Genomic DNA, 235898 nt, shown 5'->3' with positions numbered 1-235898 from the left:
TTCTGGTCTTTGATGAATTATTTAGATTGTCATTCAAAAATTTACATTCATATTTCACATAAATACCAGCACAGGTGTACATATCTTTGAACGTATTCATTTTATCATTGTTTGAAATATTGAAAAATTGTAAACAATAAAAATTCCACCAATAGGTGAATGGCTAAATAATTTACGATCATTCCTAGTTGGAATAAATGGGAGGTTGATTTATACTGCCTTGGATATAATTACAGCATATTGTTAGTGAAATTAACAGTTGCTGCTCATTACATATTGTGTGATTTTATCTGTGTAAGGAATTGGGAATTTATATGTATATTTCTAAGTGCATAGAAAATAATCTGGAAGAATACCAAATGATCAGTGATAGCTATTTCTGGAGTGCCACTGAACAAAAAGACGGAAGACTTTTCCTTTTACTTTATGCCCATCTTGATCATTAAAATTAAAAAAAAACATGATTTTTAATGGTAAAAAACAGTAGCAATCACAATCAGGTCTTCTAATCCATCATCATAGAAGGGGTAACATTGATGACTGTGAACATACTCACTTTTGCCACTAGGAAAGATGATGAGAGATTTTACCTCTGGATTCTATGGGTCAAAATTGCGATGTCAGTTGTAGATGAAAAAGTAGAATAAAATGTAACATACTTGCTTTTCTAGTGCTGATCCATAATCTATTTTCTCACAGGGCATACAAGCTTCTTGAACAGTAGTGTGAGAAGAAATAATTTCTAGCTCTTGCTTGCTACTGCTCTTTCTACAGTCAATTCAAATTAGTATTGGATCCATAATTCTTGAAGATATTGCCTTATATAAGCTAATGGAACTCTTTAGTATTCAAAACCCACTTTCTTCATTTTGTCTGAAGACCTGTTATGGACTTCTTTGTGACTTTATAACAGTTTGAAGGATACACATTTTATATAGTAACTGAGCAGAGACATTAAGGGATAAATTATTGCCCTGGGGACCCAGGTCTAGAGAAGTCTAATTAGTTCTTAGAAGAAATAATGTTGGGGAATAATATTTGACAGGTAACTAGAGAAGATGTTCCAAACAGACTCATGAGGAAGTTGCCACAAGGGTATCAGTTACAGCATAAAAGCCTTGTGGGAACTGAAACAATAATGATGATAACAATAGTTTAAAAAATGCAACAATATCAGTTTCTTGAGCAGCTTACTTGGGCTGGGCAGGGTTGCAGCAACTTCCATTCCTTTTATCATTTTATGCTTATAAGATTCGAGGCAGTAGTTATTATTAGGCTCTCAGCTCACTTACTATTAGGTGTGTGACTTCTAACAAGTTGCCTAGTCCCTCTGTGCCTCAGCTGCCTCATCTCTCAAATAGTGGTAAGAGTAGTACCTGTATCACGTTTGTCACATGAACTAAATGTGTTAATATATGTGGAATGCTTAGAAAAGTGCTTGGAATATAGTAACTACAAGACAAGTTACTCTTATTGCTATTACTATTTTACCCATTTTGTAGATGAGGGAATTAAGCATCTAGAAGTTACATAACTTTTGCAAAGTCACAGAGCAGGTACCCTGGATTATTGGCATTTGAGAGCAGGTATGTCTAATTCTACAGTATGCTCCAAGCCTCTTCAGAAGCATGAGGGATGTAGAAGTGGTGTTTTCTTCCTATTGTCAGTGGCATTACTCTATCACCATAGGGAAAGCTCAGGATTTTTTTCAGATCAACCTCTTTCCTCCCTGTTTTGGACTATTGTTCTTGATTCCTGTTTTCTGACAGAAGTCAGGATATTCTATATCCCTCTCCCTGTTCTCCATGGGGTTGAACTTCCTTCTTCATGGCCCCTCACCATTTCCTTTTGGATTCTGCATTTCTAGGCTTCTTCTACCCACACACTGGCAATCCATCAATCATTTACATGGCAATGTTAGTAGCAGACTGATCTCGAGGGATCATGGAGTCTGTGAAGGAGAGGCCCATGGTGTGGTGTTAAAAGGGTTTTGGCTAAGAGACCAAAGGTGCTGAAGTTTTTTTCTTGAATTTGGGGAGAAGAAGGTTCTGTTTTCAGGAGTAGTCTGGGGTAAATCTGGTAGTTAATGAAGTTTGTCTTGTATTCTATGGTGAACAATTTTTTTTTTTTAAAATTACTTTTTAGCCATAGGCAGAGAGATCTAAGGATGAATGTTGCAAATACAGGGTTTGAGACTGATAATATATAATTGCCCAAGAGTCTTACATCCCTCAGACTCTTGGTAGAAAAGAAAAATAAGCCCATATTGGGGGGGCTGAAGGACAAAGATGTATCAACCAAGACAGGTGATATATTGGAAATATATGATGCAGAGAAGAAAAGGATGAGAAGGTGAAGAAAATAAAGGTGGTATAAATTTATGAAAGAAGAGATAAATGCAGTCCATCCAGAGGCCTAGAGAGTGGTTATTGTTATTATTATTTTTATTTATTAACATATAATGTATTATTTGCCCCAGGGATACAGGTCTGTGAATCGTCAGGCTTACACACTTCACAGCACTCACCATAGCACATACCTTCCCCAATTTCCATAACCCAGCCACCCTATCCCTACCCTCCACACCCCAGCAACTCTCAGTTTGTTTTGTGAGATTAAGAGTCTCTTATGGTTTGTCTCCTTCCCAATCCCATCTTGTTTCATTTTTTCCTTCCCTACCACTCAAGACCCCCACCCTGCCTCTCAAACTCCTCATATCAGAGAGATCATATGATAATTGTCTTTCTCTGACTGACTTATTTTGAGAACGATTATTTTGTATTCAATATGTGGGATCAATTCCTCCCAGCCCACACTGCCCTAAGAGACTCTTTCTTGGACTTATTCTAGAAAGAGCAGCTCTTTGACCATCAATAATTGGAACTTTGTTGGCATGAGGATTGAGCTGCCACAATTATAATCTCTTTCCTGGGTATTTATACATGACCTGTGGTGTCTGAGTTTGCTAACTGAGGGTAGTTGGGCTGGAAGAAGCATTGGATTTCATGGGGCAGGCATGAAAGGCCAGGTGAGAATGGATGAATGATCAGAAAACTAGTCAATGTTACAAGAGGGTGAGACAGAGCAATAATGAAATAGAGACAGAAATAGAAATGATAGAGATGGGGCGTGAGAGAAAGGGAGAGAAAGCAACTGATGGCAGCCCAAACTTGTTATATTTGGCTGTACTTGTTGAATTTGGCCTCTGAGATGCCCCTGCAACCATTTCTTATACTTCTTTGAGAGAGTTTCTTCTATTTACTTCCAAATGAACTTGACTACCAAAAAGTTTGAGAAGTTCTGAGTGTGGCAACCCAGGGTAGAAAGAACACCTACTGTATGTGTGCTGGGATTTATAAGGAAGTTATTTGGTTGGCTTGAAGTGGCAGGGGGTAAACCTTAGTTTTCTCTAAGCACAGGGACTCTGTGTGATAGAGCTCACTTAGATTGGCACCAAGTAAATGGAAACTGAGATTCAAGCATAAACCTTGACAGTGTTGGACTTCAGAGGTGATGTTATCATTAATAATTTGCCTATTTGCTTAATTAAGATGATTCTTACACTGAAATAAAACAAATGATTTTTAAAATTTAAATTTAATTAGCCAACATTTGATACTTTGATCATTAGCTTCAGATGTAGAGTTCAATAATTCATTGGTTGCAATTAGAGGGTTGGGAGCAAGATGACAGAGGAGTAGGAGACCTAAATTTCGTCTGGTCCCAGGAATTCAGTTATATAGTTATCAAACCATTCTGAACACCTATAAACTCAACAGGAGATCAAAGAAAAGAATAGCAGCAATTCTATGAACAGAAAAGTGGCCACTTTTTGGAAGGTAGGATGTGCGGAGAAATGAATCCGTGGTGATATTTGGGAAGACAGACTGTGGGGGGAGGGATTTCCATCAGCTGGCTCCCGGCAAGTGATTGAGTGGCAGAGCACAAAATCAGAACTTTTAGAAGTCTTATCTACTGAGGGACATTTCTCCAGTAGCTAAGCAGTAGTTAGAATCCTTGCTCAGACAGTATGGTCTCAGGTCCTTGGGGTCACAGAAAGACCAGGGGTGCCTGAGTGTGGCAGAGCTCCTGAGTATCAGAGTGGGGAAAGACAGAGCTGAGGAGGGGGCAACAATAGACCTAACAAGCACCAGATCTGGGGAGACTGCTTTTCCTCCTCTGGGAGGAATGCATGGGATTGCACCGCAGGAATCTGCTGGGTTTGGAAACCCCAAACAGGGTCAAGTGCCAGAGATAGAAATGCTTGGTCACAGACTGGATGAGCACTGAGTGTGGCCAGAGACCAGGGAGAAAGGAGTGATTGGCTGCTTTTCTCTGAAGGCTCACCAAGGAGTGGGGCTCTGAGCTCTTGGCTCCTCTGGTGCCAGAGATTGGCACCAATTTCCAGCTGTATGGAAAGCTTTCAGGGAACAAAAGCTACCCAGAGAAAACCCAACCAGATTACTTAGCCTGGCCCCTAGCCAGGGCGGTGCGATTCTGTCTGGGGCAAAGACATTTGAGAATCACTGCAACAGGCTCCTCCCTCAGAAGATCAGCAAGAACATCCAGCCAAGACCAAATTTACCTATCAATGAGAAATGCAAAAGTCCAGGACTAGGGGAATAGAGCATATAAAACTGATGGCTTTCCCCCCATGATTCTTTAGTCTTTCAAAGTTAATTTTTTAAATTTTCTGTATTTTTTTCTTTTTCTATTTTTTTGAAATTTTCTTCTTTCCTTTTCAACCAACATCTTATCAATTCCTTTAAAAAAATCTTTCTTAGGGGCACCTGGGTGGTTCAGTGGGTTAAAGCCTCTGCCTTTGGCTCGAGTCATGGTCTCAGGGTCCTGGGATCAAGCCCCGCATTAGGCTCTTTGCTCAGCAGGGAGCCCTCTTCCTCCTCTCTCTCTGCCTGCCTCTCTGCCTACTTGTGATCTCTGTCTGTCAAATAAATAAATAAAATCTTAAAAAAATCTTTTAAAATTTTCATCTTTGCAGTCATATTCTACCCCTTCATTGCATTTAACCTTATTTCTTGTATATCTATAAGTTTTTCTTTAAAAAATTGGGATACAGTTTCTTCTAACAGACCAAAATATACCCTAAATCTAGTGTATGGCTTTGTTTTAGTCTCCTGTCTGATCACATTCTTTGCTGTTTTTTTTTTTTTTTTAAATTCTTCTTCCTTTTTTCAACCAACTTCTTATCTTATCAATTCCTTTTTAAAAATCTTTTAAAATTTTCATCTTTACAGTCATATTTTATCCCTTCATTGTATTTACCCTTATTTTTGTATATATGTAAGTTTTTCTTTCTTTAAAATTTTGGGAGGCAGTTTCTTCTAACAGACCAAAATACATCCAAAATCTAGTGTGTGGCTCTGTTTTATTCACCAGCCTGATCATAGTCTTTTTTTTTTTTTCTTTCCACCTCCCCCCCACCCCAGTATTGGGTCTTTACTGATTTATTTAGTTTTTTTTTTTTTTTTTGTAAGGTCATTGTTACCCTTTTATCATTTTGTTCTCTCATTCATATGTTCCTCTCTGGACAAAATAACAAAATGGAAAACCTCACCTCAAAAAACAAAACAAAACAAAACAAAACAAAAAACCAAAACAAAACAAGAGGCAGTACTGAAGTACTGACTGCCAGGGACCTAATCAATGTGGACATTAGTAAGATGTTGGAACTAGAATTCAGAATGATGATTATAAAGATACTAGCTGGGCTTGAAAAAAGCATTAAAGATACTAGAGAATCCCTTTTTGGAGAAATAAAAGAACTAAAATCTAACCAAGTTGAAATAAAAAAGGATATTAATGAGGTGCCATCAAAAATTGAGGCTCTAATTGCTAGGATAAATGAGGCAGAAAAAGAATTAGTGCTATAGAAGACCAAATAAAGGAGAATAAGGAAACTGAGAAAAAGAGAGATAAACAGCTACTGGACTATGAGGGGGGAATTTGAGAGATAAGTGATACCATAAGATGAAACAATATTAGAATAATTGATATCCCAGAAGAAGAAGAAAGAGAGAGAGGGGTGGAAGGTATAGAGGAACAAATTATAGCAGATTACCTCCCTAATTTGGGGAAGGAAATAGGCAACAAAATTCAAGAGGCACAGAGAACCCCCCTCAAAATCAATAAAAATAGGCCAACACCCTGTCTTCTAATAGTAAAACTTACAAGTCTTAGTGAAAAAGAGAAAATTCTGAAAGCAGCTGAGGACAAGAGGTCTGTAACCTACAATAGTAGAAGCATTAGATTGGCAGCAGACCTATCCATAGAGACCTGGCAGGTCAGAAAGGACTGGCATGATAGATTCAGAGCACTAAATGAGAAAAACATGCAGCCAAGAATATTATATCCAGCTAGGCTGTCACTGAAAATAGAAGGAGAGATAACACTTTTCCAGGAAAGAAAATTATCATATGGTTTCACTCATATGTGGAACATAAGGACTAGCACAGAGGACCACAGGGGAAGGGAGAGAAAACTGAATGGGAATAAGTCAGAGAGGGAAACAACCAATGAGAGACTCTGGACTCCAGGAAACAAACAGAGTTTCAGAACGGAGGGTGTGGGTGGATTGGGTAGCCGGGTGATGGGTATTAAGGAGGGCACCTGTGGTGATGAGCACTGTGTGTTATATGCAACTGATGAATTCCCCCCCCCCCCCGTTTGTTTTTGTTTTCGGTTGATGTTTTTGCTTTATTAACATATAATGTAATATTTGTTTCAGGGGGTACAGGTCTGTGATTCATCTGTCTTACACAATTCTCAGTGCTCACCATAGCACATACCCTTCCCAATGTCCATTACCCAGCTTCCCCATGCCTCCCACCACCCTCCTCTCCAGCAATCCTTAGTTTGTTTCCTGAGATTAAGAGTCTCTTATGGTTTGTCTCCCTCTCTGGTTTTGTCTTGTTTCATTTTTCCTCCTTTCCCCTATGATTCCCTGTCTTGTTTTGCAAATTTCTCATATCAGTGAGATCATACAATAATTGTCTTTCTTTGCTTGACTTATTTCACTTAGCACAATTCCCACCAGTTCCATTCATGTTGATGCAAATGGTGGGTATTCATGGGTATTCATCCTTTCTGATGGCTGAGTAATATTTCATTGTGTATATATATACACACCACATCTTCTTTATCCACTCATCTGTCAGTGGACATCAAGGCTCTTTCCATAGTTTAGCTATTGTGGACATTGCTGCTATAAACATTGGGGTGCACATGCCCCTTCAGATCACAACATTTGTATCTTTGGGGTAAATACCCAGTAGTGCAATTGCTGGGTTGTAGAGTAGCTCTATTTTCAACTTTTTGAGGAACCTCCATACTGTTTTCCAGAGTGGCTGCAGTAGCTTGCATACCACCAACAGTGTAGGAGGGTTCCCCTTTCACCACATCCTCACCAACATCTGTTGTTTCCTGACTTGTTAATTTTAGCCATTTTGACAGATGTGAGGTGGCATCTCATTGTGGTCTTTATTTGTATTTCCCTGATGTGAAGTGATGTTGAGCACTTTTTCATATGTCTGTTGGCCATTTGGGTGTCTTCTTTGCATAAGTGTCTGTTCACGACTTTTGCCCATTTCTTGACTGTATTATTTGTTCTTTGGGTGTTGAGTTTGTTGAGGTTCTTTTTAGATTTTGGATACTAACCCTTTATCTGATATGTCATCTGCAAGTATCTCCTCCCATTCTGTCTTTAGTCTTTTAGTTTTGTTGACTCTTTCTTTGCTGTGCAGAAGTTTTTTTATCTTGATGAAGTCCTGGTGGTTTCTTTTTCTTTTTGTTTCCTTTGCCTTTGGAAACAAGAAGTCTAGCAGCTGAGGTTGAACAGGTTGCTGCCTGTGTCCTCCTCAAGGATTTTGACGGATTCCTGTCTCACATTGAGATCTTTCATCCATTTTGAGTCTATTTTTGTGTGTGGTATAAGGAAATGGTCCAGTTTCACTCTTCTGCATGTGGCTGTCCTATTTTCCCAACACCATTTGTTGAAGAGACTGTCCTTTTTCCACTGGACATTCTTTCCTTCTTTGTTGAAGAGTAGTTGATTATAGAGTTGGGGGTCCATTTCTGGGCTCTCTATTCTCTTCCATTGATCTATGTGTCTGTTTTTGTGCCAGTTCCATACTGTCTTGATGATGACATCTTTGTAATAGAGCTTGAAGTCTGGAATTGTGATGTAACCTGCTTTGATATTCTTTTTCAACATTCCTCTGGCTATTTGGGATATTTTGTGGTTCCATACAAATTTTAGGATTATTTTTTCCATTTCTTTGAAAAAGTTGTGGATATTTTGATGGGGTTTGCATTAAATGTGTAACTTGCTCCAGGTAGCATAGACATTTTCACAATACTTGTTCTTCCAATCCATGAGCATGGAACATTTTTCCATTTTTTTGTGTCTTCCTCAATTTCTTTCATGAGTATTCTATAGTTTTCTAAGTACATACTCTTTGCTTCTTTGGTTAGATTTATTCCTAGGTATCTTATTGTTTTTGGTTCAATTGTAAATAGGATCAACTCCTTAATTTCTCTTTCTTCTGTCTTGTTGCTGTTATATAGAAATGCAACTAGTTTCTGTGTGTTGATTATATATCCTGACATTTTACTGAATACATATATGAGTTCTAACAGTTTTGGGGTGGAGTCTTTTGGGTTTTCCACATAAAGTATCATATCGTCTGCAAAGAGTGAGAGTTTGATGACTTCTTTGCTGACTCAGATGCCTTTTATTTCTTTTTGTTGTCTGATTGTAGAACCTAGGACATCTAGTACTATGTAGAGGCTAGGACGTCTAGTGCTTTGTCAAATAGCAGTGGTGATAGTGGACATCCCTCCCATGTTCCTGACCTTAGGGGAAAAACTGAGAAAATGATATTTGCTGTGGGTTTTTCATAGATAGCTTTTATGATGTTGGAGTATGTACCCTCTATCCCTATGCTGTGAAGAGTTTTGATCAGAAAAGGATGCTGTACTTTGTCAGATGCCTTTTCTGCATTTATTAGAGTACCATATGGTTCCTGTTCTTTCTTTTATTAATGTATTGTATCACATTGATTAACTAGCAGATGTTGAATCAACCCAGGAATAAATCCCACTTGGTCATGGTGAATAATTATTTTAATGTACTGTTAAATCCTACTGGCTAGTATTTTGTTGAGAATTTTTGCATCCGTGTTCATCAGGGATATTGGTCTGTAATTCTCCTTTTTGATGGGGTCTTTCCTTATCTGGTTTTGGAATCAAGGTAATGCTTTCAGCATAGAATGTGTTTGGCAGTTTTTCTTCCATTTCTGTTTTTTGGAACAGTTTCAGAAGGATAAGTATTAACTCTTCTTTAAATGTTTGGTGGATGGGGCGCCTGGGTGGCTCAGTGGGTTAAAGCCTCTGCCTTCATCTCAGGTCATGATCCCAGGGTCCTGGGATCAAGCCCCATATCAGGCTCTCTGCACAGCGGGAAGCCTACTTCCTCCTCTCTCTCTCTGCTTGCCTCTTCGCCTTCTTGTGATCTCTGTCAAGTAGATAAATAAAAGCTTTAAAAAATGTAAAAAAATAGATGTTTGGTAGAATTCCCCTGGGAAGCCATCTGGCCTTGGAGTTTTGTTTTTTGGGAGATTTGTGAATACTGATTCAATTTCTTTGCTGGTTATTAGTCTATTCAAATTTTCTATTTCTTACTGTTTCAGTTTTGGTAGTGTATGTGTTTCCAGGAATTTGTCCATTTCTTTCTGATTTCTCAGATTGTAATTTTTCAAAATTTTCTCTTATAGTTGTTTTTATGTCTGTGGTGCTGGTTGTGATCTCCCTCTCTCCTTTGTGATTTTATTTGTTTGGACCCTTTTTCTTTTCTTTTTGATAAGTCTGGCTGGGGGAGTTTATCAATTTTATTAATTTTTTCAAAGAACCAGCTCCTAGTTTCATTGATATGTTCTAATTTTTTTTGTTTGTATATAATTTATTCTACTCTGATCTTTATTATTTCCCTTCTTCTGTTGGCTTTAAGCTGTATTTGTTGTTTCTTTTCTAGCTCCTTTTGGTGAGGTCCAGTTGTATATTTGAGACTTTTCTTGCTTCTTTCTTTTTTTTTTTTTTTAAAGATTTTATTTTTTTATTTGACAGAGAGAGAGAGAGATCACAAATAAGCAGAGAGGCAGGCAGAGAGAGGGGGAAACAGGCTCCCTGCTGAGCAGAGCCCGATGCAGGGCTCGATCCCAGGATCCTGAGATCATGACCTGAGCCGAAGGCAGAGGCTTTAACCCACTGAGCCACCCAGGTGCCCCTTTTCTTGCTTCTTGAAGTAGACCTGTATTGTTATATACTTCCATCTTAGGACCTCTTTTTCCTGTATCCCAAAGGCTTTGGGCTATTGTGTTTTCATTTGCATTTGTCTCCATGCATTTTAAAGTTTCTTCTTTAATTTCCTGGTTGACACGTTCATTCTTTTGCAGGATGTTCTTTAAGCTCATGTATTTGTGGTCTTTCTAAGTTTTTTCTTTTGGTTGTCTTCAAGTTTCATAGTGTTGTGGTCTGAAAATATGATCTCTGTATGATCTCTGTCTTTTTGTAGTTGTTGAGGTATGATTTGTGACCTACTGTGTGATCGCTTCTGGAGAATATCCCTCATGCACTCAAAAAAGAATGTGTGTTCTGCTGTTTGAGGGTGGAATGTTCTGAATGTATCTGCTAAGTCCATCTGGCCCAGTGTGTCCTTCAAAGCCATTGCTTCCTTATTGATTTTCTGCTTAATTGATGTGTGTCCATTATTGTATGGGGGGTGCTAAAGTCTCCTACTATTATTGTATTATTATCAATGAGTTTCTTTGTTATTAGTTGGTTTATATTTGGATGCTCCCAAGTTGGGGCATAAATATTTAAAATTGTTAGATCTCCTTTGTGGAAAGACCACTTTATTATGTTATACTGTCCTTCTTAATCTCTTGTCACAGTCTTTGTTTTTTCAGTTTTATCTAGTTTTTTTCAAAGTAAGTATTGCTACTTTTGGTTTTCTTTTGGCATCATGTTAACATAATAGATGTTTTACATCCCCTCACTTTTAAACTGCAGGTGTCTTTAGGTCTAAAAAGAATCTCTTGTAGGCAGCATATAGATGAGTCTTGTTTTTTTAATCCATTCTGACACACTATGTTTTTTGATTGGAGCACTTAGTCCATTTACATTCACAGTGATTATTCATAGATATGAATTTATTGCCTTTCTATTACCTGTAGTGTCAGTGTTTCTGGAGATTTTCTCTGTTCCTTTTTAGTATTCGTTGCTTTTTGTCTTTCTCTCCCACTCAAAGATTCCCCCTTAATATATCTTTTAGGGCTGGTTTAATGCTCACAAACTCCTTTAGTTTTTGTCTGGGAAGCAATTTATGTCTCCTTTTATTCTGAATGATAGCCTTGCTGGATAAAGTATTCTTGGCTGCGTATGTTTCCCATTCAGCAGATTGAATATATCATGCCACTGCCTTCTGGCCTGCCAAGTGTCTGTGGAGAGATCTGCTGATAACCTTACCTGTCTTCTCTTGTAGGTTAGGGTTTTTTCCCTTGCTGCTTTCAGAATTCTTTCCTTTTCTTTCTTTCTTTCTTTCTTTCTTTCTTTCTTTCTTTCTTTCTTTCTTTTGGTGAATCATCAGGCTTTCTTTTAAAATTTATTTTTATTTTTTAATTTCTTTTCAGTGTTCCAGCATTCATTGTTTATGCATCACTCCCAGTGCTCCATGAAATATGTGCCCTCCATAATACCCACCACCAGGCTCACCCAACCCCCCACTCCCCTCCCCTCCAAAACCCTCAGTTCATTTCCACAGTCTCTCATGGTTCATCTCCCCCTCCGATTTCCCCCAACTCCCTTCTCTCCTTCACCCACTGTCCTCCATGTTATTCCTTATGCTGCACAAGCAAGTGAAACCAGATGATATTTGACTCTCTCTGCTTGACTTATTTCACTTAGCATAATCTCTTCCAGTCCCATCCATGTTGATACAGAAGTTGGGTATTCATCCTTTCTGATGGAGGCATAATACTCCATAGTATATATGGACCATATCTTCTTTATCCATTCATCTGTTGAAAGGCATCTTGGTTCTTTCCACAGTTTGGTGACTGTAGCCATTGCTGCCATGAACAGTGGGCTACAGATGGTCCTTCTTTTCATTACATGATTTTATCTTCTATATTACATATTCATTCCTTTGCTTCTTCTATCCTTATTTTCATTACATCCAGTTGGTTTTGCATCTGGTCACAGAAATTTTTATTTCAGCCTGACTAGATTTTAGTTCTTTTAGGTCTGTGCTAAGGGACTCCTTGGTGTCTATTACACTTTTCTTTTTTTCTTATAGATTTTATTTATTTATTTCAGAGAGAGAGATAGAGAAAGAGAACATGAGAGCAGGATGAAGGGTAGAGGAAGAAGCAGACCCCCTGCTGAGCAGGGAACCTGATGTGGGGCTGGATCCCAGGACCCTGGGATCATGACCAGAGCTAAAGGCAGATAGTTAACTGACTGAGCCACCCAGGTGCCCTACCCTGCTTTTCTTAAGCCCAGCTAGTATCCTTATGATTGTTGTTTTAAAATTCTGATTAAGGCATATTACTTACATCTGTTTCTATTAGATCCTTTACTGTGATGTTTTCTTGTTCTTTCTTTTGGGGTGAATTTCTGCATCTTGATATTTTGTCTAGGTCTGTGTTCTCTGTGTTATGAAAGCCTATTCTGTTTCCTGTTCCTGAGAGTTATGGCTATGTTAAGAAAAGGTCATATAGTATCCAGGTCCTGGCATTTTGGGAAGTGTCCCAGGTGTATGCTATGTGCACTCTGCTATTGGGTTTTGGCTGCTCCTTTCTAAAAGTCAGTTGTTCTGCAGAATTTCTCCTTGCCTGTGGTGGGGTGTGTTTGGACCTTGGCCAGAGTGTGGTGAACATTAGCTATGTGTGTTTTGGTCTGCTTCTTAAAAGAGGCTAGATCCTGTCTCCCTTAGAGCTTAAGGTTGGCAGCAGTCTATGATCAGTTAATGTGGTGTGTGCAGGGGTGGTTTGTGTTAGTCTTCTGGGGGAGGGGCCCACTGCTCTTCTGATTATTAGGCACGCTTGCCCTAGTTCAGAAACACCTGCATCGTACAGAGGGTGGGGTCTGGTATAAGTGGCTCAAGCCTCCACTGTGGGGCACTGTGCTGCTTGCTGAAATCCACATGTCCTGATGGGCAGTGGGGAAATATGACATCAGCTGGCTCTCTTATCTCAGGAGAGGGCAGTTTGCACCCGCCCCTGTTCAGGAAGTCATAGAAAAGTGAACTATCTCTCCTTGTTTGTCCCAGGCATTCCTCAGATCTCTGCCTTGACCCTTTCTTTGTCCAAGCCATCTGCCCACCCAGCAGTGCAGTGCTCCTGTGTTTTATCTCAGGTGTACCTGCTGGGTTTCAAAACTCCAAATTTTTAGGGACCCATCACAGCTCAGACTTGTGCTGATTCTCTGGGGGAGTGTGACCCTGTGGCTGGTACCATTTTGTCCCAGAAGGGCAATTGCACAACGGTGTAGGGGTTGGAGTTTGTGGTAAAGCTCAGCGAAAAGCAAGCATCCAGGTTAGTGTTGTCAGCAGGTATCTCTGCTTGTAAGCTAATGAATGGCACAGTTGTTCCTGGAGAGGCAGTACCACCTCTCCCAGATGCACTTCAAGAAGGGGAACTATTTCTCACAGTGTTACCCAGGGGATCCTCAGTCAAAACTTCCTGCTGCTGGGCCTCTGCCCTCCTTCTCTACAGAAGCACCTCTGTGCCTGCCCCAAGCTCCACCTATGATGGTGCAGATTTCTAAAATTTTAGTCTTTGAGCTCCATGGCTTGTAGAAGCTTGCAATAATCAGTCCATCTTTTTTTACCCATCAGTGTATCAGTGCTTTTAGGGACATGTTTTTCTTGTGCAATGCTTTGTGCCCTGTTCACACACTCTCTCTTTCTCTCCTCTCTCCTGATTAGGGCTTCCTCCCTCCGGCAGCACTGCCAGTTCTTTTCTCCCCCATAAAGCATCTCTCCATCTCCTACCTTCCATGATGTGGCCTTTTTTTCTCCCTCTAGTTGTACAGTTTGTTCTCTCAGTCCTTAGATGATTTTCCTGGGTGTTCAGAATGATTTGGTGTTTATCTAGCTGTGTTTGAAGGATGAGGCAAATATAGGGTCTTCCTACTCCTCCTCCATCTTAACTCCTCTCCTGAAATCTACTCCTCTTGAATCATTTTCTCAGCTCAGCCATATTCTTGCCACCCACTTAGACCCTTTCTCTTTCTCTGCTCCTTTTCCTAACCATTAAAATAAGCTTCCTCAGGTTTTAAAAATATTTCATAGTAGGCCTTCAAATAGTTGGATCATTTGTATATCCCTGATGATGAGTGATGTTGGGCATCTTTTCATGTGTCTATAGCCATTTGTATGTCTTCTTTGGAAAAAATGTCTGTTCATATCTTCTGGCCATTTCTTAACTGGCTTATTTATGTTTGGTGTTGAGTTTGTTAGGTTCTTTATATATTTTGTATACTAAACCTTTATCAGATATATTATTTGTAAATATCTTCTCCCATCCCGTACAAATTAAAGCCTCAATGAGATAGCACCTCACACCTGTAAGAATGCCTAAAATTAACAACACACAAAACAGCAGATGTTGGTGAGAATGTGGAGAAAGGGGAACCCTGTTACCCTGTTACACTGTTGCTGGGGATGCAAACTATGCAGCCACTCTGGAAAACAGTATAGTGTTTCCTCAAAAAGTTAAAAATAGATCTATCCTATGACCCTGCAATTGCACTACTGGGTATTACTAAAAGGATACAAATATAGTGTTTTGAAGGGGCACAAGCACGCTGATGTTTATACCAACATTATCAATAATGGTCCAATAATTGAAAGAGCCCAAATGATATCCATTGGAATCCTGCCATTTGCAACACTGTGGAAGGAGCTAGAGTGTATTATGCTAAGTGAAATAAGTCAGTTAGAGAAGGACAAATACCATATTATTTCACTCACATGTGCAATTTAAGAAACAAAATAGGTGAACATAAGGGAAGGGACAAAAAGAGAGAGGGAGGCAAGCCATAAGAGACTTTTTTTTTTTTTTTAAGTGAGAGAGGGAGTTCACGTAAATGGTAGTGGAAGGGTAGAGGGAGAAGTAGAGAGAGAATCCCAAGAAGGCTCCACACCCAGTGTGAAGCCTGAAAGGGCTCCATCCTACAACCCTGAGATCATGACACAAGCTGTAATCAATAGTTGGGTGCTTAACTGACTGAGGCATGCAGGCATGCTGAGAGACCTTTAGCTATAGAGAAAAACTGAGGGTTGATGAAGGGAGATGAATGGGGGATGGACTAAATGGGTGATGGGTATTAAGGAGTATGCTTGAGATGAGCACGTGGTGTTATACGTAAGTAATAAATCACTGAAGTCTACACCTGAAACCAGGTGACTAACCAAATGACTAATTATAATTTAACTAAAAACTTGAAATAAAAAAATAAATTAGTTGGATCAGAAGTTAGATTTACAGAAGATGAATTAAAATCCTGATCTAGAGTGGAGTCAAGAGATGTAATTAAGGATCTTCTTAACTTCAGGAAGATAGAAATTTGCTGCAGAATTCATAATTTGTTAGCTACACATTATCCCAGATTACTTGACTTACACTAACTAATTCTATTAGCTGTCAGCCCCTTGGATGGGGAAAAATAGCTACAAGCTGCAGCATGGGAAAGATCAGAAAAAGATTTAAAAAAATCCTCGTTCTGGGAGGAGTAACATCACCAAGGTGTTGGAATAAGAGATCCCCCAATATTATTCCTTCCCATCAGTGATAATTTGGCAATTATCCATGGCCTAAAGTGCCTATATGGGAGCTTTGGGATCCAGGTAGGAGATTGTGAGGCATTGGCAGAGTCCAAGACAAAGGAGAACTGTTTTGAGAAGGCAATCCCACATTCAGGTGGCTGACTTGCCCACTTGTGGTCCTACCTATAGACTTAGAAACAGTATACCCCATGGATTTAGCTACAGCCCCGTTTGGCCTTGGCCTTGTTATCAGCACCATATCTGAAAGGGACCTAGGGAGGGGTCATGCCCAACTGTGCTTGGGAAATAGATATACAGAGTTTGGTGCTGGGTATGGACTCTGAAATGGCCTATTAACTGGCTCCAAACTGTCTTGATCTCAGTCCAGGAGCTCCTGGAGGTAAGCCTGCCAAACTCAGTCCTGCTGTAGATTTCAAAACTGTGACTGGGTTCCAGTGCCTCCCAGTCTGGGAGTAGTCCTGATGGTACAGGAACCTGGCAGGAAGCATTTCTTTCTGTGCCCCAGAGATTCTGAAAGGGCCCTATGCTCAGCACCACCTACTCCCAGTTGTGGTTTATTAGTCCTTTGGCACAGGGGCCTGGCAGGAGGTACTGTGATTTGTACATCTGGAGATCCTAAAATGTCTCTATACTCAGATCCAGGCCCTCTAACTATTGTCAGGGAGCAGTCAAGCCCACCCAGTGACCTGGAAGGAGACCAGACCATCTGTGCCTCCAGATCTTTGTCTACAGATAGCATTCTTGGCAGCCTTAGGACTCAGTTCCACTGTCTGTCAGCCATAGTCTGGTGTCAATCCTGACCACTCAGGCACCTACTCAGTGACCTGACAAACTCTCCCAGGGACCTGGCAGGACCCACATCTCTTTGCATAACTGGAAACAAACCTTCTGTCTAAGGACCAAACTGTGGATCCTGAAGCAGACCTTCATCCCAGTGCCACCTGACTGAACGAAGTCCTGGAGGCAGTCCCATCTACAAAAGTGGATCCTGAAGCAGACATTTGTCCCAGTGTCACCCTACTGAACAAGGTCTATAAGGCAGTCCCATCTACCTAGGGGTCAGAAAGGATCCCCATACACTTGAGCTTCTGGTAACCAGCCCATCAACTGCAGAATTACTGCAGAGCCAGCAACAAGTTCCTACATGCCTCCAACCCAGCACAACTGTGATTGTAGAAGTAATCCCATCAGCTTTGAAAATTGGGACAGGAAGGTATTTACCTAATGAAACCAGTCTGTAAAACCTGAAAGAGATGCTTGCTCCTTTAAATGCACAGCCATCATTTCAAGCCTACATGGATCACAAAGAATCAGACAGATATTTCACCAAAGGAAACTAATAAAGCTCCAGCAGCAACCCCAAAGAAATGGAACTCTACAAATTGACTGACAAAGATTTAAAAATAGTCATTTTAAAGACACCCAACAAAATGGAAGAGAACACATATAGACAACTAAATAAAATCAGGAAAACAATGCATGAAGAAAATGAAGAAAATGAAAAGTTTAATAAAAATACACAGACACAGATGCTGGGAGTCAAGATGGCAGAGAAGTAGCAAGCTGAGACGATATTGGGTAGCAGGAGATCAGCTAGATAGCTTATCTAACCATTGTGAACACCTACAAATCCAACGGGAAATCGAAGAGAAGAAGAGCAACAATTCTAGAAACAGAAAATCAATCACTTTCTGAAAGGTAGGACCTGCGGAGAAGTGAATCCAAAGCGAAGGGAAGACAGACCTCGGGGGGAGGGGCCGGCTCCCGGCAAGCGGCGGAGCAACGGAGCACAAAATCGGGACTTTTAAAAGTCTGCTCCACTGGGAGACATCACTCCAGAGGCTAAACCGGGGGGAAACCCAGACGGGGTCAGCGTAACCCCAGGTCCCGCGGGGTCACAGAAGGACCGGGGGTGTCTGAGTGCCACAGACCTCACAGGTATTAGAGCGGGGAAGCTGGCTACAGCGACAAAGCCAAGGACTGAGCTCTCAGCCCGGGGTTACCTTGTGCCTATCACAGGCTGGGTGGGCTCGGAGCGTGGCCAGAGGCCACAGAGATGGAAGCGACCGGGCGCTTTTCTCCAGGTTCCAGCAATTGACTGCTTTCCTCAAGGCGTGACCCCAAGCCAGGGAGGCGGGGCGGTTGGGCGCTTTTCTCTGGGGGTGCACTGAGGAGCGGAACCCCAAGCTCTCGGCTCCTCTGGGCCCAGAGATTGGGAGGCCACCATCTTCATTCCCGTCCTCCAGAACTCTACGGAAAGCACTCATGGAACAAAAGCTCCCAAAAGCATACCCGAGCGGACTACTTAGCCCGGCCCCTGGCAAGGGTGGTACAATTCCGCCTGCGGCAAAGACACTTGAGAATCACTACAACAGGCCCCTCCCTCAGAAGATCAACAAGAAACCCAGCCAAAACCAACTTCAGTCTCCAAGAACAGCGGAATTCCACAGCAGGAGAAAGCAAATCTTATCTGGACAAAATGACAAGGCGGAAAAACTCACCTCAAGAAAAAGAACAAGAGGCCGTACCGAAGGCTGGAGACCTAATCAATACGGACATTGGTAACATGACAGATCTAGAGTTCAGAATGACAATTCTCAAGGTTCTAGCCGGGCTCGAAAAAGGCATCGAAGATATTAGAGAAACCTTCTCCGGAGAGATAAAAGCCCTTTCTGGAGAAATAAAAGAACTAAAATCTAACCAAGTTGAAATAAAAAAAGCTATTAATGAGGTGCAATCAAAAATGGAAGCTCTCACTGCTAGGATAAATGAGGCAGAAGAAAATTAGTGACATAGAAGACCAAATGACAGAGAATAAAGAAGCTGAGCAAACGAGAGACAAACAAATACTGGACCACGAGGAGAGAATTCGAGAGATAAGCGACACCATAAGATGACACAACATTAGAATAATTGGGATTCCAGAAGAAGAAGAGAGAGAGAGGGGAGCAGAAGGTATATTGGAGAGAATTATTGGAGAGAATTTCCCTAATATGGCAAAGGGAACAAACATCAAAATCCAGGAGATGCTAAGAACGCCCCTCAAAATCAATAAAAATAGGTTCACACCTTGTCACCTGATAGTAAAATTTACAAGTCTTAGCGACAAAGAGAAAATCCTGAAAGCAGCCCGGGAAAAGAAGTCTGTAACATACAAGGGTAAAAACATTAGATTTGCAGCAGACCTATCCACAGAGACCTGGCAGGCCAGAAAGAACTGGCATGATATATTCAGAGCACTAAACGAGAAAAACATGCAGCCAAGAATCCTATATCTGGCTAGGCTATCATTGAAAATAGAAGGAGAGATAAAGAGCTTCCAGGACAAACAAAAGCTGAAAGAATTTGCAAACACCAAACCAGCTCTACAGGAAATATTGAAAGGGGTCTTCTAAGCAAAGAGAGACCCTAAAAGTAGTAGATCAGAAAGAAACAGAGACAATATACAGTAACAGTCACCTTACAGGCAATACAATGGCACTAAATTCATATCTCTCAATAGTTACCCTGAATGTTAATGGGCTAAATGCCCCAATCAAAAGACACAGGGTATCAGAATGGATAAAAAAACAAAACCCATCAATATGCTGCCTACAAGAAACTCATTTTAGACCCGAAGACACCTCCAGATTTCAAGGGAGGGGGTGGAAAACAATGTACCATGCGAACGGACATCAGAAGAAAGCTGGGGTGGCAATCCTTATATCAGATCAATTAGATTTTAAGGCAAAGACTATAATAAGAGATGAGGAAGGACACTATATCATACTCAAAGGGTCTGTCCCACAAGAAGACCTAACAATCTTAAATATCTATGCCCCTAACATGGGAGCAGCCAACTGTATAAACCCATTAATAACAAAATAAAAGAAATACATCGACAGTAATACAATAATATCAGGGGACTTTAACACTCCCCTCACTGAAATGGACAGATCATCTAAGCAAAAGATCAACAAGGAAATCAAGGCCTTAAATGACACACTGGACCAGATGGACATCACAGATATCTTCAGAACATTCCATCCCAAAGCAACAGAATATACATTCTTCTCTAGTGCACATGGAACATTCTCCAGAATAGACCACATCCTGGGTCATAAATCAGGTCTCAATCGGTACCAAAAGATTGAGATCATTCCCGGCATATTTTCAGACCACAATGCTCTGAAGCTAGAACTCAATCACAAGAGGAAATTTGGAAAGAACACAAATACATGGAGACTAAACAGTATCCTTCTAAAAAATGAAGGGGTCAACCAGGAAATTAAAGAAGAATTGAAAAAATTCATGGAAACAAATGATAATGAAAACACAACGGTTCAAAATCTGTGCGACACAACAAAGGCAGTCCCGAGAGGAAAATATATAGCAGTGCAAGCCTTTCTCAAGAAACAAGAAAGGTCTCAAATACACAACCTAACCCTACACCTAAAGGAGCTGGAGAGAGAACAACAAAGAAAGCCTAAACCCAGCAGGAGAAGAGAAATCATCAAGATCAGAGCAGAAATCAATGAAATAGAAACTAAAAAACCAATAGAACAAATCAACAAAACTAGGAGCTGGTTCTTTGAAAGAATTAATAAGATTGACAAACCCCTGGCCAGACTTATCAAAAAGAAAAGAGAAAGGACCCAAATAAATAAAACCATGAATGAAAGAGGAGAGATCACAACCAACACCAAAGAAATACAAACAATTATAAGAATATACTATGAGCAACTCTTTGCCAACAAATTTGACAATCTGGAAGAAATGGATACATTTCTAGAGACATATAAACTACCACAACTGAACCAGGAAGAAATAGATAACCTGAACAGACCCATAAGCAGTAAGGAGATTGAAACAGTCATCAAAAATCTCCAAACAAACAAAAGCCCAGGACCAGACGGCTTCCCAGGGGAATTCTACCAACATTTAAAGAAGAATTAATTCCTATTCTCCTGAAACTGTTCCAAAAAATAGAAATGGAAGGAAAACTTCCAAACTCATTCTATGAGGCCAGCAACACCTTGATCCCAAAACCAGACAAGGATCCCACCAAAAAAGAGAATTACAGACCAATATCCTTGATGAACACAGATGTGAAAATTCTCACCAAAATACTGGCCAATAGGATCCAACAGTGCATTAAAAGGATTATTCACCACGACCAAGTGGGATTTATTCCAGGGCTGCAAGGTTGGTTCAACATCCGCAAATCCATCAATGTGATACAATACATTAATAAAAGAAAGAGTAAGAACCCTATGATACTCTCAATAGATGCTGAAAAAGCATTTGATAAAGTGCAGCATCCCTTCCTGATTAAAACTCTTCAAAGTGTAGGGATAGAAGGCACATACCTCAATATTATCAAAGCCATCTATGAAAAACCCACCGCAAATATCATTCTCAGTGGAGAAAAACTGAGAGCTTTTCCGCTAAGGTCAGGAACATAGCAGGGATGTCCGTTATCACCACTGCTGTTCAACATAGTACTAGAAGTCCTAGCCTCAGCAATCAGACAACAAAAAGAAATTAAAGGCATCCAAATTGGCAAAGAAGAAGTCAAACTATCACTCTTTGCAGATGATATGATACTATATGTGGAAAACCCAAAAGATTCCACTCCAAAACTGCTAGAACTTATACAGGAATTCAGTAAAGTGTCAGGCTATAAAGTCAATGCACAGAAATCAGTTCCATTTCTTTACACTAACAAGACAGAAGAAAGAGACATTGAGGAGTTAGTCCCATTTACAATTGCACCCAAAACCATAAGATACCTAGGAATAAATCTAACCAAAGAGGCAAAGAATCTATACTCAGAAAACTATAAAGTACTCATGAAAGAAATTGAGGAAGACACAAAGAAATGGAAAAATATTCCATGCTCATGGATTGGAAGAACAAATATTGTGAAAATGTCTATTCTACCTAAAGCAATCTACACATTTAATGCAATCCCTATCAAAATCCCATCCTTTTTTTTAAAGAAATAGAACAAAGAATCCTAAAATGTATATGGAACCAGAAAAGACCTCGAATAGCCAAAGGAATATTGAAAAAGAAAGCCAAAGTCGGTGGCATCACAATTCCAGACTTCACGCTCTATTACAAAGCTGTCATCATCAAGACAGTATGGTAGTGGCACAAAAACAGACAGACAGATCAGTGGAACAGAATAGAGAGCCCAGAAATAGACCCTCAACTCTATGGTCAACTTATCTTCAACAAAGCAGGAAGGAATGTCCAATGGAAAAAAGACAGCCTCTTCAACAAATGGTGCTGGGAAAATTGGACAGCCACATGCAGAAAAATGAAGTTGGACTATTTCCTTACACCACACACGAAAATAGACTCAAAATGGATGAAGGACCTCAATGTGAGAAAGGAATCTATCAAAATCCTTGAGGAGAACGCAGGCAGCAACCTCTTTGACTTCAATCGCAGCAACTTCTTCCTAGGAACATCGCCAAAGGCAACAGAAGCAAGGGCAAAAATGGACTATTGGGATTTCATCAAGATCAAAAGCTTTTGCACAGCAAAGGAAACAGTTAACAGAACCAAAAGACAACTGACAGAATGGGAGAAGATATTTGCAAACGACATATCAGATAAAGGGCTAGTATCCAAAATCTATAAAGAGCTTATCAAACTCAACACCCAAAGAACAAATAATCCAGTCAAGAAATGGGCAGAGGACATGAACAGACATTTCTGCAAAGAAGACATCCAGATGGCCAACAGACACATGAAAAAATGCTCCACATCACTCGGCATCAGGGAAATACAAATCAAAACCACAACGAGATACCACCTCACACCAGTCAGAATGGCTAAAATTAACAAGTCAAGAAATGACAGATGCTGGAGAGGATGCGGAGAGAGGGGAACCCTCCTACACTGTTGGTGGGAATGCAAGCTGGTGCAACCACTCTGGAAAACAGTGTGGAGGTTCCTCAAAAAACTGAAAATAGAGCTACCCTATGACCCAGCAATTTCACTACTGGGTATATATCCTAAAGATACAAACATGGTGCTCCGAAGGGGCACGTGCACCTGAATGTTTATAGCAGCAATGTCCACAATAGCCAAACTGTGGAAAGAGCCTAGATGTCCATCAACAGAAGAATGCATAAAGAAGATGTGGTATATATACACAATGGAATACTATGCAGCCATCAAAAGACATGAAATCTTGCCATTTGCGACGACGTGGATGGAACTAGAGGGTATCATGCTTAGCGAAATAAGTCAATCGGAGAAAGAGAACTATCATATGATCTCTTTGATATGAGGAAGTGGAGATGCAAGGTGGGGGGGTTTGGGGGGAGGTAGGAAAAGAAAAAATGAAAAGATGGGATTGGGAGGGAGACAAACCATAAAAGACTCAATCTCAAAAAACAGACTGAGGGTTGCTGGGGGGGAGGGGACACGGGAGAGGGTGGTGGGGAAATGGACATTGGGGAGGGTATGTGCTATGATGAGTGCTCTGAAATGTGTAAACCTGGTGATTCACAGACCTGTACCCCTGGTGATAAAAATACATTAAAAAAATACAGAGACACACATGGAACAATATTATCCAGCTATTAAAAAATTAGGAAATCGTATGATTTGTAGCAACATGAATGGGACTTTATGGCATTATGCTAAGTAAAATAAACCAGAGAAGTACAAATACTGTATGATCTCACTTATATGTGGAATAAAACAAAACAAGAAAACCTCAATTCATCAAATTCAAGGAAAGAGATCAGACACGTAGTAACTAGAGATGGAGAATGGGGGAATGGAAATTGGAGGAAGATGGTTAAAAGATATGAATTTCTAGTTATAAGATAAATACTAGGAATGTAATGTATAATGTAAGGACTGTTGTTAACACTGCTGTATGACATATAGGAAAGTTAAGAAAGTACATCCTAACATTCCTCACTACAGGTAGAACAATCTTTTTTCTTTTTGTTCCTTTTCTTCTTTTTCTTTATATTGCATTTATATAAGATGAAGGATTTTAGTTGAATCTATTGGGATATACGTTTCACAATATATGTAATCAAACCGTCGTACTGTACACCTTAAACTTATACAGTGATGCATATCAACTATTTCTTCATAAAACTGGAACAAAATAGACACTGAAAATAGAACCACACAGAAATCTTGAGGCGAAAAATACAGTGAGAGAACTGAATGAAAGTTCAATAGAAAGCTTCAAGGGTAGATTCAAAAGACAGGTTCAGTGAATTCAAAGACACATTACTTAAAATTGGGCAGTTAAAGGAAAAAAAAGAAACAACAAGAATGAAAATGAGTGAAGTAAGCTTATGTGAATTATGGGACACAAACAAGCAGAGTCCAAGGCGAGAGAAAGGGAAAGAAAGCTTATTTAAAGAAATTACAGTTCTGAAGCCTGGCTTGCTCAGTCAGTAGAGCATGCAACTTTTAATATTGGAGTTGTGAGTTTGAGCCCTGTGTTGAATGTAGAGAACACTTTAAAATAAAATCTTAGCTCAGTCAGTTAAGTGTCTGCCTTTGGCTCAGGTCATGATCTCAGGGTCCTGAAATGGAGTTCTGCATTGGGGCTTAGTGCGGAGTCTGCTTCTTCCTCTCACTCTCCTTCTGTGCTCTCTTTCTCTCAAATAATGAAATAAAGTCTTAAAAGAAAAACAAGTAATAAAATCTTAAAAAAATTTATAGCTGGAAACTTCCCAGATCTTGAATCTTGGTAGAGACATGGACATCCCGGTACAGGAAGTTCAAAAGACCACAAGCAAGTTCAAATCAAAGAATACTCTAAGACATATTAAAGCATTAAAAGCAAAGACAAAGAGAACCTTGAAAACAGCAAGAAAAAAACAACTCATTATATATCCAGAAACTCCCATAAGATGAACAGTGGATTTCTTTGCAGAAACCTTGCAGGCCAGGAAGGAATGGGATGTTACATTCAAAGTGTTGAAAGGAAAAACTGCCAACAAAGAATACAATATTTGGTAAATTGTACTTTAGGAAATGAAGGAGAGAGACATTTCCAGACCAAAAAAAAGCTAAGGGAATTCATCATCACTAACCTCTTTTTACAAGAAAGGCTAAAGGGGGATATTCTAGTTGAAATGAAAGGACTCTAAGTGACAGCATGAAACATATAAAAATATAAAAATCACTGGTAAAGCTAAATACATGTTCAAATTCAGAATACCTTAATGCTATAATGGTGGTACATAAATCACTTTTATCTCTTAGCATAAAGGTTAAAAGATAATAGTATTAAAAACAACTATAACTACAATAATGTGGAGTGTTCTAAATCAATCAATCCAGTTGATTGATGATTTTGTTCACTTCTTCCATATCCTTGCTTATTTTCTGTCTATTACTTATATCTATTACTGAGAGAGGAGTATGGAAGCTATTAATCATAATTGTGGATTTTCTCTTTCTTCTTTGAGTTTTATAAGTTTATAATTGTGTGGTGTACATATACATTTAGGATGTTTTCTTGGTGAATTGACTTCATTTTGATTATGAAACATTTCTCTTTATCCCCTGTATTTTCTTTGCTCTGGAGTCTACTTTTTCTTATATTAATATGGCCACTCCATTTTCCTTTTTAAAAAATACTTATTTATTTTAGAGAGACAGAGAGAGAGAGAGAGAGAGAGAGAGCGAGGGTGAGAGACCAGGAGGAATGGAGCAAGAAGGATGAAGAGAAACTCAAGCAGACTCCGTGTTGAGCATGGAGCCTGGTGCAGGGCTTGATCTCAGGACCTTGAGATCTTAACTTGAGCCAAAATCAAGAGTCAGATGCTAAAATGACTGACCCATCCAGGTGCCTCCATCTTTCTTTGGATTAGTGGTTATATCTTTTTTTTTTTTTTTTTAAAGATTTTATTTATTTATTTGACAGACAGAGATCACAAGTAGGCAGAGGAGGCAGGCAGAGAGAGGGGGGAGCAGGCCCCCTGCTGAGTAGAGAGCCTGATGTGGGGCTCGATCCCAGGACTCTGGGATCATGACCTGAGCCAAAGGCAGAGGCTTTAACCCACTGAGCCATCCAGGCACCCCTAGTGTTTATATATTTTTCCATTCTTTACTTTTAACTTTATATTTGAAGAGAGTTTATTGTAGATAGCATGTTGTTAGGTCATTAAAAAAAATAAATTCTGACAATCTCTATTTAAATGGCATGTTTGAATCATTTACATTTAATGTAATTACTGATGTGTTTGTATTTAAGTCCATCTTTTGGTTATTTTTTTCCTGTTTGTTTCCTCTGTTTTAGTTCCTTCATTTTTCCTTTCATGCCTATGTTTGGGTTATTTGAAAATTTTTTTAGTATGTCATTTAAATTCATTTATTTATTATGATTTTGACTGTATCTCTTTGTTTAATATTTAAAGCAATTTCTGAGGAATTATAATACACATACTTAACTCTTCCCAGGTTATATAGAATCAATAATTTGCCATTTTATTTTATTTTATTTTATTTTTTGCCACTTTAAATAGAATGTGGATAACTTAATATCATAAGCTTTTTTTCTCTCTCCACTTTAGTCTTTAAAACACCAATCTTTAAAAATTTTGGATGCTGGTTCCTAAGGCATTCTTAGGTATTCCTTTCACTCTCGGCCTCCTTAGGGTCATCTACAAAATGATGCTAAAGCTAAAGCACACTCATAGAACCCTACAGGTTTTGACGATGGATAACATGGCTCAAGATTCCTACTCTTCTGAATCTTCCCTTAAGAGGAGATTTGATATTCATTCTGTTAGGGATACCCTTGGTAATAGTTTTCATTTTAATTTCCTGATGGGAAGAACAGATAGAGTTGGAAATATCAAACCTACAACTGGAAATTCTATATTAAGTGTCTAAAGGAGACAGTTTTAAAATTGTCAGAACAATAAAAATAAAGAGAAAATTGTCTCAAGCTTGAGTAAAGATGGTCTTTATAGCAAGAGTAGAGCTTTATTGCAAGATGTAATTACTAGCATCTTCTGGAAAGTGTCTAGTATTTCTTAAAATTTGGATAACTTTCTGAAAAAGTTTGATTAAACTAAGAGCCTCACATATAAAGCTAAACTTTACTTGTTTTAAGCCCAGGACCATCAGTCTTGTGACATTCTAGAAATTTTTTCCAGATAGTCCCTTCTTATACTCAGACTAATAGTGTTATACAGTGACATCCTTTTCCTATGAAATTTATCTACTAAGGGGTTATATTTATATATTTAAAAACTGTATTAGAAATTAAAACACAACTTTAAAAATCTATATATTAATTTGCTTTAAAATAACTGTAATAAACACATTTCTTCTTAGGAGAATAATGTATTTTTATTTTAAATAACTTTATTCTCAAAGTAATATGAAGAGCTAAATTGTCTTACATTTTTGCAATTTTTTCAAATGTCCAACTAAAAATGTCTACTAACTAGAAATAAATATGTAAACTGTGTTTTGGGAAGAGTTAGCCTCATTGGCAAGTTGGAAACATAACTTTGACACCTCTTTATGATATATTCATCTGAGGTGTTGCTTTAATAAGGAGAGAGGGTTAGAGAAGCTGTCCTTGTTTTCATGGGGAGAAATTTCATTTGTATTGTTCAGATTTTCCTTTGAGTTTGAGGTTCTTACCTTCACTAAATGCTCATAATCTTCCTGGTGACATCCTTGAAAGCTTGTTTTACTTGTTTGTTCCTTAGAGTGTAAATGAATGGGTTCAATAAAGGGGCAACTGAGTTATTAAGCACAGCTACTCCCTTATTGAAGGCAACTCCTTCTCTTGCTGAGGGCTTTATGTACATGAAGATGCAGCTGCCATAAGAGAGGGAGATGACAATCATGTGGGAAAAACACGTGGAAAAGGCCTTTTTCCTTTGCTGAGCAGAAGGGATCCTGAGGACGGTCCAGACGATGTTTGTATAGGAGAGAATCACCAGTACCAGGGTGACCACCAAGGTGACAACTGCTAAGATAAAGTCAAGCAGCTCCAGGAATCTTGTGTCTGAGCAAGATATTTCTAGGAGGGGTCCATAGTCACAATAGTAATGATTCAGTATGTTGGAGGCACAGAAATCCAGCTGACTGGTGAGAATGATTGGGCATATGATGATTAGAAATCCAGCCAACCAAGAGCAGAGAACCAGCTGGATGCAGACCCTGCTGCTCATGATGGTCAGGTAATGCAAGGGTTTGCAGATGGCCACATAGCGGTCATAGGACATGGCAGCCAGAAGGTAAAACTCCGTGGCTCCGAAGAAAATGGCAAAGAAATACTGAGTGAAACAGCCAGCAAAGCTGATGGTCTTGTTGCCAGTTGTGATGCTGAACAGCAGCCTGGGAGTGAAAGTGGTTGTAAAGGAAATTTCTAAGAAGGAGAAATTCCGGAGGAAGAAATACATGGGAGTCTGGAGGTGGGAGTCTAGTAGTGTAAGGGTGATGATTGTCAGGTTTCCAATGATGCTGAATATGTAGGTGAGGAGGAGAAATATAAAGATTACAGGTTTGATCTCTGGGATTTCTGTTAGTCCCAACAGAATGAATTCTGTCAGAAAGGTTTGGTTTTTCATTGCTAACCTTTGCTGCCTATAAAGGTACAAAGGAAAGAAGTCAGTCATGAGAATGGAAGGAGTAGTTCAGGAACATTTAGAAGCTAAACCTTTTTTATTGAATTGGTTCAAATGTCCATTTTCTGTCATTGAGATTTTCTGTTGGTCAGAGTGGCTCTTCACAAGAATTATTTTTTAAATTCTCATGGAGGAGAATTTTCTCCATGGCTCCATTTTAGGCTCTTTCATAGCCCACCTTCTAAGCCAATGCCTAAGGTATCACTCTCTCCATTTTCTATTTTTTATTTTCAATTTGAACATTGAGTTTACTTTAGGTTTTGTATTATATCTGGTAATTTGGTAGTGATATCTCATTTCCATCCCTTTCTTGGTCTCAGTGTGAGAAGAAAAGCTGTTAGCTCCCAGTTGAAGAGCCTTTAGGAGGGAGTGACCACTACCATTTTAACTGCAGTAACCAAGGATGCCCTCAAGTTACCTTCAATATTTTCAATTTGTGGACCACTGTAAGTAGTATCATCAGTCTCTAAATCTTTGCTGCCGGTTTCTGCCTTCCTTCAAGTCTCAAGTTTCCTGTCCTAGACGGTTTTAGCAGCAGGACAGATGGTATTGCTCCAAGAAGAAATCCACTATCATTTTCTTTCAGATCCATGTTATGAGTAAGAATGTAATTTTACTCTGGCTGGACAAGTAGAACTGAAATAAAAAGTTGCAAAACTCATTTAGGAGTTTCTAATGAAAAACTTTTTGCTTAGGGCACTATCTATACCGTACTTTGAGAAGCTGAGTAATTATTTTTTGTTTATAGGTAAAGAACAGGGTTCTGAACAGTTACATAGCTACTAAATAAAATTTAAGGTGAATTTAAAATTTAAGCTGAAGAGTAAAATTTAAGCTAAGTTTTTAAAAACTTCTCTATAGTTCTTAAACTCTCAAAGCCATTTTCAGCAGATAACACACTTACAGTTTTTTATTAATTTGCAAAATTTCCTCTGGCATGAACCTCCACATCTACTTTTCTTTTCTCAAGACATTTCTGTCCCTGTACTCATCCCTGTACTCATTCTCATACCTCTGTTCCAGAGAGTAGATGACTTTCTTGTGTCAGAGGCCAGTTTCTTTCTGACTCTTGTAATAATTGTCATCGGGGGCCCGAGTGGCTCAGTCTGTTAAGTGTCTGACTCTTGACTTTGGCTCAGGTCATGATCCTAGGGTTGTGAGATTGCGCCCTGCCTTGGGCTCCCCACTGGGCATTGAACCTGCTTAAGATTCTCTCTCTCCCTCTTGATCTGCCCCCTCCCTAAAAATAGTAACTGTTATCAATTGAGGACTTAATAGGCGCCAAGCCTTGTTATTATTTTATTTGATTCCCATAACAGCCCTTTGGGACAGGTAACATTACTATCTCCATTTTGCAGATGAGGAAACTGAGGTTTGGAGCAGTTGATAAGTTGTTCCGAATCCCACAGCTATTGAATTGTGGAGCCAGAATTCTAATCCAGTGCTACTTGATCCATAGTCTGCACACTCAACTATGAGACTGTGTTGATTTTCCATCCTCATCCAGGCACAGAGTGATTATAACTATTATCTCATTCTTATTGTTGAGATAATGTGCATTAATGATACTATGAAGATAATAGTGGTGATGATGGTGAAACTGAGGCTGGGAAAGTTTCAGTGATTTAGCCAAGCACACACAGCCAGCAAATTCTTCTATCCTAAAATACACATGGACCAGACTCACTTTTTAATTTTCTAACATATTTATTAAACAGTGATTGCATATTCTTTAAAAAAATCTCTGTATATTTATATTTTATCTCTACCTTGTCTTTGATTTTTTTCTTCTAATATTTTCTTAATTTCTTCCTTTAACTAATAGCTCTTTCTTCATTTTTCCTCCTTTCTCCAGACTCTCATGATGTGTCTCTTACTGTGACTGTACTTTCTCTTAAACACATTTTTCAGAAGTTGTTTGCCGGCTTTAGTTTCTAAATGAGGAAAACAATCCTATCGTACACCTATCTCATTACGCCTCTCAAATCGGTATTCCTAGGCCTGAATTCTTATTTCACTTTCAGGCCCATATTTTTAACTCTCTATAATATATTATCTTTTGGGCATATTCCCCTCAAATCAGACTTAATATTTTAAAATATATCTTGGCACCATTTTTTCACTGTGACAAAACCTATTTAAATTTCCAAACTCCTCAAGGTTTTTTTGGTTAAATGTCAAGAAGTTTACTTTTGAAAAACAAAAGTTATTCAATAAGTGTTGGTTCTCTTGCTCTTCCCCTGCTCTTAAGGAACTTACAGTCTATTTTTGGAAAGATGCCATATACACATAAAATAGAAAATGGTTAATTCCTGAATAAACTATATCATTATGTTAATTCTTATTTTTAAAATATTATTTTATAAAAACTGACACTTTTGTCACTCCCAAGTTTTCTATCAGAAGCTAGTTGAACAAGTTCTGCTTATAGACCATCGATCTAAATTTAATTTCCTGTATATTTATCCATATACATCCGAAAAGAAATTTTTAGCTTTTTCCAGCAAACTTTTAATTGGAAACTAGTCCATATATTGACCCTGAAAAAACATGTGGCTCAAGCTACTAAAGTCTTTCTCTGTTTCTGTGTATAGCATGCTATAGAAATGAGAGTTTATCTCTTCCTCTGGTTCCAGCAGATTTCCTTGTGCAAGTGTAGATAGAAAATCAGTAAATCGAATCCAGTTTTAAGCACTATTATCTGAGAAAGACAACCTGTACAGAATGTAATTAGCATTTGTGAGATGCTTTGTGGAATTTTAAAAAATTGTAAAAAACATGGAACATAAAAGTTACCATCTTAACCATTTTTAAGTTCAGTAGTGTTAAGTATATTGACTTTGGTGTGCAACAGATCCCCAGAACTTTTTATTTGTAAAACTGAAAACTATACCCATTAAACGGCTCCCCTTTCCCCTTTCCTTCCTGCCCCTGGCAAGCACTATTCTATGTTCTGTTTTTGTGACTCTGACTACTTTAGTTAAAAGTAGTAAAATCATACACTATTTGTCTCTTTGTGACTGTTTTATTTTGCTTAGCATAATATTCTCAAGATATTTTCCCCCTGTAACATTCCATTATATATACATATCACATTTTGTTTACCCATTCATGGATGTTTGGGTTCCTTCTGTTTTGATGATTGTGAATTATGCTGTCATAAACATGAGTGTGCAAATATATCTTTAAGATCCTGTCCCTCCCCCCTGCCCAAAAAAAGGCCTTGCTTTCAGTTCTTTTGAATATATACCCAGCAGCTGATCTTGCTGGATCATATGATCATTTTATTTTTAGTTTTTTGAGGAAACATTGTACTAGTTTCCACAGTGGCTGTACTGTGTGTAGAATTTTTACATCAAAATGGATACCTGAATATCTGTGACACAGCATGAATGCAGAGAGATGCATGATTCTAAGATAAGAATTAACATAAATGATGCATTTTATTCAGGCATTGTTTTCTGTTTTACGTGTATATACTGTCTTTTCAAAAACAGACTATAAATTCCTTAAGAGCAGGGGAAGGACAGAAGAACCTACACTTATTGAATGACTGCAGTGTTCGTTTATGCTAGGTTGATCAGGAATATATTATTCCTCTTTTTTGGTATTCTTTTATTCCCCAATAACAGTGGCAAAAACATACAGTATGATCAACATACATAGTAGTTAAATGAAAAAAAGATAGTGCTCTTTTTTCTCTTTTCCCCCTTAATTTGTTTTCCATTTACCCTTTTATCTTTGGCAATTTACCATATAAATTGTGTTTTGTTTTGTTTTGTTTTTGGTTCAGACTAATAGGAACTTCCCAGGGCCAGTTTAAGATAACATAACTTGAGGGGCACCTGGGTGGCTCAGTGGGTTAAAGCCTCTGCCTTCAGCTCAGGTCATGATCTCAGGTCCTGGGATCGAGCCCCGCATCGGGCTCTCTGCTCAGCGGAAAGTCTGCTTCCCTTCCTCTCTCCCTGCCTGCCTCTCTGCCTACTTGTGATCTCTGTCTGTTAAATGAATAAATAAAATCTAAAAAAAAAAAAGATAACGTCACTTGAATACATAAATTGACTTTGCTATTTCCTTTCTCTCTTCCACTGATGAATGGTCAGTAAGTCATGATTATTACCTGGTTCTGCTGGGATTTTGAGCTGAGACCCAGGCCTCTATCAGCAAGATTGCATTTTGAGATTTTCCGTGTTCGTAGTTGGTGCTCTTCCATCAGCAAATAATAAAAATCTGTATTTCCTCTATTTGTAATTTGTAATTGAATTTTGAAATGACTTAATGTGTGTAAAGTTTTTTTGGGCACAGAACTCCCTCATGCTTAGTTTTCAGGATACTGAGGTATCTGTCATTGACAGAAAGAGAAACTACAGACATCAAATGATTTCAGGAGGGGCTTTCAGGAACTGCTTTACATTCTTACCACACTGACTCTTAGGGAGAAATGTTCAATGTGCACTTGGGCTCCCCTATCCTATCTCTCTAAACCTCCTGGACAGGCTGAGTCACTTTTCTTGGGATACAAGTATAGCTCCAGCACAGAAACAGGAAAAGGGCTATCATTATTTGATCATAATATTCTTTTTCAGAAAGGTCAGTGATTGTCCCAAGAAAAGCCTTAAATGTCTAGAGTTCTGTGGTTGTCTTAATGTCATTCTGATCTTCTAAGTTTCTTGAAATAAAGAAATCTTAAGCCCCTGGGATCCCAAACCCTGTACTGCTGGGTTGTGTGCCTATCTGGAACACCAGAGAGCTGTCTTTGCTATTGTCCCCAAGAATATCCTAATCTTGAGGATGTGTAAAATGAGGCCATATCATCTAGTGATGTGAATATCCAGGCTCTCGCACTTACTGGCCATTAATTTTTGGTCTTTGATGAATAACTTCATTATCATAAAAAACATCACATTTACATTCCACATAAATTCTGTAATAAACATGCTTCATTAAATTTATAAATCATTGTAGCATTGTTTGTAGTTGTAAAAAGTTGGAAACAACTTGAATTTCCACCAGTAGGGAAATGACAAAATAAATTTGGCACATCCAAACTACAAAATACAACAAACCAATAAAAATGAACAGGAGGGGTGCCTGGGTGGCTCAGTAGGTTAAAGCCTCTGCCTTCGGCTCAGGTCATGATCCCAGGGTCCTGGGATCGAATTGGGCTCCCTGCTCAGCAGTGAGCCTGCTTCCCCCTCTCACTCTCTGCCTGCCTCTCTGCCTACTTGTGATCTCTGTTTGTCAAGTAAATAAATAAAATCTTTTAAAAAAATGATCAGGAAACACTGTGTATTAACTAACTGGAATTTATTTATTTATTAATTATTATTTTTAAACTAATGAATTTAAATAAAAACTTAAAAAAACAAATGGGACTTCAACGGATGAATGGATAAGGAAGATGTGGTCCATATACACTATGGAGTATTATGCCTCCATCAGAAAGGACGAATACCCAATTTTTGTAGCAACATGGACAGGACTGGAAGAGATTATGCTGAGTGAAATAAGTCAAACAGAGAAAGTCAAGTATCACATGGTTTCACTTATTGGTGGAGCATAACAAATAATATAGAGGACAAGGGTAGATGGAGAGGAGAAGGGAGTTGAGGGAAATTGGAAGGGGAGGTGAACCATGAGAGACTATGGACTCTGAAAAACAACCTGAGGGTTTTGAAGGGGTGGGGTGGGAGGGTGGGGGAACCAGGTGGTGGGTATTAGGGAGGGCACAGATTGCATGGAGCACTGGGTGTGGTGAAAAAACAATGAATACTGTTACGCTGAAAATAAATAAAAAATTTAATTTAAAAAAAAAAAACAAAAAACAAATGGGAAAGATTTCTGTGAACTCACTCGGAAAGATATAATCTATCTACCTATCTATCTATCTAGTCTATATCTCACACCGATGAACTATAGTGTATTTTATGATCCCATTAGGTAAAAAACAGACATATGTTTTAAAATCTATATATCTTATATTTGATATAAAACTATATTTTTATGTGCCTAGACACATAGATCTGGGACAATAAATTGTGAATTTATCAAGTTAGATGGGAAAGTGAGGGACTATGGGGAACTATCTTCTTTTACTTTGTACTTATCTAGATTGCATAAACCCTAAAAGTAACTTTCTTAAACTGAAGTATAGTTGACATACAATGTTGTATTAGTTTCATATACAACACAGTGAACTGACAAGTCTATATATTACCCAGTGTTCACCACAATAATTGTAGTTAACTGTCAGTGAGCATACAGTATCATCTCAACATTCTTAGTTGTATTTCATATGCTATACCTTTCAACCCTGTGACTTATTTATTTTATAACTGGAAGTTTGTACCTTTTAATCCCCTTCACCTATTTCATGCATCCTACCACTCCTCCCCTCTGGCAACCACCAGTTTGTTATCTATTTCTGAGTCTGTTTCTGTTTGTTTTCACATATAAGTGACATCATGAGCTATTTGTCTTTGTCTCTCTGACCTATTTCACTATTTCACTATTCTACCTACAACTGTAGGTAAAAACTATCAACAAAATGAAGAGGCAACCTACTGAATGGGAAACATTACTTTTTAATTAAAAAACCAATTACAGGGCGTCTGGGTGGCTCAGTGGGTTAAGCTGCTGCCTTCGGCTCAGGTCATGATCTCAGGGTCCTGGGAGGGAGCCCCACATCAGGCTCTCTGCTCCGCGGGGAGCCTGCTTCCCCCTCTCTCTCTGCCTCTCTGCCTACTTGGGATCTCTGTCTGTCAAATAAATAAATAAAATCTTAAAAAAAAAAAACCAATTACATGATTTCATGCTCCATAAGCACAAACAGGTAACATTGATACAACTATAAACTGAGAATATACTTACCCTTAACTTTCAGGGCAAGTTTTGCAGGATATTACTCATACATGTCCATGGGATGAATCACAGTTAGAAGTCTGATATGGATGAATGGTGGCATAAAACTGAACTTGTTTGTTTTCTCACCACTACTTATTGACCTAATTGTTCACAAAAGTTCCCAAACCTATGAAAATTTAGTTGGAGAGATTGTACTCATAACTGCTCTAATCAGCTTAGTTGTCATTTGCCATTTCTTTATTCCCCAATAATTTAAAATGCACCCTGGCCTCACACCCTTGAGATGTGATTTATTTAAATTAAGCATACTTAAGTAGTAATATTCAAAAACATCTTTCTTCAAAGTCTTATTTCCCCTCTTCTAACTTGTATGAGGCTGAGTATGTGCTGCTTGTTGTTTTATAGCAGACTGAAGTGTATTTTGAATGTTCTATTCAGAAGAGACTTCAGCATAATCAGTTGAGGAAAGGAATCAAAGATCCCAGGAGGCCAACATTCAGAGCATATTAATGAACCCTATTTTGTTGAGAACTCTGGAATTAAACTTTTAATAAGGGGTTAGGAAGACATCCAAAGGGACTCTGAGGAAGTAAACAGGAGACTGTCAGTGTAGTACAAAAGCCTTGTGGAAACTTCAGTAATGATAATGATTAATAACAGGAAATAGAAAACAACTTCAAGAAACAACATTTTTTTTTGGGAGCAGTTTACAACATGCTGGGCATAATGGTAAAGATATTTTATTATATTTAAATATAACTAGACAATATACTTTAATTATTTGCTTGATATTCAGAACACTGTATGTCCCCTAAGATAGTAGTAAGATATGTCCCCTAAGATAGTAGTAGCACTTGGGGCATCTTCCTTCTCTTCTGTAGTGATCTTCACATTGGTCAAGTAACATGAGATAGGGAGGAGAGATTAGCATTTTCCCCATTAGTCCCTTTTCTTTCCCATCACTCTTTTTATCCTGATAACTATTCTCTTATAGAAGACTGGAGACCCTGTGGTCTTCCTCCATTTCCTAAGTCTTGCAAATCCCTCCTCCACTTCCTGACTAATACTCGTGCTCAAACCTTTTCAAATCCACACACTATAGATCTCTAAATATTTCATTTCATTTCATTTCAGTGCAGTTAACATACAGTGTTATATTAGTTTTAGGTGTACATTACAGTGATTCAAGTCCATATACTACTTACTGCCCATTAAGATAAGTGTATTCTTAATCCCCATCACTTATTTCACCCATCCTCTTACTTACCTCCCCTCTGGAACCATCAGTTTGTTCTCTATAGTTAAAAGTCTGTTTCTTGGTTTCTTTCTCTCTCTTTTCACCTTTGTTTACTTGTTTTGTTTCTTAAATTCCACATATGAGTGAAATATTTTTACATCTATCTACCTATCATCTATCTATCTATCATCTGTCTATCTATCAACTATCATCTATCTATCTATTATATCTGTTATTATCTATTATAGATAATATCTATTATCTATCTATCTATATTCATATCCCAGATCTTCTTTATTCATTCATCTATCGATGGATACTTGGGCTGCTTCCATTATTTGACTATTGTAAATAATTCTGCTTATAAACAGAGGAATCCACGTATCCATTTGAATTAGAGTTTTTGTGTTTTGGGGGGTAAATACTCAGTAGTATGATTATTGGATCATAGGATAGTTCTACTTTAAACTTTGAGGAAACTCCACACTGTTTTCCAGAGTGGTTCTACCAGTTTGCATTCCTGCCAACAGTGTAAGAGAGTTCCTTTTTCTTTACATCTTCACCAATAGTTGTTATTTCTTATGTTGATGATTTTAGCTATTCTTCACAGATGTGAGATGATACCTCATTGTAGTTTTTTAAAATTAACATATAATGTTTTGTTTGTTTCAGGGGTATGGGTCTGTGATTCATCTGTCTTACACAATTCACAGCACTCACCATAGCCCATACACTCCCCACCGTCCATCACCCAGTCACCCCATCCACTCCCCTCCCCTCCAGCAACCCTCAGTTTGTTTCCTGAGATTAAGAGTCTCTTAGATACTTCATTGTAGTTTTTATTTGCATTTCCTTAACTATGAATGACGTTGAGCATCTTTTCATGTGCCTGTTGGCTATCTGGATGTCTTCTTTGGAGAAATGTCTGTTCATGCCTTTTGCCCACTTTTTAATTGGATTAGTTTTTGGGTGATTAATTTTTAAGTTCTTTATATATTTTGGATACTAACCCTTTCTTGGATATGTCATTTGTGAATATTTTCTCCCATTCCATAAGTTTCCTTTTAGTTTTGTTGATTGTTTTCTTCATTGTGCAGATGCTTCTTATTTTGATGTGGTCCCAATAATTTATTTTTACCTTTGTGTTCCTTGCCTCAGGAGACATATTTAGAAAATGTTGCTATGGCCAATATCAAAGAAATTACTGCCTGTGCTCTCTTCTAGGATTTTAGTGATTTCCTGTCTCACATTTAGGCCTTTAGTCTATTTTGAATTTATTTTCAGGTATGGTGAAATAAAGAGGTCCAGTTTCTTTCTTTTGCATGTTGCAGTCTGGTTTTTCCAATGTTATTTGTTGGTGAAACTGTCCCTCCCCAAACAGGATATTCTTAAAAAAAAAAAAAGATTTTATTTATTCATTTAGAGAGAGAAAAAATAGGCTGGTGGAGGGGTTGAGCAGAAGGGAGAGAATCTCTAGCAGATTCACACTGAGTGTGGAGCCTGACATGGGACTGGTTCCCACAACCCTGAGATCATGACCAGGGCAGATGCTCAACTGACAGCTACCAATGTGTGCTCCCCCACAATGTATATTTTTTCTTGCTTTGTCAAAGATTAATTTACCATATAATTGTGGGTTTATTTTTGGGTTTTCTATTTTGTTCTATTGATCTATGTGTCTATTTTTATGTCAGTACCATAGTTTTTTGATTACTATAACTTTATAACTTAAAATCTAGGATTGCAAGATATCCAGTTGTGTTTTTCTTTTTCAAGATTTTTTTGGCTATTCAAAGTCTTTTGTGGTTCCATACAAATTTTAAGTTTGCTTGTCCTAGTTCTGTGAGAAATGCTATGGGTATTTTGATAGGGATTTCATTAAAGTGTAGATTGCTTTGGGCAGCATAGACATTTTAACAATATTTGTTCTTCCAATCAATGAGCATGGTATGTTTTTCCATTTCTTTGTGTTGTCTTCAATTTCTTTCATCAGTGCTTTACAGTTTTCAGAGTCCAGGTCTTTTATGTTTTGGTTAAGTTTATTTCTAGTTATATTACTATTTTTGGTGCAATTATAAATGAGATTGATCCTTTAATTTCTCTTTCTGCTGCTTCATTATTGGTATATAGAAATGCAACAGATTTCTGTACATTGATTTTTTATCTTGAAACTTTACTAAATTCATTTTTCATTTGTTTATTAAATTCATCATTCATTTACTAAATTCATTTGTCATTCATTTTAATCCATTCTAGTAATTTTTTGGTGGAATCTTTTGGGTTTTCTATATATATAGTATCTATATATCTATATATTTCTATATATAGTATCATGTTATCTAGAAATAGTGAGTTTTATTTCTTCTTTACTGATTTGGATGCTTTTAATTCTTTTTGCTGTGTAATTGCTGTGGCTAGGATTTCCAGTACTATGTTGAATTAAACTGGTGAGACCGGACATCCTTGTCTTGTTCCTGACCTTAGGGCAAAAGCTCTCAGTTTTTCGCCATTGAAGATGATATTCCCTATGGGTTTTTCCTTGAAGGCCTTTATTATATTGAGGTATGTTCCCTCTAACCTTACCTTGTTGAGCACTTTTATCATGAATGCTGTAGTACTTTGTCAAATGCTTTTTCTGCATCTATTGAGAGGACCATATAGTTTTAATCCTTCCTCTTATTAATGTATTGTATCACGTTGAGTGATTTGCAAATACTGAACCACCCTTGCAACCCAGGAATAAATCCACTCGATCATGTATTGTTTTAATGTACTGTTGGATTTGATTTGCTAGTTTCTTGTTGAGAATTTTTGCATCCATGCCTTGTAATTCTCTTTTTTTTAGTGCAGTTTTTGTCTGGTTTTGGAGTCAGGGTAATGCCAGCCTTGTAGAATGAGTTTGAAAGTTTTTCTCCCATTTCTATTATTTTGGAAGGGTTTGAGAAGAATAGGTATTAACTCTTCTTTAAATGTTTGGTAGAATTCCCTTAGGAAGCAGTTTGGCCCCAGACTTTTGTTTGTTGGAAGATTCATGAATACTGATTCAATTTCTTTGCTGGTTATGGGTCTATTCAGATTTTCAATTTCTTCCTGTTTTAGTTTTGGTAGTTTATATGTTTCTAGGAATTTAACCATTTCTTCCAGATTGTCAAACTTGGTGCCATATAATTTTTCATAATATTCTAATTGTTCATATTTCAGTGGTGTTTGTTGTGGTCTCTTCTCTCTCATTTATGATTTTGTTTGGGTCCTTTCTCTTTTCTTTTTGATAAGTCTGGCTGGAGGGGTTATCAATTTTATTAATTCTTTCATAGAACTAGCTCCTAGTTTCATTGATCTGTTCTGCTGTTTTATTTTATTTTGTTTTTCAAATTTTTATTTATTTTTTCAATTTCTTTTCAGTGTTCCAGAATTCATTGTTTATGTTTTCTGTTTGTTTCCATACAATTTATTCTGCTCTAATCTCTATCATTTCCTTTTTTCTGCTGGCTTTAGGTCACTTGCTATGTTTTTTCTGGCTCCTTTAGGTATAAAGTTAGGTTGTGTATTTGAGGTTTTTCCTGCTTCTTGAGGTAGACATGTATTGCTGTATGCTTCCCTCTTAGGACTGCGTTTGCTCTATCCCAAATGTTCTGGATCATCATGTTTTCATTTTCATTTGCTTCCATGTATTTTAAAATTTCTTCTTTAATTTCCTGGTTGACCCATTCATTCTTTAGTAGGATATTCTTTAATCTCCATGTATTTGTGGTCTTTCCAAATTTTTTCTTGTAGTTGACTTCAAGTTTCATAGCATTGTGGTCTGAAAATATGCATGGTCTGATCTCAGTCTTTTTGTACTTGCTGATTTGTACCTGATTTGTACCTAGAATGTGATGTCTTCTGGAGAATGTCCCAGGTGCACTTAAAAAGAAAGTGTGTTCTTCTGCTTTAGGATGAAATCTTCTGAATATATCTGAAGACTATCTGGTCTGGTGTATTATTCAAACCCATTGTTTCTTTCTTTGTTTTCTGCTGTGTTTTATGATGTGTCCATTGTTATATGTGGGGTGTTAAAGTCCCCTACTATTATTGTATTATTGTTGTATAATAATACAACTTATGTTTGTTATGAATTATTTTATATATTTGGGTGCTCCCAAGTTGGGGCATACATATTTATAGTTGTTGGATCTTCTTGTTGGATAGTTCCCTTTATTATGATACAGTGCCCTTCTTTATCTCTTGTTATAGTCTTTGAATTAAAATCCAGTTTGTCTGATATGCCTGATGTAAGTATTGCTCCTCTGGCTTTGTTTTGACATCTGTTAGCCTGATAAATGGTTCTCCATCCCCTTACTTTCAATCTTCAGGTGGCTTTAGGTCTAAAATGAATCTCTTGTAGACAGCATATAGATGAGTCTTGGGTATGTGTTTTAATCCATTTTGACACCCTATGATTTGAGTATTTAGTCCATTTATGTACAGAGTAATTATTGATAGATATGAATTTAGTGACATTGTATTACCTGTAGTGTCAGTGTTTCTGAAGATTTTCTCTGTTGCTTTTAGTCTTTCTTTTCCACTTAAACAGTCCCCCTTACGATTTCTTGTAGGGCTAGTTTAGTGTTCATAAACTTTAATTTTTTTCTTTTTTTTTTTTTTTTTGGTCTGGGAAATTCTTTATGTCTCCTTCTATTCTGAATGACAGGCTTGCTGGATAAAATATTCTTGGGTGTATTTTCCCCCATTCAGCATGTTGAATATATCATGCCACTGCCTTTTGGCCTGCTACATTTTTGTAGAGAGGTCTACAGCTAATCTTACTTGTCTTCTCTTGTAAGGTAAGGATTTCTTTTCTCTTGCTGCTTTTAGGATTTTTTCTTTATATTTTGCAAATTTAACTAAAGTATGTCTTGGTGTTGGCCTGCTTTTGTTGATTTTGAAAGGAGTTCTCTGTGCCTCCTGGATTTAGATGTTTCCTTCCCCAGATTAGGGAAGTTCTCACTATAATTTGCTCAAATAAGCCTTCTGCTCCCTTCTTTTTCTCTTCTTCTTGGACTCCAATGATATGAATGTTATTACACTTTATGGAGTCACTGAGTCCCTAAGTCTACATTTGCAACCTAATATTTTTCTTTCTGCCTTCTTTTTAGCTTCATTAGATTCTATAATTCTATCTTTTATATCACTTACTTGTTCCTTTGCTTTTTTTCTCCTTGTCGTCATTACATCCAGTTGGTTTCACATCTCAGTTATAACATTTTTCATTTTGGCTTGACTAGTTTTGAGGTCTTTTATATCTGCATTAAGGTACTCCCTGGTGTCTCTATGCTTTTCTCAAGCCCAGCTAGTTCCCTTATGATTCTTGCTTCAAATTCTGGTTCAGGCATATTACTTATATCTGTTTCAGTTAGACCCCTGGCTGTGACATCTTCTTGTTCTTTCTTTGGGGATGAATTCCTCTTTCTTGGTATTTGTCTAGGTCTCTGTCTTCTGTGTGTTATGAAAGCCTATTATATTTCCTGCTCCTGAGAGTAATGGTTTTATGAAGAAGAGGTCATATAATGACCAGGGCCTGTTGTTTCAGGAAGTGTCTCTGGTGTATGTTGTGTGTAGTCTGCTGCTGTGTTTTGGCTGCCTTTTCCCTCAGGTCAGTCTTCTACAGAGTTTTTCTTTGCCTGCAGTAGTGAGTGTTGGATATTGGCTGGAGTGTGGCATTTTAACTAAGTGTGCTCTGTACTTGTTGAAAGAGACCTGATGTTATTCTGTCTAGTCTGCTTGTTTAAAGAGACCTGATGCTATTTCCACTGAGCTGAACCTTCATAGAATTCTGTGGTCAATAGATGTGGTGTGTGTGAGGGCTTTGTGCTGGCCTTCTGAAGGAGAGGCCTATTGCTGCTCTGACTCTCAGGCACACTTGCCTTAGTTCAGAAGCACCTTCAGAGTGCAGGGGGCTGGGGCTAAGTGTAAGCAGTTTAAGCCTCCTGTGTTGGCTCTGTGCTGCTTACTGAAGTCAGTTTATGCTAAGGGGTAGTGGGGGAAAATGGTGCTTGGCAGCTCCTTAGTTCCTGGAGAGGGAAGTCCACTCCTGCTGCTGTCCCGGAAGCCCTCCCAGAAGAGCAGATAATCTCCATTTTGTGTCCTAGGCATCCCTCAGTTTGTTGCCTTCACCCTGTGTCCAGGCTGTCTGCCCACCTGGCAGTGCAGTGTACCTTGGGTCTATCCCAGGCAGGCCAGCTGAGTCTTAAAATTCCCAAGTTTAGGGACCTCATGTAGGGGGAACCCATGCTTGTTCTCTTGGGCAGGGTCTTGCCCTACTGGGACTGATGCATGCTTGTTCTAGAAGGGCAGTTACACCAAAGCACAGGGCATGGAGTTTGGAGGAAAGTGCAGCAAAGCACCGGTGTTCCAGTTAGGCACCCTCAGCAGGTGTCTCTGAGCCTATGCTGAAGGGTAGGGGAAGGAAATGACACCCACCAGCTCTTTTGTCCTCAGGGAGGCAATGCCATGTCTCCCAGATACACTCCAAGAAGGGGGATGGAACCATCTGTCCTGGTGCATCACAGAGGATCCTCAGATCACACCATCCACCTCCAGGCTATCTGCCTTCCTTCTCCACAGGAGCACAGCAGTGCCATTAGGGCTCTCCACTCCAGTCATGTTATAGACTTTTAATACTTGAGTCTTTGAACCCTGCTTGTTGTAAAAATTCACGCAAATCAGCCTCTCTTGTGTTCCTAGTCAAAGGCTTTGTGGAAGTGTTTTCCTTGTGTGATCCCCTGGCAGACCTCTCTCTCTTGCACTCTCACTTTCCTCTCTCTGTGAACAGGGCACCTGTGATCTGTTTCTCCCCCAACACTATCTCTGCACCTCCTACCTTCCATAATGTGGCCTCTTCTCTTGCTCTAGTTGTGCAGTTTGTTTCCTCAGTCCTTAGAATGATTTCTTGGATGTTTAGAATGATTTGATATTTTTCTAGATGTGTTTGAGGCAAGCCTAGAGTACTCCTCCTAGTCTGCTATCTTAGCTTACTCCTATACTATTTATTTCTGCTCTAATCCTTAACATTTCCTTCCTTCTGCTGGTTTTGGGTTTTGTTTGTTGTTCTTTTTCTAGCTCCTTTAGGTGTAAGATACGTTATTTGAGATTTTTCTTGCTTCTTGAGGTAACTTCTTTGAGTTTTATGAACTTGGATATACACCTCTCTTTGACGATTTGGGAAGTTCTCAACCCTTATTTCTTTACATAGACCTTCTATCTTTGCCCCTCCCCCCTTTTCCTTTTGGGACTCCAATAACATGTAGATTGTTTCTCTTGATGGTGTCCTTTAATTCTTGTATGCTTCCTTCACTTTTTTTCATTCCTTGTTCTCTGGCTCCTCTGACTGGATGATATCAAGTGACCTGTCTTGAAGTTCACTAAGTCTGTCTATTGCTTTGTTGAGTTTGATATTGAAACTCTATTGAATGTTTTCATTCAGTCATATTATTTGATTCTCGGATTTCTATTTTTTTTTAATTCTTTCTATTTCTTTGTTGAACTTCTCATTTTGTTCATGTATTGTTTTCTTATTTTCATTTAATCATCAATCTGTGTTTTCTTGTAGTTCACTAAATTTCTTTAAGATGATTATTCAGAATCTTTCCCAGACAGACCATAGATCTCATTTCTTAGGGTCAGTCATTGGAGATTTCTTAGTGTCCTTTGGTGGTGTCATGTTTTTTTGATTATTCGTGATTCTTGTGACCTTATATTGGTGTCTGCACATTTGAGGAACTAGGAATCTCCAATCTTTACAGACTGGCTTTGGCAAGGAAAGCCCTTTATCAGTCAGTACATGGAAAAGTGCTAGATAGGCCATCTGCTGGAATCCTTTGCCTATTGCCTGGTTAATCAAGTGGGATGGCCTTGTGCTTTTATTCATAGGGGCTGGCCTGGTGTCTGGGTCCATGAAGGTGGAGCTGGAGGCAGGGTTCACTGGGGTGGGCCTGGTACTTGAGTCTGTGGTAGTGTGCCTGGGGTTTGGGTCTGTGTGGGTGGGCCTGAATCCTGGCTCTGACGGAGCTGACCATGGGCTGGGGACCACTAGGATTGGGTCTTATGTCTGTGGAAATCAACCTGGTGCTGATGCTGGCTGGGAGCATGGGTCTGTGATGAGAGACAGCCTGAAGGATCGTATGGGACTGGCCTGGTGCATGGGTGGGCTGGATGCCTGGGTCTGTAGGAGCTGGTCTAGAAGAAGATTCATGAAGGCTGGGTTGGTGCTGGGTATTCCATGAAGTTGGGCACTAATTTCACTCTTTCTTTCCCTTGGGAAGTGTGTCTCTGTATGCTGGGTTGCCCAGTCTTAAGGGAGAGAGGTGATGGTTATGTGAAATTGCTTTCCTATCCTTTTCAATGTGTCTTTTCTTATTTATATACTCCATCTAGGTGCTGTGAACACTTACCTGGAATTCTTAGCTCTTGTGAAGGTATTTTTGCACATGGATAGTGTTCAAATTGATGCTCTGGGAAAGGATGAACCCTAGGAACTCCTATACTGCCATTTTGCTGATGTCATTCTGAATGAATGTTGATAGAGAAGAGAAGAGGACCAGGAGCTGAACCTTGGGATGTGCACTTTAAGAGATTGTGGAGAAGAGATGGAACCAGCAAAGGAAACTGAGAAGTGCAATCAGTGAGGTAGGAGGAAAGCTAAGAGAGTATGTGTATCTTGGGAGGGACGTTTACAAAGAGGAAAGTGACTGGTTGTGTCATATGTTGCTGGGAGGTAATGCAGGATGAGGACTAACCATTGGCTTTAGTAATGTGACAAGAGATCCTAAACCAGGGAGATTTTTAATTTCTTATAACAATTTAGCTTGTAGTCTCAGTCTTATAGCTCCAAAGCCAACAACTTGTAAAAACTTGCAAAGAAGTCTGAGAAGAAGTAGGCAATGAAAGTCAGAAGAAAAACAGAGTGTGATATCTCAGAAGCTGAGGGGAGAAAGTGATTTAAGAAGGAAGGGAAGATGTATTGCATAATGCTGCTGATATGTTAAATAAAATGAGAACTAAGACGTATCTGAATTTTGAGAACATGGAAGTTGTGGTTGACTTTGACAGGAGCCATTTTGTTGGTGTGATGGCAGAAGTCTGTTTGTACTCAGTTTAAAAAAGAATGTGAAGAAGTGGAAAGTGAGTATCCCAATCTTCTGAGAAGTTTTTCTATAAAGAATAACAGGGAAATGGGAGGAAGGGAGAGGAAAGAAAGCTGGGGGGAGTGATGCAAAGGAGTGTTTGATTGGCGATGGACTACAGAATCCAAGTCAGGTGAAAGAGTTAAGGGTTAAGTAGTGAATGATGGTAGAGTCAATGAGAAGCCATTTTGGGTTGAAGACTTTTTGGAAAAAAGGAAGAAAAGAGAGAATGACTTGGGAAGATAGAAAGTTGTCATCAAGCTAGGATGTTTGGAATTGAGGTTTTAGAAGTAGTGTAGTTATTGTAAATGACAAGGTTTAGGGTAACAATGTGGGAGTGGGTGATTGACGGGGCCACTAGAAGTGAGGATATTAAAAATAAAGAGACCAGAGTCTCATCTGGATCATCTATATAGCTATTCAAGTCACCAAGAAAGATAACCAGTGTAAGTGGTAGAGTGGAAGTAAGCAAGTTGCTAATTTCTCAGTGAACCAAGGACACTTGGAAATAACTGAATAAAGAATGGTATAATCTGATGGCATGTGCTTTAAAGGAACTACAGTTTTGAGGAGAATTGAGGCAATGATCTGTAAGAGGCAATGGAGAGTAAGAAGGGCATGTACTCTATCTCCAGCATCAGAAATAAAAATACGTGGAGTATAAACAGCCACTGTTTGAGGGAACTACGCAGGAAGCAGGTTTTCAAAGGATAGGAGGTTTCAGGTAGAGGAGGACTGATATGAAGGGAATTTTCAGAGGAGAAGTTGAGGATCTAGGGGATTTAAAAAATTACAGATCACTTGGGGGTAAAGAAGGGTAAAGAGTGCTTCTAATTCTGGTGGTGGTTAAGGTAGACAGGGAGGTAATAACATGATGCAAATAGTTCTGAAGTTCTCTTAGGGGAAGGACCACTAGTTCCAACCATTACCTTTTCTGGGCTTGGTTTCTTAATATTGAGGACAGGGTGGCCAGAGCCAGTTCATGTAGTGCCTTATAGATTATGGTAAGGAATTTGGAATTTAAGTAATGAGAAGCCATCTGAGGGTTTTAGGAAATAGACAGATAGGGTAAGATTTGTATTTTAAAAGAGATCAAACCACAAGAAGTTGTTTTCCTCATTCCACCTCACTACAATTTTTGGGGCAGTAATTTTCTCTGCCAAATTTCTGTAGCCAATCCTGTTTACAACTTGGCTGCTGTTTGGAAGGAATGTCACGTATTCTAGCCTTTAAAGATTTCACAAGATTTTTTTTATAGGGTTCTTACCTTTGCACACAGGTTCTCTTTTTTCCCCTCTGTGTGTGAATAGATCACACTTCTTGGATTCTTTGCAGTTGTTAACTCATTTTAACTGGTAGGTTTTAAAGATTTTATTTATTTATTTGACAGAGAGAGAGAGATCACAAGTAGGCAGAGAGGCAGGCAGAGAGAGAGGAGGAAGCAGGCTCCCCACTGAGCAGAGAGCCTGATGTGGGGCTTGATCCCAGGATCCTAAGATCATGACCTGAGCCAAAGGCAGAGGCTTAACCCACTGAGCCACCCAGGCATCCCTTAACTGGTAGGTTTTGAGTGGAGCAAGTAATTGCAGGTTTGAGACCTTCTGTGTCTCTTTGCATTTCCTGTTGTGACCCCTTGAAGCATGGCACATGGAAATGGCAGCCTAAAAAGTGATGTGGGTGAGCACATGAGCAGAGTTTCGTGCTGACCCATAGTGGATATATAGTATAAGAAATTATAAACTTTTGTTATTTAAGCCACTGAGATTTTGGGAATGTTTGCTACTATAGTGTACCAGAATACCAACTCTCTTGATTGCATCTTAATAGGATGAAAGACTTAAAATCAAATAATTTAATCCTTTGTTGTCATAAAAGGTAAACTAGTGGGGAATACATTTTTTTAAAAAGGTATGTGTGTCTCTTAGACTTCTGAAAATATGCTTAGACTGCCTTTATGAAAATCGGGTTCCGCTTTTAATATATTTATCTATGAATATCCTGAGAAAAGGAGAAAAATAGCTGTTAGAATAATGTTAAGTAAAGTAATACATATATTTTTTTATTTATTTGACAGAGAGAGATCACAATTAGGCAGAGAGGCAAGCAGAGAGAGAGGAGGAAGCAGGCTCCCCGCCGAGCAGAGAGCCTGATGTGGGGCTCGATCCCAGGATCCTGAGATCATGACCTGAGCCGAAGGCAGAGGCTTTAACCCACTGAGCCACCCAGGCGCCCCATAAGTAAAGTAGTATTAACAGAGGATTTATTTGTGGCTGTTGCTATAAAGAAATCACCATGTGGTTCAAAATATGTTTCAAAGTGTTGAGAAGAGAGATTTGGCCCTTTTAAAAAGCAAATAGGTGATGGAAAATCTTATGAAAATGACTTAAAATTTATGTAATAAAGACATCATTTATTAATTCTTTACTCTTTCATTGATTGAACATTTACTGAGTGCCTGTAATGGGCATGGCTCTGTGTTATATGCTGCAAGTCCAGGAATCAAAGACATTGACTGGTAGATGGGAAAGGAGATGAATAGGGAGGAGGAGCACCGTTAGCAGCAGATATGAACCTCTCTACTCCTAACCGAATCTTTGTTGGAAGCTTATTGGGGATAAAGGGGAAGGGAAAATACACTCCTTTCTTGGTCACATGCTCTTGGGGTGTGTTTCCTTTTAAAGAGAGAGAGAAAAAAGACCCACATTGTTCAGAAGAGATATGGGCACAGAATAGAGAAGCTTCTTAAGAGAAGTTGGAGCCATAGGTGGACTAATATGGGCTTTTGTATGCTTTCAACTTCATAAGGAGATTCATATCCTAAAGACTTCTACCAAAGCTTGTTGAGAGCTTGGAAAATCCTTACCTAAAAAATACTTAAAATACTTACAAATGGGAGAGTAAATCTAAAACCAGTTAGAATGGTGGGAAGTTGCATTGCTCAGTAGTTAGGCAGTTGGACTCTGGCAGAATCAGATAGAATTGGATTTTAATTCTAGTTCAGGCACTCAGCTGTGTGATTTTGTACATTATTTTGCCTCTTTTATGCTTAAGGTTTTTAATCTGTAAAATAGAGTGGAGTTTCCAGGCTGATCTCATAAATCTATATAAAGCATGCATCGCTAATTCATTGTTCTCAGGATACAAATGCTCAAATATCAAGTTTCCTCACTTAAAAAAATCAGTTCTGGGCCCCTTATTCATTTGTCTTTTCCTCTACCTAACAAAAGATTATTTATTCATCCATCCAGCAAGTAATTATTGAGCATCTATGATTGTTTGGCATTGCAGATGAAATTGTGTGACCAGGAAGATATTATATCTGCACTCTTGGACTTTACAGATTAGAGGTGGAATAGGGCCTTTTTTTTTTAAGACAGAGAGAGTGTGTGAGTTGGAGCAGGAACGCAGAAAGAGAGGGAGAGAATCTCAAGCAGGCTCCACAGTCAGCGCAGAGCCTGACACGGGGCTCGATCTCATGATCCTGAGATCATGACCTGAGCCGAAATCAAGTCAGACATTTCAATGAGCATTCTGGGTGCCCTGAAACAGGCTTTGTATCTAACCATTACTGTGATTTGATAGTAATGAGAAAACACAGACACTAGTAATGGGAAACTGTAGGGACCATAATTTGGTTATTCTTTTCATTTCTCCACTCCTGAAATTCCACTTTACCATTTTCTTCATTTTCAGCTCCCACCCACCAGTATCCTACTATAGTCTGACTCCTTTCTACCCCACCCCAGTTTCCACATTTGCTGAAAATGACTCAGATCAACAACACCCTAATTGCCAGTTCTCAAACTTTGATTTTTCATATTAATTGCTCTCTGAGTCATTTGACATTGCCAACCACCTATGTTTCTTGAGACATTCCCTTTCCATGAATTCCACAGATCTATTACATTTCTTATCACCCCCCTGCCTCTTCTGTTATTTAAATTTTGGGAGGATTCTTTTTTTTTAAATTTTTTATTTATTTTCAGCGTAACAGTATTCATTGTTTTTGCACCACACCCAGTGCTCCATGCAATCTGTGCCCTCTCTAATACCTACCACCTGGTTCCCCCAACCTCCCACCCCCCGCCCCTTCAAAACCCTCAGGTTGTTTTTCAGAGTCTATAGTCTCTCATGGTTCACCTCCCCTTCCAATTTCCCTCAACTCCCTTCTCCTCTCCATCTACCCTTGTCCTCTATGTTATTTGTTATGCTCCACAAATAAGTGAAACCATATGATACTTGACTCTCTCTGTTTGACTTATTTCACTCAGCATAATCTCTTCCAGTCCTGTCCATGTTGCTACAAAAGTTGGGTATTCATCCTTTCTGATGGAGGCATAATACTCCATAGTGTATATGGACCACATCTTCCTTATCCACTCATCTGTTGAAGGGCATCTTGGCTCTTTCCACAGTTTGGCGACCGTGGCCATTGCTGCTATAAACATTGGGGTACAGATGGCCCTTCTTTTCACTACATCTGTATCTTTGGGGCAAATACCCAGTAGTGCAATTGCAGGGTCATAGGGAAGCTCTATTTTTAACTTCTTGAGGAATCTCCACACTGTTCTCCAAAGTGGTTGCACCAGTTTGCATTCCCACCAACAGTGTAAGAGGGTTCCCCTTTCTCCACATCCTCTCCAACACACGTTGTTTCCTGTCTTGCTAATTTTGGCCATTCTAACTGGTGTAAGGTGGTATCTCAACGTGGTTTTGATTTGAATCTCCCTGATGGCTAGTGATGATGAACATTTTTTCATGTGTCTGGTAGCCATTTGTATGTCTTCATTGGAGAAGTGTCTGTTCATATCTTCTGCCCATTTTTTAATATGATTGTCTGTTTTGTGTGTGTTGAGTTTGAGGAGTTCTTTATAGATCCTGGATATCAACCTTTTGTCTGTACTGTCATTTGCAAATATCTTCTCCCATTCCGTGGGTTGCCTCTTTGTTTTGTTGACTGGGAGCATTCTTAAAGTTTCATATTTGAACTTCTGTAGTTGCTTCTATTCTTCTATATTTCCTCTAGTCCCACATCAATTACTATGTACATGGTAAAGATTGATAAATTCATAGATCTTGTCCCAAATCCAGATGCCTTGACACTGTAGGCCTTTAATTTATGCAATATGAGATTTAACTTAATTCAAAACTTAAACTATCATCTTTACAAACTTTCCCCTCTTTTTAAAATATCATTGAAAAAATCATTGAAATTAATGACATTTACTCAATCTTGTTGGATTAAAAGTTTGTGCTCCTACCAACAATTTTTTTTCTACCCAAATTTCTCTTTTTCTCTTTTTGCTTGCTTGACTTATTTCTACTCATTAAAGCTCAGTTTAAATGGCATCCCCCAAGACAATTATTGACTTTTTAACTCAGATTGGGTTACTTTTTCATCTAGAAAGCCTGAATAATTTCTTTATATGAACACTTCATGGCTTTTAACTTATTTATTTCCAGGTCTCTCTCACTGGCCTGGAGTTTAACTCTTTCTTGGACATGTAGTCACTGGTAGAGAGCTCGGTGCATAGTAAGAACTCATCCACTAGTGCTTTAATTCTGAAATTCTTTAAAGATTCACAAGCTTTTTGACTATATCCTTGAAGGCTTGTTTTACCTGTTGGTTCCTTAGGGTGTAAATGAAGGTGTTCATTCATTCAAAGGTGCAACTGAAGTAATGAGTAGAACTACTCCCTTGTTGAATGTGTTCTTTTCTTTTGCTGAGGGCTTAACGTATGTGAAGAAGCAGCTTCCATAAGAGTGGGAGATGACAATCATATGGGAAGAACAAGTGGAAGAGGCCTTTGTCCTTTCCTGGACAGAGGAGAGCTTCAGAATAGTCCTGATGATGAACACATAGGAGAGAATCACTAGCACCAGAGTGATCACTAGGGTCACAGATGCCATAAGAAAAGCAACCTTCTCAATGAGGCTTGTATCTGAACAGGAGATTTTCCAAAGGGGCTCATAGTCACAGAAGTAATGATTCAGCCTGCTGGATGCACAAAAGTTCTGCTGACTCATCAGAGAGATTAGTGGTATAATAACCATTAACCCAGACAGCCAAGAGCAGAGAACCAGCTGGATGCAAACTCTGCTCCTCATGATGGTCAGGTAATACAGGGGTTTGCATATGGCCATATAGCAGTCATAGGACATGGCAGCCAGAAGGTAGAACTCTGTTGCCCCCAGGAATATTGCAAAAAAATACTGAGTGAAGCAGCCAGCAAAACTGATACTCTTATTCCCTGTTGTGATGCTGATCAGGACTCTGGGAATGAAGATGTTTGTGAAAGACATTTCTAGAAGAGAGAAGTTCCGGAGGAAGGAATACATGGGAATCTGAAGGTGGGAGTCCAGCAAGGTGAGGATGAGGATAGTCAGATTTCCAATGATGCTGAGTAAATAGGCAAGGAACAGAAAGGTGAAGACCACTGCCTGGAGTTCAGGGACATCTGTCAGACCCAGCAGGATAAATTCAGTCAACATGGTTTTATTTTTCGTTGTTGAAAAATTTTGAGTCTGAAGGTGAAAAAGTGATAGTAATAAAAGGTGAGAAAGGAAGAGGTGCTCTGAAACAGGTGAAATGTGAAGAGAACCCAAAGTGATAGACTGTGAACTTTTCCGATGACCTGACCCAGACCAGTGGCCTGTTTGAATGGTGTTGGATCCTTTCCAGTTCCATCTGCCCTGTATAGAAAAGTTTGTGTTCTTATTTCCCCACATGGTACTCTCCCCAGCGCCAACATGAAGCAAGTCTCTTCCTTGCAGGTGATGTTCAAAAAGTTTGTGGAATGAGTGAATAAAGGAGTGCCTCTAGTAGCTGCCTTCTTCTAGAATAGTTACTGATTTTATCCCTCTGTGTTCACTTTTTTTACTTCCCATTGATCCTGTTCATCACCTTACTTCCTCTGACTGCCTAATGTTTCTTAGATTTGCTGTTTTTCTTAGTCTTTCTGCTCTTTCTATTTTTATTTGTCATGTAATTATAGCAGTCTCTCATTTTCTTTCTGGTCTGACTCCCATAAGTCCCCTAATGCCAGAAAGAACCAGTTTTTTTTTTTAATTATGTTATGTTAGTCACCATACAGTATGTCATTAGTTTTTTTTATTAATTTCTTTTCAGCATAACAGAATTCATTGTTTATGTGCCACACCCAGTGCTCCATGCCATATGTGCCCTCCATAATACCCACCAACTGGTTCCCCCAACCTCCCACCCCTCCGCCCCGTCAAAACCCTCAGACTGTTTTTCAGAGTCCATAGTCTCTCATGGTTCCTCTCCCCTTCCAATTTCTCCCAACTCCCTTCTCCTCTCCATCTCCCTATGTCCTCCATGTTATTTGTTATGCTCCACAAATAAGTGAAACCATATGATACTTGACTCTCTCTGCTTGACTTACTTCACTCAGCATAATCTCTTCCAGTCCAGTCCATGTTGATACAAATGTTGGGTATTCATCCTTTCTGATGGAGGCATAATACTCCATAGTATATATGGACCACATCTTCCTTAACCATTCATCCATTGAAGGGCATCTTGGTTCTTTCCACAGTTTGGTGACCATGGCCATTGCTGCTATAAGCATTGAGGTATAGATGACCTTTCTTTTCACTACATCTGTATCTTCAGGGTAAATACCCAGTAGTGCAATTGCAGGGTCATAGGGAAGCTCTATTTTTAATTTCTTAAGGAATCTCCACGCTGTTCTCCAAGTTGGCTGCACCAACTTGCATTCTCATCATTAGTTTTTAAAAAAATTTTTATTTATTTTTTAATTTTAAAAAAATTTTTATTTATTTATTTTTATTTTATTTATTTATTTTTTAAATTTCTTTTCAGTGTTCCAGAATTCATTGTTTATGCACCACACCCAGTGCCCCATGCAATGCTTCATTAGTTTTTGATGTAGTGTTCCATGATCCATTGTTTGCGTATAACACCCAGTGTTCCACGCAATGTGTGCCTTTCTTAATACCTATCACTGGGCTTACCCATCCCTCCATCCCCCTCCCCTCTAAAACCTTGTTTGTTTCTCAGAGTCCATAGTCTCTCATGTTTCATTTCTTCCTCTGATTCCCCCTTAATTTTTCCCTTCCTTCTAATGTCCTCCATGCTATTCCTATGTTCCACAAATAAATGAAACCATATGATAATTGACTTTCTCTGCTTGACTTATTTCACTTAGCACAATATCCTCCAGTCTTACCTTACCTCCAGTTGGGTATTCATCCTTTCTGATGGCTGAGTAATACCTGTGTGGGAGTGGTCCTGGGGCAGGCCCTCCCTTATTTCTTTATGCTCCCCTCTTCCTCCATGGCCCATTTCTTCTCCTTCTCCTCCTCCTCCACCTTCTTCTTCTTTCTTCTTCTTCTCTTTCTCCTCCTGCTCCTTCTTCTTCTCTTCTTTTCCTCCCCCTCCTTCTCCTCCTCCTTCTCCTCCTTCTTCCCCTTCTCCTCCTCCTCCTTCCTCTTCTTCTTTCTTCTTTCTTTTGCCTTTCTCCAAAGACTTTTTTTTGGTTTTATTTAAATTCAAGTTAGTTAATATATAGTGTATTATTAATTTCAGGGTAGTATTCAGTTGTTCGTCTGTTGCCTTTAACACCCAGGGCTCATTACTTCAAGTTCCCTCCTTATTGCCCATTACCCAATTACCCCATTCCCCCCACCTCCCTTCCAGCAACCTTCAGTTTGTTCTCTATAATTTAGAGTCTCTTATGGTTTGTCTGTCTCCCTGTTTTAGTCCTATTTTATTTTTCCATCCCTTCCCATACTTATATTTTATGTCAAAATATTTAAAACAGAAGTTCTTAACTAGGGATCCAATAATTCCTATATTGGATTTACCATGTATATGAATCCACTAAATCATGTATAAAACATTTTGTTTATGTGGGTATAGAAATTTTATGGGGGAAGTATATGAAACTGTGCTCCAAGGTTTTCTAGGAGACTCCATATTTAAGCACTTGTAGAGCATTTCAAGTTTCTATTAACTTGTGAACTCGTGTGCTTGAAAAGTCACATTATGTGGGAGTGTCCTTATTGATTTATTAAAGACTTTTTCTTTTCTTATAAACATTTATAAGGCAGTAGCTTTCAAGCATTTTTGACCATAATGCATTCTACATTTTATATTATTTTCTGGCATACATATATATCTAACCTAAATAAAAGTTTTGTAGAACACTTCTTAATACGTGTGCTACAATGTGATATTTTTTACTTTATTCTATTTAAGACACTTTTATTTCAAATGCTGGTTGCAGCCCATTAAATTGAATCTGTAACCCACTAATGGCTTGCACTCCACAGTTGGAATCATGAATCAAGGAAAGTTACAGAATGCTCTGGATGCCCTTGCCTTCCCTGTTACCAACCTGGAATCTTCAGAGTGGTTGAATGTTCACATCTGCATCAGCTTCAGGCTTCACAGCCACAGAGAAGTAAAACCAATGAAGCTATAGACATGGAACATACTTCCTCACTTGATTATCTTAATGGTCACAGTGGGATTTCAGTACTAAATATTCTTATGGGTGAATAAAGATTGTAAGGCCACATAATTAAAAAATAATATAAAAATTTTTTGCATTTTTGGGGCCCCTGGGTGGCTCGGTGGGTTAAAGCCTCTGCCTTCAGCTCAGGTCATGATCCCGGGGTCCTGGGATGGAGCCCTGCATCCGGCTCTCTGCTCAGCAGGGAGCCTGCTTCTCCTCCTCTCCCTGCCTGTCTCTCTGCCTTCTTGTGATCTCTGCCTGTCAAATAAATGAATAAAGTCTTAAAAAACTTTTTTTTTTGCATTTTCTATTATTCACCACCGAGTCCTATCCTGCATTTCACAGAAATAACAAAATTTCCAGGGCTTTTCTTGTTAAGTAATAGTCTTCTGCTGTCCCTTATCGCTTTAGTGGGATTTGCTCATTTCTATTCTCCCACTAATTCAGACTGAAGCTGAATCAGAGTTTTTGGATATTCTGTCTTAAAGGGAACCAATAAAGAGGAGACCAGAAGAAAGATGTCACAGAGCTCCTATAACGCTTGGAATTTCCTGATTGATAGAAATGTCTTTTGCTGGGGCATCTGGGTGGCTCTTTTGGTTAAGCATCTATCTTTGGCTCAGGTTACAATCTTGGGGTCACAGGATCCAGCCCCGTGTTGGGCTCCCTGCTTAGTGGGGAGCCTGCTCCTCCCTCTCCCTCTGCTCATGCTCTCACTCTCAAATTATAAATAAATAAATAAATAAATAAATAAAATCAATCCTTAAAAAAAAAGGAATGTCTTTTACCTTGAGTTTATCCTAATGAGGTGACTGAGGGTGGGGACCCTAGAGAGTCTCAGAACGTGGCTGATTGTCAGAAAGACCACATGCCTAGAGGATTGAAACCTTTAGCCCCATTCCCTGTTCACTGGGGAGGACAGGATGGGTGGGGAGGATAGCGATTAATCACTATTAAAAAGCTGAACAAGGAGATTTGGGAAGACTCTGAGTTGGTGAACATGTTGAAGTGCTGGGAGGGTGGTGTGTCAGGAGAGGGCACAGAAACTCCATGTCTTCCCATTCCCCATACCTTGCCCCACGAACCTCTTCCATTTGGTTGTTCCTGAGTGGTATCCTTTATAAACAATTGGTAATAGTATTCACATCACTTGCATATTACTATGGCAGTATTTGGAAGAACAAACACTAAGATAATAATGTTTATTTCTGGATGTTGCAGTTTCTATGAATTTTTTCACTTTTCATACCTGTCTTTGAATTTTTCTATATTAAATATTTATTACATATGTAATTTTAGATAAGAGGGCTATCTTTTTACTCACTGCATTGTACACATATTGTGTAAACAAATAATTAAGAACAGATTTCTAATTTGTCAGTGGAATCTTACTATTTTATGCTTGGACTGTGTTGCTATTATTGCATCTTTTCTCTCTAAGGACATTATTCCCATTGTGCTTGGCTTAGGATTTTCTTAGGATTTTCTTTGGCAAAGTAAATTACACTTTAAGTTCATTAGAGGCACTTGAATCAGGGCCTCCAAGGACTTTTTAAAGTAGTTTTCAGCATGTATGTTGTGGATGGAGGAAATAAACAGGATTGTAAGGGTAAAAACTTGTTTGTCCACCGAAAATCAGAACATCCACTTCTGCAGAACCAGAGATGTTCCTTAACTCCTCTTTGCTCTCTAAAAAAATTATTATCTTTCTTTCAGTTTCCCAGCATAGAAATATTTCTGAATTTTAAATTAGAATGGTATTTTTTATAAATTCAGAAACTGTATGTGTACATATATGGTGAGTATATGTTCTTGGGTGCAAGGGGCTAGGAATACACTAAGTTGATCCTGTTAGTAAGTTTTTGTTCAAATGTGAGGCTCACTAAGGTCATTTGAAGTATAGCTTTGTGGTGAAACAATGAAGAATGTTAAAGGTAAGTACTGGGATGTTTTGCAGCCAACCTTCACCAGATCAAAAATGTGGGCAGGACCATTTTATGCATTATTAAGTTGGTACAATTATATGTATAGTGATTTGATTGATACACAGAAACTAATTTTATTTTTTAAAAAAGATTTATTTATTTACTTATGAAAGAGAGATCGAAAGAGAGAGAGAATGAGCGGGAAGGGCAGAGAAAGTCCCAAGCAGACTCCAGTCTAAGTGCAGAGCCCAGCATGGGGTTTGATCTCATGACCCAGAGCTCAGCACCTGAGTCAAAACCAGTAGTGGGAGGCTTAACCAACTGTGTCATCCAGGCACCCCTATTTTTTTTGATAGAAGAGTGTGCATGAGCTGGGGTGGGGGGGAGTCAGAAGGGAGAGGGAGAGAGAGTCTTAATCATGGAGCCCAAGGTGGGGCTTGATCTCATGATTTTGAGATCATGACCTGAGCAAAAATCAAGAGCCGGACACTTAACTGACTGACACCCAGGTGGCCCTGAAACAACTTTCTAATCACTCTCCAGACCTCTCCTCTCTGCCTATTTCTGTCTCATTTATCTATCCAGTGTCTATCTATGTATTTATATCCCATATGTCTCAATTACCACTGGAAAGCATTCCATTTTTTTATATCCCCCATTTTTCAGTACCGTATATTCTATTTGTCAACTATTTGTCTCATAAACTTAAGTTAATGTCCCCTTTTCTATCACGATGTCTGTAACCTGGCAAAGCACCATAGTAAATTTGTACAGGATGGGAGTTGATATTACTCATTTAAACGTCACAATAACCTTAGGCTGTACTATTACTGTTAACTCCACTTCATATTAGGAACTGGGAGTAGACAGATTAAACAACTTGCCTAAGGTCACTCATCTAGTAGATGACAGAGATATGACTTGATTCCATACTGTTCAAAGGTCCATACAACTAATGCCTCTGCATTATTGATACATGTATCACACTTAAGTTGTCATGAAGGAGGGAAAGCAAAATATTTTCTTGGTATCCTTCAGCTCTTTGTACTTTTTACCCATGGTTTTCAAATTATATTATTTTAGCATAATAGCCCTCTCTGCTCAAAGCCCTTTCTGCTGAGCACATTTAAGGAAAATAAAGGAATTACAGAGGCACTTGGAAAAAGTCTGGAGAAAGGGCCAATGAAGGACTATTTTCTGGAAGAAATCTAACTTGACCTTTAAATAATGCCTAGTTTACTAGGGGAGCAATCTGGAAAATCTTGGTAGGGCATAATCAACATCTTCCATATATTTTACATTTTATCAGTTACCACAACATGAAGCAAAGGGATTTTAGGATTTAGCTTCTGAATACTGTTCTTCTGAATACAAGTTTTGGATTAAAGAGACCCTACAACCCATCAAAGTATAGCTCAAAGTTGTTCAACTCTTGTCCTAATAGGGTAAATCTCAACCAAAGCATGGGTTTAAAAATTGAATTAAAATCGAATTAAATATGAACTTTTGGGACTTCACCAAGATCAAAAGCATCTGCACAGCAAAGAAAGCAGTCAACAAAACAAAGAGGCAACCCACGGAATGGGAGAAGATATTCGCAAATGACAGTACAGACAAAGGGCTGATATCGAAGATCTATAAAGAACTCCACAAACTCAACACACACAAAACAGAAAATCACGTCAAAAAATGGGCAGAAGACATGAACAGACACTTCTCCAAAGAAGACATACAAATGGCCAACAGACACATGAAAAAATGTTCATCATCACTAGCCATCAGGGAGATTCAAATCAAAACCACGTTGAGATACCACCTTACAGCAGTTAGAATGGCCAAAATTAACAAGACAGTAAACAACAAGTGTTGGAAAGGATGTGGAGAAAGGGGAACCCTCTTACACTGTTGGTGGGAATGCAAGTTGGTGCAGCCACTTTGGAAAACAGTGTGGAGATTTCTTAAGAAGTTAAAAATAGAGCTTCCCTATGACCCTGCAATTGCACTATTGGGTATTTACCCAAAGATACAGATGTAGTGAAAAGAAGGGCCATCTGTACCCCGATGTTCATAGCAGCAATGCCCACAGTCACCATACCGTGGAAAGAGCCAAGATGCCCTTCAACAGACAAATGGATAAAGAAGATGTGGTCCATATATACTATGGAGTATTATGCCTCCATCAGAAAGGATGAATACCCAACTTTTGTAGAAACATGGATGGGACTGGAAGAAATCATGCTGAGTGAAATAAGTCAAGCAGAGAGAGTCAATTATCATATGGTTTCACTTACTTGTGGAGCATAAGGAATAACACGGAGGACATTGGGTGAAGGAGAGGAGAAGGGAGTTGGGGGAAATCAGAGAGGGAGATGAACCATGAGAGACTGCAGACTCTGAGAAACAAACAGGGTTTGGAGGGGAGGGGTTGGAGGGTTGGGAGAGTCTGGTGGTGGGTATTAAGGAGGGCATGTATTGCATGGAGCACTGGCTGTGATGCATAAACAATGACTCTTGGAACACTGAAATAAGACTAAAAAAAAAAGTATCTATCTGCATAATGTTGGACCCATCATAATTTCTCCTTAGACTTTCTTCTAAATTTTCTTTATTGTTCCTCTATATTGAGAACTGAAATTCCTCAAAGTTGAGAACTGCACAACTCCCATAATTCAATTTCCACCTATAAGCTGAATTGATATACCGTTTGTAATATATGATTTCATATTGATATAGGGTAAGTTGTTTCTTGTTTTAATTTAAACTCCCAATATGAAAATCTAATATTTCTGTGAAAGAAATGCAAGTCTTTTAAGTATGTTATGGAAAGACTGCTTTACTTGTTTATTTCTCAGGGTATAAATGAAAGGGTTCAACAAAGGGGCAACAGATACAGCAAGTAGAGAAACTGCCTTATTAATGGCCACTTCATCCTTAGCTGAAGGTTTGACATAAATAAATATGCAGCTGCCATACGTGATGGAAACCACAATCATGTGGGAAGAACAGGTGGAAAAGGCTTTTTTCCTCTGCTGGACAGAGGGCAATCTTAGAATTGTCCTAACGATGTATATGTATGACAGAACTATACACACAAGGGTCATTATGAAGGTCAACACAGCACAGACTATAACCAGCTGCTCTATAGACCAAGTATCTGAACATGAATTCTTCAATAATGGAGAAGCATCACAATAAAAATGGTCAATAACAGAGTTACAGAATTCCAGATGGAGACTCAAACCAAGGGGTGGAAGGATAATCAATAAGCCAGATACCCAACAACAGAGGAGAAGATTCCTGCAAACTCTGCTGTCCATGATGGTCACGTAATACAGGGGTTTGCAAATAGCCACGTCGCGGTCGTAAGACATCACAGCCAAGAGAAAAAATTCTGTAGCTGCAAAGAGGACAATAAAAAAGATTTGGCTGAAGCAAGCCTTAATGGTGATGGTTCTGTCCCCACTTGATATGACGTACAGGTATGGGGGGACACAAGCAGTTGTGAGTGAGATTTCTAAGAAAGAGAAATTTTGAAGAAAAAAATACATAGCTGTTTTTAAATGAGAATCCACCAAGATGAGAGAAATTATGGTCAGATTCCCAATTATGCTTAACATATATGAGATAAACAGAAAGATAAAAATAAAAATCTCTAGCTGTGGGTCATCTGTCAAACCCAGTAAGATGAACGTTGTTACTGCTGAATGGTTTCTCATCATTGGCTTCACACCACTGCCCAATCTTCACATAAAAGTCACAGAAATTGGATCTGAGGAGCAATGTCAAAATATGTCAGGATCAGACAGTTTCTACTAGTGCCAAGCAAACCAAGTTACATGCATTTCCTTCTGTAACATGATAATCAGGTTTTGATGCGGTAATTTTCTCAACTCTACTGAAATATACTACTGGGAAGCTCAGCCTATGGAGTGTTTTCTTGAAAATTACTGCTATTGCCATTGTTTTTAAATATTCCAGGGTCTCCCAATTCACAGCACTTGTTTCCTTTTTTTTTTTTTTCTTTTCAGTGTTCCAGCCAGTGCTCCATGCAGTACGTGCCCTCCTTAATACCCACCACCAGACTCTCCCAACCCTCCAACCCCTCCCCTCCAAACCCTGTTTGTTTCTCAGAGTCTGCAGTCTCTCATGGTTCATCTCCCTCTCTGATTTCCCCCAACTCCCTTCTCCTCTCCTTCACCCAATGTCCTCCGTGTTATTCCTTATGCTCCACAAGTAAGTGAAACCATATGATAATTGACTCTCTCTGCTTGACTTATTTCACTCAGCATGATTTCTTCCAGTCCCATCCATGTTTCTACAAAAGTTGGGTATTCATCCTTTCTGATGGAGGCATAATACTCCATAGTATATATGGACCACATCTTCTTTATCCATTTGTCTGTTGAAGGGCATCTTGGCTCTTTCCACGGTATGGTGACTGTGGGCATTGCTGCTATGAACATCGGGGTACAGATGGCCCTTCTTTTCACTACATCTGTATCTTTGGGTAAATACCCAATAGTGCAATTGCAGGGTCATAGGGAAGCTCTATTTTTAACTTCTTAAGAAATCTCCACACTGTTTTCCAAAGTGGCTGCACCAACTTGCATTCCCACCAACAGTGTAAGAGGGTTCCCCTTTCTCCACATCCTTTCCAACACTTGTTGTTTACTGTCTTGTTAATTTTGGCCATTCTAACTGCTGTAAGGTGGTATCTCAACGTGGTTTTGATTTGAATCTCCCTGATGGCTAGTGATGATGAACATTTTTTCATGTGTCTGTTGGCCATTTGTATGTCTTCTTTGGAGAAGTGTCTGTTCATGTCTTCTGCCCATTTTTTGATGTGATTATCTGGCATATAGATCCTTCTTACTTTTCTGGAACTTCCGTGTCTTCTTAATCTATATTTCAGTCAACTCTTTTTAGTCTTGTCAGGTATACATTAGTCATTAGTCTTGTGTGTTGAATCTATTCCATCCATGTCACTGCTTTCCCCTCTTTGCAACACTACCTCTTTCAAAGTATTTTATCTTTTCCAGAGGATAAGAACACTGATTTTTAGGAAACATAAGCTCTGTCCCCTTCAACTCTGCTTTGTTAATGCTGCTGCACAATAAACATGTGAATTTGAACAATGTTCTAATAGTCATCCTTGCCTCTTCTTATCTGAACTTATTAAAACATGTACAAAAAATCATTACATAAACAAAAATGTAACCAAGTAATCTTTTTTAAAAAATGATTTTATTTTAATATTTTGACAGAGAGAGAGAGAGAGCACAAGTAAGAAGAACTGTGGGCAGAGGGAGAGGGAGAAGCAGGCTGTCCGCTGAGTGGGGAGCCCAATATGGGGCTTGATTCCAGGACCCTGGGACTGTGACCTGAGCCAAAGGCAGTAGCTTAACGACTGAGCCATCCAAGCGCCCTCCAAAGTCTTAATGATAATTAATAGGCTATTTCTTCTGAGTAATTATTCCAAACCCAAGTAAAAAAATTACTAACTTAAGAACATCAGGTTGTGGCTGAAACAATGAGGCCTGGAGGAGCTGAGATTATACAAAGGGCAGAATTGTGAGAGGATGAACTAATTGTAAAGATCTGCTTTAACTTTTTTTAAAAAAGATTTTATTTATTTAACAGAGAGAGAGCGAGCACAAGCAGGCAGAGCATCAGGCAGAGGGAGAGGGTGAAACAGGCTCCCCATAGGGCAGGGATTCATGACCGAGCCAAAGACAGACACTTAACTGACTGACCCACCCAGGAGCCTCTAACTCTTGAGGGCATTTTCACATTCATGACTCTGGTGGATTAAAGATACTTGCAAGTTCTTTGTTACTTTCCAGATCAGAAGGTACAGTTTCTTTCCTCTCTCCTTTAATCTTGACTATCTTTATGACTTGATTGTGACCATGAAATATGATAAAAGTGAAGTTGTAACACTTCAGAAATTAGGTCTTTGGAGACTTGTAGCTTCCATTTTCTTTTTTGGAACAGATGCTTTGAGGAACGCAGGTGTTAGGTGAGGAGTTTGAATACCCTGAGGTTGCTATACAGTGAGGAGAGAGATACTTGCAGAGAGGCTGCATAGAGAGAAATATTTGCTCAACCCCCCCCCCCATTCAACCATCTTAGTTTTGGTGACATCTGATGAAGAAGCCATCTTGGACATCAGCTTTGATGAGCCTTCACATGGTTCCAAATCTACTCACCACTGATTACAACTAAATGAAAGACCCATGTGGGAACCACCCAACTATCCCCTGTCTTCTCCTAGAACTGCAAGTGTCAAAGAGTTGTTTTATCCACTAAAACTTGAAGTGATATGTTATACAGCAATATGTATTCAAAAATAGGGTCCAGGGTAAATGCTTTGCAGGGGAAACAGCAGATCTCTTGGTGGTCTTGCAAGGCTAGGGAAACCATTTTGGACACTGGAGAGGCCTGAATGAAAAGACTTCAAGCTGTAGAATTTTCAGTTTTCTCACCCCATTCTGAATGTACAATATGTCCAAAAAATGTTAATTAAAAACATAAAAAGGTCCCAAGGCTTAGATGTGAAAATAATGGATCAAAAATATGAACCTGAAAGAAGAAGTCAAACTATCACTCTTTGCAGATAATATGATACTATATATGGAAAACCTAAAGACTCCACTCCAAATCTGCTAGAACTTGTATTGGAATTCAGTAAAGTGTCAGGATATAAAATCAATGCACAGAAATCAGTTGCATTTCTTTACACAAACAACAGGACAGAAGAAAGAGAAATTAAGGAGTCAATCCCATTTACAATTGCACCCAAAACCATAAGATACCTAGGAATAAACCTAACCAAAGAGGCAAAGAATCTATGCTCAGAAAACTATAAAGTACTCATGAAAGAAATGGAGGAAGACACAAAGAAATGGAAAAATGTTCCATGCTCCTGGATTGGAAGAACAAATACTGTGAAAATGCCTATGCTACCCAAAGCAATCTACACATTTAATGCAATCCCTATCAAAATCCCATCCATTTGTTTCAAAGAAATGGAACAAATAATCCTAAAATTTGTATGGAACCAGAAAAGACCTCGAATAGCCAAAGGAATATTGAAAAAGAAAGCCAACGTTGCTGGCATCACTATTCCAGACTTCCAGCTCTATTACAAAGATGTCATCATCAAGACAGTATGGTACTGGCACAAAAACAGACAGACAGATCAGTGGAACAGAATAGAGAGCCCAGAAATAGATGCTCAACTCTATGGTCAACTAATCTTCAACAAAGCAGGAAAGAATGTCTAATGGAAAAAAGGCAGGCTCTTCAACAAATGGTGTGGGGGAAATTGGACAGCCACATTTAGACAAATGAAACTGGACCATTTCCTTACACCACACATGAAAATAGACTCAAAATGGATGAAGGACCTCAATGTGAGAAAGAATCAATCAAAACCCTTGAGGAGAACAGAGGCAGCAACCTCTTCGACCTCAGCTGCAGCAACTTCTTCCTAAGAACGTCGCCAAAGGCAAGGGAAGCAAGGGCAAAAATGAACTATTGGGATTTCATCAAGATCAAAAGCTTTTGCACAGCAAAGGAAACAGTTAACAGAACCAAAAGACAACTGACAGAATGGGAGAAGATATTTGCAAATGACATATCAGATAAAGGGCTAGTATCCAAAATCTATAAAGAGCTTATCAAACTGAACCCCCAAAGAACAAATAATCCAGTCAAGAAATGGGCAGAGGACATGAACAGACATTTCTGCAAAGAAGACATCCAGATGGCCAACAGACACATGAAAAAATGTTCCACATCACTCGGCATCAGGGACATACAAATGAAAACCACAATGAGATACCACCTCACACCAGTCAGAATGGCTAAAATTAACAAGTCAGGAAATGACAGATGCTGGTGAGGATGCGGAGAAAGCGGAACCCTCCTACACTGTTGGTGGGAATGCAAGCTGGTGCAACCACTGTGGAAAACAGCATGGGCGTTCCTCAAAAAGTTGAAAATAGAGCTACCGTATGACCCAGCAATTGCACTACTGGGTATTTACCCTAAAGATACAGATGTAGTGATCCGAAGGGGCACATGCACCTGAATGTTTATAGCAACAGTGTCCTCAATAGCCAAACTATGGAAAGAGCCTAGATGTCCATCAACAGATGAATAGATAAAGAAGTGGTATAAATACTATGCAGCCATCAAAAAATGAAGTCTTGCCATTTGTGATGATGTGGATGGAACTAGAGGGTATTATGCTTAGCGAAATAAGTCAATTGGAGAAAGACAACTATCATATGATCTCCTTGATATGAGGAAGTGGAGACACAACATGGGGGGTTAGGGGGGTAGGAGAAGAATAAACGAAACAAGATGGGATTGGGAGGGAGACAAACCATAAGAGACTCTAAATCTCACAAAACAAACTGAGGGTGGCTGGGGGAGGGGGTAGGGAGAGGGTGGTAGGGTTATGTACATTGGGGTGGGTATGTGCTATGGTGAGTGCTGTGAAGTGTGTAAACCTGGCGATTCACAGACCTGTACCCCTGGGGCTAATAATACATTATATGTTCATAAAAAAATAAAAAAATTATTAAAAAAGACATTTATTTCCTTATTGATCTTTTGTTGGGATTATCTGTCCATTTCAGTGAGGGGAGTGTTAAAATCCCCCACTATTATTGCATTATTGTGAATGTGTTTCTTTGATTTTATTATTAATTGGTTTATATAGTTGTCTGCTTCAATGTTAGGGGCATAGATATTTAAAACTGTTAGATCTCCTTGTTGGACAAACCCTTTGAGTATGATATAGTGTCCTTCTTCATCTCTTATTATATAGTCTTTGGCTTAAAATCTAATTGATCTGATATAAGCATTGCCACCCCAGCTTTCTTTTGCTGTCTATTAGATGGTAAGTTTTTTTTTCCACCCCCTCACTTTAAATCTGGAGGTGTCTTTGGGTCTAAAATGAGTTTCTTTAGACAGCATACTGATGGATTTTTTTTTATCCATTATGATACTTTGTGTTTTGATTGGGGCATTTAGCCCATTTACATTCAGGGTTACTATTGAGAGATATGAATTTAGTGCCATTGTACTGTCTGTAAGGTGACTGTCACTGTGTATTGTCTCTGTTCCTTTCTGATCTACTACTTTTAGGCTCTCTCTTTGCTTAGAGGACCCCTTTCAATATTTCCTGTGGGGCTGGCTTGGTGTTTACAAATTCTTTCAGTTTTTGTTTGTCCTGGAATCTTTTTATCTCTCTTTCTATTTTCAATGATAGCCTAGCTGGATATAGTATTCTTGGCTGCATGTTTTTCTCGTTTAGTGCTCTGAATATGTCATGCCAGTTCTTTCTGGCCTGCCAGATCTCTGTGGATAAGTCTGCTGCCAATCTAATATTTTTACCATTGTATGTTACAGACTTCTTGTCCCGAGCTGCTTTCAGGATTTTCTCTTTGTCGCTAAGAGTTGTAAATTTTACTATTAGGTGATGGGGTGTGGACCTATTCTTACTGATTTTAAGAGGGGGTTCTCTGCACCTCCTGGATTTTGATGCTTGTTCCCTTTGCCATATTAGGGAAATTCTCTACAATAATTCTCTCCAATATATCTACTGTTCCTCTCTCTCTTTCTTCTTCTTCTGGAACCCCAATTATTCTAATGTTGTTTCATCTTATGGTATCACTTATCTCTTGAATTCTCCCCTTGTGGTCCAGTATTTGTTTGTCTCTCTTTTGCTCAGCTTCTTTATTCTCTGCCATTTGGTCTTCTATATCACTAATTCTTTCTTCTGCCTCATTTATCCTAGCAGTAGAGCTTCCATTTTTTTTTATTGTACCTCATTAATAGCTTTTTTGATTTCAACTTGGTTAGATTTTAGGTCTTTTATTTCTCCCAAAAGGGCTTTTATTCTTCCAGACAGGGTTTCTCTATTATCTTCCATGCCTTTTACGAGTCCGGATAGAACCTTGAGTATCATCATTCTGAACTCTAGATCTGACATATTACCAATGTCCATATTGATTATGTCCCTAGCCTTTGGGACTGCCTCTTGTTCTTTTTTTTATGGTGAGTTTTTCGGCTTTGTCATTTTGTCCAGATAAGAATATATGAAGGAGCAAATAAAATACTAAAACGGTGGCAAAGGCACCAGGAAAATGTGCTTTAACCAAATCAGAAGAGACCCCAAATCATGGGGGGAGGGGTGGGGAGAAAGGGGATAAAAAGAAGTTCAGAAAAAAAATTAAAAAAAGAAAACAAATAAAAAAAGAAAAAAGAATAAAAAGTATATATATTAGACTGGTGACTAGAACAGGGTCACCCACTTAATTTTGGGAGTATTTTGGTCTCTTAGAAGAAACTACTTCCCCAAAGTTTAAAGAATGAAAAACATATATAAGGGTAAACACAATGAAGGGATGGAATATTCATATAAAGATGAAAATTTTTTTTTTTAAATTTCTAAAAAAGGAGTTGATAAAGTATGTTTGTTGGGAGAATAAAGAAAAAGTGGAGAGAATTTGCTTGGGCTGGAGACTAGAATAAGCCTGGAGCTAGATTTAGAGTATATTTTGGTCTTTTAGAAGAAGTTGTACCCCAAATTTTTTAGAAGAAAAAACCCTATGTGTATACAAAAAATAAAGTTAGATACAATGAAGGATAAAATATGACTATAATAATGAAGGTTCAAAAAAGATTATTATTTTTTTAATGAAAGGTATTGTTAAGATAAACTCATTAAAAGACATTAAAAGAGGAAAGGATAAAAGTTAAAAAAATTTAGTAGAAGAAAAAAAATAAAAAAAGTTAAGTAACTGCAAGACTAAAGAATCATGGGGAGAAAGCCATGAATTCCATGCTTTGCTTTCTCCTCATCTGGAATTCCGCTGTTCTCCTTGGTAAGTGAGCTTGATCTTGGCTGGATTTCTTGTTGATCTTCTGGGGGAGGGGCCTGTTGTAGTGATTCTTGAGTGTCTTTGCCCCAGGCGGAATTGCACCGCTCTTACCAGGGGCCAGGCTAAGTAATCCGCTCGGGTTCGCTTTTGTTTCCTGAATGCTTTCTGTAGAGTTCCAGAGGATGGGAATGAAAATGGCAGTCTCCCCATCTCTGGCCTGGAGGAGCTGAGAGCTTGGGGCCCCAATCTTCAGTGCACCATCAGAGAAAAGTGCTCAATCACTCCCATCTCCCTGGCCTCTGGCTGTGCTCTGAGCTCACCCAGCCTGTGACTAAGCACCTCTGTCTCTGGCACACAGCTCCACCTGGAGTCTCTGAACCCCACAGATCCCTGAGCTCTTCCAGGGGGCGTCTCTGCGGATCTTGTGGGGATCCCACTCACAGAGCACTGGTCCGTGTCATGGATTATGGTTCAAGGTAACTCCCAAGCTGAGAGCTCACTCCTCGGCTCTGTCTCTGTAGCCAGCTTCCCTGCTCTAATAACTGTGAGCTCTGTGACACTCAGACACCACCTTCTGTGACCCCGTGGCACATGGGGCCACAGTGACCCCGCATGGGCTTCATTCCGGTTTAGCTTCTGGAGCAATGTTCCTCAGTGGAGCCGACTTTTTAAAGTCCTGATTTTGTGATCCGTTGTTCTGCCGCTTGCCGGGAGCTGACCCCTCCCCTCTGGTCTATCTTCTTGTTGCTTTGGATTCACTTCTCCGCTGGTCCTACCTTTCAGAAAGTGGTCGATTTTCTGTTTCTAGATTTGTTGCTCTTCTTCTCTTCAATCTCCTTTTGGATTTGTAGGTGTTCGCAATGGTTTGATAAGCTATCTAGCTGATCTCCTGCTACCTGATGTCATCTCAGCCTGCTACTTCTCTGCCATTTTGACTCATCTCCCACAGAAATAAAGGTGTTAAATGACACACTGGGCCAAATGGACATCACAGATATATTCAGAACATTCCATCCCCAAACAACAGAATGTGCATTCTTCTCTAGTGCACGTGGAATATTCAACAGAATAGATCACATCCTGGATCATAAATCAGGTCTCAACCAGTATCAAAAGTTTGGGATCATTCCCTGCATATTTTTAACTGCAACTGCTCTGAAGCTAGAACTCAATCACAAGAGGAAATTTGGGAAGAACCGAAATACATGTAAACTAAAGAGCATCCTTCTAAAGAATGAATGGGTCAACCAGGAAATTAAAGAAAAATTGAAAAAATTTATGGAAACAAATGATAATGAAAACACAATTGTTCAAAATCTGTGGGACACGGCAAAGGCAGTCCTGAGAGGAAAATATACAGCGATACAAACCTTTCTCAAGAAACAAGAAAGGTCTCAAATACACAACCTAACCCTACACCTAAAGGAGCTGGAGAAAGAACAGCAAAGAAAGCCTAAACCCAGCAGGAGAAGAGAAATCATAAAGATCAGAGCAGAAATCAAAGAAATAGAAACCAAGAAAACCCACAAAAAAACCCCAAAAAACCAAAAAAACCCCCAGTAGAACAAATCAACTGAACTAGGAGCTGGTTCTTGGAAAGAATTAATAAGATTGATAACCCCCTGGCCAGACTTATCAAAAAGAAAAGAGAAAGGACCCAAATAAATAAAATCATGAATGAAAGAGGAGAGATCACAACCAACACCACAGAAATATAAACAATTATAAGAACATATTATGCACAACTCTATGCCAACAAATTTGACAATCTGTAAGAAATGGATGTATTCCTAGCGACATATAAACTACCTGAGCTGAACCAGGAAGAAATAGAAAACCCAAACAGACCCATAACCAGTAAGGAGATTGAAGCAGTCACCAAAAATCTCACAAGAGCAAGAGCCCAGAGCCAGACAGCTTCCCAGGGGAATTCTACCAAGCATTTAAAGAATTAATTCCTATTCTCCTGAACCTGTTCCAAAAAAAAAAAAAAAAAAAAAAGGAAAACTTCCAAACTCATTTTATGAGGCCAGCATTACTTTGATCCCAAAACCAGACAAAGACCCCATCCAGAAAGAGAATTACAGACAAATATCTTTGATGAACACAGATGCAAAAATTCTCACTAAAATACTAGCCAATGGGATCCAACAGAACATCAAAAGGATTATTCACCACGATCAAATGGGATTTATTCCAGCGCTTCAAAGTTGGTTTAACATCCGCAAATCAATCAGCGTGCTACAATACATTAATAAAAGAAAGAACAAGAACTGTATGATACTCTCAATAGATGCTTAGAAGCATTTGACAAAGTACAACATCCTTTCTTGATTAAAACTCTTCAAAGTGTAGGGATAGAGGGCACATACCTCAATATCATCAAAGCCATCTATGAAAAACCCACCACAAATATCATTCTCAATGGAGAAAAACCGAGAGCTTTTCCACTAAGGTCAGGAACATGGCAGGGATGTCCATTATCACCACTGCTATTCAACATAGTACAGAAGTCCTGGCCTCAGAAGTCAGACAACAAAAAGAAATTAAAAAGCATCCAAATTGGCAAAGAAGAAGTGAAACTCTCACTCTTTGCAGATGATATGATACTATTTGTGGAAAACCCAAAAGACTCCACTCTGAATCTGCTAGAATGTGTACAGGAGTTCCATAAAGTGTCAGGATATAAAATCAATGCACAGAAATCAGTTGCATTTCTTTACACCAACAACAAGACAGAAGAAAGAGAAATTGAGGAGTCAATCCCATTTACAGTTGCACCCAAAACCATAAGATACCTAGGAATAAACCTAACCAAAGAGGCAAAGAATCTATACTCAAAAAACTACAAAGTACTCATGAAAGAAATGGAGGAAGACACAAAGAAATGGAAAAATGTTCCATGCTCCTGGATTGGAAGAACAAATACTGTGAAAATGTCTATGCTACCTAAAGCAATCTACACATTTAATGCAATCCCTATCAAAATCCCATCCATTTGTTTCAAAGAAATGGAACAAATAATCCTAAAATTTATATGGAACCAAAAAGACTTCGAATAGCCAAAGGAATATTGAAAAAGAAAGCCAACGTTGCTGGCATCACAATTCCAGACTTCCAGCTCTATTACAAAGATGTCATCATCAAGACAGTATGGTACTGGCACAAAAACAGACAGACAGATCAGTGGAACAGAATAGAGAGCCCAGAAATAGATGCTCAACTCTATGGTCAACTAATCTTTGACAAAGCAGGAAGGAATGTCCAGTGGATAAAAGACAGTCTCTTTCACAAATGGTGTTGGGAAAATTGGACAGCCACATTTAGACAAATGAAACTGGACCATTTCCTTACACCACACATGAAAATAGACTCAAAATGGATGAAGGACCTCAATGTGAGAAAGAATCAATCAAAACCCTTGAGGAGAACAGAGGCAGCAACCTCTTCGACCTCAGCTGCAGCAACTTCTTCCTAAGAACGTCGCCAAAGGCAAGGGAAGCAAGGGCAAAAATGAACTATTGGGACTTCATCAAGATCAAAAGCTTTTGCACAGCAAAGGAAACAGTTAACAAAACCAAAGGACAACTGACGGAATGGGAGAAGATATTTGCAAATGACATATCAGATAAAGGGCTAGTATCCAAAATCTATAAAGAGCTTATCAAACTGAACCCCCAAAGAACAAATAATCTGATCAAGGAATGGGCAGAGGACATGAACTGATATTTCTGCAAAGAAGACATCCAGATGGCCAACAGACACATGGAAAAGTGCTCCTCATCACTCGGCATCAGGAACATACAAATGAAAACCACAATGAGATACCACCTCACACTAGTCAGCATGGCTAAAATTAACAAGTCAGGAAATGAGAGATGTTGGTGAGGATGAGGAGAAAGGGGAACCCTCCTACGCTGTTGGTGGGAATGTAAGCTGGTGTAACCACTCTGGAAAAAAGCATGGATTTTCCACAAAATGTTGAAAATAGAGCTACCCTACGACCCAGCAATTGCACTACTCTGTATTTACCCTAAAGACACAAATCTAGTGATCCTAAGGGGCACGTGCACCCGAATGTTTATAGCAGCAATATCCACAATAGCTAAACAATGTCTGTCAACAGATGGACATCAACAGATGAGTGGATAAAGAAGATGTGGTGTATATGTATACAATGGAATACTATGTAACCATCAAAAGAAATGAAATTTTGCCATTTGTGATGACGTGGATGGAACTAGAGGGAATTATGCTTAGTGAAATAAGTCAATCAGAGAAAGATTATTATCCTATGATCTCCCTGATATGAGGAAGTTGAGAGGCAATGTGAGGGGTTTGAAGGGTAGGAAAAGAATAAATGAAACAAGATGGGATTGGGAGGGAGACAAACCATAAGAGACTCTTAATGTCATAAAACAAACTGAGGGTTGCTGGGGGGAGGGGTAGGGAGAGAGTGGTTGGGTTATGGACATTGGGGAGGGTGTGTGCTATGGTGAGTGCTATGAAGTGTGTAAACCTGGTGATTCACAGACCTCTATCCCTGGGACATTTTATGTTAGTAAAAGAAAATTTAAAAAAAATAGAAAAAAATAATATGAGCCTAGAGTGTAGGTCTACTGGCTTTGCTGTCCTCCTTCTCTTCCTTCTCTTCCTGTGCATTTCCAAAGGAGGAAAGTGTCTCTTTAAAGTTGGTCCCCTTTCTGAAGGTTATCAACACTGATCCAGTTCCATTGTCTGTAGCCCCTCTCCCTGAATGCACTCGATGCGTGGCTTTCATGGCACCTGTGAGACTCGCCTCTTTCCCTGCTCCCAGCTCAGCAATCTGGTAACTTTGTAGCCCTACCTCTGTTCTTTCCCCAGACTGATGTCTGAGGGCTTGTGTCAGATCCCTGAGACCTGGGGCCTACAATACTCTTTTTTTTTTCTTTTAAAGATTTATTTATTTATTTAGTTGACACAGAGAGAGCACAGTAGACAGAGGCAGGCAGAGAGAGAGAGAGGGAAGCAGGCTCCCCACTGAGCAGAGAGCCCGATGCGGGACTCGATTCCAGGACCCCGAGATCATGACCCAAGCTGAAGGCAGCGGCTCAACCCACTGAGCCACCCAGGCGCCCCTACAATACTCTTAACACTGATTTAGAAATGAAAAATTATCTTGTAATCATTAAAGAAATGAATAAATTGGTCAGAAATCTCACAAAACACTTCCAACCTATATGGTTGAAATAACAATTCTACCAATTATTTTAAAAGAAATTACTAAACAAACTCTTCCAAAGAATAGGAGATGTATCCTCAGTACACTGTAGCATTAATACCCAAACCAGACAAGGACTATCAAGAATAGGAAATTACAGAGGATTCTCACTCAAAAACACAGGTGCAGCAGTCTCAATGAAAATATCAATAACCAAATCAGTGATATATTAAAAGTATAATATAGTTCAACCAACGTGTTCTCATCTCAGAAATGTGAATTGGTTTAATATTAGAAAAATCCATTTATTTTTCAGAACTGTAACTGAATTAAAAGAGAAACATGTAATAATCTCCATAGGTATTGAATGGGCATTGGTGAAAATCAATATCCATTCATTAATTATTAAATATTAGGAAATTAGGAACAGAAAGTTACTTTCTTAGCATGAGTAAGGAAAGTCTACAGCAAAGACCATAGTGAAATAAATAATACTGGCCTATGTATCTCTTTTTTTTTGAAATAGAAAGATTTTTACTGGGCACCTGGGTGGCTTAGTCGGTTAAGCATCTGTCTTTGGCTCAGGTCATGATCCCAGGGTCCTAGGATCGAGTCCCTCATTGGGCTCCCTGTTCAGTTGGGAGCCTGCTTCTACCTCTACCCCTCCCCCTTTTGTGCTCACTCTCTTTCTCTTGCAAAAAGATTTTAAGGTAAAAATGTAAGTTAAAATGCTGTGTGATATTATTCTTAAAAAATATATATGTATGCAAACATGGATAACATTTTGAAGGACAACCACCTAAATAATAATATTCATTTTTGGGTTTTAGAGGTTCTATGATTTTTTAATGTTTCATATCTACTTTTGAATTTTTCTTTATTAAATATGCATATATGTGTAGTTTTATATGGGAAGACTATTGCCTAACTCATTGCACTGCTTAAACCATGTGTGAATAAATGATGAAGAATAGTTCTGATTTGTAATTAGAATCTTATTTTTCTATGCCTGGATTGAGTTGATTTCTCTTATTACATCTCTTTCTCTCCAAGGGTACTAACCCCATTGGTGTTTGGGTTGGGATTTTTTTTGCCAAAATAAATTATATTTCAGATTCATCAGAGGCTTTTGATTCAGGGGCCTTAGGGACGTTTTTATTGAGTTTTTTTTTCTATTCACCATATTTGAAGAAGGTAATAAGGAGGGTCTGTAATTTAAAAATCTGTTTGGCCTCATAGAAAAAGAGAACACCCATTTTTGAAGACCTAGAGAGGCTTCTTAACTTCCCTTTACTTCTTGAACTTAGTTTATCTTCCCTTTCTTTAGAGTGCACAGACATAGTTCCTCATTTGAAAATAGGATGGTATATCTTGTAACCCAGCAACCATATGTATATTCACAGTGAGTATGGGTTCCTAAGGGCCGAAAAATGTGTTTAGATGCTCCTACTGGTATCTTGTTGTTCAGTTGGAGGTTCACTTATGTCACTTGAGGTACAGCTTCCAAGTGAAACAATGAAGAATGTCAAAGGTAAGTACTGAATCTTTTACTTGTCAGGTACCTTATTATTTGTAACTGATGGAGAGGATATTTTTGCTTTTCTCTATATAATATGTTTCACTGCATATTTTAATCTGGGAGAGAAAATAAAATGCTTCTTTCTTTCTTTTTTTTTTTACATTAAAAAAAGATTTTATTTATTCATTTGAGAAAGAAAGAGAACACAAGTGGGTGATGAGGCAGAGGGAGAAACAGGCTCCCTGCTGAGCTGGGAGCCAGATCCCAGGACCTAGAGATCATGCCCTGAGGTGTTCATGAGCCAAAGGCAGATGTCTAACCATCCGAGCCATCCAGGAGCCCCCCTTTTCTAAACATTTCTAAAAGCAGTTTCCACGCCCAACATGGAGCTTGAACTCACAACCCTGAGATCAAGAGTGGCATGCTCTACCGACTGAGCCAGTCAACTTTGCCTCAAATACTTCTTTCAAACTTTATTTTTGATATTAAGATAACTTTTGAGATTTTTTTATAGAGCAAATGAACCTTCATCAGATTGACAACATGGGTGGACTCACTTAATCTATAATTAAATTGATAGCTTCCCAGGTATAGTGGTTTGATTGGCACACAGAAACAAGTCTCCAGGTGTCTACAAAACTCTCACTTTGTCTCTATTTCTTCTATCAAGTGTCTGTCTACATATCTATTCCATTTAGCTCAATTATCAATGGGAAAGATTCAATTAGAAAAATCTCCTTCTATTTTAGCACCAGTGTCACTAATCATTGATCTGTCTTATAAACCCAGGTTAATATCTCTCCCCATCCCTCTTTTTTTTTTAATAATATCTGCAACCTTGGCATTATACTGGGCAACTCTTCTTAGTGGAAACTGATACTATTCACTCATTTCACAAAAGTAAAAGTGAGCTTCATATCCTTGATGCAGGAAACATACATTTGTTGGGAATAATAAAAAAGCCAGAGAAAGCTATTTAGACACCAAACTAATTGGGTCTTATGGGGATCTTTTTTAAATTTTCTAATGGGAGAAAACATGAAATATTATAACAACTTTAGCCAATATAAATACAATGTAAGCCACATTTGCAATTCAGAATTTTCCAATAGTTCCATTTACAAAAGTGTAAGAAACAAGCAAGATTTTTTAAGGTTATATATTTCTCTATCTCAATATATCCAGCTTATTACCATTTCAGTGTGTATCCATAATAAAATTATTGAGATATTTTATATTAAGCTTTCTTATCAAGTCTTCTAAGTATTATGTGTATTTTAGAGTTGCTGCGTATCTCATCCAAACCAGTCACATTTTTTGTTTTGAAGGATGACTTTTTATCACTCTTATGTACAGGAAATTCAACAGCATCCACTCAGCCCAGTTTGGTGGCCAGTTCTTTAGCCTTTGCCTTTTCCAACTTGGCAATGTGAGCCATGGACTTTTGACCCAGGATGTTTCCTCCCCAGTGACAGTGGATTTCATCCTATCTGTCAGTCATTGGTCCTGATAGCTTCCACCTGCTTAGCCAGAGCTCCTTTGTCTTCTGAGTTAACCTGTATGAAGGTGACAGTGGTGCAGGTCTTCTGTGGACCAGATGCACCAGCCTGGCCTTCCCCTTGATAATATAGTAGGGAACCCCCATCTAATGACACAGGGCAGGCAGGAAGACAACCAGCTCAGTGGGATCCAAGTATGTGCAATCATTACAATCAGAGCCTTCTTGTTTTCCACCAAGGTGGTGACAGTATTAATGCCAGCTTGCAGAGAGGTGACCTCTTACTGGGGACATCTCCTTTGCAGGCAGCTTTCTTCTCAGCCGAGCACATCATCTCTACTTCTTCTCTTGCTTTGTCTCTGTATCTGTGGGCCAGCTTAAGCAGTTGAATTGTTGTTTGGCGGTCCAAGGACTGGGCGAATTAGTTAATCACAGGAGGTACTTTAAGATGTTTATAGAGAATAACCCTTTGCTGCTGCAGTTGGATATAGCAGAGGCATTTGACAAAGCAGGTAAAGTCCCTTTTGGACTAGATGTCCTATCTGATGCCAAAATTCTTGGCCCTTTTCTCAAACAAGGAATGACCACCTCTTGGCCTCCTGTTTCTTCATGACAGTAGGGGCCAGGGCCAACTTCTTTCCATTGTTTTCTTTCCTTTTGGTGTCTTGGATGACTGAAGGAGAGAGTGAGACAAGCCATCCTTTCAGTGTTCAATAACAAATCACATGTGGCTAATCAAAAAGAATGTAATCTTGCCATTTGCAATGATGTGGATAGAACTAGAGGGTATTATGCTAAGCAAAATTTGTCAGTCAGAGAAAGACAAGTACCATATGATTTCAGTCATATGTGGAATTAAGAAACAAAACAGATGAACATAGGGGAAGGGAAGGAAAAATAAAATAAGATGAAAATTGAGAGGGAGGAAAACCATAAGAGACGCTGAACTTTAGGAAACAAACTGAGTGTTGTTGGAGGGGAGGTGGGTGGGGGAGAAGGGATAATTGGATAATGGGCGTTAAGGAGGATACTTGATGAAGTGAGCACTGGGTGTTATATGTAAGTGATAAATCACTAAATTCTACTTCTGAAACTAGTAAAAAAAAAAAAAAGCAAAGTATCCAGGCCACTTGGATGCTTAAAAAAATAATTCATATGTGCCTAATGGCTACTGTATTAGATAGCAGAGACCTAAAACATTGATTGAAGGTAACAAAGGGCTGGATAGACCATGTATTCAATTAAGCATTTCAGAAGAACAATTATGTTGCTCTTGCCCAGACCCTGAGTGATTGTGTAGTTGGCCTTTGGTCTTCTTACCACATTGATAGATATACTGATGTATGTATAAATTGTATTAAGAAGGAGAACATTAACAATATAGAGGAAAATTCTGGAACATATGGTCATTTTCCCCTTCTTCAGAGTGGATATGACCAATCCATTAAAAATATAATTAAATAGATGTTGGCAAAAAGCATCTCATGAAAAGCTCTCTTTTGCCCACGTTCTCTAAAATACATCCTCATCCTTTTCACTAATGTGAAAAATCCACTGTAGAGATTCATTTCTTTATTTATATTTAATATATATGTTTAAATGACTCTGGTTGTGAAAGGGTAAATTCATCAAAATTTGTCATGCAAAACTCTGTGACAGACACTATATTTAGTGCTGGGTATAAAGGAGAATATAAGATGTTTAAATCCTTTCCCAAGTGGCACTTATATTATAGTTAGTTTTAAGGGAGGGGAAGACAGATAATTTTGGAATGTGTTGATTATTAGGAAGAAATTTAAAAAGACTGGTGTATATTAGAATGAACAGATGGGAGGAGTCTCACCAAATTTGGTGGTCAGGGGTCAGTCCTAGAAGTAGATGAAATTTGAATTGAACCCACAGTGACAACATGTATCCAGGAGTGTGCTGACAGGAGAACAATGTAGGCAGATGGCTCAGCATGTGTAGAAGCCAAAGTAGGGCTGCCTTGAGGATCAGACAGAAGGCCAGATAACCAGGATGTGGCAAAGACAGTGGGGATTATGGGAGATGACTAGTAGGCTATGGCATAAGCTTTGTTCTATGGATATTAGGAAGCTATTGTTGAATTTTAAATTAGGGAGGGACATGGACTAATGAATATTTTAAAAAAAGTCCCTCCAGAAGTTCATCTTTGCCTTTGTTTCCTTCGCCTTTGGAGACATATCTTGAAAGAAGTTGCTGTGGCTGATATCAAAGAGGTTACTCCCTATGTTCTCCTCGAGGATTCTGATGGATTCCTGTCTCACGTTGAGGTCTTTTATCCATTTCGAGTTTATCTTTGTGTACGGTGTAAGAGAATGGTCAAGTTTCATTCTTCTACATATAGCTGTCCAGTTTTCCCAGCACCATTTATTGAAGAGACTGTCTTTTTTCCACTGGATATTTTTTCCTGTTTTGTCAAAGATTATTTGACCATAGAGTTGAGGGTCCATATCTGGGCTCTCTACTCTGTTCCACTGGTCCATGTGTCTGTTTTTATGCCAGTACCATGCTGTCTTGGTGATCACAGCTTTGTAGTAAAGCTAGAAATCAGGTAACGTGATGCCACCAGTTTTATTTTTGTTTTTCAACATTTCCTTAGCAATTCGGGGTCTCTTCTGATTCCATAAAAATTTTAGTATTATTTGCTCCAGCTCTTTGAAAAATACTGGTGGAATTTTGATTGGAATGGCATTAAAAGTATAGATTGCTCTGGGCAGTATAGACATTTTAACGATGGACTTCATCAAGATCAAAAGCTTCTGCACAGCAAAAGAAACAGTCATCAAAACAAAGAGGCAACCCACGGAATGGGAGAAGATATTTGCAAATGACAGTACAGATAAAAGGTTGATATCCAGGATCTATAAAGAACTCCTCAAACTCAACACACACAAAACAGATAATCATATTAAAAAATGGGCAGAAGATATGAACAGACACTTCTCCAAGGAAGACATACAAATGGCTACCAGACACATGAAAAAATGTTCATCATCACTAGCCATCAGGGAGATTCAAATCAAAACCACATTGAGATACCACCTTACACCAGTTAGAATGGCCAAAATTAGCAAGACAGGAAACAACGTGTGTTGGAGAGGATGTGGAGAAAGGGGAACCCTCTTACACTGTTGGTGGGAATGCAAACTGGTGCAGCCACTTTGGAGAACAGTGTGGAGATTCCTCAGGAAATTAAAAATAGATCTTCCCTATGACCCTGCAATTGCACTGCTGGGTATTTACGCCAAAGATACAGATGTAGTGAAAAGAAGGGCCATCTGTACCCCAATGTTTATAGCAGCAATGGCCACGGTCGCCAAACTGTGGAAAGAACCAAGATGCCCTTCAACGGATGAATGGATAAGGAAGATGTGGTCCATATACACTATGGAGTATTATGCCTCCATCAGAAAGGACGAATACCCAACTTTTGTAGCAACATGGACAGGACTGGAAGAGATTATGCTGAGTGAAATAAGTCAAACAGAGAAAGTCAAGTATCATATGGTTTCACTTATTGGTGGAGCATAACAAATAATATAGAGGACAAGGGTAGATGGAGAGGAGAAGGGAGTTGAGGGAAATTGGAAGGGGAGGTGAACCATGAGAGACTATGGACTCTGAAAAACAACCTGAGGGTTTTGAAGGGGCGGGGTGGGAGGGTGGGGGAACCAGGTGGTGGGTATTAGGGAGGGCACAGATTGCATGGAGCACTGGGTGTGGTGAAAAAACAATGAATACTGTTACGCTGAAAATAAATAAAAAATTGGAGGAAAAAAAAAAAAAAGTCCCTCCAGCTGCCATGAATGAAAGAGTAGCTGAGAGTGGGAAAGAGGGTAAACAGAGAAATCAGTTCAGAGAGACATGTGGGGTTTATGTCTAAGTATACCGTGCTGGTGAGCTTTTGTTTGATTAGAAATGTATTTCATTGTAAAAAGATGCTGCAGTTGCCCCTTAACACAGATTTGAACTGTGTGGGTCCACTTATGTGGAGATATTTTTTCTTTTTTAATAAACACAGTAGAGTACTGTAATTGTATTTTGTCTTCCTTATGATTTTCTTTAACATTTTTCCCTAGATTACTTTACTGTAAAAGTACAATATATAATACTTACAATATGCAAAATATGTGTCAATTGACAGTTATTTGTAAGGCTTCTTATCGGTAAGTCTTCTGGTCAATAGCAGGTTATCTGTAGTTTAATTTTTGGAAAGACAAAAGTTTTACACAGATTTTTGACTGTGCAGGGTGTTGGTGCTTCTAACCTCTGTTTTTCAAGGGTCACCTCTGTGTGTGTGTGTGTGTGTGTGTGTGTGTGTGTATTTTATTTGCCACAGAGAGAGAGAGAGTACACACAAGCAGGCAGAGAGGCAGGCAGAGGCAGCGAGAGAAGCAGGCTCCCTACCGAGCAAGGAGCCCGATGCGGGACTCGATCCCAGGACCCTGGGATCATGACCTGAGCCGAAGGCAGCTGCTTAACCAACTGAGCCACCCAGGCGTTCCCCCCCCCCTTTTTAAAAATTTCTATGTGTGTGTATTTAGATTTCCCTCTCTTTCAGGTGATAGTGAATAGTAATAGACAGTGTGAAGACTTGTCTTTAAATTTAACATTTTATTTTGAAATTATTTCAAGTTTATAGAAAGCTGGCGTAATTAAGAATAGTACAAAACACATCAGTATTCAATGCACATATTGTTGATATTTTATTCTACTTACTTTATTATTTGCTGTCTGTCTCTCTTCATAACAGTTTTTATGACACATTTGTGGTTAAAATACAGATATCATGGCCCTTAACTACTGTATCCTTACGTACTGCAGTGTGTATGTCTTAATAGAGATTTTTACTTGCAAATCCACAATAATGTTCTTGACTTCAGTGAATTTAACACCAAATCAATAATTTTATTAAATTTGCCCATCCATACTTCAACTTTGTTTCTGACCAGTAATATCCTTAATTGAATTTTTCTCTCTTCTATACAGTACCCAAACTAGGTCAGTCATTGTATTAAATTGTTATGATTCCTTAACCTTCTTTGTTTGGAATATTTCTACAGCCTGTATATTTTGTTATTTTTTTGAGGTGCACATTTTTGAAGAATATAGTTTCCTTCCACTTTCTTTTTCAATAGAACTTCTTCAGTTTGGGTTTCCTTGATGTTTTCTCCTGATTCAATTCAGGTTTTTCATTCTCAGAGTACTATATAGACGGTATGGTTATTTTCAGGGTGACACATATGATCACCAGGTTAAGTTGTCCAATTATGTGGTCATTACTTTTTTTTTTAATAACTAATAAGCAGTCTATATGAATACACTTAAAGAACACACAAGTTTTCTATTCCTCAACTAAAATTTCCCCAATTTTGTATCTCTCGATGGTTTTTTGCCTGATTCGATCTTTGCTGTAATGATTGTCAATGTCTGATTTCCAACTCAAGTTCTTGCTCCACATATGTGGGCTGGTCCTTGGCATTCTACTATGAACAAGAGTTCTCCCTTACTATCAATTTATACTTGATCCATCGCCTGTGTATATGTTTGGACTCATGAATTCTTAGTTTTCAATGCTTGTAATTCATTTCTGTGCTTACTAATTATGGTGCTCAAATTGTCACACATTTTGCCAGTGGGACCTCCTTCAAGCTGGTTTCAGTGGACCTTGTTACAAATCCCATTGTCTGAGGATTTCCTTACTTTTGGCATAGCAAGATGTTGCATGTTCACCTGTACCTATTCTATTTCAGTCCTGGATCAGCCATTTTTTTAACGGGACCTCTGTTCATTCATCTTGGGGCTTTAGGGTGAGCTCAGTGCTATTACATTATCTTTTTAATTAACCATTTTAGTGGGCTAAGAAATACAAGCAAGCATATACATGTATAATACAGTATACAAATATACATGCACTCATAGACATGAGCATATATAAAAATGCATCTATATCTTTATATACATATTTTCAGAATTATGTTGAAACTTCCCATTCTACTCCTATCTTTCCCTAATCCATATTGGTATCTTTCTAATTCCTTATAAAAATCTCTGACCATCAACATGTTCTCATTATTCAGTCCTACAATAAATCTAAAATAGTTTCAGCATAGTTTCATCCATACTCCTAGAAAAAACAAGTGTACTAAAAAGAGTTCAGGATTTGTTCACATTTCTTCCTATCCTCCTTTCAGACCAAGACCGAGAGGATATAGTTAGATAATGTGTTCATCAGAACTTGCACTAGTCCTTTCTTTTCCCCACTGGTATGGTTATGGTATTCATTTGAGATGAAAATTGGTTGATTTTTTTCCAATTCAGCTTTCAGTTGTATGTCCTCCTTCTTGTCATCATTGACTTAAGTTGATTTTGTTTTGAGTATTCGTATTAGAAAGTTTACAAAAGGCAAAACTATATGACAACTAAAAGTGTATGGTGGAAGTGTCATTCCCTAATGGGAAGGAATTAAAGAAATTATATAAGAGCATACCAGAGCACATTTGTGTGTGGTTGATACTAATCTTGAAAAGGGGAAGAAATTAATTATGTGAAAAACAGACAAGGAGAGCTGCTATGTGAAGAGCTAAATGTCTTCTTGAGGTGATCAGAGATTGGCTTCAGAAAATACAAAAAACAATATCTGTACAGTACTTATTATTTCCTTAGTACTATCATAAGCATGTACCTGGATTATCTTATTTAGACCTCATAGTAAATCTAAGATGTAGTATTATCATTACCCCATCTTACAGAGGAGGAAATTGGGAGCAAAGATTGGTTAAATGACTTGTCCAAGGTAGTTCATATAATAGATGAAAAACTGGACAAACTGCGTTTGCTTCATTGTGGTACATTCAGTGGGACTAAGGTCATCACCTCATGAAAGACTTGTTTTCCAGTTATACAAGGCACAGCATGTGACTAGGTTTAATTTTTGTTTATAGTCACTATTCACCCTGTCATATTTTGACATTGCTCCTCAGATCCAATTTCTGTGACTTTTACGTGAAGATTGGGCAGTGGTGTGAAGCCAATGATGAGAAACCATTCAGCAGTAACAACGTTCATCTTACTGGGTTTGACAGATGACCCACAGCTAGAGATTTTTATTTTTATCTTTCTGTTTATCTCATATATGTTAAGTGTAATTGGGAATCTGACCATAATTTCTCTCATCTTGGTGGATTCTCATTTAAAAACAGCTATGTATTTTTTTCTTCAAAATTTCTCTTTTTTAGAAATCTCATTCACAACTGCCTGTGTCCCCCCATACCTGTACGTCATATCAAGTGGGGACAGAACCATCACCATTAAGGCTTGCTTCAGCCAAATTTTTTTTATTGTCCTCTTTGGAGCTACAGAATTTTTTCTTTTGGCTGTGATGTCTTACGACCGCTACGTGGCTATTTGCAAACCCCTGTATTACGTGACCATCATGGACAGCAGAGTCTGCAGGAATCTCATCCTCAGTTGTTGGGTATCTGCCTTATTGATTATCCTTCCACTCCTTGGTTTGAGTCTCCATCTGGAATTCTGTGACTCTGTTATTGACCATTTTTATTGTGATGCTTCTCCATTACTGAAGAATTCATGTTCAGATACTTGGTCTATAGAGCAGCTGGTTATAGTCTGTGCTGTGTTGACCTTCATAATGACCCTTGTGTGTATAGTTCTATCATATGTATACATCATTAGGACAATTCTAAGATTGCCCTCTGTCCAGCAGAGGAAAAAAGCCTTTTCCACCTGTTCTTCCCACATGATTGTAGTTTCCATCACGTATGGCAGCTGCATATTTATGTATGTCAAACCTTCAGCTAAGGATGAAGTAGCCATTAACAAGGCAGTTTCTCTGCTCACTATATCTGTTGCCCCTTTGTTGAACCCTTTCATTTATACCCTGAGAAATAAACAAGTAAAGCAGTCTTTCCATGATACCCTTAAAAGACTTGCATCTCTTTCAGATAAATATTAGATTTTCATATTAGGAGTTTAAATTAAAACAAGAAACAACTTATCCTATATCAATATGAAATCATATATTACAAATGGTATATCAGTTCAGCATATAGGTGGAAACTGAGTGAGGAGAGTTGTGTAGTTCTCAACTTTGAGGAATTTCAGTTCTCAATATAGAGGAAAAATAAAGGAAATTTAGAAGAAAATCTAAGGAAAAATTGTGATGGGCCCAGCATTATGCGGATAGATACTTCTAACTTTTCTGGAACTTCTGCGTCTTCCTAATCTATATTTCAGTCAACTCTTTTTAGTCTTGTCAGGTATACATTAGTCATTAGTCTTGTGTGTTGAATCTATTCTATTCATGTCACTGATTTCCCCTCCTTGCAACACTAACTCTTTCAAAGTATTTTCTCTTTTCAAGAGGATAAGAATTCTGGTTTTTAGGAAAAATAAGCTCCCTCCACCTTCAACTCTGCTTTGTTAATGCTGCCTCATGATAATCATGTGGATTTGAAGAAAATTCTAATAGTCATCCTTGCCTTTTCTAATCAGAACTTATTAAAACATGTACGAAAAATCATTACATAAACAAAGGTATAACCAAATGGTCTTTTTAAAAAAGATTTTATCTATTTATTTAGACAGACATTTGTTGAACCCCTGAGAAATAAACAAGTAAAGCAGTCTTTTTGTGACATCATGAAAAGATTGGTATTTCATTTATAGAAATAGTAGAACAGTATACTGGGAATTCAAATTAAAAGGTATATTAACAGAATATGGGTGGAAATTGAAGCCACTGAAAATGGCAAGTTTTGGCAGGCATTAAAGAAAGTTTGGAAGAACATCTAATAAAAAATGCTGAAGGACCCAGTATTATGAAATGGGCATTTCTTTATTCCTCTGCAACTGGTTATATCTCCTCATAATCTGAAATTCAGTCAGCTCTACTTAAGTTGTCTCTAATGTTCATTAGTCATTAGTTTTTCATGTCAAAACTGTTCTGGACATGTTACTGCTTTCCCCTCCTTGCAATGCAATCTGTTTTGAAGTGTCTTCCCTTCTCAAGGGGATAGCTACACTGATTTTCAGGATGTAAATCAGTCTTCATTTTGGGCTTGTCAATTGTGTCTCAAAATAAACAATATGTGATTTCTTCCTTTTCATTCATAATTTTATTAATTTGGATCCTCTCTATTGTCTTTTGGATTAGTTTGGCCAGTGGTTTATCGATCTTATTGATTCTTTCAAGAAAACCAGCTTCTAGTTTTGTTGATGCATTCTACTGCGTCTCTAGTTTCTATCTCATTGATCTCTGCTCTAATCTTCATTATTTCCCTTCTCGTGTGTGGAGTTGGCTTAATTTGTTGTTGATTTTCCAGTTCTTTAAGGTGTAAAGAGAGCTGGTGTATTCTGGATTTTTCCATTTTTTTTTTGAGGGAGACTTGGATGACTATGTATTTCCCCCTTAGGACTGCCTTTGCTGTATCCCATAGGTTTTGGACCAAAGTGTCTTCATCCTCATTGGTTTCCATGAATTGCTTAAGTTCTTCTTTGATTCCTTCGTTGATCCAAACATTCTTAAGCAAGGTGGTCTTTAGCTTCCAGGTGTTTGAATTCCTTCCAAATTTTTTCTTGTGGTTGAGTTCCACTTTCAAAGCATTGTGGTCTGAGAATATTCAGGGAATAATCTCAATCTTTTGGAATCGGCTGAGTCCTGTTTTGTGACCCAGTATGTGGTCTATTCTGGAGAAAGTTCCATGTGTGCTCAAGAAGAATGAGTATTCTGTTGTTTTAGGGTGGAATGTTCTGTATATATTTATGAGGTCCATGTGATCCAATGTGTCATTCAATGCTCTTGTTTATTTATAGATTTTCTGCTTGGATGATCTGTCCATTACTGAGAGTGGTGTGTTAAGATCCCCTACTATTGGAGCACCTGGATGGATCAGTGGGTTAAAGCCTTTGTCTTCAGCTCAGGTCATGATCCCAGGGTCTTGGGATCAAGCCCCACATTGGGCTCTCTGCTAGGCAGGGAGCCTGCTTCCCTTCCTCTCTCTCTGCCTACTTGTGATCTCTCTCCCTCAAATAAATAAATAAAATCTTAAAAAAAAAAAGATCCCCTACTATTAATGTATTCACATCAATATGACTCTTTATCTTGATTAACAGTTGTCTTATGTAGTTGGCTGCTCCCGTATTGGGGGGCATAAATATTTACAATTGTTAGATCTTCTTGGTGGATAGACCCTTTAAGAATGATGTAGTGTCCTTCTGTATCTCTGACTACAGTCTTTAGTTTAAAATCTAATTTATCTGATATGAGAATCACTACCCCAGCTTTCTTTTGAGGCCCATTGGCATGAAAGATGCTTCTCCATCCCTTCACTTTCGGTCTGGATGTATCCTTAGGTTCAAAATGGGTCTCTTGTAGACAATATATGGATAGGTACTGTCATTTTATTCAGTCTGCAACCTCGTGGTGTTTTATGGGAGCATTTAGGCCGTTCACACTGAGAGTGATTATTGAGAGATATGTTTTTATTGTGTTACCTGTGAAGTCCTTCTTTCTATAGATTGTCTCCATAAATTTCTGTTCTATGACACTCTTGGGTTCTTTCTTCTTTTATAGAACCCCCCTTAATATTTCTTGTAGTGTGGCTTGGTGGTCACATATCCTTTTTTTTTTTAAGATTTTATTCATTTATTTGACAGAGAGAACACAAGTAGGCAGAGAGGCAGGCAGAGAGAGAGAGGAGGAAGCAGGCTCCCCGCTGAGCAGAAAGCCCAATGCGGGGCTTGATCCCAGGACCCTGGGATCATGACCTGAGCCAAAGGCAGTGGTTTTAACCCACTGAGACACGAAGGGACCCCTGGTCACATATTCTTTTAAACCTTGCTGGTCTTGGAAGCTCTTTATCTCTCCATCCACTTTAAATGTCAGCCATTCTGGATAAAGTATTCTTGGCTGTATGTTCTTTTCATTTAGTGCCCTGAATATGTCTTGCCAGCCCCTTCTGGCTTGCCAGGTTTCTGTGGACAGGTCTGACATTATTCTGATGGGCCTTCCTCTGTAAGTAAGGAATCTCTTCCTCTAGCTACTTTCAAGAGCTCCTGTCTAAAATTATGATTCATCAGTTTCACAATCAGGTGTCTCGAGGTCTTCCTAGATTCTATGATCTTGGGGGAAGATCTTTCTGCCTCTAGGACATGAACACTGGTTCCATTCCCCAGACTGGGAAAATTTTCATGGAGAATTTGTTCAACTATATCCTCTAGTCTACTTTCTTTCTTCTCGTCCTCAAGGATTCCAATAATTCTGACTTTGGAACATTTCATGGCATCATTTATTTCCCTAATTCTGTTTTCATGGCTTCTAAGCTGTTTGTTCCAGTCCTCCTCCTGACCCTTTCACCCCCAAACTACTAGAACTCATACAGCAGTTCAGTAATGTGGCAGGATACAAAATCCATGTACAGAAATCAGTTGCTTTCTTACACATTAACAATGAAACACAGAAAGGGAAATTAGAGAATTGATTCCATTTACTATAGCACCAAGAACCATAAGATACCTGGAGTAAACCTAGCCAAAGAGGTAAAGGATCTGTACTCAAGGAACTACAGAACACTCATGAAATGAACTGAAATATGGAAGATCATTCCATGCTCATGGATCAGAAGAATAAACTTTGTTAAATGTCTATACTGCTTAGAGCAATCTATACTTTTAATGCCATTCCGATCAAAATTCCACCAGTATTTTTCAAAGAGATGGAGCAAATAATCCTAAAATTTGTATGGAATCAGAAGAGACCCCGAATTGCTAAGGAAATGTTGAAAAACAAAAATAAAACTGGTGGCATCACGTTACCTGATTTCAAGCTTTACTACAAAGCTGTGATCACCAAGACAGCATGGTACTGGCATAAAAACAGACACAAGGACCAGTGGAACAGAGTAGAGAGCCCAGATATGGACCCTCAACTCTATGGTCAAATAATCTTTGACAAAACAGGAAAAAATATCCAGTGGAAAAAAGACAGTCTCTTCAATAAATGGTGCTGGGAAAACTGGACAGCTATATGTAGAAGAATGAAACTTGACCATTCTCTTACACCGTACACAAAGATAAACTCGAAATGGATAAAAGACCTCAACGTGAGACAGGAATCCATCAGAATCCTCGAGGAGAACATAGGGAGTAACCTCTTTGATATCAGCCACAGCAACTTCTTTCAAGATATGTCTCCAAAGGCGAAGGAAACAAAGGCAAAGATGAACTTCTGGGACTTCATCAAGATCAAAAGCTTCTGCACAGCAAAAGAAACAGTCATCAAAACAAAGAGGCAACCCACGGAATGGGAGAAGATATTTGCAAATGACAGTACAGATAAAAGGTTGATATCCAGGATCTATAAAGAACTCCTCAAACTCAACACACACAAAACAGATAATCATATTAAAAAATGGGCAGAAGATATGAACAGACACTTCTCCAAGGAAGACATACAAATGGCTACCAGACACATGAAAAAATGTTCATCATCACTAGCCATCAGGGAGATTCAAATCAAAACCACATTGAGATACCACCTTACACCAGTTAGAATGGCCAAAATTAGCAAGACAGGAAACAACGTGTGTTGGAGAGGATGTGGAGAAAGGGGAACCCTCTTACACTGTTGGTGGGAATGCAAACTGGTGCAGCCACTTTGGAGAACAGTGTGGAGATTCCTCAGGAAATTAAAAATAGATCTTCCCTATGACCCTGCAATTGCACTGCTGGGTATTTACGCCAAAGATACAGATGTAGTGAAAAGAAGGGCCATCTGTACCCCAATGTTTATAGCAGCAATGGCCACGGTCGCCAAACTGTGGAAAGAACCAAGATGCCCTTCAACGGATGAATGGATAAGGAAGATGTGGTCCATATACACTATGGAGTATTATGCCTCCATCAGAAAGGACGAATACCCAACTTTTGTAGCAACATGGACAGGACTGGAAGAGATTATGCTGAGTGAAATAAGTCAAACAGAGAAAGTCAAGTATCATATGGTTTCACTTATTGGTGGAGCATAACAAATAATATAGAGGACAAGGGTAGATGGAGAGGAGAAGGGAGTTGAGGGAAATTGGAAGGGGAGGTGAACCATGAGAGACTATGGACTCTGAAAAACAACCTGAGGGTTTTGAAGGGGCGGGGTGGGAGGGTGGGGGAACCAGGTGGTGGGTATTAGGGAGGGCACAGATTGCATGGAGCACTGGGTGTGGTGAAAAAACAATGAATACTGTTACGCTGAAAATAAATAAAAAATTAAAAAAAAAAAAAGAAAAACAAAACTGGAGGCATCATGTTGGCTGATTTCAAGCTTTACTACAAAGCTGTGATCACCAAAACAGCATGGTACTGGCACAAAAACAGACACATAGACCAGTGGAACCAAGTAGAGAGCCCAGATATGGACCCTCAACTTTATGGTCAAATAATAAAGCAGGAAAAAATATGCAGCGGAAAAAAGAACATTTCTTCAATAAATGGTGCTGGGAAAACTGGATAGCTATGTGTAGAAGAATGAAAGTTGACCATTCTCTTATACCATACACAAAGATAAACTTGAAATGGATAAAAGACCTCAATGTGAGGCTGGAATCCATCAGAATCCTAGAGGAGAACCTAGGCAGTAACCTCTTTGACTTTGGCCACAGCAACTTCTTTCAAGATATGTCTCCAAAGGCAAAGGAAACAAAAGCAAAAATGAACTTTTGGGACTTCATCAAGATCAAATGCTTCTGCACAGCAAAGGAAATAGTCAGCAAAACAAAGAGGCAACCCACAGAATGGGAGAAGACTTTCGCAAATGAGAGTATAAAGGAGTGATACCCAAGATCTATAAAGAACTTCTCAAACTCAACAAACACAAAATAGATAATCACATAAAAAATGGGCAGAAGACATGAACAGACACTTCTCCAAAGAAGACATACGAATGGCCAACAGACACATGAAAAAATGTTCATCATCACTAGCCATCAGGGAGATTCAAATCAAAACCACATTGAGATACCATCTTACAGCAGTTAGAATGGCCAAAATTAACAAGACAGTAAACAACAAGTGTTGGAAAGAATGTGGAGAAAGGGGAACCCTCTTACGCTGTTGGTGGGAATGTAAGTTGGTGCAGGTACTTTGGAAAACAGTGTGGAGATTCCTTAAGAAATTAAAAATAGAACTTCCCTATGACCCTGCAATTGCCCTATTGGGCAATGTAGTGAATGTAGTGAATGTAGTGAAAAGAAGGGCCATGTGTAGCTCAATATCCATAGAAGCAATGGCCACAGCTGCCAAACTGTGGAAAGAACCAAGATGCCCTTCAATGGACGAATGGAGAGAGAAGATATGGTCCATATATACAAAGGTGTATTACACCTCCATCAAAAAGGATGAATGCCCAACTTTTGTTTTAACATGGACAGGACTAGAAGAGATGATGCTGAGTGAAATAAGTTAAGCAGAGAGAGTGAATTATCATATGGCTTTGGTTTCTTGTGGAGCATAAGGAATAACATGGAGGACATGGGGAGATGGAGAGGAGAAGGGAGTTGGGGGAAATTGAAAGGGGAGATGAACCATGAGAGACTGTGGACTCTGAGAAACAAACAGGGTTTTGGAGGGGGGGTGGTGGGAGGTTGGATGAGCCTGGTGATGGGTATTAAAGAGGGCACGTATTGCATGGAGGTCTTGGTGTGGTGCATAAACAATGAATTTTGGAACACTGAAAAGAAATTTAAAAAAATAAAAATAATAAACAGTATGTGAATGTGTATGAAATTAGGAATATAATTATATTCCCTTTCCTTTTCTATGTGAACATATTAAAGATGATGACTAAACAACTGACATAACCCCAACAATACAAAGAAGTGTAATTTTCTAGTTGTTAGAGTTTATTGGTAGATCTCTACCTCTACCATTAATTGTTCCAAGAACTTCCAGAAGCTAGGTACAACACCAAAAGTATTGGCTTAAAGTATCAGATTTCTGGCGAACTAATGAGGGTCAGAGGACAAAGACTCTGCAAATGGTAGAACTTTTGAAGATTGAACTGATTTTATGTAGTTAATTTTGCCCATAGAGGCATTTTCAGATTCATGGCTATTGTAGATTACATTATTTGTGGTGGATCAATGTCATTTTCTCCATTACAAGATATAAATTCTTTCCTCTCCCTTTTAATTTGGTTGGGTCAATAACTTGCTTTTGATCATGAGAATGTGGTATAACTGAAGTTGGATGACTTAGAGAGATGAGAAGATTTGCAACTTCCATCTTTTTTGGGAACACATGCCCTGGGGGGATCCAGGTGCCATGTGAATACCTTGATATTGCCAGGAAGCATAAGTAACCCCATGGAGAGACCCTAGAGAGATGCCTCGTCAGCCCATCTCTCCCAGCCATTCCAGCTGTGGCATCAGACACATGACTAAAGAAGCCATCTTGGATAAACAGTCCATGCCAGCCTTCTTATCAATCCAATGCCAGTTAATATCTGATTACAACTAAATGACAGAACCAAGTGAGAATCACCAACTTGATCTCAGTCAACCTCTAGAATCATGAACAATAATAAATTTATGTTTTAAGATGCTAAGATTTGGGGTGACTTGTTACATAGCACTTTTTAACTGAAATAGGATACAGGAAAAGGTTTACCCTTTTATTTTTTATTAAAATTTTTTTTGTTTGAGTGTATCTGATACAACATTATATTAATTTTAAGTGTACAATGTAGTGATTCAGCATGTCTGAATGTTATGCTATGCTTACCACAAGTGTAGCTACTTTTTCTTCATTACTGTCTCTCCATTGTCTGGAGCTCTATCCTCTGTTTTCAGGAATTATGAGTGTTCTAAGTCTTTGGAAGTTTTATATCATCAGTAGGTATAGGGTGAAGCCTAAGCACATTCCAGGCCACCACTGAATGAAAGACCGTTTACTGTCAGTGAAGGATTTTTCTTTCTTGACCTCAGCTGCTTTAAATAAAAAGGCCAAGAATGTTGGGAAACTTTGAGGAAGAGGAGACATAGACATCTTTATAGATTTGCTTGATACAAGGAGCCAAGTTTCACCCTACCCAATTCTTTGGGGAAGGAAGCATTGGGTGAAGGTTGGCAAAACATTCTCAGTGATGTGGGGAAAAGCCATAATGGCATGTGTAGGGGGAAAAAGAAAGAATCCCTGATCTCCAGGGCTTTCCTGACACTGAGAGATGTGTAGAGGAGGAGGTGGCACTGACCCTGGGGAGAAAAGCCAAAGAAAAGAAAGACTCTATGCCTGTCTGGCCATCTCCATGCTCCCTGGGTATGCTTTCCCATCTCCTGTTCTTTCTGAGTTCCCATCTGGGGATGCCATGACTTTCTGGCAACTGTTCTAAACCGTAATGCACAAGTGCTAAAACACCTTGGTCTGTTTTAGAGAAAAAGAGTGCCTGAATTCAACTGATAAAATTAAGGCAATACTCACAGTGAAAGGAAAGGTTAAAGTGAATTTACAAATGAAGCCCCTTGCCAATTCAGTGTATACTCATTAAAACATTCATTATTGGGGGAGTCAAGATGGCGGAGAAGTAGCAGGCTGAGATGACATCGGGTAGCAGGAGATCAGCTAGATAGCTTATCTAACCATTGTGAATACCTACAAATCCAACGGGAAATTGAAGAGAAGAAGAGCAACAATTCCAGAAACAGAAAATCGATCACTTTCTGAAAGGTAGGACCTGCGGAGAAGTGAATCCAAAGCGACGGGAAGACAGACCGTGGGGGGAGGGGCCGGCTCCCGGCAAGCGGCGGAGCAACGGAGCACAACATCAGGACTTTTAAAAGTCTGCTCCACAGAGGGACATCGCTCCAGAGGCTAAACCGGGGGAAAACCCAGGCGGGGTCAGTGTAACCCCAGGTCCCGCGGGGTCACAGAAGGACTGGGGGTGTCTGAGTGTCACAGAGCTCCCAGGTATTAGAGCGGGGAAGCCAGCTACAGTGACAAAGCGGAGGAGTGAGCTCTCAGCCCGGGGTTACCTTGTGCCAGTTGCAGGCTGGGTGGGCTCAGAGTGCAGCCGGAGGCCACGGAGACGGAAGTGACCGGGCACTTTTCTCCAGGTTCCAGCAATTGACTGGTTTCCTCAAGGCACGACCGAAGGCCAGGGAGGCGGGGCGGTTGGGCGCTTTTCTCTGAGGGCACACTGAAGAGCGGGACCCCAAGTTCTCGGCTCCTCCGGGCCAGAGATTGGGAGGCCGCCATCTTCATACCCGTCCTCCGGAACTCTACGGAAAGCACTTAGGGAACAAAAGCTCCCGAAAGCAAACCTGAGCGGATTACTTAGCCGGGCCCCTGGCAAGGGCGGTGCAATTCCGCCTGCAGCAAAGACACTTGAGAATCACTACAACAGGCCCCTCCCTCAGAAGATCAACAAGAAACCCAGCCAAAACCAACTTCAGTCTCCAAGAACAGCGGAATTCCACAGCAGGAGAAAGCAAATCTTATCTGGACAAAATGACAAGGCGGAAAAACTCACCTCAAAAAAAAGAACAAGAGGCCGTACCGAAGGCTGGAGACCTAATCAATACGGACATTGGTAACATGACAGATCTAGAGTTCAGAATGACAATTCTCAAGGTTCTAGCCGGGCTCGAGAAAGGCATCGAAGATACTAGAGAAACCCTCTCTGGAGAGATAAAAGCCCTTTCTGGAGAAATAAGAGAACTAAAATCTAACCAAGTTGAAATAAAAAAAGCTATTAACGAGGTGCAATCAAAAATGGAAGCTCTCACTGCTAGGATAAATGAGGCAGAAGAAAGAATTAGTGACATAGAAGACCAAATGACAGAGAATAAAGAAGCTGAGCAAAAGAGAGACAAACAAATACTGGACCACAAGGAGAGGATTCGAGAGATAAGCGACACCATAAGACGACACAACATTAGAATAATTGGGATTCCAGAAGAAGAAGAAGAGAGAGAGGGGAGCAGAAGGTATATTGGAGAGAATTATTGGAGAGAATTTCCCTAATATGGCAAAGAAAACAAACATCAAAATCCAGGAGATGCTAAGAACGCCCCTATATCAATAAAAATAGGTCCACACCTCGTCACCTGATAGTAAAATTTACAAGTCTTAGCGACAAAGAGAAAATCCTGAAAGCAGCCCGGGAAAAGAAGTCTGTAACATACAAGGGTAAAAACATTAGATTGGCAGCGGACCTATCCACAGAGACCTGGCAGGCCAGAAAGAACTGGCATGACATATTCAGAGCACTAAAGGAGAAAAACATGCAGCCAAGAATACTATATCCGGCTAGGCTATCATTGAAAATAGAAGGAGAGATAAAGAGCTTCCAGGACAAACAAAAGCTGAAAGAATTTGCAAACACCAAACCAGCTCTACAGGAAATATTGAAAGGGGTCTTCTAAGCAAAGAGAGATCCTAAAAGTAGTAGATCAGAAAGAAACAGAGACAATATACAGTAACAGTCACCTTACAGGCAATACAATGGCACTAAATTCATATCTCTCAATAGTTACCCTGAATGTTAATGGGCTAAATGCCCCAATCAAAAGACACAGGGTATCAGAATGGATAAAAAACCAAAACCCATCAATATGCTGCCTACAAGAAACTCATTTTAGACCCGAAGACACCTCCAGATTTCAAGTGAGGGGGTGGAAAACAATGTACCATGCTAATGGATATCAGAAGAAAGCTGGGGTGGCAATCCTTATATCAGATCAATTAGATTTTAAGGCAAAGACTATAATAAGAGATGAGGAAGGACACTATATCATACTCAAAGGGTCTGTCCCACAAGAAGACCTAACAATCTTAAATATCTATGCCCCTAACATGGGAGCAGCCAACTATATAAACCCATTAATAACAAAATCAAAGAAATACATCGACAGTAGTGCAATAATAGCAGGGGACTTTAACACTCCCCTCACTGAAATGGACAGATCATCTAAGCAAAAGATCAACAAGGAAATCAAGGCCTTAAATGACACACTGGACCAGATGGACATCACAGATATCTTCAGAACATTCCATCCCAAAGCAACAGAATATACATTCTTCTCTAGTGCACATGGAACATTCTCCAGAATAGTCCACATCCTGGGTCATAAATCAGGTCTCAACTGGTATCAAAAGATTGGGATCATTCCCTGCATATTTACAGAACACAATGCTCTGAAGCTAGAACTCAATCACAAGAGGAAATTTGGAAAGAACGCAAATACATGGAGACTAAACAGCATCCTCCTAAAGAATGAATGGGTCAACCAGGAAATTAAAGAAGAATTGAAAAAATTCATGGAAACAAATGATAATGAAAACACAACGGTTCAAAATCTGTGGGACACAGCAAAGGCAGTCCTGAGAGGAAAATATATAGCGGTGCAAGCCTTTCTCAAGAAACAAGAAAGGTCTCAAATACACAACCTAACCCTACACCTAAAGGAGCTGGAGAGAGAACAACAAAGAAAGCCTAAACCCAGCAGGAGAAGAGAAATCATCAAGATCAGAGCAGAAATCAATGAAATAGAAACTAAAAAACCAATAGAACAAATCAACAAAACTAGGAGCTGGTTCTTTGAAAGAATTAATAAGATTGACAAACCTCTGGCCAGACTTATCAAAAAGAAAAGAGAAAGGACCCAAATAAATAAAATCATGAATGAAAGAGGAGAGATCACAACCAACACCAAAGAAATACAAACAATTATAAGAATATACTATGAGCAACTCTTTGCCAACAAATTTGACAACCTGGAAGAAATGGATACATTTCTAGAGACATATAAACTACCACAACTGAACCAGGAAGAAATAGAAAACCCGAACATACCCAGAACCAGTAAGGAGATTAAAACAGTCATCAAAAATCTCCAAACAAACAAAAGTCCAGGATTAGATGGCTTCCCAGGGGAATTCTACCAAACATTTAAAGAAGAATTAATTCCTATTCTCCTGAAACTGTTCCAAAAAATAGAAATGGAAGGAAAACTTCCAAACTCATTTTATGAGGCCAGCATCACCTTGATCCCAATACCAGACAAGGATCCCACCAAAAAAGAGAATTACAGACCAATATCCTTGATGAACACAGATGCGAAAATTCTCACCAAAATACTGGCCAATAGGATCCAACAGTACATTAAAAAGATTATTCACCACAACCAAGTGGGATTTATTCCAGGACTGCAAGGTTGGTTCAACATCCGCAAATCCATCAATGTGATACAATACTTTAATAAAAGAAAGAATAAGAACCCTATGATACTCTCAATAGATGCTGAAAAAGCATTTGACAAAGTGAAGCATCCCTTCCTGATTAAAACTCTTCAAAGTGTAGGGATAGAGGGCATATACCTCAATATTATCAAAGGCATCTATGAAAAACCCACTGCAAATATCATTCTCAATGGAGAAAAACTGAAAGCTTTTCCACTAAGGTCAGGAACATGGCAAGGATGTCCGTTATCACCACTGCTCTTCAACATAGTACCAGAAGTCCTAGCCTCAGCAATCAGACAACAAAAAGAAATTAAAGGCATCCAAATTGACAAAGAAGTCAAACTATCACTCCTTGCAGATGATATGATAATATATGATACTCTATTACAAAGTTGTCATCATCAAGACAGTATGGTACTGGCACAAAAACAGACATATAGATCAATGGAACAGAATAGAGAGCCCAGAAATAGACCCTCAACTCTATGATCAACTAATCTTCGACAAAGCAGGAAGGAATGCCTAATGGGAAAAAGACAGGCTCTTCAACAAATGGTGCTGGGAAAATAGGACAGCCACATGCAGAAAATTGAAATTGGAATATTTCCTTACACCACACATGAAAATAGACTCAAAATGGATGAAGGACCTCAATGTCAGAAAGGAATCTATCAAAATCCTTGAGGAGAACGCAGGCAGCAACCTCTTTGACTTCAACCGCAGCAACTTCTTCCTAGGCATATCGCCAAAGGCAACAGAAGCAAGGGCAAAAATGGACTATTGGGATTTCATCAAGCTCAAAAGCTTTTGCACAGCAAAGGAAACAGTTAACAAAACCAAAAGACAACTGACAGAATGGGAGAAGATGTTTGCAAACGACATATCAGATAAAGGGCTAGTATCCAAAATCTATAAAGAGCTTATCAAAGTCAACACCCAAAGAACAAATAATCCAATCAAGAAATGGGCAGAGGACATGAACAGACATTTCTGCAAAGAAGACATCCAGATGGCCAACAGACACATGAAAAAATGCTCCACATCACTCGGCATCAGGGAAATACAAATGAAAACCACAACGAGATACCACCTCACACCAGTCAGAATGGCTAAAATTAACAAGTCAAGAAATGACAGATGCTGGCGAGGATGCAGAGAGAGGGGAACCCTCCTACACTGCTGGTGGGAATGCAAGCTGGTGCCACTACTCTGGAAAACAGTGTGGAGGTTCCTCAAAAAACTGAAAATAGAGCTACCCTACGACCCAGCGATTGCACTACTGGGTATCTATCCTAAGGATACAAACGTGGTGCTCCGAAGGGGCACGTGCACCCGAATGTTTATAGCAGCAATGTCCACAATAGCCAAACTGTGGAAAGAACCTAGATGTCCATCAACAGATGAATGGATAAAGAAGATGTGGTATATATACACAATGGAATACTATGCAGGCATCAAAAGACATGAAATTTTGCCATTTGCGACGACGTGGATGGAACTAGAGGGTATTATGCTTAGTGAAATAAGTCAATCGGAGAAAGACAACTATCATATGATCACTTTGATATGAGGAAGTGGAGATGCAATGTGGGTGGGTTGGGGGGAGGTAGGAAAAGAAAAAATGAAAAGATGGGATTGGGAGGGAGACAAAACATAAAAGACTCAATCTCAAAAAACAGACTGAGGGTTGCTGGGCGTATGGGGGACGGGAGAGGGTGGTGGGGATATGGACATTGGGGAGGGTATGTGCTATGATGAGTGCTGTGAAATGTATAAATCTGGCGATTCACAGACCTGTACCCCTGGGGAATAAAATACATTATATGTTTATTAAAATAAAAAAATACTTTCATTATTATATATATGATGAAATTGATGTGTTCCTTCTTGTCCTATGTATATTCAGAAAGTGTCAAAGACATTGCATTGTGCAGTGCTCTGTCATAGGTAGGGGAGTACTAATGGGACAAACTCCATCTGCAAGCAGTTTGTGGGTCAAGATTTATGGTGAGTGACTCTACCCTCCAATGTCCAAAGTTTTCATTACATAAATGATGTCCAGTTGTTTGAACTCAGAGGACTCAGGCTCAGACTGTGATATTACTATTCGTCTCCCAGAAGGAATGGCTGAAATTATATGAGGAACTCATACATCTCAATAGAAAAGAACTCTGATTAAAAAATTGGCAGAGAGGGGCACCTGGGTGGCTCAGTGGGTTAAGCCTCTGCCTTTGGCTCGGGTCATGATCTCAAGGTCCTGGGATCCAGCCCCACATCAGGTTCTCTCCTCAGCAGGGAGCCACTTTCCTCTCTGTCTCTCTGCCTGCCTCTCTGCCTACGTGTGACCTCAGTCTGTCAAATGAGTAAATAAAATCTTTAAAAAAAATTTGAAAAAATTGGCAGAGAGAGTGAACAGACATTTCTCCAAAGAGACAAAATGTGGGACAGTTTGAGCACCATAATTATTAAGTACAGCAATGAGTTATAAGCTGTTGAAAACTAGAAGTTCATGAGTCCATACATATAAGCAGTCAATGGAGTAATTCCAAGTTGAAAAGAAGGGAGTGCTCCTGCTTATAATAGAATGCCAAGGACCAGTTGGTAGATGTGGAGCAAGCGCAGGAGTTGGGATACAAGAATATAATAATATTCCTTGTTCTTTCCTACCTGAATATATTAAAATAATGGTAAAAACAGCTGGCAAGACCCCCAGCAGGACACAGACATATTTTAATATGAGCTTTAACAATTATCGATAGATTTCTGCCTCTGAGAACTTGTTCACAGAACAACTGAAAAAGCCAAATAGAGCACCCAATCACTGATTTAAAGTCATCGGATTGTTGCAGAAACCATGAGGATCAGAAGACCCAGGATTCTGTAAAATTAGAATTATTGAAGGGTGAGCTGATTTTATGTAGCTATTTTTGAGTTTAGAGGCATTTTCAGATTCAGGACTGTTTCAATTCTTTAATGTCAATTTCTCCATCCGGAGATGTAATTTCTTCTCCCCTTTAACTTGGATGGACCTCTGACTTGCTTTAGATCATGAGAGTGTGGTAGAAGTGAAGTTGCATGATTTAGGATAATCAGCCAACAACAGCCTCACCTTTTAAGTTGAACTGTCATTTTATTGACAGTTCTGACCATCTGCAGTTGACATTTGTATATTTTGTCATTAGGCCATCCAGCAATAGGCTGATAGTATATTTAATGAAAATTTCATATATCCAAGTAGTAGTAACTGATACTGCTGAATGTATTTTGGAACTAGATGTCTTAAGTATGTACAATATTTCTACTGCTTAAATGGGATGTTCCCAATGAGAGACTGCCCCACCAGTAGGACAGTGGTTTTGGGATGAGTGCACAAACTTGGAGTCTCACGATCCTCTTTGGCACAGCTCTTTAGTAAAGTAAGTCAGTGAAGGACAGGAGGGGTGAAAGAAATCACTATATTGATTAAAGAGCTGGTAAAATAAGGGGTGCTTAAGAAAACCATCCAAATTAAAAAAAAATCCAAGTAATTTCATAGGCTGCCCTACACTCAGCCAGTTGGTCTTTTTGTTTTTGTTTGTTTTGTTTTTTGTTTTGTTCATTTGTTGTTATTTGGGGGGTGTGTTTACCTGTCATTTATTTGTGATGAATGAAGTCCAGGTTTTTCTTTAGGGGTATGTGGTAGAAAATACTAGCTTCTATAAAAATATAGTGCCAAAATAACACCTTATCTCTAACCCCATTTCATACATCGGTTACATTCAAGCAAACAACTGCTTTAGAATACAAATAGGAAGAAAATTTTGCATTTTGATTAAAATGTCTTATTTTTAAGTGATTTTCTGAAACTTTAATATTAACCTCTAGCTTTTTCTGTAGAACGATAGTTCTATTTTTAATTCTTACTCATAGTTACCAGAATACATTAAAGTAAAATTTATCTTCTTGGTAGTAGCAGACAGTCATAATTAATATTACAGGTGTTTTTATCTACTATCTTCCTGCTTCTTTTAATTTCACTACTACTTTTTGATTTACCTGATGACACATCACTTAATTTGTCCTTAAATTTAGCATATCTTTATTGGGAAAGTTTTGTTTACCAAATTCAATTTCCTTACTAATTATCGGTATGTTTGTGTTTTCTGTTTCTTCATGATTTGGTCTTGCTATAAGGTAATGTATTTTATCTCTCCTTCATTTCTGAAGAGCAGATTTTCTAGGTGAAGTATTCTTGGTTGGCAGTTTTTTTCCTTTCCTCCCAGCTTCCGTGCTCTGTCCCCATCTTGTAAGGTCAGGCCAGATTTCTGCATGTGCTGACTAGCTATTTGCAAAGGCTCATTGTTAGCATTGTCAGGGACATGCACTGGGAGCTGGTCACAAAGTGTGAAGGTGTGTGGTTGAGGTTTGTGAAGCATTTGGGATGCCCATGAATCAATTGAGGGGATCTGGAGGTGAGGCAGCCCCAACTCTCCAGGATGGGCTTTCTGATGGAGTCCTCAAAGTGGTTAGTAGAATCCATACAGTTCCCTATGTTCCATTCTGAGATCTTGTTACTGTTCTGCCAGCTGTTCACTGATCCCCAGTCATGCAGTTTATGACTCAGTATTCTGGATGGGGTGAGAAAGAAATGTGCTCCTCTGGCAATTCCCACACAGATGGGGGAGTTGGGTGCTCATTCATGCAGTCCTACTTTCCTTCATGTGAAAAATCATGGGCCTGCAAAGTCTCTTTTGGCATAGAGCTGTGCCACCTTTGGGGGAGGGATGACATGGGCAAAGTGGCACTATTCCTCTTCCTGTCTTCAGTGCATTCAATCTTGATTTTCTTTTCCTCCAATAGTTGGCTGGCATTTCTTTGGACTTTCAGACTTCCACAAAAGTACTCTTTTCTGTGGTAATTTTCAAGATTGATATTCTTTGGAGGGGAAGATGGTAGAAAACCTATTCTGCCATGTGGATGATGTCATTCATTCTTTTTATTTTCAACCTTTTAATATCCTATTGCTTTAAGTGTGTCTCTTATATAACACATTGCTGGATTTATTTATTGTTATTTGTAATCCAATTTGAGGATCTGTGTCTTTTTTATTATGGGATTCACTGATATATTCTTTCTATAATTACCATTCTAGTAAAACTGATATCAGCCATCTTGTTCTTATTCCATTAATTTTGTTATTTGTTTTTAACTATTTCTTACCTCTCACTGGAGGGATGGAGGGATACTTCTTAGTTTGTTGATGTAAAAGTTATAAATTCTACTTCATTCTTAGCGTGGATGTTTTAAGATTCATCCATGTTCATTTCCATCTACTGATTTCTTTTTTTTTTTTAAATTAAATTTTTTATTTATTTTCAGCATAACAGTATTCATTGTTTTTTCACCACACCCAGTGCTCCATGCAATCTGTGCCCTCCCTAATACCCACCACCTGGTTCCCCCAACCTCCCACCCCGCCCCTTCAAAACCCTCAGGTTGTTTTTCAGAGTCCATAGTCTCTCATGGTTCACCTCCCCTTCCAATTTCCCTCAACTCCCTTCTCCTCTCCCTCTACCCTTGTCCTCTATATTATTTGTTATGCTCCACCAATAAGTGAAACCATATGATACTTGACTTTCTCTGTTTGACTTATTTCACTCAGCATAATCTCTTCCAGTCCTGTCCATGTTGCTACAAAAGTTGGGTATTCGTCCTTTCTGATGGAGGCATAATACTCCATAGTGTATATGGACCACATCTTCCTTATCCATTCATCCGTTGAAGGGCATCTTGGTTCCAACAGCACATTAAAAAGATTATCCACCATGACCAGGTGGGATTCATCCCTGGGTTACAAGGATGGTTCAACATTCGCAAATCAATCAATGTGATAGAACAAATCAATAAGAGAAGAGAGAGGAACCACATGATCCTCTCAATTGATGCAGAAAAAGCTTTTGACAAAATCCAGCATCCGTTCCTGATTAAAACACTTCAAAGTATAGGGATAGAGGGAACATTCCTGAACTTCATCAAATCTATCTATGAAAGAGCCACAGCAAATATCATCCTCAATGGGAAAAAGCTTGCAGCCTTCCCATTGAGATCAGGAACACGACAAGGATGCCCACTCTCACCACTCTTGTTCAACATAGTATTAGAAGTCCTAGCAACAGCAATCAGACAACAAAGAGAAATAAAAGGTATCCAAATTGGCAAGGAAGAAGTCAAACTCTCTCTCTTCGCAGATGACATGATTCTTTATATGGAAAACCATCTACTGATTTCTTAAACATATACATTTCTATTTCTTTTTGGATCACAACAAATATATTATCTTTTTGTTTTTTTTTTGTCTTTCTTCACAACCCATCATGTACATGCTTTCTAGAATTTTAGTTTTGGTTATGGATGTAGATTTTCTTTATTATTTGAGTTGTACTTTTAAAAAAGATAAAAATGTTTTTTTGGATGTTGAGTTTGGTAAGTTCTTTATAGATCTTGGGTGCTGGGTGTTATGCACAACTAATGAATTGTTGAACACTACATCAAAAACTAATGATGTACTATATGTTGACTAACTGAACATAATAAAAAATAAAAAGATAAAAATGTACTTTATATGATAATATAAATTATAGTATCATTTTTTGTTTCTTATTATTTGCATCATCATTCTGGGTTTATTTATCCTCTTATTTGAATTTTTTTTTAAGTGTTTCAAATTTGTTTTTTGTGTGGCAAGCTGTTTGAGGTGTTCTTTTATCTTACTATCACATTTAAATGTCTGGTTTCTTAATGTGTATGTTCTATCAGTCCCATTTCAGGATACTTAGGAATATTGATCCTTTTCTATTATAGGAAATATATTATTATTTCCTTCTCTCCCCACCTTCTCATTACCTGTAACTCTCATTATATAAATTTTTTTCAGTATCTACACTTGTCTTTTGGTTCCTATATATCTATCTATTTTGTATCTAATCTCTTTATTGTTTTCTATTGCTTTATGGGAGAACACATCAGAGCTTATCTAGCTCACCATTTTTGTTTTGATTTTATCTCTCCAGTATTAACCTCATTTTTTAATTCTTTTTTTAAATTTATTTTTTATTCATTTTTTAATTTATTGTTTCATTTATTGTGTTTTTCAGCACTATTTTTTTTAAAAGATTTTATTTATTTATTTGACAGACAGAGAGCCCAAGTAGGCAGAGAGGCAGGCAGAGAGAGAAGAGGAAGCAGGCTTCCCGCTGAGCAGAGAGCCCGACGCGGGGCTTGATCCCAGGACCCTGAGACCACGACCCGAGCCGAAGGCAGAGGCTTTAACCCACTGAGCCACCCAGGTGCCCCCTTTCAGCACTATTTTTGTCTGGTTCTTTTTATAATGCTTAACCTTCATTTTGACAATATCATTCTTGTCTTTTTGAGGAAATTATACTTATTTTATTATTTTTTAAAAGATTTTATTTATTTGAAAAGGAGAGAGAGAGCTTGAGCAAGAGAAAGGATGACTGGGGGAAAAGGCAGAGGGAGGCAGAGAAGCAGACTCCCTGCTGAGTGGGAACGTGACATGGGGGTTGGACTCAATCCCAGGACCCTGAGATAATGACCTGAGCCAAAGACAGATGCTCACCCGGCTAAGTCACTCAGGTGCCCCAGATTATACTTATTTTAAATTCTTGCTGTTTTTGTTCCAATAATTCTTCTTTGAATCATATGTTATTTAGTGTGTAATCATGCCCCTCTTTCTCAGCAGATATATTCTTAAGATGGGTGGTTATTTTGGCTTCTGAACTCATGACCTCTGTATAGCTTTAGCTCTACTGTCTAGTGATGCATACAAACAGAATCTTAAGCCCTGGTTTATGACCTTCTGGATAATTTAAAGAAATAACAAAGATGATCCTCAGGCCAGATAGCCCAAGTTGTTACAGAACTCTTTTCACCTAAACTGCCATCTTAAAAAAGGCACTTTTTTCTTTTGAATTTTCTTTTCTTTTCTTTTTATTTATTTGTGTGTGTGTGTGTGTGAGAGGGAGAGAGAGAGAGAGCACATATGTGTGCACATGCCCAAAGTAGGGGAGGGGCAGAGGAAGAGAGAGAATCTTAGGCAGACTCCACACTTGGCATGGAGCTGGATGTGGGGCTTGATCTCGTGACTCTGAGATCATGACCTGAACCAAAATCAAGTCAGGCTCTTAACCAATTGAGCCACCCAGGTGCTGCATGAATTTTATTTTAAATGTTTTGCAAGGAGCAGCATTGGGAGAATGCTACCGGTTTTGATTCATAATCTGTAGTCTGTAATCTCTGGGGATTTAGGGAGAGAGGATAGAGGAACCAGTGCTGAAGTGTGGCAGTCCTTGTTTTTATTATCTCTTCACTCTAGCACAGCTCTTATGCTATCCTGAGAATGCTAGTAGCTAAAAATACCTGTTTCTTTTTACCTTTTTTAAAAATAATTTAAATTTAAATTAAATTAAGTTGAATTAAATTAATTTTATTTTTAAAAAGATTTTATTTATTTGACAGAGAGAAAGAGGCAGAGAGTACAAAGAGGCACAAGCAAGGGGAGTGGCAGGCAGAAGAGAAGCAGACTCTCCACTGAGCAAGGAGCCCAATGTGGGGCCTGATCCCAGGACCCTGGGATCATGACCTGAGCCAAAGGCAGTTGCTTAACCAAAGAGGCCACCCAGGTACACCTGTTTTTATTTTATTTTAGAGAGAGTGAAAGAGTGTGCATGTGAGAGCAGGGTGGTGGAGGGGCAAAGAGAGAGGGAGAGAGAATCCCAGGCAGACTCCATGCCCAGTGCAGAGCCTGACACAGGGCTCAGTCTCACTATCCTGAGATCATGACCTGAACTGAAACCAAGAGTCAGATGCTCAACTGACTGAACCACCATGGTATCCTTCTTTTGATTCTGGTCTACAGTGGTGACAGGAGGGATAAAGCCCACCAACTCAGACATTTAGAAATTGAACATTCTAAAGGCTCAGCTGCAGAATCAGTAAACTCATTCCTTTGCTGATCTATGACTTGGATTACTTTCCAAATATGGGCTAACATAAAGCCAGTTTAGTGAACAGTTTCAGAAGAGCATGATCTGTCTTTTTTTTTTCTTTGACAAGCTTATTTAGAACGTGATATGTTCCTTTCCAAATTAATTTCTAAATGCTTATATTATGAAGGCTGGGTGAAGCCCTGCTTAGTGTTCTTAAACTTCGGCTTACACCAAGTACCCTTCTTCCTTTTCTCAGCATACTTAGAGATCTTCAGAGCACATGGAGTTGATGTAGTCAGTTCTAATAATCTCCTGCCAAATGTTCTGATTGGCTTTATGTCAAGTGTGGATAAGTCGATCTGTCTATTGAAGGATGCAACTGGCCATAAGAGAGATGTAAATAAGCTGGCCTTGCTGCAGAGGGATTTCAAGTAGAATGACCAACATGTTTACAGTCCCATTATATTAAACCAATCAATTTAATACCTATTCTTACTAATTAAGCTGCAGTTTCTTGCGAAGGATATTGTTCATATTGTTATAATGGGTATCACTTATGAAACACTGAGTATTGGCTTTTAAAATGTTTTACACTTATTTTCTCATTTAATGCTCAAAACTATTGTATATGATAGACATGATTACTATCCACATTTTAGAGTTTGAGAAAAGTAAGCCTTAGTGAGGTCTAGTAACAATCCCAAGGCAATTCTAGTAGAAGGTTGAGAATCTAGAATTTGAATTAATGCCTATATTTTTGACCACTGTATGGCATTGTGTTCCACTTCATCATAGATTCTGGTAGAAATGTGGATTTGCATGAACCTAATGATTGAAATGTGGCTATTTAAGAACATTTCTATGTGAGTTGATAGCTCAGTGAATATTTGTTGGTTTGTGCCCTCTTGGGAGCTTCCCAGGTGAAATCCAAAATGAGCCTCTGTACTCAGAGTGAAAGGAGAGATGGAAGAAAAAGACAGACCACTCCAGGTGGCGAGGTGGCACTTTTAATAAGCAAGGGGAACTTACTTATAAGGCTTGTCTTGGACATCAGCAAGACGAATGAATCCCTGCACCCGTCTGCTGCATCTTAAGAGTTTATAAAGAGGCCCTAACTGGATTCAGTCACGTATACGGTGCAGGTGTTGTCAACACCACATCTCAAGGCTGTGTCCTTGGAGCAGCCCCTGGTAGTGGGAAAGGCAAGGGGAACCACATTCCAAGGATAGGAGAAGGAGCCTCCGAGTGCCAGGTTCAGCTCACCAATTGCCGGGGTTATGTCTTTTTGATGGTGTTCCATGATAATTTGTAACAAAGTAAAAATCATTACTAATCTCTAGCTTAGCCACCCTGAAACCCAGATATTCACAATAGCAACAGCTTTACATATAAGACTTTTTATTCTAAATACCGTGCAGTCTTCAATATTTTCTGTGATTCTGGAAATTTTCTCTCATAACCAGTCCAATACAGTTTGTTTCTTAAATGCCCAAGAAGCATCATTCCACTCAATGGTATTACCACATATAAAACACATGAACACACCAGGTGATGTTCTACTTGTACCTCAAATGGTAATGAATGATCTGCGTGCATTAGGATATTACTAAGCTATGTGCAAGTACTCAGCTTTCCAAAAAAATGTTTTCAGTTCCTTTGAAGTTGAGGCCCCACCACCACCAGTTCATATTCAAGCTGTTGTGACCTTGAATCCATGTGTAGAGTTCTTGTTAGGGTAGTCTATTCCCATTTGGTTGCTAAGAATCATAATTTGGAACATTCTGAATATAAATCCATATTAATACTTTATATTCATTTTCAGTTTATGAAACAGGCATCCATGGCTTATGTTATAAACAAAAACAAAAACTTGGGGAAAAGTTAAAAGAATGGAATAATATTACAGAATTTGTCCTTTCTTGCCATCAGGGAAATTCAAATCAAAACCACATTGAGACACCACATTACACTAGTTAGAATGGCAAAAACTGATAAGGCAAGAAACAACAAGTGTTGGAGAGGTTGTGGAGAAAGGGGAACCCTCTTACACTGTTGGTGGGAATGCAAGTTGGTGCAGCCACTTTGGAAAAGAGTATGGAAGTTCCTCAAAAAACTAAAAATAGAGCTACCCTATGACCCAGCAGTCACACTACTGGGTATTTACCCCAAAGATACAGATGTAGCGAAAAGAATGGCCATATGCACCCCAATGTTCATAGCAGCAATGTCCACAATAGCCAAACTGTTGAAAGAACTGAGATGCCCTTCAGCAGAAAAATGGATAAAGAAGATGTGGTCCATAAACAGAATGGAATATTACTCAGTCATCAGAAAGGATGAATACCCAACTTTTACATCAACGTGGATGGAACTGGCGGAGGTTATGCTAAGTGAAATAAGTCAGGCAGAGAAAGTCAGTTAGCATATGGTTTCACTTATTTGTGGAACATAAGGAATAGCATGGAGGACATTAGGAGAATGAAGGGAAAAATGAAGGGGGATAAATTGGATGGGGAGATGAACCATGAGAGACTATGGACTCTGGGAAACAAACTGAGGGTTTTAAAAGGCAGGTGGGATGGGTGAACCTGGTGATGGGTATTAAGGAGGGCACAGATTGTATGGAGCACTGGGGATTATATGTAAACAATCAATATGGTGACTAACATAACATAATAAAAAAATGAAAAAAAATTGTCCTTTCTAATATCTAACAAAAGTAAACAAGCAGATGAAAATAAAATTACAATAGAAAAAGAAATCACCAGAAACTACCAAAGAGAGAGAGCGTGGGAGATCTCAGCCATTAACCTAAAAAGATCCCAGCTAGAAAAGCAACAATAGATCTTGTCTAGAAGAGGGAGGCTTTCAATCTTGGCTCTAAAAGACTCTTCTAACCACAACTTCTAGAAAATGTAAGTTGAAAAGTCTTGGGATTTTCACCTCATTTCGAGAAATGTGGATCAAATGTATACCCTTTTTATTTTCCTTTAGGGAAGGATGAAATTTGTAATGGCTACAATTGAAAGATGAATGACAAAGGGGAGAAGAATCAAAATTATTCACACTTTGTCCAAAGCCTACTGTCCAAAGCTCGCTGAGGAAGAGCAATGCCAATGCCAGATTTCCTTCAAAATAATTCTGAGGATATAACTTCCTTTCTCAAAACTTCTCTTGACTCACCAGTGTCCACTGACTCTGTAGTTTGTAATTAAATAATACCTTCATGATGGTCCCTTCCTCTCATTCTAAATTCTTATCCGTCCACTCTTCTAAATAAGCAATGTCCTTTGCCTTTTAAATTTCAGGTCATTTCTGGAAAGTAGTTAACTCCCTCCAACTGTTCTTTTTATGGATTCTCATTTTTGCTCCCTTGTTCTTTTATTTTTGGTAAACTTACTACATAAATTTACAGTTTAACACCTTTCTGCCATTCTAGGCTGCAGATTCCTTGAACTTAGGACCTATGTAATTCCTATTTTTATCCTCAAGAGCCAGTTCAGCATCTGAGACATAGTAGACACAGTACACATTTAGTATGTGCAATATATTTTTCATGGAAACGTATTTTTTAAAGCTTCACAATCTTTTTGATGGTGTCCTTGAATGCTTGCTTCACTTGCTGATTTCTTAGAGTATAAATGAAGGGGTTTAACAAGGGAGTAATTGAGGTAATGAGCACAGCTATTCCTTTGTTGAAGGCACCTTCTTCTTTTGCAGAGGGATTGATGTACATAAACATGCAGCTGCCATAGGAGAGGGAGATGACAATCATGTGGGAGGAACAAGTGGAAAAAGCCTTTGTCCTTTGCTGGGCAGAAGGGATCCTCAAAATGGTCCTGATAATGTATGTGTAAGAAAAAGTCACCAGCAGCAGAGTAACCACCAGAGTCACAACTGCCAGGAAGATGACCATCACTTCTAGGAGGCTTGTGTCTGAGCAGGCCAGCTCCAGAAGGGGCCCATAGTCACAGTAATAGTGATTCAGAACATTGGAAGCACAGAAATCTACCTGGCTCATCAGGATGATTGGGGGTAAGATAGCTAGGAATCCTCCCAGCCAGGAGCAGAACACAAGCTGTATGCAGACCCTGTTGCTCATGATGGTCAGGTAATGCAGGGGTTTGCAGATGGCAACATAACGGTCATAGGACATAGAAGCCAAGAGGTAAAACTCTGTTGCTCCAAGAAATATAGCAAAAAAATACTGAATCAAGCATCCAGCAAAACTGATGACTTTACTTCCTGTTGTCACGCTGGTTAGAAATCTGGGAATAAAAATGGATGTGAAGGAAACTTCTAAGAAGGAGAAATTCCGGAGGAAGAAATACATGGGGGTCTGGAGGTGAGGGTCTACTAGAGTGAGAATGATGATAGTCAGATTTCCTAGGACACTTAATATGTAGGTGAGGAACAGGAAGATGAATATCACAGCCTGGACCTCAGGTTGATTTGTGAAGCCCAACAGAATAAATTCAGTCAACGTCCTGTTTTTCATAGTTGACCTTTAGGAGATCTGAAGGAGAGAGGTGAGTGATGAAAACTCAAGTTTCTCAGGGTAGGAGAGACAAAGTTGATCTTAATGAGTCACATTATATATTCCTCTCTATGCAGCTGACTTAAACTGGCATCAGTTTGCACTGGCCTTGGCTCCATGGAGGCCCAGTTATCTTCTGTGTGAAAGTCCTTTTTTCCTAAAGTCTTTTTAATTCCCCAAGTTGATATATTCCTGGACACTTACCAGACTCTGTTAAAGAATAATTACTAAATTTTTTTTCCCAGAAGAATAACATTTTGAATCTATCCTTTAATCCCAAAATGTTTACAAAATCTGAATATTTAATGACTTTCCTCTGACTCTATTAATTTCTCATACTTCTGTTTTCTTGGTGAAACTATTTCTATCAGATTCTGTTTTCTGTGCTTCCCTTTCCCCTCATTGTGCTCTTCCCCCTTCCCTGTAGTATTTGGTGTTTCACTGGCTCTCTGCCATAGATTCTCATCTCCATTATTGTCCAAATCTCTGACTTCCTTGTTTCCGCAACCATTAGGACATTTTTCACATGAATACGGTTGTTGTAGGTTTTGATGCATAAATGATTTTTCTGTGCCCCTATTTGGAAGCACAAACTTGTTGCAGGCTTTTAAGATCTTTGGTTCAGTATGATCTTATATTGTGAGCATTTTTGACTGTATGAACAAGGCACTGGTATCCATAAATCATAATCATTAGCATTTTCTTAATTGTTTTTCTGACGTGTTCAAAGTCCTTTTTTTTTTTAAGATTTTATTTATTTATTTGTCCAGAGAGAGAACACAAGCAGGGGGAGTGGCAGGCAGAGCAGGCAGAGGGAGAAGCAGGCTCCCTGCCGAGTAGGAACCCCATGCAGGACATGATCCCAGGATCCTGGCATCATAGCCTGAGCCGAAAGCACTGGCTTAACTGACTGAGCCACTCAGGCAACCCTGCCATATTCCAAGTCTTATAGGTAGATTTGGGATATATCTCTGAGAATAGATATTTTGAAATATCCACAGACAACACCTCAAAGTGGATTTTACTCAAAGTCTTAAAGTGTCCTAAATGGCAAAATAAAGATGACAGTTTATCATGCCTTAAATGTTCCTGGTCTCTATTCTTGGCATATAGAAACCAGGAAGAGGGACATTCATGTTTCTCACAAGAAGAGTCCTTTGCAGATAAATGAGTAATCCCCAAAGAAGGAAACTTTGGCCATGGTGTCCTGTGTGCATTTTTGGATTTTTCTGATTCAGAGGCAAAGACAATAGAAAGGCCCATCTAATTCACATGCATACAGGTTAGAAAAAATCATATCTTCAGGATCCTTCTTGTCAATCTCCCCATTAATCCATACAACTGTTGGGGGCATGAGGCGATATTAAACCTGGATTTGCCTTCAGCCCTCCCTTCCCTCTTTGTACTAACCTGTGGTCTTTAGTAAGTACTGCATTTTCATCCCAGTTTTCACAATTGGTTGACTTCATGATCCACATTTATAGAATAATATCAGTGACTTTAAAAACATACTGTGTTCATATCCTTGACAATCTGAATGACTTCAGTGTGATGGTTGCCTGTTCCTAAGAGGTAAATCAAAGGTGAGATGTGCCACATGAGTCTCTGAGTATTATCAAATTTAACATGCTGTCTACTGGCTTCCCATCAACATTCTACTCTTCTTTCTCTCTTTTTGTTGTTGGAGTCACTAGCCATAAATGACTATATGTACTTATTTTAAGAAATTGAATTATAATTGACATACAATATTACATTAATTTCAGGTGTGCAGCATAGTGATTTGACACTTTTATGCATTATGAAATGGTCACCACAATAGGTCTAGTTACTATCTGCCACCATAAAAGTATTAGAACATTGTTGATTTCACTTATGTTACACATTATATCCCTGTGACTTATTCATTTTATAACTGGAAGTTTGTACCTCTTAATCCTCTTCACCTATTTTGCTTCCCTCCCCCCAGTTTCTCCACACTCTGGTAACCATCAGCTCATTTTTGTGTCTATGAGTCTGTTTCTTTTTTGTTTTGTTGGTTTTTTTTCTTAGATTCCACAGGTAGACATTATATTCCTCTCTTAATGAAAGTACCCAAGTGTGTGGGGCTTACCTAGGAAGCATATTACCTTCCATTCTATGAATCCAAACCAGAATCCAATTATAGTACCTGAGAGACATAGTCCTTCACATATATAATGAAAAAGAGATAAACAAATAACCCTCATCTCAGCAATGACAGAAGAGGGGACTTTGATAGATGGAAAATTCCTTAATATTTTTGTTCTAAGGGAGATTATCTTGAAGTTAGAAGGCAGAGTTTGGGCTTCTCTGCAGTTTCTATGTTAGGCAGAGCGACACAGATTTTATCTGCTCTTTTGAAAACAGTCACATGGGGATCAATTTCCTGAAGAAGATAAACATGCCCAGTGGACTTAAGTTTAAATGCTTCACATGAACCTCAATTGTTGACAACTTCGAGAACAAGTTGTAAACATATGGCTGAGGAGAGAAGGTCCAGAGAGACCTTGATATGGGTTTCATGAGAGAATGTGTCACAGACATGAGGTTTGTGAAGTTAAGAGCAATGGAGAGAGATCCGTGGGGATTGGTGTGCCTGGCCTACTCATTCTTCCTATTTTCTTTCTCTTTAATAACCCAGTTTGGTCAGTGCCCAAACCTGAAATAAACGAATTCACTTCACAGTGAATTACCGTAATCTTAATGCCATCATGGCCTCCATTAAGATCTGCATGCCTAATTTTACTGAAATAATAGGAATCAGCAACTGGAAATATATTTTACTGTTAAAGATTTGGTTGGTATGTTCTACTCTATAAATAGTTCTTTATCTTTGAAGAAATGATACATTTTATTTATCTCCCCATGAGATATTTGGGGAGCCTTGCCAATGCCCACACCTTTATAGATCTTAACCATGTTCAACTTATTCCAAGAACACAGGTATGACATTATATCGATAACATCCTTCTGCAAGGATATGCAAACTTTCCAGTAGGGATAAGCCGCTGCATGCTGCAAAATTCAAGGCACTTATATTTCAGTGACTCTCTGGACATGACTTGACAGCCCAGGGATGGTTGATACCTGGTTCAGGAAGGAACCAAATCTTCATTGATATCAGCCCTTACTACTTTAGAGTAGACTCAACGTTTAGTGTGTTTATTTGGGTTTCAGAGGTGAAATCTTCCTCATTCACAAACTTTCTTTAAATTCATTATGCTGTTACTCACAAATCGGCTCACTTTGAATGGGCCATCCAATGACAAAAGGCTGTTGAGTCTGTCTAAATTGCAATCAAATAGGCACTCCCATTGGTGTCCACTCAGAAGCTCCATCACTGTAGAGGCTTCAACAACCTCTTTGCATTCCTTTGAGTTTCTGGATCCACCACAGTGGCCATAAATTGTTTATGGGCTTCTGGTGTAAGAAACTGCTTTCCTTGGCTGAATCAACACACCATCAGGATGGCAAATGTTGGTTGTATAGTGGGCTCTTTTTGAGATAAATATTTTCACAGGTCCTGAGCTTGTGATTCTCTGAACCCGTTGTCTGTTGTGCCTTTGGTCATTGAGACAGCACTCCACAAAGTTGGCATGGCCTTAAGGGTCTCATTAGGAAAAGGAAAATGCTAATTATGAAGCCAAACTGGGCCCTCTGGCATATCCCACCTGTAGGTCCTCAGTTCTTTGCTAGATGCAATGGTGCCAAGAGGTCACCCCTCTCCCATGTCTGCTGGCTACTTAGGGTCCCCCGTGGGATGAACTGAATGATTAGGAAAGGGAGTCTGTAGTTGTTATAGGTGTCAGCACCACTGTCATGCTTGATAGAGCCACTGAAGGGTTGCTGCATCCCATTTCCTAAACTGGGACATCCCTAATCCAGGATAGGACCCACATTAAGCAGTTATCTTAGCACTAGAGGGTGTTCTGGCCAACACTTGGTCCCTTCTGCACATTTTTATGGACTCTAGGCCATTGTCAATGGTATGGTCATCTGATCTGACTAATGGCAGGAACAACAATTCCTTATCTAAGGTGTTCCCCCCTCTCTGTTGGGGTAAAGAACTTTGGAAATTTCTTGCCTCCCAGATACCCAAAATACAAATCAAGCCCACACATATTATCCACATACTAAAATTCACTTTTCAGGGACTCATTGCAATGCAAAGGCAGATAGATTGGCTTTGATTTTTGAAACACATATTAGCACAACCTCAGATCTGATCTAACTTTGGACTGGTGGGTCAATGAAATATCAGGCCACAGAGAAGCCACTGCCCTGAGGTCCTGAGAAGAAGGAAAGGGACTCTCCTCCTGAGCCCTGAATAATGTAGTGACTGATTCATGTACAACATGTGGGAAAATGTGCCACTGTCTGTACAGTTGAGGAGACTCATTTCCCTGGGAACTGTCCATTAGCCAATGAAAAATAGATTTTATGGGGTCACTGACTCCGTTACTTACCATTTTTTGACCATGGTGGATACTTAGAGGGAATAGTACTCATCCATCTCCCTAGATATGCTATCATTGAAGCAATAACACAGTCATCAATAAGACACTTCTTATACCCTCCAGAGTTCTAGACATCACTGATAATGACCACGGCATTTACTTTACTTCTCAAATACACAATGCTGGGTTTTGAAAAGGCATTCAGTAAAATTCCCCACCTTTTCCTCCCCACCCCCTTTACCAGCCTCAGGGTGTGGGCCTTAGAGAGTGCAGTAGAGGCTTTCTTTAAGAAACCTTGTTAAAATTACAGAACAGTGTGTGATCTGCTCTCTGACGCTCACTGTCATCGGCAACCTTAGTTATGTTCAACTTCTTATACTTAGACCCCCTTGCTTTGTCCTGATCATTAGGCTTACTAGCGTCTTATAAACAGAAACCTCTCCATACAAGGTATTCTGTCAAAACAGTTACTCGTGTTAGGATTTTGGTTTCATTGTTATGTACCCCATTCGTATCCCATTGCCAGGGCTTCCTCCTAAGATAATCTGTATTCTGTGTACCTTTTATACCAATATTCTATTTTGGGCAACAGGATTTCCCTCAGTCTCAACACCAACATTCTCTTTTCCTGCTAAGTGCTCACTTTGCTCAGGATCCTGGGAGTCACAGGCAATACCTTAGGTACATGCAACGTCCCTGCTGAAACTTACATTATTAATTCCAGCTGGGAAATATCTAAGATACTTTTATTTTTTTAGTTTAAACTCAATTATCCCACATATAGTACCTCATTTGTTTTTGATGTAGTGTTCAATGATTCATTAATTGCATATAACACCAGGTGATCATCAGATCACGTGCACTCCTTAATGCCCATCAACCCCTCCCTTACACAACCCTTAGTTTGTTTCCCAGAGTCAAGAATCTATCATGTTTTGTCTCTCTGTCTGATTTCTTCTTTCATTTTTCCCTCTCTTTCCCTATGGTTCTCTGTGCTTTTCCTTATGTTCCACATATGAGTGAGACCATATGATAGTTGTCTTTCTCTGATTGACTTGTTTACTTAGTATAATACTCCAGTTCCATCCATGTTGACACAAATGGTAGATATCCATCTTTCTGATGGCTGAGTAATATTCTATTCTGTAAATGGACCATGACTTCTCTGGATATTGCTGCTGTGAACATTGGGGTGCAGATGGTATTTCTTTTCACTACATCTGTATCTTTGGGGGCAAATACCTAGTAGTGCACTTGCTGGGTCATAGGTTAGCTCTATTTCTAACTGCCTGAGGAACCTCCATACTGTTTTCCAGGGTGGCTGTAGCAACTTACATTCCCACCAACAGTGTAAGAGGATTCCCCTTCTCTACATCCTTGCCAACATTGGTTGTTCCCAGTCTTGTTAATTTTAGCCATTCTAACTGGTATCAGGTGGTATCTCATTCTGGTTTTGATTTGTATTTCCCTGGTGGCAAGAAATGTGGAGGATTTTTTCATGTGTTGGTTGGCCATTTGTATGTCTTCTTTGGAGAAGTGTCTGTTCATGTCTTCTGCCCATTTCTTGACTGGATTCTTTGCTTTTTGGATGTTGAGTTTGATAAGCATCACAATGCCTGACTTCAAGCTATATTACAAAGCTGTGATCAACAAGACAGGATGGTACTGGCACAAAAACAGACACATAGATCAATGGAAGAGAATAGAGAGCACAAAAATGGACCCTCAACTCTATAGTCAACTAACCTTCAACAAAGCAGGAAAAAAGATTCAATGGAAAAAAGATAGTCTCTTCAATAAATGGTGCTGGGAAAATTAGACCACCACATAAAGAAGAACGAAACCAGACCATTCTTTTACACGACACACAAAGATAAACTCAAAATGGATGAAAGACCTCAATATGAGACAGGAACCCATCAAAATCCTAGAGAAGATCACAGGCAGTTACCTCTTTGTCCTTGGGCACGGCAACTTCTTGCAAGACACGTCTCTGAAGGCAAGGGATATAAAGGCAAAAATGAGCTGTTGGGACTTCATCAAGATAAAAAGCTTCTGCACAGCAAAGGAAACAGCCAACAAAACTGAAAGGTAACCTACAGGATGGGAGAAGATATTTGCCAATGATGTAACAGATAAAGGGCTGGTATCCAAGATCTGAGACTGGTGGTGGGTATTAAGGAGGGCATGTATTGCATGGAGCATTGGGTGTTGTACATAAACAATGAGTCTTGGAACACTGCATCAAAAACTAATGACGTATTTTATGTTGACTAACATAACACAATAAAAAAAATAAAACAGTTTAAGATAATTTCTAAACATGTGCAACAGCATTGTTCTTCATTGTATGAATTTACCATTAAAATTATTTAATCACTTTAAAAAATTATTTAATCACTTTACTATTGATAGAAATTTAGTTTATTTTCCATTTCAGGGAAATTTTGTACATGCTGCCATGAGCTCTTTTGTATATACATGCTACAGCATATGTAGAGAAGTTTGTTCTGGAAATACAACATGACCAGGTGGGATTCATCCCTGGGTTACAAGGATGGTTCAACATTTGCAAATCAATCAATGTGATAGAACAAATCAATAAGAGAAGAGAGAAGAACCACATGATCCTCTCAATTGATGCAGAAAAAGCTTTTGACAAAATCCAGCATCCGTTCCTGATTAATACATTCAGGTTATTTAGGACTGCATTTAAAAATTTGCATACATGTTAATATTTGCTGGTTTTATTTTTCATATTGATTTCTGGCTTAATTACATGGTGGACAGAAAATAAATCCATATTTCCAATCTTTTGAAATTTCTTGAGATTTGCATTTTGGTTCTGTGATTATAAATATTCCTGTTTGTTTTTTTGTTTTTTATTTCTTTGTTCTTGGAAAGAAAGTGAATTCTGAATTTTTTGGTTGCAGTGTATTTTCTAGATTTTCATTAAGTCCAGATTTTAATCTTATGTCTTAAATCCATGTATTTTTTGTAGTGTCCTATTATTGATTTTATGGCTAAAAAATCCCAACATGATATTACATTTAACTATCTTTATATGTTTACTGACTTTTATTTTGTTAATTTTGAGACCTAGTTGTTATATGCACAAAAAATTATCAAAGTCTATAGTTACTTAGTAATTTTACCTTCCTCTCAGTCAGTAAAGGGAATGTAGGGCTTTATCTCCATTTTGTGTCTCTTAATTAGCATATTTTAATTTTATATCTTTATGCTCTATGTTTTCTTAAAACCCCATACTATATGTCTATTACTGATTTTGTAGATGTTCACTTAGATTAATCTGCATATTTACATTTTTACTTGTTACCCATTCTTTCTTGTATATAATTTCTTCCATTTTAGACCCTAATACAGAGAAATACCTCAGAGAGATCCTGTATATCTTTTACTGGTTTCCCAAGATAGTAGCATCTTACAAAACTATAGTATAACCAGGATATTGCCATTTTAATCCATTGACCTTTTTAAACTTGTTATAGCCTGGTTCTTCTCATGGCAAATCTTTTTTTTTATATGTGAAAATCTCTTTATTTCATCACTTACTTTTAAAATAAATCTTTTATTTAAATTTGACAAACATAAAAAAATACACAAAAAAGATGTACATAGATTGAGTAAATATCACATATAAATAACCAGCATCCCCAAATTTAATTGTTATGTGTCTTGGTGTGAATTTCTTTGGCTTTATTCTATTTGAAATCTGCTCAACTACTTGAATCTGCAGGTTCATGTGTTTATTCTGAATTTGGGAAGTTTTCAGTAATTGTTTCTTGGAATTCTTTCAGCTCTACTCTCTTCTTTCCTTCTGGACTCTAGTTTTACCAATGTTAGCATTTTTCTAATTGTCTCATGGATGACTGAGGCATTCCTCATTTTTAAAAAATATATTTAGCCTCTGTTATTCCAGTTGAGTAAATTCTACTGGTCTGTTTTAAATTTACTGACTCTGTCTTCAGTCATCTTTATTAATGAGGTTATCCAATGAGTTTTCAAAATTACTGTTGTTGTATTTTTAAGTTCTATAATCTCCTTTCCTTTTTATAACTTTCTTTGTGAGATTTTCTATTTTTTTTTCATTTATTTAAAGAGAAGTGACAATTGTATTAAAGCATTATTATGATGGTTGCTTTAAAATCCTTGTGAGATAATCTCAAAATTTGATTCATCTCAACGTTGGCATCTATTGATTGTGTTTTCTCATTGAAGTTTTGGTATTTCTGGTTCTCTGTGTGATTAGATTTTTTTTTTTACTGTTTTCTTGACATTTTGGATACTTTATTACAATATTCTGAATTCTATGTAATATATGTTTTTTTTTTTTTTTTTAGCAGCCAGTCTCTTTGTTGAGGTATAGCACAAGGCCAAGTGAGTGCATTGTTTTAATCTCTTGCTCAGTGCTGCCAACACTATCCTGGCAAAAGTGGAGCACTCTATCCCTGCTACTGAAAGTAGGGCACTGATTGGCACTGTTTTTTTTGCCTTTAAGTGGGAGTGTACACTCAGCAGGGAAGGGCAATCAGAGATCTGACTCACCCCACTTTGTTGCTGCAGCGTTGGGCTTCCTGGTACCGTTACTTTTTGCTGGCCAGGGAAAATGGGTGAGTGGGGGTCAATTGGCCTGCCTGACTCCACTTTATACCACATTGTGATGACAGGTAGAGGTGGAGGGTCAGCTCTCCACTAGGCCCTGCTCACATAGGGAAGGGGAAATGGAATACACACTACTTCTACCTCACACAGCATCATTCTGTCTTGTTAATGTCAGATGGGACTGGGGGGTCGGCTCTCCACTGCTCCACTTATACTGCGGGGGACCAGGGTGTTGACTAGCCCTATTTTGCACAGCCTCATTCAGTTTTGTTGCTCCTAGGTAGATGTGGATATTTAATTTCCCATCAGACCCCATGACAGTAAGGGTGGAAGAAAGTAGGATGTAGCTCCAAATAACACCACCTCCATGTGGAAGTGGAGGCCAGCTCACCACTGGATCCTGCTGGTCCTACCCTGCAGAGGGAATTGAAGCATTGACTATTTCCACTGGACGAGAATGAAAGATAAGTTCCCCACTCAGCTCACTGATAGCACCCTGGATGGCAGATCAGAGAGTGAGCTGCTTTCGTGGATCAGGGAATGGAAGATCTGCTCCCTTCTTGGCCCTGCTCACACCACTTGGTGGAGGAATTAGAGAGCTACCTGTTACAACCAGCTGTCTCCTCAGGTCCAGCAACACTGCTTCATGGAGTAAATTAGTGCAGTGCCACTTATTTATGCAGAGTGAGGAGGTAGAGTCAAAGAGAAGCTCCCTGGCTGGTTCCCCTGAAGCTGCAGAAGATGGGGTGTGCATTCTTTAAAAAATTTTATTAATTTGGCTCCTTTCTAATTTCTTTATTATTATTATTATTTTTTGTTTATTTTCAGCGTAACAGTATTCATTGTTTTTTCACCACACCCAGTGCTCCATGCAATCTGTGCCCTCCCTAATACCCACCACCTGGTTCCCCCAACCTCCCACCCCCCACCCCTTCAAAACCCTCAGGTTGTTTTTCAGAGTCCATAGTCTCTCATGGTTTACCTCCCCTTCCAATTTCCCTCAACTCCCTTCTCCTCTCCATCTACCCTTGTCCTCTATATTATTTGTTATGCTCCACAAATAAGTGAAACCATATGATACTTGACTTTCTCTGCTTGACTTATTTCACTCAGCATAATCTCTTCCAGTCCTGTCCATGTTGCTACAAAAGTTGGGTATTTGTCCTTTCTGATGGAGGCATAATACTCCATAGTGTATATGGACCACATCTTCCTTATCCATTCATCCGTTGAAGGGTATCTTTGTTCTTTCCACAGTTTGGCGACTGTGGCCATTGCTGCTATAAACATTGGGGTACAGATGGCCCTTCTTTTCACTACATCTGTATCTTTGGGGTAAATACCCAGTAGTGCAATTGAAGGGTCATAGGGAAGCTCTATTTTTAACTTCTTGAGGAATCTCCACGCTGTTCTCCAAAGTGGCTGCACCAGTTTGCATTCCCACCAACAGTGTAAGAGGGTTCCCCTTTCTCCGCATCCTCTCCAACACACGTTGTTTCCTGTCTTGCTAATTTTGGCCATTCTAACTGGTGTAAGGTGGTATCTCAATGTGGTTTTAATTTGAATCTCCCTGATGGCTAGTGATGATGAACATTTTTTCATGTGTCTGATAGCCATTTGTATGTCTTCATTGGAGAAGTGTCTGTTCATATCTTCTGCCCATTTTTTAATATGATTGTCTGTTTTGTGTGTGTGGAGTTTGAGGAGTTCTTTATAGATCCTGGATATCAACCTTTTGTCTGTATTGTCATTTGCAAATATCTTCTCCCATTCCGTGGGTTGCCTCTTTGTTTTGTTGACTGTTTCTTTTGCTGTGCAGAAGCTTTTGATCTTGATGAAGTCCCAAAAGTTCATTTTCGCTTTTGTTTCCTTTGCCTTTGGAGACAAATCTTGAAAGAAGTTGCTGTGGCTGATATCAAAGAGGTTACTCCCTATGTTCTCCTCGAGGATTCTGATGGATTCCTGTCTCACGTTGAGGTCTTTTATCCATTTCGAGTTTATCTTTGTGTACGGTGTAAGAAAATGGTCGAGTTTCATTCTTCTACATATAGCTGTCCAGTTTTCCCAGCACCATTTATTGAAGAGACTGTCTTTTTTCCACTGGATATTTTTTCCTGTTTTGTCGAAGATTATTTGACCATAGAGTTGAGGGTCCATATATGGGCTCTCTACTCTGTTCCACTGGTCTATGTCTCTGTTTTTATGCCAGTACCATGCTGTCTTGGTGATCACAGCTTTGTAGTAAAGCTAGAAATCAGGTAACGTGATGCCACCAGTTTTATTTTTGTTTTTCAACATTTCCTTAGCAATTTGGGGTCTCTTCTGATTCCATACAAATTTTAGTATTATTTGCTCCAGCTCTTTGAAACATACCGGTGGAATTTTGATCGGAATGGCATTAAAAGTATAGATTGCTCTGGGCAGTATAGACATTTTAACAATGTTTATTCTTCCCATCCAAGAGCATGGAATGGTCTTCCATCTTTTTGTGTCTTCTTCAATTTCTTTTAGGAGTGTTCTGTAGTTCTTCGAGTACAGATCTTTAACCTCTTTGGTTAGGTTTATTCTGAGGTATCTTATGGTTCTTGGTGCTATAGTAAATGGAATCGATTCTCTAATTTGCCTTTCTGTATTTTCATTGTTAGTGTATAAGAAAGCCACTGATTTCTGGACATTGACTTTGTATCCTGACACCTTACTGAATTGCTGTATGAGTTCTAGTAGTTTGGGGGTGGAGTCTTTAGGGTTTTCCATATAAAGAATCATGTCATCTGCGAAGAGAGAGAGTTTGACTTCTTCCTTGCCAATTTGGATACCTTTTATTTCTCTTTGTTGTCTGATTGCTGTTGCTAAGACTTCTAATACAATGTTGAACAAGAGTGGTGAGAGTGGGCATCCTTGTCGTGTTCCTGATCTCAATGGGAAGGCTGCAAGCTTTTTCCCATTGAGGATGATATTTGCTGTGGGTCTTTCATAGATAGATTTGATGAAGTTCAGGAATGTTCCCTCTAACCCTATACTTTGAAGCATTTTAATCAGGAACGGATGCTGGATTTTGTCAAATGCTTTTTCTGCATCAATTGAGAGGATCAAGTGGTTCTTCTCTCTTCTCTTATTGATTTGCTCTATCACATTGATTGATTTGTGAATGTTGAACCATCCTTGTAACCCAGGGATGAATCCCACCTGGTCATGGTGGATAATCTTTTTAATGTGCTGTTGGGTCCTGTTTGCTAGGATCTTGTTGAGAATCTTAGCATCCATATTCATCAGTGATATTGGTCTGAAATTCTCCTTTTTGGTAGGGTCTTTGCCTGGTTTGGGGATCAGAGTAATGCTAGCTTCATAAAAAGAGTCTGGAAGTTTTCCTTCTGCTTCAATTTTTTGAAACAGCTTCAGGAGAATAGGTGTTATTTCTTCTTTTAAAGTTTGATAGAATTCCCCAGGGAATCCGTCAGGTCCTGGGCTCTTGTTTTTTGGGAGGTTTTTGATCACTGCTTCAATCTTGTTACTAGATATCGGTCTATTCAGGTTGTCAATTTCTTCCTGGTTCAATTTTGGGAGTTTATAGTTTTCCAGGAATGCATCCATTTCATCTAGGCTGCTTAGCTTATTGGCATATAACTGTTGATAATAACTTCTGATGATTGTTTCTACTTCCTTGGTGTTAGTCGTGATCTCTCCCTCTTCATTCATAATTTTATTAATTTGAGCTTTCTCTCTTTTCTTTTGGATTAGTGTGGCCAATGGTTTATTGATCTTATTGATTATTTCAAAAAACCAGCTTCTAGTTTCATTGATACTCTCTTCTGTATGTCTGGTTTCTACCTCATTGATCTCTGCTCTAATCTTGATTATTTCCCTTCTTACATGTAGAGTTAGTTTGATAATTTGTTGATTCTCCAGTTCTTTAAGGTGTAGAGACAGCTGGTGTATTCTGGATTTTTCAATTTTTTTGAGGGAGGCTTGGAAGGCTATGTATTTCCCCCTTAGGACCACTTTTTTGTATCCCTTAGGTTTTGGACCAAAGTGTCTTCATTCTCATTGGTTTCCATGAATTGTTTAAGTTCTTCTTTGATTTCCTGGTTGATCCAAGCATTCTTAAGCAAGGTGGTCTTTAGCTTCCAGGTGTTTGACTTCCTTCTGAACTTTTCCTTGTGATTAAGCTCCAGTTTCAAAGCATTGTGATCTGAGAATATGCAGGGAATAATCTCAGTCTTTTGGTATCAGTTGAGCCCTGATTTGTGACCCAGTATGTGTTCTATTCTGGAGAAGATTCCATGTGCACTTGAGAAGAATGAGTATTCTGTTGTTTTAGGGTGGAATGTTCTGTATCTATCTATGAGGTCCATCTGGTCCAATGTGTCATTCATTGCTCTTGTTTCTTTATTGATTTTCTGCTTTGATGATCTGTCTATTTCTGAGAGAGGCATGTTAAGATCTCCTACTATTAATGTATTCATATCAATAAGACTCTTTATCTTGATTAATAGTTTTCTTATGTATTTGGCTGCTCCCATATTGGGGGGGTAGGTAATTACAATTGTTAGATCATCTTGGTGGATAGTCTCTTTAAGAATGATGTAGTGTCCTTCTGTATCTCTGACTACTGTCTTTAGTTTAAAATCTAATTTATCTGATATGAGAATTGCTACCCCGGCCTTCTTTTGAGGCCCATTGGCATGAAAGATGCTTCTCCATCCCTTCACTTTCAGTCTGGGTGTATCTTTAGGTTCAAAATGGGTCTCTTGTAGACAACATATGGATGGGCCCTATTGTTTTATCCAATCTGCAACCCTGTGTCATTTTTTGGGCGCCTTTATGCCATTCACATTGAGAGTGATTATTGAGAGATACGTTTTTATTGACCTTGTGTTATCTTTGAAGTCTTTCTTTCTGTCGATTGTCTCTATATTTCTGTTCAATGCTATTCTTAGGATTTTCTCCTCTTTTATAGAACCCCCCTTAATATTTCCTGCAGTGTCGGCTTGGTGGTCGCATACTCTTTTAACCTTGCCGGTCTTGGAAACTCTTTATCTCTCCAACAACTTTGAGTGTCAGTCTTGCTGGATAAAGTATTCTTGGCTGCATGTTCTTCTCATTTAGTGCCCTGAATATATCTTGCCAGCCCTTTCTGGCTTGCCAGGTTTCTGTGGACAGGTCTGATGTTATTCTGATGGGCTTTCCTCTGTACGTAAGGAGCTTCTTTGTCCTAGCGGCTTTCAAGAGATTGTATCTACAATTATGATTTCTCAATTTTACTATGAGGTGCCTGGATGTTTTTTTGGAATTTATAATCTTGGAGGGAGACCGTTCTGCCTCTAGTACATGAACGCTTGTTCCATTCGCGAGATTGGGAAAATTTTCATGAAGAACTTGGTCCACTATATCTTTTAGACTTCTTTCTTTCTCCTCCCCTTCAGGGATTCCAATAATTCTGACATTGAAACGTTTCATGGCATCATTTATTTTCCTGATTCTGTTTTCATGGCTTCTAAGCTGTTTGTTCCAGGCTTCCTCCTGATCCTTTCCCTCTATCTGTTTGTCCTCCAGATCACTAATTCTATCTTCTGTCTCAGTGACCCTAGCTTTTAGAGAATTTAGATTAGATTGGAACTCATTGAGAGCATTGTGAACCTCATCCCTGGTGGCCTTCAGCTCTGCCCTAACATTATGAACATCATCCCTGGTGGCTTTTAATTCTGCCTTAATCAATTCCGTTTGGTCCTCCATGGCTTTCTCTAACCTAGCTATTGCCTGGATAATTGGTAGCCTGAATTCTCTTTCTGACATACTGTCTATTTGGTAGCCATTAGCTCTGTTGCAGAAGGCCCATCCTCTGTATTTTTCTTCTGTTGGGGTTTCCTCCTCCTAGTCATTTTGGTGAGAGATGACTGGACAGATGTAGCTGGATTTATCTGGAAGCCCCTGGAACGCTTCCGAGCACTCAGGATTCCCCACCCAAACGAGAGAAAAAAGAAAAGAAAAAGAAAAAAGAGAGAGAGAGAGAGACAGGAAAAAAAGGGAAGATAAAAGAGAAGGTTCAGTCCAAATGGGCCCTAGGGTAAGATTTATGACGTATACAATCAAAAACAGACAAACGAAAAGATTGATAAAAGTATATGACGAGAGGAAAAAAAAAATATATATATATATATATATATATATATATATATATAAGCAAAAAAAGTAAGAACCTCGTCAAAAAGAACCCCAAGTATAAGATTTATATACTATCAGGACAAACATAAATACACAGAGACACTGGCAGAAGAAAAAGATGGGAGCGTGGTTATAGATTCTCAGTGTGGGTGAGGAAGTTTATTTTGATGTATCTTGATATCTTTGTTAAAGGACTCAACTTTCCTAGGATAAAGGGGGATTAAAAATTGGTTTACCTATAGGGGTAGCATTGATTGGAGAAAGGGGGTTATCTTGAAGTTTAACTCTATATGAATATTAGAAAATAAATATAAAAAAGGAATAAACTGGACTAAACTAGACTAAAATTAAAAAAAATTAAAAAAATAGAAAAGCAAAAGAAAAACACAGGTGTATGTATCAAAAAGTTCAGGTTAGAAGTTTATCATGGAATTTGATGTACTGGACATCTCACTGTGATGGTAAATAGGCTAAAAAATTATCTATATAAAAAAAGAAAAAAAATGAACCAGAATAGTGGGAATGAGTTAAAAATAAAAGTTGTATCTATGAAGTAGTGGTGGTTGTTCTCTTGTAGTCTTTTTTATTTTTTTCTTTCCTGGTTTGTTTTCTGGGGGAGGGGGCTGCCACGTGGGTTTTCAGTCAATGATGTTCCCTGAGTTAAGTCCTCCCGCCCCCCCTCAAGGGGGTGGGCTCTGAGGAAACCGGTTTTTTCAGGCTTTTGTTCTCTGGAGGTTTTTATTTTTGTTCACTTCTTTTCTCTCGCCTTGACAGTTTTTGATGGTTTTTGGAGGTTTAGAGGAAAGCAAACTGCACCCTGACCTCCCCCTCAGAGAGAAACCTCAATCTGCTCCCCTGTGGGTGCTGCAGAGCCCATATAAATTCCCCCTTGGCCGCTGGCAGAGCAGGTTCCTAGTTGCTGTTCCTGGGGATGCAGGATCTCCTGCTTGTACGCAAAACCACGGCAGCGGCGGCTGTCTGGGCAGCTCCAGACCACTAGAGAGGTTCCAAGCAGTGATCGCACACTGAGATTTTCCCACTGGCCGGGGCTAGGGGTGCCTGGCCTTTCCGGGTCTAAGAGCGCCGGAATTGTGCGCACCTCTCCCGGGGGAGGGTGTGGGGCTAGTGTGTCTCAGGCTCACGTGTGTCTCAGGCTCTACCGAGGCGCAGGTCCTGGAGCACCAGGCTGGGTCTTCGTGCACCTCTCTCAGGGGAGGGTGTGGGTCGCGCGCATCTGAGGCTGGTAGTCTGTGCGCGTTCTGCCATCTGGCATCTGGCTTGGCTCCCAGCCCCTCACAGGAGCCGGACTCCATGCATTCTCGGGCGCGCTGGCGGCTCAGGGACCAAGACCTGGTTTCTCCACCGCACTCTCTCTGGCTCAGTGCCAGGGGAGGCTGTCCTGGGTCCGGGGACTTAAGCCCCTGTCCCTACCGCCCCGATTCCCGCAATTCCCCCTCCCCCCCACGATCCTTTGCTCTTTTTGAGGGCTTTCAACCAGACTCCAAGTTAATGCTGGTCCCCAGACGCAGGGCACTCTCGTACTGGGGTATTACTCCCAATTGGTCGCCTCTGGTGGCTCCCTCCCCCTTTTGTTTCTCTTTCGATATCAGTCCGAAGTTCCCACTCCGCTTTACCTGCCCACTGGCATCTTCTGCCCCTGTAGAGATCCAGACATGTATAATTCTGATCTCAGGCTGATTTCATGGGTGATCGGAGTTCTTTGGTAGGTAATCAGCTCACTTTAGGGTACAGGTTGAAACGGCGCCTCCTCCTACTTCCCCGCCATCTTGTCTCCCTACCTATTATTTCTTTTTTTAAAACAACTTTTTTGAAGTATAATTGATGTATAAAAAACTGCATGTATTTAATGTATACAATTTGATGTGTTTGGACATAGGCATATACTCATGAGACTTCACCACAATCAAGGTAGAAAACCTAATCCATCACATCCAAAAGTTTCCTTATGCCACTTTAGGTTTCTAAAAAATGTGGTAAGTGCTTAATTAACAGGAAACCTACCCTCTTAATAATTTTTTAAGTGCATAATACAGTATTGTTAACTATAAGCATTATGTTGTACAGCAGATCTCTAGAGTTTATTCATGTGCATAAACAAAAATTCATACCCATAAACAACTCCCTTTTCCCTGCCCCCTAGACCCTGATAAGCCCCATTCTATTCTCTACTTCTATGAGTTTTATTATTTATTTCCCTCACATAAATGAGATTACACAGTGTTTGTTCTTCTGTGACTGGCTTATTTTATTTAGGGTAATATCCTCCAGGTTCATCCATGTCATCCCATATGGCAGGTTTTCCTCCTCTTCCTCCTCCTCTATTGGTTTCAGGAGCAGAATTCAGTGGTTCATCACTTACAACATCCAGTGCTTTTCATAAATTCCCTCCTAAAACCCATCACCCATCTAGCCAATCTCTCACCCACCTTCTTCCATCAACCCGCAGTTTGTTCTCTATTTTCAAGAGTCATTTATGACTTGTTTCCTTTTCTCCTTTCTGTGCCTTTCTCATATGTTCATCTGTTTTATTTATTAAATTCCACATATGAGTGAAATCATATGGTATTTGTCTTTTTCTGACAGACTTATTTCACTTAGTGTAATACACTCTAGTTCCATCCACGTCATTGCAAAAGGTTAGAATTCATTCTCTCTGATGGCTGAGTAATATTTCATTGTATATATATGTATACACACATCTTTATTCATTCATCAGTTGGTGGACATTTGGGCTCTTTCCATAATTTGACTATTGTTGATAATGCTGCTATAAACATCAGGGTCCATGTGTCCCTTTGAATCACTATCCTTTGGGTAAATACCTAGTAGTGCAATTGCTGGATCATAGGCTAGTTCTATTTTTAAGTTTTTGAAGAATCTCCACAGTTTCCAGTTTCCATTACCACTAGCAGTGTAAGAGGATTCCCCCTTCTCTGCACCCTCACCAACATCTGTTGTTTCCTGTGTTATTAATTTTAGCCATTCTGACAGGTGTGAGGTGGTTTCTTATCATGATTCTTATTTGTATTTCCTTGATGTTGAGTGATATTGACCATCTTTTCATGTGTCTTGTAGCCATGTGTATGTCTTCTTTGGAAAAATATCTAACCATGTCTTCTGCCCATTTCTTAACTGGATTATTGATTTTTTGGTTTTTGAGATAAGTTCTTTTTTTTTTTTTAAAGATTTTCTTTAAATTTATTTATTTGTTAGAGAGAGAGAGAGAGTGAGAGAGCGAGCACAGGCAGACAGAGTGGTAGGCAGAGGCAGAGAGAGAAGCAGGCTCCCCGCTGAGCAAGGAGCCCGATGTGGGACTTGATCCCAGGACGCTGGGATCATGACCTGAGCTGAAGGCAGCCACTTAACCAACTGAGCCACCCAGGCATCCCAAGATATGTTCTTTATAGATCTTGGATACTAACCCTGTATCGTATGTCATTTACATATATCTTCTCCCATTCTATAGGATGCTTTTTAGTTTTGTTGATTGTTTTCTTTAGTGTGCAGAAGATTTTTATCTTTAAAAATTTTTTTAAATTTTTTCTATTTTTTCAGTGTTCCAAGATTCATTGTTTATGCACCACACCCAGTGCTCCATGAAATATGTACCATCCTTAGTACCCACCACCAGGCTCACCCAACCACCCATCCTCCTACACTCCAAAACCCTCAGTTTGTTTCTCCATTGAGGATGGTATTAGCTGTGGGTCTTCTTTAAATGTTTGGTAGAATGCTCCTGGGAAGACATCCAGCCCTGGACTTTTATTTCTTGGGAGATTTTTGATTCCTGATTCAATTTCTTTGCTGGTTATTCATCTGTTCAAATTTTCTATTTCTTCCTGTTTCAGTTTTGGTGGTTTATATGTTTCTAGGAATTTCTCCCTTTCTTCCAGATTCTTATACTTGGTGACCTAATTTTTCATAACATTCTCTTACAGTTGTTTGTGTTTCTGTGGTCTTGGTTGTGATCTCTCCCCTTTCATTCATGATTTTACTTATTTGGGTCATTTCTCTTTTCTTTTTGATAAGTCTGGCTAATGGTTTATTAATTTTATTAATTCTTTCAAAGAACCACCTTCTAGTTTTATTGATATCCTACTGTTTTGTTTGTTTCTATATTGTTTATTTCTGGTCTAATCTTATTATTTCCCTTCTTCTGCTGGCTTTAGGCTTTATTTGCTGATCTTTTTCTAGCTCCTTTAGGTGTAAGGTTAGATTGTGTATTTGAAATTTTCTTGCTTCTTGAGGTAGGCTTGTATTGCTATATACTTACCTCATAACCACTTTTGTTGCATCCCAAAGGTTTGGGGCTGTCATATTTTCATTTTCATGCATTTTTAAAATTTCTCCTTTAATTTCTTCATTTCCATTCATTTGTTCTAGGATGTTCTTTAACCTTCAGGTATTTGTGGTCTTTCCAATTTTTTCTCATGGTGGACTTTAAGTTTCATAGCATTGTGGTCTGAGAATATGCACGGTAGTGATTTCAGTCTTTTTGTACTTCTTGAGGCCTGATTGTGACCTAGTATGTGATCTATTCTGGAGAACGTCCCTTGTGCACTCAAAAAGATTGTGTGTTGCTATGAACATCAACAGATGAATGGATAAAGAAGATGTGGTCCATATATACAATGGAATATTATGCCTCTATCAGAAAGGATGAATACCCAACTTTTATATTAACATGGATGGGACAGGAGAAGATTATGCTGAGTGAAATAAGTCAAGCAGAGAGAGTCAATTATCATATGGTTTCACTTACTTGTGGAGTATAAGGAATAACATGGAGGACATTAGGAGAAGGAAAGGAAAAGTGAATTAGGGGAAATTGGAGGGGAAGACTGAAGCATGAGAGACTATGGACTCTGAGAAACAAACTGAGGGTTTTGGAGGGGTTGGGAGTGGGGGTTGGGTGAGGCTGGTGGTGGGTATTAAGGCGGTGGGTATTGCATGAAACACTGGGTGTGGTGCATGAACAGTGAATCTTGGAATACTGAAAAAAATAAAATTAAGATATTAAAAAAAATGAAAAGAATGTGTATTCTGCTATTTTAGGATGAAGTGTTCTGAATGTACCTGTTAAGTCCATCTGGTCCAAAGTGTCATTCAAAGCCATTATTTCCTTATGGATTTTCTGCTTAAATGATGTGTCCATTGCTTTAAGTGGGGGTGTTAGTCCCCTACTATTATTCTATTGTTATCAGTGCATTTCTTTGTGTTTGTTATTAATTGATTTATATATTTGGGTGTTCCCAAGTTGGGGCATAAATATTTACAATTGTTAGATATTCTTGTTGGACAGATTCCTTTATTATGATATAGTGCCCTTCTTCATCTTTTGTTGTAGTCTCTGTTTTAACATCAAATTTGTCCAATATAAATATGGCTACTCTGGCTTTCTTTTGACATCTGTTAGCATGATAGATGGTTAGTTCTTCATCCCCTCACTTTCAGTCTACAGGTGACTTTAGGTCTAAAATTAGCCTCTTATAGGGATCATATAGATGGGTCTTGTTTTTTTTTTAAATTTTTTTAAAGCTTTTATTTATTTATTTGACAGAGAGAGAGATCACAAGTAGTCAGAGAGGCAGGCAGAGAGAGAGGAAGGGAAGCAGGCTCCCCGCTCAGCAGAGAGCCCGATGCAGGGCTTGATCCCAGGACCCTGAGATCATGACCCGAGCCAAAGGCAGCGGCTTAACCCACTGAGCCACCCAGGTGCCCCTGGGTCTTGTTTTTTATCCATTTTCATACCCTGTGTCTTTTGATTGGAACATTTAGTCCATTTATATTCAGAGTGATTATTGGTAGAGGTTTTTAGTGCCATTGTTTTATCTATAAGGTCAGTGTTTCTGGAGATTTTCTCTGTTCCTTTCTAGTCTGTTGCCTATGGTCTTTCTTTCCCTCTCAAAGAGTCCCTTTGATATAACTTGCAGGGATGTCTTAGTTGTCATGAACTCCTTTAGTTTTCATTTGTCAAGGAAACTCTTTATCTCTCCTTCTATTCTGAATGATAGCTTTGCCTGAAAATATATTCTTGGGTGCATATTTTTTCCCTTCAGCACATTGAATATATCATGCCACTGCCTTCTGACCTGCCAAGTGTTTGTGGAGAGATCTGTGGCCAACCTTACTTGTCTTCCTTTGTAGGTTAGGGTTTTCTTTTCTCTTGCTGCTTTCAGGATTCTTTCCTTATCTCTGTAGTTTTCAAATTTTACTATAATATGTCTTGGGGTTGGCTTGTTTTAGTTGATTTTGATGGGAGTTCTGTGTGCTTCCTGGATTTGGATGTATTTTTCTTTCCCTCATTAGGGAAGTTCTCAGCTATAATTTGCTCAAATAAAATTCTGCTCCATTTCCCCTTTTTCTTCTGGGACTCCTATGATATGAATGTTATTTTTTTTTAAAGATTTTATTTATTTATTTGACAGACAGAGATCACAGGTAGGCAGAGAGGCAGGCAGAGAGAGGAGGAAGAAGGCTCCCTGCTGAGCAGACAGCCCAGTGCAGGGCTCAATCCCAGGACCCTGGGATCATGACCTGAGCTGAAGGCAGAGGCTTTAACTCACTGAGCCACCCAGGTGCCCTATGAATGTTATTTTTTTTAAAGATTTTATGTATTTATTTATTTGACAGACAGAGATCACAAGTAGGCAGAGAGGCAGGCATAGCGAGAGAGGAGGAAGCAGGCTCCCTGCCGAGCAGAGAGCCCGATGCGGGGCTTAATCCCAGGACCCTGAGATCATGACCGGAGCCGAAGGCAGAGGCTTTAACCCACTGAGCCACCCAGGCGCCCCTGAATGTTATGTTTTATGGAGTCATTGATTTCCCTAAGTCTACATTGGTGGTCCAATACTTTTCTTTTCCTCTTCTTTTTAGCTTCATAATAATGTTCAAAATGATGTTCCATAATTCTATGGACATATTATACATCACTTATTTGTTCTTCTGATTCTTCCATCCTTGTTGTTATTACATCCAGACGATTTTGCATCTCAGTTATAGCATTTTTTTTTAAATACCAGCCGGACTAATTTTTAGGTCTTTTATCTCTGTGTTAAAGGATTCTCTGGTATCTTCTATGTTTTTCTCTTGCCCAGCTAGTATCTTTATGATTGTTGTTTTAAATTCCAATTCAGGCATATTACTTATGTCTGTTTTGATTAGATCCCTGGCTGTGACCTCTTTTTGTTCTTTCTTGGCATTTTATCTAGGTCTCTGTTTTCCTAGTGTTGGAAAAGCCTGTTATATTCCTGCTCCTGAGAGTAATGGCTATATATATATATATATATTTTAAAGATTTTATTCATTTGACAGAGATCACAAGTAGGCAAAGAGGCAGGCAGAGAGAGAGGAGGAAGCAGGCTCCCTGTTGAGCAGAGAGCCCGATGCAGGACTCAGTCCCAGGACCCTGGGATCATGACCTGAGCCGAAAGCAGAGGCTTTAACCCACTGAGCCACCCAGGTTCCTGAGTAATGGCTATATTAAGAAGCAGTCACATACTATCCAAGGCCTGACACTTCAGGAAGTGTTTTTGGTGTGTGTTATGTGCAGTCTGCTGTTGTGTTTTGGCTGCTGTTTCCTGCAGGTTAGTCCTCTGCAGAATTTCTCCTTGCCTGCAGCAGGGAGCATCTGGATCTTGTCCACTGTGTGGTGAGTTTTAAATAGGTGTGCTTTGGTCTGCTTGATAAGAGGCTAGATTCTATTTTTCCTAGTGCTGAACTTCCAGAACTCTACGATCAGCAGACTTGGCTTGCACACGGGGTTTGTGCTGGTCTTCTGGGGGAGGGCTCCACTGCTGCTCTGAGTCTCAGGCACACTTGCCCTGGTTCAGAAGCACTCGCAGATTGCAGGGTGGTGGGGCTTGTATGTAAGTGACTCAAGTCTCCACTGTGGGGTGCTGTTATGCACACTGAGGTTTATCTATGCTTATGGGCAGGGGTTGGGTGGGAGAATGACATCATCCAGCTCTCTTGTCCCCAGAGAAGGGAGTCCATGCCCACTGCTGTTAATGATGCCGTCACAGAAGAGTGAAAAATGTCTCCTCATTTGTCCCAGGTTTCTCTCAGATCCCTGCCTCCAACCTCTCTGTGTATGAACTGTCTGCCACCTGGCAGCACAGTGCTCCTGTGTTTTATCTCAGGCATGCTGGCTGGGTTTCAAAACTCTAAATTTTAGAGACCTGACTGTGATCCTCTGAGGGACGGTTTTTCTGGGCTTTGGCTGGTGCCAGTTTGTCCCAGAAGAACAGTCACATGAATGTGCAGGGGCTTGGAATTTATGGTAATGTATGGGAAAAAGCTGGTATCCAGAGTAGTGCACTCAGCATGAGTCTCTGCTTTGAACTGTACAGGGCAATGGAACCCATTGGCTCTTTTGTTCTGAAAGGCAGTGCCACCTCTCCAAAATGCACTCCAAGAAGTGCTACTGTCTCGACCAGTGTGACCCAGGGAATCCTCAGACCACACTGTCTGCTCCCAGGACTCTACCCTCCTCCTCCACAGGAGAACCTCTGCACCACCAGGCTCTACTGCAGTGATGGTGTGTACTTCTAAAACTTCGGACTTTGAGCTCCACTGCTTGTAAAACTTGTGGTGATCATCCTCTCTCATTTTCCCTGTCAGTGGCTTTCGGGAAGTGTTTTTCTTGTGCAAGGCTCTGGGCTCTGCTCTCTTTCTCTCTCTATCATCTCTATCTATCTGTATCTGTATCTGTATCTCTATCTCTATCTATCTTTCTCTTCTCTCCTTCTGTCTTTCTCTTCATCAGCAGGGCTCCCTCCCCTGTCTAGCTCTAGCGACTTTTTTCTCCCCCCAAATCAATCTCTGCACCGTCTACCTTCCATGATGTGGCCTTTTTTCTCCCTCTAGTTGTGCAGTTTTTTCTCTCAGTCCTCAGATGAATTTTTTGGGTGTTCAGAATGATTTGATATTTATCTAGCTGTGTTCAAGGGATGAGGCAAGCATAAGGCCCACCTACTACTATGCCATCTTAACTCTCCAGGCCAAATTCACAATTTGGGTATCCAAAATATATGTTTATTCCAGGGAGCATGAATCTCTGCATTCTGTGGGATAGTATATATATTAATGTGATCATCTTTAGAGGATGTATAGCCTACTATATAGTCTAATTGTTAAAACTTTCAGTACTGGTGAACTGATGTGGTATATTCCCAGCAAGGGACATAAACCAGCTGGTGACATGTATCAGGTGTTTAAGAAATATGAAGTAAATGATTTCTATAAGGGCAATGGGATGGGACAATGTAGGGGTTAATAATATATGTCAGTTGGTTGGGCCATGATGCCCAGATATTTAGTGACACATTATTTTGGATGTTTCTGTGGATGTGTTTTTTTGGATGAGATTAATAATTAAATTAGTAGACTTTGAGTAAAGCAGATTACCCTCCATAATGTGGGTGGATTTAATCCAGCCAGTTGAAGGCCTTAATAGAACAAAGATTGACCTCTCTGAGCAAGAAGGAATGGTGTTAGCAGACTCCCTTCAGACTTGAATTGCAATTCTACCTGGAGTCTCCAGCTTGCTAGCTTACCCTTCAAATTTTGGACTTATCATACCTCCACAATTTGTGAGCCAATTCCTTATAATTAATCCCTCTCTCTCTATACACATCCTATTGCTTCTTTTTCTCTGGAGAACCCTAATGCACATGATATGGAAAACAGACCCTAGTATGGCACTCAATAATTTCCACCTCTTGCTGCCCATGCCTTTGTGTAGTTCCCTCTCTTTGAGTACAGAAAGAACCATTTACTTGATTCTAACCAACAGATATGAAAAATATAGTGGGACTGCTACTCCTTTGATTTGGTTGTGTTATGTAACAAAACTAATGGGATGCCACTCCCATGATTATGTTATATCATATAAGACTCTATCTTAACAGGCTGAAGCAAAATATTCTCCTGCTGGCCTTTAAGAAGGAAGCTGCGTCCAGACTGCTGACCCATAGAAACTGTGAGATAATAAATGTGTGCTGTATTAAGTTTAAAAAAGTTGTAATTTGCCTGAGAGACAAGGCCAAACCATCTTCACTGGAGAGTTACACACCTTTTGGAAAAAAACCCCTGGTGTGCTAATGGGCCTTGGTAGATACAGAGTATATGACCATGGGCTAGCAAGTGGTCATGCTTCTGGAATCACCAATCAAGAGCTGGGTTTGGACAGACCAACCATGTTTTAATGTTGAGGAGCCTGACAGCAATACATCATAAGATGCAAGTGCTGCATCTTGGATTGAGCAAGAGCTTCTCTTACACAAGAGGGGTCAGGGAAGACTGGATGACACTCATGTCCTTGATCGGGAGGGGTCATCTAATCAAATGGCAGGAATATAGGAGGAAGGTGTGGACAAATATTTTTTTCTCTTTTTCCTTTAACTTATTTCATTCCACATGTGGTTTCACCATTTGAGATACTTACTAAGTGTTGTGAATTTTAAATATATACTTTCTTACTTCCATAGCAGTCTTGAACTATGTTCTTTTCCCCACCTTACTATTGACATGTATAAAAGCTAGGTTAACTATATCTTAGCAGAGAGAATCACTAATCACTCATACATCAATAAATATTAGTGAAGAATAATTATAATATAATTAACATCAAGTTATCAATATTAATATTAAATTAATATTATATTATATTAATACACTAAAGTTATATCACTTTAACTTTAATTGCTTGGACAAGTTTCTCCATGGCTTTGGTAATACCATGAGACCTTTGTATTACCTGGGTTGGGGCTGGGGTGACAATGGTAGAGGCTATCTTCAGCTCAGTGGAAGAGGTACATGGAGTTTAACTCTATTTGAAATGCGGGTGGCAAGTAAAAGTAGACACAATCTTGGACTTTATGGAGTTTAGTATTTAGTGAAGGACAGACCCTAGTGTCTAGAGAAGGAGAAATCAATTAATAAAATAATAGGAACAAATATGTCATATGGTTAGGAGATTATTCATTCTCAAAGTTAGTTGAAAAAGATAAAAATATCATTATCTTCAGCTATACCTTTATTTTTATCTATCCTTAGCAAACTGAATATATCCTTTAAGTGCTCTTTTAGCTTGCTAATCTGACTTAAGAACCAAGCTTTGCTTAGTCCACAGTTCAGAATTCCCATAAATCTTTCTTTCTCATTTTATTTTAAAAAGCATTTTTTTCTGCATCTGGTGGGTGATTTCCAGTGGACAGACTGTGAATAGGATTGGGGGAATGAAGTTTCATTTCCCCTCATGTAATTTTTAGTATAAGATAAGACTCATTAATCGTTTACCTCTGGTACCAGAGCTGCTGTTCCATAAGGCCTAGCTTTTTAGTCTTATAAATCAGCATGGGACAGTGCCCCCAAATATAACTGGGAATTCTTTCCTGTTTTCTAGCTACCTTACTCCCCCAACTTATTCCATCCTGAAATAGGAAGGGATGAGGAAAGTTAAAAGATTTATCTGAAATGGTGGCAGTAAAAGCCTGGCTGCAACCTGGACTTCCTTATTCCTGGTACAACATGTATCTTTCTTAAGTGTCAGGTAAACAGAAAATTATGATGGAAGAAGGAGGTAGTGAGGAGAAGGCACTAGATTGAAAGGCAAAAACTGGGCCCTTAATTATTCTTTATTCATTGGTTCATTTTATAAGCTTTTGTGATTGAGTTTGAATTTTTTTGTACCTAGAAAAGTCATTATAGTGAATAACTTGGATTTCAAGAACAGAATGCAAGTATAAGCTGTCATTTACATTTTATGTGTTCCATCAATCTTTTTAAGCCTGTTAAGCTGACATTCTAAATATGGAAACAAATGCACATAGACATACACAGAGACACACAGATGATAAGAATATGAAATTTTATTTAGAAAAAGAACTTGTACAACTTTTAAGCAAATGGTATTAGAGGAAAGTTTTAGCCTATATTTATATCTCCCTGAAAAGTGGGAGAGATAGAATAATGGTTTTTATCCAGTAGAGTGATCATAAGGCCATTCCTGTAGACATAGATAATCCTCACTGATGTTCCTGGGAAATTCGGTACTCAGATCAGGACATATCAGTGCAAGAAGGGTAGCTGAGTACTAACATGGTAGTAAATTGATACCATCTAAATTTCTTGGTTCTGTAAGTAATAACAGGTGTGTTGTTAAAGTGTTTACTGCATATTTATTCCCATGTATTTCTGGGAATAGATTAAGCTAAAAATTTAATATGTGTATCATAGTGGGCACCAGGTGTAACAGAATGGGGGTGTGATATATGTAAAACTATGAACAAAATACAATTAGGGAAAAATAAAATGGAGATCAGGAATTCTTTTATAATTTGTCATTCTGTCCTCACTAGTCCTTTAGTTCTTTGAGATAGATACAACCCTTTTGATCATGTCTTTGAAAGCTTGTACCACTTGCTTGTTCCTCAGAGTATGAATGGAGGGATTCATCACTGGGGCAACTGAGGTGGTAAGCACTGACACCACCTTATTCATAGCACCCCCTTCTTTTGCATGAGGTTTGATATAAAGATGCAGCTTCCGTAAGTGTTTGAAACCACAATTACATGGGAAGAACAAGTAGAAAAAGACTTTTTCCTTTCTGGGGCAGAAGGGAATCTGAGAATGGTCCTGATGATGTATGTGTAGGACAGAATTACACACACCAAGGTGAAAATGAGTGTCAACACAGCCGGGAGCAAGACAAATCACTCTACAAACTCTATGTCTGAGCAGGTAATCTTTGGGATGGGAGCAGCACCACAGCCAAAGTGATCTATGACATTAGAGTCACAAAACTCGAGCTCAAAGCCCATGTCAAATGGCAGGATGTCAATGATTAGAGCAATCATGTAACATCCAATAAGGAAGTTGATGCAGACCCTGCTGTTCATGATGGTCACGTAATGGAAAGGTTTGCTGATGGCCACATAGCGGTCACAGGACATGACCTTCAGGAAAAAAAATTCAGTCACACCTGGGATGATAACAAAAAAATAATGGAGTGGCACATGCATTGTAGGTAGCAGTGTTGTCCCCAGATGCCATTGTGTAGAGGAATCTAGGAACGCAGACCATTGTAAATGACACTTCCAAGATGCAGAAATTCCGGAGGGAATAATACATGGGTGTTTTAAGTTGGGAATCCATCAAGGTGAGAGTGATGATGGTCAGATTCCCTACCACACTCAACAAGTAGGTTAGAAACAGAAAAATAAAAAGCAGAATCTATAGATTTGGGTCATCTGTTAGTCCCACCAGGATGAATGTTATTATTGCTGTGTAATTTTTCATCACTGATTCCTGACTATAGCCTCCTCTGTGTGTAAAAATAAGAGACAAATTAGATCAGAGAGAGAGAGAGAGAGAGACAGTCAGCATGTTAGCAGTGGGTTAAAATGCTAGCTAAGCCAAGATTTTATTGTATTTGTCACATGTTAATCAGGAATGTTATTGGTGTGGTAGTTGATTGATAATCAATAATGCTACTGCCTTCCCACAGTTGAGCATTATTTTGGATACCAGCGAGAAGGCTCTTATTAAAGATTTTTATTACTATCTTGATGCAGTGTTAAGTCAGTAGTGAAAGGATTCTTTAACAACCCCCCAAATGAGGCTATTTTATATTATCTGTGTTAATGAACAGAAAAACCCTCTCATAAAAATATTCTTGGTTTGCAATTTCATGATAATAACTCAAGTTGTGCTTGTCATCTTGGTTGCATGTGAGGCAAATGGGCTGACAATAGTTAAGTTTGTGAAGTTAAATTTTCCTCCTCTCAGCCTCTGGTTGTTACTAATGGTGGTAATTCATATTCTCCTCTAAAGTACCTCATGTCCTTCTGCTCTTTTCCCTTTCTAAACTACACAAAAACACTCTTGCAAGTCTATTTTAAAGACAGAACTGGTGATCTTTAAAAGAGTGATCTTTTTTAAAAAATTTATTTTCAGCATAACAGAATTCATTGTTTTTGCACCACACCCAGTGCTCCATGCAATACGTGCCCTCCTTAATACCCTCCACCTGGTTCCCCCACCCTCCCACCCCGCCCCTTCAAAACCCTCAGGTTGTTTTTCAGAGTCCATAGTCTCTCATGGTTCACCTCCCCTTCCAATTTCCCTCAACTCCCATCTCCTCTCCATCTCCCTATGTCCTCCAAGTTATTTGTTATGCTCCACAAATAAGTGAAACCATATGATACTTGACTCTCTCTGTTTGACTTATTTCGCTCAGCAGCATCTCTTCCAGTCCCGTCCATGTTGCTACAAAAGTTGGGTATTCATCCTTTCTGATGGAGGCATAATACTCCATAGTGTATATGGACCACATCTTCCTTATCCATTCATCCGTTGAAGGGCATCTTGGTTCTTTCGGCAGTTTGGCGACCGTGGCCATTGCTGCTATAAACATTGGGGTACAGATGGCCCTTCTTTTCACTACATCTGTATCTTTGGGGTAAATACCCAGTAGTACAATTGCAGGGTCATAGGGAAGCTCTATTTTTAATTTCTTAAGGAATCTCCACACTGTTCTCCAAAGTGGCTGCACCAACTTTCATTCCCACCAACAGTGTAAGAGGGTTCCCCGTTCTCCACATCCTCTCCAACACACGTTGTTTCCTGTCTTGCTAATTTTGGCCATTCTAACTGGTGTTAAGGTGGTATCTCAATGTGGTTTTGATTTGAATCTCCCTGATGGCTAGTGATGATGAACATTTTTTCATGTGTCTGATAGCCATTTGTATGTCTTCTTTGGAGAAGTGTTTGTTCAGGTCTTCTGCCCATTTTTTGATATGATCATCTGTTTTGTGTGTGTTGAGTTTGAGAAGTTCTTTATAGATCCTGGATATCAATCTTTTGTCTGTATTGTCATTTGCAAATATCTTCTCCCATTCCGTGGGTTGCCTCTTTGTTTTGTTGACTGTTTCCTTTGCTGTGCAGAAGCTTTTGATCTTGATGAAGTCTCAAAAGTTCATTTTCGCTTTTGTTTCCTTTGCCTTTGGAGACATATCTTGAAAGTTGCTGTGGCTGATATCGAAGAGGTTATTGCCTATGTTCTCCAAAAGAGTGATCTTTTAAAACCATACATGAGGGGCACCTGGTTGGCTCAGTCAGTTGAGCATGTCACTCTTGGTCTTGGGGTTGTGAGTTCAAACTCCATATTGGGTGTAGAGTTTATTTATAAAACAAACAAACAAACCCCAAAAACCATGTATGGGATCCATTTCTGTGTTTAAAGTCACTGAATAGGGTTCCATTTCCTGTGGAATAAAATTCAAACCCCTTACTCTCTTTTATATGGTCCTTTATGACTTCATGGCTGTGTAATTCTTTTTTTTTTTTAAAGATTTTATTATTTATTTGACAGAGAGATAGAGAGAGCACAAGTAGACAGAGTGGCAGGCAGAGGGAGAGGGAGAAGCAGGCTTTCTGCTGAGCAGGAAGCCAATGCAAGTCTTGATCCCAGGACCATTGGGATCATGCCTGAGCCAAAGGCAGCTGTTTAACTGACTGAGCCACCCAGGCTACCCTGTCTGTGTAATTCTAATTCATCTCTTGTTTATTCCGCTGTATTGGTCTTCTTCAGTTCCTTGAATATGTCAAGTTTTTCCCACCCCAGGGCTTTTGCAATGTTTTCTCTCTTCTTGAAATGCTCTGCTTGCATTCTGTCATGGCTGGATCTTATTTTTCAGGTGCCAACTTAAATATAATCCCTTCAAAGATACTTTCCTGGGAAATCCTATCTATGTTCTCTCCATCCCCCACACTGTGAAAAGAAATGATCCATTTATTTCACTCAGAGTACTTATTATAATCGGTAATTATAAATTCTTTTACTTTTTACCTCCATCTCCTAATCAGTAACAAGTTCCATGAGAACACAGACCATATCTATTTTGTAAAACACTGTAAATCCAGGACTAGAGCTTTGTCTGGTACATAGTAGATAATAAGTTTTCACTGAATGAATAAGACCAGGCATTTTGTCCTTGACACCAATTGTCTAACTATATTTAAAGTGTAATCTAAAGCTTACATCACCTGTCTATTTACATTTTAGGATTTAAAGTTTCATTTAAGGACCTCAATGTATTGAGGCAATTTTAGGAATTAGGATGATAGATGGTCACTTTTAATCATAATCCCCCATAATTACAGTAAGCTATTTTATCTGTACCTAAAAATAAATAAGAATTAATCTTAAGAGCTAGTTGGGGTTAAGAGTAGTATGGAGGGGAGTTGTAGATGGAAAGGGTAACCTGGAAGTAAGGTTTCCATTTTTATTCATCTCTTTACACTATTTTATCTGAAGGAGCTTGGCTGACACTATTTTGATCCTTAGGTCTCCTCTGAGAGGGCCCATCTGGGTAAACTGTAAGTGGTACAGGGTAAGAGTATGGGCTCTGGAATAATAGATCAGGACTCGAGACTTGGGTAAAACATTTAATGGCTGTGAAACCTTGGGAAGTTAAGTAATAGGTTGTTTCTTGGTCTATGAAATGAAAATAATAAGCGTTATGTTTATCACAGGTTAGAATAAAGATTAAACAAATGAATTATTTTAGGCTGTTAGCATCATGCCTCGTACAGGACAGATATTATGTACATTCTGTTTGCTTCTTCTATCTCTTCTCCCAGGACCTGCTCCCTACATGAAGGAGTTCATATATTCTATATCTTTTTTTACGTTTCCGAGATTTGCCTCTTCCCCCTATATTTCACATATGTATTTTAAGTTTTCTGCTGTCCTTGAAGTTAGATACAAAATTAATGGTTCTCTTACATTCTAAAAAAGTAATATTTGTTTATAGGTCTTTTCATCATGGATGAACAACTACATACAACATAGAACTTGTTCTTTCTGAATCTCTTTTGTATTTTCTAACATGATTCCCTGGCAAATCTCTTAGTTCAAACATTGGTCCTTGAGATGTTCTTTTCCTATCTGCTCAGTAACCACAGCTTTCTTTCATAGTCTCTTCTGAGTTTGTCTTAGGGCTCTCTTTCATCATGTTGTATTACTTTAGAATACTGCCATGCAATTCTTTCTTTTAATTTATAAGAAATCTCTTTTATGCCCTAGACATGTTGCCCTGTCTCTCAAAAAAGAAACAAACAAGAAATGAACAAGAAAGAAGCAAATCTTAGCCAAATGGTTTTCAGGTTACTATGAATAAAATGATCAGGACTTAAGAGAACTATATAAATGGAGAGAGAAAGCTTAGTAGATTATTTTAGCCAATCTCCTAGTTTTGAAGATGGAAATCAGAGGGTCAGCTGTCAGTAAGCTTGTTAGGAACAAAGTCTAAGGAAGAATCCACATTTCCTAAATCCTAATTCCATGCTTTTCCTCCCACTCTGCCAAGTTAGGGGAGAGTTTTAGGAATTTTTTCTTGGTTTCCACTTGTCCATTAGGAAGTTTGCCATTCCTACTGCATTTCTTTGTCTTTAAAGATAACCAGTCTGTTCCAACTCTTCTCTTAGCCTCTGTATTACTTCTGGGTAAGCTTCCCATCACTGCTGTAGGAGATCTGGAAAATACATTCACCTATGATCTTAGAGGGTGATAATCACATTTATGTTATTCGTCACAGATATATTTCTTTTTTAAATTGAAGAATACATTCTAATGAGTAATTTCCTGGGATAAGAATAAGTTTTCAGGGGAGATAGTAGGACAAAGAATCCCCTTTGATTGTATTCAACTTAATTCACAAAACTTTCCAGGATGTTAATGATCATAGGTAACATTTTTAAGGCAGTTACTAAATGTCAGATACAATGTTAAACACTTAGATGAACTCCTTTAATTCTCAAAGCAACTCTCTAAGACTGGCTGTTATTTAATATTCATTTCACAATCGAGGAAACTGAGTCCAGAAATATTAAGAATTGTGCCTGAGGTCATTGACTTAGGATGTTGTGAAGCAGGAATATGAATCTGAGCAGTCTAACTACAGAAACTCAGCTCCTGAGTACTACAAACACAGCCATCTCAACTATTTATTTGACTGATTTATTTCTCTCTTTATCTTTTGAGAAAATGACTGACCTCTTCTTGGGTGGCCCTATCTGTCAAGTAACTTCTTTAGGGAACTAGAAAAATCAATGCCCAGGGCTGCCTTATTTCTGAGTTAGGGGCTCTAGTAGGTAGTCTTCAACAATAATAATTACATTTGTAGCACCTGAAGTCTTTCCCATTTGCAGTCACTGTCTCTAGGATTGACTGTATCCCAATGATTGACCCAAAAGGACTGAACTGTTTCTAAATAACCTAATTGTATCATAGAACAAACCTCAAGAATATTTATAGAAACACAAAAATATTGAGGACCCAACAAGGTAAAACTCAAAATGTCTAGAATTCAATAAAAGTTATCATACATGATTGTCTGTTTTGTGTGTGTTGAGTTTGAGGAGTTCTTTATAGATCCTGGATATCAACCTTTGTCTGTACTGTCATTTGCAAATATCTTCTCCCATTCCGTGGGTTGCCTCTTTGTTTTGATGACTGTTTCTTTTGCTATGCAGAAGCTTTTGATCTTGATGAAGTCCCAAAAGTTCATCTTTGCCTTTGTTTCCTTTGCCTTTGGAGACATATCTTGAAAGAAGTTGCTGTGGCTGATATCAAAGAGGTTACTCCCTATCTTCTCCTCGAGGATTCTGATAGATTCCTGTCTCACGTTGAGGTCTTTTATCCATTTCGAGTTTATCTTTGTGTACGGTGTAAGAAAATGGTCAAGTTTCATTCTTCTACATATAGCTGTCCAGTTTTCCCAGCACCATTTATTGAAGAGACTGTCTTTTTTCCACTGGATATTTTTTCCTGTTTTGTCAAAGATTATTTGACCATAGAGTTGAGGGTCCATATCTGGGCTCTCTACTCTGTTCCACTGGTCCATGTGTCTGTTTTTATGCCAGTACCATGCTGTCTTGGTGATCACAGCTTTGTAGTAAAGCTTGAAATTAGGTAACGTGATGCCACCAGTTTTATTTTTGTTTTTCAACATTTCCTTAGCAATTTGGGGTCTCTTCTGATTCCATACAAATTTTAGTATTATTTGCTCCAGCTCTTTGAAAAATACTGGTGGAATTTTGATCGGAATGGCATTAAAAGTATAGATTGCTCTGGGCAGTATAGACATTTTAACGATATGAACAGACACTTCTCCAATGAAGACATACAAATGGCTACCAGACACATGAAAAAATGTTCATCATCACTAGCCATCAGGGAGATTCAAATCAAAACCACATTGAGATACCACCTTACATCAGTTAGAATGGCTAAAATTAGCAAGACAGGAAACAACGTGTGTTGGAGAGGATGTGGAGAAAGGGGAACCCTCTTACACTGTTGGTGGGAATGCAAACTGGTGCAGCCACTTTGGAGAACAGTGTGGAGATTCCTCAGGAAATTAAAAATAGAGGTTCCCTATGACCCTGCAATTGCACTGCTGGGTATTTACCCCAAAGATACAGATGTAGTGAAAAGAAGGGCCATCTGTACCCCAATGTTTATAGCAGCAATGGCCACGGTCGCCAAACTGTGGAAAGAACCAAGATGCCCTTCAACGGATGAATGGATAAGGAAGATGTGGTCCATATACACTATGGAGTATTATGCCTCCATCAGAAAGGACGAATACCCAACTTTTGTAGCAACATGGACAGGACTGGAAGAGATTATGCTGAGCGAAATAAGTCAAACAGAGAGAGTCAAGTATCATATGGTTTCACTTATTGGTGGAGCATAACAAATAATATAGAGGACAAGGGTAGATGGAGAGGAGAAGGGAGTTGAGGGAAATTGGAAGGGGAGGTGAACCATGAGAGACTATGGACTCTGAAAAACAACCTGAGGGTTTTGAAGGGGCGGGGTGGGAGGGTGGGGGAACCAGGTGGTGGGTATTAGGGAGGGCACAGATTGCATGGAGCACTGGGTGTGGTAAAAAAAACAATGAATACTGTTACGCTGACAATAAATAAAAAATTTAATTAAAAAATAAATAAATAAATAAATAAATAAAAAGACCATTAAAAAAAGTTATCATACATGCAAAGAAGCAAAATATGTGTGTGTGTATAAAATATGCACGTTTTATTTTATATATATATATATAAAATATAAATTTACATATGTAAAACATGAATAAATAAATTAGTCAGTTGAAAGTGACCCTAACAGAAACATGTTAGAACTGGCAAACAAGAACATTGAAACAGCTATTATAATTTCACTCCAGACATTCAAAAAATTAAGTAGAAGCAAGAAAAATATAAAGACCCAAACCAAATTTAGAGATGAAAACTATAGTGTGTGAAATAAAAAAAAAATATACTGGATGGGTTTAAACACAGATTAAACCTTGCAGAAGAAAATATTGGTAATCTTGAAGGCATACTAATAGAAGTTATCCAAAATGAAACAGAGAGAAAAAAGAATTTTTAGAAAAGATCATCAGTGAGCTGTGTGACAACTTTGAGTGACCTAAAACATGTAATTGGAGTCCATGGGGGATTGGATTAAGGGCAGAAAAATGTTTAAAAAAATGGCTGAAAAATTTCCGAATTTTATGAAAACTATAAAACCCTAACCAAGAATGTCAACGAATACTAAGCAGAAGAAGCATAATTAAAACTCCACCAAGGCACATCATAATCAATTTGTATCTACAGATGCAAAATGAAGCAACTCAGGGTTGATAAGTATGTGGGTAAATATACAAGATATTTTTTGTTCATTTAAAGATCTCTTTAAAGATAATTGCTCATTTAAAATGAGAAGTTTTTGGGGGGTTTATATCATATGTACAATAAAATGTGTTACAACAATAGCACAAAATGTGTGGAAAACAGAAGGGACAAAATCAAAGTATACTGTTATAAGATTCTTACACTATATTTAAGATGGTGTAACATTATTTGAATGTAAACTGTCATAAGTTAAGTATGTATTAACCCTAAAGATGTGCTGATTCTAGAGTGCCCAATTAATAATTAAAACAAAATCTTGAATGCATATTGGTAAGTTAAAGAAGCCAATCTGAAAAGACTACATACCACATGACTCCACCTAAATGACAATCTGGAAAAGGCAAAACTATGGAGACAAAAAAATGAACAGTGGTTGTCAGAGGTGGGCAGAGGAATTTTTGGGCATTGAAAATAGTGATCAGTGAAATAAGGAAGGAAAATACAAAAACCATATGAATTGGACGAAGCACTAAAATAGTTTTATTTTCAGATGACATAATCATCAAAAGAAAGTTAAAGGGAAATATAAAATTAATGCTACAACTAATAAATGAGCTTAGCACAGTAGCAAGACACAAGGTCAATATATAAACATCAATAGCATTTCTATATATTTATAATGACGATTATAATTCAAGAATAAAAAGTACAGTTTACATAAAAATGTGGATTAGGATAAATCTAACAAAAGTTGTGTGGTTTTTGAATGCTTAAAACTATAAATCAGGGGCACCTGGGTGGCTCAGTGGGTTAAGCCACTGCCTTCGGCTCAGGTCATGATCTCAGGGTCCTGGAATCGAGCCCCACATTGGGCTCTCTGCTCAGTGGGGAGCCTGATTCCCCCTCTCTCTCTTCCTGCCTATCTGCCTACTTGTGATCTTTCTCTCTGTCAATTAAATAAATAAAATCTTTAACAACAAAACAACAAAAACAACAACGACAACAACAACAACAACAACAACACACACACACAGAACTATAAATCATTGTAGGAGGATTACAGAAGGCCTAAGTGAATGGAGAGATGAAACTTGTTCATGGATCCAAAGACTTAATAGTGTTAGGATTACAATTTTACCCAAATTGATATATGGAATCATCACAGTCCCAATCAAAATTCTAACAGGGTCTCTTTTCAAGGAGAATTTAACAAGCTGGATTTTAAAATTCATAAAAGCAAAGGCCCTAGATACACAAAACAATTTTGAAGAAGTGTGAAATTGGAGGGCTTAAGATTCTCCACATTATCTATTTGTGTCAAGAGCAGTGCATTTCCAGTCATCTAGATTTAAACTCTACAAGTGACTTAGACTTTGCTTTCTTCTCACCTAGTCAGTAAATACCACTAACTAGTTCTAATTTTTATATTTACTTTAAGTATTTTGCTTAGATAGAAAAATTTACCCTAGAGTTTTGAAGCACATTCTTGGTTTTTTTTTTTTTTTTCTTTTTTGGTAAGAAATGCTCTCTGCTTACTTTTTACATTTTTAAGTTTTTTTTTTCTGGGTCTAAGGAGCATTCTCTCTTCTCATGGGGCCTGCCAAATGGGTAGCAATATTGTGTTCTGGTCTTCTATGGACTCTGGATCCAGATTACTTGGGTTCAAATCTCAGCTTTTCTATCTACTAGTTGTGTGTGTCAGGTTCTGTGCCTGAGTTCCCTTATTTGCAATACAGGAATGATAATGGTAGTTCGTTAATAGTAATTAATAATATATGGATGATAATGAGATATAATATATAGGGATTTTAGTCTATTATTACTATATATACTTAGAATGATGTTTGGCACCTAGTAAATAGCATAAATGCAGTTACTATTTCCCTTGACCACAGGGAACTCTCTTCTGTGTTGTAAGCACACATGATCTGTGTCACTTATGTGGGACTTCAGTATATGTTGCCTCATGCATTTCTTGTATTGTCAACTTTTCATGGCTGTATATTTTATATACTGTTTTGCTGTCCTGGGGGCAGATTTACTTTGCTGTATTCTGTATACTGCATAGCAAGATGTTGGACATACGTTCAAACATTTATTAAAATATACAAAACTTGTGTTGAAGGCCAGAGAATTCCTAGAGCTCTTTCTCTTCTTAGGAGAAGCGATGACCTGAATAAGAGACATTAGCTTTTGGGGGAGCCTTTTCTTTCTTTTTGGAGGTTTTTTTTTTTTTTTTAATTTTTCTCTCTTCAGAGCATCCACTTTGGGATCAATTGTGCTAACAAACAATATGTCCCTGGGGGTCCTGGTTCTGAGAGGCTAATAAAGATCCTTTGTTGCCATCTTTAAGAACAAAAGTTAAAGAGATGTTTAAGGGAGGTCATCCCAGAGGGACTGGTGAGGATGGTGAGGAAGTTGCAATGGGAGATCAAACACAGGTCATCAGCAGGCTAAAGAAAAGAATGAGAGAAATCAAACAATGGGGTGAATGGCATCTTTGTGTTCAGTAGCCTGCAAGAGAGATCTTAAAATTTTCTTTCAAATCCGTCACTTAAGTAGCTGTACATTTTTTCAGCATGAAGAAAACAGGTGTCATTTAACTTGAGGACAGTATTTACTTTTTAATAAACCCTTTTTTTTAAGAGCAGTTTTAGACTTACAGAAAAATTGAGTTGGTAGTGTAGGTGGTTCCCATACATCATTTGACCAGTTTCCCCTCTTATTAACACCTCACATTAGTACAATGCATTTGTTACAATTAATAAACCAATACTGATACATTATTATTAAGTAAAATCCATACTTAATAATTACTCAGATTTTTTTGAGTTTTCACCTTTCAAAATCTTTTTTCTATTCCAGGATTCCATTTAGGATATCATATTTAGTTGTTATATTATCTTAGTTGTTTCTATTATCTTTTGTTATATATTACTATAGTTACATTATCTTAGGCTCCTCTTGATTGTGACAGTTTCTCGGACTTTCCTTATATTTGGAGACCTTAACTATTTTGAGGATTACTGGTCAGATATTTCCATAGAATGTCCCACTATTGGAATTAGTCTGATGTTATAGGGAAGAAGACCACAGAAGTAAAGTGGTATTTTTATCACATCCTGTCAAAGATACATACCGTCAAAATCACTTAACTATTGCTATTGACCTTGATCACCTGACTGAGAGATTGTTTGTTTTTCTGCTGTAAAGTTTTCCCTTTCTTTAGGATGGAGTCTGCTAAATTATTAGGAATACTTCTGCAGAGGAGATTTGTCTCTTCTCCCTCATTTATTAATTTATTCAATCATTTATTTATATCACTATGAATCTTAGATATTCATTTTATTCTTTGGGTTATAATCTACTACTATATTATTTATTTTGTTACCCAAATTGTTTCAACTTTGGCCATTGGAAGCTCTCTCAGTTGCTTTCTCTGTTCTTGGACATATCTCATCAATGTGATTGTATTTATTTTTATTTTTCAAGAAGCCCATGCTTAAAGAAGCATTCTGAGAGACCAAGGGAAGGAGTGAATCTGGGAGGTTCTGTTTACATATAAGCATCATCTTTTTCTTTCTTGAGGGTGGATTACAAGTTCCTTGAGGCGAGAAACCATGTCCCATCTGTTCATAAAGAGTACCTGGCACATTGTAGTTACTCAGTAATTGTTAAATGAATAAATGAAAGGATGAGGACAGGTCTTGGATGGAAGTAAAAGAAATAGTGTGAGCAACTGTAGTGTGTGGTTTGATGCCAGATCAGACTATGTCTAATCAGGAAGGGAGAATGTGGTTTATTAGAATTGTTGGAGCAAAGTTAAGGCAAACAGTGAGGAAATAAATTATAAATATTAAAAGCATTCAGTGTCATATATTATTGAACTATATGACACTTGGTATAAAAAGAGTTCAGGTTAGGCAGTCATATCTGTACAACTGATACCTAGTGTAGAGGTGATAAACTGGCATTTATTAAAAAAAAATTAAAATACTTCCTTTGTCAAAGATATTTATTTGCCCTTCAAGAATTATAGAGACAAGATAAAACACATAGAACATAATGCAAACCAGTTGGGGAATAATGACAAAATATGTGGAGTTAACAAGAATTCTTATGGGGTGTATGGAAATAGAAAATAATTTTGGGAAGAAAGGATGAAAGAAGGAAAATGGAAGATGAATTTGAGCTGGGCCCTTAAAAAATCACTTAAGTTTGAATGGTGTATAATCAGGTTTGATTAGGGGAAAAAATGAAGGATATTTCATGTAAGTGATTATCCTGTGAAAAGCTTAGATTTTGGATTAAAGTTAATGCTGAGGGTTGTAGGAAATGTTTGGATTAGTGAGGTTGAACATAGATGGCATCTATGAACATAGTTTGGCAACTCCGGATTGCTAAGAGAATGAGTTTCAAATAAAGAACTAAAGGCTCTAGAAGATTTAAAGCAAGAAGCACACTAATTAAAATAGTGTTTTAGGAAAATATATGTTGTGATATTGCTTAGGCTGACTAATTCAGAGAAGAGATTAGAAATAGGATATCAGTAGGTAGTTGTCAAGATAATTCTGGTTGAGAGATATAATTTCAGATTAGATGTATGACAGGAATATGAGATGTGTTAACTTTTTATTTTTGAGACATAAATAAGAAATTTTTGATGGAGGAAACTGATAACACCAAATGACTGAAATAGGGGACCTAGAAGGAAGAGCTGAGGGAGAGCAGGCTGGTGCAAAAATTTGTCCCTTCCATGTCAATGTACACAAAATTAAGTTTCAACAAAGTTGTAAGTTCAACAAAGTTCGGAATATTTTCATTGTTGAAGCTGGGCCAAGTGAAAAGCCATGATCAATTTCAGTAATATATTGAGTTATGTTTAGGAACTGGAGTTGGGTCAAATTGTGACCTGTTATTTGATGCACTACCTCCAGCTCCAAAGACCTGACACAACGCAATCCTTTTCCATTTTCTCTTATGGAGTAAGTGAGGAGGAGACTATCTCAGTATCCAAATCAGAGGTAGAGGATTACCTTTCATCAACCTACTGAATTTCCAGTGTTGGATTTATCCAGATGCACTTGGTGTTTGAATAGGAAATTAGGGAGGATATTTCTTTTTGAATCTATAATATTCTTAATTTTCTCATCATCATCCAAAGTAAGTGATGGGATTCCTAGACAAACTCTGCTTGCTAAGGATTCACAGTTCAAGTGAAGTAATCAACCCAACTACTAAGTAAATACATACCACATATAGATGCATGCTTAAATTAATTATCAGAAGAGAAGCTGGTGAACATGTAGTAGGATTTTATAGGTTTTTTAGAAATTTTAAATGAAAAAAAAGAAATCTTATTTATTTGTTTTAAATTTTTTATTTTTTATTAACATATAATGTATTATCAGCCCCAGGGGTACAGGTCTGTGAATCGTCAGGCTTACACACCTCCCAGCACTCACCATAGCACATACCTTCCCCAATGTCCATAACCTAACCACCCCCTCCCACAACCCTCAGTTTGTTTTATGAGATTAAGAGTCTCTTATGGTTTGTCTCCCTCCCAATCCCATCTTGTTTCATTAAAAAAAAAAAGAAAGAAATTTTAAATGAAAAAAAGAATAAAGGCCTTGGAGAATAGATTTCTATTTTCCCTGAATATTTTTGAAGTATAAAAGAAACTTATATGAGGGCCATTACCTTGTATGAACAATTAACAATAAAGAATACAAAATAAAAAATACATTTGAGCAACTGGATGATGTTTACGAAGCATAGATAATGGTTGTATATGTACTATGAAAGCGCACAACTTTACTTTTACAATTAATGTTTCTGCCATTTAATAGAAAAAAATTCCAATTATTTGCTCCAAGGTTCCTGAATGACTGTTACTTCTTTCCCCATGTCTCTCCCTTTTTTCTGTCTATTATTTTTTTTCACACTATACCTGAATTTTATCTTCAGTAGTCAGTCTGCACTAACCAGATGTTCCTTCTCAATTTAGCAACATTTTTGATGTTTTGATTAGGACTCCTAGTCTCTAACATTCTTCTTTTTAAAAATATTGAGGAAAAATTGGTGTATAACATTATATAAGTTCAGATATACAGCATTATGCTTGACATCTGTATATGTTACAAAGGGATCACTACCACAAATCTAGTTACCATCTACCACCATTCACCTGACCCCCTTCACCTATTTCGCCAATTGCTCACTAACATTCTTCTTAAATTAAGTCTAGATATTGAAGATATCTATGTAGGACTTAGTTGTTCTACCCCTAAATTCAGTCTTGCTCTCCTTGAGTCTACGTTTAAGCACCATCAATGGCAATGTCAGTAGAACACATTCAGTACTTGGAGGTCTTGTTCTTTCTCTTCTGCAGTCATACCATATTTCATGAGACAGTACACTCAAAAAAAAAAATCTCCAGAATGGGCAGTAGAAACATTTCTGTGGGTAAATTGGCTTAAAGGAAAAAATTCAGTTAACTTAAACCACTTATTTGGCAAATTCATGAATGCTGCTCATGGGGTATTCTGATGTAAATTTAATTTAACTTAACCTCAAAAAACATCAATGGTCTCTTACTTCTTTGTGAGAAATACAATGCGCTTTACTGTGTCTTTGAAGGCATCTTTCACTTGTTTGTTTCGAAGCGTATAAATGAATGGATTAAGCAAAGGGGCTACTGAAGTAGTGAGCACAGACACTACTTTATTAATTGCTACTCCTTCCTTTGCTAAAGGTTTGATGTAGATGAAGATACAGCTGCCATAAGTGATGGAAACCACAATCATATGGGAAGAGCAGGTGGAAAAGGCCTTTTTCTTCTGTTGGGCAGAAGGGAATCTTAGAATGGTCTTAATGATGTAGGTATAGGAGAGGACCACACACACTAAGGTAACAATGAGTGTCAGCACGGCAAAACTCAAAACAATTCTCTCTATTAACACTGTGTCTGAGCAGGTGATCTGTAAAATAGGAGATGCATCACAGCCAAAATGATCAATCACATTGGAGTCACAGAATTCCAGCTGGAGGCCCATGCCAAGAGGTGGGAGGATGATTAACAGGCCTGCAATCCAACAGCCAAGAACAAGGGTAGTGCAGACTCTGCTGTTCATGATGGTTGTGTAATGCAGGGGCTTACAAATGGCCACATAGCGGTCATAGGACATGGCAGCAAGGAGAAAAAATTCTGTTGCTCCAAAGAGGACAACAAAAAATAATTGGGTGGCACAAGCATTATAGGTAACAGTATTATCTCCAGTTGTCATAGTATACAGGAATCTGGGAATACAGACAGTAGTGAATGAAACTTCTAAGAAAGAGAAATTTCGGAGGAGAAAATACATGGGAGTTTTAAGATGGGAATCCAAAAGCGTGAGGGTGATAATGATGAGGTTTCCAGTCACACTCAACATGTAGGTGAGAAACAAAAATACAAAAAGCAGAACTTGTATTTTTGGGTCATCTGTCAATCCCAGCAGGATGAATGTTGTTATTGCTGTATGATTTCTCATCACTGCCTTGCACCAGGTCAAGAGGGATTCTGTCTGGAGAGAGAAGTGTCATAAGAAGCTAGTATTGGACAGTAACAGTCACCTTACAGGCAATACAATGGCAATAAATTTATATCTCTCAATAGTTACCCTGAATGTTAATGGGCTAAATGCCCCAATCAAAAGACACAGGGTATCAGAATGGATAAAAAAACAAAACCCATCAATATGCTGCCTACAAGAAACTCATTTTAGACCCGAAGACACCTCCAGATTTCAAGTGAGGGGGTGGAAAACAATGTACCATGCTAATGGACATCAGAAGAAAGCTGGGGTGGCAAACATATCAGATCAATTAGATTTTAAGGCAAAGACTATAATAAGAGATGAGGAAGGACACTATATCATACTCAAAGGGTCTGTCCAACAAGAAGACCTAACAATTTTAAATATCTACACCCCTAACATGGGAGCAGCCAACTATATAAACCAATTAATAACAAAATCAAAGAAATACATTGACACTAATACAATAATAGCAGGGGACTTGAAAACTACCCTCACTGAAATGGACAGATCATCCAAGCAAAAGATCAACAAGGAAATCAAGGCCTTAAATGACACACTGGACCAGATGGACATCACAGATATATTCAGAACATTCCATCCCAAAGCAACAGAATATACATTCTTCTCTAGTGCACATGGAACATTCTCCAGAATAGACCACGTCCTGGGTCATAAATCAGGTCTCAACCGGTATCAAAAGATTGGGATCATTCCCTGCCTATTTACAGACCACAATGCTCTGAAGCTAGAACTCAATCACAAGAGGAAATTTGGAAAGAACGCAAATACATGGAGACTAAACAGCATCCTTCTAAAAAATGAATGGGTCAACCAGTAAATTAAAGAATAATTGAAAAAAATTCATGGAAACAATGATAATGAAAACACAACAGTTCAAAATCTGTGGGACACAGCAAAGGCAGTCCTGAGAGGAAAATATATAGTGGTACAAGCCTTTCTCAAGAAACAAGAAAGGTCTCAAATACACAACCTAACCCTACACCTAAAGGAGCTGGAGAGAGAACAACAAAGAAAGCGTAAACCCAGCAGGAGAAGAGAAATCATCAAGATCAGAGCAGAAATTAATGAAATAGAAACTAAAAAACCAATAGAACAAATCAACAAAACTAGGAGCTGGTTCTTTGAAAGAATTAATAAGATTGACAAACCCCTGGCCAGACTTATCAAAAAGAAAAGAGAAAGGACCCAAATAAATAAAATCATGAATGAAAGAGGAGAGATCACAACTAACACCAAAGAAATACAAACAATTATAAGAACATACTATGAGCGACTCTACGCCAACAAATTCAACAATCTGGAAGAAATGGACACATTTCTAGAGACATATAAACTACCACAACTGAACCAGGAAGAAATAGAAAGCCTGAACAGACCCCTAACCAGTAAGGAAATTGAAACAGTCATCAAAAATCTCCAAACAAACAAAAGTCCAGGACCAGATGGCTTCCCAGGGGAATTCTACCAAACATTTAAAGAAGAATTAATTCTTATTCTCCTGAAACTGTTCCAAAAAACAGAAATGGAAGGAAAACTTCCAAACTCATTTTATGAGGCCAGCATCACCTTGATCCCAAAACCAGACAAGGATCCCACCAAAAAAGAGAATTATAGACCCATATCCTTGATGAACACAGATGCGAAAATTCTCACCAAAATACTGGCCAATAGGATCCAACAGTACATTAAAAGGATTATTCACCACGACCAAGTGGGATTTATTCCAGGGCTGCAATGTCCGCAAATCCATCAATGTGATACAATACATTAATAAAAGAAAGAGTAAGAACCCTATGATCCTCTCAATAGATGCTGAAAAAGCATTTGACAAAGTGAAGTATCCCGTCCTGATTAAAACTCTTCAAAGTGTAGGGATAGAAGGCACATACCTCAATATTATCAAAGCCATCTATGAAAAACCCACTGCAAATATCATCCTCAATGGAGAAAAACTGAAAGTTTTTCCGCTAAGGTCAGAACACGGCAAGGATGTCCGCTATCACCACTGCTGTTCAACATAGTACTAGAAGTCCTAGCCTCAGCAATCAGACAACAAAAAGAAATTAAAGGCATCCAAATCGGCAAAGAAGAAGTCAAACTATCACTCTTTGCAGATGATATGATACTATATGTGGAAAACCCAAAAGGCTCCACTCCAAAAGTGCTAGAACTTGCACAGGAATTCAGTAAAGTGCCAGGATATAAAGCCAATGCACAGAAATCAGTCACATTTCTTTACACTAACAACAAGACAGAAGAAAGAGAAATTGAAGAGTCAGTCCCATTTACAATTTCACCCCAAACCATAAGATACCTAGGAATAAATCTAACCAAAGAGGCAAAGAATCCATACTCAGAAAACTATAAAGTACTCATGAAAGAAATGGAGGAAGGCACAAAGAAATGGAAGAATGTTCCATGCTCATGGATTGGAAGAACAAATATTGTGAAATACCTAAAGCAATCTACACATTTAATGCAATCCCTATCAAAATCCCAACCATTTTTTTCAAAGAAATAGAACAAATAATCCTCAAATTTATATGGAACCAGAAAAGACCTAGAATAGCGAAAGGAATATTGAAAAAGAAAGCCAAAGTTGGTGGCATCACAATTCCAGACTTCAAGCTCTATTACAAAGCTGTCATCATCAAGGCAGTATGGTACTGGCATAAAAACAGACACATAGATCAATGGAACAGAATAGAGAGCCCAGAAATATACCCTCAACTCTATGGTCAACTAATTTTTTTTTTTTTATTTTCAGCATAACAGTATTCATTGTTTTTTCACCACACCCAGTGCTCCGTGCAATCTGTGCCCTCCCTAATACCCACCACCTGGTTCCCCCAACCTCCCACACCCACCCCTTCAAAACCCTCAGGTTGTTTTTCAGAGTCCGTAGTCTCTCATGGTTCACCTCCCCTTCCAATTTCCCTCAACTCCCTTCTCCTCTCCATCTCCCCTTGTCCTCTATATTATTTGTTATGCTCCACAAATAAGTGAAACCATATGATACTTGACTCTCTCTGTTTGACTTATTTCACTCAGCATAATCTCTTCCAGTCCTGTCCATGTCAACTAATTTTTGACAAAGCAGGAAGGAATGTCCAATGGAACAAGACAGCCTCTTCAACAAATGGTGCTGGGAAAATTGGACAGCCACATGCAGAAAAATGAAATTGAACTATTTCCTTACACCACACCCGAAGATAGACTCAAAATAGATGAAGGACCTCAATGTGAGAAAGGAATCCATCAAAATCCTTGAGGAGAATGCAGGCAGCAACCTCTTTGACCTCAACCACAGCAACTTCTTCCTAGGAACATCGCCAAAGGCAACAGAAGCAAGGGCAAAAATGAACTATTGGGATTTCATCAAGATCAAAACTTTTGCACAACAAAGGAAACAGTTAACAAAACCAAAAGACAACTGACAGAATAGGAGAAGATATTTGCAAATGACATATCAGATAAAGGACTAGTATCCAAAATCTATAAAGAGCTTAGAAAATTCAACATCCAGAGAACAAATATTCCAATCAAGAAATGGGCAGAAGACATGAACAAACATTTCTGTAAAGAAGACATCCAGATGGCCAACAGACACATGAAAAAATGCTCCACAACACTCGGCATCAGGGAAATACAAATCAAAACCACAATGAGATACCACCTCACACCAGTCAGAATGGCTAAAATTAACAAGTCAAGAAATGACAGATGCTGGCGAGGATGCGGGGAAAGGGGAACCCGCCTACACTGTTGGTGGGAATGCAAGCTGGTGCAACCGCTCTGGAAAACAGTGTGGAGGTTCCTCAAAAAACTGAAAATAGAGCTACCCTATGACCCAGCGATTGCACTACTGGGTATATATCTCCTAAAGATACAAACGTGGTGCTCCGAAGGGGCACATGCACCCGAATGTTTATAGCAGCAATGTCCACAATAGCCAAACTATGGAAAGAACCTAGATGTCCATCAACAGATGAATGGATAAAGAAGATATGGTATATATACACAATGGAATACTATGCAGCCATCAAAAGACATGAAATCTTGCCATTTGTGACGACGTGGATGGAACTAGAGGTTATTATGCTTAGCGAAATAAGTGAATCGGAGAAAGACAACTATCATATGATCTCTTTGATATGAGGAAGTGGAGATGCAATGTGAGGGGGTTGGTGGGAGGTAAGAAAAGAAAAAATGAAAGAAGATGGGATCGGGAGGGAGACAAACCACAAAAAACTCAATCTCAAAAAACAGACTGAGGGTTGCTGGGGGGAGGGGGGACGGGAGAGGGTGGTGGGCATATGGACACTGGGGAGGGTATGGGCTATGATGAGTGCTGTGAACCTGGCGATTCACAGACCTGTACCCCTGAGGGTAAAAATACATTATATGTTTATTAAAATAAATAAATTAATTAAAAAAAAAGAAGCTAGTATTGGAAACTGCAGGAAAAATCCTGGCAAGCTGCTCACATGCACTTTTCTTCTTTTATTTAATTCCATTTGTTAACACAGAGACATCTATAGGAAATATCTAATATGGATCTTGTGCTTATAACTCTCTAACTAGAAAGCATATTTACAGAAGTGTTAAATAAAAACAAAACAAAACAAAACAAAATGTAAATCCTATATCTGATTTGCAGTTTTTCAGCAATATTGCCTGTACAGATTTTACTTGTCCTTATCCTGGAAACAGTTGTGTCAGTTTTCAACCCCCCGCCCCACCATCCTTATTTTCCTTTGTTTTTCCACACCATACTGAAATGGTCCATTTTCAAAATTAAGAAGGATCTGTTAATTAGTATTTTTGGTGTGTTTTAAAATTAAAACAATTTTTTAAGAGCACTCATAGGATCAATGAAAATTGAGGGGAACGTACAGAGATATCCCATATACCTCCTGCCCTTACAAATGCATAACCTCCTGTGTTATCAACATCCCCCACCAGAGTGTTTGTACTTTTGTTACAAATGATGAACCTTCATTGACACATCAGAGTCCATAATTTATGTTTTTAAAAAAATTTTTATTATTATTTTTTTAATTTGACAGAGAGAGAGCACAAGTAGGCAAAGAGGCAGGCAGAGAGAAGGGGGAGAAACAGGCTCCCTGCTGAGCAGAGAGCCTGATGCAGGGCTTGATCTCAGGACCCTGACATCATGACCTGCCCCAAAGGCAGAGGCTTAACCCACTGAGCCACCCAGGCAACCCCAGAGTCCATAATTTATATCACGTTTCACTCTTGTACGTTCTATGGGTATGGACAGAGTTTAACTAGTATTTTATATTGATCATCTTATGTCATTATGTAGAATTTTAACAGCAGCACATTCATTTGTAGTTCTGTTCTTTTCCCTTCAAATTATTTCTAAATAGGGAGATAAAGAGTTTAAAATACAAAGATGTAGTTTTGTTTTTCACCCTTTGTTCAGGCAAATGAAAGTATTTTTAAGCCAGTTTGGGACCGCTTAGGCCAAAGTTTCCTGAAGTAATAAAATAAATTTTTTCTGGAACTTGAATATAAACCCAATTTATATATACTTTGTATATAAGTCCCATTGTGGAGCTCTGGGTCATGAATGGGGTACAGAGGGAGTGATCTGTGGAATTTGTTTCCTTGCTAGCCTGATCAGCCTGACCAACCCTGTGCTCTTCACAGCATTTAGCCTTCAGAATCTGTCTTAGGGTTTATCTTAGTGACCTCTTTGAGCAACTTCTGCTGATTCCCACTTCAAATCAACTCTCCTCACTAATAAACCAGCTCCCTAAACCTGTTGCTTATGTTTTCTGGCTTTTGATATACGTAACTTTGCCAAGCAATATCCAGAAACAAATGGACACACGTGAGGCAATCTTCATAAGTGCATTATTAAGTATCTTACCTTTCTCAGTGACATTTGTCACTGTTTACTTCTGCACCTCCCATGAGCGTTAAGCCTCCCTGTACTCCAGTTTACGTTTTTTTTTCCAAGAAATCCCTTTAGATCGGTGCTCAGAAAATTCCCTTGCTCCTTCATGTCAAAATAGCCTCATTGAGATTCATATTTCAAGCCGCTGCTCTCAGGAATCCATCCTGTAAAAGAAGACTCAGTAAATGCATTCTCACTGGAGATATCAATAGTTAATAATAACTTAATATATGAGTCTATAATAAGGTTTATTAGGGGGAATTGATTGTTACATGAGCAAATTTAGGCTTAACTCAAGTGTTTATAGGGAAATCTAATACACTTCTACATGAGAGTAAAAACTAATTTCTTATGTTTTAAACAATTGTCCCTGTTGTATCCAGTGTGTTTTCTGAATAGAGAATCAAAATTACATTAGGTTACTCTTGTATTGCTCAAGTAAATAACTGACATTTATTCATTCATTTAGTTGAATGAATTTTTAGACTAAATGTCTAAAAAGTCTATTGTTTAAAGAACATAATATCAGAACATAACATCATCTTTAAAGATCACAAACTGACTGGAGCTCCAGTCATTAACAAGTTGCTTCCTCAAGGAGCTTTCAGGTTACCAGTAGGAGATAATATTTCATTTTGGTGCACAGTATTAACAGTGAAAATAGAGCTGTGGATTTCAGATAACTACTCCATGCTTGTTCCTTGGCAATCACTCTTAGTTATTAGTAACTATTTATTAGTTACGAATAGCTATCTATATTTTCCTATATTCACTCATTTTCTCTAGGTTTTTTTCTTTTTACTGCAGTTTGTTGTGATATTTGTCAACATAAACTGAGTTAGCAAGGTGCACTGCTAAAGGTTCCCAGACATGATTTGGAAACAGAGATAGCCCCCTCCCCATTTAGCTAGTGGGAGAAATGACTTACTGGAGAGATGGTGCCTTGCCATATACTTGCCAGGGGAAGATTCTGATAGACCAAACAGGATGATGGGTCAGGTTCATTTCTGAATTGCTAATTTTCTTCCCTCTCTCCCTTACACTGCAGAAGAGTTTAAATCCTTGTGCTGGCTCTTGACATTTAACTCCAGTTCTCTCTCTCTTATGAAGTTCTTAGGATCTAAAATTATTCCCTTCGTCTTATCAAAACATGAATTCTTCTATATTGGTAGGAAAGACTGATGAACTCAGTCATATTAACACGTGACTGATCATGAATTTAATATTTAAAATGCTTAATATAATATGTGTTAATCTTCAGTGACACTGTGTTTTTAATTCAGGAAGCTTGTTAAATAAACATTACTTTTGATAATGCAGTTAAGCCTATGGGGGCAGATCCTTTGGATAGAAGACTGCTTTGTTTTGGCTTTTATCAGCAATCATACTGATGTTCTCTGTTATATTGGGAAGATTTCTACGGGAGACTAAAACTTATTTACTTAAGTTTGAAGTTGGATCAATTAAAATTTGAAACAATTTCATCAAATAAATAATAAAATTCACCACCTCTTCATGTGTTCTCTCTCTCTCTCTCTTTTTTTTAAGATTTTATTTATTTATTTGACAGACAGGGATCACAATCAGGCAGAGAGGCTGGGAGAGAAGCAGTCTCCCTGCTGAGCAGAGAGCCCAATGCGGGACTTGATCCCAGGACCCTGGGATCATGACCTGAGCCGAAGGCAGAGGCTTTAACCCACTGAGCCACCCAGGCGCCCCCCTCTCTCTCTTTTTAAAAGATTTTATTTACTTATTTGACAGATAGAGATCACAAGTAGGCAGAGAGGCAGGCAGAGAGAGAGAGAGAGAGGAGGAAGTAGGCTCTCTGCTAAGCAGAGAGCCTGATGCGGGGCTCAATCCCAGGACCTTGAGATCACAACCTGAGCCGAAGGCAGAGACTTTAACCCACTGAGCCACCCAGGCACCCCTTCATGTGTTTTCAATTAACATTCACAGGTAAGCCCTGAAGACTTACCTGTGCAAAACCACCTACTCTCACTGGCATTTTGGAAATTAGATGAGTGACTGTGAGTCAGTTTATTCTTTCATCGACTCCCTATGTAGTGAATATATTTGAGACACTTTGACCCTCCTTATGTTTGGAACGAACCTCATTCAGTCTTCATTCGGGACAGAGGGTGCCCATGGACTAGATGAAAGAGATGCAAGAAGAGTAAATGCTGCTATCACTTTCCCTTGCCCCCCCAAAGAAAAGTGGTGAAAAGGAACTTATTATTTAGGATAAAGGGGGGTTCCCTGAAAGGTAATTGATAATTCTGATATTATTTGATTTCTGTGACACTAGTGGATATTATTGGCTGGCAGTGTCTTTCCTGTTGCTCTTAATTTTTCTATCTCTTAAGTTCCTCAATGTGGGGTGTCTGGGTGGTCCAGTTGTGTGAGATTCTGACTCTTGGTTTCCACTTGGGTCATGATCTCAGTGTCGTAAGACAGAGCCCCGTGTCAGGCTTGGCACTGGATGTGGAACCTGCTTAAGATTCTCTCTCCCTCTCTTTCTGCCCTCCCCCAAACCCCACTCTCTCTCTCTCTCTCAAAAAAAAAAAATGAGGTTCCTTAACTCATAGTTGTAAAATAACCATGACAGAAAATTCTAGTCTTATATTCTTCAGAAAAACAACCTATCAGAAATGACTGCTAAATACTTTTCTGCAGTATCAATTATAATGAACTGAATTCCAGATTTTAAAAACTGACGGTGGTTACCTTCTGCCCATGTTTGGAAAATTTGGAAAAATATGTCAGGACAATTACTTACTTTTCTGACAGTTCTTTTTCAGAGGCCCTTGAGGGAACCACAATTTGAGCAGCATTTAGTTGGTGCAGACTTGTGTGTGTACTCCTGTTCCCACTCTCATATCACCTATCACAGCCCCCCCGCCTCAGCCTCCATGTGTGCACACACAGCCTCACACTCTCAAGGCTGACAGACAGACCCTTCCTATATGTCTGTGGCTCTTGACATAATGAGCCCAGCTTTAGTCTCCGCTTCTCTCACCAAGGCTATAAAATGGCACTAGATTTCACAGTTGCTCTGTTCATTTAAAGGAAGAAAAGATGTAGATGTAAGAAAGTGTCTCTCTACTTTTGTCAGAGGACAGGGAGGCAGGCTTCCCTGCAAGTTCTATTATAGCAACATTTCTTTTATACCTTTGGTTTGTTACCAGTGCACAGGGAACATCCCCGTGAACAACAAAATGGTCCTTGGTGACCCAGTGTCAAATGAATTGGTGGCAGTCTAATCAACAATGTAAAAACACATGTAGCTTTGGGAACAATGTCTTCAGAGACAGTGAGGATGGTCTGATGCCCTCTGAATTTTTTTTTTTTATTTCTCTGTTGAATCTCTATATTTCTCCTAGAATTAGACATTCTGGCATTTTGGATATATTATGTATTATTTATCTTTGACATAAATATTAAATTTAAAAAGCCCCAAACTACCCTCCTTTTACAGAAGAAGTAACTGAGGAGCATAGAAATCACTGGTCAGAATGCCCTACAGAGGTGGCACAGGTTTTGGATAAAAGTTTATCCAAATACAAAGATCCTTCCTCTTCCTCCATGCTATCCTAGCTACTTGTCCCCATATTTAAGAGATGTGACCACATTTAATTTTCAAACCTGATGATCTTTTAGTGCTACCTGGCCTCTATTTTCATCGTTTCTCCTTCTACTTAAGACTTTTGAGGTAGGCAATGAAACGGCTTTTGGTATTTGAAGCAATGGAGTTTTGCATCCCAAATACTGAATAAAATATTACCTGGTTCTGGGATATGTTTCTGGTTTTGCTATGGTTTATTACTGCCCAGTGAACTTGAATAGAGCTTTTTCTTTGATTATCTCTGCTGTCGTTTCTGGACATTCTTACTGTTGCTGCTCATATTGATCCTGGTGTCAAGTGATGGAGCAGAGGTGTATTCCTGCTGCCCCCAGTGAGGCAGGTGTCTTTGCTCAGTCCAACGGGTGCTCCTGTCCTGAGGTTTTGCACACTGACTAGCCACATCTCATCCCACTTCTGTCATCCCACTGTTGGCTGAGAGGGATTGAAAATCTTCCCCGGCAGAGGGGTAGGTTAGGCTGTGGAGAAAGGAGATCACTCTCTCTATTTATAGTAAAATTTGGAAGAATGTCCTGATGAGCTATGGTAGGGACTGGTAATGTCCTGTCTGGTATTTCTCTTCCCTTATCCACAGCAACTGAACTTCTATTTTATACAAAGTGCAAAGTGCCCAGATAAAATACTACCCAGCCTCTCTTACACCTCATATGGCTATGTGACTAAGATTATGGCCAAAGATACACATTACAATTATTTTAATCACTATTATTGCTACAGAGCCATTAATTTCCTGACAAATAGTGTTTTAGCTGCATCCCACAAATTTTGATATTTGTTTCCCAGCCATGGGTGTTTCTCAGGAAAAATTGTCACTGATTTCTGATTTAATTCCATTTGGCCAGAGAATCTACTTTGTATAATTTGAATCATTTAAAATTTAACAAGGCTTGCTTCAGAGTCCTGAATATTGCCTAACTTGATAAATATTAATTGTGAATCTTAGAACAGTTCTGCTCTTTGTTTTTGACCTTAAAGTGTTCTGTAAATGTCAGATCATGGTGATAGATGATGTTGTCTTCTGTATACTTACTGGATTTCTGGATAATAATTCAGTTAATTATTGAGACAGACATGTTGACATTTCTTATTATAATTGTGTTCTTTTTCTTCTTATTGTTTTATCAGCTTTTATGGCATGTATTTTGAAGCTCTTTATTATATGCATAAGCATTTATAGTAATTTTTTATTAATTTATAATTTTTATTTCATTTTTAAATTTTTTAAATTAAAAAAAATTTCTTTTCAGTGTTCCAGAATTCATTGTTTATGCACTGCACCCAGTGCTCCATGCAGTAAATGTCCTCCATAATATCCACCACCAGCATCACCCAACCCCCCCACCCCTCCAAAACCCTCAATTTGTTTTTTGGAGTCCACAGTCTCTCATGGTTCATCTCCCCCTCCAATTTCCCTCAACTCCCTTCTCCTCTCCATCTCCCCATGTCCTCTGTTATTTCTTATGCTCCACAAATAAGGGAAACCGTATGATAATTGATTCTCTCTTCTTGACTTATTTCACTCAGCATCATCTCTTCTAGTCCTGTCCATGTTAAAACAAAGTTGGGTATTCATCCTTTCTAATGGAGGCATATTACTCCATAGTATATATGGACCATACCTTCTTTATCCATTTGTCCGTTGAAGAGCATCTTGATTCTTTCCACACTTTGGCGACTGTGGCTATTGCTGCTATGAACTTTTGGGTACAGATGGCCCTTCTTTTCACTACATCTGTATCTTTGGGGTAAATACCTAATAGTGCAATTGCAGGGTCATAGGGAACCTCTGTTTTTTTTTCTTTTTAAGATTTTATTTATGTATTTGACAGACAAAAATCACACGTAGGCAGAGAGGCAGGCAGGGAGAGGCAGGCAGGCAGGCTCCCTGCTGAGCAGGGAGCCCTATGTGGGGCTCGATCCTAGGACCCTGAGATCATGACCTGAGCCGAAGGCAGAGGCTTTAACCCACTGAGCCACCCAGGTGCCCCTTAACTTGGATCTTTTAAATAATTTTTATGTTTTTCTTATCATGTTCAATCTTTCTTCTCTCTTCTTCAGCATATGAAGTATAGTTATTGTTACTGTTTTAACTGTATTTTGTTTTAATTATATTATCTGTTCCAATTTGGGTCTATTTGTACAGATCACTATCATAGGTTGCTTTTCCTGCTTCTTTGCATACCTGGTGAATTTTAATTTTGTCAAGCCTTATGATTTTTACCTTCTTGAATGCTGGATATATTTGTATTCTTATAAAGATTCTTTAGGTTTGTTCTGGTATCACTTGAATCACTTGGAAACAGTTTTGTCCTTTCAGGTTTTGTGTTAATCTGTATTAGACTGGACTAGAGCAGAGTTTAACCTAGTAATTTCTTTCCCCCAAACTGAGGCAAATCTTTATGAATAATACAGTAAATTATGAGATTTTTAAATTATTTTTGGTGTGAATAGAATTTTCATCCTCCTGTGAGCTCAGAAGATTTTTTCTGCAATCCTTTTGGGTGGTCTTTATCTCAGTCTGGTAATTTTCTTACATGTATATGCTGATCAATACTTAGGTGAATGCTCATGATGGGGCCATATGTAGATCACCAGATATCTCTTCTATGCCTCTTCTACCTCCTGGTATTCTTTCTCATGAATTTAGAGTAGAACCTCTTGGTACTCCCTGGAGTACCACCTACATCTTCTCAACACTGGCAGACTGATGGGCTTCGCACGGGTCCCCCACCACTGTCTTGAGGAAATAAGCTGAAGTAATCACTTTTCAGGTATCAATTCCCTTCATTGCCCCATGTCAGTTTTCTGAAAAATAGTGACTTGAATTTTTAGCAGTGTGAACTGGGAGATCATATATGCTCCCAGTTACTCCATATTATCTTTTTGTGCTCTTTTCCTGAATATAAAACACTTTCTAAAGTTCTAGATTTTGGAAAATCTGGAGTGATTAATAATCATAACTTGCTTCTTTGCTTATTCTAAATATTCCTGTAAATATGTTTTTTCTTTAGTTATGATTAAATTTTTTCTTCTCTTAAAACTCTTTTTTTTAAAAAGATTTTTTATTTATTTGACAGAGATCACAAGTAGGCAGAGAGGCAGGCAGAGAGAGGAGGAAGCAGGCTCCCTGTTGAGCAGAGATCCCAATGCAGGGCTTGATCCCAGGACCCTGAGATCATGACCTGAGCCGAAGGCAGAGGCTTAACCCACTGAGCCACCCAGGCGCCCCTTAAAACTCTTTTTATTTGGCTGCATTGTATGTTTGGTCCCTCACCTTACAAAATGAGCAGTACTCTTTGTTACCTAATAGAAGTTTATTATCATTTGGGGTGGATGTTGGTGGCAGGAATAGCAGGGAAGGTAGGAATGAGGTGCAACCCAAGATCTTGCAGTCTAGCTGAGACATGAGTCAAGTCCCCATTAAATGTTTGTTTGTAGAAATATCCATAATGCTTTGCAGCACATCTATAAGTAGATGGGTTTGTCACCCCTTGAATGTATGCGGCCACATATATCATTGAATATTTTAGTGGAAAATGAAGAATATAAGAACTGCAACTTTGGTTGGTTGTTTTGAAGTATCTGGAGAACTTGGAGAAAGAGAAATGATTATCTCAGTATTTTAAAGTTCCATCTCAAGGTATGAAAAAGGTGTTAGAAAACTATGACTTCCCTAAAAATATCCTGTATCTCCAGTAACTACAGGATTGAAACTTTTGGAAACCAAACCAAGTCTAATCTGTGGATGCAAATTGAATTCACAATCTCTGAGGGTTACCAGTAGACACGTATAAGTAGATTTTATTGAAGCTCCAGAGAAGCAGACAATTATTATCCTGCTCAAGGGCATGATCTCTTTTTGCCTAAAAAATGTGTAATGGCCTCTTTTGAAGTAATTTTCTTGCAAGATAACGCTGAACTTGTTCAAGACTCACTCCACCTTATCTCACACTGGATTTCTATCTAATAGAAACACATTTTTAAACTTTTACTTGATTGTCAGTAATCTGATGTGGAAGTGATTGCACTGGGCTTCATTTCCCTGGACTCTGCTTTACCTTGGTCTTCAGAATGTGGTTTATAGAAAATATCCCTCTGAAGTTTCATTTCCTCTCCAGTTATAGGACCAGTTTTAAAGTAGATAGAAAAATGCCACAAGGATTTCACAGTCCCCTGAGATTAGGGCAGCCATCATGGTATCTCCAGTCCTCAGTGTAGAGAAGGAGATCCATAAATGTTAATAAATAGAAAAAATGCCCAGGAGGAGTCAAGATGGTGGAGTAGTAACAGGCTGAGACTACATCAGGTAGCAGGAGATCAGCTAGATAGCTTATATAACCATTGTGAACACCTACACATCCAATGGGAGATTGAAGAGGAGAAGAGCAACAATTCTAGAAACAGAAAATCAATCACTTTCTGAAAGGCAGGGCTGGCAGAAAAGTGAATCCAAAGCAACAGGAAGATAGACCGTGGGGGACGGTCTGGCTCCCAGCAAGCGGCGGAGCAATGGAGCACAAAATCAGGACTTTTTAAAAGTCTGCTCCACTGAGGGACATCACTCCAGAGGCTAAACCAGGGTGAAGCCCACGCGAGGTCAGCATAGCCCCAGGTCCTGCGGGGTCACAGAAGGACTGGGGGAATCTGAGTGTCACAGAGCTCGCATGTATTAGAGCGGGGAAGCCGGCTACAGAGACAAAGCTGAGGAGTGAGCTCTCAGCCCAGGGTTACCTTGTGCCGGTCGCAGGCTGGGTGGGCTCGGAGCACAGCTGGAGGCCAGGTAGACGGGAGTGATTGAATGCTTTTCTCTAAGCGTGGCCAGAGGCCAGGGAGACTGGAGTGACCGAGCGCTTTTCTCCAAGCGGGAGTGATGGAGTGCTTTTCTCTAAGCGTGACCAGAGGCCAGGGAGTCGGGTGTGATTGAGGTCTTTTCTCTGAGGGTGCACTGAGGAGCAGGGCCCCGAGCTCTCGGCTCCTCCGGGCTGGAGACTGGGAGGCTGCCATTATCATTCCCGTCTTCCAGAACTCTATGGAAAGCCTTCAGGGAACAAAAGCTCCCAAAAGCAAACCAGAGCAGATTACTTAGCCTGGCCCCTGATAAGGATGGGGCAATTCCGCCTCAGGCAAAGACACTTGAGAATCATTACAACAGGCCCCTCCCCCAGAAGACCAACAGGAACATTCAGCCATGACCAAGTTCACTTACCAAGGAGAACAGCGGAATTCCAGAGGAGGAGAAAGCAAAGCAAGGAATTCATGCCTTTCTCCCCATGATTCTTTAGTCTTGCAGTTAATTTTTTTTCTTTCTGCTAAATTTTTTTAACATTTACCCTTTCATCTTTTAATGTTTTTTTTAAACTAGTTTATCTTAACAATACCTTCATTATTAACCTTCATTATTATAGTCATATTTTATCCTCCATTGTATCTAACAATATTTTTTGTATACACACAGGGTATTTTCTTCTAAAAAACTCAGGTACAACTTCTCCTAATAGATCAAAATATACCCTAAATCTAGCTCTGGGCTTGTTCTCGTCTCCAACCTGAGCAAATTCTCTCCACTTTCTTTTTCTTTATTCTCCCAACCAACTTGCTTTTTCAACTAATTTTTTAGAAATTAAAAAAAGAATTCTCATCTTTATAGGCTTATTTGATCCCTTCATTGTGTCTACCCTTATATATGTTTTTCATCCTTTAAAATTTTGGGAGGTAGTTTCTTCTAAGAGACCAAAATACTCCCCAAATTAAGTGAGTGACCCTGTTCTAGTCACCAGTCTAATATATACATATATATATTTTTTCTTTTTAAATATGTTTTCTTTATTTGTCTTCTTTTAACTTTTTTCTTCTGAACTTCTTTTTTATCCCGTTTCTCCCTCCCATGATGTGGGGACTCTTCTGATTTGGTGAAAGCACATTTTCCTGGGGCCTTTGCCACACTTTTAGTATTTTATTTGCTCCTTCATGTATTCTTATCTGGACAAAATGACAAGGTGGAAAAACTCACCACAAAAAAAAAGAACAAGAGGCAGTACTGAAGGCTAGGGACCTAATCAACAGCGACATTGGTAATATGACAGATCTAGAGTTCAGAATGACGATTCTCAAGGTTCTAGCCGGGCTCGAAAAGGGCATGGAAGATATTAGAGAAACCCTGTCTGGAGACATAAAAGCCCTTTCTGGAGAAATAAAAGAACTAAAATCTAACCAAGTTGAAATAAAAAAAAAAAGCTACTAATGAGGTCCAATTAAAAATGGAGGCTCTTGCTGCCAGGATAAATGAGGCAGAAGAAAGAATTAGTGACATAGAAGACCAAATGACAGAGAATAAAGAAGTTGAGCAAAAGAGAGACAAACAAATACTGGATCACGAGGAGAGAATTCGAGAGATAAGCGACACCATAAGACGACACAACATTAGAATAATTGGGATTCCAGAAGAAGAAGAAAGAGAGAGGGGAGCAGAAGGTATATTGAAGAGAATGATTGGAGAGAATTTCCCTAATATGGCAAAGGGAACAAACATCAAAATCCAGGAGATGCTAAGAACGCCCTTAAATCAGTAAAAATAGGTCCACACCTCGTCACCCGATAGTAAAATTTACAAGTCTTAGCGACAAAGAGAAAATCCTGAAAGCAGCCCGGGAAAAGAAGTCTGTAAAATACAAGGGTAAAAACATTAGATTGGCAGTGGACTTATCCACAGAGACCTGGCAGGCCAGAAAGAACTGGAATGATATATTCAGAGCACTAAACGAGAAAAACATGTAGCCAAAAATACTATATCCAGCTAGGCTATCATTGAAAATAGAAAGAGAGATAAAAACCTTCCAGGACAAACAAAAGCTGAAAGAATTTGCAAACACCAAACCAGCTCTACAGGAAATATTGAAAGGGGTCCTCTAAGCAAAGAGAGACCCTAAAAGTAGTAGATCAGAAAGAAACAGAGACAATATATTGTAACAGTCACCTTACAGGCAATACAATGGCAATAAATTCATATCTCTCAATAGTTACCCTGAATGTTAATGGGCTAAATGCCCCAATCAAAAGACACAGGGTATCAGAATGGATAAAAAAACAAAACCCATCAATATGCTGCCTACAAGAAACTCATTTTAGACCCGAAGACACCTCCAGGTTTAAAGTGAGGGGATGGAAAAAGATTTACCATGCTAATGGACATCAGAAGAAAGCTGGGGTGGCAATGCTTATATCAGATCAATTAGATTTTAAGCCAAAGACTGTAATAAGAGCCTCCATCAGAAAGGACGAATACCCAACTTTTGTAGCAACATGGACAGGACTGGAAGAGATTATGCTGAGTGAAATAAGTCAAACAGAGAGAGTCAAGTATCATATGGTTTCACTTATTTGTGGAGCATAACAAATAATATGGAGGACAAGGGTAGATGGAGAGGAGAAGGGAGTTGAGGGAAATTGGAAGGGGAGGTAAACCATGAGACACTATGGACTCTGAAAAACAACCTGAGGGTTTTGAAGGGGCGGGGGGTGGGAGGGTGGGAGAACCAGGTGGTGGGTATTGGGGAAGGCACAGATTGCATGGAGCACTGGGTGTGGCGAAAAAACAATGAATACTGTTACGCTGAAAATAAATAAAAATTTTAATTAAAAAAAAAAGAGATGAGGAAGGACACTATATCATACTCAAAGGGTCTGTCCAACAAGAAGACCTAACAATTTTAAATATCTACACCCCTAACATGGGAGCAGCCAACTATATAAACCAATTAATAACAGAAACAAAGAAACACATTGACAATAATACAATAATAGTAGGGAACTTTAACATTCCCCTCACTGAAATGGACAGATCATCCAAGCAAAAAGATCAATAAGGAAACAAAGGCTTTAAATGACACACTGGACCAGATGGACATCACAGATATATTCAGAACATTCCATCCCAAAGCAACAGAATATACATTCTTCTCTAGTGCACACGGAACATTCTCCAGAATAGACCACGTTCTGGGTCATAAATCAGGTCTCAACCGGTATCAAAAGATTGGGATCATTCCCTGCATATTTTCAGACCACAATGCTCTGAAGCTAGAACTCAATCACAAGAGGAAATTTGGAAAGAACCCAGATACATGGAGACTAAACAGCATCCTCCTAAAGAATGAATGGGTCAACCAGGAAATTAAAGAAGAATTGAAAAAATTCATGGAAACAAATGATAATGAAAACACAACGATTCAAAATCTGTGGGACACAGCAAAGGCAGTCCTGAGAGGAAAATATATAGCGGTACAAACCTTTCTCAAGAAACAAGAAAGGTCTCAAATACACAACCTAACCCTACACCTAAAGGAGTTGGAGAAAGAACAACAAAGAAAGCTTAGACCCACCATTTATGATTTCTCATTTATGATTTCTCATTTCTCATTTATGAGAATTCATAAAGTTCAGAGCAGAAATCAATGAAATAGAAACTAAAAAAACAATAGAACAAATCAACGAAACTAGGAGCTGGTTCTTTGAAAGAGTTAATAAGATTGATAAGCCCCTGGCCAGACTTATCAAAAAGAAAAGAGAAAGGACCCAAATAAATAAAATCATGAATGAAAGAGGAGCGATCACAACTAACACCAAAGAAATACAAACAATTATAAGAACATACTATGAGCAACTCTACGCCAACAAATATGACAATCTGGAAGAAATGGATGCATTCCTAGAGACATATAAACTACCACAACTGAACCAGGAAGAAATAGAAAACCCTAACAGACCCATAACCAGTAAGGAAATTGAAACAGTCATCAAAAATCTCCAAATGAAGGGAGTTGAGGGAAATTGGAAGGGGAGGTGAACCATGAGAGACTATGGACTCTGAAAAACAACCTGAGGGTTTTGAAGGGGCGGGGTGGGAGGGTGGGGGAACCAGGGGGTGGGTATTAGGGAGGGCACAGATTGCATGGAGCACTGGGTGTGGTGAAAAAACAATGAATACTGTTACGCTGAAAATAAATAAAAAATTAAAAAAAAAAAAATCTCCAAATGAACAAAAGCCCAGGGCCGGACGGCTTCCCAGGGGAATTCTACCAAACATTTAAAGAGAATTAATTCCTATTCTCCTGAAACTGTTCCAAAAAATAGAAATGGAAGGAAAACTTCCAAACTCATTCTATGAGGCCAGCATCACCTTGATCCCAAAACCAGACAAGGATCCCATCAAAAAAGAGAATTACAGACCAATATCCTTGATGAACACAGATGCGAAAATTCTCACCAAAATACTGGCCAATAGGATCCAACAGCACATTAAAAGGATTATTCACCACAACCAAGTGGGATTTATTCCAGGGCTGCAAGTTTGGTTCAACATCCGCAAATCCATAAGAACCCTATGATCCTCTCAATAGATGCTGAAAAAGCATTTGACAAGGTGCAACATCCCTTCCTGATTAAAACTCTTCAAAGTGTAGGGATAGAGGGCACATACCTCAATATTATCAAAGCCATCTATGAAAAACCCACTGCAAATATCATCCTCAATGGAGAAAAACTGAAAGCTTTTCCGCTAAGGTCAGGAACACGGCAAGGATGTCCGTTATCACCACTGCTGTTCAACATAGTACTAGAAGTCCTAGCCTCAGCAATCAGACAACAAAAAGAAATGAAAGGCTTCCAAATTGGCAAAGAAGTCAAACTATCACTCTTTGCAGATGATAGGATACTATATGTGGAAAACCCAAAAGGCTCCACTCCAAAAGTGCTAGAACTTGCACAGGAATTCAGTAAAGTGCCAGGATATAAAGTCAATGCACAGAAATCAGTTGCATTTCTTTACACCAACAACAACACAGAAGAAAGAGAAATTAAGGAGTCAATAACATTTACAGTTACACCCAAAACCATAAGATACCTAGGAATAGACCTAACCAAAGAGGCAAAGAATCTATACTCAGAAAACTATAAAGTACTCATGAAAGAAATGGAGGAAGGCACAAAGTAATGGAAAAATGTTCCATGTTCATGGATTGGAAGAACAAATACTGTGAAAATGTCTATTCCACCTAAAGCAATCTACACATTTAATGCAATCCCTATCAAAATCCCATCCATTTTTTTTCAAAGAAATGGAACAAATAATCCTCAAATTTATATGGAACCAGAAAAGACCTCGAATAGCCAAAGGAATATTGAAAAAGAAAGCCAAAGTTGGTGGCATCACAATTCCGGACTTCCAGCTCTATTACAAAGCTGTCATCATCAAGAAAGCATGGTACTGGCACAAAAACAGACACATAGATCAGTGGAACAGAATAGAGAGCCCAGAAATAGATGCTGAACTCTATCGTCAACTCATCTTCGACAAAGCAGGAAAGAATGTCCAATGGAAAAAAGACAGCCTCTTCAACCAATGGTGCTTGGAAAATTGGACAGCCACATGCAGAAAAATGAAATTGGACTATTTCCTTACACCACACACAAAAATACTCAAAATGGATGAAGGACCTCAATGTGAGAAAGTAATCCATCAAAATCCTTGAGGAGAATGCAGGCAGCAACCTCTTTGACCTCAACCACAGCAACTTCTTCCTAGGAACATCACCAAAGACAACAGAAGCAAGGGCAAAAATGAACTATTGGGATTTCATCAAGATCAAAAGCTTTTGCACAGCAAAGGAAACAGTTAACAAAACCAAAAGACAACTGACAGAATGGGAGAAGATATTTGCAAATGACATATCAGATAAAGGACTAGTATCCAAAATCTATAAAGAGCTTAGCAAACTCAACCCCCAAAGAACAAATAATCCAATCAAGAAATGGGCAGAAGACATGAACAAACATTTCTGTAAAGAAGACATCCAGATGGCCAACAGACACATGAAAAAATGCTCCACATCACTCGGCATCAGGGAAATACAAATTAAAGCACAATGAGATACCATCTTACACCAGTCAGAATGGCTAAAATTAACAAGTCAAGAAATGACAGATGCTGGTGAGGATGCGGGGAAAGGGGAACCCTCCTACACTGTTGGTGGGAAGGCAAGCTGGTGCAACCACTCTGGAAAACAGTGTGGAGGTTCCTCAAAAAGTTGAAAATAGAGCTACCCTATGACCCAGAGATTTCCCTACTGGGTATTTACCCTAAAGATACAAACGTGGTGCTCCGAAGGGGCAAGTGCACTCGCATGTTTATAGCAGCAATGTCCACAATAGCCAAACTATGGAAAGAACCTAGATGTCCTTCAACAGATGAATGGATAAAGAAGAGGTGGTGTGTATACACAATGGAATACTATGCAGCCATCAAAAGAAATGAAATCTTGCCATTTGCGACGATGTAGATGGAACTAGAAGGCATTATGCTTAGCACAATAAGTCAATCAGAGAAAGACAACTATCACATGATCTCCCTGATATGAGGAAGTGGAGATGCAACATGGGAGTCGGGGGGCAGGAAAAGAAAAAATGAAAAGATGGGATTGGGAGGGAGACAAACCATAAAAGACTCAATCTCACAAAACAGACTGAGGGTTGCTGGGGGGTGGGGGAACGGGAGAGGGTGGTGGGGTTTTGGACATTGGGGAGGGTATGTGCTATGATGAGTGCTATGAAATGTGTATACCTGGCGATTCACAGACCTGTACCCCTGGGGATAAAAATACATTATATGTTTATTAAAATAAATAAATTAATTTTTTAAAAAGATAACAAAAAATTAACTAAAGAAGTATTTTATATTACTATCATTTTGCTTCTCCATACAATCTTTTTTTAAGATCTTATTTATTTACTTGAAGGAGAAAGCACACAGGAGTGAGAGGGCAAGGGAGAAGCAGAGTTCCCACTGAGCAGAGAGCCTGACGTGGGGCTCCATCCCAGGACCTTATCATGACCTGAGCTGAAGGCAAATGCATAACCAACTGAACCACCCAGGCACCCCTGTAAAAGATATTCTTATCAATCAGGAAATTCCAAACTGTTCATAGTATTTCCTTGTTATCCTTTTTTTCAGCTTTATTAATGTATAATTAACAAATAGAACTTTGTATATTTAAAATGTACAGAGTGATGATTTGATATATGTGCACCAGGTGAACTGATTACTACAATAAGATTAATGAACACATCCATCACCTCACATAGTTACCATCTCTTTTTCTCTGTGTGTGGTTAGGATGCTTAAGGTCTACTTTCTTAACATTTCAACACAGTATTGAATACTGTGTGCACAATACAACACAGCATTATTAACTATAGTCCCATGCTGAACATCAGATCTGCAAGCTTATTCATCTTATAATTGAAGGTATGAGGGATGTCAGCATCATGGTGGCATAAGATGTCATTACTTTTTGTCCTCCTTTTTCTAACACCTAATTAGGCACCATCCAGGAATGAAGGTACCTCTGTGGGAGTTGTGGGATCCAGCAACATGGGTCAACAGACCCAGAAGTTTCACCCACCTCTTCATCCAGTAACAGGCAGAGAGACTGCAGTATGAGCAGCAGAACCAGTGAAGCCAAAGAACCTGTCCCAGTCCCTCTCAGCCACAATCAGGGGAAAGCCTGGAAAGTGCTGACTCAAGCAAAGACCCATGGACAGGAGAAAATATGTAACACTGCACCCCTCTTATGGGAAAATTCCACCACATCACTGGCAAAAAGAAAGACAAACATAAGTTTGGACACAGGACAGGGAAAGACAAACTTTGCCAGTACTTTGCCAGTTACTATAGCAACACAGTGTGGAACTGAACTATCAGACCAAAAACTGCTCTCATGGGGCAAAGGGAAGAAGTGACTCAGTTCCTAGGTCCCTCAGCTGTATGGGATGTTGCTGGACAAGCCCAGAGAATTGAGTTGGGATCTTTATGATTGGTGGGAGTAAGAAGATCATGAAACAAGTTTGTAAAAATATCAAAGGACATTAAAAAAATGGTTCTTGCTAACTGCACTAAGGCTACCAGGAGGTCCATCTTTAAGCCTCTAAGAGAACTTCACCCAAGGAACTCCCCACGGCCCTATGGACACTTCTAACACCCCAAGTACTAAAATCATACTTCTCAGCATTCTGCAACCAGTTCTCTGTGCATGCTTCTAAGTACAGCAGTGAGGGGGAGAGTCCAGTAAAGCTAGTGCTATCTAAAAAACAGACTAGGATCTGTAAGCAAGGAGGAAACCACAAACAAATGATAGCACCACCTTCTGGGAAGCCAAAAAAAAAAAAAAAAAAAGATTTCCAGTAGCCAGTCAGGTAGTTTTAAGAACAAAAGAAGACATAAAAGCTTAAGAATTTTGCCACAATAGAGAGCAAGACTTATGGTGTGGTTGCATAAATATGAGGTTTGAGAGAACTCCAGATTAGCAGGATCAATGAGAAAATACCCCATCTGAAGGCAACTAGTAAAGATTTGAGGAGGTGTCCAATAAGGATGACTAATATCAAAAAGAAAAGAAATGACAAGTGTTGGTAAGGATGTAGAGAAAAATGAACCCTCATGCACTGTTGGTGGGAATGTAAACTGGTGCAACCACTATGAAAAACAGTGTGGAAATTCCTCAAAAAATTAAAAATATAACTACCATATGATCCAAATTCCACTACTGGGTTTTTATCAAAAGAAAATGAAAACATTAATTCAAAAAGATATATGCACCCCTATGTTTACTGCAGCATTATTCCAATTGCCAAGATATGGAAGTAACCTAAGTGTCCACTTACAGATGATTGGATAAAAAAGATGTGGTACACACACACACACACACACACACACACACGAATATTACTTACCCATAAAAACGAAAGCTTATGCTATTTCAACAACATGGATGGACCTAGAGGGTATTATGCTGAGTGAATTAAGTCAGACAAAGAAAAACAAATACTAGATGGTTTCACTCATATCTGGAATTTAAAAAACAAAACAAAACAAAACAAAACAAATGAATAAACAAACAAAAAAGGCAGACAAGTCTCATTTATACAGAAAACAAAATGGTGGTTGCCAGGAAGGAGATGGGCAAAATAGGTGAAGGGGAGTGGGAGGTATAGGTTTCCAGCTATAGAATGGATAAGTCATGGGAACAAAAGGTACAGCACAGATAATATAGTCAATGATATTGTAATAGGATTGTACAGTAACAGATAGTAGCTACTCTTATGTTGAGCATAGCATAACATATAGAGTTGTTGAATCACTATGTTGTACATCTGAAACCAGTGTAGCATTATATATCAACTACATTTCAATAAAACAAAAATTTTTGAGGTGTCTGCCACTTCAAATGCAAAAAAAAATCTATGCAAAAAGACAAGGAACATAAAGTATCAAGAAAGCATGTCATCACAAAAAGATAACAATAACTATTTGGTAACTGAGCTGAAAGGCATTGAATCTAGTAATCTAGCAGATAAAGAATTCAAAATACCTGTTTTAAGGAAAATCAATGAGCTATAAGAAAACATAGATAATTCACTGAAATCAGTAAAAAATGCATGAACACAATAAGAAATTAACAAAGAGATAGAAATCATTAAAAAAAGAAGCATTTAAAAAAACTGAAACTCAGGATCTGAAGAATTCAGTGAATGAAATGAAAAAGGCAATTGAGATCATCCACAGAAAGTAGATCATGTAGAAGACATAATAGGTGACCTAGAGAAAAGGAGTTTTGAAATAACCCAATCAGAAGTGAACAGAGAGAAAAGAATTTAAAGAATTTAAAAAGAGTAAAGAAAGTCTACATGATCTATGAGATGTAATCACATGTACAAGATTCGAATAAATGGGGTTCCCGAAGAAGAGAGGGACAAGGAAGCAGAAAGTTTATTTAAAGAAATAATAGCTGAGAACTTCCTAAACCTGGAGACATACATAGACATCTAAGCTCCTGAAGCTAACAGATTACCCTATTATCTCAGTGCAAAAAGACCTGCTCCTAAGATACATTATAATAAAACTATCAAAAATAAAACGTAAAGAGAGAATCCTGAAAGCAAGCAGAGATAAAAAGATTATGACCTATAGAGGAAACCTTATTGGGCTATCAGCAGATTTCTCAGCAGAAACCCTACAGGCAAAGAGAGAAATGACACATTCAAAGGGTTGGGGAAAAAAATTTGCCAGCCAAGAACACTCTTTCCAGCAAAGATACCCTTCAAATATGAAGGAGAAATACAGACTTTCCCAAAGAAACAAAAGGTGAGGGAGTTCATCACCACTAGATCTCCTTTGCAAGAAATGCTAAAAGGTGATATTCAAGGAAATGAAAATACACTAATTAGTGACATGAAACAACATACTAGTAAAGGTAAATATACACTCAGATTTAGAAAACTCTAATTCTGTAACAGGATGGTGTATTACCCACTCAGCTGTAGTATAAAGGTTAAAGGAAAAGAGTATTGAAAATAACTGTAACTATTATAATCTGTCAACAATATACAGTATGAAAAGAGGTAAACTGCAATATCAAAAATATAAAACAAGGAGGAGTAAAAGAATGGGGATTTTATATGCAACAGAAGTTAAGTTGCTATCAGCTTAAAATGGACTTTTTAATCTAGAGGATGTTCTATGTAAGCTTTGGTTTCACCACAAAGCAAAAACCTAGAGTAGAATCACAAAAGATAAAGAAAAAGGACACAGAACCTAACACACTGGAAAACAAACAATTTGCAAACATCGGCAGAAACAGAAAAAAAAAAAAAAGAAAAGAAATACAAAACAACTAAAAATAATAAGATGGCAATAGTAAGTCCTTACATGTCAGCAATTAGCCTGAACATAAATGGTTTCAATTCACCAATCAAAAGGTATGAAGTCACTGGATGGATTAAAAAAAAAAACAAAAACCCAGACTCAAATGTATTCACTCAGCTTTAAGGACACATATGGTGCTCAAAGTGAAGGTATGAGAAAAAGATATTCCATGCAAGTAGAAACCAAAAGAAAGCAGATAACTATATTTATATCAGAATAAAATACTTTAAGCCAAAGTCAATATTTAATTTTAAAGGGGCCAATCCATCAGGAAGAAATAACAATTGTAAATATATACACACAAAACACTGGAGCACCTAAATATATTAAATAAATACTAACATATCTGAAGTGAAAAACAGACAGCAATGCAATAATCATAGTTGACTTCAATGCCCTCCTTTCAGCAATGGAGAGATCTTCCAGACAGATAATCAGCAAAAAAACTTTGGACTTGAACCATATATTACACCTAATGTACCTAACAGACATCCATAGAATATTTTATCCAACAGCAGCAGAATACTCTTTTCTCTCAGGGGTATATAGCACATTCTATAGGAAAGGTCTCATGTTAGGGCTAAGAGCCACCAAGTCAGTTACATGCACATGTCGATTCTCTAACTTCAGTTCAGATTTCTTAGTTCTCAGCTACCAGGCTTTTTGAAAAGCTGGCACTGCTGAGCATCGCAGAAGGTTAAGGGTGATCCCTAGACTTATGATAAAATACTGAGCACAAAACACTCATATCCTGCATTCTTTTTTTTTCTTAATTAACATATAATGTGTTACTTATTTCAGGGGTACAGGTCTGTCATTTATCAGTCTTACACAATATACATTACTCACTATAGCACATACCCTCCCCAGGGTCCATCACCCAGCCACTCCTCCCTCCCACCTCCTTCCACCAGCAATCCTCAGTTTGTTTCCTGATATTAAGAGTCTTCTATGGTTTTGTCTCCCTCTCTGGTTTCATCCATTTCATTTTTCCCTCTCTTCCACCATGATCCTTCGCCTTGTTTCTCAAATTCCACATGTCAGTGAGATCATATGACAATTGTTTTTCTCTGATGGACTTATTTCACTTAGCATAATACCCTCTAGTTCTACCCACATCATTACAAAGGGCAAGACTTCATTTTTTGATGGCTGAATAATATTCTATTGTACATATGTATACCACATCTTTATCCATTCATCTGTTGGTGGACATCTAGGCTCTTTCCATAGTTTGGACATTGCTACTATAAATATTGGGGTGCATGTGACCCTTTGAATCACATTTGTATCTTTGGGGTAAATGCCTCATAGTGTAATTGCTGGGTCATAGCATAGCTCTATTCTCAACTTTTTGAGAAACCTCCATACTGTTTTCCAGAGTGGCTGCACCAGCTTGCATTCCCACCAACAGTGTAGGAGGGTTCCCCCTTCTCTTCATCCTTGCCAACATCTGTCATTTCCTGACTTGTTAATTTTAGCCCATCTGACTGGTGTGAGGTGGTACTTCATTGTGTTTTTGATTTGTATTTCCCTGATGCCAAGTGAGGTTGAACTTTTTTTCATGTGTCTGTTGGCCACTTGGATGTCTTCTTTGCAGAAATGTCTGTTCATGTCTTCTTCCCATTTCTTGATTCATATCCTGCATTTTTTTTTCATCAGCCCTGATTTTATTTAATTTCGCGTCTGATTTGGAGATTCAACTGGTCATTAACACCCTTTATCAACTTCAGTTATTCTCATTCTGTTTTCCTGCTTAAGGCTTACCATGCACCCTGGTTAGATTTCACACAAATGGATATTACTTTACATTCTTCTCCTCTCTGGATAGTGCTAAATTTAGTTTGGAAATCAAGATGTTTCTTGCGTCCAAACTTGTTACCTATATGGTGCAACTCATTCCAGAGCTTTTGATCTTTCTTCTTATTAGGATAAAAATTAAATTCATGATGTCAGATAGGTTGTCTCATGCATGCCAACTCCAATGCAGAGCTGATGAGGACTCTGAGAATTTGTTAAGCTTAAAAGGAAAAAGTGTGGCTATCAACTAGCAATGGCCACCATGTTTATGGACAAGGAGGATGGTGACCCAGATTTCAAATGTCTGAGGATCCTAGAAACATTTCCTTCTTTGCTGACAATAGCTTTTGAGAAGTAAGCTTTTGTTATGGTAATTCACTCACCTATGAATCCAAGGGTTAACTTCTTTAAAAAAATTTTTTTTTAAATTAACATATAATGTATTATTAGCCCCAGGGGTACACATCTGTGAAGCGCCAGGTTTACACAGTCTTACACAATTCACATCACTGACCATAGCACATACCTTCCCCAATGTCCATAACCCAACCACCCTCAGCCTACACCCCTCCCCCTGGCAACCCTCAGTTTGTTTTGTGAGATTAAGAGTCTCTTATGGTTTATCTATCTCCCTCCCAATCCCATCTTGTTTCATTTATTCTTTTCCTACCCTTCAAACCCCCCATGATGCCTCTCAACTTCCTTATACTCTTCTATTGGTTGTAGATGAATATAGCAATGAATATCTACTCATTTTATCATGGAGGATTGGAACAACTAATGTTATTATCCTTAAAGGGAGAAATAATGGGACACCTGGGTGTCTCAGTTGGTTAGGCATCTGACCCTTGATTTTTGCTCAGGTTATGATCTTGGGGTCCTAGGATCAAGCCCTGCATAGGGCTCCATGCTCAGCAGGGAGTCTGTTTGAGAATTCTCTCTCTCCCTTGCTAGCCCTTCCCCCTCAAATAAATAAATAAATCTTTTAAAAACATAAGTAAAGGGAAAAATAATAAATAGCAACTCCTCATAATTTAGAATTATCCTTGATAGCAAGAAGTAAAATAGTCATGGCCTAGAACTTCAGTATTTAATATAATTTCTTCTTTCTTTCCTTTTATAGTAATCATCCAACAATATGAAGTTATTTACAAATCTCATTTCAGACATTTCTTCTGAGTTGAGGACACAAGATTATTTATTTTTATGATATGTAATGGTGTACCATCCAGTCATATTAATTGGAGGTTAGTATACTGGCCAACATGAAAATATGTGTGGCTCTAAGGAAACTTTCATGTCTAAGTCCAGGAAAGCAATCTCTGCATGAGCATGCATTATTTATTTGCCAACACCCTTTATCCCATAAGCCTAGGTCAGCAGCCTTTTCCTATGATGCTTCTGTAAATCCTGTCACACTGTGGCAACTCTCCTCAATGGAAAAGAAATGATGCCTTCCCTAAGCACAGAAGGAAACAACACTTAAGGTATTTTATTGGGAAAATCTTCAGGCAACACATTAAAAAAAATTCATATTATAAAATAATTGGTATCTCATGAGATTTCATTTGAGTCATTTATTAAAGAAACCTAGATGCCCCAGACACACTGTTTCTGGCTAGGAAATATTCAAAAAGCTTACATTTTAATTAATTTGTGATTACTAGAATTCACTAAGTATAAACAATTGCCCAAAATCCTAAAATAATAGATTTTCTGGAAACACTTTGATTTTAATCCAGTTAAATTCCTATCATGGGTCAAATTCCATCTCTGACACTTCTTAGAAGAATAGTATTGCCACAGTTGCTGGGAAGGATGCATGAACAGGTAGGAAATGTGAAAAATGAGAAAGCACTCAATGGCTTCCTGGAAAGTGATGACAATGGTTTCTTTGACAGGATCCTCAGAAGAAGCAACATGGTGAGGCAGTTTTGTAGGCAAATTCATAAGGGTGGTGATTTTTCAGTTTTTAAGAATATCCACACCTAATAACAAGGTTTATTTATTCTCCATGTCATATTTAACCCTTTTTAAGTATTAATGCCTAACAATAACTGTTCTGTGGAGAAACAAGCACAGGCTGAGCCTATCCTTAGGCCAGAGTGCTGAGGAGCAATGCTAGGGGAAGCAATGATTAGTAGCATTCCCAAGGGCAAAGTGAGCCTTCAGAGAATTGAACCATGACAAAGAAGTCAATTCCTTACTCAATGGTATTCCCTTATGTCCGCCCATCTTGAAGGATCTAGATTTTATGTTATTAAGGGAGATAGCAAGTAGTCTTAGAAGGCATTTAGAACCCGAAATGTCTATGTGTAAACTACAGAACCCCAATATGGATCATGGAAGCCTAAGGACAGGTGTGTGTTCTCTGGGAAGGACATCAGAACATCCCACTTGTCAGTATTCTGGCAAGGCTTGGAATGGGTGGAATGCTAGACAACAGATGGATGTTGAAATAGGAATTCAGGAAAGGAAACAACAGAGGATGATCAAATTGATACATTGGAGGGACAGAGAATCAAATGTTTTAGCCAAATATAAGAGGAGAGCAAAGAAGAAATTCTAGAGGAACATGGGACTCAAGAAATTTCATGGTAACTCTGTAATACTGCTCCCAGTTCACCCACACAGTAGAAGCTTTTCTAGGATGTAGGAGAGATTAAGGATTTGTTTGAAGGGAACAAGTCCTTCAATTGTTTGGAGTGTTGCAAAGCATGGAAAATAATACAATTAAGCCACTGGTAGTATAATATTATGATAGGGTGTGAGAATGATTTGCTGATATGCTGTCCTGAATGGGGGGAAATAAAAATTGTATATATATATATTTTCCTATTTTTTTAAATTAATTAAAAAAATTTTTTTATAAACATATAATGTATTTTTATCCCCAGAGGTACAGGTCTGTGAATCACCAGGTATACACATTTCACAGCACTCACCATAGCACATACCCTCCCCAATGTCCATAACCCCACCATCCTCTCCCAACCCCCCTCCCCCAACAACCCTCAGCCTATTTTGTGAGATTGAGTCTTTTATGGTTTGTCTCCCTCCCGATCCCATCTTCTTTCATTTTTTCTTTTCCTACCCCCCGACTCCCACGTTGCATCTCCACTTCCTCATATCAGGGAGATCATGTGATAGTTGTCTTTCTCTGATTGACTTATTGTGCTAAGCATAATACCTTCTAGTTCCATCCACATTGTCGCAAATGGCAAGATTTCATTTCTTTTGATGGCTGCATAGTATTCCATTGTGTATACATACCACCTCTTCTTTATCCATTCATCTGTTGAAGGACATCTAGGTTCTTTCCGTAGTTTGGCTATTGTGGACATTGCTGCTATAAACATTCAGGTGCACGGGCCCCTTTGGATCACTACGCTTGTATCTTTAGGGTAAATACCCAGCAGTGCAATCGCTGGGTCATAGGGTAGCTCTATTTGCAACTTTTTGAGGAAACTCCATGCTGTTTTCCAGAGTGGTTGCACCAGCTTGCCTTCCCACCAACAGTGTAGGAGGGTTCCCCTTTCTGTGCATCCTCACCAGCATCTGTCATTTCCTGACTTGTTAATTTTAGCCATTCTAACTGGTGTGAGGTGGTATCTCATTGTGCTTTTTTTTTTTAAGATTTTATTTATTTATTTGATAGACAGATCACAAGTAGGCAGAGAGGCAGGCAGAGAGAGAAGGGAGGAAGCAGGCTCCCCGCTGAGCAGAGAGCTCGATGCGGGGCTCGATCCCAGGACCCTGGGATCATGACCTGAGCCGAAGGCAGAGGCTTTAACCCACTGAGCCACCCAGGCGCCCCTCATTGTGCTTTGATTTGTATTTCCCTGATGCCGAGTGATGTGGAGCACTTTTTCATGTCTGTTGGCCATCTGGATGTCTTCTTTGCAGAAATATCTGTTCATATCCTCTGCCCAATTCTTGATTGGATTATTTGTTCTTTGGGTGTTGAGTTTGATAAGTTCTTTATAGATTTTGGACACTAGCCCTTTATCTGATATGTCGTTTGCAAATATCTTCTCCCATTCTGTCAGTTGTCTTTTGGTTTTGTTAACTGTTTCCTTTGCTGTGCAAAAGTTTTGATCTTGATGAAATCCCAATAGTTCATTTTTGCCCTTGTTTCCCTTGCCTTTGGAGATGTTCCTAGGAAGAAGTTGGTGCGGCTGAGGTCAAAGAGGTTGTTGCTTGTGTTCTCCTCATGGATTTTGATGGATTCCTTTCTCACATTGAGGTCTTTCATCCATTTTGAGTCTATTTTTGTGTGTGGTGTAAGGAAATGGTCCACTTTCATTTTTCTTCATGTGACCATCCAATTTTCCCAACACCATTGGTTGAAAAGGCTGTCTTTTTTCCATTGGACATTCTTTCCTGCTTTGTCGAAGATGAGTTGATGATAGAGTTGAGCATCTATTTCTGGGCTCTCTATTCTGTTCCATTGATCTATGTGTCTGTTTTTATGCCAGTCCCATGCTGTCTTGATGATGACAGCTTTGTAATAGAGCTGGAAGTCCGGAATTGTGATGCCACCAACTTTGGCTTTCTTTTTCAATATTCCTTTGGCTATTCGAGGTCTTTTCTGGTTCCATATAAATTTGAGGATTATTTGTTCCATTTCTTTGAAAAAAAATGGATGGGATTTTGATAGGGATTGCATTAAATGTGTAGATTGCTTTAGGTGGAATAGACATTTTCACAGTATTTGTTCTTCCAATCCATGAACATGGAACATTTTTCCATTACTTTGTGCCTTCCTCCATTTCTTTCATGAGTACTTTATAGTTTTCTGAGTATAGATTCTTTGCCTCTTTGGTTAGGTCTATTCCTAGGTATCTTATGGTTTTGGGTGTAACTGTAAATGTTATTGACTCCTTAATTTCTCTTTCTTCTGTGTTGTTGTTGGTGTAAAGAAATGCAACTGATTTCTGTGCATTGACTTTATATCCTGGCACTTTACTGAATTCCTGTGCAAGTTCTAGCACTTTTGGAGTGGAGCCTTTTGGGTTTTCCACATATAGTATCCTATCATCTGCAAAGAGTGATAGTTTGACTTCTTTGCCAATTTGGAAGCCTTTCATTTCTTTTTGTTGTCTGATTGCTGAGGCTAGGACTTCTAGTACTATGTTGAACAGCAGTGGTGATAACGGACATCCTTGCCGTGTTCCTGACCTTAGCGGAAAAGCTTTCAGTTTTTCTCCATTGAGGATGATATTTGCAGTGGGTTTTTCATAGATGGCTTTGATAATATTGAGGTATGTGCCCTCTATCCCTACACTTTGAAGAGTTTTAATCAGGAAGGGATGTTGCACCTTGTCAAATGCTTTTTCAGCATCTATTGAGAGGATCATAGGGTTCTTATGGATTTGCGGATGTTGAACCAAACTTGCAGCCCTGGAATAAATCCCACTTGGTTGTGGTGAATAATCCTTTTAATGTGCTGTTGGATCCTATTGGCCAGTATTTTGGTGAGAATTTTCGCATCTGTGTTCATCAAGGATATTGGTCTGTAATTCTCTTTTTTGATGGGATCCTTGTCTGGTTTTGGGATCAAGGTGATGCTGGCCTCATAGAATGAGTTTGGAAGTTTTCCTTCCATTTCTATTTTTTGGAACAGTTTCAGGAGAATAGGAATTAATTCTTCTTTAAATGTTTGGTAGAATTCCCCTGGGAAGCCGTCCGGCCCTGGGCTTTTGTTCATTTGGAGATTTTTTTTTTTTTAATTTTTTATTTATTTTCAGCGTAACAGTATTCATTGTTTTTTCACCACACCCAGTGCTCCATGCAATCTGTGCCCTCCCTAATACCCACCCCCTGGTTCCCCCACCCTCCCACCCCGCCCCTTCAAAACCCTCAGGTTGTTTTTCAGAGTCCATAGTCTCTCATGGTTCACCTCCCCTTCCAATTTCCCTCAACTCCCTTCATTTGGAGATTTTTGATGACTGTTTCAATTTCCTTACTGGTTATGGGTCTGTTAGGGTTTTCTATTTCTTCCTGGTTCAGTTGTGGTAGTTTATATGTCTCTAGGAATGCATCCATTTCTTCCAGATTGTCATATTTGTTGGCGTAGAGTTGCTCATAGTATGTTCTTATAATTGTTTGTATTTCTTTGGTGTTAGTTGTGATCGCTCCTCTTTCATTCATGATTTTATTTATTTGGGTCCTTTCTCTTTTCTTTTTGATAAGTCTGGCCAGGGGCTTATCAATCTTATTAACTCTTTCAAAGAACCAGCTCCTAGTTTCGTTGATTTGTTCTATTGTTTTTTTAGTTTCTATTTCATTGATTTCTGCTCTGAACTTTATGAATTCTCATAAATGAGAAATGAGAAATCATAAATGAGAAATCATAAATGGTGGGTCTAAGCTTTCTTTGTTGTTCTTTCTCCAACTCCTTTAGGTGTAGGGTTAGGTTGTGTATTTGAGACCTTTCTTGTTTCTTGAGAAAGGTTTGTACCGCTATATATTTTCCTCTCAGGACTGCCTTTGCTGTGTCCCACAGATTTTGAATCGTTGTGTTTTCATTATCATTTGTTTCCATGAATTTTTTCAATTCTTCTTTAATTTCCTGGTTGACCCATTCATTCTTTAGGAGGATGCTGTTTAGTCTCCATGTATCTGGGTTCTTTCCAAATTTCCTCTTGTGATTGAGTTCTAGCTTCAGAGCATTGTGGTCTGAAAATATGCAGGGAATGATCCCAATCTTTTGATACCGGTTGAGACCTGATTTATGACCCAGAACGTGGTCTATTCTGGAGAATGTTCCGTGTGCACTAGAGAAGAATGTATATTCTGTTGCTTTGGGATGGAATGTTCTGAATATATCTGTGATGTCCATCTGGTCCAGTGTGTCATTTAAAGCCTTTGTTTCCTTATTGATCTTTTTGCTTGGATGATCTGTCCATTTCAGTGAGGGGAATGTTAAAGTTCCCTACTATTATTGTATTATTGTCAATGTGTTTCTTTGTTTCTGTTATTAATTGGTTTATATAGTTGGCTGCTCCCATGTTAGGGGTGTAGATATTTAAAATTGTTAGGTCTTCTTGTTGGACAGACCCTTTGAGTATGATATAGTGTCCTTCCTCATCTCTTTTTTTTTTAATTAAAATTTTTATTTATTTTCAGCGTAACAGTATTCATTGTTTTTTCGCCACACCCAGTGCTCCATGCAATCTGTGCCTTCCCCAATACCCACCACCTGGTTCTCCCACCCTCCCACCCCCCGCCCCTTCAAAACCCTCAGGTTGTTTTTCAGAGTCCATAGTGTCTCATGGTTTACCTCCCCTTCCAATTTCCCTCAACTCCCTTCTCCTCTCCATCTACCCTTGTCCTCCATATTATTTGTTATGCTCCACAAATAAGTGAAACCATATGATACTTGACTCTCTCTGTTTGACTTATTTCACTCAGCATAATCTCTTCCAGTCCTGTCCATGTTGCTACAAAAGTTGGGTATTCGTCCTTTCTGATGGAGGCTCTTATTACAGTCTTTGGCTTAAAATCTAATTGATCTGATATAAGCATTGCCACCCCAGCTTTCTTCTGATGTCCATTAGCATGGTAAATCTTTTTCCATCCCCTCACTTTAAACCTGGAGGTGTCTTCGGGTCTAAAATGAGTTTCTTGTAGGCAGCATATTGATGGGTTTTGTTTTTTTATCCATTCTGATACCCTGTGTCTTTTGATTGGGGCATTTAGCCCATTAACATTCAGGGTAACTATTGAGAGATATGAATTTATTGCCATTGTATTGCCTGTAAGGTGACTGTTACAATATATTGTCTCTGTTTCTTTCTGATCTACTACTTTTAGGGTCTCTCTTTGCTTAGAGGACCCCTTTCAATATTTCCTGTAGAGCTGGTTTGGTGTTTGCAAATTCTTTCAGCTTTTGTTTGTCCTGGAAGGTTTTTATCTCTCTTTCTATTTTCAATGATAGCCTAGCTGGATATAGTATTTTTGGCTACATGTTTTTCTCGTTTAGTGCTCTGAATATATCATTCCAGTTCTTTCTGGCCTGCCAGGTCTCTGTGGATAAGTCCACTGCCAATCTAATGTTTTTACCCTTGTATTTTACAGACTTCTTTTCCCGGGCTGCTTTCAGGATTTTCTCTTTGTCGCTAAGACTTGTAAATTTTACTATCGGCTGACAAGGTGTGGACCTATTTTTATTGATTTAGGGGCGTTCTTAGCATCTCCTGGATTTTGATGTTTGTTCCCTTTGCCATATTAGGGAAATTCTCTCCAATCATTCTCTCCAATATACCTTCTGCTCCCCTCTCTCTTTCTTCTTCTTCTGGAATCCCAATTATTCTAATGTTGTGTCGTCTTATGGTGTCGTTTATCTCTCGAATTCTCTCCTCATGGTCCAGTATTTGTTTGTCTCTCTTTTGCTCAACTTCTTTATTCTCTGTCATTTGGTCTTCTATGTCACTAATTCTTTCTTCTGCCTTATTTATCCTGGCAGTAAGAGCTTCCATTTTTGATTGCACCTCATTAATAGCTTTTTTGATTTCAACTTGGTTAGATTTTAGTTCTTTTAATTCTCCAGAAAGGCCTTTTATCTCTCCGGAGAGGGTTTCTCTAATATCTTCGATGCCTTTTTCGAGCCCGGCTAGAACCTTGAGAATCATCATTCTGAACTCTAGATCTGTCATATTACCAATGTCTATATTGATTAGGTCCCCAGCCTCAGTACTGCCTCTTGTTCTTTTTTTGTGGTGAGTTTTTCTGCCTTGTCATTTTGTCCAGGTAAGATTTGATTTCTCCTCCTCTGGAATTTAGCTGTTTTTGGTGATTGAAGTTGGTCTTGGCTGGGTTTCTTGTTGATCTTCTGAGGGAGGGGCCTGTTGTAGTGATTCTCAAGTGTTTTTGTCCCAGGCAGATTTGCACCACCCTTACCAGGGGCCGGGCTAAGTAATGCACTCGGGTTCGCTTTTGGGAGCTTTTGTTCCCTGAGCGCTTTCCTTAGAGTTCCAGGAGAAGGGAATGAAGGTGGCGGCCTCCCAATCTCCTGCTCAGAGGAGCCGGGAGCTCAGGGTCTCGCTCCTCAGTGTGCCCTCAGAGAAAGGCGACCAACCTCCCCCGTCTCCCTGGCCTCTATTCACACTTGGAGAAAAGCGCCCGGTCGCTTCCGACTCTGTAGCCTCTGGCCACACTCTGAGCTCACCCAGCCTGCGACTGGTTCAAGGTAACCCCGAGCTGAGAGTTCACTCCTCAGCTCTGTCTCTGTAGCTGGCCTCCCCGCTCTAATACCTGCGAACTCTGGGACACTCAGACACCCCCGTTCCTTCTGTGACCCCGCTGGACCTGGGGTTATGCTGTCCCCGCGTGGGCTTCCCCCCGGTTTAGCCTTCAGAGCGATGTCCCTCCATGGAGCAGACTTTTGAAAGTCCTGATTTTGTGCTCCGTTGCTCCGCCTCTTGCCGGGAGCCAGCCCCTCCCCTGCAGTCTATCTTCCCGTTGCTTTGGATTCACTTCTCTGCAGGTCCTACCTTTCCGAAAGTGATTGATTTTCTGTTTCTAGAATTGTTGCTCTTCTCTTCGATTTCCCGTTGGATTTGTAGGTGTTCACAATGGTTAGATAAGCTATCTAGCTGATGTCCTGCTACATGATGTCGTCTCAGCCTGCTACTTCTCCACCATCTTGACTCCTCCTCCTTCTTTAGTTAATTATTAATAAATAAATAAAGAATATTAATTAAAGGAATGATTCTACATACTATGAATTATCAGGAATTCATCAGGAATTATCAGGAAGTATAAATATCAGATTATTATTTTATTATCCATTCAGAAGAGAGAATCACAATTGGGCAGTGGTCATAAGTGGAAAATTTATTCTACAAAGCAATTGACTTTTGCAAAAAACATTCTTAATTCAAGTTTTAATAATTTTTAATATTGAAATATTTTAAGGATTGAAAATACTTAAAGTAATTGGAATTTAAAGAACTGAAAATAGTGATTGAATAATATAATCAAGTATAATCAAGAAAAGAATGATCATTATGCTAAAATTTTAGAACAGGTAACTTTTCTGAATGCAAAGAAAGAGAAAGTAGACAAATAAGAAACAAAAGTTGTGCCATAACAAATGGATCATTAATCCTAATATCCATACAGTGTGCTATCCAAGGAAAGAATGGTTGGAAAATGAAATCAGATGAAATTATAGAAAAAATTTTCTTTGTGGTCAATAAGACTTTATTGACTGAGTGTGAATCAAGATAAAAAAATAGAAATGAATTAAATACATAGCCGTACACTTAAGAATAGTATAAATAAATAGAAAAATCTGAAACACTTCCCAAGAATAATCATGTCTCAACGTACAAACATATAAAAACAGACACTTCATTGGAAGTGCTCGATATAAGATAAAATTACCCCAGGGAAATTATTTCTAGTAGAGACTTATGCATCTGGGAAAGGAATCATTCAAGTGTGATTCAAAAAATCAATATAATTTAAGAAATTAAAGGACTCAAAAAGTTTAGCTTTTATTATACCTGAAAAATTATTAAATGGCATGCAAGAAAAAGAAAAGTGTTTTAATCCAAGACAGAAAAATATCTGTAGGTTACAGGAGTAGAATAATGATAGATGAGTAACACATATTCTTAAATCTGAAGTGGTATTGACAATAAAAAGAAAAATAATTACCATCTCAAAATAAAACTCTAGATAATAGTATCTTATAAAATGGTCCAAAACAAGAGGAAGAGGGGAACAAAATCAGAGTGATATGCCCTAATGGGAATAAATGTCTAGATATAATCAATTCTTGGGTTATACAATAAAAAAACCAGAATTAAATTTCTGTTCTAAAGTATTAAGGATAATACACAAAATAACACTACTGAACTATACTCTTCAAGTGGTTGAGATGGTATATTTTGTTACATATATTTTTGTAAAATTATAAAAAATGAAATGAAGTATAAACAAAGCAAAAAAAATATTGAGTATAACCACAAATAATACAAAACCAGGTAAATTTCTGAGAAGTCAAACATAATGAGCAATTTGAAAGAAAACAATTAAAGTTACTATAGCAATATTTAACTGTTATTAAACAAGTTTGAAAAATAAAACAACATGGCTCATTTTAAAAGCATATAGAATGAAGAATAGATACGAAAAATATGAAAGACCTATTCACATAAACATAAATTTTTTCTGAAATATATCGTGAGATTCTATGTCAAAAAAATAGTATGGTGAGGAGACAAGATGGCGGGGAAGTAGGAGGAGGCGCCGTTTCAACCTGTACCCTGAAGTGAGCTGATTACCAACCAAAGAACTCTGATCACCCATGAAATCAGCCTGAGATCAGAATTATACATGTCTGGATCTCTAGGGGGGTAGAAGACACCAGTAGGCAGGTAAAGCAGAGTGGGAACATCGGACTGGTATCGGAAGATAAACAAAAGGGGGAGGGAGCCACCAGAGGTGACCCATTGGAAAGTAACACCCCAATACAAGAGTGCCCTGAGTCTGGGGACCAGCATTAACTTGGAGTCTGTTTGAAAGCCCTCAAAAAGAGGAAAGGATCACGGGGGAAATTTTGGGAATTGGGGCAGTTAGGGACAGGGGCTTAAGTCCCCAGACCCAGGACAGCCTCCCCTGGTGCTGAGCCAGAGAGAGTGCGGCAGAGAAACCAGGTCTTGGTCCCTGAGCCGCCAGCGTGCCTGAGAGTGCGTGGGGTCTGGCTCCTGTGAGGGGCTGGGAGCCTCACCAGCCAGCAGAAGCACAGCCTTTTGCACTTTCCACACGAGCACCCTGCCGTGCTATCAGAGTCTGAGACACGCGTGCCCCACACCCTCCCCTGAGAGAGGTGCACACAGGCACCAGCCCTGTGCTCTCAGACCCGGAAAGACCAGGCACTCCCAGCCCGGGCCAGTGGGAAAATCTCAGTGTGTGATCGCTGCTTGGAATCTCTCTGGCAGTCTGGAGCTGCCCAGACAGCCACCACTGTCATGGGTTTGGGTACAAGCAGGAGTTCCTGTGTCCTCAGGGACCGCGACTCAGAATGTGCTCTGCCAGTGGCTAAGGGGGAACTTAGGTGTTCTGCAGCACCCAGAGGGGAACAGACTGAGGCTGCTCTCTGAGAGGGAGGTCGGGGTGCAGTTTGCTTTCCTCTAAACCTCCAAAAACCATCAAAAGCTGTCAAGGCGAGAGAAAAAAAAAAAAAGAACAAACAAACATAAAAACCTCCAGAGAACAAAAGCCTGAAAAACTGGTTTCCTCAGAGCCCACCCCCTTAAGGGGGACGGGAGGACTTAACTCAGGGAACATTGTCTGAAAACCCACGCCGCAGGCCCCTCCCTCAGAAAACCAACCAGGAAAAAAAAGAAAAAAAAAAAGATGACAAGAGAACAACCACCACTACTTCATAGATACAACTTTTATTTTTAATTCATTCCCACTATTCTGGTTCATTTTTTTTATATATAGATAATTTTTTAAACCTATTTACCATCACAGTGAGATGTCCAGTACATCAAATTCCATAATAACCTTTTAACCTGAACTTTTTGATACATATACCAGTGTTTTTCTTTTGCTTTTCTATTTTTTAATTTTTTAAAATTTTAGTTCAGTTTAGTTTATTCTTTTTTTATTTTTATTTTTTAATATTCATATAGAGTTAAACTTCAAGGTAACCCCCTTTCCCCAATCAATGCTTCCCCTATAGGTAAACCAATTTTTAATCCCCCTTTATCTTAGGAAAGTTGAGTCCCTTAACAAAGATATCAAGATACATCCAGGAAGAATCAAAATAACCTTCCTCACCCACACTGAGAATTTATAACCACTCTCCCATCTCTTTCTTCCACCAGTGTTTCTGTGTATTTGTGTTTGTCCTAATAGTATTCAAATCTTATACTTGGGGTTCCTTTTGATGAGGTTCCTTTTTTTTTTTGCATACATATATATATATACATACATATATATTAAATTTTTATTTCTTTTCAGCATAACAGTATTCATTGTTTTTGCACCACACCCAGTGCTCCATGCAATCCGTGCCCTCCCTAATTGTATGTATATATTTTTTCTCTTGTCATATAATTTTATTAGTCTTCTTGTTTGTCTGTTTTTGTTTGTATACTTCATAAATCTTACCTTGGGGCTCATTTGGGCTGAGCCTTATCTTTTATCTTTCTTTTTTTCCCCTGTCTCTCTCTCTCTCTCTCGCTCTCTCTTTTCTTTTTTCTCTCTTTCTTTTTTCTTTCATTTTGGTGGGGACTCCTGATTGCTCAGAAGTGTTCCAGGGTGCACGTTGACTGCACCATGGTCAATACATCCAGCTACATCCGTTCAGCCATCTCTCACCAAAATGACTAGGAGGAGGAATGCCCAACAGAAGAAAAATTCAGAGGATGGGCCTTATGCAACAGAGCTAATGGCTATCGACATAGACAATATGTCGGAAAGGGAATTCAGGCTTACAGTTATCCAGGCAATAACTAGGTTGGGGAAAGCCATGGATGACCAAATGGGATTGATTAGGGCAGAACTGGGAGCCACCAGGGATGAGGTTCACAATGCTCTCAATGAGTTCCAATCTAATCTAAATTCTCTAAAAGCTAGGGTAACTGAGACAGAAAATAGAATTAGTGATCTGGAGGACAAACAGATAGAGAGAAAGGAACAGGAGGAAGCCTGGGACAAACAGCTTAGAAGCTATAAAAACAGAAACAGGAAAATAAATGATGCCATGAAATATTCCAACATCAGAATTATTGGAATCCGTGAAGGGGAGGAGAAAGAAAGAAGTCTGTAAGATATAGTGGAACAAGTTCTCCATGAAAATTTTCCCAATCTCGTGAATGGAACTAGCGTTCATGTACTAGAGGCAGAACAGTCTTCCACCAAGATTATAGATTCTTGAAAGTCCTCGAGACACGTAATAGTAAGGATGAAGAATTATAATTGCAGGCAGGCCCTCTTGAAGGCAGCTAGGACAAAGAGGCTCCTTATGCACAGAGGAAAGCCCATCAGAATAACGTCAGACCTGTCCACAGAAACCTGGCACGCCAGAAAGGACTGGTAAGATGTATTCAGGGCACTAAATGGGAAGAACATGCAGCCAAGAATACTTTATCCAGCAAGACTGACATTCAAAATGGATGGAGAGATAAAGAGTTTCCAAGACCGGTAAGGTTAAAAGAGTATGCGACCACCAAGCCGACACTGTAGGAAATATTAAGGGGGGTTCCATAAAAGAGGAAAAATCCTAAGAAGAGCATTGAACAGAAATATAGAGACAATCTACAGAAAGAAAGACTTCAAAGGTAACATGATGTCAATAAAAACGTATCTATCAATAATCACTCTCAATGTGAATGGCCTAAATGTGCCCATAAAATGACACAGGGTTGCAGATTGGATAAAACGACAGGACCCATCCATATGTTGTCTACAAGAGACCCATTTTGAACCTAAGGATACACCCAGACTGAAAGTGAAGGGATGAAGAACCATCTTTCATGCCAATGGGCCTCAAAAGAAGGCCGGGGTAGCAATTCTCATATCAGATAAATTAGATTTTAGATAAAGACGGTAGTCAGAGATACAGAAGGACACTACATCAAATGTAGTGTTAGATCAAGATGATCTAACAATTGTAAATATCTATGTCCCCAATATGGGAGCAGCCGATTACATAAGAAAACTATTAATGAAGATAAAGAGTCATATAGATATGAATACATTAATAGTAGGAGATCTTAACATGCCTCTCTCAGTAATAGACAGATCATCCAAGCAGAAACTCAATAAAGAAATAAGAGCATTGAATGACACATTGGACCAGATGGACCTCATAGATAGTTACAGAACATTCCACCCTAAAACAACAGAATACTCATTCTTCTCAAGTGCACATGGAACCTTCTCCAGAATAGACCACATACTGGGTCACAAATCAGGGCTCAACCGATACCAAAAGACTGAGATTATTCCCTGCATATTCTCAGATCACAATGCTTTGAAACTGGAGCTCAATCACGAGGAAAAGTTCGGAAGGAACTCAAACACCTGGAAGCTAAAGACCACCTTGCTTAAGAATGCTTGGATCAACCAGGAGATCAAAGAAGAACTTAAACAATTCATGGAAACCAATGAGAATGAAGACACTTCACTCCAAAACCTATGGGATACAGCAAAGGCGGTCCTAAGGGGGAAATTCATAGCCATCCAAGCCTCCCTCAACAAAAATTGAAAAATCCAGAATACACCAGCTGTCTCTAGACCTTAAGGAACTGGAGTATCAACAACAAATTAAACCAACTCCACACACAAGAAGAGAAATAATCAAGATTAGAACAGAGATCAATGAGAGAGAAACTAGAGATCCAGTAGAACGTATCAATGAAACTAGAAGCTGTGTTTTTGAAAGAATCAATATTGATAAACCATTGGTCACACTAATCCAAAATAAAGAGAAAGCTCAAATTAATAAAATTATGAATGAAAAGGGAGAGATCACAACTAACACCAAGGAAGTAGAAACAATCATCAGAAGTTATTATCGACAGTTGTTGCCAATAAGTTAAGCAACCTAGATGAAATGGGTGTATTCCTGGAAAACTATAAAGTCCCAAAATTGAACCAGGAAGAAATTGACAACCTGAATAGGCCGATATCTAGTCATAAGATTGAAGCAGTGATCAAAAACCTCCCAAAAAACAAGAGCCCTGGACCTGACGGATTCCCTGGGGAATTCGATCAAACTTTCAAAGAAGAAATAACACCTATTCTCCTGAAGCTGTTTCAAAAAAATTGAAGCAGAAGGAAAACTTCCAGACACTTTTTATGAAGCTAGCATTACCCTGATCCCCAAACCAGGCAAAGAACCTACCAAAAAGGAGAATTTCAGACCAATATCACTGATGAATATGGATGTTAGGATTCTCAACAAGATCCTAGCAAACAGGATCCAACAGCACATGAAAAAGATTATCCACCATGACCAGTTGGGATTCATCCCTGGGTAACAAGGATGGTTTAACATTCGCAAATCAATCAATGTCATAGAACAAATCAATGAGAGAAGAGAGAAGAACCACATGGTCCTCTCAATTAATTCAGAAAAAGCATTTGACAAAATCCAGCATCCGTTCCTGATTAAAACGCTTCAAAGTATAGGGATAGAGGGAACATTCCTGAACTTCATCAAGTCTATCTATGAAAGACCCACAGCAAATATCATCCTCAATGGGAAAAAGTTCACAGCCTTCCTGTTGACATCAGGAACACGACCAGGATGTCCACTCTCACCACTGTAGTTCAACATAGTATTAGAAATCCTAGCAACAGCAATCAGACAACAAAGAGAAATTAAAGGTATCCAAATTGGCAAGGAAGAAGTCAAACTCTCTCTCTTTGCAGATGACATGATTCTTTATATGGAACACCCAAAAGACCCCACCCCCAAACTACTAGAACTCATACAGCAATTCAGTAATGTGGCAGGATACAAAGTCAATGTCCAGAAATCAGTGGCTTTCTTATACACTAACAATGAAAATACAGAAAGGGAAATTAGAGAACAGATTCCATTTACTATAGCACTGAGAACCATAAGATACCTCGGAATAAACCTAACCAAAGAGGTAAAGGATCTGTACTCGAAGAACTACAGAACACTTATGAAAGAAATTGAAGAAGACTCAAAAAGATGGAAGACCATTCCATGCTCTTGGATTGGAAGAATAACATCGTTAAAATGTCTATACTGCCCAGAGCAATCTATACTTTTAATGCCATTCCGATCAAAATTCCACCAGTATTTTTCAGAGAGCTGGAGCAAATAATCCTAAAATTTGTTTGGAATCAGAAGAGACCCCGAATTGCTAAGGAAATGTTGAAAAAGTAAAATAAAACTGGCGGCATCACGTTACCTGATTTCAAGCTTTACTACAAAGCTGTAGTCACCAAGACAGCATGGTACTGGGATAAAAACAGACACGTAGTCCAGAGGAACAGAGTAGAGAGCCCAGATATGGACTCTCAACTCTATAGTCAAATAATCTTTGACAAAACAGGAAAAAATATCCAGTGGAAAAAAGACAGTCTCTTCAATAAATGGTACTGGGAAAATTGGACAGCTATATGTAGAAGAATGAAACTCGACCATTTTCTTACACCGTACACAAAGATAAACTCGAAATGGATAAAAGACCTCAACATGAGAGAGGAATCCATGAACGTCCTAGAGGAGAACACAGGCAGTAACCTCTCTGATATCAGCTACAGCAACTTCTTTCAAGATATGTCTCCAGGGGCACCTGGGTGGCTCAGTGGGTTAAAGCCTCTGCTTTCAGCTCAGGTCATGGTCCCAGGGTCCTGGGATCGAGCCCCACATCGGGCTCTCTGCTCAGCGTGGAGCCTGCTTACCCCCCCCCCCCAAGCCTCTCTGACTGCTTGTCATCTCTGTCTGTCAAATAAATACATTAAAAAAATAAAAAGATATGTTTCCAAAGGCGAAGGAAAGAAAAGTGAAAATGAACTTTTGGGACTTCATCAAGATCAAAAGCTTCTGCACAGCAAAGGAAACAGTCAACAAAACAAAGAGACAACCCACGGAATGGGAGAAGATATTTGCAAATGACAGGACAGACAAAAGGTTGATATCCAGGATCTATAAGGAACTTCTCAAAATCAACACACACAAAACAGATAATTATATCAAAAAATGGGCAGAAGATATGAACAGACACTTCTCCCATGGAGACATACAAATGGCTATCAGACACATGAAAAAATATTCATCATCACTAGCTATCAGGGAGATTCAAATCAAAACCACATTGAGATACCACCTTACACCAGTTAGAATGGCCAAAATTAGCAAGACAGGAAACAACGTGTGTTGGAGAAGATGTGGAGAAAGGGGAACCCTCTTCCACTGTTGGTGGGAATGCAAGTTGGTGCAGCCACTTTGGAGAACAGTGTGGAGATTCCTCAGGAAATTAAAAATAGAGCTTCCCTATGACTCTGCAATTGCACTACTGGGTATTTACCCCAAAGATTCAGATGTAGTGAAAAGAAGGGCCATCTGTACCCCAATGTTTATAGCAGCAATGGCCATGGTCGCCAAACTGTGGAAAGAACCAAGATACCCTTCAACAGACGAATGGAATAAGGAAGATGCGTCCATATACACTATGGAGATTTATGCCTCCATCAGAAAGGATGAATACCCAACTTTTGTAGCAACATGAATGGGACTGGAAGAGATTATGCTGAGTGAAATAAGTCAAGCAGAGATAGTCAAGTATCATATGGTTTCACTTATTTGTGGAGCATAGCAAATAACATGGAGGACATGGGGAGATGGAGAGGAGAAGGCAGTTGAGGGAAATTGGAAGGGGAGGTGAACCATGAGAGACTATGGACTCTGAAAAACAACCTGAGGGTTTGAAGGGGCGGGGGTGGGAGGTTTGGGGAGTCAGGTGGTGGGTATTAAGGTGGGTACATATTGCATGGAGCACTGGGTGTGGTGCAAAAACAATGAATACTGTTACGCTTAGAAGAAATTTAAAAAAAAAGAAAAAATAGTATGGCATAAACACAAAGACTAACAAAAAGTGGGGTAAATATTTGCCACACACACAGCAAACACATTGTTAATATCCATACATGTAATAACAATAATACCCAATTCTAGGACATACTGTAAAAAGACAATGATATTTGTACAGAAACGCATTTTGTGTCAGAGCTGATAGTTGATTTAAAAAGAGATAACAGAAATTTGTAATGAAAATTTAGGACCGTATGATCAGGTCAAAGTAGTCATTTTTTACAACAGTGAAAAAATTTTTTTTAGAAATCACAATCAAAGTTTCAACTATTAGGACTAATTTCAAATTATGATGGAATGCTCCATAAAAAAATATATCACATAGTTCCCAAATGATGATGCAAATTTATAATTATTGAGATAAAAAGTTTTTTTAAATTATGAAAGTAATTAGATAAACAGCATGTAAAGAATGTTTTATATTTGAAAATATAACAATATGAATATATTTATATAGAAAATTTCTGGAAATGTGTAATCTGAGCTAATAAAGGTAATTATTACATTTAAGTTAATTTGTCTCTTTTCGTTGTCTTAATTTTGGTTCATAATAACTAATAATTGCTTAGGGTAATAATATGTCACAGAGGAAGAAAAGGGATTACTTGTTCTCTCAGCAGCTATAGAAGTTATAGGTGTTATTGAGTAAAAGGAATAAATGGTAGGCTTGTTCTTTTTAATTTGGTTTTTACTTTGTGTAAAAATCCTGTGTTGAATGTCTTTGTGGAATCTTCAGTCCTCTGAGGACTCTGTCCCCAGTGTGCATGTTTTAGGATCTTTGCCAAAAGATTACACAAAGGATTCATTAATAACTTTGGAACCTAATTCACCTAGGATTTGTATTTATTCACTTGGTTTCATGTTTGGAACATAAAACAAACATCAATCTTGTTATTGTAAAAAATTCTCATTTTGTCTAGGAAGGGCCAAGTTTCAGGTCTCTCTAAACCAGAGAGAGTTCCTGGTTTATTCCCCCAGATTTTGGAGTAGCAAGTCCCTTTCAAAATAAGACAAATACCTTGGAGCAAAATCTTGGCCATATGTTAGAAATGAAGTGATCAGATATGTCAATGCCATCTCAGAGCTGTTTGTGAGGTGAGTGTGGGTCCATGAGTTAGAGTGACCAGAAGTCCACATAGAAGCTCATGTACATATACTCTTCCTCATTTTTCTAATCCTCGGGATGCTCAGGAATAAGCAATCAACTGAAACCATTATGTCTGTGGTTTTTGAGAGACTTCAAAAATCATTCTCTTTTAGAAACAGTTTCCTATGTCTTGCCAAAATTAGTGAATAGTCAATTGAATTATAGTTAAAAGAAACAAGATTGAAGATATTGATAAAGCTGTGTTTGTGTATCACTGAGTATCAGGTCATCTAAAAATATGTGAAATAAAGGACTTCTAGAAGCATCCCTGAATTGGAAATTATCTGCTGATATAATTAAGATTACCTCTCACTCTTTAAAATGTTCAGTTGTCTAAAAGACCTAAGAAGTAAACAGATATCTGTGTTAATGAGAGTGCCAATTCATTTTTTCCTTTTTTTATTATGTTCAGTTACCTAACATATAATACACCATTAGTTTTTGATGTAGTGTTCAACAATTCATTAGTTTTGAATTACATCAAGTGCTCATCACAACATATGCATTTTTCAAGATTTTGGGAGCAAGGACATTGGTTAGTTTCCAGAGTTGTGTAAACATCAATTAGATGTCTCAAGACTGAAGAAAAGAGAGGTAGGTGGGTTGTATGTGTAATGTTTTTCTATATCTGGAGTCTAATATTCTTTTTTTTTAAAAAAGATTTTATTTATTTATTTGACAGAGAGAGATCACAAGTAGGCAGAGAGCCAGGCAGAGAGAGAGGGGGAAGCAGGCTCCCTGCTGAGCAGAGAGCCCAATGCAGGGCTTGATCCCAGGACCCTGAAACCATGACCTGAGCCAAAGGCAGAGGCTTAACCCACTGAGCCATCCAGGTGCCCCTGGAGTCTAATATTCTATTTAATATTTTAGTTAATCTACTGTTAATATTTATTTTATTGTTACTTATGTGATATCACATTCTTAGAACTGTCCCCAGCTCATTGTAAAACATTACACCACTCCTCCATCTCTTTAATGGAGCCTGTAAATACTGGGAGATTTACTCTGGGAAATGGGCAGATGGTGAGTATAGGGTATTTCCCACTTTTGGAGGAAAAGAATATTTTATTTTATTTTATTTATTTATTTATTTTAAAATTTATTTGACAGAGAGAGATCACAAGTAGGCAGAGAGGCAAGCAGAGAGAGAGGAGGAAGCAGGCTCCCCGCCAAGCAGAGAGCCCGATGCGGGACTCGATCCCAGGACCCTGAGATCATGACCTGAGCTGAAGGCAGAGGCTTTAACCCACTGAGTCATCCAGGCGCCCCGGATGAAAAGAATATTTTAAAGCAATCTAGTGAAACTTTCATGTAGTTACTTGGCATTTCTAAAAGAAATTATGGTTTTTAAAAATTTATTGATGGCTTTGAACAAGCATTGGAGAGTGAAATCATTTCAGCTGATGTCTGTGTAGTTAATTGGTATTGGTTGAGGAACAATTCCAGAGCAACTATTGGTCCCAATCCAGAATTTAAGAGTCTTTAATCTCTGGTATCAGTATGTTTCTGATAAGTGGATTGAGGAAGCATGAATGGAAACCATAAAAGGAAAACTATTTCTGTGTCAGACATAGTGATAACAACTTTTGCCTTTATGTAAGGTATATATGGGCTGACAGATAGGTTATAGTATGATTTAAGAGTCACTCAGCATATTTCCTCCATGAAATATAAAAGCCAACAAATTAGAGTCAGAGATATGGAAAAAGTAAGAGGTGTCAGATTAGTTTTAATACTGAATCAACATAATAAACAATATAACTTGATCTAGGTCGAGGGCAAAAAAAATACTGTCGAATTAACTCTATATCTCAGACTCTTTCAGCTTTGTGGTTATTACATTAAACAACATAAAATCCCATTTCCAACAATTTTTTTTTACATCATCTGTTAAGCATAGGATATAACAAAAACACATAGAAGAGTCCTAATGTGGTTTGTCCTAATTTGGGAAGACTCCTTTAAACATCTAAGCAGAAAACAGGAAGGAGTCACTAAGAACCAGGTACAAAATCAGCAAGCAGATGGAGTAATTAAGAAGGGAAAACCACAGATGAATAGAAGACAATTTTTTCCAGACAGGTAGTCCATGTAAGATGACCACCGCATACTTGTCTCTTGTTATACTGTATCTTTAGAGTCACTCTTCATAACTCTACCCAACCAACCAGACAAACAAAACTTCCAGTTGTTAGAGTCAGGGAAATAACAAAATTATGTAGAGGTACTGACAATGTCAATAGAATTTCAAGATAGGGCTGGGGGTGCCTGGGTGGCTCCCTTAGTTCCGCATCTGCATCCGAATCTTGATTTAGGCTCAGGTCACAATCTCAGTATTAGAAGGTCAAGCCTCAATGGGCTCTGTGCTCAGCAGGGAGTCTGCTTGAAATTTTTTCTCTCCTTCTGCCCCTCCCCTGGCTTGTGCACACATGCTCTCTCTTAAATAAATGAAAAAATAAAATCTTTAAAAAAAGGAATTTCAAGATAGGGCTAACCTAGGAAACAATAAAGCTTGATATCAGTGAATATTGGGTTTGGTTTTAGTACTGTAAACAAGAAGGAATGCGAGAATCAATAGACATGCAGAAGATGGGGCAATCCATTTTAAATAAATTCATTTAGAGGGAATGTAAAATTGCCAGGGGTATATGTTTAACATTCAAAGAGATCTTATCAAAAATGCACATTTTGAAATATCAAATTTTACATGCTAAATTGAAGTCACGGGATTTAATCAGTTTCCAGGAAAACACATAGAGAAGCAGGGAAGAGGATTTAGGGGTGAAGTGTGAGAAATATCAGTGGAATAAAAGTGAGTAGGGGAAGAGATAATTTTAAAGGAGAAAACAGAAGGGCAAAACAAAAACCAGATTGTGGATTTCGTGCAAACAATGTGTCAAGAAGATTGTAAAAAGAAAGGGGTGATTGATAAAAAATGCAAATAAAATGACTACACTTCACTGATACTTAAAGAAATAACAGGTAAACTTGCCAAGAATAGTTTCAGTCAAGTGCTGTGTTCAGAAACCATATCATAAGCAGCTAAGGATAGAAATCAGATTGGTGAATGCACCTAATACAGAACTGATGATAACATCAGTGACTTGATAAGAATGTGTCTAAATGTGTCAGTCAGACAAATATCAGACTGCATTACAAAACATTAAGGTTAATATTCTTCAGTTGTGTATAGAACATTTTCTCACTTATTAGTGAATTTGGTGTGTACTAAAATGGTTGTTGTTCTGCACCAAAGTGGGCAATCAGTACAAATCAGATAAAGGCAATAACAATGTGAGAAAGTCATGGGAAAGATGTAGGAAGGGATTTTTTATATTTAAGATGTCTTTTGCAGTATAGGTTGTTCATGGCGGTGGAATAGCGACCTCAGTTTCTTTGGTAGATGGATATAGAAACACCTTGTGCCATAACCACTCCTTATGTGCTTCCAATTTCTCCAGGAAAAAAAGCTTCAAGGAGATAATGAAACTGAGTAAAATTTCAGTAAGTGATAAGAGAAATATTCTTCGAAAAAAAGGATACCCTAAAGTTTATGATTTCATTGCCCTGAGGGGTGGAAGTGTGTCATGAATAAATCTATTCCAAAGTGTAAAGTACAAGGATAGTGTACCCTTAAAAATCATAAATAATTATGTTTTACTTGGGCTATATTACTTAACAATCCCTAAAAAATTTATTTTTTTCAAATACGGTCATGATCATTTAGTAGAGTATAAAGTCAATTGGGTGATATTTACATTTATTTTTCATAAGTTAGAATAGAAAGCATCAGAGAGCAAAGTGGATAAGTATTTTATTTTTTGGAAAGTTTTTGTTTCACTAATATGCAAGTGTGCATTTGTGTGTATATTTGTGTGTGTGTGTTTGTGTATATGTGTGTGCATGTACATTAGACTGCAATATAAAATGTATATCTTGCCATATATTGTGGTCAAAACATCTGAAAGCTAAGTTTCAAAACTATCAGATGACATGTCAGCAGAGCTGAGAGCATGAATTATTAAGAAATATTCATTATCAAGAAATATATGTAAAATACATTACTAGGTTTTTCTAAGCAAGTCCATTGTAACACATTTTTTCCCACCTTCTTCTCAGATCTTGAGTCCCTCAGTTTTATATGCAAATTGGGCAGAAGTCAGGACCCAGGAATGAGAAACCATACGTCACTAACCAGTTTCATCCTTCTGGGATTGACAGATGACCCTCAACTACAGATTCTGATTTTTATATTTCTACTTATTACCTACATGTTGAGTATAACTGGAAACCTGACCATCATCATTCTCATATTAATGGATTCTCACCTTAAAACTGCAATGTACTTTTTTCTCCAAAATTTTTCCTTCTTAGAAATCTCATTCACTTCTGCCTGTATTCCTAGATTCTTGTACAGTTTAGCAACAGGTGATAGGACTATTACCTATAATGCTTGTGCATGCCAACTTTTTTTTACATATCTTTTTGGAGTAACAGAATTTTTTCTCCTTGCCGCCATGTCCTTCGATCGATACATAGCCATCTGCAAACCCCTGTATTACATGACTATCATGAACCACAGGGTCTGCAAAAGGCTAATCTTCTGCTGTTGGATGACTACTTTGTTGGTCATACTCCCACCACTTAGCTTAGGACTGGACCTGGATTTCTGTGACTCTAATGCCATTGACCACTTTGCCTGTGATGCTAATCCTATCCTGAAGATCTCATGCTCAGATACATGGTTCATTGAGCAGATGATTATTGTGTGCTCTGTGTTAATCTTCATTATGACTCTCGTGTGTGTGATTTTGTCCTACCTGTATATCATCAGAACAATTCTAAGATTCCCCTCTGCCCAGCAAAGGACTAAAGCTTTTTCTACCTGTTCTTCCCACATGATTGTCGTTTCTATCACCTATGGAAGCTGTATCTTTGTCTATATCAAACCTTCGGCAAAAGATGAAATGGCCATTAATAAGGGAGTATTTATGCTCACTACTTCCATTTCCCCCATGTTAAATCCATTTATTTATACCCTGAGGAACAAACAAGTGAAACAAGCCTTTAATGACTTAGTCAAAAGAATTATATTGCTCTCAAAGAACTAGGGGAATGTTGATCCCTAAGCATGTTTTCTTTAGTTTTTATACTATTTTGTCTTGATGTAGATTTGGGTTTCCATTCAGTACTGTCGCTGATCAAGTCACCCTTTTCACCTCCTTATAAGCCAACTTTTTTTGAGAATGATAATCTTTATTAAGAAAAAAATGAGAATAGTTGTTTCAGGAAATCTAAGCGTGACTTCACTCTCAACCTTCCCTTACCAATGCTGAAAGGATTGGGAAACTATTCATAAAATACTGGTGCAATAGTGTACATTATTCCTCCACAAAAAAAACATACTCAAGAAGAGAAATAATGTTAAAAAGAATCAATGCTTTTTCTAAGTGTAACAGCAAAAATAAATTTCAAAAATTCAAAATGAATTTTAAAACAAGGAATAAGCATAAAGATTTAAAATTTCAAAAAAGCATGTACTGATAAAGCTTTAAAACCACAAGATTCACATATTTTACTGAATGAATCCAATCCAATATCAAAGTTATTTAAAAATTGCCAAAATTGGCATGAATTAAATTAAGATGAAGGGAGAAATGCACTGGTACTCCCTGTTAAAGAATTAAAGCTGACATTGAAACTACATAAAACAGATTGATACTGATGTACTACATGAAATGTTAAATCTTGAATGTAGGGTATTTAAATTAAGCAAGCAGAAGGCAGGAGGTGGAAGAGAACTAATTGGGCTAGAAAAGTGATAAGTAAATAACCAGCAAGCCAAATATACTAGGAATAGAGAAAAGAGAAACAGACTACAATGTGAATATTAATATCAATGAAATGATTTGCTTTTAAAAAATAAAATCTTTAGACATTTCTAGAGTCCAAAATATATACCTAATGATAACTCTCAAAGAACGATCAGCATTTAATTACTTGTTACATTATTCATCAACTTCCACTTCTGCACTCCAACATATTAAAACTTCCTTAGATACTTTTTCTTTTGCTTCAGGCCATTGCTCATATTGCGGTGTCTATAAGCAGGAATTCCCCCCACCTCCCTGCCCCACCTTTTCAACTACCCAGTCTCCGGAGTCCTCCAGTTGAAATGCCATTTTCACAAGGAATCTTTTGCTTACTTTGTTTTACTGTTCCAACAACACCACTACACCACGCCTGGTTGGTCTTACCCATTAGACTCCTATCACCACTAAATTCCTGCACTCAGAACTCTCATCAAACTGCAATGTCATCTTTACTTGTCTTTATTCTACTCTAAATGTTAAATGCCTTAGAGAACGTCTCTCTGTATGCCAACTTCTAGAATGCTTTATGCCTGGCACGTAGACAAATATTAGTTAACATAATAGATAATCTCCCAATATGGTGATTTGGTACTTCTGACAATGCAAAAGGAGAATTTTTATGTGAAGATAAAAAAATTCAAAGGTAACATTTGGCATGAATCTGTGAACAAAGAATGAAAGAAAGTCATGGCTATCCTGTTAAAATGTTTATTTTTAAGTTTCTGAATGAAATAGAATGAAAGCCGAAATTTATTGAGAATTTATAGTACTGATAAACCCGAAAATATCCCTACAACTTATATTTATTATCATAATTTGCACTGGAGAAGCGTAGACAAATCAAAGTTTAGAAAAATGAATTATTGCTAGCAAGTGATAGAACTAGGATTCAAAGGTAGTTTTATTGATTTCTGAAAGACTCTTTTTGTTCAAGTAAATGCATCTGCTTCTCCAGAGGCAACAAGATGATTTCAAGGAATATCCCAAGAAATACCTTCCAATACTAAAAATGAGAAAAATGTACATCATAAATAGTATATAAAGATAAAAGTAACATGTGATACATTTTGTATATATGCACATATACTTTATTAATACTGTTAATAATAAATGATATTATTTTAATTGGATAATATACTATAAAATGATAAGATTAAATTTAAAAAGTCAGATTACTAATATATAGAATGAAGAACAAGTGGGAATGGGGAGAAAAAGTAAAAGCAAGAAAAGAGGGAAAAAGGAAAAATGGCCTTATAATCTGGGTCTTCAGCTTTGCTGGGGAAAGCCTGGTTCTAGGCATTTTTCTTGGTGTTAATCATCTGTTCCATTACAGAGCCTCTTACTGTGAGTCCATGAAGGGACTCAAGGGCTTAGAGTGCTAAAAGAGAAATTCTCTAAGTTCAGTCCCCAAGTGGACCAAAAATGTTTAGAGGGCTTCCAAATTTCAACCAGGCAAAAGCATTTGGGCAGCAATCCTCACCCTATAGTTATGGTTTAACTTCAGGTTTCTAAAATATTTAACTTCTCTGATTTTTGGATTCTGCCATAACCTATGCTACTAATTCCTCAGTTTAAATCTAGGAGACATATATACTTTGGTTAAGATTTAATCTTTGCTTTTTTCTCCATGTGGGAATTTCTTAGTCTACCTACAGTACTAAGATGGGGGAATAGAATTTAACTTGTGATTATCAAGTGCTCAGTGATCTCAAGTTTATATAACTGCTATCACACCATGATTTCTGACTTCTTTAGCCAGAGGTGAAAAATCATTTTCTATACAAGTCTGGTTTATCTTCTGGGCTCAGAGCTTGGTCACATAGGTAAGTGGTATCCCATGATATTAGTTTTCAAGACCATATTATTTAATCACACATTTCCTTAATATGTGTTCCAAACAAATTGAGAAATAAACACAGACATCAGATGAGTGTAAATATTTTCTTCATTCATGATAAAGGTAGATGAAGAATGTGGCTAAGATGAGTTTCCTTAAATTGTCTTGATGCACCTGCTAAATTTGAACCTGAACTTTTTTGAAATCACTAGGTGAGGACATGCTACCCTAGTGAGCTAACTCAGTGGCAAATGGAGAAATAAGGCAGCATGCTTGCCCTATAAATAGCCAGTCATGAACAATGATTTTTTTTTGAGATTACTTTTCAACTTTATTGAGGTATAATTAAGATATAAAATTGTAAAATATTTAAAGTGTACATTGTGATTATATTATATACATGTACATTAGAAGAGGATTCTTCTCATCTAGTTAATTGAAACACCTATCACTTTACATATTTACTTGTGTGTGAGAACATTTAAATTCAACTCTCTAAGCAAAATTCAGTTATAAAGTGTTATCAACTATAGTCATCATGTTATACAATAGATCTTCAGACCACTCCGTAATTCCTTCACCTCCCAGGCCCCCACAACCACTTTCTACTCTATTTTTAAATGAGTTTGATTTTCTTTTAGATTCCACATATAAGTGATACCATGCAGTATTTGTCTTTATCTATCTGACTTATATTATTTAGCATAATACTCTCAAGGTCTATTCACAGTGTCAGACATGGTATGATTTTTATCCCAATCTCAACAAGCAGATAAATTTTGTAGAAAATGATCTAGTAATCTAGGTACTTAAGCCATTCTCAAATGGGAATTTTTAAGCATTCACAAAAGGAGACAAGATGAAATAATTAACAGAAATATCTCCATTGCCCAGGTTCCATAATTATCAACATATTAAAATTATTTTTCTGTGTCGTCTCCCCTACTCTTTTATGTTTTGACTGGCATTTCATCTTATACTGTTTCACCTATAAATTCATTGTATTTTACCCACAGGTTTGTCAGTAAGTATATCTAATATAAGAAAATTATCTTTGACCTACCATCACGCCAATATCAGTATCATCAATAAATCATAATAGATTCTCATATTTGGTATGTTTTCTTATTTCCTTTTCTCACATAAGTATGTCTTGTTTTGTGTTTCTTTTTTTCACAATTAAGGTGCTTGAATCAAAATCCAGACAAACCCCACACATTGTATATGGTTGTTATGTTACTTACGACTCTTTCTATTACAGTCCTTTCATTTTTACCCCTTGAATTGATGGAGATATGACATCATTTGTAGTGTATAATGTCTTTGATTACTCAAATGATTGCTTCCTGATGGTGTCACTTAACTTGTTTTTTCTTTACTCAATTACCTCTTATGCGCTAATTGTATTTAATTATTAATCAGATTTAGATTCATATTTTTAACAAAAAGTTTATAGATGAGACTGTATGCTTTCTATTGGGTTACATTATGAACCGTATAGTCTGTTTGACCTACTTTAGTAATACTTAGACTGATCAGTGTATCCATCTTGTCAGTATAATATATCTATTATAAATATCACCATCAATATTTCACAAATGGTTTTTAGCCATACTAATGCATTGTCTGGATCCATTATTACATTAAGAGGTCCAAACCATTGTACCTTTTGGTAGCTCAGCTGGTAGAATGGAGGACTGTAGGGTTAAAGAGGTCCAAACCACTGTTTTCTTTTTTATTTTTGTGAATTCACAACTTTTTTGATAGCTGTTTGATTACCTAAAGTACATTATACACAGGCAGACAGGATAAACATTTGGTTCTTCCCCTCCTCCATCAATGTTTTGGAGTAGTAATTTGATATCCTAGCAACTTCCACTGATGATCAATCAATTTCCTTTTGTAATGTATACACTCATGGGTTTTTATATATCTGATATGTTTCCACACATTACAGACACATTATTGTATTTTTATGCCCAAATTGTCCCATTTTAGACGAGTAAGTATGATCCAAATTGGTTCCTGTGTCCTCATGATATTTTTGCTTCTTTTCCTCCTGGCACAAAAAAGTGTTCTAGGCTTAGTTCATATGTTTCCTACTGCTAAGCTGGAAACAGCTTTCTCCAAGAAGTCCTGGTTCCTTTCAATGAGAAATAGTATTTAGAAACTACACACTGCTGTCAGAATTGCTTACAATCTAACATGAATAATGGGACCCAATTAGTGCCAAAAATTTACATCACTTAATTCAACAGGTTTAGTTTCAGTCTTTAGAATGCACTCAGAAAATGTACTCTGTCTTCATATTTCTACCTGTTAATAATTAGCTCAATATAATAGATACATTTGCAAAACTTAGTAGCTGCTGTGTTTTCCATAAATTTTAAGAATATGCTCATTATTTAATAACTTGTGTAAGGCTCAGACTGCGTTAGGTCTAAGTATTCTACTTCTATATAGTGTTTATATATTTTTTATATGCAGAATTAATCAACTATTTGACAGCAAATACACAGTGATCTTGGAATCAGTACTAGATCATAAATACTTCTTCATATCTTGTATTGTAACACTATCTCCACTATTACTGTATGTGGAAATGTTCATTTGACAAACATTCAGATTTTTGCTATAAAATACACATTTGTCCTAGACTTCTTAATTTAATTTAATTTTTAAAAGATTTTATTTATTTATTGACAGAGATCACAAGTAAGCAGAGAGGCAGACAGAGAGAGAGAGGGGGAAGTAGGCTCCCCACTGAGTAGAGAGCCCAACAGGGGTTCAATCCCAGGACTCTGAGATCATGATCTGAGCCGAAGGCAGAGGCTTAACTCACTGAGCCACCCTAGACTTCTTCTTTTTTTTTTTAATTTTTAATTTATTTTCAGCGTAACAGTATTCATTGTTTTTTCACCACACCCAGTGCTCCATGCAATCTGTGCCCTCCCTAATACCCACCACCTGGTTCCCCCAACCTCCCACCCCCCGCCCCTTCAAAACCCTCAGGTTGTTTTTCAGAGTCCGTAGTCTCTCATGGTTCACCTCCCCTTCCAATTTCCCTCAACTCCCTTCTCCTCTTCATCTCCCCTTGTCCTCTATATTATTTGTTATGCTCCACAAATAAGTGAAACCATATGATACTTGACTCTCTCTGCTTGACTTATTTCACTCAGCATAATCTCTTCCAGTTTTAAACATGTGACGACTCAGGTCATCATATATGCTTTCATTTTTGTTCTACTAATAAAGCTAAATTTGTTAATAGCTTTGGATAACTAGTTTTTAATTAAATCGTGTTTTCATCTAAGAAAAAACATGAATATAAGTATCTTCCTTTATTCTCATGATTATTTTAATAATCAATCTTGAAATAATTTTAGGAAGTAACTAAGTATTTTCTCTATTTCTTTATAGAGCAGCTAGGTATAAATACACTAAAATTTAGATCTTTAATTTTGATAGGCATTCTACAATATGTCAAATTTATAGACTCTCAAAGGAAATATTTTGCACCTAATCTTTATTACTGACTAAAATATAGGGTATAATATGGAACATATTTTCAAACTCGGGTCATCATATATACTTTCACTTTTGTTCTACTAACAGAGCTAAATTTGTTAACCTCACATAATAAGTTTCCAAGAGAATAGGATCTAAGAAATATTTTTCCCCTGCTCTCAGATACTCCTATAGACCAATTCAAAGTTCCAAAGAACCATTTGGATGATTATACTATAAAGGAAATAATAACAATTAAAATGCAAGTATTAATATATTTTGTATAAGCTAATTTTCAACTAAATTTTAGAGGAAATATAATGATCTTTTTCAGAGACTCTGAATTTGACCTCTGACATTCATTTAATTTTTCCTTCAATAAGTTATAAGCATCAGTCTTTATCTTAGGGAATTTGCATTAATGTTTCCAAATTTTCATTTTCACATTTCTTTTGTTCAAAGCATAGTGATACTTTACATTAAAATCAATTTGGTACAAGAAGAAAAATTTCCTACTGACTCTGCTGACTTTTCTGAGAATTTATCCTGTATTGCTATTATTACTAGTAACATCACCAAAGGTTTGATTAACTGGAATAGAATATTAAAATGTATTTTAGCATTATATGGAAAAATGATTATTGCATTCAAATAAGAAATGTTTTAGATAGAGACAATAGATTTAATCAGGAAAATCCTGTGGAAAACGTAGAATATACTTTAAGCTTTGAAGTAAGGCAATGAAATAATTTCTTACGTAGTAAATTCAATTCACTGGCATAAGTAGACATTATCTCTTCCAGGAATTCAAAATTTTAGAATTTTAATTAAAAAAGCATTTCATTTAGGGTCATTTAGAATTTGATTATTTTTCCTCATTCATGACCCTTACAAGGCTCAAAATTTATTCTTACCTTACTGAATGAAAAGTATTTTCTAGAAGAAATTATTATTTTACCTTACTTTGACTTACTTTATAATTTCTGCAATCTGCTCACATGTTAGAAATGACACTTATGAAACATAATATTCTTCATAACATAATGCTATCTATTATCACTAAACTACTTTCTTGAATAAGTGATTTTGTGATATCTTTCAAATATTCATTTTTGTTCTAAAAATATGATTCTGACTATGAACATTCCATTTTCATGCCAAGTTCCGGACAAGTATCTAACATGCAACCTCATACAGAACCTCATTGAAAACATTTGTTTCATACAATAAGACCTGTGAAAAATATCACATTTAAATCTCTGCATTTCTGAAACCAAGAAAAGAATAGATTTGTGGAATAATTTGAAAATATGTACAAAGTAAAACAAAATAAAGCAAGATTAACAGGGCATCATTTTTGGGACACTTGTGGGGGACTCAGACAGTTAAGTGTCTGACTCTTGATTTTGCTCAGATCACGATCTCAGGGTCCTGGGCTGGAGACCTGTGTTGGGTGTTGGGCTCTGTACTCTCTGGAGACTCCCTCAGCAGGGAGTCTGCTTGAGATTCTCTCTCCCTCTCCCTCTACCCCCATCCCCTCTGTTCTCTCTCTTGCAAATAAATAAATAAATCTTTTTTCTTTTCTTTTTTAAAAAAGATTTTATTTATTTAAGAGAGTGAGCAAGTGTGTGTGAGAGAGAGAGAGAGAGAGAGAGAAAGCACATGAACACAGGAAGAGGGAGAACCAGACTTTCTGCTGAGCAGGGAGCCAGATACAGGGCTTGATCCTAGAACCCTGAGATCATGACCTGAGTAGAAGGCAGCCACTTAATCAAGTGAAGCACCAGGGTGCCCCAATAAATAAATCTTTTAAAAAAAATAAAAGGGCAATATTTTTATTCATTTTCCCCCTTCATACTTTTTAGAATTCTCTCATTTGTTTGAAGCAAATAAAACTTTTTGGAACCTGTCCTTAAAGGCCTGTTTCACTTGGTGGTTCCTTAGTGGATAAATGAAGGGATTAAAAAAGGGGGCAACCGAGGTATTAAGCACAGCTACTCCTTTGCTTAAAGTCACTCTGTCATTTGTTGATGGTTTTATATACATATATGAATGGTTTTATATACATACATGATGGTTTTATATACATACATGAAGATGCAGCTACCATAAGAGATGGAAACTACAATCATGTGGGAAGAACAGGTAGAAAAGGCTTTAGTCCTTTGCTGAGCAGAAGGGAATTTGAGAATTGTCTTGATAATGTAGCCATAGGAGACAAGAACTAACATCAATGTGGCCATTAGTTTCACCATAGCCAAGAAAAAGGACATTAGCTCTAGGAAATGTGTATCTGAACAAGAGATCTGCAGGATGGTAGAAGAATCACAAATAAAATGATCAATGACATTGGAAGCACAGAATTCCAACTTGAGTCCCAAGATAATTGGAGGAAAGATGAGCAGGAATCCAGTTACCCAAGAGCTGACTACAAGTTGGTAGCAAACTTTGTTGCTCATGATGGTGGTATAGTGGAGAGGTCTACATATAGCCACATAACGGTCATAGGACATAGCTGCCAGAAGATAAAATTCAGTTACTCCCCAAAAGATGAAAAAACCCAACTGAGTCATACAACTTATATAGGAAATAGTCGAAGATTATTTGACCATAGAGTTGAGGGTCCATATCTGGGCTCTCTACTCTGTTCCACTGGTCCATGTGTCTGTTTTTATGCCAGTACCATGTTGTCTTGGTGATCACAGCTTTGTAGTAAAGCCTGAAATCAGGTAACGTGATGCTGCCAGTTTTATCTCTGTTTTTCAACATTTCCTTAGCAATTCGGGGTCTCTTCTGATTCCATACAAATTTTAGGATTATTTGCTCCAGCTCTCTGAAAAATACTGGTGGAATTTTGATCGGAATGGCATTAAAAGTATAGATTGCTCTGGGCAGTATAGACATTTTAATGATGTTTATTCTTCCGATCCAAGAGCATGGAATGGTCTTCCATCTTTTTGTGTCTTCTTCAATTTCTTTTAGGAGTGTTCTGTAGTTCCTCGAGTACAGATCTTTAACCTCTTTGGTTAGGTTTATTCCGAGGTATCTTATGGTTCTTGGTGCTATAGTAAATGGAATTGATTCTCTAATTTGCCTTTCTGTATTTTCATTGTTAGTGTATAAGAAAGCCACTGATTTCTGGACATTGACTTTGTATCCCGCCACATTACTGAATTGCTGTATGAGTTCTAGTAGTTTGGGGGTGGAGTCTTTCGGGTTTTCCATATAAAGAATCATGTCATCTGCGAAGAGAGAGAGTTTGACTTCTTCCTTGCCAATTTGGATACCTTTTATTTCTCTTTGTTGTCTGATTGCTGTTGCTAGGACTTCTAATACTATGTTGAACAAGAGTAGTGAGAGTGGACATCCTTGTCGTGTTCCTGATCTCAACGGGAAGGCTGCAAGCTTTTTCCCATTGAGGATGATATTTGCTGTGGGTCTTTCATAGATAGATTTGATGAAGTTCAGGAATGTTCCCTCTATCCCTATACTTTGAAGCGTTTTAATCAGGAATGGATGCTAGATTTTGTCAAAAGCTTTTTCTGCATCAATTGAGAGGATCATGTGGTTCTTCTCTCTTCTCTTATTGATTTGTTCTATCACATTGATTGATTTGCGAATGTTGAACCATCCTTGTACCCAGGGATGAATCCCACCTGGTCATGGTGGATAATCTTTTTCATGTGCTGTTGGATCCTGTTTGCTAGGATCTTGTTGAGAATCCTAGCATCCATATTCATCAGTGATATTGGTCTGAAATTCTCCGTTTTGGTAGGGTCTTTGCCTGGTTTGGGGATCAGGGTAATAGTTCTGTCCTTTGTCACAAGGCTCACCAGGAACCATGGAATACAAACAGTTGTGAACGAGATTTCTAAAAAGGAGAAATTCCTTAGGAAGAAATACCTAGGTGTCTTCAAGTGGGAATCCAGCAGAGTGAGAATGATGATGGTTAAGTTTCCTGTCACACTCAACAAGTAGGTAAAAAGTAAAAAGAGGAAAATTACAACCTGCAATTCAGGGTCATCTGTCAGACCCAAAAGAATAAACTCTTTCTGCATTGAATGATTCCTCATTTCTCTCTTATGGGTTTTAACAAAGCTAGATAAAAAGAGTTTAAAAAAATGGTCAAGATTATTTGCTAGAGTCAATTAAAAAAAAACAACAAAGAAGGAGAGAACCTAACATTCATTGATCTCCAGCAACACATCATGCACTGTATTTGGATATTTACATAAATTTTCTTATTAATATCTCCAACAACCTTCTTTGAACAGAGTATTACAATCCTTACTTCTTAGAGAAAGAAATTGAAGCTCAGATTAAAGAGTCTGTCTGGGGTGTATATCTAAATCCCAGTTTTCTAAAGTTGGTAAATTTTAAATGACCAACACACAACCCAGGTTGTGTATTCATTCAAATATCTTGGGTAAGATCTAGGCATTCTTATTTCTACAAAGTTTGCAGGTTCATAGCCAATTTGAGTAGTATTGTGTTAGTAATCCAGAGTCATTTAAACACTACACCTTTGTTCTTTTTTAATTTTATCATACTGAATATCCAGTATAGCCTTGAGTACATGAATAGAGTTGAGAATATTCATGAATTCACTTAAATTCTATGGAAATTGTGTGTAAATAGGGCACACAATTTTTTTTAGAAAGAGCACAGGACACGACATGTTTAAGACTCATTATAATATATATTACTGCTTCATGAATGGCAGTAGTAAGAAGATAATTCAAAATCTATGCTAACTGGGTGTGAAGTCAGAAGATTGCAGATGGGTCTGAAAATCATAGAACATAGTCACAGCATCTTAGATTTAAAAGAGATTTCATAGATTATTTGCCCAATCTTGTACATAAAACTAAAATCCTCTCTACAAAATTAAGGAAGGTGTCTACTTATCAGGTTTTACTTTTAAGATTGCAATTATGATAATGGATAGCTTTTAAGTGTAAGAAAAACACTGGGTGTTGTACATAAACAGTGAATCTTGGAACACTGCATCAAAAACTAATGATGTATTTTATGGTGACTAACATAACACAATAAAAAGTAAATAAATATAAACAAAAGGAGAAATTGTCCTGTAAATTCAAAAACGTACAAACTCTTGCAAGCACAGTTTAGATAGTGGTTTTCAACACCCTAAAACATTTTAGAAATTAGCTATATTGTTTGTAAGACCTATATTGAGAGTTGTCTTCCTCCTCCTCCTTCTTCAGAATGTTTTGTAGACCTGTTGCATTATTTCCTTATGAAGTTTACCATTAACATGATCCCTAAGAGCAAAAAACAAAACACAAATAAGCAAAAACAAAGTAAATTTTTTTTCTTTAGAATCATTTTTACCTGTGAAACTTTGGATTGCTGGTAATAACTTTCTTTCCTAGTATGGTCAACTATTCAGCTGTCTTTTAAAATCTACCATATATCTAAAATTTTCACCATTTTATGTTTATTTCTTTTTTGCAGCTCTCATGTCAAGATTCATGCCTGCTCAGAAAAATTATGTATTGCTTCTTTAATAGTTTTCTCCTAGTTTGATTTAAAAAAATAAAATTTGATCTAGTCCAGAGGGTTGTCTGAATATCATGGTGACTTCCAGAATCAAGTGAGAAAGTATTTAAAGTAGTTCGTGGTATCTTCTGTCTAAAGCTGCTTTGTGTTTATTGGCTGATAAATGGAAGCAATGTAGTCCTTATCACATCTATTGTCTTGTAATCACCATCTTCATAACTCCTATTTTTTATATTAATAAGTGGAAAAATAGCTCTCTAGGAAGGTATAATCGGACAAAAACAAGTTGATGAGTAAAATGTGACAAAATGATGACCATAGAGTGAAAATTTCTCTTTCTAGAGATTGTTTCATTAGTCTTTTTTTTCTCAGTTTATGCATTGCTTTTTAAAGCTTATATAATTAATAAAAAATCAATGGACAGTTTTAAGTGCATTTTGTAAATAGATACTGTTTATACATTTTGTATTTCTATACCAAAAAAGATGTAAAATGATTAACCAAAAAGAAAAAAAAATCAAGCTACTCATACATATCTGCTTTTGATTTCCACAAAATCATCTTAGTTTACAATTAAAAATAATAGATCCAACTCTAAAATGTTTACCTTAATTCCTCTGTTTTCCCATATTTTCTTCTAGGATATGAAAAAAAGAGCTAGTAATGGATTATGAATGTATTCAAAGCTTAAACAATATTATTTCAGTAAGAAATTGAAAGAAAAATAGCTTTTAGGTTGCAACTTAATGCAGAAAGATGGAATATATGCTGTGCTTTTATAAATTTTCTGTGTCTACCTTACTCCTGTATGTAAGTTTGAACTTAGATCAGTTCTGGACTTGGGTAGTACTGTATTTAATATTATTTTAGACAAGATAAATTCTCTCACCTTTGCTGTGAATATGTCCAAGTTATATCATACCTATTATTAATACAAGTGAAAGTTATTTCTATATTCTTTACAATTGGAAATGGAAAAAATCCAGGAAAATCTGATAAAAGTGTTATGATATCCACCAGGTAGGGGAATAGTTCATTGTTAATTTTACATGCTAAAAGTATGAATGTTCTTATATCCTTTAATTAATCACATACACAAGGGATTCTATCAAGAAGGGAAAAGAAAAAAAACAATACAAAGAAAACATTCCCCTGGGATTGATCAGAAGACACTAATGATATATGATAAAACTAACTTGTATAGCATATTATAATAGAATGTGAAGGGTCAATGTACTTAAGGAGAACTGAGGTTAAAGGAAATCTGTGACAAAGCTAATGAGCAATTAATGGGTCATGATCACATTCATTTCATTATTTAGTAATTATTTTTAATATTTCAGATTAGAAGTATATAATCCCCTTAGATTTATCACATTTAACAAAATCTTTCATTCATAAAGTCCTTGTAAAAATAGTTGTAAAGTTACTCATTTTTATCATTTTACAAAAAAATTTCCAGAGCATAGGGGTGCCTGGATAGCTCAGTTGGTTAAAGCATCTGCCTTTGGCTCAGATCATGATCTTGGAGTCCTGTGATGGAGCCCCATGTTTGGTGCCCTGCTCAGTGGGGAGTCTGTTTCTCCCTTTGCCTCTGCTCTTCCTCCTGCTCTCTCTTTCTCTCTCAAATAAATTAATAAACTCTTTTAAAAAGATTTCCAGAGCATAGATAAAGAGGAAAATCTCCCTTTCTGGTTTTATGGAACCAGCATAACATTGACATTAGTGTCTGTCAAGTTAAAGAAAATAAGTTAAACTTATAGACTAATCTTTCTTTGGCATATGAAAAAATAAAAAAAGCATTAACAAATTAAATCCAGTGATATATAAAATTGGTGCCACATTAAGACCAATTTGAATTAATTCCAGGTATGTGAAATTGGTTGGTATTAGGAAACAAATTAATGATTCATTACACAAATAGATGAAAATCACATGTTAATCTCATTTGATTAAAAGCAGTATTTGATAAAATTCAGTACTCATTTATCAAAAAATTCTTGACAACCTTGGAGTAGAGGGAATTTCTTTAATTTGATGCAGAAAACCTAAAAAATAAAAGTAAACTCTTTAGGAGATACCATATTTAGTGGTAAAATATTAAAAGCTATCCCTCTGAGACAAGAGAAAATTACTCTCATTATTTATATTTAACATTGTATCCATATTTTTGGCTAGTTTAAAGAGGCCAAATAAAGAAAGAAGAAAGGAAAGTTAGGCTGATTAAAAAAGGAAAAATTAGTGTTATTGATCATAGATAACAGGTTACGTATATAGGCAATCCAAATGAATCTATGGAAAACATTAAAATCAAACATTGACTTTAGCAAAGTCACTCTGGTCACGTACAAATAAAAATTGTGGAGTGCCTGGGTGACTCATTCGGTTAAGCCTCTGCCTTAGGCCCAGGTCATGATCACAGGGTCCTGGAATTAAGTCCTTTATGGGGCTCCCTGATCAGCAAGGAGTCTGTTTCTCCCTTTCCCTCTACCTCTCCCCCCTGCTTGTTCTCTCTTTCTCTCAAATAAATAAGTAAAATCTTTAAAATATATATATATATTTCAAATGTAAATTATATATTTATTCTTACAGCAAAGAATCAGGAAATAAAAATAAAATAAATTAAAATACTGATACTGTTATAGTGATATAAAAATATTCAATACCAAGGAAGAAAACTATTAAAATACATGCAAAACTGCTGTCCTGGAAACAAAAACCGTTCTATTATAAGAAAATAGAATGACTTAAATAAATGGAGGGCTAAAACTGAAATCAGACATTTAAAACACTACAAAAACACCAGTAGTTGATGGAAAATGAAAGGCAACTCTGTTCCTTCTTATTATTTACATTCTTCCTGTGAAGAGGGAATGTTTATGCATAGAAGGTATCCTCTCCATAGAAGATCATAGTCTGTCATTGCTACCTCACAATACACATGGTTCATTTGAGGAAAATGAAGCTGAGGAAAGCTGTATTTTGTAAATGGCAGATGTTTCTCATAATTCTTTTTTCTTTCTTTCTTTTTAAAGAATTTATTAGAGAGAGGGAGAGCACAAGTGAAAGAGCACAAGCAGGGGTAGTAGTAGAGGGGGAAGGAGAAGCAGACTCCCCACTGAGCAGGAGCCTGATGTGGGGCTCCGTCTCAGGACCCTGAGATCATGACCCCAGCCAAAGACAGCTGCTTAACCAACTCAGTCACCCAGGCACCCCTCTCATAACTCTTTCTGAGACTATTTGGAAAATTAAAGTTTACTGTTTGTCTTTGAGTTGAAATTTAAAAGGATTATGGGTTGTACATGGCAGTTTGCTTGATAGCATCTGACTTTCAGACTTAAAAATTGTTGAATTCTTAATTATATGTTGTTTATGACAAAGGATACAAACATATTGAATACTTCTGTATCTTAACTTTTTATCATTTAGGTTTCATTTTTAAATTTCAAACTTTATCAAAGACTCCAAAACTGAATTTTTTAATCTAGCCCTTATGTATAAAATTAATATCCCACACCAAAGAGTTTTAACTATAATCTTGCAGAAGCCAATACTTGTAATGGTAAAACAGAATAAATAGAAGCATCCTTCACTGAAAAAAAAAAAGTGGAGGGCTATCCCATAGTCATGTATTAGAAAGTTCAATATTATAAGAATGTTGGTTCTCTCTAAATTATCTATTGAGGCAGTGCAATGCCATAAAACTGCAACATTCTTTTAAAGATAATATTTATTTACTTGAGAGAGAGTGAGAGAGAGAGAGCATGAGAGCAGAGTGGGTCAGAGGAAGAAGCAGACTCCCCTCTGAGCAGGGAGCCCAATCCAGGACTCAATCCCAGGACTCCAGGATCATGACCTGAGCTGAAGGCAGTGGCTTAACCAACTGAGCCATGCAGATGCCCTAAAACTGTAGCATTTTAATTTCAAAAAATTTCAAAAGCTGATTCTAAATTTAGATGGAAATGCAAAGGACAAAACATAGCTAGACAATCTTGAAGTACAACAAAGTTGGAAGACTTACTGAAAATATCAATACTTATTATAAAGCTACAGTAATTAAGATGTTGTGGTATTGGTACAAGAAAAACTAAAAAATGAAATTGGCCAGCAAAATGAAAAAAAAATTCCAGTAATAGATCCAGACTTATTTGATCACCTGAATTACAGCAAATTCACACCTGGAAGGAGAAAGGAAAGATTCAATAAATAATGCCATGTCAAGTGGATATTCCTATGGAAAGAATGAATGAAATTTAGTCCCTACACTTTAAAATATAGTGAAGGTTTACCATAGTGGTTGTACTGGTTTTCTCTCCGCCTGCAGGTTATTAACCACATGGGCAAATAATGGTTAATTTTGCCTATTTTAGCCAGGCTTATATGCATAGATCAATGATGAATGAAAGGGATCTGATAGTTACCAATTTGTCTATCCTGATTTTTAGACACTCTCGATCCAGATAAATGATTACTAGGTGGGATTGTAGATCCATTGGATCCACTGCAAAATAGTTAGATAGGATTCCATCACCTGGTCTTGAAACATACAAGCTTTATTTGTATTTGTGTCCTGTGGTGTCAGAGTCAGTTCCAATAGAAGCTGAAAGGTCAATTTTAACAGATGTTGAAAAAATTTGGAAGTCCCTTTTTCCCCAGGTCTAGAATTACTCTGATAAGTGACCAAACCTCTTCTTGGGGAAGGACTGACTGAAAAACTTCTGTCTGTATTTTTAAAAATGTTTTATTTATTTATTTGACAGAAAGAGAGATCACAAGTAGGCAGAGAGGCAGGCAGAGAGAGAGGGAGGGAAGCAGGCTCCCTGCTGAGCAGAGAACCTGATGCAGGGCTCCATCCCAGGATCCTGGGATCATGACCTGGGCTGGAGGCAGAGGCTTTAACCCACTGAGACACCCAGGAACCTCTCCTGTCTGTATTTTTTATGGTGTTACAGCATCCTTCCACAAGAAGACATGACCTCTCCTTCAAAGATGGGGTTGACAGTTGGAAACTGGCTCATATATGTCAATTGGGTAAGAGAATTTCCATTGGGTTGGCTTCCTTCAATCTTCTTCTTGAAACTTCTTGATTATATAGCTCAAATAATACTCTGTTTTGCTGCTCATCTCAGTCCTATTCTGCTAGATATTGTCACAGACCTCTACGGGTCAGTGACTGTGTGTTTCCATTCCCAGGTAAATGAAAATTAGTCCACCTTGCCCTTAACTGTAAGTTGTTGCTGCCTGATTTTTGATACTCTGAATCTTGTCATTGACAAATAGCAGCCGATCATTGATTTACAAAGAACAGTCATCATAAGGTTCCAGTGATGCTGGTGTTGCCTCTACTAGAATGTTGCTTCTTTGTTTTGTGAAGAGAATTTCCTTTGGCTTCTCACAGTTTATGTGTTCTCTGGTTTTAGTTGATAAATCCAATCCAGCATTCCTAACTTTTTGAGACTTTTGCATCATTTATAAACACTGTGTAAAGATGTTCTGGCATCTCTACCTCATTTATTGTAGGCTCCAATGTGCCCAAGCTTCAAGGAGTCAAACTAGCAGTACATTAGGACTGGTTCCAGGTGTTTTTGCCAGGATGTCAAATTATGAGCCACTGAAGAGTGGCCCTATATCAGCAATTTCTCCCTTATTTAGCATTTTATTTAACCCTTACTCAAGTATAGTACCATTGTTGTCCATTCTTAGGACTGTTATCTTGATTCCTGCAATTACACATTAGCTATTTTGTTGATATTTTCTTTCTGTAGGAGGGAGAGTACTTTTTTAGGAATGCCATGTTGAAACTTCATCCTAGACATTGTTATAGAAGCCATGAGGTGAGGGCAGATTTAAGGAAAATAAGTGCTGTCTTCCAGTGCATTTGGTTCAGATGAAGACTGTGTATTTTCCAAGTAGGAGGAGGCCATTATTTTCTAGTAAGGAAGAATGAACCACTTCAAATCAGAGAGTGTAGGAGAATGGGGGGGGGGCTCAAGGTTCTTAAGAACAGTTACTCTGGTATCTTCATCCTGCTGTGCAAACTGAGGACAAGGGTAAAACACTTGCTTCAGAATTCTTCCACTTGGGGGTCAAGGGAGATTTACACATTAATTCTTCTCAGTCATTGAATGAGTACTCCTCTTGAGGAGTTTTGGTTTCATACACTTCTAGCCTGCTGCAAAGATGGGCACAATAGACCTCTGTGGCCCTATGTCCCTTCTGGTAGTTGGAAGTCAGGAAGTCAGGCTGGTGCATGTCACAGCAGGAAGACTGAGAAGCTACGGATGGGGTACTGCAGCATCTCTTATGGGCCTCACCTACAGTACAAATCTTCTGAAAATGTATAGGTGTATGTTCAAGACAGATAATGTAAGCTACAATGAAACTCTGTACAGAAATTCCATTGGCTTTTAATTTATGTCATTTGCATATTAATTTGAGCCAGAATGCAATTGCCTTCTAAGAGTTTATCTTGGAGAAATTTCTAAAATCTTTCCCAGAAACTATTGACTTATATTTTATTTGTATTTTGTAAGGCTGGATGTGATGTGGTATTTTTGTCCCTCATAGAAAACTGTTAATATAACATTAATTAAAGACATTTCCAAGAAGTGACCTTACTAAGTAAGGGACGTGCTGGAGACAAGAAATGTTTTTAGAAATTTAATTTGAACGGACTTGAGATTAGAAAGGAGCAAATGTTTTAGGAACTCAATGATACTTGCTTTGGGCAGCCAATCTCTTATTAAAACTTAAATCATCAACTTTAGTGTTCCTTTATCCTGGAAGATGAGGCAATTCTTTTGATTGAATCACTGAAGCCTTGTTTTACTTGCTTGTTTCTCAAAGTATAAATGAAAGAGTTCAACATAGGAGTGATGGAAGTAGTTAGCATTATTACACCCTTATTAATGGCCACTGATTCCTTTGCTGAAGGTTTGTCATAGATGAAGATACAGCTGCCACAAGTGATAGAAACTATAATCATATGGGAAGAATAGGTAGAAAAGAGTTTTTTCCTTTGCTGGGCAGAAGGGAATCTTAAAATAGTCTTGGTTATGTATGTGTAGGTAAGAACCACACAAAGAAGTGTTGTGATGGAGGTCAACAGAGCACAAACTAGAACATTGCTCAATGACCCATGTGTCTGAGCATGAAATCTTCAGGAAGGGAGATACGTCACAGAGAAAGCTATCAATGACATTTGAGCTACAGAATTCCAGATTTTGGCTAAGCTAAATGGTGGGAGTATGATTAACAAGCCAGCTATCCAACAACAAAGGATGAGTCTTTTACAGACTCTGTTGTTCATGATGGTGGTGTAATGCAGGGGTTTGCAGATGGCCACGTAGCGGTCATAGGATATGGTATTCAGGAGAAAAAATTCCATTACTCCAAAAAGGTCTGTGAAAAATGCTTGAATGGCACAAGTACAGTAGTCTTGTCCCCTGTTGCTAGGTAACATAAGTATCTAGGAATACAAGTTGATGTGAATAAAACCTCTAAGAAGGAAAAATTTTGTAGGAAAATGTACATTGGTGTTTTAAGGTGAGAATCTACTAGTGTAAGTGAAATAATAGCCAGGTTCCCAGTTATACTTAATAAGTAGGTAAAACATAGAAAAGTTAAAAGTAAACCCTGAAGTTGTGGGTCATCTATTAGTCTCAGAAGAATGAATGTTGTTATTGTATGGTTTTTCATCTCTGACTTCTGATTTTTGCCCAATCTGCATGAAAAAGATAAGTTATTTTATTAGAACACAGGGATGTCAAAGTTTATTAGTGATAAACAATGACAAAGTCAAGGAGGTAACTGGGTCACATGAAACATTTATTAATAATATTGTTAATATACCAATGGACTTAGTTTGTAAATATCTTTCTTGAATTTTTTTTTCAAGTTTCAACTTAAATTCTAGTTAGTTAACATATAGTGTAATATTAATTTCAGAAGTAGAATTTAGTGATTCATCATTTACATATAAAACCTAATGCTTATCACAAGTGCCCTCCTTAGTACCCATCTCCCATTTAGCTCATTCCCCCCTACCCACTGCCTCCTGCAACCCTCAGTTTGTTCTCTATAGTTAATAGTTACTTAATTTCCCTCCCTCTCTTTTTTTTTCTTTCCCCTATGTTCATCTGTTTTTCTTAAATTCCACATGAGTGAAATTATGTGGTATTTTTCTTTCTCTGACTGACTTATTTTGGTTACCATAATAAACGAAATTTCTTATAGACCAATTTACTTGGACCACAATCCAGTAATTTATGGATTCTCTGTCTCCATTGCATTTTCCCAAATTTATTTAAAAATTTTGTCTTTATTCTGGATTGGTGTTATTGATAGCACCTTGTGATGTCATCAGTGTTAAAATTTTCTATTACTCCCATATCGTCTTCTCTATGTTTTTAAGTAATTAAAAACATTTGAGTATAGTTGACTCAGTAATCCCACTACTGGGTATTTACTCAAAGGAAATAAAAGCACTAATTCAAAAAGATATATGCATGTCTATGTTTATTGCAGCTTTATTTACAATAGCTAAGATATGGAAGCAAGCTAAGTGTCCATTGATAGATGAATGGATAAAGAAAATATAGTTAGTGTGTGCATGTAAATATATTTCTATGGAATATTACAACAACCATTCTTCTCTGTTTTGAAGCTAAAATCTTTTTTTTTTCCCCTGGTTTTTACATTTTATTTAATTAATTAATTAATTAATTAATTTTTTAAGATTTTATTTATTTATTTGACAGACAGAGATCACAAGCAGGCAGAGAGGCAGGCAGAGAGGGAGGAAACAGGCTCCCTGCCGAGCAGAGAGCCTGATGCAGGACTCGATCCCAGGACCCTGAGATCATGACCTGAGCTGAAGGCAGTGGCTCAACCCACTGAACCACCCAGGCGCCCCAACATTTTAAATAGCTGAGCAAAACAAATCAAAAGGAGAATACATTTTCAAAGATGAAATATGTAAAATGACATTACAGATCTGGTTTCACAGACGACATTTGCAATCGATTTGGGTGATAGGGAACATCGGCCTTGCACACCAATTAAGTAAAATGTTATCCCTTGAAGAATTGTATTTTTTTCATAAATATATTACAAAAAACTGCTCAATTCTTATGATATTTTGGATTTCATAAAAAAAAAACCTTGTGGAAATTTGTTTTCTATCTTGTGATAAAAGTAACTATATGAGATCCTGAATTTTCCTCTTTGACCCATAAAGCCTAAAATATTCATTATCTGACTTTTTTTTTAAATTAAATTTTTAATTTATTTTCAGCGTAACAGTATTCATTGTTTTTTCACCACACCCAGTGCTATATGCAATCTGTGCCCTCCCTAATACCCACCACCTGGTTCCCCCACCCTCCCACCCCGCCCCTTCAAAACCCTCAGGTTGTTTTTCAGAGTCCATAGTCTCTCATGGTTCACCTCCCCTTCCAATTTCCCTCAACTCCCTTCTCCTCTCCATCTACCCTTGTCCTCTATATTATTTGTTATGCTCCACCAATAAGTGAAACCATATGATACTTGACTTTCTCTGTTTGACTTATTTCACTCAACATAATCTCTTCCAGTCCTGTCCATGTTGCTACAAAAGTTGGGTATTCGTCCTTTCTGATGGAGGCATAATACTCCATAGTGTATATGGACCACATCTTCCTTATCCATTCATCCGTTGAAGGGCATCTTGGTTCTTTCCACAGTTTGGCGACCGTGGCCATTGCTGCTATAAACATTGGGGTACAGATGGCCCTTCTTTTCACTACATCTGTATCTTTGGGGTAAATACACAGCAGTGCAATTGCAGGGTCATAGGGAAGATCTATTTTTAATTTCCTGAGGAATCTCCACACTGTTCTCCAAAGTGGCTGCACCAGTTTGCATTCCCACCAACAGTGTAAGAGGGTTCCCCTTTCTCCAAATCCTCTCCAACACACGCTGTTTCCTGTCTTGCTAATTTTGGCCATTCTAACTGGTGTAAGGTGGTATCTCAACGTGGTTTTGATTTGAATCTCCCTGATGGCTAGTGATGATGAACATTTTTTCATGTGTCTGGTAGCCATTTGTATGTCTTCATTGGAGAAGTGTCTGTTCATATCTTCTGCCCATTTTTTAATATGATTGTCTGTTTTGTGTGTGTGGAGTTTGAGGAGTTCTTTATAGATCCTGGATATCAACCTTTTATCTGTACTATCATTTGCAAATATCTTCTACCATTCCATGGGTTGCCTCTTTGTTTTGATGACTGTTTCTTTTGCTGTGCAGAAGCTTTTGATCTTGATGAAGTCCCAAAAGTTCATCTTTGCCTTTGTTTCCTTTGCCTTTGGAGACATATCTTGAAAGAAGTTGCTGTGGCTGATATCAAAGAGGTTACTCCCTATGTTCTCCTCGAGGATTCTGATGGATTCCTGTCTCACGTTGAGGTCTTTTACCAATTTCAAGTTTATCTTTGTGTACGGTGTAAGAGAATGGTCGAGTTTCATTCTTCTACATATAGCTGTCCAGTTTTCCCAGCAACATTTATTGAAGAGACTGTCTTTTATCCACTGGATATTTTTTCCTGTTTTGTCAAAGATTATTTGACCATAGAGTTGAGGGTCCATATCTGGGCTCTCTACTCTGTTCCACTGGTCCATGTGTCTGTTGTTATGCCAGTACCATGCTGCCTTGGTGATCACAGCTTTGTAGTAAAGCTTGAAATCAGGTAACGTGATGCCACCAGTTTTATTTTTGTTTTTCAACATTTCCTTAGCAATTTGGGGTCTCTTCTGATTCCATACAAATTTTAGGATTATTTGCTCCAGCTCTTTGAAAAATACTGGTGGAATTTTGATCGGAATGGCATTAAAAGTATAGATTGCTCTGGGCAGTATAGACATTTTAACGATGTTTATTCTTCCGATCCAAGAGCATGGAATGGTCTTCCATCTCTTTGTGTCTTCTTCAATTTCTTTTAGGACTGTTCTGTAGTTCCTCGAGTACAGATCTTTAACCTCTTTGGTTAGGTTTATTCTGAGGTATCTTATGGTTTTTGGTGCTATAGTAAATGGAATCGATTCTCTAATTTGCCTTTCTGTATTTTCATTGTTAGTGTATAAGAAAGCCACTGATTTCTGGACATTGACTTTGTATCCTGCTACATTGCTGAATTGCTGTATGAGTTCTAGTAGTTTGGGTTGGAGTCTTTTGGGTTTTCCATATAAAGAATCATGTCATCTGCGAAGAGAGAGAGTTTGACTTCTTCCTTGCCAATTTGGATACCTTTTATTTCTCTTTGTTGTCTGATTGCTGTTGCTAGGACTTCTAATACTATGTTGAACAAGAGTGGTGAGAGTGGGCATCCTTGTCGTGTTCCTGATCTCAATGGGAAGGCTGCAAGCTTTTTCCCATTGAGGATGATATTTGCTGTGGCTCTTTCATAGATAGATTTGATGAAGTTCAGGAATGTTCCCTCTATCCCTATACTTTGAAGCGTTTTAATCAGGAACGGATGCTGGATTTTTTTTTTTTTTTTTTTTAATTTTTTATTTATTTTCAGCGTAACAGTATTCATTGTTTTTTCACCACACCCAGTGCTCCATGCAATCTGTGCCCTCCCTAATACCCACCACCTGGTTCCCCCACCCTCCCACCCCGCCCCTTCAAAACCCTCAGGTTGTTTTTCAGAGTCCATAGTCTCTCATGGTTCACCTCCCCTTCCAATTTCCCTCAACTCCCTTCTCCTCTCCATCTACCCTTGTCCTCTATATTATTTGATATGCTCCACCAATAAGTGAAACCATATGATACTTGACTTTCTCTGTTTGACTTATTTCACTCAGCATAATCTCTTCCAGTCCTGTCCATGTTGCTACAAAAGTTGGGTATTCGTCCTTTCTGATGGAGGCATAATACTCCATAGTGTATATGGACCACATCTTCCTTATCCATTCATCCGTTGAAGGGCATCTTGGTTCTTTCCACAGTTTGGCGACCGTGGCCATTGCTGCTATAAACATTGGGGTACAGATGGCCCTTCTTTTCACTACATCTGTATCTTTGGGGTAAATACCCAGCAGTGCAATTGCAGGGTCATAGGGAAGCTCTATTTTTAATTTCCTGAGGAATCTCCACACTGTTCTCCAAAGTGGCTGCACCAGTTTGCATTCCCACCAACAGTGTAAGAGGGTTCCCCTTTCTCCACATCCTCTCCAACACACGTTGTTTCCTGTCTTGCTAATTTTGGCCATTCTAACTGGTGTAAGGTGGTATCTCAATGTGGTTTTGATTTGAATCTCCCTGATGGCTAGTGATGATGAACATTTTTTCATGTGTCTGGTAGCCATTTGTATGTCTTCATTGGAGAAGTGTCTGTTCATATCTTCTGCCCATTTTTTAATATGATTATCTGTTTTGTGTGTGTTGAGTTTGAGGAGTTCTTTATAGATCCTGGATATCAACCTTTTATCTGTACTTTCATTTGCAAATATCTTCTCCCATTCCGTGGGTTGCCTCTTTGTTTTGATGACTGTTTCTTTTGCTGTGCAGAAGCTTTTTATCTTGATGAAGTCCCAGAAGTTCATCTTTGCCTTTATTTCCTTCACCTTTGGAGACATATCTTGAAAGAAGTTGCTATGGCTGATATCAAAGAGGTTACTCCCTATGTTCTCCTCGAGGATTCTGATGGATTCCTGTCTCACGTTGAGGTCTTTTATCCATTTCGAGTTTATCTTTGTGTACGGTGTAAGAGAATGGTCAAGTTTCATTCTTCTACATATAGCTGTCCAGTTTTCCCAGCACCATTTATTGAAGAGACTGTCTTTTTTCCACTGGATATTTTTTCCTGTTTTGTCAAAGATTATTTGACCATAGAGTTGAGGGTCCATATCTGGGCTCTCTACTCTGTTCCACTGGTCCATGTGTCTGTTTTTATGCCAGTACCATGCTGTCTTGGTGATCACAGCTTTGTAGTAAAGCTTGAAATCAGGTAACGTGATGCCACCAGTTTTATTTTTGTTTTTCAACATTTCCTTAGCAATTCGGGGTCTCTTCTGATTCCATACAAATTTTAGTATTATTTGCTCCAGCTCTTTGAAAAATACTGGTGGAATTTTGATTGGAATGGCATTAAAAGTATAGATTGCTCTGGGCAGTATAGACATTTTAACGATGTTTATTCTTCCCATCCAAGAGCATGGAATGGTCTTCCATCTTTTTGTGTCTTCTTCAATTTCTTTTAGGAGTGTTCTGTAGTTCCTCGAGTACAGATCTTTAACCTCTTTGGTTAGGTTTATTCCGAGGTATCTTATGGTTTTTGGTGCTATAGTAAATGGAATCGATTCTCTAATTTGCCTTTCTGAATTTTCATTGTTAGTGTATAAGAAAGCCACTGATTTCTGGACATTGACTTTGTATCCTGCTACATTACTGAATTGCTGTATGAGTTCTAGTAGTTTGGAGGTGGAGTCTTTTGGGTTTTCCATATAAAGAATCATGTCATCTGCGAAGAGAGAGAGTTTGACTTCTTCCTTGCCAATTTGGATACCTTTTATTTCTCTTTGTTGTCTGATTGCTGTTGCTAGGACTTCTAATACTATGTTGAACAAGAGTGGTGAGAGTGGGCATCCTTGTCGTGTTCCTGATCTCAATGGGAAGGCTGCAAGCTTTTTCCCATTGAGGATGATATTTGCTGTGGGTTTTTCATAGATAGATTTGATGAAGTTCAGGAATGTTCCCTCTATCCCTATACTTTGAAGCGTTTTAATCAGGAACGGATGCTGGATTTTGTCAAAAGCTTTTTCTGCATCAATGGAGAGGATCATGTGGTTCTTCTCTCTTCTCTTATTGATTTGTTCTATCACATTGATTGATTTGCGAATGTTGAACCATCCTTGTAACCCAGGGATGAATCCTACCTGGTCATGGTGGATAATCTTTTTAATGTGCTGTTGGATCCTGTTTGCTAGGATCTTGTTGAGAATCTTAGCATCCATATTCATCAGTGATATCGGTCTGAAATTCTCCTTTTTGGTAGGGTCTTTGCCTGGTTTGGGGATCAGGGTGATGGTGGCTTCATAAAAAGAGTCTGGAAGTTTTCCTTCTGCTTCAATTTTTTGAAACAGCTTCAGGAGAATAGGTATTATTTCTTCTTTGAAAGTTTGATAGAATTCCCCAGGGAATCCGTCAGGTCCTGGGCTCTTGTTTTTTGGGAGGTTTTTGATCACTGCTTCAATCTCGTTACTAGATATCGGTCTATTCAGGTTGTCAATTTCTTCCTGGTTCAATTTTGGGAGTTTATAGTTTTCCAGGAATGCATCCATTTCATCTAGGTTGCTTAGCTTATTGGCATATAACTGTTGATAATAGCTTCTGATGATTGTTTCTACTTCCTTGGTGTTAGTTGTGATCTCTCCCTTTTCATTCATAATTTTATTAATTTGGGCTTTCTCTCTTTTCTTTTGGATTAGTGTGGCCAATGGTTTATCGATCTTATTGATTCTTTCAAAAAACCAGCTTCTAGTTTCGTTGATACGTTCTACTGTATCTCTGGTTTCTACCTCGTTGATCTCTGCTCTAATCTTGATTATTTCCCTTCTTACGTGTGGAGTTGGTTTGATTTGTTGTTGATTCTCCAGTTCTTTAAGGTGTAGAGACAGCTGGTGTATTCTGGATTTTTCAATTTTTTTGAGGGAGGCTTGGATGGCTATGAATTTCCCCCTTAGGACCGCCTTTGCTGTATCCCATAGGTTTTGGAGTGAAGTGTCTTCGTTCTCATTGGTTTCCATAAATTGTTTAAGTTCTTCTTTGATCTCCTGGTTGATCCAAGCATTCTTAAGCAAGGTGGTCTTTAGCTTCCAGGTATTTGAGTTCCTTCTGAACTTTTCCTTGTGATTGAGCTCCAGTTTCAAAGCATTGTGATCTGAGAATATGCAGGGAATCATCTCAGTCTTTTGGTATCGGTTGAGCCCTGATTTGTGACCCAGTATGTGGTCTATTCTGGAGAAGGTTCCATGTGCACTTGAGAAGAATGAGTATTCTGTTGTTTTAGGGTGGAATGTTCTGTATATATCTATGAGGTCCATCTGGTCCAATGTGTCATTCAATGCTCTTATTTCTTTATTGATTTTCTGCTTCGATGATCTGTCTATTTCTGAGAGAGGCGTGTTAAGATCTCCTACTATTAATGTATTCATATCAATATGACTCTTTATCTTGATTAATAGTTTTCTTATGTAATTGGCTGCTCCCATATTGGGGGCATAGATATTTACAATTGTTAGATCATCTTGGTGGATAGTCCCTTTAAGAATGATGTAGTGTCCTTCTGTATCCCTGACTACCGTCTTTAGTTTAAAATCTAATTTATCTGATATGAGAATCGCTACCCCGGCCTTCTTTTGAGGCCCATTGGCGTGAAAGATGCTTCTCCATCCCTTCACTTTCAGTCTAGGTGTATCTTTAGGTTCAAAATGGGTCTCTTGTAGACAACATATGGATGGGTCCTGTCGTTTTATCCAATCTGCAACCCTGTGTCGTTTTATGGGTGCATTTAGGCCATTCACATTGAGAGTGATTATTGAGAGATACGTTTTTATTGACATTGTGTTATCTTTGAAGTCTTTCTTTCTGTCGATTGTCTCTATATTTCTGTTCAATGCTATTCTTAGGATTTTTCCTCTTTTATAGAACCCCCTTTAATATTTCCTGCAGTGTCGGCTTGGTGGTTGCATAGACTTTCAAGCCTTGCCGGTCTTGGAAACTCTTTATCTCTCCATCCATTTTGAATGTCAGTCTTGCTGGATAAAGTATTCTTGGCTGCATGTTCTTCTCATTTAGTGCCCTGAATATATCTTGCCAGCCCTTTCTGGCTTGCCAGGTCTCTGTGGACAGGTCTGACGTTATTCGGATGGGCTTTCCTCTGTATGTAAGGAGCTTCTTTGTCCTAGCGGCTTTCAAGAGATTGTATCTACAATTATGATTCCTCAATTTTACTATGAGGTGCCTGGATGTTTTTTTTGAATTTATAATCTTGGGGGGGGACCTTTCTACTTCTAGTACATGAACACTTGTTCCATTCGCAAGGTTGGGAAAATTTTCATGAAAAATTTGTTCCACTATATCTTCTAGACTTCTTTCTTTCTCCTCCCCTTCAGGGATTCCAATAATTCTGACGTTGGAACGTTTCATGGCATCATTTATTTCCCTGATTCTGTTTTCGTGGCTTCTAAGCTGTTTGTTCCAGGCTTCCTCCTGATCCTTTCTCTCTATTTGTTTGTCCTCCAGATCACTAATTCTATCTTCTGTCTCAGTTACCCTAGCTTTTAGAGAATTTAGATTAGATTGGAACTCATTGAGAGCGTTGTGAACCTCATCCCTGGTGGCCTTCAGCTCTGCCCTAACATTATGAACCTCCTCTCTGGTCGCTTTCAATTCTGCCCTAATCAATTCTGTTTGGTCATCCATAGCTTTCTCCAACCTAGCTATTGCCTGGATAATTGTTAGCCTGAATTCTCTTTCTGACATATTGTCTATGTTGATAGCCGTTAGCTCTGTTGCAGAAGGCCCATCCTCTGTATTTTTCTTCTGTTGGGGATTCCTCCTCCTAGTCATTTTGGTGAGAGATGACTGGACAGATGTAGCTGGGTGTATTGACCGTGGTGCAGTCAAGGTGCACCCTGGAACGCTTCTGAGCACTCAGGATTCCCCACCCAAATGAGAGAAAAAAGAAAAGAAAAAGAAAAAAGAGGGAGAGAGAGAGACAGGAAAAAAAGGGAAGATAAAAGTGAAGGTTCAGCCCAAATGGGCCCCAGGGTAAGGTTTATGACGTATACAAACAAAAACAGACAAACAAAAAGACTGATAAAAGTATATGACGAGAGAAAATATATATATATATAAGCAAAAAAAAGGAGGAGCCTCGTCAAGAAGAACCCCAAGTATAAGATTTATATACTATCCAGACAAACATAAATACACAGAGACACTGGCTGAAGAAAAAGATGGGAGCATGGTTATAGATTCTCGGTGTGGGCGAGGAAGGTTATTTTGATTCTTCCTGGATGTATCTTGATATCTTTGTTAAAGGACTCAACTTTCCTAAGAAAAAGGGGGATTAAAAATTGGTTCACCTATAGGGGTAGCATTGCTTGGAGAAAGGGGGTTACCTTGAAGTTTAACTCTATATGACTATTAGAAAATAAAAATAAAAAAGGAATAAACTGGACTAAACTAAATTAAAAATTTTTTTAAAAATTAAGAAAATAGAAAAGCAAAAGAAAAACACATGTGTATGTATCAAAAAAATTCAGGTTAGAAGTTTATCATGGAATTTGATGTACTGGACATCTCACTGTGATGGTAAATAGGTTAAAAAATTATCTATATAAAAAAAGAAAAAAAAATGAACCAGAATAGTGGGAAAGAATTAAAAATAAAAGTTGTATCTATGAAGTAGTGGTGGTTGTTCTCTTGTAGTCTTTTTTTTTTTTTTTTTCCTGATTTGTTTTCTGGGGGAGGGGGCTGCCACGTGGGTTTTCAGTCAATGATGTTCCCTGAGTTAAGTCCTCCCGACCCCCTCAAGGGGGTGGGCTCTGAGAAAAACGTTTTTTTCAGGTTTTTGTTCTCTGGAGGTTTTTATGTTTGTTCACTTCTTTTCTCTCGCCTTGACAGCTTTTGATGGTTTTGGGAGGTTTAGAGGAAAGAAAACTGCACCCCAACCTCCCTCTCAGAGAGAAGCCTCAGTCTGCTCCCCTGCAGGTGCTGCAGCCGCTGGGCCGCTGGCAGAGCAGGTTCTGAGTCGCGGTCCCTGGGGACGCAGGATCTCCTGCTTGTACGCAAAACCAAGGCAGCTGTGGCTGTCTGGGCAGCTCCAGACCGCCAGAGAGGTTCCAAGCAGCAATCGCACACTGAGATTTTCCCGCTGGCTGGGGCTGAGAGCTCAGGGCTTGCGCGCACCTCTCCCAGGGGATTTTTTGGGGCGCGGCGCCTCCAGCTCTATCGGCTCTATCGCCGCGTGGGTCTATCACCGCGTGGGTCCCAGAACACCAGGCTGGGCGTTCGTGCACCTCTCTCAGGGGAGGTTGAGGCACGCACGCATCTCCAGTAAGGTGCGCGTTCTGCCGTCTGGTGTGGCTCCCAGTCCCTCACGGGAGCCGGACTCCACCCGTTCTCGGGCGCACTGGCGGCTCCGGGACAAAGACCAGGTTTCTCCGCCGCACTCTCCGGCTCAGCGCCAGGGGATGCTGCCCTGGGTCTGGGGACTTAAGCCCCTATCCCTATCCGCCCCGATTCCCACAATTTCCCCGCGCGAGTCTTTGCTCTTTTGAGTGCTTTCAACAAGACTCCAAGTTAATGCTGGTCCCCAGATGCCGGGCACTCTCGTATTGGGGTATTATTTTCCAGTCGGTCGCCTCTGGTGGCTCCCTCCCCCTTTTGTTTATCTTCCGATATCAGTCCGACGTTCCCACTCCACTTTACCTGCCCACTGGCGTCTTCTGGCCCCCGTAGAGATCCAGACGTGTATAATTCTGATCTCAGGCTGATTTCATGGGTGATCGGAGTTCTTTGGTAGGTAATCAGCTCACTTTAGGGTGCAGGTTGAAAAG

General features: G+C 38.3%; 7 protein-coding genes and 3 pseudogenes across 10 annotated transcripts; 2 read left to right on the top strand and 8 right to left on the bottom strand.

Annotated features, from left to right (window-relative positions):
- Positions 1 to 27504: 27504 nt before the first annotated feature.
- LOC308347502 (olfactory receptor 6C4-like) lies at positions 27505 to 215846 on the bottom strand (the record flags this gene model as incomplete). The annotated part of the gene is made up of 2 exons (XM_080810971.1): positions 27505 to 28326; positions 215739 to 215846. 2 exons carry the CDS (start codon positions 215844 to 215846, stop codon positions 27505 to 27507), a joined length of 930 nt encoding a protein of 309 aa, XP_080667097.1.
- LOC308347510 (olfactory receptor 2AP1-like) lies at positions 51406 to 52245 on the bottom strand (the record flags this gene model as incomplete). Its single annotated transcript, XM_080810977.1, has 1 exon — positions 51406 to 52245. One exon carries the CDS (start codon positions 52243 to 52245, stop codon positions 51406 to 51408), a length of 840 nt encoding a protein of 279 aa, XP_080667103.1.
- Positions 60023 to 60897, bottom strand: LOC308347507 (olfactory receptor 6C2-like; the record flags this gene model as incomplete). Its single annotated transcript, XM_080810974.1, is given in 2 exon segments — positions 60023 to 60075; positions 60078 to 60897. Coding segments are annotated over 2 exon segments (873 nt in total).
- Positions 76174 to 82047, bottom strand: LOC308348004 (large ribosomal subunit protein eL8-like; annotated as a pseudogene). Its single transcript has 2 exons — positions 82024 to 82047; positions 76174 to 76969 (listed from the first exon to the last, which is right to left on the bottom strand). The product of its transcript is annotated as a large ribosomal subunit protein eL8-like (transcript).
- LOC308347509 (olfactory receptor 6C2-like) lies at positions 83357 to 84231 on the top strand (the record flags this gene model as incomplete). Its single annotated transcript, XM_080810976.1, is given in 2 exon segments — positions 83357 to 84176; positions 84179 to 84231. Coding segments are annotated over 2 exon segments (873 nt in total).
- Positions 109126 to 110052, bottom strand: LOC308347503 (olfactory receptor 6C4; the record flags this gene model as incomplete). Its single annotated transcript, XM_080810972.1, has 1 exon — positions 109126 to 110052. One exon carries the CDS (start codon positions 110050 to 110052, stop codon positions 109126 to 109128), a length of 927 nt encoding a protein of 308 aa, XP_080667098.1.
- Positions 137742 to 138677, bottom strand: LOC308347498 (olfactory receptor 6C2-like; annotated as a pseudogene). Its single transcript has one exon. The product of its transcript is annotated as an olfactory receptor 6C2-like (transcript).
- Positions 152678 to 153616, bottom strand: LOC308347462 (olfactory receptor 6C2-like; the record flags this gene model as incomplete). Its single annotated transcript, XM_080810938.1, has 1 exon — positions 152678 to 153616. One exon carries the CDS (start codon positions 153614 to 153616, stop codon positions 152678 to 152680), a length of 939 nt encoding a protein of 312 aa, XP_080667064.1.
- LOC308347453 (olfactory receptor 6C2-like) lies at positions 204695 to 205664 on the top strand (the record flags this gene model as incomplete). Its single annotated transcript, XM_080810928.1, is given in 2 exon segments — positions 204695 to 204723; positions 204725 to 205664. Coding segments are annotated over 2 exon segments (969 nt in total).
- An 8213-nt stretch (positions 215847 to 224059) lies between the features above and the next one.
- LOC308347132 (olfactory receptor 6C2-like) lies at positions 224060 to 224994 on the bottom strand (annotated as a pseudogene). Its single transcript has one exon. The product of its transcript is annotated as an olfactory receptor 6C2-like (transcript).
- Between the last annotated feature and the right edge of the window lie 10904 nt (positions 224995 to 235898).

The sequence above is a fragment of the Martes martes genome (genome assembly GCF_963455335.1).
Source record: "Martes martes genome assembly, chromosome: 8".
In the NCBI taxonomy this organism is placed as follows: Eukaryota; Metazoa; Chordata; class Mammalia; order Carnivora; family Mustelidae; genus Martes; species Martes martes.
The sequence above is the reverse complement of the archived record's forward strand: the minus strand, read 5'-3'. Positions and strand labels throughout refer to the sequence as shown.